The 288358-nt window shown below is 46.3% G+C and overlaps 2 protein-coding genes and 1 long non-coding RNA gene across 3 annotated transcripts; 1 reads left to right on the forward strand and 2 right to left on the reverse strand.

The window, feature by feature from the left end:
• Positions 1 to 58131: 58131 nt before the first annotated feature.
• LOC140395173 (uncharacterized) lies at positions 58132 to 60172 on the reverse strand. The gene is made up of 2 exons (XR_011936119.1): positions 60057 to 60172; positions 58132 to 59505 (listed from the first exon to the last, which is right to left on the reverse strand). It is a non-coding gene; the product is annotated as an uncharacterized lncRNA (long non-coding RNA).
• Positions 60173 to 60269: 97 nt separating this feature from the next.
• On the forward strand, positions 60270 to 218827 carry arid3a (AT-rich interactive domain 3A). Its single transcript, XM_072482675.1, has 7 exons — positions 60270 to 61130; positions 117811 to 117883; positions 124915 to 125098; positions 126519 to 126763; positions 162623 to 162904; positions 198408 to 198494; positions 214942 to 218827. Exons 1-7 carry the CDS (start codon positions 60432 to 60434, stop codon positions 215094 to 215096), a joined length of 1725 nt encoding a protein of 574 aa, XP_072338776.1. The 5' UTR covers positions 60270 to 60431; the 3' UTR covers positions 215097 to 218827.
• Positions 218828 to 284164: 65337 nt separating this feature from the next.
• LOC140394803 (small integral membrane protein 7-A-like) lies at positions 284165 to 284392 on the reverse strand. Its single transcript, XM_072481991.1, has one exon. The coding sequence runs from the start codon at positions 284390 to 284392 to the stop codon at positions 284165 to 284167; it is 228 nt and encodes a 75-aa protein (XP_072338092.1).
• Between the last annotated feature and the right edge of the window lie 3966 nt (positions 284393 to 288358).

Below are 288358 nucleotides of genomic sequence, written 5' to 3' on the forward strand. Positions count from 1 at the left end.
GGACAAGGCGGTGCGGGCGGGCTTCTGGGTCCTGGGGGGGGGGGGGCGCGGGGCGATCTGGCCCCGGGGGTGCCCCCACGGTGGCCTGGCCCGCGATCGGGGCCCACCGATCCGCGGGCGGGCCTGTGCCGTGGGGGCACTGTTTTCCTTCCGCCTTCGCCATGGTCTCCACTATGGCGGAGGCAGAAGACTGCGCGGGGATGCCGTGAGCGGCCGCTGATGCAAAGTCAGTTTCACGCCAGCTGGCGGGGCACCAAAGGCCTTTCCCGCCAGCTGGCGGGGCGGAAATCAGTCCGGCGCAGGCCTAGCCCCTCATGGTTAGGGCTTGGCCCCTCAAGATGCGGAGACGTCCGCACCTTTGGGGCGGCGCGATGCCGGACTGATTCGCGCCGTTTCTGGCGCCGGTCTGCGGACATCGTGCCAATTGCGGAGAATCCCGCCCATGGTTGCAGGATGGTCACGACTGGGAGTTAAATATCCAGGGGTATCAGACTATTCGGAAGGACAGACAGAAAGGTAAAGGAGGTGGTGTAGCACTGATATTTAAGGATGACATCAGGACGGTAATAAGAGATGATATAGGTTCTATAGAAAAAAAGATTGAATCCATTTGGGTGGAAATTAGAAATAGTAAGAAGAAAAGGTCACTGATAGGCATAATCCAAAGGCCGCCAAATAATAACATCACAGTGGGATGGGCAATAAACAAAGAAATAACTGATGCATGTAAATATGGTACAGCAATTATCATGGGGGATTTTAATCTACATGTCGATTGGTCAAACCAGGTCGGTCAGGGCAGCTTTGAGGAGGAGTTCATAGAATGTATCTGCGATAGTTTTCTTGAACAGTATGTAATGGAATCTACGAGGGAGCAAGCTCTCCTAGATCTGGTCCTGTGTAGTGAGACAGAAATAATTAATGATGGGATAGTTAGGTATCCTCTTGGAAGGAGCGATCATAGTATGGTTGAATTTAAAATACAGATGCAGTGAGAAGGAAATATCCAATACCAGTGGCATGTGCTTAAACAAAGGAGATGACAATGGGATGAGGGAGGAATTGGCTAAAGTAGATTGGAGCAAAGATTTTGTGGTGGGATAGTTGAGGAGCAGAGGAGGACTTTCAAAGAGATTTTTCACAGTGCTCAGAAAAAATACATACTAGTGAAAAGGAAAGACTGTAGGAAAAAGGATAATCAGCCATGGATATCTAAAAAAATAAAGGAGGGTATCAAAATTAAAGAAAAGGCATACAAAGTGGCAAAGATTAGTGGGAAACTAGAGGATTGGGAAATCTTTAAAGGTCAAAAGAAAAAAGCTATAAAGAAAAGTAAGATAGATTATGAGAGTAAACTAGCTCAGAATATAAAAACAGACAGCAAAAGTGTCTGCAAATATATAAAACAAAAAAGAGTAGCTAAAGTAAACATTGGTCCTTTTGAGGATGAGAAGGGGGATTTAATAATGGGAAATGAGGAAATGGCTGAGGCACTGAACAGGTATTTTGTGTCGGTCTTCACAGTGGCAGAACATATAATATGCCAATAATTGTTGGCAAGGAGGCTATGGCAGGTGAGTAGCTAGAAACGATCATCATCATTAAGGAGGTAGTTTTGGGCAAGCTAATGGGGCTAAAGGTAGACAAGTCTCCTGGCCCTGATGGAATGCATCCCAGGGTACTAAAAGAGGTGGTGGGGGAATTAGCACATGCGCTCATGGTAATTTACCAAATTTTGCTGGACTCTGGGACGGTTCCGGCAGATTGGAAAACAGCAAATGTGAAGCTACTGTTTAAAAAAGGAGGTAGACAAAAGGCAGGTCACTATAGGCCGGTTAGCTTAACTTCTGTAGTGGGGAAAATGCTTGAATCTGTCGTTAAGGAAGAAATAGCGAGACATCTGGATAGAAATTGTCCCATTGGGAAGATGCAGCATAGATTTATGAAATGCAGGTCATGTTTGACTAATTTAATGGAATTCTTTGAGGACATTACGAGCACGGTGGACAACGGGGAACCGTTGGATGTGGTCTATCTGTATTTCCAGAAGGCATTTGACAAGGTGCTGCACAAAAGGCTGCTGCATAAGATAAAGGTGCATGGTGTTACGGATAATGTAATAGCATGGATAGAGAATTGGTTAACTGACAGAAAGCAAAGAGTGGGAATAAATGGGTGTTTTTCTGGTTGGTGATCAGTGGCTAGTGGTGTGCCTCAGGGATCAGTGTTGGGTCTGGGAACAGAGCGGTTACCAATGCAGAGGTTGGTGCACACCGCAGAGGTGAGAATCCACTGGACCCCACCCGGAGGACCAGTCATACGTGAGTTATTATTGCCATTCAGACTGACCCAACCCTCCCACTGACCATGTGCTCATTCTCCTGCAGGTCCTCCAGCCGACAGCGCTGGCCCATCTGGGGTGACTCTCTCCCCTGCCTCCCATGACACCACCTCGGAAGAAAACTCTGAGGATGCCACATCCAAAGTGTCCAAGCTATCATCCCCACCCTCCACCAGCGCAGAGACATACACCTCGGTGGACAACGTTAGTGGCCAGATTTCTGGGGCACAATCTGGTGATCACCACACAATTGCTTATGTACATCAGGTGGAGTAACGCCAAGGTGAGACAGCAGTCAGAGATCTGCTGGAGTCCAGGACCCAGCTGGGTCCCAGCCAGATGCTGAGCCCATGGACCAGGCTATCCTGGAGACGTCAGGGAGTGGCCGGGACATTCAGAGGGAGATGTCAGTGACACTCCAGGAGGTCCACAGCCAATTGAAGGAGTCCCAGAGGCTACGGGCACAGGAGATGTCACCGGCAATGCGTGGCACCGGGGCCAACACTGCTAGGGTGCTGACCCCAGTGGAGAGCCTGGTGCACGACATCAACAGCATTAGTGAAGGTGTCCAAGGCATGGCGCAGTCAGTGATCGCCATGGCTGATGGCCTTAGCAGACTGTCCTGCGGGACATGTCCCACTTTCAGATGGTAATGGCTGAGGCACTGTGGAGCTTGCCCCAGTCACAGATGGGCATTGCCGAGGTACTGCAGAGCATGTCCCAATCACTGAGGAGCGTCGCCAAGGGTGTTGACACCATGGTGCAAACAATGGGGAGTTGCCAGGGCTGGCAAAGTCAGATGATGCAGGGGCAGCCGGGACTCGGGGTGAACCTCAGGGCCTTATAGTCACCGGGCAGGAGGCGATGGCGCTGTGTGCCAACCCGGACCAGTCCCATGGAGTGGGGATGGTGGCACCAGCTCCCCCCGAGTTCCACCCGTATGATGAGGCCGCAACTCGCAGTCAGCACATGGGACAGGGCGGCATGGCTCTTAATGTGCCACTGACAAGTGCGGCGTAGAGCCCTGAGAGGACGCCCGCCAGGGGCATCGAAGCCACAGGATATGGTCAGCAGCTGGCTGTCTCCACCTCTGATGTGCATCCTGGGGAGACACCTAGACCTAGCAGTAGAACAAGTACGTCGAGGATCACTGAGGGCACAGGGGGATTGGGGGGAGAGGGGGGAGGGGAGGGGGAGAGGGTGGCGAGGAGAGTGGAGTGACACCACCGGGAGAGTGGGGTATTGTTGGACACCTGTGAAACATTAAAAAGCCTTCACCACAATCAGTATGTCGCCTCAGCAATGCGGTCTGATCTCCGAACCCTGTGGACATGTCCCTGGAGCTGTGCCCCATACCCTGGGTCTTCGGATGTTGGCTGCTGTGTCCGTGGTGTTGCCTCCCGGGTTGTGTGAAGTGCTCACTTAACCACGATTGCCAATTCAGCAATAGCTTTCAGCCGCACGGCCAGAGGCCTCAGTAGTCGGTGGGGCAGACGGGCATGGACAAGGATTGCCCCCCGGAACGGGTACACATGATCCAGGGTTGACATGATGGAACTGTGCGCGGTTGCCCCCAGAGGCCCCTTACCATGGCGGCCAATCCCAACTGAGAGTGTTCCCCCCACCCCACCCAAGGGTGGCCCCCAACCCCGCCGAGCACTGGGCCGGCAAGCCCTGCGCCCCTGGGCTCTTTGCCTGTGAGCAAAGATGGCTACTCACCTCCTCAGCTCCCCGCAGGAGCCCTTCCGCCAGATTCACGTTTTTTAAACGGAATATTAATCGGCGCCAGCGTGACCACTTGCTGGAGAGGCTGCTGAATCACGGGAGTCCATTGGACATGGGGTGGCCCCCGTTAATTGTATTGAAATAGAGCTTAAGTGGTGATAATTGGCTTCTTGCCACGCTACAGAGGGATCCCGATTTTGTCTACGAGAGCGGGCTGGTTGCATTGCAAACTGTTTGGCGCCTGGCACGGTTCTCATTTTCGGCCTCTCCCGCTATTCACTGGCTTCGTTGCATTCCAGCGAGAGCGCAACGAGGCCGGAGAATCATGCCCTTTATCTGAAAGTCAAGTTGAACATGAGAAATATTGGAACTCATTTTGCTAATTTTTATCAAATACAGTGGCATCACTTTTAACAGAATCATTTATGCCATATAAAGAGAAATAGAAGGAATGACTAGATAGTAAAAAGGGGAAGTGAGCATTTAAACATGAAGAGGGAACCTTGGACTTGAGAATGAGAGAATGATGGAGATGCTAAATAAGTATTTTTCATCCATTTTATAAAGGGAAGTAAAAGTAGGACCATAGTGGTAGGCTGTGGAAGAGAGACAGCTGAGGTCTGCTCTGTACATCTTTGCAACATAGTCCGAATTGCCGGCTTGAGTTTTTGCACCCAGTTATAAGGTCAATAAAATACTCGTTTGTGATCCGGGTATAGCATGTCATGGCTCAAAAGAGGAGTTGGGACTTATACACTGAGTGTGTGAAAATTCATGGAACGGGATTCTCTGGAGTCATGAGGCATGATCGGGTAAGGAATCGTGCTTCAGCAGAAAATCGAGGCTGGCACCGGGCGCCCAACGGAATGCATGCTCCGGTGCCTCGACAGTGGTGTGAATGCGTTCTACGCCACATGTACTGTAAACGCCATTGGCATATCATTAATCGGCCCGTCTCGATATTCTCCGGGGTTTCTGCAATGGTCCTCCTCCACCATGAAGAATTACCAACGGCTTGTGGTTTTAAAAATACGGAAACAGGCGCAGTGACTATTGAGGGAGAGAGGGAAGGCAGGACATGTTCCCAGAGGTGAACCGTGGACTGTTGGTCCTGCCTCTGGTGGGCATCCGCCAGGGCTGGGAGGAGTAGTGGGGAGTGGTCAGGGCATGGGCCGTGGATTGTGGTGTCCTTCCTGGGGACAGGGTGTACAGGCATGGACCATCATTGCCATGGCTTGCAAGGCAACCATCTCGCTGCGCACCCCACTGACCGCCCACCGAGGCCTGTGGTTGCCCCATCCCAACCCTGCCCCCATAACCAGGCACCTCCTTACCGTTGAGGCATCATGTGGCCCACAGTAGCTCCTAAAGGAGGGCACCGGACGGGGGCCACTGAGCATACCGCTGACATGGGTAGCCCCAGGCACCGGGACCCTTGCCAGGCACTGACCGGGCCCGCCAGGGGTACGTTGCGGAGGGCAGAGTGCCAGGGGGAATGGCCATGGGTGGATGCGGTGATGGGAGGGAGGGGGGAGGACATGCGGGGGCAGGGGCTGCAGGGAAGGCCGAGGCCACCATGTAACCTGTTGGGCCTGGTTGGGCACAATGGTAGGCAGCACGCTAACATGTCTGCTTTTCATCCCCTGCAGATTTTGGAATCCAACCAGGAATGGTTGGCATCTGCCTTGCTGCCGCAGCCCTGGGGGACGCACGGACGTCGTATGAGCAGGAGATGCTTGGGGAGGGCCCTGCAGTAATGGAGCCAGCCCCAGAGGAACAAGAGCTGGCCGGTGAGGATGGAGAGCCAACCACCCAATAGGCCAAGGAGGAGGTGGCTGCATGAAGCCTCGTGTACAATGGCAGCGCCTGTCATTTGCGGACCTGCCAGATCGGCGTATAGCCGAAGACGCCAGCTGAGCAGGTGGACCCTACAGCATATCTGCTGGATCATGACGCACCTGGAGCCACAGGAGTATGCGGGAGAGCAACCACTCCCGGTGAGCATCAGGGTGACGGTCGCCCTGAACCTTTTTCCCATGGGGTCCTTTGAGGCGCCAAGTGTGAGATCTCAGATCTCGCAGATTCGGAGCCTCTAGACTATAATGCCCAACCGAGGTGTGTCTCTGGGATGGTGGAGGGTGTTGGAGACAGCTGTGACGGAACGTTGGTATCATCCCTGGACTTGGTGCTCTGGGGTGTTGCGGGCTGGCGTTTGGGGCCGTGCATCGCTGTCCAGTCCCGTCTTGTCACTCGACATGTCCTGGGCTTGTGGTAGAGGGTGGGGAAAACCAGAAAGGCCCGCTTCATTGACAGGTGATCCTGCAAAACACAAGACATGAGGCATGGCTGGATCCTGTGTGGGGGTGGTGGAGGGGCTGTGTGGAGGGGTGGTGTGGAGGCAGTGGTTTTAAAAATATGGAAACAGGCACAGTGACTATTGAGGGAGAGAGGGGAGGCAGGACATATTCCCAGAGGTGAACTGGTCCTGCCTCTGGGAGGGCTGGCTGCGGGTGGGCATCCGCCAGGGCTGGGGGGAGTAGCGGGGAGTGGCCAGGGCATGGGCCGTGGATTGCCGTGTCCTCCCTGGGGACGGGGTGTACAGGCATGGACCATCATTGCCATGGCTTGCAAGGCAACCATCTTGCTGCGCGCCCCACTGACCGCCCACCGAGGCCAGTGGTTGCCCCATCCCCAACCCTGCCCCCATAACCAGGCACCTCCCTACCGTTGAGGCATGGGGTGCTGGGGTGGCGGTGGTGCCAAGCATGCCATTTGGACACTGCAACTCAGCAAGGACAAACTTGGTTCCCAGATGCCGACCTCTGCCTCAGAGACTGCCTGCTTTCTGGCCAACCGACCAGGTCCAATGCCTGAGAGGCCGCAGGTCCGGCAGGCCACCTCCAGTCCTCGCTCACCCTTCAGATGTGTGCTGCCTTCTCCGGGGGGGGTGGGGGGGTGGTGGTGCCAAAAATGCAGTGTTAAGCAGTCGGAAATGGGAACCACAGGTGTGGGCAGCTGGTGGCCTGTTTGGGCCGGGCACCCAGCCACGGAGGGCAGTATGAGTGTCGGCATATGGTGCATGGTGAGCTGCGAGCAGACTGCTGGCTGGTGGAGTTCGGTCATCCTCTGGGTGGGGGTGGGTATAGGTGTGTGGGACGGGGGCTGGTAGCAGGGGCACGGTCCTGCCTACTCACCCTGGCCGCCCTGAGGAGACCGTACAGCTTTTTCTGGCACTGCAGGCCGGTCCTGACGGTAGGGTCCACAGCACTCACAGCCTCTGCCACCTGTGCCCAGGCCCAGTGTAAGGCGGCGGATGGCAGTCTCCTTACCACCCCAGGGAGCAGGATGCCCACCTCTCCTCCATGGTATCCAGCAGGGATTCGAGCTCCACATTGCAAAATGGGGTGCCACTCTTCAGGGTGCCATCTTGTTGACTGGTGTGAGTGTTGTCATGATATGCAGACATGCAGATAATGATATACAGACAGGCACAGACAGGCAGCTAATGAACACAGAGAACAGGACATGACCAATGAGCAGGCAGGACACTCAGGGGTGGTATCTCACTATAAAAGGCACTAGGCGCTCACACTCCGCCTCTTTCCACTGATGAACATCTGCAGAGTCAGTCAGGGTGTATTTACAGTATCACACCTCCAGCACGTGGCTAAGAGCTAGTCTGGTTCAGTCAGACAGAGTAACCACACTTAGGTTAGCAGAGAGTCAAACTCATAGAGAACTGTGCTAACTGTGCTACTGGTTCAATAAATCAGATTGAACTAACTTCAAGGTCTGGAGTATCTTTTGGTTAAAGCTGCATCTAGTTGCAGTGTATCCCAGTGTTATCCCAGAGTACATAACACAACAAGCGTGTGTGTGGGGAGTGGAATACTTATATGCGACTGCAGCTTGTCAGCCTCTCGAGTGCCAACCCGTCGAATGGGACGTCATTTTGCATTGGAATTGCACTAGTTCCATGGGGTGCTAGCCCATTAATGGGTACTAAATTGCTCCGGGACCGGCACCACTTTCATGGTATTAGAACACCATTGATTCAGTCCCAGCGCCAACACTTAGTCTGTGAAACGGAAAATCCCGCCCATGATTTTTGAGGCTGAAATAATGAGGTTGAATTGTGCATAAGGTTCATATAGACACCGTGATCTGCGGCATTTCTTCTGGGGAAAAGCAAATTGTATCTTGATAAAATGTGACAGATGTTTTATATATATATTATATATATATATACATTTTCAGGAAATGTTTGGCACCGTGCTGATGGCGTGTTTTCCCGCCCATGGGTGGCCCGTAAAGTTCAGCCCTACGTTACTGTGATACAAGGGTAGATTGTGATATCTAAGCTCTATGATAATCACGTCTTTGTCCCAGAATTGTAATTTCAGATTTAATCATGATGGTTGAACAGAAAAGGTTTCAGAGATAACTGTAGGAATGTTTTAGCCTTTAAAGGAAAAAAATACATTAATGGGAAAGTTTCACAAAATTAATAACATTAAGAATTAGTAAGACAAATTGATAACTTTTAAAATCAATAGTAACAACTTATATTGCATGTTTCTACTGGCAGTTAACCACAGGAACCAAAGTATTATCTACATTTACAGGCAGCTTATCTCACCACAAAACTACAATTTGCATATCAGAGAATAAAGCTTACAAAATGCCAGAGATACTACTTAGGCTATTTCATCATATTACATAAAGATATTACAACATCTGGAAGGGTTTGGTAGATGATTTATCTGTAATAAAATCAACCGAATAAACCTGGCAATCATAGGGACCACTTATCTGTGAGATTAATTTTTAGGTAGTTGTTTCAGGGACTATAGAACAAAAGCATTTTACTGCATTTACAACATTTGGATATTGCATTATTTGGCTTTTTAAAAAAATTCACTGGCATAATTCATTGTTAACACTCACTGTGATTCTGCTTCATGATAACTTACTTGTTGTTTCTCTTCCCACACCGAGTGGTGCACAAGGTAGACTTTCATCTGTTTCCACAGCTAGCTTTTCCTGGAACAAGTTGCCAGCCTGTTGTCAGAGGCTGATAGCTTGAGGGACACCACTCCACATCAAGCATGGCTGAGCAGGAGTCTCCCCCACTCTTACTGCCTGCCATTGGCACGTTGGGAGGATTTGCAGATTGATACTCAACCTGTTTGGCCATACTATCATCGCACCTTCCTCGGCCAACAAGTCCTGGATTGGAACTCAAATCTGGAGCATCTGGCTCAGATGCAGGGACGCTACCCACTGTGCTACAAGATCTCCTATGATAATTTCTTTACTCAGACAAATAACATATTCGAGTAACAATCAGCTGACTCCATTATCACATTTAAATTCATTTACTTTTTTAACTGACATAGTTGCAGGTTAAAGTGGCATAAATAAATAGGCCTCCCTGCAGCATGTTACTTGGCGTTGGGAGGCAGCCCGCTGTTGGCCAGCGGCAGGATCATCTGGTCCCACCGCTGTCAATGGGAATTCCCATTGAATCCACGACAGGTTGCCAGCGGTGTGCTGTTAACAGGGCCGGAAGATTCTCCTGGTGTGAACAACTGGAAGATCTCGCCCTTATCCCATTTCAATCAATTTGTTTGAATTCAGTTAGTCTGTTTGAAATACATTCTAAGTATTCGCTGACACACTGCAGCGCCAAGAAACACCTCGCTATACAACGGTGCTGATGCGCAATCAATTACTCTCAAGACAAGGTGAGTCATAACTAATAGGGTTTAATCTGCTAGAACTATTCCCCAGCAGCTTTGATACAGAAAGTGAAGGCTGCTGGGAGGGCATTGGTTCTTATACTCCGCCTCTCAGGGTGGAGCTATGTACATCGGCCAATGGTAGACTCCTGGGTCCAGCCAATGGTCATCCACCTCTCAGGTACCGCAATACCTGGTATTATCACAGGTACTTTGCTGTTTTTTAGGCCTCGGGGAGCTTCTCCTCACCGAGGCCACACTTAGAGGGAATTCCTGCTGGCGAGCAAGACTCCTTGCAGATCGGCACACCATTTTGTCTGGCAGCCCTGAACTTTCCCCTGCTTTCTGCCTTCCCCCGTGCTTTTCCGGAACCCCTCACTCCTCACAACTTTGGGGAGGTCCCCGGGAACACCCCCCATCACCTCACCCACCCCAACCAGGCAGGGCTCCTGGCAGTGCCAACCTGGCACCTATGCACCCTAGCAGTGCCACACAGGCACCCTGAAAGTGCCAGGGTGCCCAGGTGGCACTGCATTGGTGCCAGGCTAGCAATGCCCAGGTCACAGCATAGTGTCAAGTTGCCACCCTGCCCTGTCCCCAACCACCCAGGAGACTCCAATGGCCTAGGAGACCCCTCAAGGTGCCATTACGCCTGGTCCACATTTGTGTGGGCCAATACTAAACAACAGCCTGGTAAAGTCTCCCAGGCACCGGGTTAATCCGGCATCCGGGTATTCAAATGAGCCTTACGGGGGCGAAATCCAAATTGCGCAGGGCAGAGCAAGTTGTGTGACAATAGACAATGGCATAGTGGTATTGTCAGATGTTTTGCGCCTGATGCACAGCCCGATTTGGGGCTTGTGCGCGATTCACCCACTGTGCCCAGATCCGTGCCGGCACAACAGGATTGCTGAATTTCACTCTCTATAATGTTATTGCATATTGCAATATCAGATGAGAGAAGTGACCTGAGATGGGATTCTCCGGTCCCCAAGCTGCGTATTTCTCGGCTGTTTGCTTCTGATGGGGGTCTATCCTGCTTGAAACCACCCTATCCACCGCTGAAGCCATTGGTAGGGGTGCACAGCCAATGGAAACAGTGAATCCCGATGAAAAGAGTGGTGAAAGGGGGTATGAAGAGGGTGCATAAAGAGGAGGGGCCTGAAGGGCGAGACCTAAAGGGGTGTATGAGGGTGGGGGAGGAAAGGGGTAGTATGAAGGTGGGGGGGATGTAGGGTGGGGGGTTATGTAGGGTGGGCGGGTATGAAGGGTGAGCATGAAGGTGGGTTGAAGGAGGGGTATGAAGAGTGAAGGTTGAAGTGGTCGAATGGGGGGTAACCTGAAAGTGGGGTGGCCGCCAGCGACCCTCTAACAGGGTATGCTCACTTGGTACTTGGAGGGTCAGAGGAGGGTGATGCCCCAATACTGACAAGGATAGATGGGGGTGGGGCTGGGTGGTGTGAGACTGGGGGAGGGAGGAAATTGAGTGATGCGGGATGGGGGGTTGCCTATCTGGAGTAGGGGTTTGGGAATATTGCCCATGTCTGTGGGGGGTCACAATGTCCGTGAGTGGGGGTGTGGCGGTCCTTCAAGTTCACTTTGAGATCTAGGCACCCTTTCTCTGAGGAGCCGGTCTTGCCAGCGTCCTTAGTTTCCCATTCCAGAAAAATGTAGGATTTTTCAGTGAGAATCTCCCCAAGCTCCAGAAAATGACTAAGTAGGTGAATTTCAATCTGGATCATGCCCATACACCCGGTGGAAATCACCCCTTGACTCCTGCCTAAAATGACACTTTAGTCACTTTTTGGGAGAATCGCGCCCATAGGCTTGGACGTGTAATAAGATCAACCTGAAAATAATATTAAATTGTCATGATATACTACGAATTTGCATGTATCTTTCAGATAGTGCAACAGATAATTGTCATTTGATAATACAGCGATAAAACATCAGGCGATTGTGTTATCTAAAACCTTTTCCTTTGATTAATTGTGAATTGTGATAAAATCATGAATGAAAATAAGGAAAGGACTTGAGGCTTGCCTTAATTAATCATTTGTCACAAAGTTATAGTTTGAGGGCAATTCTGCAATATCATGATTACCAATGTGACTTGGGAACTTTTGTAATGATTATATCAACATTTGCTGATGTGACACTCTATTAGCAGCTAACCACAGTGCCTGACCTTTATCGGAATTTATAGGCAGTTATTTCTTATCTAACCACCAAAAATTTTGCATATCCAACGATAAAATTCATGAAATATCACTGATATCTTTTGATCCAAACACCAGGAACTATGTCATCATCCCTGGTAGACCTTTCCTATGGTTTAGCAGTTTCATGCAAATTCTTTGTAAATTCATAAAATGAATTCCTAAGATTAATGTATGAAATAATCTTACATTTTAGCTTTGGTATGAAGTTTATTGCTTTTGCAAAAGTTCTTGCCATTTATGTTGTTTTTTATATTTACCACATAACCTACTCTTAATTGTCATGTTGCGATTTCAATAATCAGATCAAATGTTTGCCGTAATATCTTATTAATCTCATCAACCAATCCTATATCAACATTTACAGTCACAAACTTTGGCAAATGAAAAGTACAAGAAATGACTCAGTAATTTGGAAATTATATGTAATTAAGGCCATAGAATCATTTATAGCACAGAAGGAGACCATTCAACCCAACATGTCCATGCCAGTTCATTGCAGAGAAATCCAGTCAGTTCCACTTCCTCACTTGATCCTCATAGTTTTCCAAGTTTATTCCTTCAAGTGCCATTCAATTTATTTTTGAAATCATTGTTTCTACTTCCATCACTGTTGTGAGCAATGGGTTCCACATCATTACCACTCGCTTCATCAATGTTTTTCCTCACATTCCCCGTTTGGGCATCTTTGTCCCAAATTTTTAAATCCGTGTCTCCTTGTCCTTGCACAATCAGCTAATGGGAAGTTTTTCTTCCTTGCCTATCTTATCTAAGCCTGTCATAACCATGGACGCCTCGATCAAATTTCTCTTCAGCCTTCTTTACTCCCACAAGAACAAACCCAGCCTATCCAACCTAACCTTGTAACTAAAATCCCCCACCCCTCGACCATTTTGGCGAATCTCATCTAAATCCTCTCAAGGTCTTCACATCTTTCCTAAAGTGTGTTGACCTGAACTGGGTGAAATAGTTTGGGCCTAACCAGAGTTTCAAAAATATTCAGTGTAACTTGCCTGTTTTTGTACTCAACGTCTCGTTTCATGAAACCCAAATCCCATATGCTTTGTTAGCCACTCTTTCAATATTCCTACCACCTTCAAAGATCAATATATGCACCCTCATTAATTGTATAAAATACGGTTAAGTGTCTACAGAATATGGGGCACTCACTGGATAATTACATGTGCTGATATAAAGGGATTCTGTTGAACCAACATTTTAATTTAATTTTGAGAAATTTCCTTTGTAGTTTTGTTTTAGATACAGAATCCTTTTAAGGGTTGTTTATTTGATTATTTGTTTATTTGTTTCTTGTTTACTTAAAAAGTATAAACACTCTGGAGCCCAAGTGGTTCACGTGATAGCTCTCCTGCCTGTCAGTTAGAAGGTCCTATGTTCAAGTCCTTGTTGACCAGAGACAGCAACATTCACGTGGCTCAATGAAGGCTGTTAATTAGCTGAGAAGACACTTCCAACACTCAATGCCATGTGGCAAGGGTTGACAGTATATGAAGATTGGTATAAAAAGACATTGACTGACACTGGTGGTGAGTTGTAGAGTTAGGTGTGATGCATTTATAATGTGCCATTTTGCGAATAAATCTAAAACGAAGGCCCAGTTTTTAATGTCCGGGCAAGGGTGTGCAGAGACAGGAAAATTCCCATTTCTACAAACCCGACCTCTAAAAATATCTGCTCAAATATCCAATTATAGGTCTGGGAGGGCGGGCTAGAATAGTGGTCAGGTCGCGAGTGGTTAGAGGCACGACTAGCATAGGTTGGGCAACTCGGGCACAGATAAAAATCAGGCCTTCTGAAAGACCCATTGAGAGGTAGATCATCGATAATGAAGTCTCTGTGCCTTGCAGGAGATGTCATTGCCTTATCAGGTGAGTGTCCAAGCTGTAAATTTTGTCCAATTGTGAGCTGATCCTGGAATGGATGCCCAACATATGGTAAAATTGTCATTGTTGCTGCCTAATCATAGTGTACTCTATTGCATCACTGAAAGCACGGAATAGATTCTCAAGGCACAGCCTTGCAGATGGCATTTTCTTGCCAACATGATCTTTCTGTTAAGTAATGGAAACCTACCTTGTTCTGGATGGAGACAAAGGACTCCATTTCCCGGTTGGCTCAAGAGTTCCAGGCATGTGTGGAATGTCACACGGCGACAGGTCATGCATGCTACAGTCTATTTTGTTTTTGTTTTAGTCAAAGGGCTCGGACATCTGGAACATTGGGAGTGCACATGTGTCATGCAAAAATAACAATCACGGGATCCAGTTTTAGCACAATAACTAGGCAAGTCCCAGGACCGAGAGAGAATACAGGAGAACCCAGGGAGAGGTCCCAGAGAGAGAGGACCCAGAGAGGCAGACCAGACGGGAAGGAGTCAACAGGAGACCATCGGGTGGAGACCACTGGGTGAGAAACCACAGGGAAGAGAAGCAAGGAAGGGGCTGCAAGCAGTATAAGAGCTCCAGGGTCATGAGGGCTTGGGAGAAACTCTGGAGAGCTAAATGCAACAGAAGGCCATTGACTCCATGCTGCAGGCTGTTGGGGCAAAGGTAACCCTTTGGCTGCTCTGTGATTGAAGAGTTGGACATTTACCCGTGAGTACCGGTGCTGGAGTGCAGCCTTGGGAAGTCAATAGATGTAGTCTCAGGAGAAGAGATTAAACCATCAGGTGGTGAGCAGTCACTGAAGCCGTCTGAGTTGGAGAGATTTTTGGAGCAAATCAAGAGTGAAGACTTGAACTTGTAAGGGAAACAGTTTTAACAAAATTGTGTAACAATCAGTAGGCACTGAAATCTGAGTTGGATTTTGAGAAATCTGTGGGATTTAAAAAAAAATTGTTCATGGGATGTGGGCGTCGCTGGCTGGCTAGCATTTATTGCCAATCCCTAATTGCCCTTGAGGGAGCAGTTAAGAGTCAACCACATTGCTGCAGGTCTGGAGTCACATGTAGGCCAGATCAGGTCAGGATGGCAGATTTCCTTCCCTAAAGGACATAAGTGAACTAAATGGGTTTTTATGACAATTGACAATAGTTTTATCTCATCGTTTTATCGACATCTGACAATACCACTATGCCAGTGCCTCACCCTGTCTTGGTTGCATCTACCATTTATTATGTAGTTAATATATTCGGTGGCAGTTTGCCTGTTGATTCCCATGTACCTCATGTTAATTCTGAATGTTAGAGCGCAAGGTAGATATTGGGCACGATTCACAACTCTGTTGCGCCTGATGCAGATCCGCATGCAAGAGGTGAATCGCGTGCGAGCCCCAAATCAGGCTCTGCGCTGGGCGTGAGATCCAGATCTGAATATTTAAATTAACCGTACGGTGCCCAGGACTCACCGGCCGCGCCTGGGAGACCTTGTCAGGGTGCCATTTAACTGGTCCACATGAACATGGGCCAGTCTTAACGGTACCTGGTGGGGGGGTCTTCCAGGACATTGGAGACCCCCAGGTGGTTGGAGAAATGGAAGTGTGGGACCCTGGCCTTCCCGCTGGCACCACCAGGCTGACATGCATGCTGGCACTGCCAGGGTGCCCAGGTGCCAGATTGGCATTGCCAAGTGTCGGGCCCTGGGGGGAAGGGGCTTGCCAGGTAGAAGGGGTGAAAGGAGGTTCTTCGGGGCCTCGCTAAAGTTGGGCGGGTGAGGGAGGTCAAAAGAGTGTGAGGGGCCTGAATGTTTGGGAGGGGGGGCATGAGTGTGGAGATCGGGGTTGCTGGGCAAAATGGCACTCCGATCAGTGAGGAGCCTTTCTAAGACCCACAAAATGCAGCCTCGGCGAGGAGAAACTTCCCGAGGCCAAACAAAATGGCAAAGTGCCATTGGATAGCGGAGTGTTTCTCAGCACTGCAGTCACCGAGAAACACCCCTCGAAACACATTGTTCAACAGGCTTTAACTTGAGTCCGCTGAATCGCACCCATTGTAAATTGGTTGACTTTTGTGACTTTGTCGAGTAAAGTTTGTTTAAAAACGGTGGAATCATGAGGCTTTATTCTCTTAGAAGTACCTGGGATCTCAGACTTTATCTACTTTAAAAAAGTTACTGGTCCTTAACAGGATCGTGGCACGACATTCGTGACACTAGACCAGGTCCTTCACAGCTACACACTGTCAAAGCATAACAGTGTGACTAAGAGGAAGGAAACCAGCAGGGTTGTCAATAATCACTGCACACAGCATGTGACCTGCACTGTAAATTCTATGATTTTATTACATTAAAGTCGCAGCTGCAACATAGATGGCACCACGCATTTGCGCAGAGCCAGTTTCTCCACTGCACCTTACCAATACTCATCAATGATATGGTGAAAATGGTTAGTACATGAAAACACACATAAGTGAACAAGAACATTTTATTCTTTTAAAAAAAACATTAGAGTACCCAATTCATATTTTCCAATTAAGGGTCAATTTAGCGTGGCCAATTCACCTACCCTGCACATCTTTGGGTTGTGGGGGCGAAACCCACGCAAACACGGGGAGAATGTCCAAACTCCACATGGACCGTGACCCAGAGCCGGGATCGAACCTGGAATCTCGGCGCAGTGAGGCAGCAGTGCCATCCACTGCGCCACCGTGCTGTCCCAGAACATTTTATTCTGAATGGCTAAGAAACCTTTTTGTCTTACATTTTTATTCACAGAATGTCACACAGAGGAAGTGCAGAGAAAGGGACAGACTCAGCTGGCCCATGCTTTTCTGACCAGGACCTTCCTGCTTTTGTGCAAGAGATCCAGAAGAGGAGACCAGGGCCGAAATTCTCCCCCAACGGCGGGATGTCCACCGACTGGCGCCAAAGCCGGCGCCAATCAGACGGGCATCGCGCCGGCCCAAAGGTGCGGAATGCTCTGCATCTTTGGCGGCCTAGCCCCAACATTGAGGGGCTAGGCCGACGCCGGAGGGATTTCCGCCCCGCCAGCTGGCGGAAATGGCATTTGTTTCCCCGCCAGCTGGCGTGGAAATGCGGCGCATGCGCGGGAGCGTCAGCGGCCGCTGTCAGTTTTCCGGCGCATGCGCGGGAGCGTCAGCGGCTGCTGTCAGTTTCCCGCGCATGCGCAGTGGGGAGAGTCTCTTCCGCCTCCGCCATGGAGGAGGCCGTAGCGGAGGCGGAAGGGAAAGAGTGCCCCCACGGCACAGGCCCGCCCGCGGATCGGTGGGCCCCGATTGCGGGCCAGGCCACCGTGGGGGCACCCCCCGGGGTCAGATCGCCCCGTGCCCCCCCCCCCCCAGGACCCCGGAGCCCGCCCACGCCGCCTGGTCCCGCTGGTAAATACCAGGTTTGATTTACGCCGGCGGGACAGGCAATTTCTGGGCGGGACTTCGGCCCATCCGGGCCGGAGAATCCAGCGGGGGGTCCCGCCAACCGGCGCGGCCGGATTCCCGCCCCCGCCCAATCTCCGGAAGCGGAGACTTCGGCGGGGGCGGGGGCGGGATTCACGGTGGCCAACGGCCATTCTCCGACCCGGCGGGGGGTCGGAGAATGACGCCCCAGTTCTCTACCCAGCTGATTACCTTAATGCCCCTGCAGCAACGAAGAAGGCCTGGATTTAAACAGCTGCTGTGGTGAGCGCAGCAGGATTCAGCGCAGGAAAAGGTTCAATGACCTGTAGCACTCATGATGTGGAGATGCCGGCGTTGGACTGGGGTGAGCACAGTAAGAAGTCTTACAACACCAGGTTAAAGTCCAACAGGTTTGTTTCGATGTCACTAGCTTTCGGAGCACTGCTCCTTCCTCAGGTGAATGAAGAGGTATGTTCCAGAAACGTATATATAGACAGATTCAAAGATGCCAGACAATGCTTGGAATGCGAGCATTAGCAGGTGATTAAATCTTTACAGATCCAGAGATGGGGTAACCCCAGGTTAAAGAGGTGTGAATTGTGTCAAGCCAGGACAGTTGGTAGGATTTCGCAGGCCAGATGGTGGGGGATGAATGTAATGCGACATGAATCCTAGGTCCCGGTTGAGGCCGGCAACTGGCGTGGCGTGATTCCCGCCCCCGCCGAATATCCGGTGCCGGAGAATTCGGCAACCGGCGGGGGCGGGATTCACGCCAGCCCCCGTCGATTCTCCGACCCGGCGGGGGGTCGGAGAATCTCGCCCCTGGTGTTGTAAGACTTCTTACTGTAGCACTCAGGCAAGGTGAGTAGCTTGGCTCATTCACACAGGGCTCTAAGGGAAAGGTCATATCTTAATACTGCAGCTGAAGTGTGAGACATAGCACATACCTCTGCTTCAGTATTGAGACGTGTATGTGTAGGCACATACAGGATACATGTGAATGAGCACTGTGATGCACTGATGCAGTGAAGAACAATGGGCTGGATTCTCTGCTGTCATGATTCTCCGTTGTGCCGGCAGCCCAACGATTTCCCGACAGCGTGGGGATGCCCACAGTGGGAAACCCCATGGCCAGTTGGCGAGACAGAGAATCCTGGAGGCCCGCCGCATTACGGAGAATCCCGCCCATTATCTCTCCATGCACTACATATCAAGCCAACTTAAATTTATGTTGTCATTGCAGTCGGAAAGGGAAAATAAAACCAGGGAGGTGGCTTGGATGGGGAGTAAGTCAGCCTGTCTCCACTTCCTCCAAGGCAATACAGGTGGCACTTTGTAGGAGTGTGCAAGAGCAAAGGACGCCATCCCACCTAAAGCACTGATGGGGTCACCAAGGTTACAGTTTTCATATTGTATGTAGCACATTTGAGCACTTCTTGAATATATTTACTTAGACTTGGTGTGTGTTTTTTTAAACCTGGAGAATGGTACCAAGAAAAGAATGGTAACATTATGAAGGTGGTTCTTACCGGTAAAATTGAGGCAACATGCTGAGATCTATCTTGATGTGCTGTCAACAGAATCAAGTTTGTCGGCTGATTTCTTTCCCGTCATTCTTTCACTGGATGTGGCTGAAGCTGGCAAGGCCAGCATTTGTTGCCCGCTCCTAATTGTCCTTCAACCTATTGGCTTGCGAGGCCATTTCAGAGGGCGTTAAGAGTCAACCACATTGCTGTGGGTCTGGAGTCACAGGTAGGCCAGACCAGTAAGAATGGCAGATTTCCTTCCCTAAAAGACATTGATGAAATAGATGGATTTTTAAAACAATAATTGATGATAGTTTTTATGGCACCATTAATAAGACTAGCTTTATATTCCAGATTTCTTAATTGAAGTTCCACCAGCTGCTGTGGTGGGATTTTAACCCACACCCCAGATAATTAGCCTGGGCTCTGGATTATTAATGTTACCAATTACATTACAACTACTTCCCCATCTCCCCATTTGTAATGCTTTGCAGGACTTCTTCCTTCTCTGCTGTATCACATAAGATTCCAGTGTTCAAAGGTTCAAGCACTGAGCTGCTCCTTGTATCTTTCATTGTCCTCCCAAGCCTGACTTTAAGGGAGGCTCCACGATCAGGCTCCATAAATAGATGCTGGGCAAGCAGGTTCATCTCAAGCATGAGTACTGGGTGCAAGGCATTTACCTTCGCTGCAGTGCTTCACAATAGCTTCGATGTGGGCATCGCAACTCGAGTGACCATGTATTATGCAGGCAATATTAGTTGTCTGCTGTTGTTATGACATCCTGGGCCAGAAGGTAATTGATTCCAGCCCTATTGACCCAGAGCCGCAACACGATTGAAATTAACTTTTATTTTAAAAATCTTGAGGTCTTCGGCTGCCCAATAATTACAGTCACTAGGTTTGTAAATTTAACCACAATTAACTTTTTATTATTAACACTAACTATAAATAAATAGGTATTATTAACACTAACTATAAATAAATAGCCCAATAAGTACATTCACCACATTTATAAATTTAAACACAATTAACTTATTATTGACACTATTATTAGTACTAACTATAAATAAACAGGCAACAAATAAAACTGGCTAACTACTATCTAATCTCTACCACACCCCCTTAACTCGCCTCACCCTCGACACACACATGCACAAACAAACAAACACAGAGGGGAAAGAGGGGTGTAAAATAATGATGAAAGTAAAAGCATAAGAGTCTTTGTTTTAGATGGACGCCTTCCAGTTAGTTTCTTCTTCAGTCTCGGCTTTCAGATGGATGTTATCTTTTCTTTAAGCTTGCAACTGTAGACTTATAGAAATATGTCTTCAGCTGCCCAATAACTACAGTCATCAGGTTTGTAAGTTTAAACACAATTAACTTTTTATTATTAACACTAATTATAAATAAATAGGTAACAAATACAACCGGTTAACTACTATCTAACTCACCTCACTCTTGCAACTGTAGACTGATAGAAATAGCAGGCAGCCAGCATTTGAGAAAGAGCTTCTTCTTTCAGGGTCTAGAAGCTTCTGTCTTCAGACAGTAGACAGCAGAGCAGAGAGAGACAGCTGCTTCCACCTTGAGGATCCAGTGGTTTCTCCTGGGTTCTCTCTGAAAGACCCCACCTGACAGAAACCAATCATTGTCTTATGCTGGGGAGAATACTGTCCCAGGGCAATCCATTGGTCACCAGCCAACCAATCAAAATGAACCCCTCCAATCTCTTGGGTGCAATAAAGTCTGGGTTCTTCTGCCCAAAATACAAAAACTTTATAACACAGTGTACTACTTTGACACTTTTAATTCCTTACTTCCTTCCTCTGCTCGCCATAAAGGTATGTCTCCATTAACGATCCATGACCCAAAAATGATAAAGACAAAACAAAAGAAATAGGAATTAAGGGAATCAACTGGAAGGGACCTTACACTATACCCATTACTTTGGCTGTATTTACATACCAGCTATCACAGTATGTGCTTTGTGCTGGAAGTAGAGGTATATGGCAACCAGGGATATTGTATGGTGGCGCCCATGTCAGAAACTGGACCATTGGTCAGGATGGATGGTGTGCAATATAAGATGTTGATAATTCTTCCAAATTTTAGAATCTGTGACATATTTGGATTTTATTCTGTCACTACAGTTTATTTTAAATGGTTCAGTTTGAATTTCTGTTAGAAAACTAACAGTCATGGTAACTGGGAACAGGAAGGAGTCATTTGTGAAGAAACAAAATTGTTTTATTGTTTTATGATGAAGTTCCTTTGAGTCTTGAGTTGAATCAGCCATATGTGCCTTAATGGTCCACAATACAATTAGGTTTTTTAAAAATCAGTTTGAAGGAATGGCTAAAAATAACCTGAATTAGGATGACATCATGTTTAAACAAATCATGTATTGCTTTAATTGATCTGTATCGGGGGGAAGTTTTATTTTCTGATACTATGACAGGAAGTGGTCTTAACTGTTGACATTAATAGTTTTAGTGTGGATCTTGGGATAAAATGTGTTGACAAGAGAATGTGGCTTTATTTATGGCTTCTTTGTATCTGGAAGACATGTATTATTTATTTTCAAAGAACAAAGAAAAGTACAGCACAGGAACAGGCCCTTTGGCCATCCAAGCCTGCGCCGACCATGCTGCCCGTCTAAACTGAAATCTTCTACACTTCCGGGGTCCGTATCCCTCTATTCCCATCCTATTCATGTATTTGTCAAGATGCCCTTAAACGACACTATCATCCCTGCTTCCACCACCTCCTCCGGCAGCGAGTTTCAGGCACCCACTACCCTCTGTGTAAAAAACCTGCCTCGCACATCTCCTCTAAACCTTGCCCCTCGCACCTTAAACCTATACCCCCTAGTAATTGACCCCTCTACCCTGGGAAAAAGTCTCTGACTATCCACTCTGTCTATGCCCCTCATACTTTTGCAGACCTCGATCAGGTCGCCCCTCAACCTCCTTCATTCCGGTGAGAACAAACCAAGTTTACTCAACCTCTCCTCATAGCTAATGCATTCCATACCAGGCAACATCCTGGTAAATCTATTCTGCACCCTCTCTAAAGCCTCCACATCCTTCTGGTAGTGTGGCAACCAGAATTGAACACTATACTCCAAGTGTGGCCGAACTAAGGTTCAACACAGCTGCAACACGACTTGCCAATTTTTATACTCAATGCCCCGGCCAATGAAGGCAAGCATGCCGTATGCCTTCTTGACTATCTTCTCCACCTGTGTTGCCCCTTTCAGTGACCTGTGGACCCGTACACCAAGATCTCTCTGACTGTCAATACTCTTGAGGGTTCTACCATTTACTGTATATTCCCTACCTGTATTAGACTTCCAAAATGCATTACCTCACATTTGTCCGGATTAAACTCCATCTACCATCTCTCCGCCCAAGTCTTCAAACGTTCTAAATCCTGCTGTATCCTCTGACAGTCCTCATCGCTATCCGCAATTCCACCAACCTTTGTGTCGTCTGCAAACTTACTAATCAGACCAGTTACATTTTCCTCCAAATCATTTATATATACTACAAAGAGCAAAGGTCCCAGCACTGATCCCTGTGTAACACCACTGGTCACAGCCCTCCAATTAGAAAAGCATCCTTCCATTGCTACTCTCTGCCTTCTATGACCTAGCCAGTTCTGTATCCATCTTGCCAGCTCACCTCTGATCCCGTGTGACTTTACCTTTTGTACCAGTCTGCCATGAGGGTCCTTGTCAAAGGACTTACTGAAGTCCATATAGACAACATCCACTGCCCTACGTGCATCAATCATCTTTGTGACCTCCTCGAAAAACTCTATGAAGTTAGTGAGAACGACCTCCCCTTCACAAAACCGTGCTGCCTCTCGCTAACATGTCCACTTGCTTCCAAATGGGAGTAGATCCTGTCTCAAAGAATTCTCTCCAGTAATTTCCCTACCACTGACGTAAGGCTCACCGGCCTATAGTTCCCTGGATTATCCTTGCAGCCCTTCTGAAACAAAGGAACAATTTTGGCTATTCTCCAGTCCTCCAGGACATCACCTGAAGACATTGAGGATCCAAAGATTTCTGTCAAGGCTTCAGCAATTTCCTCTCTTGCCTCCTTCAGTATTCTGGGGTAGATCCCATCAGGCCCTGGGGACTTATCCACCTTAATATTTTTCAAGACGCCCAACACCTCTTCTTTTTGGATCTTAATGTGACCCAGGCTATCTACACACCGTTCCCCAGACTCAACATCCACCAATTCCTTCTCTTTGGTGAATACTGATGCAAAGTATTCATTTAGTACCTCGCCCATTTCATCTGGCTCCACACATAGATTCCCTCCCATGTCCTTCAGTGGGCTAACCCTTTCCCTGGCTACCCTCTTGCTTTTTGTGTACGTGTAAAAAGCCTTGGGATTTTCCTTAACCCTATTTGCCAATGACTTTTCGTGACCCCTTTTAGCCCTCCTGACTCCTTGCTTAAGTTCCTTATTACCTTCCTTATATTCCACACAGGCTTCGTCTGTTCCCAGCCTTCTAGTCCTGACAAATGCCTCCTTTTTCTTTTTGACGAGGCCTACAATATCTTTTGTTATCCAAGGTGCCCGAAATTTGCCATATTTATCCTTCCTCACAGGAACATGCCGGTGCTGAATTATTTCAACTGACAATTGAAAGCCTCCCACATGTCAGATGTTGATTTACCCTCAAACATCCACCCCCAATCTAGGTTCTTCAGTTCCCGCCTAATATTGTTATAATTAGCCTTCCCCCAATTTAGCACATTCACCCTAGGACCACTCTTATCCTTGTCCACCAGCACTTTAAAACTTACTGAATTGTGGTCACTCTTCCCGAAATGCTCCCCTACTGAAACATCTACCACCTGGCCGGGCTCATTCTCCAATACCAGGTCCAGTACAGCCCCTTCCCTAGTTGGACTATCGACACATTGTTTTAAGAAGCCCTCCTGGATGCTCCTTACAAACCTTGCCCCGTCCAAGCCCCTAGCACTAAGTAAGTACCAGTCAATAAAATGCCTGTCCCGTCGGCGTAGATTAAACCACCTACCTTACCGGCGGGACAAGGCGGCGTGGGTGGGCTCTGGGGTCCTGGGGGGGGGCGCGGTGCGATCTGGCCCCGGGGTGGTGCCCCCACGGTGGCCTGGCCCGCGATCGGGGCCCACCGATCCGTGGGCGGGCCTGTGCCGCGGGGGCACTCTTTCCCTTCCGCCTTCGCCACGGTCTCCACCATGGCGGAGGCGGAAGAGACTCCATCCACTGCGCATGCGCGGGAATGCCGTCAGCAGCCGCTGACGCTCCCGCGCATGCGCCGCCCGGAGATGTCATTTCCGCGCCAGCTGGCGGGGCACCAAAGGCCTTTTCCGCCAGCTGGTGGGGCGGAAATTCGTCCGGCGCAGGCCTAGCCCCTTAAGGTTGGGGCTCGGCCCCAAAGATGTGGAGCATTCCGCACCTTTGGGGTGGTGCGATGCCAGACTGATTAGCACCGTTTTAGGCGCCAGTCGGCAGACATCGCGCCGTTTCCGGAGAATTTCGCCCCATATGTGTGATATGCTGGGCTCCCCGAGCACCTCACACACCTGTCCTCCACCCCAAAAAACCTACTCATCCTCGCCCCTGTCATATGCACCCTATGGTCAACTTTGAACTGTATTAGGCTGAGCCTGGCGCAAGAGGAGGAAGAATTAACCCTACTCCATCCAGATCCTCCCCCAGCTCCTCCTCCCACTTACCCTTTAACTCCTCCACCGAGGCCTCCTTGCCTCCTGCAGTTCCTGATAGATCGTCGAGACCTTGCCTTCTCCAACCCATACACCCAAAATCACCCTGTCCTGAATCCTTCGTGCTGGGAGCAGCGGAAATTCCCTCACCTGCCGTCTCACTTGCTCAAACGTCCTCACTTGCATGCACCTAAAAGCATTCCCGGGAGGTATCCCAAATTTCTCCTCTAGCGCCCCTAGGCTCGCAAAAGTCCCATCGATGAATAGGTCCCCCATTCTTTTAAGCCCTGCCCGATGCCAGCTCAGAAACCCCCCATCCATCTGATCCAGAACAAACCTGTGGTTCTCTCGTATTGGGGACCAGACCGAGGCCCCCACCTCACCCCATTTCGCCTCCACTGCCCCCAGATCTTCAGAGTCGCCGCCACCACCGGACCCGTGGTGTACCTTGTTGGCGGAAGCGGCAACGGTGCCGTCACCAGCGCCCCCAGACTCGTACCCACACAAGACGCCACCTCTAGCCTCTTCCACGCCACCCCCTCTCCCTCCATTACCCACTTACGGATCATTCCCACATTAGCTGCCCAATAATAGCCACATATATTCGGCAGCGCCAGACCCCCCTGTCCCTGCTACGCTCCAAAAACACCCTCTTCACCTTTGGGGTCTTATTCGACCATACAAATCCCATAATACTCCTGCTTACCCGTTTAAAAAAAGCCTTGGGGATTAGGATGGGCAGGCACTGGAACACAAACAGGAGCCTCGGGAGGACCGTCATCTTGACCGACTGCACCCTACCCGCCAGGGAGAGTGGCAGCATATCCCATCTCTTGAAATCCTCCTCCATCTTTTCCACCAGCCGTGTCAAATTGAGCTTGTGCAGGGCCCCCCAGCTCCTAGCTACCTGGATCCCCAGGTATCGGAAGCTCCTCTCTGCCCTCTTCAGCGGTAGCTCATCTATCCCTCTTCCCTGGTCCCCCGCATGCACCACAAAGAGCTCACTCTTCCCCACGTTGAGCTTATAGCCTGAGAAGTCTCCAAACTCCCTAAGGATCCGCATAACCTCCGCCATCCCCTCCACTGGGTCTGCAACATATATCAACAGGTCATCAGCATATAACGGCACACAGTGTTCCTCCCCCCACCAGACCAATCCCCTCCAGTTCCTAGACTCCCTCAGTGCCATGGCCAGCGGCTCAATTGCCAGTGGAAACAACAAGGGGGATAAGGGACACCTCTGCCTCGTCCCGCAGTACAACCTAAAGTACTCCGACCTCCGGCGGTTCGTAGCCACACTCGCCACTGGGGCCCTATATAACAGCCTGACCCATCTTATGAACCCAAACCTCCCAAGCACTCCGACTCCCACTCCACCCGATCAAAGGCCTTCTCCGCGTCCATAGCCACCACTACCTCCGCTTCCCCCTCCACCGAGGGCATCATGATCACATTTCATAGCCTCCGCACATTCGTGTTTAACTGCCTGACCCTCACAAACCCCTTCTGGTCCTCATGGATCACCCCCAGGACACAGTCCTCAATCCTCGTAGCCAGAACCTTCGCCAACAACTTAAGCGTCTACATTGAGGAGCGAAATCGGCCTATACAATCCACATTGCAATGGATCCTTGTCCTGCTTCAAAATCAACGAGATCAGCGCCCGGAACATTGTCGGGGCAGGGTCCCCTCCTCCCTTGCCTCATTAAAAGTTCTCACCAACAGCGGGCCCAGCAGGTCCACATACTTTCTGTAAAATTTAACCGGGAACCCGTCCGGTCCCAGGGCCTTCCCCGCCTGCATGCTCCCCAATCCTTTAACCAGCTCCTCCAGCCCAATCGGCACCCCCAAACCAGCCACCTGCTCCTCCTCCACCCTCGGGAACCTCAGTTGGTCCAAGAATCGCCGCATCCCCTCCCCCCCCTCCGGGGGCTCAGACCTATACAGATCCTCATAGAAGTCCCTAAATACCTTGTTTAGTCTCACCGCACTCCGCACCATATACCCCCTCTAGCTCAAATTCCACCAATCTCCCTCGCTGCCTCCCTCTTACGAAGCTAATGTGCTAGCATCCGGCTCGCCTTCTCCCCATACTTATACCGCCCCCTGCATTTTCCTCCACTGCGCCTCTGCTTTTCCCATGGTCAATAGATCAAATTCCATTTGGAAGTTTTGTCGCTCCCTAAACAGCCCCTCCTCGGGGGCCTCTGCATATCTCCCTCTCCCCCCTCTCTCTCTTCTCCCTCTGGGCCCTCATGGAAATGAGCTCTCCCCTAACCACCACCTTCAGAGCCTCCCAGACTACCTCCACCTGCACCTCCCCATTGACGTTGGCCTCCATGTATCTTTGAATACACCCCCGGATCCGCCCGCACACCTCCTCATCTGCCAACAGTCCCATATTGAGGCGTCACAACGGGCGCTGGTCCCTCTCCTCCCCCAACTCCAGCTCCACCCAATGCGGGGCGTGGTCCGAGATGGCTATAGCCGAATATTCCGTTCCCTCCACTTTCGGGATTAGTACCCTACTCATTATAAAGAAATCTATCCGGAAATAGGCTTTATGGACGTGGGAAAAAAAAGAAAATTCTCTGGCCACCGGCCTGGCAAACCTCCACGGATCCACTCCCCCCATCTGGTCCATAAACCCCCTGAGCACCTTGGCCGCAGCCGGCCCCTTAACCGTCCTGGACCTGGAACGGTCCAGTGCTGGGTCCAGCACCGTGTTGGAGTCCCCCACCCCATTATCAACCTCCCTGCCTCCAGATCCGGGATCCGACCCAACATACGTTTCATAAATCCGGCATCATCCCAATTCGGGACATATACGTTCACCAGTACCACCCGCGTTCCATGCAACCTACCACTCACTATCACGTATCGACCTCCATTATCCGCCACAATCTTCATCGCCTCAAACGACACCCGCTACCCCACCAGTATCGCAACCCCTCTATTCTTCGCGTCCAGCCCCGAGTGAAAGACCTGCCCTCCCCATCCCTTTCTCAGCCTGACCTGATCTGCCACCTACAAGTGTGTCTCCTGGAGCATGACCACGTCTGCCTTCAGTCCCTTTAAGCACGCGTTCACCCTGGCCCACTTGACCGGCCCATTCAGGCCCCTCACATTCCATGTTATCAGCCGGATCAGGGGGCTACTCACCACCCCCCCCCACCCCCCAACCCCTCCGCCGACTAGCCATCCCCTTTTCTAGGCCAGCCACGTGCCTGCGCCTCCCGCACCCTCCAGTCCCCAGGCGGCATACCCCTGCCCTGACTCCCTCTTCTACCTCCAGCTCCCCTTTGGCCAATAAAGCAGCAACCCAGTCCCCCCCCCACCCCACCCCCAGCCAGATCACCGTCCAGCCATTTTGCTCCCCCCATTACACTCCCGTAAGTCAGCTGACTCCTGCTGACCCCGGCCACTCCTGCCATTCCAACGACCCCCCCAGTGTGGGAATTCCCCCCGCCTCCCCCTGTCGATCAATGTGCGCTCTCCTCCAGCACCACTCTTCCCCCCAAGCTCCGCCCCTCCCTTCCTTAGCGCGGGAAAAAGCCCACACTTTCCATCCGAGCCGTCCCCGCTCCCTGTGGTGCAGCTCCTTTTTGTGTGACCTCGCCCCAGCTCCCCAACCCCGGGCTTCCAACCCCCCCTTCATCAGCGGGGACCTGCCCCTATAGTACCGGCGCCCACACTCTCACACAGCCCCCACATCATATCCACTCACCCCTTCCCATTTCCCCTCTTTCCAACCCGAAACCAGAAGAAGAACACCCCCAAAATACAGTAAACACCCCCACAACAAACCCTCCGTTCGAGTCCAACTTTTCAGTCTGAATAAAGGTCCACGCCTCATCTGGCGTCTCAAAATAGTGGTGACGGTCCTGAATCGTGACCCACAATCGCGCTGGCTGCAGCATTCCAAACTTCATCCCCTTCCTATGGAGAACCGCCTTGGCCTGATTAAAACCAGCCCTCTTCTTGGCCATCTGCGCACTCCAGTCCTGGTAGACACGGATCTCCATATTCTCCCACCTGCTGCTCCGTTCTTTCTTCACACATCTCAGGACGCACTCTCTGTCCATAAAGCGGTGGAACCTCACCACTACAGCCCTTGGTGGCTTGTTGGCTTTAGGCCTCCTTGCCAGGACTCGATGAGCCCCTTCCAGCTCCAGGGGCCTCGGGAAAGCTCCCGCGCCCATCAACGTGTTGAGCATTGTAACTACATATGCCCCAGCGTCGGACCCCTCCACTCCTTCAGGGAGACCCAGAATCCGAGGATTCTTCCTCCTCGATCTGTTCTCCAGGTCCTCAAACTTCTCCTGCCACTTCTTGTATAGTGCCTCGTGCGCCTCCACCTTCACCGCCAGGCCCAAAATCTCGTCCTCGTTCTCTGAGGCCTTCTGCCGCACCTCTCGAATCGCCGCCCCTTGGGCCTTCTGGGTCTCCACCAGCTTTTCGATCGACGCCTTCATTGGCGTCAGCTCCGCAAACAGTTTTTAAGGAACTCTTGCTGCTCCCGCGACAACTGCGCCCACGCTGCTTGATCTCCACCCGCTGCCATCTTGCTTTTCTTCCTCTGCTCTCTTCGCTGCTCCAAAACCACTTTTTTAATCGCTCCACTCCTGGTCCACTACATACAGTGCTGGGGGAACCTTGCTATCACCTTCCCACACTGGGAACTATCATACAAGTGCCGCTGGGGCTCCTCAAAAGGGCCCAAAAGTCCGTTCTTGGCGGGAGCTGCCGAACGTGCTACCTATCGAGGCATAGCCACAACCGGAAGTCTACAAGAAGTTATCTGTGAGTTGTTGAGTTAAGGTGGCTGGATCTTCACATCTGCCTTAATTGTTTTTGGCAATTTGTTAATGAAATCTCAGTATCAATTTTACTGGCTGTTGCTTGAAATTCAAGGAAGGCCTGGAAATTCAGTCAATTAATGAAATGCGTATGATCCAACTGAAACATTATAGCCAGCAGATTTGATTAAGATATTTTTTGATTGTACAGTTACGTATTTCCTCAGAAATTAATCACTTTCCTGTTTATTTATTCGGCATTTTAAGATTGGAGATGCAGAATTTTAATACAGATTGTCAACATCAAGCAATCCCAAGCTTGTGTACAATGGATTGAAGGATAATTAATGTTTGATGTGGCATGAATGGCATACTAATATATGACTAGCATTTTGCATTCTGTTCATTAGTTGCGATGTAGGGACTGTGTTAGAGACAAACATGAAACCATTTTACGTGTACGAAGATCCCAAAACGTAATGAACGAGTCGCATTTGTGTAATGCCATTTACGACCTCAGGCCATTCCAAAGCGTTTCATTATCAATGAGGTACTTTGGGAGTGTGGTCACTGTCGGAATTAAGGAAACGTAATTAGGTAAATTATCAATTAATTTAGGGGAGTCGAGGACTGGGAACCATAATCTAAAAATAGGTACCAAATCTTACAGGAGTGGAAATGGGCAACACTTCCACACATAAAGGGTGGGAGAAGTTTGGAACTGGCTTCTGCAAACAGCAATTGATGCTAGATCAATTGTTAAATTTAAATCTGAGAACTTCCGGTGGTGGCCATGGAGTGAGTGGTCGCACATTTGGTGGCTCCCACACAAGGTGAATTTTGTTGGTCCTTCCCCACCCATATGGTGATCGTTTTGAGGGCGAAAGGTGTATGAGGGCGCAGGGAAGGTAATACTCCTCTGGTGAGTCTGGTGCATGGATCAGAGGACGAGAAGTGCTACATGAAAGAGGGAGCAGTTGGAGCAGGGCAGTTCTTGTGGTGCGTCACAGGTCAAGACAGCGAAGGGCAAGGGGGCAGCGCTGCCTGCCCAGTGGTCGACGGAGCATCTGGTGGAGTTTTTAAATAGGTTCCAGCAGTAGAGGAAGGAGGCCTCGGAGTACCTGGCTAAGGTGGTGGAGCCACTCAGGGTGGTGATTGAGAAAGTGGGGCAGAGGCCGGAGGCTGAGGGCCTGGCGATACAGAAGGTGGAGGAGGTGGTGGTGGTGGGGGGGGGGGGGGGAGTATGAGCTGCAGATGGCCTCGCTGGCAGCGAAGTTGATAATGGTGGTGGACAGCAAGAAGAGGCAGAGGGAGGCAGCATGGTGGCGCAGTAGTTAGCATTGCTGTCTCACGGCGCCAAGGTCCCAGGTTTGATCCCGGCTCTGGGTCACTGTCCGTGTGGAGTTTGCACGCTCTCCCCGTGTTTGCGTGGGTTTCGCCGCCACAACCCAAAAATGTGCAGGGTCGGTGGATTGGCCATGCTAAATTGCCCCTTAAATGGAAAAAATGAATTAGGTACTCTAAATTTATAATTAAAAAAAAAAGAGGCTGAGAGAGAAGTTGGAGGACTTGGAGAATCGCTCCACATGACAGAAATTAAGGATAGTCAGGATGCCCAAAGGTATCGAGGGAGCAGACGCCGCCAGATGTGTGGCAAGGATGTTGAAGCAATTGATGGGGGAGGGGGGCTTTGATCGGCCCCTCGAGGTGAATCGGGTGTACAGGGTTCTGAGGAAGAGGCTGCAGGTGGGGGAGCCACCAAGGGTGATGGTGGTGTGGTTGCATGGCTTCTTGCACAAGGAGAGGAATTTGCAGTGGGCAACGCAGACCAGGAGGTGCACCTGGGAAGGAAGTGAGCTGCGGATCTATCAGGAACAGGGTGCGGAGCTGGCGAAGAGGAGAGCCAGGTTTAACTGGGTAAAGGCTGCCTTCTTCAAGAAGGGAGTGATGTTTGGGGTTTTGTACCCTGCCTGCTTGTGGGTGATGTATCAGAAGAAAGAGTTTGATTTTGACACTCCGGAGGAGGCGATGGACTTCATGAGAGACCATGGACTGGGAGTCATGTGAGGACACTGAACTTTGGAAAGGAGCTTTGGGTTTGTGATGAAATGTCTGGAGTGGGTATTTTGGGTGGGTTTCGACATTGGTGAGTGTGTTTTTTCTTTCTTCTTTGTTTGTTGGTGGCTAGGGGGAGGGGCTGGAATGGAGGGAGTTGGGAGTTTACAGGCCTTGGGTGGGCTGGTTAACAGAAGTGAAGTGGTGGGTTGCCAGGACGGCATGGTAGGGGGATGGGGATGGTTCTTAGTTTGGGGGTGGAGGGGGGTGGGTGGGTTGCTGACATAGATGTGGCTGGTGTGGCGCAGTTGGGAAGGGAGAGATGGTGGTGGACATCTGAGGTGGTCCTGGAAAGGCCCATGACGCGGGCCGGGGCTGGCCCAGGAATGAGTATGGCTGATCAGCAGGGAGGGGGGGGGGAAGGGAGCCCCTTCGGGCTGGTCTTGTGAAATGTGCGACGGTTGAATGGGCCAGTTAAACGGTCGCATGTTATCATGCATCTGAAGAGTCTGAAGGCGGACACGATGTTTCTGCAGGGAACGCACCTGAAGTTGGGGATCAGACGAGGCTGAGGAACGGATGAGTGGGGCAGGTATTCCACACGGGGCTGCATATGAAGATGACTGGGCTGATGGAGTTGATCAACAAGAGGGTGGGGTTTGAGGTGGGGAGCATTGTGGCCGATCCAGGGGGTAGGTATGTGGTGGTTAGTGGGAAGCTGGAGGAGATGCCGGTTGTCCTGGTTAATGTGTATGCCCCGAATTGGGATCATGTGAGTTTCATGAGGCGCGTGTTGGGGAAGATTCCTGAATTAGATGTGCATCAGTTTATTATTGGGGGGTGGATTTTAATACGGTCCTGGATCCGGGCCTGGATCGGTCGAGCTCGAAGTCGTTGAGCAGGTCGCCAGTAGGAGCTGAGGGGGTTCATGGAGCACATGGTGGGGGAGCTTGAGGAGATTCTTGAGGCTGAGGGCGAAGGAGTTTTCATACTTTTCCCATGTGCACCGGGTGTATTCCCGGATGGATTTTTTTCATAACGGATAAAGTGCTGCTGGGGGGGGTGGCTGACTCGGGATATTCGGCGATCGTGGTCTCTGACTGATTTTGATTTGATTTATTGTCACATGTACCGACGTACAGTGAAAAGTATTTTTCTGCGGCCGAGGGAATGTACACAGTACGTACATAGTAGACAAAAAGAATAATCAACAGAGAACATTGACAAATGGTACATCGACAACTGTGATTGATTACAGTGCGGAACAAGGGGCCAAAAGCAAATACATGAGCAAGAGCAGCATACGGTGTTGTGAATAGTGTTCTTACAGGGAACAGATCAGTCCGAGGAGGAGTCGTTGAGGAGTCTTGTAGCTGTGGGGAAGAATCTGTTCCTATGTCTGGATATGTGGGTCTTCAGACTTCTGTACCTTCTGCCTGATGGAAGGGTCTGGAAGAAGGCACTGCCTGGGTGGAAGGGGTCTCTGATAATGCTGTCTGCCTTCCTGAGGCAGCGGGAGGTGTATACAGAATCAATGTGGGGGTGGAAAGCTTGTGTGATGCGTTGGGCTGAGTTCAACACACTCTGCAGTTTCTTGCGATCTTGGACCAAGCAGTTGCCATACCAGGCTGTGATGCAGCCGGATAGGATGCTCCCTATTGCACATCTGTAGACGTTTGTGAGAGTCAATGCAGACATGCCAAATTTCTTTAACTTCCGTAGGATACAGAGACGTTGTTGGGCTTTCTTGACTGTTGCATTAACGGGAGTGGATCAGGATAGAATGTTGGTGATGGTGACCCCCAGGAACCTGAAGCTATCGACCATCTCCACTTCGGAGCCATTGATGCAGACGGGAGTGAGTGTCGTGCTATGCTTCCTGAAGTCGATGATCAGTTTCTTGGTCTTTCTGACATTTAGAGAGAGGTTTTTGTCGGTACACCATGCAACCAAGTGATTTATCTCCCTCCTGTAGTCTGATTCATCATTGTTTGAGATACGGCCCACCACAGTCGTATTATCCGCAAACTTATAGATTGAGTTGGAGTTAAATCTTGCCACACAGTCATGTGTGTATAGGGAGTACAGTAGAGGACTGAGCACACATCCTTGCGTGGCCCCGGTGTTGAGGACTATTGTGGAGGAGGTATTGTGGTCTGTTGATGAGGAAGTCAAGGATCCAGCTGCACAGGGAGGGTTCAAGTCCAAGATTGCAGAGCTTTGTTATTCGTCTTGTAGGGATAATGGTGTTGAAGGCGGAGCTGTAGTCGATGAACAGCAGTCTGTGACCACGCGCCACATTGAGTGGATTTGCGGGTGGTTCAGGGGAGGCCCAACGACCACAGTGGCGGTTAGATGTGAGGCTATTGGCAGATGAGGGGGTGTGCGAGCGGGTGCGGGCTGCCATTCGAGGTTATGTGGAGGTGAATGGGGAGGTCACAGCCGCCAAGTTGTGGGAAGCACTCAAGGCTGTAGTTAGAGGGCAGTTTATTCCGATATGGGTGCATAGGGAGAGGGTGGAGCAGGAGGAGAGGGCAAGGCCGGTTGATGAAATCTTGAGGGTGGATAAAAGGCACGCGGTGGCACCGGAAGAGGGATTGTTAAAGGAGGCGGGGCTCCAGATGGAATTTGGGTTAGTGAATTTTGAATTTGATTTATTGTCACGTGTACAGTGAGGTAATTTATCAAATTCAGCAACGCCAGCCCCTTCTCGCCCACGCGAGGTACAGTGAAATGAATAGTTCTGCAATCAGTCCAGACACATTGTTCCATACATGAAAAAACATAGAACATGCATAAATACACAATGTAAATACATAGGTACAGTCATTTGGTGAGCATATGGAGTGTAGTACTACTCAGTAGAGAAGATGTGTGAAGAGATTAGTTCAGTCCATAAGAGGGTCATTCAGGAGTCTGATAACAGCGGGGCAGAAGCTGTGTTTGAACCTGTTAGTGTGTGTTCTCTGACTTTTGTAGTTACTGCTGATGGAAGAAGTTGGAAGAGAGAATAACTCAGGTGTGAGGGGTCTTTGATTATGCTGCCCGCTTTCCCAAGGCAACAGGAGGTGTAGACAGAATCAATGGATGTGAGGCGGTTTTGTGTGATGGACTAGGCTGTGCTCATGACTCTTTATAGTTTCTTCAAGTCTTGGACCAGGCAGTTGCCAAACCAGGCTGTTTTCTATGGTGTACCTGTAAAAATTGGTAAGAGTCAATGTGGACATGCCGAATTTCCTTAGTTTCCTGAGGAAGTATAGGCGCTGTTGTGCATTCTTGATCAGAGCGTTGATTTGGGTGGGCCAGAACAGATTGTTGGTGATGTAGTGTTGTTTGTGTCGACAGGGAAGCCGGTGGGGTCGTTGCGGGGGGCCAGAGGGGCAGTGTATGAATACGAGGGGGAAGGCAAGTAGGATGCTGGCCCATCAGATGAGGAAGTAGTGAATGGGGTATTCGAAGCCTTTTTTAGGAGGCTTTACGAGTTGGAGCCCACGAGGGAGGGAAGAGAGGATGAGGAGTTTCCTGGATGGCTTGAGGTTTCCCCAGGTGGAGGGGCTTGTCAGAGCCTGCAGGCCCTGTTTGGGCTGTGGGAGGTGATTGCAATAAGTTCACGGAGGCAGAGGTCCCTTCACCAGAATTCCTTTTATTTACAAAACCAACAGCTGAACAACCAGGTGCATTCAACTTGCTATCAACACTGGGGGTGCAGAGGGTCTAACACTCCCTGTTATATACAGAGAAAGGGGTTCCCTGATTGGGCCACTAATCAGGAACTCATATTCTAATTGGCCAATCTCAAAGGAATGGCCTAAGTCATTACAGTGATGGATGGAATGGGGGCGATGCAGGCGGGGAAGGTCATGTGTCCGGACGGGTTCCCAGTGGAGCTTTATAAGAAGTTTGTGTGGAACTGGAGCCTCTGCTGGTGAGGGTGTATATTGAGGCGAAGCAGATGGGTGGCCTTTCCCTACTTTGTCGTAGGTCATACCACCCAATATTGTTGTTGAATGTTGATGCCAAGTTATTGGCGAAGGTGCTTGCATCGGTATTGTGGACTGTGTGCCAGGCAAATGTCCGGATGTTATTGAACATGATTATGATGCCCTCAGGGGGACAGGAGGTTGAGGTAGTGGTGGCAATGGACGTGGATAAGGCTTTGATTGGGTGGAGTGGTCGTTTTTGTTCGAGGCGTTGGTGCTACTTAGGTTTCGGTTCGTTTTTCAGAACCCCCCCCATCTTTGTCCCCAAGGCATTTTTCAGAAAAGTTAATGGGTTGATCTCGGGTTTTGTGTTGGGGGTGGGAAGGCCCCAGGGTTGCGGTGGGCTTCTCTGGAGTGGGGGCGAGGGGGGACTGGCGTTGCTGAATTTGACAAATTATCATTCGGCTGCAAACATTGTGATGTTGAGGAAATGTGCAATGGCAGATAGGTCAGTTGGGGACAGGTGGAGGCAGCATCGTGTAGGGAGACATGCTTCAGGGCTTTGTTGTTGGCTTCTCTGCCGTTCAGGTATTCCGTTAGTCCAGTGGTGGGACGGCTCTGAGGGTGCGAGGGCAGTGTAGGCAGCATTTGGAGTTGGAGAGCATGTTGTTGTGGGTGCCTATTTGCGATAACCATAGGTTTGTGCTGGCAACCCTGGATGGGAGGTTCCGGGGGTGGCGGCAGGAGGGGATTGAGTTCTTGTTTGTAGGGGACAAACTTGTAGGGTGGAGGAATTGTTTGAGTTGCAGTAAGGGGAATGGGTTTAGGTACCTGCAAGTTCTGGATTTTGTGAGGAGGTGCCGTCCTTCCGGGGTTGCCGCCTCCGGTGCTGCAAGATTACCTGTTGAAGGACAAAATAGGGGAGGGGAAGGTTTTGAATGTTCACAAGGAACTGATGGAGTGGGAGGGTGCAGGGGTGGAGGATGTTAAGCGTAAGTGGGCGGAGGAGTTGGGAGAGGAGATGGGGCTTAAGGCATGGGTATCACGTTCACATATTTTGGCCGTGTCCAAGACTGAGGGGGTCTGGCAGGGTTTCTCGGATGTTTTGTCCGAGGTTCTGGGGGTGAGGGTGGCCTGTGTCCGGAGGTGCTGATATTTGGGGTGTTGGAAGACCTGGGAGTACGGGGGATAGGGAAGGGGGGTATATTGGCCTTTGCCCTGATAGGCCGGAGACGGATTTGGTTATGTTGGCGGGACTCGGAGCCACCGAAGGCAGGGGTGTGGGTGAACTACCTGGCAGAATTTCTGAGGTTACAGAAGATCAAGTTCACTCTGCGGGGGTCGGCAGAAGGGTTCACTTGGAGGTGGAAACCGTTCATCGATTTCAGCGAGGGGGTCTATCGGGGAGTTAAAAAGGGGATAGGTGGGATGTGGTTGGGGGGGTCTGTGTCAGAAGGATTGGAGGGTTATGGATGTTGGGTGAGTTGATGTGATGGTCTTTTGATGCTCTTCGGTTGTTCTGTTGATATTTTGTATATTTATATTTTGTTGAAAGCCTTGAATAAACATGTTAAAAAAAATTAAATCTGAGATACAGTAAAACGGGTAGCAACTGCTTGGTTAAAATCTTCCAGCTTTGTGCATTATAACTTAGAGGAAAGCTGTCATAAATGGATGGATTTATTTACATATTTACAATAGTCTTCCTAATGCAGCATCTCACTCCCAGTGCAATCCTAGCTGGGAGGACTTGTTTCACCAGGCCCGGAGTTGGGCCTGCTTTTATACCTTGCTCATAATGAACCCCAGGTGGTTGGCCTCCACCCTCTACCTAGGGAGCTTGAACTCCACGAGTCCCAGGTGGAAATCAATGCTTGTTTCCCCATCGTCTTCGTGGGGGTTATGACTTATTAAATGAAAACCTATTAGCTGTGACATTTCCAGTCTTCACAAGGCATGGTGGCTTTTTGTGCCGAAATTAGTTTTTTGAAAAAATAAATTGTTGGCGATTTATGCCTGTTGTCTTCTTATGACAATTTAAATACTGTGATGTCCAGAGTAATGCTTTCCTTGTGTGACTAGAGTAGAAATCATAGACTAGAATCCCTACAGTGCAGAAGGAAGCCATTCGGCCCATCGAGTCTGCCCCGACTCTCTGAAAGAGCACCCTACCTAGGGTCAGGCCCTGCCCTATCCCCATTAACCCACCTATTGTTTTGGACACTAAGGGCAATTTAGCATAGCCAATCCACCTAACCTGCACATCTTTGGACTGTGGGAGGAAACCGGAGCACCCGGAGGAAACCCATGCAGACATGGGGAGAAAGTGCAAACTCCACACAGTCACCCGAGGCTGGAATTGAACCCGGGTCCCTGGCGCTGTGAGGTAGTAGTGCTAACCACTGTGCCACCATACCGCTCCCAAAGAACATCCTATCTAGGCCCGTTTCCCCACCCTATCCCTGTAACCCCACCTAACCTGAACATCCTTGGCCCTAAGGGGTAAATTATGCATGGCCGATCCATGTGCTGTGACTTCAAGTTTAATGTAGGCGTGATAATTATTGAGGATATTAATTAATTCTTCTACTTCGATTTCTGTGTGAGTTCAAATATCCATATGTACAAATGCAGACTGTGACTGCATCAAGAGTGGGATTAATTGGAGATTGCACATTCTCCTCGTGTTTGCGAGCATTTGATATTGATATTTATTTATTTATTGACACAAATTACAGTTTTCCTGCGGCCAAGGGAACATACACAGTAGACAAAAGAATAATCGACAGAGTACATTGACAAATGGTACATCAACAAATAGTGATTGGTTACAGTGCAGAACAAGGGCCAAACAAGATCAGCGTAGGGCGTCGTGAATAGTGTTCTTACAGTGAACAGATAAGTCCAGGGCAGAGTTGCTGAGGAGTCTAGTAGCTGTGGGGAAGAAGCTGTTCCTCTGTCTGGATGTGCGGGTCTTCAGACTTCTGTCTCTTCTGCCTGATGGAAGGGTCTGGAAGAGGTCAATGCCTGGATGTGAGGGGTCTCTGACAATGCTGTCTGCCTTCCTGAGGCAGCAGGAGGTGTAGACAGAATCAATGGGAGGATGGCAAACTTATGTGATGTGTTGGGCTGAGTTCACCACATTCTGCAGTTTCTTACAATATTGGGCCGAGCAGTTGCCAAACCAATTTATAATGCAGCCAGATAGGATGTTCTCTAGGGCAGCATGGTGGTGCAGTGGATAGCACTGCGGCATCACGGCACTGAGGTCCCAGGTTCGATCCCGGCTCTGGGTCACTGTCCATGTGGAGTTTGCACATTCTCTCCATGTTTGCGTGGATTTCGCCTTGACAACCCAAAGATGTGCAGGGTAGGTGGATTGGCCACACTAAATTGCCCCTTAATTGGAAAAAATGAACTGGCTACTTGATATGCCATCAATGAACACACAACGAGTGGTGAACGTAACTGAGGCTTTAATATACTAAACAGAAAGCTTCCTGGCCTCTGAACCCGAACTGGATCAGAGGCGGAGACCAGCCACCTTTATACATGAGCCCGAGGGGAGGAGCCACAGGCGGAGCCAGCATGGACAAGCCCAGGCATGTAACAATACAACAGTACAATACAATACAATACAGTTGTTTACCACATTCACCCCCTGTTAAAAAGAGTCCGACGGGGGTGAAGTGGACGGGTTGAGTTATAGATCGAGTCTGTCAGGGGCTCTGAATTTCCGCTGCGACCGCCTCAGGCTCGTGGTTGTGGGCTGTGGTGTGGGCACTGGTGTCGGATGATGTGTCGAGGCCTGCATGCCCGGGAGTGTGTCGTCTTCTGCGTCTCGTAGTAGATGAGTAGCAATGGGGGGAGATGGTGTAGGGTCGGGGGTAATGGGGATGGTCACTGGGGAACTTGTGGGAGAAAAATCCTGAAGGGAGACTGTGTCCTCCCGCCCGTCATGGTGTGCCACGTAGGCCTTTTGGGGGTTAGCATGGAGGAGAAGGACCTTTTCGACCAGTGGATCTGACTTTTAGCTCCTCGCATGCTTCCGGATGAGGACGGGCCCTGGGACCGTCAGCCAGGACGGGAGTGAGACCCCTGAGGTGGACTTCCTGGGGAAAACAAACATCCTCGCATGAGGGGTCACATTGATGGCGGTACACAGGAGCGACCGTGGAGTGGAGCGCATTGGGAAGGGCCTCCTGCCAGCGGGAGACAGGGAGACTTCTCGACCGTAGGGCTAGGAGGACGGCCTTCCAGACTGTCGAGTTCTCCCTCTCCACCTGTCCGTTGCCCCGGGGGTTATAGCTGGTCGTCCTGCTGGAGGCGATGTCCTTGCTGAGCAGGAACTGACGCAACTCGTTGCTCATGAAGGAGGAACCCCGATCGCTATGGATGTAGGTGGGGAACCCGAACAGGGTGAAAAGACTGTGCAGGGCCTTGATGACGGTGGCGGAGGTCATGTCAGAGCATGGGATGGCAAAAGGGAATCTTGAGTATTCGTCAACAATGTTGAGGAAGTACACGTTACGGTCAGTGGAGGGGAGGGGCTCTTTGAAGTCGATGCTGAGGCGCTCAAAGGGGCGAGAGGCCTTTACCAGGTGCGCCCAGTCTGGCCGATAGAAGTGTGGTTTGCACTCCGCGCAGACCTGGCAGTCCCTGGTCATGGTCTTGACCTCCTCGATGGAGTAAGGCAGGTTGCGAGCCTTGATAAAATGAAAAAAACGGGTGACCCCCGGGTGACAGAGGTCGTTGTGGAGGGCCCGAAGCCGGTCTACTTGTGCGCTGGCACATGTACCGCGGGATAGGGCATCTGGGGGCTCATTGAGCTTCCCAGGTCGATACAAGATATCGTAATTATAGGTGGAGAGCTCGATCCTTCACCTCAGAACCTTGTCGTTCTTGATCTTGCCCCGCTGTGTATTGTTAAACATGAAGGCAACCGATCGCTGGTCGGTGAGGAGAGTGAATCGCTTGCCGGCCAGGTAAAGCCTCCAATGTCGCACAGCTTCTACAATGGCTTGGGCTTCCTTTTCGATGGAAGAGTGTTGAATTGAGGAGGCATGGAGGGTACGGGAGAAGAAAGCCACGGGCCTGCCCGCCTGGTTGAGCGTAGCGGCCAGAGCAAAGAACCCCAGGCATCTCTTCAGGGCCTTGGGGCAGTGGGGGAGGAGAAGTTCCAGGAGGGGCCGCATGCGATCGGGGTCGGGCCCGAGGACTCCATCTTCCACAACGTAGCCAAGGATGGCTAGGCGGGTTGTGCGGAAAACACATTTTTCCTTATTGTAGGGGAGGTTCAGGAATTTAACGGTGTGGAGGAAGGTCCTGCTAGTCATGGCCACAGATGGTGACATTATCTAAGTACAGGAACGTGGCCCGCAGCCCGTACTAGTCAACCATTCGGTCCATTTCCCGTTGGAAGACCGAGACTCCATTGGTGACGCCGAAGGGGACCCTGAGGAAGTGGTAGAGGCGGCCATCTGCCTCGAAGGCAGTGTATTGGCGGTCCTCCGGGCAGATAGGGAGCTGGTGGTACACGGACTTCAAGTCAATTGTGGAGAAGACTCGATACTGAGCAATCTGATTGACCATGTCAGATATGCGGGGGAGGGGGTACGCATCGAGCTGCGTGTACCGGTTGATGGTCTGACTGTAGTCGATGACCATCCGGTGCGTCTCCCCAGTCTTGACGACCACCACTTGGGCTCTCCTGGGGCTGTTACTAGCCTCAATGATCCCCTCTCGTAGGAATCGCTGGACCTCCGACATGATAATGGTCCTAGTAGCGACGGGCTTACAGTCCGGGGTGAGGTTAGCGAAGAGCGAGGGTGGGGCGACTTTAAGAGTTGCGAGGCAACAGACGGTGAGGGGGGGCAGGGGTCCGCCGAACTTTAAAGGCTCTGGAGGTGGCACTGGAAGTCGAGCTCCAGTAATAGGGCAGCACAGAGATGGGGAAGGACATCGAGTTTGAAGTTAGTGTACTCTATGCCTTGTACAGTAAGGGTCGCGACACAGTGGCGGAGACCAGCCACCTTTATACATGAGCCCGAGGGGAGGAGCCATAGACGGAGCCAGCAGGGACAAGCCCCTTTATTGGCTAAAATCAAAGGCAGTCATCGAAGCCTGCCGAATTATTGGGTCCAAAACTAAGGACCGTCCAAAAGAGCGCGAAACCCCAGAAGGATAAAGAGACACTGCCATGTGTTCAGTCTCTTTTGGCCCCGGCGCACCGGCACTCTCTTGGCACCGGCTTGTGCCCAAAACCAATTGCAGCACCACGACCAGAAGCAAGTTCAAGACCAACGATCGCTACCAGACGGATGATCCCAGCAGAAACGAAGTCACTTCTTCAGACCCATCCATGCCAGATCCAAACAAAGGCCTTGTTCTTCTGCATAAAGCCGGGTGCCTGAAGTTAAGTACAGGTTGTTGTAGTGTTCGGTGTAATTTAGCTTGTAGGGTTTTATGTTACATGTCGAAGTAATTCTTGTGTGCAAATAAACTATCCTTGAACTTGAACTAACTAACTGGTTGTTGGGTCATTGATCGATATCTGGCTCAACCTTGTGGTGGTATCATTTGAAACCTGGCGACTCTGAAAAGCAATATCATAAGTAACGATATTAGTATCCAGTTAAAAGGAGCAACATTATTGGCGACTCTGGTGGGATAGTATTCCACTCATTAAAAGAGCAACAGTTATTGGCGACTGACGGGACTCGACCTGGAAGTGATTTTGTCAGTCCGAGAGAACCCACAAAACATTGAATTAGAAATCCAATTGGGAAAAGTGAAAGAAACCACAAGTGTAAGGCCCGTATCGATCAAATCTCCAAGATTCGTAAGTGTGTATTAACTTGCATGCGTACTAACAGGGATATAAGGTAACCTCGTTGGATTTTGTTGCGTAAAACTATCGGGAGCATTGTGAACCGGAAAATAGCCAAGGCCATACCCGATGTTCGAATCGCCGCCTTATTCCCCCTGTCCCAAATGTACAGTAGAGAAACAGAGATTACAGTAGAAAAACAGAGATACTAGTAGAAATGGCAGCAAAGGCAATGGAACGCCTGATGAATCCGCAGGAACCCGAGGTCGCAGCGACCAGTAGAGCAGAGCAGTGCCCCATATGGGAAGAGAAATTACGGAAATACTTGAAGGGGAAAGGATGGCCCCTTTGGTCCGAGTTTTGTTCGAATGAAGAGTCAGGTCCAGGTAGTATAGGACAAACCTGGTGGGATAACCTAACCGAGATACATAAAAGGAATGTAGGAAAAGTTCGTAAGCCGATGGCAATCATGTCCTGTCTGGCACAATTGCGAGGCACAGAGGAGGTTGTGAGGACGTTCCGCAGGCAGCTTGTAGAGAAAGAGGAGAAGAGTTAGGGAAATGTTAGTGAATGTAAGAAAGTTAATGAGCAACTCTGAGAGCAGCTAGCAGCTAAAGACAAGGAGATGGCTGATGCCAAATGGGCACACCAATCTTGTATCGTTCACCTAAGCAGCTTTCAGACACAATACGATAAGGCCTACCAAGATACACAACGTGCAGTTTTGGTAAGAGAAGAGACGGAACAACAGGTAGAGCAGTTAAAGAAACAATGCGCAGATTTGAATGCAGCTTTACGAGCACTCCATAGTTCCACAACGGAACAAAGGCAGAGTTCAGTAGATCACTCCAAATGTAGACGACAAATAGAGAAGTTGCAGTCACTGCTCTCAGTGTAAAACGGTTTCAGAGACACCTTTGGACCGAATGTAGACCAGGAAAATGGCCCCGATTGGCAGGAACTCAATGAAACTACCCATAGATATGTAGAAGACACCGAGAATCAGAATAGAGCCCCCCAGGCCCCGAAAAGGAAAGCACCCGCACCACTGACTGCACAGGCAGCACACTCCATGAATCCAGTCACCACGCAGCGCAAGTCACCGATTGAGAGATGCGTGCGACAAAATAGAACCATTCCAACCCACAGCAAACCTGCGTCATTTCTTTGAGTACGTAAGACAACAGACAGTTATGTACGGAATGGACGAACCGGAGGAAGTGAAGCTTATAGTCATGAGCCTTGACCCATCCGTTAGCTCAGCATTACCAGATCCACAGAATGTAGGAGGAAGCCTCCAGGAGATGAAGACAGCTATTTTAGACGCGATTGGTTACAACAGAGGAGATCCTGCAGAAGGTCTAAAACGTTGTAGAAAAAAAGAATCGGACTGCATATGCAGGACGCCTATGGATACACTTTAAAGCGGTCTTTGGGGATTTAGTCCGCACACACTTGGATAACGACAACTCAACCAAATGGGCCCGCACTTTAGTCTCCCACGCCACAGAAGCAGGTCAAAAAGCCTGTGTGAATTATGACCCCGCAGACGCCACACATAATGAAGTGTGGGTTTTAAAGAGACTCTCCAGATCTTCAGAACAATCCCTACATAGAAAGGCAGATCAGGAGAAGGCAGAAGCCAATATGAATCCAGTCAGGACACATCAGCACCCGGCATGGGTAAATGAGGGTAGAAATGAAGGACATCACCCCAGAGCACAGGCACCACGAAGGTGCTATAATTGTGGACACATGGGACATTACACCCGCGAATGCAACCCCCCAACCCCCCGAGCCAGCAATCGAACGCCACACCTAGGAACAATGGTAGGCTCATACATAGCATTAGCGCCCGATCAGATAATGCAGCACCCAATAGTGCAGATTGACGGTGTTCGGACTCCCCAACTTGGGGCTGCGACACACTCTGGGGCAAATCAGGCCGACCAGTAGTCACAGGCACAGTCCGGGGACATCCAGTAGAGTTCCTTTGGGACACAAGAGGGTCCCGCACCACTTTAACTCCTCCACGGTGTTTCAGCGTGACAAATGGCCCACCACACACCATCACTCTTAGTTGATTTACAGGACATGTACAACAAGGATACATTACGGCCCCTGTAGATATTCAACTTGGAAACATAAATACCAAACACCCTGTTGTTTTCGTGGATTTGCCCCAAACAGCAGAGCACATTTTAGGAATCGACTTCATGAGCTCACACAACCTTTCCTTTGACCCCGTGAATAAGTGTGTTTGGAAAATGGCCAGAACAGCAAGAGCCCCCACCACGCTCACAGTAGGAGACTACGAACACAGAATATGCTCAGTGGGAGATTATTGGTTTGACCCACAAGCGATTACCACAGATAAGACGATTAGAGAGGTCCTAAGAAAACAAAGCATCCGTCGCCCAGCACAAGCACGATTGCGGAAAAATTCCAGGAACAGTCACCATTACAGGTCACGATCCCAAGCCCCAGAAGCAATACGGTTTCCCACAGCAAGCCAAGGGCGAGATTGCAAAAGTAATACAAAACTTGCTAGCCTCAACAAACAATGCCCCGATTTGGCCCGTAAGTAAACCAGACGGTTCATGGAGACTAATCAGAGATGACAGAGAACTCAATAAAGTAACCCCATTAACAGCCCCCACCGTTGCCACCAGTCCCGAAACAATGCTAAAGCAGGGAGTACATGCTAAGTACTTTACGGTACTGGACGTTAGCAATGGCTTTTGGTCCATTCCTTTAGATAAGAATTGCAAATACAAATTTGCCTTCACGTTCCAAGGACAGCAATATACATGGACATGCCTTCCGCAAGGTTTCCACAGCTCCCCCTCCATTTTTCACCGACAATTGACAAACGGACTATCCAAATTCTCCCGACCTGAATGCCTCATTCAGTATGTGGAAGACTTGCTCCTACAAACTGACACAAAGGAAGAGCACGTTAAGCTTCTTTCCAAATTACTAGGTCTCCTACACTCCATTGGATGTAAAGTTAACCTGAAAAAAGCCCAAATCCTAAAAGAAAAGGACCTTTACTTAGGCACCATTATCACACACGGAAAAAGAGAGATGGATTGAATCGATAATTAAATTGTCCTTGACCCACAATGTCACTGCACGCCGGTCATTTTTAGGATTAATTGGGTATTGTAGGAACCACATAGATGGTTTTGCCACATAGGCAGCCCCACTTTCCGAGCCCCTTAAAAAGAACGCCCCATGGGAATGGCTTCCACAGCACACGGACGCCAATGATGCATTAAAACGCGACCTTGGTACAGCCCCCGCTTTGCAGGTACCAGACCCACACTCTCCATATGCCATAGAAGTAGCGACCACCGACCGAACCCTATCGGCCTTACTACTCCAAGAAAGACATGACCATTTAGGACCCGTAGCCTATGCCTTAAGAGTTTTGGATCCAGTGGAGCAAGGATTTACAGCCTGCGAGCGGCACTTTCTCGCAGTCTTTTGGGCATTGCAATATTTAGCATATATCACAGGCCTCAACCCCATAACGATTTTAACCGAGCACACCCCAACGCAGCTGCTGTTAGATGGTAGGTTAAAGGACAGTTCAGTTAGCCAGATCAGAGCAGCTCGCTGGACCCTGCTCCTACAAAGGAAGGGACATCACAGTTAAACGGCCAAAGACCCACACATTTTTAGCGGATAATTTACAGTATGAAGGAACCCCACATGAGTGCCAGATCATTGCAGCCAAACACCACACAGGACCCTTTATTCCAAAATCGCTACACCCACGTGTAGGTAGTAAAGCACAGAATCCCCCGATCACGGATAACTCTTAAAAAATTTATTTAGATGGTTCCTCCACCATTGATAATGGAAAAAGAATAACAGGATTCGGTATTTATGTGGAAGACGCGCAGGGACGTGCATTACAGGAGATATCGCTAAAATATCCAGGCCACTTAGGATCACAAGCAGCCGAATTGGCAGCAATTGCATATGTAGTGCAGCACCCAGATTCTTTCCCGACCCCCGCAGATATATATTCAGACAGTTTACATGTCTGTAACAGTTTGATGAAATTCCTGCCCCTCTGGGAATCTAGAGGATTTATATCCACTGACAGTAAAACCCTACCCTCAGCCCCGTTATTGAAGCACATTCTTGAAACAGCTAAAGACCGCAAATATGGCATAATAAAAGTCAGAAGCCAGCATCGTTCGTTCCCACACGGTAACGTAAAGGCAGACGCCCTAGCAAAGGCAGGATCACGACACGGCCACTTTTGGCAATCCCCCAAGAGTGAGCCGATAGACGCAGTCCAGGTCTCAGAGACAAATATCGAAGATCTAGCCCAGGCCCAAAAGGCAGACGACACTCTTAGACAAATTTTAGACGGTACCTTCCCAGCTCCCTACGACAAATTCAAGGACACACTGACGGTACAGGACGGAATAATTTTAAAGAATGGAATTTAAGTGGTCCCCACCCAGGACAGGAACCAGATAATTTGCAAATTTCACGATGGACACGGACATCAGGGGATAGAAACCACCATTGCCCACTTAAGACCTTTGTGCCGGTGGCCCGATTTAAAAGCAGACATCACGCATTATGTTGACAATTGTTTAATTTGCGCACAAAATAATCCAGAAAGGTACTCCAGGAAAGGACAATTAAGACATACCCAACTCGTTAATGGCCTATGGATGAATTTACAGCTCGATTACATTGGTCCCCTCCTCCCCTGCAGAAATGGTTTTAAATATACGTGTTGGTAGTGATCAATACCTTCACAAAATGGGTGGAAGCATTTCCCTCCAGGACAAACACGGCTAAGGCAACAGCCAAGATTTTAACGCGGCAGATATTTACACGCTGGGGAATCCCCCGTAGTATTGAATCGGACCAAGGTTCTCATTTTACAGGGTGAGTTATGCAAAATGTCCTGACAATTTTCGGCATAAAACAGAAGTTCCATATTGCTTATCACCCACAATCCAGCGGCATTGTGGAACGTATGAATCGTACCCTGAATGCGACCATTAGGAAAATGGTGCAACAGCACACTACATGGGACACAGTTCTCCCATTCGCCCTTATGTTTATTAGGAACACAGTATCAAGTTCCACAGGATTCACCGCTCACACCCTCATGACCGGACGACCCATGAAAGGAACTGAATATTTATTAGGACTTGATTTGGCCAGCCCCACAGTCACCGCCCTCACCCATGAAAAAGCAGTCCAACAGGTCACGGAAAATGTTAAAGTAACCCAGCTCGCTGCAGCTGTCAGACTACGCACTAGGAAAAAGCAGAGTCAGGCCTGCTTTGATAAAACAGTCCACCCAGTAGAGTATACAGTCGCTCAGCAAGTGATGGTTTCCCTATACAACCCAAGTTCATTCCTCTCCCCTAAATTTGCAGGACCCTACTCCATTTCGGATAAAGTGAGCCCCTCTGTATACAAAATAATGTACCCTAATGGAAAATCAGGTTGGTTCCATATCAACCAGCTTCAAGTTTATGGAACCCAATGCAGCCACTCACACGTCTCCCTGGCAATGGCAGACGAGTACTCCCCACCCACTGACAACCTCGACCGACCCTCCCCAGCCAGGACAGCACGTCCACAGACCCGACAGTGTCGCCGCCCACAGGAACGACTTTCCACCTTGGAACTCGATTCAGACGCTAGCGACAGCACTCCAGACTTATTGGAAACCAATGACCAATGGCACAACTGCCCAGGCTCCAGTCGCTCCAGCCCCTGGAACCATGACCAAGACATATTTGGCCCCCTATACCCCCTTTCATTGCCACAGCCAGAGCCACCGCCACACGAGATAAAATTGCCCTTTACAGCTACCGCCCCTCATGACCAAAGAATTCCCCATTGGCACCGTGATAACTTGTATGGATTGATAAGGAACGACGATTCGGATCCCACAATGACCCACGCGGCCATGGCACAGAAACACCAGACATGAGTTTGGCAACCGGGAGATGGTGATGACTCAGAGACTGACTCCCGTTACGGTAACCCTTTCGCGGCGCTTTTTGATACTGAACCCTGAGGTGTCCAGATGATGAGAAACAGGAACCGACTGACATTACGGTGTCCTATTTTCTGATGGAGCCTGCCCGCTTTCTGATCTTACATGGTTTTAGTTAATGTCACTTCGACATGGAATTTCTTGACACAGTTTATTCTTCTGGTCTCACATGTTTTAATTAATGTCGCCCATTTACTAAATTTCTTGATGCAGTCATGATTACTCTTCTGCATATTGTCGGAGTCCATATGTTACAAATTCTTTCCGCTCGTGTAAGGTCACCCAGGCAGTGGAGTAACGGCACTAATCCCAGCCCTGCCGGAGGACCCCCCTATGTATTCGGTCAGCCAGCTCGGGTCGTGGAGCAACGGCACTGATCACCGCCCTATCCGAGAAAATCCCACCCATTCTTGCCCTGCCGCAGCTCACACGCACCCTATATTCCCGTCATTGCGAGTAATTTGGAAAAGCTCTTAACACTCCTTACTGTCCTTGGCAGGTCTTTGTTTCCCCTTATCTGTTCTTTTTGTGTGTGGTTTAAAGAATGCTTTTTGCCACCGTCTCTGCACTCAACTTTTTACTTTCAGCAACTCTTTGGTCACTACCCCAACTGCTATTTACATGTTCAACACACTTGCTTGTAACAAAATTTGCTGCTATAGGCATAGAGCGCAAGCTGCGAGATTCCTTGCACTTTAACAGGATTTTTTTTCTCGGATGTCTTGGGCGGGATTCTCCGGGAAACGGCGGGGCGGGCAGAAACGGCGCAGTGGAGTGGCGTGAACCACTCCGGCGTCGGGCCACCCCAAAGGTGTGGAATCCTCCGCATCTTCAGAGGCTAGGCCGGCGGCGGAGTGGTTTGCGCCCGCCGGCCGGCATGGAAGGCCTTTGGCGCCGCGCCAGCCGGGGCCGAAGGGACTTCACCGGCTGGCGTAGTTCCGCGCATGCGCAGGAGCGTTAGCTGACGTCATCCCCGCCAATGCGCAGGGGGAGGGTTCACCTTCGCGTCAGCCATCGCGGAGGCTTACATGGCCGGCGCATAGGAATAGAGTGCCCCCACGGCACAGGCCCGCCCGCGGATCGGTGGACCCCGATCGCGGGCAAGGCCACCGTGGGGGCACCCCCCCGGGGCCAGATCGTCCTGCGCCCCTCCGCCCCCCCCCCCCCCGGAGGACCCCGGAGCCCGCCCGCGCCGCCAGGTCCCGCCGGTAAGTGACCAACTCTAATTTACGCCGGCAGAACCTGCATAGAACGGGCGGGACTTCGGCCCATTGCGGGCCAGAGAATCGCCAGGGGGGGACCGGCATGGCGTAATTCCTGCCCCTGCGAAATCTCCGGCGCCGGAGAATTCGGCAGCCGGCGGTGGCAGGATTCACGCCGCCCCCCGGCGATTCTCCGACCCGACGGGGGGTCGGAGAATCCCGCCCCTTATCTCCAAAATGATTATTTTTTTTAAAAATGAGTGAGTCACACATGGTGACGATTCTAAAGGGTAATTGAAGTTTAGCAGTGAAAGGCAAACAAAACGAGATATTAACCAAGGGTAATAACAGATATTATGCTTGCACCCCCAGGAATATACAAAGAACGAAAAACAAAAAGACCTCCATTATGATCATTGTTGGATCCCTACAGTTGCGTGCATTGACAGCCTTTGTACCCTACACCACACTAGCCCCGAACATGACCACACAACATGATACCCCTAGCCCGGACACCACACCACACAGAGAGACACACTGATACCCCCACATGGTGCGAAAACATTGTAAAATGGTATTTCCTCTCCTATACAGTAGAAGCCCTCTTGGTAATAACAATACTCTGCAGTGTCATTCAGACACTTAGACTCCGCAAATGGTGAAGCAGAGCCTCCCGCTCCCCGATATATACACTCCGAGCCCCTTTCCAGAATCCACCAAACCCCACAAACCTTTTATTTTTTAAAAAATATATTTGATTGAAAATTTTTGGCCAACCATCACAGTACATTGTGTATCCTTTACACAGTAATATAACAGTATAAATAACAATGGCCTGTTTTATAAACAAAAAATAAATAATATCTAACAAAAAACGAAAACTAACTCTAAATGGCAACTGCCTTGTCTCAGATAAACACTCTCCAAAAATATGATTTGACAGTCCAATATACAATTAACTATATCAACAACCTATACATATTATGCATATATATTAACGGGCCTGAGAGTTCTTCTGGATCCCCCCCCCCCCACCCTCCCCCCCTGGGCTGCTGCTGCTGCCTTCTTCTTTTCCATTCCCTCTATCTTTCTGTGAGGTATTCGACGAACGGTTGCCACCGCCTGGTGAACCCTTGAGCCGATCCCCTTAGGACGAACGTAATCCGTTCCAGCTTTATAAACCCTGCCATGTCATTTATCCAGGTCTCCACCCCCGGGGGCTTGGCTTCCTTCCACATCAACAGTATCCTGCGCCGGGCTACTAGGGACGCAAAGGCCAAAACATCAGCCTCTCTCGCCTCCTGCACTCCCGGCTCTTCTGCAACCCCAAATATAGCCAACCCCCAGCTTGGTTCGACCCGGACCCCCACTACTTTCGAAAGCACCTTTGTCACCCCCACCCAAAACCCCTGTAGTGCCGGACATGACCAGAACATGTGGGTATGATTTGCTGGGCTTCTCGAGCATCTCGCACACCTATCTTCCACCCCAAAAAATTTACTGAGCCGTGCTCCAGTCATAGGCGCTCTGTGTAACACCTTGAATTGTATCAGGCTTAGCCTGGCACACGAGGACGATGAGTTTACCCTACTTAGGGCATCCGCCCACAGCCCCTCCTCAATCTCCTCCCCCAGCTCTTCTTCCCATTTCCCTTTCAGCTCATCTACCATAATCTCCCCCTCGTCCCTCATTTCCCTATATATGTCTGATACCTTACCATCCCCCACCCATGTCTTTGAGATCACTCTGTCCTGCACCTCCTGCGTCGGGAGCTGCGGGAATTCCCTCACCTGTTGCCTCGCAAAAGCCCTTAGTTGCATATACCGGAATGCATTCCCTTGGGGCAACCCATATTTCTCGGTCAGCGCTCCCAGACTTGCAAACTTCCCATCCACAAACAGATCTTTCAATTGTGTTACTCCTGCTCTTTGCCATATTCCAAATCCCCCATCCATTCTCCCCGGGGCAAACCTATGATTATTTCTTATCAGGGACCCCACCAAGGCTCCCGTCTTTCCTCTATGCCGTCTCCACTGTCCCCAAATTTTCAAAGTAGCCACCACCACCGGGCTTGTGGTGTATTCCTTCGGTGAGAACGGCAATGGGGCCGTCACCATAGCTTGTAGGCTAGTCCCCCTACAGGACGCCCTCTCCAATCTCTTCCACGCCGCACCCTCCTCTTCTCCCATCCACTTACTCACCATTGAGATATTGGCGGCCCAGTAGTACTCACTTAGGCTCGGTAGTGCCAGCCCCCCCTATCCCTACTACGCTGTAAGAATCCCTTCCTCACTCTCGGGGTCTTCCCGGCCCACACAAAACTCATGATACTCTTTTCAATCCTTTTGAAAAAAGCCTTCGTGATCACCACCGGGAGGCACTGAAACACAAAGAGGAATCTCGGGAGGACTACCATTTTAACCGCCTGCACCCTCCCTGCCAATGACAGGGACACCATGTCCCATCTCTTGAAGTCCTCCTCCATTTGTTCCACCAACCGCGTTAAATTTAACCTATGCAATGTACCCCAATTCTTGGCTATCTGGATCCCCAAGTAACGAAAGTCCCTCGTTACCTTCCTCAACGGTAAATCCTCTATTTCTCTGCTCTGCTCCCCTGGATGCACCACAAACAACTCACTTTTCCCCATGTTCAGTTTATATCCCGAAAATTCTCCAAACTCCCGAAGTGTCCGCATTATCTCTGGCATCCCCTCTGCCGGGTCCGCTACATATAACAACAAATCATCCGCATACAGAGATACCCAGTGTTCTTCTCCTCCTCTGAGTACTCCCCTCCACTTCCTGGAACCCCTCAATGCTATTGCCAGGGGCTCAATCGCCAGTGCAAACAATAACGGGGACAGAGGGCATCCCTGCCTTGTCCCTCTATGGAGCCGAAAGTATGCAGATCCCCATCCATTCGTGACCACACTTGCCATCGGGGCCCTATACAACAGCTGTACCCATCTAACATACTCATCTCCAAAACCAAATCTCCTCAGCACCTCCCACAAATAATCCCACTCCACTCTATCAAATGCTTTCTCGGCATCCATCGCCACCACTATCTCCGCTTCCCCCTCTGGTGGGGGCATCATCATTACCCCTAGCAGCCTCCGTATATTCGTATTCAGCTGTCTCCCCTTCACAAACCCAGTTTGGTCCTCGTGGACCACCCCCGGGACACAGTCCTCTATCCTCATTGCCATTACCTTGGCCAGAATCTTAGCGTCTACATTTAGGAGGGAAATAGGTCTATAGGACCCGCATTGCAGCGGGTCCTTTTCCTTCTTTAGGAGAAGCGATATCGTTGCTTCAGACATAGTCGGGGGCAGCTGTCCCCTTTCCTTTGCCTCATTAAAGGTCCTCATCAGTAGCGGGGCGAGCAAGTCCACATATTTCCTATAAAATTCAACTGGAAATCCATCTGGTCCCGGAGCCTTCCCCGCCTGCATGCTCCTAATTCCTTTCACTTCTTCCTCTATTTCGATCTGTGCTCCCAGTCCCACCCTCTCCTGCTCCCAGTCCCACCCTCTCCTGCTCCTCCACCTTAGGAAATTCCAGCTGGTCCAGAAAGCCCATCATTCTCTCCCTCCCATCCGGGGGTTGAGCTTCGTATAATCTTTTATAAAATGCCTTGAACACTCCATTCACTCTCTCCGCTCCATCTCTCCTTCCTCATCCCTCACTCCCCCTATTTCCCTCGCTGCTCCCCTTTTCCTCAATTGGTGGGCCAGTAACCTGCTCGCCTTCTCCCCATATTCGTACTGTACACCCTGTGCCTTCCTCCACTGTGCCTCTGCAGTACCCGTTGTCAGCAAGTCAAATTCTACGTGTAGCCTTTGCCTCTCCCTGTACAGTCCCTCCTCCGGTGCCTCCGCATATTGCCTGTCCACCCTCAGAAGTTCTTGCAGCAACCGCTCCCGTTCCCTACTCTCCTGCTTTCCTTTATGTGCCCTTATTGATATCAGCTCCCCTCTAACCACTGCCTTCAGCACCTCCCGGACCACTCCCACCTGGACCTCCCCATTATCATTGAGTTCCAAGTACTTTTCAATGCACCCCCTCACCCTTAGACACACCCCCTCACCTGCCATTAGTCCCATGTCCATTCTCCAGGGTGGGCGCCCTTCTGTTTCCTCCCCTATCTCCAAGTCCACCCAGTGTCGAGCGTGATCCGAAATGGCTATAGCCGTATACTCCGTTCCCCTCACCTTCGGGATCAACGCCCTTCCCAAAACGAAAAAGTCTATTCGCGAATAAACTTTGTGGACATAGGAGAAAAACGAAAACTCCTTACTCCTAGGTCTGCTAAATCTCCACGGGTCTACTCCTCCCATCTGCTCCATAAAATCTTTAAGCACCTTGGCTGCTGCCGGCCTCCTTCCAGTCCTGGACCTCGACCTGTCCAGCCCTGGTTCCAACACCGTATTGAAATCTCCCCCCATTACCAACTTTCCCACCTCTAGGTCCGGGATGCGTCCTAGCATACGCCTCATAAAATTGGCATCATCCCAGTTCGGGGCATATACGTTTACCAAAACCACCGTCTCCCCCTGTAATTTGCCACCCACCATCACGTATCTGCCCCCGCTATCCGCCACTATAGTCTTTGCCTCAAACATTACCCGCTTCCCCACTAATATAGCCACCCCCCTGTTTTTCGCATCTAGCCCCGAATGAAACACCTGCCCCACCCATCCTTTGCGTAGTCTAACCTGGTCTATCAGTTTCAAGTGCGTCTCCTGTTACATAACCACGTCTGCCTTAAGTTTCTTAAGGTGTGCGAGTACCCTTGCCCTTTTTATCGACCCGTTCAGCCCTCTCACATTCCACGTGATCAGCCGGGTTGGGGGCTTTTTACCCCCCCCCCTTGTCGATTAGCCATCCCTTTTTTCCAGCTCCTCCCCCGGTTCCCACGCAGCTGTGTCCCCCCAAGCGGTGCCCTCCCGCCCACCCGCCCACCCCACCCCATACCAGCTCCCCCCTCTCCCCAGCAGCAGCAACCCAATAATTCCCCCCTCCCCCCCCCCACTAGATCCCCCACTAGCGTAGTTACACCCCCCATGTTACTCCCAGAAGTCAGCAAACTCTGGCCGACCTCGGCTTCCCCCCGTGACCTCGGCTCGCACCATGCGACGCCCCCTCCTTCCTGCTTCCCTATTCCCGCCATGATTATCATAGCGCGGGAACCAAGCCCGCGCTTCCCTCTTGGCCCCGCCCCCAATGGCCAACGCCCCATCTCCTCCACCTCCTTTCCTCCCCCCACCACCACCTGTGGAAGAGAGAAAAGTTACCACATCGCAGGATTAATAACATAAAACTCCTCTTTCCCCCCTTTTTACCCCCCTCTTCGCCCCCCATACTCACCCCACCACTTTGTTTCAAACGTTCTTTTTAATAACCCGATCATTCCAATTTTTCTTCCACGATAAAAGTCCACGCCTCATCCGCCGTCTCAAAGTAGTGGTGCCTCCCTTGGTATGTGACCCACAGTCTTGCCGGTTGCAGCATCCCGAATTTTATCTTCTTTTTGTGAAGCACCGCCTTGGCCCGATTAAAGCTCGCCCTCCTCCTCCGCACTCCAGTCTTGGTATACGCGGATCACCGCGTTCTCCCACTTACTGCTCCGAGTTTTCTTTGCCCATCTAAGGACCATCTCTCTGTCCTTGAAACGGAGGAATCTCACCACTATGGCTCTAGGAATTTCTCCTGCTCTCGGTCCTCGCGCCATCACTCGGTATGCTCCCTCCACCTCCAGCGGGCCCGCCGGGGCCTCCGCTCCCATTAACGAGTGCAGCATCGTGCTCACATATGCCCCGACGTCCGCTCCCTCCGCACCTTCAGGAAGACCAAGAATCCTTAAGTTATTCCTCCTCGCGTTGTTCTCCAGCACTTCCAGTCTTTCCACACATCATTTATGGTGTGCCTCGTGCATCTCCGTCTTCACCACCAGGCCCTGTATGTCGTCCTCATTCTCGGCAGCCTTTGCCTTCACGACCCGAAGCTCCCGCTCCTGGGTCTTTTGCTCATCCTTTAGCCCTTCGATCGCCTGTAATATCGGGGCCAACAGCTCTTTCTTCATTTCCTTTTTGAGTTCTTCCACACAGCATTTCAAGAACTCTTGGCGTTCAGGGCCCCATATTAAACTGCCACCTTCCGACGCCATCTTGGTTTTTGCTTGCCTTCCTTGCCGCTGCTCTAAGAGATCCACTACAATCCGGCCACTTTCCCCTCCTTTTTCCATCCGTATCCAGAGGGAATTCCCTTCTGGTTTACCGCACAGCGTTTTTAGCCGTTAAAATTGCCATTGGGGCTCCTATTAAGAGCCCAAAAGTCCGTTCCACCGGGAGCTGCCGAAACGTGCGACTTAGCTGGTCATCGCCGCACCCGGAAGTCCCCACAAACCTTTTAATCCGCTCCACTAACAAATAAAAAAATTGTACTTTTTTGATTGTAATAACCCAAGTAGAAATGTGACGCTGCTATTGTTTAAAAAAAAATTTGTATTGTATTATAAGTTCCTTTTTGTTATTTGCTAACATCATGAGTGTAGCTTAGGTAATGACAGTTAGAGGTTCCCCTGTGTGAAAAAGTTAAATGTATGATTGAATGTCTGTAGTGCCCCTTTGGAATCTATGACTGAGATGTATTAAAAAACTTAGGTAAATGTTCCAAAACATAGGACAGAGTAGTGTAGAACCTGTCCTTGACCAAGGGTAGCCTGGCACACCAAAGACGGATGAGGGATCAATAGTGTGATCCACCACGCTTCGCGTTCAGGATCAAGAGGACGGGATGGCCACTTGTAAAGGGAAACATGCCCACTTACATTGGGAAATATGGCCACTTACAAAGAAGCACGGGAAATATGGCCAATGCAGGATCCAGACAAACTCAGAGCTTAAGTGTATAATGGCCACTAGATAACCAGACACTATCGAAACCCCCAGCCGATTTGCATTCTAATGGCCCATTTCCCCAGAACAAAAGACTTGTACTCAGGTATCAGATACAATTCCAGACACATCGGCGCCACTCCCTTCACCCAGGAAGCCCAAACAGCCAAGGTCAATGACTGGCTTTGCTCATCAAATCAAAATCGCTGAATTCAAATGTTATAATAATTCAATACGTCAGGCATTTAATATCCACTCTCTGTGTTATTTACATTGCTTAGTATGAATAGTATTAATTCTTAGTGCCAAAATGATTTTGCATTATCAGGAGTAAATTTAATTTGGCACAGTCCAGGATTGGGGTAAATGGATGCCTGTGATTCCTGAATAGTGAATTCCTATTTTCAGCAAGGAACAGACTTCAGGGAGACCACTTTTGTGCAACTTCTACCCGGTCATTCTATAGCAGTATTTGAAATTCAGGGAACAGTCTGACAGTCTGTTGTGTTGAGACCTAAAGAAGGAATGTGAAAACAATACAAAGCTCTTTTAACAAAAAAATGTTAATGATCATTTAGTCATTTTTCCTCCTTAATTGATTTCCTTCACTGTTGTCATACATTTTTTCTGGGAAGAAAGAACCATCTTTGTCACTCAATAGACCCTTCACAAAAGGGTGCATCTCACCACAATGCAGATTTTTGTGATCACAGTAGTCTGCCGCTGTGCAAGATGCCACCTAGTGATTTAATTAAGAATTGTTGCCATTTTCCTTCAAAGGCTGGGTTATTAATGTAGGACAGAAATTCATGACTCTATTGACAAAGAATCAGTTTAAATTATTATTTATTGATGGTTCAACATTTAGCTAATAGTTCACGGTATTAACTTTCTCTTGATGACTGCATTGCTTCAGGAAAGATAAGGATCTGATTGCTGCTGATTGTTCTTTCAGTTAGTTCTTAATTTTACAGTACCAATTAAATTGTCAGTTTTATTGTGCCACAATATATTTGGCGCAATGTTAACATATTCTTTGCAGAACACGAGGTAGAATTTCATATTTCCCCCACCGATATGTTTCCCTACTCTTCCTGAAGGTGCTGACTGATTCTGCAGTATTGTTCTTTTTGTGCTGATTGCCCTTAACTTTATCCAAGTGTCCTTTTTTCATCTGAAACCTGACGGTGTGTTTTGGCACAATATTTGATTGTGGAAAGATTCCCAGCCAAGTCAGCAATGTAATAGAAAATAAACAATTTATGAATTACATGTCCAGTGTCACTCCAGAGATTTGAGCCTTACATTCTTGCTGCCACTTACAGCAAACTACTGATGGAGTGGTGTGCTGACAGAGATGACATATTTTCAATGAAATGTTAAATCAAGCCCCAACTACCATCTCAGGTGGACATGAAAAATAATTATCTTGGAAAGCTCTGCTCTTTAAAAAAGTTGGAATAGCCAAAACATTATTCGCAATTTGTAAGGCCATAATATCTGTTGAAAAGTTTATTCTACTTTCTGCATTGGAAGACTGGTCTGTGTGGTGCTTTTTCTCAGAAACTTTAAAAAATCTTAATTAACTTTATGTGTGAAGTTGCACTTGGTAATATAATTGCAAAGAGAACTGACAAACTTATAAGTATTGTTATGGGCCAGGGTTTAAGAGAACCCCAAAGTGTATCATGGAGTTCACCTGACCTACAACTTTTAATAGATTATGGTATGGGAAGCACACGGCCCACTCTACTGGTGTGGTACAGCAGAAATGGAAAAGTATTTTTTAAAGCAAAACAATGTTTATTCTATGAACTCAAGTTAACCTTTTTAAAATGTACAGTGAACATCTTAGCAACCATCAATTCAAATACAACATTAAGTAATCCTCAATAACTTCCCAAACATCCAGAAGACAAAAGAAACACCTTTTAACAGAAGCACATTAGGTTTACATTCACGACTGAGAACATTTATAATTCTGAATTCACCAAATGATCAAGAGATAGTCTTTTCATGGCAGAGAGAACGATACACCTGCTCTATCAGGCTTCAGCTCCAACACTGAAAATGAAACTAAAACACACCCTGCAGCAAACAGCCTAAAACGAAAGTAAAAAGCTGACAGACAGCCCAGCTCCACCCACACTGACATCACTGATAAACATCCATTTCTTAAAGGTACATTTCTTAAACACCCATTTCTTAAAGGTACTCTCACATGACAGTATGTTACCTTTATTTTAAATGAGAGAATCACACTATTTTAATACATTATCTCCTCATGGTACACACAATTAATGTTGAGAAAAATGGGTTGAAATGCTGGTGAAAATATTTGTAATGTTGGTGCATATTTAACAAGTTATGTGCTATTTTCTATAAACTATTTTCAATGACTAGCTTATTTTGAACCCATTAAGTTCATTCATATTTCATGTGCATGGGCCAAAAATGATCAACTAACTCCTTGGAGAAACAGATGACTTTTGACACTTTAGATTGATCGTTGCTTTTAGATGAGATAGCACAACCAAACTACTGAGGAAGAAAGCATTTGGCTTTATTTAGTTGCCCAGAACATTAGTTCAGTTTAAAAACACAACTGGCATTTATATAGCACCTTTCACAACCTAAGGACATTACAAAGCATTTAACAATAAATTAATTATTTTTGAATTGTATTTACTATTATAATGTAGGAAATACAGCAGCAGGTTTGTCTACAGCATGTTCCAACAAGCAGCAATATGATAGTTACCAGATATTCTGTTTCATTTAGTGTTGTGAATGAGGGATAGAGGCCAGGACACTGGGAATAATTCCCCTGTCCTTCTTTGGAATAGTGTCATGGAAACTTTTACACCCACCTGAGAGAACAGACCAAGCCTCACTTAACATCTCATCTGAAAAATTGCACCTCTGTCTAAAGCGTGACTGGAGATTTCTGTGTTCAAGACTCCGGAGTGGGACATGAACACACAACCTTCTGACTTAGTCGAGAGTGCTACTCATTGAACCATGGCTGACACAAATTTGGAGGCACAAAATTGGGTATATTAACCCTGGGAAAACCTCCACTGTGTCGGATCCAGAATGCTCTCCAATCACGCCCTCCCTGGAAAAATGTTCCAGAATACTGTGGATGCTGGAAATCTGAAATAAAAACATAAAATGCAAGGAATATTCAGCAGGCCAGACAGCATCTGTGGAGAGAAAGAGTTAACGTTTCAGGTCAAGGTGACTGTTTATTTGTATTTATGATAGAAACCGGTCTTTACTTGTAGCATGAATACAGACATAGCAAATTGTCAGCCCATTTTACACCATGACTATTTTTTCAGTTAAAGGAAAACAAAGTCAAGCATACGGGAAATGACCAAAATAAAGAACTCACAAGGTGTGGAGTAAAATCAGGAAATATTAGAAATATGTAATCTTTGGAAATCCTTAAAGGAAGATGTGTTAAATATCCTTTGCTTTCCCTTTACTGTTCTGATAAAGAATCTCTGCTTGGAACATTAATTTATCTTTTATGTTGACATACATGTGATGTTATTTCCTACACTCGATTTTAATTTTATTTTTCACCAGTTGCAGTTTTCCCCCCTATTTAATTTTCTGTCATCTATAATTTGTGTTGTTTACTGTATTCAAGGTTATGTGGTACAGGCAATCATCTCAAGAAGCAGAATATAATTATGTACCTTTTCCCAAGAGACTTCGAATTCCTCCTTGCCACCCAGCCATTTAAAAAATCGGTTAACATGTATCTCTACCACGGATGTGAAATGTTGTCTTACAACATTATTTCTAACGGCTTTTTCCGCCTCAGGGACAGTCAAACACCTGAATGCCAATCTATATGAAAAGTTGCGGAATCTCTCTGACCCAACACCCCTCCCCCTTCCAGTTGTAGCGACTCTTCAGTAGTGACTGAATCCATCAGTCAGTCATCTCCGCTCGTTGATTATTATTCCTTATCAACATCACCCCCCTCGCAAACCGTTTGACAGAGCGAAAGCAAAGGATACTTGCCAGCGGTCAGAGGGAGGGCGAGAGAGTGAGGGGGCGAGGGAGCCATGAAGTTGCAGGCGGTGATGGAAAACCTGCAGAGGCAGCAGCGTGCGCGGCTCGAGCTCGAGGCCCGACAGCAGCAGCACGAGCAGCATCACTACCACCAGCAGCAGTCTCCGCGCGCGCGGCTCCAGGCCCGGCAACAGCAGCAGCAAATTCAAATGGAGCAGCGCGAGACCCGAAGACCAACGGCCGAGGCTTCCAACGACAACAAAATCCTGGCAAATACGCAGCAGCAAATCGCTGCACAGCAAACCGCAGCACTGGCCGCCATGAGAGCAGCGGCGGCCGCCGCAGGGGCTGACGCTTCGGCCCAGTGCGGCAACGATGAAGACGACGAAGAGGAACTGGGGATGGAACGAGGCGAGAGCCCGAGGCTTTCAGAGAGCAGCGAGGCCTTATCTGGGGGAGAAGAGATGGAGCGCGGAGAGGAAGAGGAGGAGGCTTCGGACCAGCGTTATCCCGATCCTCTGGGATCCGAGGAAGACATGGCTGCTGAGGAAGAAGAGGAGGAATTCGAGGACGAAATGGCCGAGGAAGGAGGTAGCGGAGTAAAAGAGGATCGGGGAGTGCACCGCTCCAGTGAGGTGCATCGTCTGCCCGGGCAGCGACGCCCTGTAACCGGGCTCCCTTATCAGCCACACCCGCAGATGCCGCAAGTCCAGGATCAGGCCGAGTGGACGTATGAGGAACAGTTTAAACAGGTATTTATAATTTAAAAAATTGTTGTATTTAGTTCGGTTGCATCATGCAATTAAAGTCTCTAAGTCCACACGTGTATTTAAAAAACGAAGCAATGGATACCATAACTTTAATCATCAAGATTAGATTTTTGTATTAATAAAATGATCCAAAGTTGGGTTTAATTTTGAATTTAACCATATAAACATGCTGTGGCTCTTTACGTGTTGAAAGCGGGGGAAGGGAGATGAGAAGGAGGAATTGGCAATTGATGTTTCGCCCCAGATGCATACATGACTACATTCAGTATGTAATCATGGCATTTTGTAATATGCAGGGTGGCAACTGCTTTCTTCCCCTTATTTGGATGAAATATTAGGACATTTTCAGCGCAAATTATTTGGTTTGCCGAAAGTTAGGATTATAACATATTTCTGTAGAAACGTGATAAATACTGAATTGCTGAGGTGAAAAGTTGATATATTTATTAAGAACTGTTTTTAATGCTTCTCGTACAGGTAATAGACGCGCATAATTACCACTTTAAAAAAATAATTTATTCACTAATTTTAAAAATGAAGATTTATTCGTAAATTCTATTAGGTTGTGTAATTAGGGTAATTTGATTAATGTATTCCACTTGATTTGTGGAACCTGGTGTTGACTTCCTAAACCAAAACAAACCTTTAACTGTGGTGTATCTGATAAGTGCTATAAGTCAGTTTTATTTTGATTAATAATGTTAAAATCCATTTGTTTTTCGTATGTGTATGTATTGAGAGTTGGGAATTCTGTACCACTTAGGTACTTAAAAGCGCATTGAAGCATAATGCAATTTTAGCTTCTGCATACTGTAGGAAATTTCAAACGCAGTTGGTTTTTGGCAAAAGATCAAAAGTTGAGTTTGCCAGGTTTTTTTGGAAACCGTCCAAACATTTAGTGGTTTATATGTTTGGCCGCATTTAAGCAAATGTTATGGAATAAATTTAAAGTTTAGGAGATTATTTTAATGGCTGGAGTAAGAATGTAAATACAGTTTGGGCCCTTGCCAAAAAATTCCATATAGTTTGCACTGTTCTATAGCTGAAGCCATGCATCTTTTGGCTAAAAGACCTGGGTGTTCTGGTATGATTTCAAGAGTGTCCTGTGGACCAAGTTAAAATATTACATTTGTGCCTAATTCTGGGTAAACACTGCTACCTTAGGCAGTTTATGGAGGGTGTTTTGTGATGTATACTTCTTCATATAGCAATGATTCTAAATGGAGATTTGAATGTTAATCATAAGCTATTGTATGACTGTTGATAAGTTAAGATTTAAAAAGAGAACTGAATTGTGATTTAATTCATAAAATAATTGAATTATTGTCAAACTAACTCAACATCTTACCACCAGAAATTTGAACTTTGACATCTTAACACCACCAGAAATTTGAACATTTGAATTTACTCCTCAAATTTGCTTTGTCATTTGGACTATATAAATGAAAACAGACATATACAGCTAAATTGTGACTGTCAATACGACGGTATTGAGTAATGTTGGTGTGTTTGTGTGGTTTTTTTTTTTTTGCTTAACTAATTTCCGGACTGTTATAGAACTTGTTCCCTTTCACTCCATAATTTAAGACTGGAGGGAAGAAGAAATCAAAAAGCTACTTTCTTGATCCGTTTAATACCAGTTGTGGGGAATTATTTGAATTTATCTTTAGAACCAGACTAGCTAGTATTTGAACAAGTATAAACTGATCAAAGACGGCATGGATTTGGAACAGGTAGTTCATGAATGACTAATCATGTTGAATTTTTTTAAGGAGGTCACGAACAAACTCTGGCCAGTCTGTGGGAGGTGCCTTTAAGGACTTCCAGAAGACATTTGGTGTGGGTTCCATACTAAACATAAATGTGCATGGAATTGGTGATAATCTTGGCACTAAGATTGTGCTGGGAGACTAGAAACTATTGAAGAGCAAAATTAATTCACCTAAAGTTTGGCACAGGTATATGTTTTTAAAAATCAAAAAGGCTAATGAAATGATGGTCTTAATCTCAAGATTTGAAATGCAAAGAGGAGGAAGTGACACATCAGTTGTAAAGAACCTTGGTCAGTCCCCATCTGGAGAATTGCATTCAGTTCTGGACACTGCATCTCAAAATATATTGGCCTTTGAGGGGAATGCAGAATGAAATTGTTTCAGAAATTAAATAAGCTTTACAAGGGTTATATTTCCTTGAGTTTAGAAGATTGAAGGGCGTTGAATTTTATTTTTATTTTAAAGGTTTATAAATATGGTGCAACGGCAGTGTTGGATGTTGTTGATGCTCTGTTGATATTGTTCGCATTATCACAAGGTATTTGAGTGAGATTGGCTATTTAGCCCATTTTAATTCACATAAGTAGAGGCTACAGTTATTTTGTCTAATATTTTTTTAATTGTTTCTTCGGCTTTTGCCACTGTTGAAATTGTTAATTGTGCTTTGTCTGAATGATGCCTTGATGATAGTCTTGCCTTTAGCTAATTTGCACTCATGTCCTAATCTCACTTGAATTTGTAGTATTTAAGTTAATCTTTCATTCCTTTAACTGTTTTAAGCGCCTCTTTAAAAAAAGTAACCACTTGTGTGCCTATTTTGTAGCTTGTTTAACTCAGATGTCTCTAGTTTTTCCTCCTAGCTGAACCCCTAACACTGGAGATTAATCTCTTCCCTAGTGCTTGAATGTTTCCTGTGTTTCTCAGTGACCAGAGCTACACATTACAGTTGAGGTATGGTCTGACCAGAGTGCTGTATAATTTGAACATAATTTCCTCTGACTTGTATTTTATTGTTCAGATTCTGTTTGCTTTGCTAGGCATATACAGTATAGTTATTTCAACACTAGTATTGAGTTGGCTATTTCTCCTTCGTATGTAAGGAGCTTCCCATTTATTTTACATTGTTTTACCCACTCGCACATTTGTTTAACCTAATTTCATTGATTGCTATTTGCAAATTTGACCAGTTGACTTGTGTGAGTTTAAGTCAATGATGTAAAGTATCAATATTGATCGCCACGCTCAGTCATGTGCATCCCATGTGGCCCTTCAACCAATTTCTCAACCACTTCCAAATTTTATTCTTGAACCCCACTATTTGGAACATAAATAGTAATCTTTCATGTGGAACTTAACCAAAGAAATTTTAGACGTCTAATCACACTATGGTGTTACCATAGAATAGAATCCTTATAGTGCAGTAGGATGCCATTTGGTCCATCAAGTCTGCACCAACCTTCCAAAATAGTACCCTGCCCAGTCCCCCTCCCTATCCATGTAACCCCATCTAACCATTGGACACTAAGGGGCAACTTAGCATGGCCAATCCACCGAACCTGCACATTTTTGGACTGCAGGAGGAAACCAGAGCACCTGGAGGAAATGCACGCGGACACTGGGAGAACGTCTAAACTCCACACAGTCACCCATGCCTAGAATTGAACCCAGAGTCCCTGAAGCTGTGAGGCCACAGTGCTAGCAACCGTGCAGCCCATAAAGTTACTTTCTCAAAGAAATCAAGGAGGTTGGATAGGAAAGGTCTTTCTCTTCTAAAGTTTTATGCTGTCTGCTAGATTGTTCCTTATTCCTAAATTTACTCCTGGTAATTGATTTAGTTAAATTTGTAAAATTAAAGTGAGAGGGATTGCATATTAGAATATAGAACATTACAGCGCAGTACAGGCCCTTCGGCCCTCGATGTTGCGCCGACCTGTGAAACCACTCTAAAGCCCAGTTTCTGAATATGGGCACTATAGCCTGCTTGGATTGGCTCCCCATTGTTGATTCCTTCATAATTTAATGGCTCTGATATCTCCCAGCACTCAATCAAACCCTGGTGATTATTTGTTTTAAGCCCTTCCTATATCTCATTTGTGTTGAAGTTATGAATGTTGCCTTGGTGGTATTTTTGGAGCAGGCAAGTTGTTTGTTTTCCCTTCAGAATGCCATTTGAAAAAGCAATGTTTCAGAATATGTTTTAGTTTTTCATGCTCACCATTACGTTTCAGGTCTGCTACATATTTTATTGCCCTCTTCTCTAACAGCCCTTTATGCTATTGTAATCCTGAAGTTATCTTTTGGCCCTGTAGCTATGTATTTTTTGAGGTTTTCTTGCTCCTCTGATAAACTTTATGACATGTTTCTGCATGTTCCTTCATATATCACAGTGAATTATTTTCCCTGTAAGATTTGGAGAGGCCATTTTGCGTTTCTTTCATTTTTAATTTTATTAAAGATGTTTAATTTGTCCTTCTTGAAGAATGAGCGGCATCCCTATCCAATCCATTTGCTTTAGATATTCTCTAATTTTATTTTAAATTCAACCTTTTTAAACCGTTTCTGTGACTCGTGCTTTTTGCTAAATGTGTATCAACGGATCATTTTATATTTGATCTTTGTGGTTGCTGTCACCAGGCTTGCTACAACTTTCACTTCCTGTGGATTATTAATTTTTGGACAGCATGGCTGTACATTTCCTACATTATAATAGTCTCTGCACTTCAACAGTACCTAATTGGCTTTGATATGGCCTGAGTTAGTGAAAGACGTGATATAAATGCAAGTCATCTTGCTTTCTGAATCAAAGAAAAAATGAATCCGGCTGCACCTTTCTCTTTCAGTCAGATTTGGAATTGCATCCTGGTTCAATCATGTCTATCTTTGTGCTGTCCCTCAAAACTACTCTAAGACCTAGCATTTTGATCAGTCTGAGCATAATATTTATCTCTACTTGAAACTTCTGTAACTCCACAATTACATTTGCTAAACATAACTTTATCTGTAAGAAACATAGGCTTCCGTCTTGGTACACTTCCAGCATTTGCTACTTGACCTGTCATTGCCCTCTGTGAATCTTGCTTTCCACCCTCTTCATTCTTGATCAAATACTTTTGAGCTCTCTTTAAGAGAAAGAATAACTTTTGGTTCACTTTCCTTTCATACTTTAAGGTTGATACTGGTTAAAAAAAATACACTGTGCATTGTTCCATTTTGATGAATTATTAAGATTGACATCTTATTCCTAGCTCACCATTCTTTCTCTTTGCAAATTTGTTGTGAACACCCAGTTCTTAGGGAAGATGGTCCCTCTTACACTTCCAACTGTAATCCGATTAGAATTGCATCACTATATCCTAAAGCAGTGAAAATGAAACTCTCAAATTATCCATTGTTTTGGAAGTTAATTCATGATTGTCAGTGATGGTTTGGGAAAAGTCATTCCATGGTGATCTTTTCATCTCTGCTACTCTGATCTTGTATATTTCCACGCATCATCTGAGATCACTGGGTATTCTCGCTCCTCTCCCCACGCTCTTTACTGTAGTCTCGCCCCTTTCTCCACCCTCTTTACTGAAGTCTCGCCCTCTTCCCGCGCTCTTTACTGAAGTCTCGCCTCTCTTCGCGCTCTTTAATGAAGACTCGCCTCTCTTCGCGCTCTTTAATGAAGTCTCGCCTCTCTTCGTGCTCTTTAATGAAGTCTCGCCTCTCTCTGCGCTCTTTAATGAAGTCTCGCCCCTCTCTCTGCGCTCTTTAACCTTGATTTGATTTAGATTTACTGTCACGTGTTCCGAGGTACTGTGAAAAGTATTGTTCTGCATACAGTCCAGGCAGATTGTTCCAACATGAAAAACATGGGACATACGACAAATATACAATATAAAGACATAGACATTGGGTGAAGCATACGCAGTGTAGTGCTACACAATAAAAGACGATGCTTGGAGAAATCAGTTCAGACCGTATGAGTGCCATTCAAGAGTCTGGTAACAGCGGGGAAGAATCTGTTTTTGAATCTGTTAGTGCGTGTTCTCAGACTTTTGTTTCTTCTTGTTGACGAAAGAGAGAATAGCCCTGGTGGGAGGGGTCTTTGATTATGCTGCCTGCCTTCCCAAGGCAGCGAGAGTTATAGACAAAGTCGATGGATGGGAGGTGGGTTCGCGTGATGGACTGGGCTGTGTTCACGACTGTCTGTAGTTTCTTACGGTTTTGGGCCAAGCAGTTGCCATACCAGGCTTTGATGCACCCAGATAGGTGCTTTCCATGGTGCATTTGTAAAAATTGGTAAGAATCAATGCGGACATGCTGAATTTCCTTAGTTTCCTGAGGAAGTATAGGTGCTGTTGTGCTTTCTTGGTCAAAACGTCGACGTGGGTGGACCAGGACAGATTGTTGGTGATGTGTACACCCAGGAATTTGAAGCTGTCAACCATCTCCAGCTCAGCACCATTGATGCAGACAGAGGTGTGTTCGACACTTTGCTTCCTGAAGTTGATGACCAGCTTCTTAGTTTTGCTGACATTGAGGGAGAGATTGTTGTCGTTGCACCATGCCACTAGATTCTCATCTCCCTCCTGCATTCTGACTCATCATTGTTTGAGATCCGACCCACTACTGTTGTGTCATCAGCAAACTTGTAGATGGAGCCAAATTTTGTCTCACAGTTGTGTGTATAAGGAGTTTAGTAGGGGGCTAAGTATGCAGCCTTGCGGGGCCCCGGTAATGAGGACTATCGTGGCGGAGGTGTCTACGTTTGTCTGCTGTTTATTGGAGTCAGCATCCTACATTTTAACTCTCAACACCCAAGTCATCATAGTAGAGCTATATTCAGGGCTTTGTAACTTCTTTTCAAATTGCTCTGTTTGAGTTTCACTAAATCCTTTAACTCTTTTTGTTCACTTAGAATCTCTCACGCTCTACCTTTTTTCAAATCAATGACTTCCTCCACAAATCATCCAGTGCTGCCCACTTTTTCTTTTTCTGCTATTAATTCGTCAACTTCCTTCAGGTTGCTTCTCTGCCAAATTATCCAGTCCTTTAAAAGTGCAGTGATTGAACCGGTACCTTTTGAACCTCTTTGCTGCTTTTAATGAGTTTTTGAAAAGCCTGTTTTATCAGTTGTTTAAAGATAGTTTCTTCATGACTCTTGTAAATATGACAAAGAGCTACCATTTCTTACCTTTTGATTCTATTCTTAATTCTGTTTTTTAAAAAATTCATTCATGGGATGTGAGTGTCACTGACGAGGCCAGTTTTTATTGGTTATTCCTCATTGCTCTTGAGAAGGTGGTGTGATCTGCCTCCTTGAACTGCTGCAGTCCATGTAGTCCCTCTTAAGGTGCTTCAGGGAGGGATTTGCAAGATTTTGTCCCAGTGACAGTGAAGGAGCAGCTTGGATGGTGTGTGAATTGAAGGGGAATATGAGTCTGCTGCCATTGTCCCTTCTGGTGAGAGTCACTGGAGCCTTCATGAGTTACTGTTTTGCATCTTGTAGATGGTACACACTGTTGCGACTTGAGAGTTGGTGGGAGAGGGTTTGTATGTTGAAGGTGGTGTATGTTATGCTAATTAAACTGGTTGCTTTGTCCAGGTTAGATTTGAGCTGCTTGAGTGTTGTTGGAGGTACACTCATCCAGGTAAGTGGAGAACACTCCAACACACCTCTGAGCTGTGCCATATAGATGGTGGGCAGGTTTCCCAGAATTCCCAGCCCCTGAACTTTTCTTATAGCCATAGTATTTCATATAGGTGGTCCATTTTAGTATCTGGTCAATGGGTAAGCCCCCAGGATATTGACAGTGGGAATTCAGCAATAATAATACTACTTAACGTCATGAGAAGGTGGTTAGAGTCCCTCTTTTTTGGAGATGGTCATTACCTGGCACTTTGGTGGCATGAATGTTACTTGCCACTTATCAGCACAAGTCTGAATGTTGTCCAACTCTTGATGCATGTGGGCATTAGACTGCTTCAGTACCTGAGGAGTCGTGAATGGTACTGAACGCTGCAGTCATTAGCGAACATCCCCACTTCTGACCTTCTGAAGGGAAAGTCTTAAAGCAGTTGAAGATGGTTGCTCCTGGGACTTACCTGAGGAACTCCTGCTATGATGTCCTGGGGCTGAGATGATAGGTTTCCAACAACCATCTTGTTTTGTGCAATCGATGACTCAATCAGTGGAGAGCTTTCCCCCTGGTTCCGATTGACTTCAATTTTCCTATGGCATTTTGATGGCACACTTCTACAAATGCGTCGAGGGTAGTCACTCTAATTTCCGCTCTGGAATTCTGCTCTTTTAGCCATGGTTGGATCAAGGCTGTGATGAGGCAGAACCCAAACTGAGCATTAATGAGCAGTTTTGTGCTGAATAAATGCAGCTTGATAGCACTGTTGACTGTCTTCATCTGCCAATATTTATGGTCCCACTATCTCCTCTGACATATTGAACTCCTTGAACCATATAGCTACAGCTGCTGCCAATTATCTTGGTTTGTTATTTTAACTCTTAAATTTCTTTAAATCCGAAGTCTGCCTAGCATTTAAATATTGTAACTGGGTCCGAAGTCTGTCCAGAATATAAATATCGTAACTGGGATCTGTCTTGTGCCCTGATTCAGATAAAATATGAAATTGATAATTGCCTCTTTTATATATCCATTTCATAGTTTTGCTCGTGGTGTTGGGTGATCTGCTTCAGTAAGGATAGGGCATCATTGTAATAGAACACCTCATTGTGCATGGAGGGAGAAACTGTCTCCCTTTGATCATAATCTAATTTTTCCTTCATCGGATTTGGGCGTCACTGGCTAGGCATTTGCCATCCATCCCTGATTGCCCTTCAGAAGGTGATGGTGAGCCACCTTGTTGAACTGCCGCAGTCCATGTGGTGTAAGTACACCCACACTTGCTGTTAGAAAGGGATTTCCAGAATATTAATACAGCAACAGTGAAGGAATGGTAATTTTAGTTCCAAGCCAGGATGATGTGTGGCTTGGAGAGAACTTGCAGGTGGTGCTGTTCCCATATATTTGTTGCCCTTCCAGCTGCTTACAGGTTGTAGGTCTAGAAAGCGCTGTCAAAGGAATGAGTGAGGTTGCCAAGATCAGAACTTGGGTGTGATTTAATTATTTTTAGCTTCACACACTTTATTTTCCCCCTTTTGCGAATAGTGTGGAAGTGGTGGAAGAATTCCTGAGCTGATTATCAGTCTGTTGAACCGAATTATGTCTGCTGCCAAGAAAGTTGTCCAAGAGTTTTGGTTGTCTCCAACAAATATTGTCACCTAAAATATGAATCATAGAAAGTTACAATATCATTGAGTCTACACCAACTCTTTTGAAGAACAATCCAGTTAGTTTCGGCCCCCTGCTATTTTCCGCTATTCTTCAAATATTTATCTAATTCCCTTTCGAAGACTGTTGAATCTATAATCCACCACCTTATCAGACTGTCCATTCCAAATCCTAACCACTTGTTCTTTAAAAAAAAAGTATTTCCTCATTTCATTTACGCCCTACTCCTGCTGGGGATGAATGTGTTTTATATAGGTTTGTCATAACTTAATGGCTTTTATATTCTGTGCCTCTATTTATAAAGCCTTTGATAATCTCTCCTACCACCTTAAGACTTGTGATGCAACTGAGGCCCCAGAAGTAAAATTCCAGGAAAGAAAATTCTAATTGCTGCAAACAAAGCAAATAAATATCCAAAATTCTACCAAATTAATCAGAACTTCAGTTTACCTTTTAACCATTCCAACCCTTCTCAACATTCCTTGCTGTTTTACTTTGAAGTATCTGAGTTTTAATGGACATTGTTGTGTATTGACTAAGAGCAAGAGAGGTGTGTCAACCCGCCTTCAAAAGTGTCCAAATACTTAGGATTGCACAAATAGAGTGGCAGCCAAACCGATTATGAGTCTACGCAAAATCCACTCGCTGCTAGGCAGCTGCAACTGCCGATTTTTAGTTTTGAGCCTTCTCCTTTTATTTTTTCCATCAGAGATTTTCTGTCATTGATGCCTTGACAAGTAAGTAGAAATCCATGTCCTCACCTAATTTCAATGTACCTATTATTGGATAGGAACAATCCCCCAAACAGAACTAAACAGGAATAAATAGTTTTTTAGCATATTCTACAGTAAGTGCAGGCTGAATAGTATGGCCTTTTATGTTAGCTTGAGTACCAAGTAACTTTACTGATTTTAAAATTCAGTCTATTATAAATTTATAATTTCCAAGTGATCAAGCACACCTGTAACGTCCTTGAAAAAGTATGGAAAATTAAGGATTTAACCTCAAAATCTACCCCTGGTTAGAAAAACACTTCTAAGACAAAAAGGCCAGAAAAATAACATTAATAGCTTATGAATTGTCAGTGACTTGTGCTTGGATTTGGAGGCCATAAAAACTATTATAATTCTCACATTTAATTAAAATGTGAAAATGTACTGATTTCTTGAAGGAAGCTTGAACTCCATTTGTGAAGAAATAAATTCCTCCATCCCACTGGGGAAGAATATTTGTAGGAATTTTCTGATTGGTAGTGGGAGTATGGGAACCAAATTAAGTGGGGAAAGTAAGAGAGCCATTGTTCAAAAAGGTACTTAAATTGTACATTTTGATTGGCATTTTGACTTGCATAAAATTTCCCAACACGGCATGGTGGCACAGTGGTTAGCACTGTTGCCTCACAGCTCCAGGATCCCAGGTTCAATTCCAGCCTCGGGTGACTGTGGAGTTTGCACTTTCTCCCCGTTTCTGCTGGGTTCCTCTGGGTGCTCCAGTTTCTTCCCACAATCCAAATATGTGCAGGTTAGGTGGATTGGCTATGCTAAATTGTCCGTTAGTGTCCAAAGGTTAGCTGGGGTTGCTGGGTTACAGGGATAGGGTGGAGGCGTGGCCTTATGTAGGGTGCTCTTTCCAAGGGCCGGTGCAGACTTGATGGGCCAAATGGCCTCCGTCTGCACTGTAAATTCTATGATTCTATGACTTATGCTTGTGTTACGTTGAGTTATCTCTCAATGTCCATTTCTGCAAAAACTACACAAACACAACGTTTTTATTATATGATGATGAATTTTCAGTGGTAGTGGTCATTATAAGGACAGGTACAATATTGTATCTAAAGCACAATATATTCTGCTGCTAAAGTATAAGGCTGTAAAGTCTGTTACGTAAACACTTGATGAGTTTACACAGGTACTAATGAGAATACTGTGCTGATTTGGGTATTTGGGGTTCTGTTGAGTTCCTTAGATCTACAAAATTATGAGGGGCATAGACAGAGTGGATAGCCAGAGACTTTTTCCCAGGGCAGAGGGGTCAATTACTAGGGGGCAGAGGTTTAAGGTGCGAGCGGCAAGATTTGGAGGAAATGTACGAGGTACGTTTGTTTTTACACAGGATAGTGGGTGCCTGGAACTTGCTGCTGGAGGAGGTGGTGGAAGCAGGGACGATAGTGAAGTTTAAGGGGCATCTTGACAAATACATGAATAGGATGGGAATAGAGGGATACGGACCCCGGAAGTGTAGAGGATTTCAGTTTAGACGGGCAGCATGGTCGGTGCAGGCTTGGAGGGCAGAAGGGCCTGTTCCTGTGCTGTACCTTTCTTTGTTCTTTATTACTTTACACTTTTTTGTGTGACATAGACGTGTGATGGATGAGAAATCGATGACCAACCATTTAGAAAAAATTATTCCCCTTTTTCAATTTATACAATACAAAAATTGAAACAATAGCAAAAGCAGTAAAAGAGAACAACAAGCTAATTTACATAATCCCCCTACAGAAAGGGGGGGGAAAATCCCAACAATTAACCTAGTGGCTCCCCCACGGCAATAATGGTTCCCCCTCCCGATAGAAGCTTACAGTGACAAACTCTTTGAAATAGTTGATAAACGGTTGCCATCTCTGGTAGAACCCATCAATTGTCTCCCTCCGTGTATTTGACTGTCTCCGGGCGCAGAAGCTCCATTAAGTCACCTAGCCAAGCTGAAGCACTGGGCTGAGTTGCCAGCCTCCATTCTAGCAGGACTCTCCTCTGAGCAATCGGCAAGGTGAAGGCTAGGACTGCCCCTGCCCCCATCCGCAGTCCGGCAAGTCCAATACCCCAAACATAGCTACTAAGGGACAAAATTCCAGCTCAATGTTCAGGATCGCCAACAGGTGTTGAAAAAGGAGACCCAGAAACCCACAAGCTTGTGACAGGACCAAAGCTTGCGCATATGGTTAACAACTCTGCAAAAAGATTATTTGGGAAGAAAGACCAGAAGACACTGAAATGGAAACATAAACCTTGACATGGTAGTCATCTTAATTGACTGGATCCTACCTGCCAGGGACAAAGGAAGGGTCCAACCTTTGTAGGTCAGATTTGACCTTACTCACCAGGCAGGCTGAGACATAAGGCACCCCTCTCCTGTCCCCCTGTACAATTGTAAAAACCCCAAACTCGTGGTATTTGTACAGACACTGACCAAAGCAACCTTTTTCAGCAAACGTGCCCAACAAAAATCCAGGACCCAACCCAAACATCTCCAACACTTCAATGAGGTACCTCCACTCCACCCTAAGAAACACCTTTTCTGCATCTAACGACACAATTATCTCTAGCTCCGGCCCTGCCGCAGGGCTAAGAACCATATTCAACAGCCAGCATAAATTGGACGACAGTCGTTGGCCCTGTACAAATCCCATCTGGTCCTCTCCCACCACCTCCGGGAAACCGGGTTCTAGCCTCAATGCTAGAACCTTAGCTAATAGCTTAGAGTCTTCGTTAAGCAGTGAAATAGGGCGATGCAACCCACATTTCTCAGGATCCTTGCCTTTTTCAGGAGGAGAGAGATGGATGCCTGCCCAAGTGTCTTAGGAAGAGAATCCTGGGTCAACAAGTCATTAAATATCCCCATCAACTGGTCTGTGAACCTTTTGTACAGTTCCGCCGGGAACCCGTTGGGCCCCAGTGCCACCACTGTTGCATCTGCCATATCGCTGTTCGGACCTCCTCCGGTCCCAACTGCACCTCCAGCCCTTTCCGCATTTTCACCCCATCTCTGGAAACTCCAAGTCCTCCAAAAACTCTGTCATCACTGACTCTGGCTCAGACCCATAAAGTCTCTCATAAAAGGCCCAAAATGCCCCATTCACTTTATCTGGGGCAGAAACCAACCTGCTCACCGAGCCCCTGATCTGAACAATCTCCTGAGAGGCTGCCTGCTGCCCCTTAGCTGGTGAGCCAAGCGATGGCTGACTTTCTCCCTTCATGGGTGATTTCCCTCAAGCGCCACAACTGGCACACCGTCCTATCAGTAGACAGCAGGTCAAACTGTGCTTGCGGCTTTTTCCTGGTTGCCAGGAGTCCTGGGGTTGGGTCACTCAAATGTTTGCAGCCCACTTTTAAAATCTCAAACTAACTTCTGGTGCTCCTCCTTAGACTCCCTATCCACCTGTGCCTTGTGTGAAATAATTCCCCCATGTTCTCTAATCACCTCCTTCAACACTTCCCATAGTAGAGTGCGAAACCATCTCTTTCCCATTGAACTGCACATATTCATCTATGGCTCTCTAAACCTTCCCCAAAGCCCCACATCTATCCTCCATCCAGTGAATTGCGCCGGGCCCATCTCCAGCACTCGATCTACAAAATACGGAGCATGGTCTGAAGACGACTATGGCCGAGTATTCCACCTTCCTCACCCCCTTGAAAAAGAGACCTGCCCATCACAAAATAATCTATCCATGTGTACTTTTGGGGAAAAAAACAAAAACTCCTTACTCCCAGGGTGCACATATCGCCACAAGTCTGTTCCCCTTGCCTCCTCCATAAATGCCAACAGCGCCTTCCCAAGCCCCGAAGGGGGTAACATTTTGGCTTGGATTGATCAAGCCGTGCATCAAAGACACAATTTAGATCTCAAGAATCAGCTGATGACTATCCAGATATGCTATTGTGGCCAATGGCTACCTAAAAATTGTCACATCATCCCAATTCGTTTACTGAGACCACCTGCACCTGCAAGTGGGTCTCCTGTAAAAACACCACATTGTCTCTCAGATTCTTTAAATGAGAGAAAACCCTTGCCCTTTTCACGGGTCCCCCCAGGCCCCGCGCATTCCAGGTAACTAATCGTCCGAGGTCTCTCATTTACTTTCCAGAATCCGTGTGATTCTTTACCATGCTTGTTATTTCCTTATTCCACTCCGATTGTTAATAACTGTTGAACATCAGTGAGGATTTCATTGATAACTGCCCTTGCTCAAAGACTCCACAGAACAGATTGCCTGCTTTGACTCAACCATCACCGTAACTAAAAATGCTTTAAAATATTTTCGAGATTACTCCTTTTTGTGGACATTTTCTCAGTCATTTTCCACACTTCAGATGTATGTCGATGATTCATAATTTAAAAGACTTGCATTTATATCGCACTTTTCATAATCTCTGGGAATCCCTTCGCGCTTTACAGCCAATTATGATCTTTTGAAGTATGGTAGCTGTTGTGATGTAAGAAATGCAGCAACCAATTTTGTGCAGAGAAAGTTCCAAATAGAAATGTGATTTATGATCAGACTCCATGTTTTTATTTGAAAATTGAGGAATAAATATTGGCCAGCAGAGATTTTTGTGCTCCAGTCTTGTGGGACTTCTGGCTCAGATAGTGCTACTAACTGAAGAACGCTCCTTTTCCTCATCATTGAACAAAAGAGGGGGGAAAAACTCTGATCTGAAGATTAGGTTGTGTTGAACCCTGATAAAATGGTCTGTTTATTGGAATTGATTGTATAGGTCAAACTATACTTCATACAAGTTACATAGTTATTATTCTGTGATTCTGATTAGGGAGAACCACATGATTTCAGGGAATATAAAATCACCAAAAGAAATATGCTTTTTTAGCTGCTTTCCTCTTGTTAAGTGGGACTGTATCTTTTGTCTGTTGAAGTTAAAGAATTGAGAAATAATATCAATTAGAATTGCGCACAAAAGTGGGAAAAACATTTTTTTAAAATGATAAAACCCAATTAACTTGATCACCGCATGTTATCGTTTACATGCTAGTAATTTGTAAAAAGTGTGAAGTCTTCTATGAGCAGATAATACTCTAGTTCTTATTTTTAAAGTTTTCTGCTGGCTGTTGCAATAAAGTGTCCAATATCTGGCTTTCTGTTACTTTGTACTATGCGCAGAGCATTTATTAAAGCTAACATTGTGTAATAACATGACATTTTCATTACCCTATTGCATATCGTGAAACATACTTGTGACAATATTATTATTATTATTATATTGAAACAATTAAAGGCATTGCCTCAATCGCTGATCATTCGTTCTTCTCAGTCAAATAGAGAAAATGAAAAGAACTAAAGTCCCTCCAGACAAATGTACCAACACAACACATGCATGTATTTATAGACTTGAGACGTATTTGCTGGTGACTTCAAGCAAATTTTGATGATGCAAAGTGAGTGTAAATCAATCTCCATTTGAAGTTGATAAATCCTGATCTGGTGGATGCATGTAATTGAACTTTCTTTGGCTTTCTGGGGCGCTATATATATTAAGATTAAATCAATGACCCCATAGGATCCCCAGAGTACAGAAAGAGGCCATGCAAACCATTGAGTCTGCACCAACCTTCTGAAAGAACACCCTACCTCGGCCCACTCACCCGCCCTATCCCTGTAACCCAACCTGACCTGCACATCTTTGGAATGCGGGAGGAAATTGGTGCACCCGGAGGACACCCACGCATACACGGAGAACGTGTAAACTCCACACAGGCAGTCCCTGTAATCAAACCCAGGTCGCTCTGAGGCAACAGCTCCTCCCCATTGATATTACTTAATTTTAAAATTTCATTAGTGCCTACTAATGGGTATATAACTGTATTCTAATGTAGGATTAATTCAGCAATGAGGCAACAGAACTGATAACGTTTGGTTTTAAACCTCCAGGCTTGTTACAGTAAAATATAACCAACCAGTGGGTAATTTGAACTGAACTGCTTGGCCTCGTCATAAAGACATTAGGGTACTGAAGCAGGCAATTTGGACTATTGAGTCTATACCGACTCTGGGAAGAAGGCTTGTCCAACATGCTGCCTGTGGGCCGCAATCTGGCCCACAGACTCATTGTTCAAAGTATGGGTAAATTAATTGAAAGATCTGCTCCTTGAATCACAGGTCATTTTTCTCCCGTGTTTGATGTGAGTCTAACAAGGAACAGCAGAGTTACAGCAACAGCACCCACCCAGGGAAGCTGGAGTCCCCAACGGGGCCAAGTAAGAAAGTGCAGCTCCTCATGGAATGAAATCCCTACAGTGCAGAAGGGGCTATTTGGCCCATCGAGTCTACACCTACCCATGGAACCAGCGCCCTACCTAGGCCCATGCTCCATCCCCGTAATCCCACCTAATCATTGGAGACTAAGGGGCAAATTAGAATGGCCAAACTACCAACCTGCTCATCTTTGGTCTGTGGGAGGAAACTGGAGAATCTGGAGGAAACCCTGGCGTCATGTGCAAACACCCACGGTCGGGTTTTGAACCCGTGTCCAAGGAGCTGTGAGGCAGTAGTGCTAACCACTGCTTCTTCACAGCTGCCCAAATATGTCCTCAGTGGCAAGAAGTCCAAACCCCCCCCCCAACCCACCCCAGGCCTTTGTGTGGAGTGGGTGTGAGTGAGAACCTTGAGACTGGGAGGAGGCTGAACGCGTGCGTCGTCCTCCTCTCTCTCAAAAAACTATTTACAAAGGCCAGGAGAGGAGGAAAGCCTAGGCTGAAATGCAACCCACTTCTGACCCCCCACTTTTATATTAATTCCACCAAGGCCAGCACATCAGAGACAAACGCAAGATCAGTGTTAGTTAAATCCAACTCTTTAGTTTGGCCCCAGTCCCCACCCCTTCCCTGGTGACCAGGACTTGGGGCCTAGTTTGTCACTCCAGCTCTGGTTCTTAAGCATTAAGATAAGAAGGTTTTTTGATTATCTCTGCTGATTGGCACCTTTTTACTGGTTAATTTTATTAATTACTCTTTTTTTTAAAAAAACAAAATCAGTTTATTTCTTTGACATTGGTTTGTTTTGAAATTCATGTATAACGTGCCAAACCTTGCTGAAATTTGCTCAGCGGCCCCTTGAATGAGGAAAAAAGCTGAAATGTGGCCTCCCGTGCGAAAAGGTCAGAACTATGTGCGAGAGCAATCCTGTTATTTCCATTCACCTGTTCTAACCCGTAGCCCTGCAAGTAATAGTAACATTACGGTTGGGCGGGCAATAAACAAAGAGATAACTGATGCATGTAGAAATGGTACAGCAGTTATCATGGGGGATTTTCATCTACATGTCGATTGGCTTAACCAGGCCGGTCAAGGCAGTCTTGAGGAGGAGATTATAGAATGTATCCTCAATAGTTTCCTAGAACAGTATGTAATGGAACCTTCGAGGGAACAAGCAATCCTAGATCTGGCCCAGTGTAATGAGACAAGATTGATTAATGATCTCATACTTGGGGATCCTCTTGGAAGGAATGATCACAATATGGTGGAATTTAAAATACAGATGGAGGGTGAGAAGGTGAAATCAAACACTAGTGCTGAATCAAAGGAGATTATAATGGGATAAGAGAAGAGCTGGTTAAGGTAGACTGGGATCAAAGACTTTATGGTGAAACAATTGAGGAACAGTGGAGAACCTTCCAAGCGATTTTTCACATTGCTCAGCAAAAGTTTATACCAACAAAAAGGAAGGATGGTAGAAAGAGGGAAAATCGACCGTGGATATCTAAGGAAATAAGGGTGAGTATCAAATTGAAGGAAAAAGCATACAAAGTGGCAAAGATTAGTGGGAGACGAGAGGATTGGGAAATCTTTAGGGGGGCAACAGAAAGCTACTAAAAAGCTATAAAGAATAAGATAAATTATGAGAGTAAACTTGCTCAATATAAAAACAGATAGTAAATGTTTCTACAAATATATAAGACAAAAAAGAGTGGCTAAGGTAAATATTGGTCCTTTAGAGGATGAGAAGGGAGATTTAATAATGGGAGATGAGGAAATGACTGAGGAACTGAACAGGTTTTTTGGGTTGGTCTTCACGGTGGGAGACCCAAATAACATGCCAGTGACTGATGGAAATGAGGCTATGACAGGCGAGGACCTTGAGACGATTGTTATCACTAGGAGGTAGTGATGGGCAAGCTAATGGGGCTCAAGGTAGACGAGTCTCCTCGCCCTGGTGGAATGCAACCCAGGGTACTAAAAGAGATGACTAGGGAAATTGCAAATGCGCTAGTGATAATTTACCAAAATTCCTTGGACTCTGGGGTGGTCCCGGCGGATTGCATATCAGCAAACGTGATACCACTGTTTAAAAAAGGAGGTAGGCAGAAAGCCGGTAATTATAGGCCAGTTAGCTTAACCTCGGTAGTAGGGAAGATGCTGTAATCTATCATCAAGGAACAAATGGTGAGGCATCCGGATGAAAATTGTCCCATTGGACAGACGCAGCATGGGTTCATAAAGGGCAGGTCGTGCCTAACTAATTTTGTGGAATTTTTTGAGAACATTACCTGTGCTGTAGATAATGGGGAACCTATGGATGTGGTATATCTGGATTTCCAGAAAGCTTTTTTAAAAAAAAACATTATTAAGGCATTTATGGTTTTATAATAACAAAAGACACAAGTGCACATATAAACATGGTTCAAAGTGTAACACACCCCTCCAGCTCCCACAGTTCTCACCTAAGCTAGACCGACATAGTCTAACTCCCTCCCCCCTACCCCCCTCACATATTGAATCTGCTGATAGTTCAATTTTCTCCGAAGAAGTCGATAAATGGCCGCCATCTCTGAATGAACCCTAATGATGAACCTCTCAGGACGAACTTGATTTTCTCAAGCCTGAGAAACCCGGCCATGTCACTAACCCATAACCCTGCTTTTGGGGATTTTGAGTCCCTCCACACTAGTAAGATCCGTCTCCGGGCTACCAAGGAGACAAAGGCCAAAACATCAGCCTCTCTCGCCCTCTGGACTCCCGGGTCTTCCGACACTCCAAAAATTGCCACCTCTGGATTCTGTGCCACCCTCACCTTTAACACCCTGGACATGACATCTGCAAATCCCTGCCAGAATCCCCTGAGCTTCGGGCATGCCCAAAACATGTGGACATGATTTGTGGGCCCTCCACATTGCCTGCACCTGTCCGCTACCTAAAAAAACCTGCTCATCCGGGCCACCGTCATGTGTGCCCGGTGAACCACCTTGAATTGTATCAGGCTGAGCCTGGCACATGATGAGGACGTATTGAATCTGCTCAAGCCATCTCCCACAGACCCGCCATTTAACTCCTTTCCCAACTCATCTTCCCATTTACGTTTTGTCTCCCCATCTGGGTTTCCTCCCACTCCCTAAGTTCTTTGTAAATTTCTGATACCTTCCCCTCCCCCCACCCCCGTTCTAGGAACTACCTTGTACTGCATCCCCTGTGGCAGAAGGAGTGGAAAAGTAAAAAACCTGCCTTCGCACAAAATCCCTTGCCTGAAGATATCGGAACCCATTCCCTCCCGGCAATTCAAACTTCACTTCCAGATTCTCCAGACCAGGAAAGCTCCCATCAATAGACAGATGCCCCCAGTCTCTCAATACCCGCTCTCTGCCACCGGCGAAACCCCCCATCCATCATCCCCGGCACAAATCGGTGATTACCACATTGGAGCCCACACCGACGCTCCCTCTACTCCCATATGCTTCCACCATTGCCCCTAGACTCTCAGGGCCGCCACTACCACTGGGCTTGTGGAGTACCCGGCTGGCGAGAACGACAGAGGAGCCGTTACCAATGCCCCCACACTTCTGCCCTTACATGAGGCCGCCTCCACCCGCTCCCACACCGACCTCTCCCCCACTACCCACTTCCTAATCATGGCTATATTCGCCACCCAGTAGTTCCTAAAGTTCGGCAGTGCCAGCCCTCCCTCCCCTTGACTCCGCTCCAGCAACCACTTTCTTTACTCGCGAGGTTTTACCTGCCCACACAAACCCAGATATCACCCTGTTCACCTGCTTTAAAAGGGCCTTTGGAATACAAATAGGGAGACACTGAAAAACAAACAGAAATCTTGGGAGAACCGTCATCTTTACAGTCTATACCCTCCCTGCCAGTGACCAGAGGAGCATGTCCCACCTCCGGAAGTCCTCTTTCATTTGTTCCACTAATCGGCTCAGATTTAATTTGTGTAACTGCTCCCATCTCCTTGCCACCTGAATACCCAGGTAACGAAAACTACCTCCCACCACCTTAAACGGCAACTCCTCCCTCTCCTCTCCTGCCCCTTCGCTTGGATCTCACACATCTCACTTTTACTCATATATTCAATTTGTACCCCGAGAACCGGCCAAATTCCCCAAAGATCCACATAATCTCCCCCATTCCCCCTAACGAGTTGGAAATATGTGGGCGTAGGTTGTCTGCATATAGCGAGACCTGTGTTCCACCCCCCCCCCCCCCCCACCCCCGGACTTGCCCCTTCCAGTCCTTTGACGCTCTCAGTGCCATTGCCAATGGCTCTATATCCAAGGCAAACAACAGTGGGGAGAGGGGTCATCCTTGCCTCGACCCCGGTGGAATCTAAAATGGTCCGTGCTCACCCGGTTCGCCCGCACGCTTGCCACCGGTGCCTGGTACAGCAACCGAACCCAGTCAATGAAGCCCTGCCCAAACCCGAACCGTCCCAGGGCCTCCCACAGACTGTTCCAATCCACCCGGTCGAAGGCCTTCTCCGCGTCCATAGCGACCTCCGCCTCCCTTAGGAGGGCATCATGATCACATTAAGGAGCCTTCTAACATTGGCCGTTAACTGCCTACCCTTAACAAACCCCGTCTGGAGTTTCCCTATCACCCCCGGACACAATCCTTTATCCTCAAGGCCAGGATTTTGGCCCACAATTTGGCATCAACATTTAATAGGGAGATTGGTCTGTGTGACCCACATTGCTCTGAGTCCTTCTCCGCTTCAGGATCAATGAAATCGAGGCCTGTGACATTGTTGGGGGAAGAACACCCCGCTCCCTTGCCTCATTAAATGCCCTCACCAGCAGGGGGCCCAGCATCCCAGAGAACCTCTTGTAAAAGTCCACTGGGTAGCCATCCGGTCCCGGGGCCTTGCCCGACTACATGGCCTCCAATCCCTCTAGTATTTCTTCAATCCCGATCGGGGCTACCAACCCATCCTCCACCGTCGGAAACTTCAACCTTTCCAAGAATTGCCTCATCCCCTCCACCCCAGCTGGGGGCTCCGAGTCATACAACCGACTGTAAAACTCCTTGGACACCCCATTCACCCCCACTGGTCCAGTACTGTGTTTCCTCCTCTGTTCCTCACTCTTCCTATCTCCCTGGTCACCTCCCTTTTCCTTAGCTGGTGTGCTAGCATCCTACTGGCCTTCTCACCATACTTGTATATCGCCCCTCTCGCCTTCCTCAACTGCCCCACCGCCTTCCCTGTAGATAACACATACTCCATCTGCAGCTTCCGCCGCTCCTTCAACAACCCTGCGTCCGTGGCTTCAGAATACTTCCTATCCACTTCTATCTCCCTTACCAACCTATCCGTCTCTGCCCATTCCATCTTCTCCCTATGAGCCTGTATCGGGAAACCAATGATCCTCAGGTTCTGCCTGCCCCCCCCCCCCCCGTTCTGTTCCATAAACCTTTTTAGCTCCTTCGCCGCAGCTGGCACCCTCCCCGTCCTTGAACTCGACCGATCTAACCTCGGTTCAATAACTGTATTAAAGTCCCCTCCTATGATCAACCTAAGTGAGTCCAGGTCCGGGATCTTCCCCAACACCCACCTCATTAACTCCGTGTCATCCCAATTTGGTGCGTAAATATTTTCTAAGACCACCGGCATCCCCTCCAACTCCCCACTTACCATAACATACCTGCCCCCCCCCCCCCGTATCCGCCACTGTGCTCCCTACCTCAAATGAAACCCGCTTATTAATCAAGATCGCAACCCCCCCCCCCCCCCCCCTAGTTTTTGAATCTAGCCCTGAATGAAATACCTACTCAACCCAACCCTTCCTCAACCTAGTCTGATCCACCACCCTCCGGTGTGTCGCTTGTAACATTGCCACGTCCGCCTTCAGCCTCTTCAGATGCACGAACACACGAGCCCTCTTGACCGCCCATTCAACCCTCTCACATTCCGTGTGATCAGCTTGGTCGGGGGGCACCTCGTCCCCGCCGATCAACCATCGCCCTTCTTAGGTCAGCCTCTGGCCCGCGTCCTGCGCCTCCTCAGGCCCGCCCTCAGGTGTCCACTGTCATCAACCTCCCATTTGTTTCCAAGCGCCAGTCCTTCCCCTGTCAGCAGAACAGTTCCCCCTCTTCACCCCCCCCCCCCAATAAACAAAACAACACTCCCAACCCCCCATAACAAACAAGTCACCTGCTCACCTCCCACTGCGCTTCCAAGAGCTAGCTAGCCTGGTAGCCCCCGCCCATGGCGCCAAGCATTCTACCTCCCACTAATTTCCCTCCCCCCTGCTCGAACATACATATGCAAATTACAATTAAAGAAGAAAATTCCACCCACCATCCCCCAATTAGAACAAAATTAACCCACATACAACACTGAGCAATGGTACAAAACCAATACATACAAAACAAGAAAAGAAACAAGTACAGAATTACCCGTTCCCAAGTTCAATGTCCTCCATCACCTGCCAGTCCCCTGTCTTTCACAAAGTTCATCACCTCCTCCGACGATGCAAAAGAGTTCTTGACCTTCATAGATGACCCACAAACGAGCTGGGTACAGCATGCCAAACTTCACCCCCTTCCTAAAGAGGGCCGATTTTACTTTGTTGAAGCTCGCCCTTCTCTTAGCCAATTCCGCACCCAAGTCCTGGTAAATGCGCAGCTTGTTGTTTTCCCATTCGCAGCACCTCGTCTGCCTGGCCCACCTCAAGATCTGCTCCTTGTCCAGGAACTGGTGAACTGTACCACCATCGCCCTCAGTGGCTCATTCATCTGCGGCTTCCTCGCAAGTGCTCTGTGCGCCCTGTCCACCCCCAAGGGCCGAGTAAATGCACCTTCTCCCATCAGCTTCTCGAGCATATGCGTCACTAATGCCCCTGCGTCCGATCCCTCAATACCCTCCGGGAAACCAATGATCCTCAGGTTCTGCCTGCGCGACCTGTTCGGTAAATCCTCCACCTTCTCTTGCAGCCTTTTCTGGTGGTCCTCATCCGCCCCAACTCCGCCTCCATCGCGGTTAGCTGCTCCTCATGCTCAGCCACCGCCTCTTCCACCTTCTTGATCACCTGTCCCTGGGCTTCCAATCTTTGCTCTACCCAGTCAATCCCCGTCTTAATTGGGTCCAGGTACTCTTGCCTTTACTTGGCAAAGCTCTCCTGGAGGAAGTTCACCAGCTGCTCCGTTGACCACTGCTTCCCAGATGTACCAAATCTGGCTCTCCTGGGGGAAGTTCACCAGCTGCTCCGTTGACCACTGCTTCCCAGATGTACCAAATCTAAGGGAATCTTCACATTCTGATCTGTTGGAACAACATTTATTACGACTGAAAGGCCTGGTGCAAGAACACAGACCTGCTTAATCCCTTTGGAGATGTTAAATGATTTGAAAGAAGTAACATCTACACATCTGTCCAAATAATCATGGACCGAATAGTCCACTGATTGGATACTTGTCAGCGTAAAGGCCCACAGATATCTTTCTTCCGATTTCTGAACTAAAACTGTTCTTAAATATTGAAGTGGTTTTACTGTGTCACAAGTGTGTTGACAAAACATTAAAGTACTTGGTTTAAATTTTATTTCTATTAATTTGGTAGCCATATGCTTAATAAGCCTAGTGACAATCCTGATCAATAAAAGATTGACGGGAACATAGGCTTTGTGTCTGAGAGATTCTGGTTTTGTGATTAAAATTTGTGATTGGGCAGCTGTTTTTCCCCTTAATGTTCATACAAACAGTATGGATAACAATCAACCTAGATTTAAACTTGTATTTGTAACCTAATAAATGTTATTATTGGGGCACTTGAGAAAATGCTGCAACCTGTGAAGTCTATTTTTATGATTGGATTGGTTGAGCAAGAAAACAGCTGGTACCATCTACTGTGGAAGCCAGCAGAAAAAGTTGACATGTATAATTTAGTGCACGGATAGACAGAAGCATGTTAAAGAAGGGGGATTATATTTCCAGAGTTCATAGTACTTGTGTGTGCGACACTTAGAGAAAATCTGCCTTTGTTCTCTATCAACTTGCAAACATGATTAAATTCCTCTGTTCAAAGTGTTATATTGATTAGTTAGCTGTGAAGAATGATGGACTTCTTCCTTATCAAACTGAGTAAAATTAGACGGGGAAATTGACTGGTATACAATAAAATTCCTTTCATTCTAAAAATTTTACAGGGCTCATAGGGAGTAATTTGAACAATATGACCGTATTATTGTTAGCTATTTATGTAGCACGTAATTTTTAGTTTATAATATTGAAGTGAAGATCATGTGACATAGGGTTATGGTTTGCTTCCCTGCCTCCGTTAGTATTTTAGGTAATAGTAATCTAATAATCTTTATTATTGTCACAAGTAGGTTTACATTAACACTGCAATGAAGTTACTGTGAAAAGCCCCTAGTCACCACATTCCTGCACCTGTTCGGGTTCACTGAGGGAAACTTCAGATGTCCAATTTACCTAACATCTTGCCTTTAGGGGCTTGTTGGAGGAAACCGGAGAACCTGGAGGAAAACCACGCAGACACTGGGAGAACGTGCAGACTTTGCACAGGATTTGAAGAAAGGAACAAGCATTTAGATTTATATTTATTGTCACGTGTAGCAAGGTGCAGTAAAAAGTATTGTTCTGCATACAGTCCAGGCAGATGGTTCCACACATGAAAAACATAGGTCATATGATAGATAGACCATGTAAATACATAAACATCAACATATAAACATTGGGTGAAGCATTTTGTAGTGCTACACAATAGAGAAGATGCATGGAGAGATCAGTTCAGTCCATAAGAGGGTCATTCAGGAGTCTGGTAACAGCTGGGAAGAAGCTGTTTTTGAATCTGTTAGTGTGTTCTCATTCTCATACTTTTGTATCTTCTGCCCGATGGAAGAGAGGATAACCCGGGTGGGAGGGGTCTTTGATTATGCTGCCCACTTTCCCAAGGCAGCGGGAGGTGTAGACAGACTCAGTTGGTGGGTTTGCGTGATGGATTGGGCTGTGTTCATAACTCTCTGTAGTTTCTTAGGGCCTGGGGCCGAGCAGTTGCCGTATCAAGCTGTGATGCAGCCAGATAAGATGCTTTCTATGGTGCATCTATAAAAATTGGTAAGATCAATGTTGATGTGGGTGGACCAAGACCGATTGTTGGTGATGTGTACACCTAGGAATTTGAAGCTGTCAACCATCTCTACCCTCGCGCCATTGATGTAGACAGGGGTCTGTATGACACGTCGCATCCTGAAGTCAATGACCAGCTCCTTAGTTTCGTTGACATTGAAGGAGAGATTGTTGTCGATGCCACTAGGTTCTCTATCTCCCTCCTGGACTCATCATTGTTTGAGATCTGACCCACTATGGCAGACAATGTTGCATGGAATTTGCAAAATTTGAAGATATATTGGAGATTGGACTGGATAATTTATTCAAAACTTTAGTATCCTGAATAGAAATATTTCACACTCCTGCGCCTGGTCGGGTACACAGAGGGAGAATTCAGAATGTCCAATTCATCTAACAAGCTCGTCTTTCGGGACTTCAGGGAGGAAACCGGAGCACCCGGAGGAAACTCACGCAGACACGGGGAGACCGTGCACAGTGACCCAAGTTGGTGCTGAAATAAGTTATGCACTGAAGGATGTAGTGAGGGTTTGAAGGTCCGGCAAGCTGTTTTGAAAACTGCTGCTACAGGCTGCGTTTACAGATAATTCTAATCACCTACTTAATTCACTATGATCCATTTTTGTCACTAATTGTATATTCCTTTTATGATGATGTTATTGTTGCTCTTCCCTAGCAAAACAATTTTTGTTTCTTATAGTTGCTTAATGTAACAATAGTTTGCTAGGCTGTTTTTATGAGGGATTTAGAGTAAACCATGTTTTGGTTCTCAACCGTAATTCTACAGGCTAGACCTTTTATTTCACTATAAATTCAGTATCTCTCTCTCTCTCTTTCTCCAAACACATGAAATTTTTTACTGTTTGTCTTTTAATAATAATAACTGCATGCGCAATAAAATTAAAAATGTTAAATTTTGTTTTATTCGTTTATGGAATGTGGGCATCGCTGACTGGTCCAGCATTCATTGTCCATCCCTGAGGGCATTTAAGAGTCAACCACATTGCTATGGTCTGGAATCACATGTAGGCCAGACCAAGTAAGAATTACAGATTTCCTCCTCTAAAGGACATTAGTGAGCCAGATGGGTTTTTTAATGACAATCGACATTGGTTTCATGGTCATCATTAGACTTTTAATTCCAGCTTTTTTTATTGAATTCGAATTCCACCATCTGTCCTGGCAGGACTCGAACCCAGGTCCCCAGAACATTACCCTGGGTCATTGGATTACTAGTCAAGCAACAATACCACTACGCCACTGCCTGGTTTAACCCTGGTTTTCTCCCAAGAAAAAATAGCCTAAATGTGACTCCAGACCCACAACAGCGTGGTTGACTCTTAACTGTCCCTCAAGGGCAATTATGGATGGGCAATAAATGCTGGCACAGTCTGCAATGCCCACATCCCTTGAATGCAAACATTTGTTTTTACCTGATTTGAGCATGGAACTATCCCTTGTAGATCAGGATCTACCACAGGCAATCAAAAGCTAAACTACAAGCTTAGGTGGCACAGTGGCGCAGTAGTTGGCACTGCAGCGCCAGGTCCCAGGCTCGATTCCGCCCTCAGGTGGCTGGCTTTGTGGAGTTTGCACTTTCTCCCTGTGTCTGTGTGGGTTTCCTCTGGGTGTTCGGTTTCGTCCCACAGTCCAAAGATGTGCAAGTTAGGAGGACTGGCCATAATAAATGCGCGGGGTTACGAAAATAGGGCGAGGGAGTGGGCCTAGGTAGCGTACTCTCTTTAGCTGCCCGGATAGCTTAGTCGGCGTAGCATGCGGTTCTTAATATCAGGGTTGTGGGTTTGCGCCCTACGTTGGGTGCCATTCTTTGGGGCAGCACAGTGGCAGAGTGGTTAGCACTGCTGCTCAGTGCCAGGGACCCGGGTTCAATTCCTGCCTTGGGCCACTGTCTGTGTGGACTTTGTACATTCTGGGTAGGTGGATTGGCCATGCTAAATTGCCCCTTAGTGTCCAGGGATATATAGTTAGGTTATGGGATTGCAGGGATGGGGCAGGTGGACATGGGTGGAGTGCTCATTTGAAGGGTCGATGCAGACCCGATGGAGCGAATGGCCTCCTTCTGCACTGTAGGAATTCTATGAAGGTAAATTATCCTAAACTGCATGAGATTTGAAATCAGACAATGTGCCCTCTGCTATAAGAACAAATGTGCTTAAAGCAATGAAGAAAAGCAATACACCTTGTGATGAGGACGGTTTGTAGATTAGCCTATTGGGTTCCTGCTATGGGCTCTCTCTCTTACCTGTTTTTGTATTTTTTTTCCTTGGCAATCTTGTTGATAGTAACAGGAGGGAGGGCAGCTGATGGGAGAGGACAATTGTGGGTCAGGCTAGATTAAATGCAAATTAATTCTTCCATTTATTTTATCTCTTGTGAAATGCATTAGCATCATCTTTGCAACGTAGATGTTTACGTTCTGTTTCTAATATTACAGAAAAACAAATTCTTTCCTTGGATTAAGTTCAACTGTCATTTTTCTTTCACTAAAGATTTTCCCCTCAATTCAGTAAGTAAAATATATTAAAATGCTGACCATTGCTGTAGCTTTGGCAGACCACACACCAACTGGGAGTTTTCTGTCAGCGATTTTTAGTTAGTTTCTAGAATATAAGTGAGGGACATTGAAGACAAATGATCTTCTGATTACCCGAACTGTAATTGCTGCTTCAATACAATGCCAAATACAGTTTCAAATAATATATCCATGCCTGTGAAATTGCTGATTCTTTAAGGGAACCTGCCCTCAATACCCTTAAATTCTAATCAAATACAAATTTAGTCACTTAAAAAAAAATTAAGTTGAAATTCATCTACCAAATATAACCTTTGCTTGTGTAACCATCACTTTCACTATAAACATTCACACTGCTTAAATAAGATTAATATCAATCACTACTGAAGGCAATCAAGTAGAAATAAGTAGGGCAAATGTTGCCTTGCGTAAGCACATAATTGTTTGCAGTTAGTTAGACTTTCATGTTGAGAATACAGTTTAAGTCTCAGAAAACTTAAATCATACTGTACATGGTTTTCGAGATGAACCATGTTTTAATCCTATATATACAACTTTTTAAACTATTGCATAAGATTTTCTCCAACTGTATGGTACACTTATTGTTTTGTAAAACTGAAGAGAATAGCCACTGTTCTACTCGATGTTTCTAAGATTAGGTTACTAATGTGCTAAATACATCGTGTGCACATTTAAAACTCTAAATGTATCAAATTAACAGGATTTATTTTAGTTTCTCGGGGATGGTGGATCGTGGCACGGAATATAGGTTCTGTAATGCAACTGTGTCCTTAAATAACTGACGACCTGGTTAACCATATAAATAGTTTCCAGTCTTTCAAACTGAAACTCGAAGCAGTGTGACTAGATCAGGGCAAAAAGGCCGTTTTAATTGGGTACTAGTATAATGTAAAAGCAAAGACTCTATTTAAGGATTTATGACTAATTTTATCAAAACTGTAATGTAATATTGCACAGCTGTTGAATTGATTTTTGTTTTAAAAGAAAAATTAATCCCGAAGACTGATATTATAGTTGGTTGGTGCCTGATTTCTTCATTGTGATTTAGGCACAAATCTTTTTTTTAAGAGCGAGCATGGTAGGAAGTAATGGCAAATCTTGATTTTTTTGTTTTTGTTTTTGTTTTGGTATGGTATACTTTCTAATTGTGTTCTCATCTCATGAACCCTCCTCCTTGGGAGAAGAGTTGAATATTGTCTGAGTAAAAATGATCTGTAGCTGCTTTTACTTCCGAAGGAGTGTAATTTAGGTGAGTTTTGTTTTAGGATCAGCAATCATCTTTCTTTTTTCTTCTCCGTTCAGTGAGATCATTTCTGATTTATATCTTGATTCTATCCACTTATCCTGGGCCCAATCTCACCAAATTGGAAGAGAGTCCCATAGCGAGCGCATTTAGCCGTCTATTTCTTGGCGCTCCCAGTGGCGACTCCAGTTAGAAATGGGGTCTCAGCGGGGAACGCACGGCAAGGCCGCATTTAGGAGCCCCGCTCGCTGGAATTCCTCAGCACAGAGAGAGATTGTAGCGTCCGATCTCTAGACCCACCAACGTGATCTTAAAAATCTCCATTCACCGATAAGGGGGTCCTTTGGTGGGTGGGGGGGGCCTGTGCCTGATCCCCATCAGTTTTTTTAAAAAAAAGCCAGCTTGACAGCCCCTGCCAGCTGGCAGTGCCACTTGGACACTAGCAGTGCCAGGCTGGCACCCAGGTGACACTGCCAGGGTGCCCAGGTGGCACCAGCAGTGCCAGGATATCCTGCTCAGAGGGCAAGCATGTGGGGGCCCCCAAACCCCTGGAAGCTCGCCACGAGTGCGGTTCTGTTTGGTCCTCATTTGTGGGGACCAGTACTGAATGGTGCTCGCCCAAGGTCTCTGAGGTGAAGGAGTTAGATACCAAAGACCATAAGAACTAGGAGCAGAAGTAGGCCATCTGACCCTTCGAGCCTGCTCCGCCATTCCAATGAGATCATGGCTGATCTTTTGTGGACTCAGCTCCACTTTCCCACCCGAACACCATAATCCTTTATTCTTCAAATAAACTATCTACCTTTATCTTGAAAACATTTAATGAAGGAGCCTCAACTGCTTCACTGGGCATGGAATTCCATAGATTCACAACCCTTTGGTTGAAGAAGTTCCTCCTAAGGCCAGTCCTAAATCTACATCCCCTTATTTTGAGGCTATGCCCCCCCAGTTCTGCTTTCACCCGCCAGTGGAAACAACCTGCCCGCATCTATTCTATCTATTCCCTTCATAATTTTACATGCTTCTATAAGATCCCCGCATCCTTCTAAATTCCAAAGAGTACAGTCCCAGTCTATTCAATCTCTCCTCGTAATCCAACCCCCTCAACTCTGGGATTAACCTAGTGAATCTCCTCTGCACACCCTCCAGAGCCAGTACGTCCTTTCTCAGGTAAGGAGACCAAAACTGAACACACTACTCCAGGTGTGGCCTCACTAACACCTTATACAGTTGCAGCATAACCTCCCTAGTCTTAAACTCCATCCGTTAGCAATGAAGGACAAAATGCCATTCGCCGCCTTAATCACCTGTTGCACCTGTTACCCCAGTTACCTTGGGGAACTGCATATTAGAGTGAGGCTAACTGTCTCACTTAATATGCAGATTTGCCAAAAGGTGATCCGCCCACAATGGGCAGAATTCACTTTGCGACATCTCACGAGATCGCGTTCGAGAGCGGGGTCTCCCAGCATCTACCAGCCACGTTGCAGCATGCTGATGTTCAGATGCAACGTGACGGGTAGATTGCAGCGCTTAACTCCATTCACTCAACTTGGCTCCATGTAGTTTTTAACGACCTTGTCAAGCAAAATCGATCTATCTGTTTTAAAATTAATTCAACTAGCATCTACCGTTTTTCGTGAGAGAGTGAGTTTCATATTTCTCTTACCCTATGCTGAAGAAGTGTTTCCCAACTTCTCTCCTGAATGGACTGTCTCTGATTTTAAAGTTTATGTCCTTTTGTGCCAGATTTGCCCACCTGCAGAGAAAGCTTTCTGTATCTACCCTATCAATTTTTTTTTCAGAATCCTAAAACTTAAATCACATCATCCTTTAACCTTCAATGTTTAGGGAATACAAGCCTAGTCTATGTAATCACTCTGCTCAAACACGTCCTGTAACTGGAGCCATAAGACCATAAAACATAGGAGCAGAAATAGGTCATTCAACCCATCGAATCTGCGCCGCCATTTAATCATGGCTGATATGTTTCTCATCCCCATTCACCTGCCTTCTCCTCTGGCTGAAGAAATTCCTCCTCATCTCAGTTTTAAAGGATCGTCCCTTCAGTCTGCGGCTGTGCTCTCGGGTTCTAGTTTTTTCTACTAGTGGAAACATCATCTCCACGTCCGCCCTATCTCGGCCTTTCAGAATCCTGTAAGTTTCAATAAGATCCTCCCTCATCCGACTAAACTCCAAAGAGCCCTGGCAAAATTCTAGTGAATCTCCTTTTCTAGGTGCGTGCCCGAACTCTACATAACTCCAAATGTAGTCTACCAGGGCTTTGTATGTCTAATTATGAAAGCCAACATTCTATTAGAATTTTTGATTTTATTTTTTATACATGGCTACTACATTGTGGTAATTTGTGTACATGAACCCCATAATCTCTTTGGATTAGCTTTTCACCATTTGTACAATACTCTATGATTTATCTTTTTTGGTCCAAATTATATAAGTTCATGCTACCTGAGTTGAAATCCACCTATTACAGTTTTGCCCACTCCTTTAATCTATTAATGTCCCTTTGTAATTTTATGTTCCCATCTACACTTCTTCATCAGCATTAGCTTCACTGCACTACATTACCAATCTTTGTGTCATTGGTAAACTTCAATAAATGACTCTGTTGTGTTAACTAAGCAATTCATAAATATAATGAATAGTTGAGGTCCCAGTACAGGTACATGTGTGCCATCATTAGCCCTTCTAATTTAAGTACATACCTATTGTCACTACTCTGTATTCTACCACCTAACCAATTACCTAACCAGGTCATTTAGTTTGAGAAAAGTATTTTATTTACCACCATATGAAAGACCTTGTGCAAGTCAATATGAATTATATCCATAGGTGTTCTCTGTCTCTTACTTTAGTTACTTTCTCAAATTCAATTAAGTTTGTTAAACATGATCTACCTGATACAAATCTATCTTTGCTCTATAATCAGCTCAAATTTCTAAGTGCTCAGTCACGTTTCCCTTAATTATAGATTCTAGTTACTTTGCCAGAACAGATGTTCGATTAATAGGTCTAGAAGTTCTTTCTGGGTTCTTACGACATGGAAAGGAAACCCAACATAATATATTTTAAAACTTTATATTTACAGTTTCTTTTAATCTGGATTTTTTTCTGCTGAGCAAAGAAAATTTAAGATGGCTGCTACAAGTCACCAGATCACAGGGTTGACCCTCTTTCTGGGACTCATCCACAGGAGTTTCAAGGACAAAATATTTAATTTTCAGTTTCTAAACCTCATTATGCCTAGCAAGGTACTGAAAGATTCATACCCCACCTGGGACGGTTGAGAACAGTTTCAAAGAAAACTACAGGGATATAATTTGTATTTGATGACCCAACCTTGCTAGCGGAGTCGGTGGGTGTTGAGACAATGGCTTCCAAAACTCCAGACCCCCAAAATAGATGGCACCCCTTTCACAACTAATGACTGAGACATTATCAGTCATGAAATCCAGGCCAATTCCAGATGCTGGATAAGTATTCCTTTTGAAGTCATTTTGGAGAAAGAAAGTCACATGACCCGAGCCATTAGCCTTTTGCGCAGTTTAATATTACTTCTGGTCTTCACAACCAGAGTGCTGTTTTAACATCAACTGGGTATAAATCCAACCAACCTGGGTAAACACTCTCAACTCCACAAAGCCTGCTTGATTCTAGAAGTTTCTGATCAACTCCTGCCAAGTGCTCTGAACACCTAAAAACCTGTTGTGAAACAGCATTGTTCTTAGGAATTTTATATTAACCAGAAACCTGTAGGAAAAGAACCCCTCAATAAGGGAAATACTGTCTGGACTCTGACTTTGAACTCTGGAACTTCCTTAAACTAATATTCATTTTTTTGTCATCTATATACTGTAGTGTAAAACTCATTCTATTCCCCTCCCCCTACCCTTAAACTGTATCAATGTGTGGAGTGTAAAATGGTGAACACTCCTTTTTCCGTTTTTTATCGAATGTATAAAATAAACTAACCTTGTTGATCCTAACTCAACTTTGCTGTGGATTATTAGTAAAGTTGGATCACCAAAACGAGGGATTGGGAAAACAGGTCATTGCTTATTCTTTTAAAAACAAACTCAAAACGCCTTTTGCTTAGGAAAGGTGGTGAGGGAATCAGTGCAGTTTGAACGGTCTTTCTCCTCCTCCTCCTGTCTGTAATATTTCTCAACTTTTTAAATACTGCAATTGCATTTGCTCAGATTAATGCAGTTGCTTCTGATTTTAAGCCCATGATTTGAAGTTCTTCTATGTACTATCCTGATTAGCCTGTTTTTCATTTTTCATAGGTCTGTTTTTACTTGAGACGATTTAAGTTGATGTAAAATGATATTGACCAGAAGCTTTCTGATTTGATTCTCAATCTACACTAAGTCAACTGACCTTAGTGCAGCATTTGGATTCCTGAATTAGGTCTCAGTGCCCCAAGGTTAAGAAGGGAAGAACCAAACCACCATTTTGATACTTAAATGTGTGACCAAGTCTAAAGAGGCGAGGTAAAAATATTTGGAACTGTCGAGGATTGCTTCCTGATTAAATATGCTGGGTAAAGGATCAGCGATATGGCAGGGTTCATTAAATTGGAGAGGGTGAAATTCACCTTGAGAGGGTCGGTACAAGGGTTCTTTAGGCGGTGGCAACCGTTCTTAGACTTCCTGGCAGAACGATAGACATTGGTCAATGGCAGCAGCAGCTCAGGGGGGGGGTTGTTACTTTATTGTTGTTTATGTTATTGACACTGGAGGGTCTGAGGAGGTGTTAATGTTAATTGCTTTTTTAGATTGTGTTTTGTACTTAACCCTGTTGGGTTCTTTTTTCTTATTTTGTTATTGATATTTTATGAAAACCTTTAATAATGCGTCCCAGAGTGTTAAAAGAGATGGCTAGGGAAATCGTAAACGCACTAGTGATAATTTATCAAAATTCACTAGACTCTGGGGTGGTCCCAGAGGATTGGAAAGTAGCAAACTGTTTAAAAAAGGAGGTCGGCAGAAAGCGGGTTATTTTAGGCCGGTAAGCTTAACTTCGGTTGTAGGGAAAATGCTGGAATCTATCATTAAGGAGGAAATAGCGGGGCACCTGGAGGGAAATTGTCCCATTGGGCAGACGCAGCATGGGTTCACAAAGGGTAGGTCGTGTCTGACTAATTTGGTAGAATTTTTTGAGGACGTTACCAGTGCAGTAGATAACGGGGAGCCAATGGATGTGGTATATCTGGATTTCCAGAAAGCTTTTGACAAGGTGCCACACAAAAGATTGCTGCATAAACTAAAGATGCATGGCATTGAGGGTAAAGTGGTAGCATGGGTAGAGGATTGGTTAACTAACAGAAAGCAGAGAGTGGGGATAAATGGGTATTTCTCTGCTTGGCAACCTGTAACTAGTGGTGTCCCTCAAGGATCAGTGTTGGGCCTGCAGTTGTTCACAATTTACATAGACGATTTGGAGTTGGGGACCAAGTGCAATGTGTCAAGGTTTGCAGACGACACTAAGATGAGTGGTAAAGCAAAAAGTGTAGAGGATACTGGAAGTCTGCAGAAGGATTTGGATAGGTTAGGTGAATGGGCTAGGGTCTGGCAGATGGAATTCAATGTTGCCAAGTGTGAGGCTATCCATTTTGGGAGGAATAACAGTAGAATGGATTATTATTTAAACGGTAAGATGTTAAAACATGCTGCTGTGCAGAGGGACCTGGGTGTGCTGGTGCACGAGTCGCAAAAATTTGGTGTGCAGGTGCAACAGGTGATTAAGAAGGCTAATCGAGTTTTGTCTTTCGTTGCTAGAGGGATGGAGTTCAAGACTAGGGAGGTTATGCTGCAATTGTATAAGGTGTTGGTGAGGCCGCATCTGGAGTATTGTGTTCAGTTTTGGTCTCCTTACCTGAGAAAGGACATATTGGCACTGGAGGGAGTGCAGAGGAGATTCACTAGGTTGATCCCAGAGTTGAGGGGATTAGATTATGACGAGAGGTTGAGTAGACTGGGACTGTACTCATTGGAGTTTAGAAGGATGCGGAGGGATCTTATTGAAACATATAAAATTATGAAGGGAATAGATAGGATGGATGCGGGCAGGTTGTTTCCACTGGCGGGTGAAGGCAGAACTAGGGGGCATAGCCTCAAAATAAGGGGAAGTAGATTTAGGACGGAGTGTAGGAGGAACTTCTTCACCCAAAGGGTTGTGAATCTCTGGAATTCCTTGCCCAGTGAAGCAGTTGAGGCTCCTTCTTTAAACGTTTTTAAGAAAAAGATAGATACCTTTCTAAAGAATAAAGGGATTCGGGGATATGGTGTATGGAGAGTGGAGCTGAGTCCACAAAGATCAGCCATGATCTCATTAAATGGCGGAGCAGGCTCGAGGGGCCAGATGGCCTACTCCTGTTCCTAGTTCTTATGTTCTTATAAAAATTATTGAAAAAACAAAAAAAATATGCTGGGGAAAATACCAGAAAAAATATTATTTTATTTCATTTCTATTTGGTTCACCCTGAGAATAATAATTGGTCTGTCACCTGGGCAGCAGTGATCATTGTGTCATCAGAATTCAGTTGGTTAGTTAAATTGCTAAGAATGCTCGTACTAGATTTCAGGAAGGCTCAATTTTTCAAATGTAAAGGAAGATTTAGGAAAGGTATTTTGGGGTGTGTTGTTAGGTTAAAGTACTGGAGCACAAGGGGGATAAAATAGGGAATATTTAAATCTATATTTATGGCATAGAAATGATTTATATTCCACCAAAGAAAAGGGAGTTGCATGATTAAATGACTGAACACGGATGTTTGTAGTGAAGTTGAGACATATTTCGCAAAATATTACGGAACAGCCAGAGAGACTTGTAACAATATACGGTGTACTTAGGATTCACTATTATAAATTAAATGAAGGCTTGAAAAATTATTGCAGACATGGGTGGTAATATACTGAATCTTCTAACCAATTCTATCAAAAGCCAGAAATTGATTAAGGACTGGACTTGGCCTTTTGGGAGATTTAACAGAGAAGATTAGTTTTGAGGACTGTAGTATGGCTGAATTTCTAACTTTTTTCAAATTTAAAGATGATATTAAAGTGCTTCTAAGATTGATTCTATAGAAATAAATTATCTTGGCTCGGATTATGGGGCTCTAATCTGATTGAGCCTGTTAGACATTATGCTATTTACCCTAAATTGTTGAAGGAAGTGGGAGCTGCATTGTGTAAGTCATATGGCTCAAATATTTTATGGCTCTTTGAGGTCTGGATTAGTTCCAGTAGATCGAAGGGAAGTTCAAGTGAGTGAACAATTTAAGAAAAGGGAAATGGAGAATTATAGGCCTGTTAGTTTGATGTTGGTTTAAGGAAGGTACTGGATGACATTTTAAGGTATTGGATTTACAGCCATCTGGAGAGGTCTGATGTTTTTACAAACTAATTCTAGCATGGCTTAAAAACTGAAGATCTTGCTTTGCCAACCAATTAGTTGGAGGCAACTGCCTGTAAATGTCTAGCACCTAGATTTCCAGAAAGGTTTTGATATAGTGCCATATCTTTATTAAATCCTGGGTAAGGTACCATTGTGAGAGATTGGTGGTCAGATGTTAGTGATTTTCCGAACATATTACAGATTTTTAGGGAAAAAATATCAAAAAGATGGTAAAATTCAAAACTTTGTACAGTTGGTACTTATAAAGTTAAAGAAGCTACTGGTAACTTTTGAGATATTTTGCATTTATTTTACATACATAAAAGTTTAGAAATGTTATGTCTGAATCGCTGTCTCCAAATAATTATGCACCTCCTCTGGCCTTGTTGACTTGTCTCTGATCATTACTATAAATGTTTTCACCGATACCATCTGCATCTTCACTATCCACCTCAGTAGCGGCATCATTCCAGAGGATGTCACCTTCTGAACCAACCACGGCATTTGTGAGCAACACTTGATGCCATCTGGATCAGGGTTGGACCACTGGCTTCTTTAACCCTTTGGGTAATGAGAAAAAGATTTGGTTTCTTCTGGTTGACTAATGCTGTGAACGCATGTGCATGAGGGGAGCCGTTCATTCCACTTTTTCCACACCTGCTTGGTTGCAGCTGATGCCGATCATTTGCAACTGGATTGTTGTGCTCCTTTGGAATAATGACAAAATCTGTGCAAATATCACCTAATATTTCCTTGATGCATGGCATTTCATTTGACCAAAAAGTGTCAAGGATCAGCATATGCTGGTTTCAAGAGAGAACTTTGCACAGATGCTATGCCATCAGCTTTTGGTTGCCAACCTTTTTCATTCTCGTGGGCAATCACAACTTTTAGTCATATGATATTCATTGGGGGGAGGGGGGTTTAACTTTGAAGATAATATATGCAGCAATGACAGGATCTTTGCCCCAAATCCATGGCGCCTGAGCATGACGATGAAACTATTTGTTGCCAGTTGACCTCGAGGTGACCAGTCTTTCTTCTTGGATGGCCATGGTTTGATTGAATGGAATGCCAAATGTGAGGGATGTCTGATCTGCGATGGGTGATATTGCTTTTGCAGTTTTATGATAGAAAGCTGGTACTCTTATAGCTTGTCTTCAAAATCATCACGCATTCATTGTGTGATTGAAGTGCATCGATGTAGATGTCAAGAGGTAGCATCATTTTGGAGTTGCGTTAAAATGTTCTTGGTATCCAAAGCTTTTGTGATGTGAATATCTTTAAAACTAATTCCTGTAGTGCTGACTGCATCTCCACTTGCTTGACATTCATGAATATATTCCAGAAATTGTTTCTTGAGCTTTGGGTGTTGAACCTTTTACTGCATTCAGAGACCATGGTTTGCCTGCCTTTGGTTTTAACCTTGTCCCTTTGAGTTTCTTTAAAACCTTAACATTGGATTCCCATGCAGCTGCTCTGTTACCATGATTCTTAACAACGTTTATCACTTCGGTTTGAAGGCTGTAGTGTTTGATGGCTGTAGTGTAACTTGCTCTTTTCTCTGCATATTAACAGTTCGTATGAATGTTGCGCACGCGCTGTCGACGCGCCGCCAGTCGGGGGTCACTGAAAGAGGCCCCCGCGGTGATTCTCCACAGTCGACCGGCCGAATTTCCGGCGAGTCCCGGCAACGTGGTTCCAACCTGGTACCACCCGGCGGGAGCTTGGACCCGCGGCTGCGGTGGCCGTCCTGGTGGGGGGACGGGGGGATCTGACTCCGGGGGGGGGGGGGGGGGGGCCTCCACAGCGTCCAGGCTCACGATCGGGGGCTACCGACCGGCGGGATCCCGCAATCTGGAGGGGGCCTACCTCCTTCCGTGCGGGACCTCTATAGGCCTCCGCCATGTTGCTCGGCGCCGGCGTGGAGACGGCCACCACGCGCATGCACCGGCGTGGAGACGCCTGGCGCGGACCCGCGCCGGCCGTGCAGGGCTGCCTTTCGGCACCGGAGCAGCGCGCAGCACTCCGGCCCCCTGAGGACCTCTGAATCGCTGGGCTAGGAGACCTGTTGACGCCAGCGTACACCACTCCGGTGTTTACGCCGCCGTCAACACTTGGCCGGGATTTCGGAGAATCCCAGCCATTGTCTTCTGACAGTTTAAAGAAGCATTCTTGGCAATCCTTAAAGTTCCTAAGGTAAAGTATAATTTTAAAAGGGTCTTTTATGGGCTTATAACACCTCCTGAAGCTTGCTTAATTTGCCTTTTGTGATCATATAGGAATTTCCCCAGAGTTTTCTTCTTGGCTAATGTGTGCTTTCTCTTTTTTTGCAGTGTGTATTGACACCAGTGTCAGCTAGCCAGTGAGTTGCACTATTAATTAATAATCGCTTATTGTGACAAGTAGGCTTCAATGAAGTTATTGTGAAAAGCCCCTAGTCGCCACATTCCGGCGCCTGTTCGGGGAGGCGAAGGTTGGGACTCATGACGGGACTCATAACAGTCTATTTTACAACAAACAAAGTCTATTTACTCAGCAAACAAAGACTATTTAAACAGCACACTAGAGCAAACTGTCTACATAACCTATTTAAAAAGGGTCTTCACAAAATACAGCAAGCAAAACACATGACAAACTACAGAAAAGTCTCCCTGTTTATAAAAAAAAACACAAGATTATTTTTCCTACAAAATGGAGCGAGTGGCGGATGGTTATATACTGTGTGTGTGTGAGATCAATGGGGTAATTAACCAACCATGTCCATTCTGCCTGGCAATTGTAATGTCATTTTATGCAGATTTTCTTACCATTCCCAGTTGTATTACATTACAATAGTATTCATGGATTCTGAGGCTGCACTGTGCCTGGATGAAATGTTCTTGATAGATCTGATGGCCTTTTGCACATTTGAGAATGCTGGGCGAGGAGAGGTTTAGACACAGCTGTGTTGTCTAATTGGGAAAATAGTATGTTAACAGTAATAAGGGAGCTGTAAATAAAGGCAATATATGGTGAAACTAACCCAACATTAGGTCATCGATAAATTTCTTTCATTTTGTCATCTGCCTAACGAGTATTTTATTCATTCATTGAATTCTTACAGTGCAGAAGGAGGCCATTCGGTCTCTCGGGTCTGCACTGACCCTCTGAAAGAGCACCCTATGTAGGCCCACTCCCCTAACCCCATCTACAATAATACTCTTCATTAGTGTCACAAGTAGGCTTACATTAACGCTGCAATGAAGTTACTGTGAAAATCCCCCAGTTGCTGCACTATGGGCGAATGCAGAATGTCCAATTTACTTAACAAGCTGGTTAGCTTGTTAGCTGGTATGGGGCTGGTTTAGCATAGTGGGCTAAACAGTTGACTTGTAATGCAGAACAAAGCCAGCAGCGTGGGTTCAATTCTCGTATCAGCCTCCCCGAACAGGCGCCGGAATGTGGCGACTAGGCGATTTTCACAGTAACTTCATTGAAGCCTACTTGTGACAATAAGCAATTTTAATTATTATTATTAAGCATGTCTTTTGGACTTGTGGGAGGAAACCGGAGTACCTGGAGAAAACCCATGCAAACACTGAGAGAAGGTGCAGACTCCATACAGACAGTGACCCAAGCCGGGAATCTAACCCGGGTCCCTGGCACTGTGAAGCAACAGTGCTAATCACTGTGCTGCCGTACCGCCCCTGTATACCCTGGGATACAAAGGGGCAATTTTAGTATGGCCAATCCACCAAACCTGCACATTGGTTTGTGGGAGGAAACCGGAGTACCCGGAGAAAATCCATTCAGACCCCTGGAGAAAGGGCAAACTCCACACAGCCAGTGACCGAAAGCTGGAATTGCATCTGGGTCCCTAGCTCTGTGAGACAGCAGTGCTGGTATTCACAAGAAGAGGGCATTGCGGGTCCTTGTGAAGGTGGTGGTGAGCCATCTACTTGAATTGCTGCAGTTTCTTTAATGAAGGTGCTTCCATAGTTCTGTTAGGTAGGGCGTTTCAGGATTTTGAACCAATGAGAACGAAGGAATGATAATATAGAACAGTGCAGGCCCTTCGACGCACGATGTTGTGTCGACCACTTATCCTAATCTAAGATCAACTTAACCTACACCCCTTCAATTTACTGCTGTCCATGTGCCTGTCCAAGAGTCGCTTAAATGTCCCTAATGACTCTGACTCCACCACCTCTGCTGGCAGTGCATTCCACACACCCACCACTCTCTGTGTAAAGAACCGACCTCTGACATCTCCCCTATACCTTCCTCCAATCACCTTAAAATTATGTCCCCTCGTGACAGCCATTTCCACCCTGTGGAAAAGTCTCTGGCTATCCACTCTATCTATGCCTCTCATCACCTTATGCACCTCTATCAAGTCACCTCTCTTCCTTCTTCGCTACAGTGAGAAAAGTCCTAGCTCCCTCAACTTTTCTTCATAAGACATGCCCTCCAGTTCAGGCAGCACCCTGGTAAATCTCCTCTGCACACTCTCCAAAGCATCCACATCCTTCCTATAATGAGGCGACCAGAACTGGACACCATATTCATTAAATAAAAGCAAATTACTGTGGATGCTGGAATCTGAAACCGAAGAGAAAATGCTGGAAACTCTCAGCAGGTCTGGCAGCATCTGTAGGGAGAGAAAAGAGCTAATGTTTCAAGTCCAGATAACCCTTTGTCAGAGATTTCCCAGCATTTTAGGACACAATATTCCAAGTGTGGTCTAATCAGGGTTTTATAAGGCTGCAGCAAAACCTTGTGGCTCTTAAATTCAACCCCCTTGTTAATGAAAGCCAACACACCATACGCCTTCTTAATAACCCTATCAACCTGGGGGGCAGCTTCGAGGGATCTATGTATGTGGACCCCACGATCCCTCTGTATCTCCACGTTTCCAAGAACCCTGTATTCAGCATTCAAGTTCAACTTTCCAAAATGAATCACTTGACATTTATCTAGGTTAAACTCCATCTGCCACTTCTCAGCCCAGCTCTGCATCCTGTCAATGTCCTGTTGTAACCTGCAACAGCCCTCAACACTATCTACAACTCCACCAACCTTCATATCATCGACAAACTTACTAACCCATCCTTCCACTTCCTCATCTTAGTCATTTATAAAAACCACAAAGAGCAGAGGTCCCAGAACAGATCCCTGCGGGACACCACTGGTCACCGACCTCCAGGCGGAATACTTTCCACCACTACCACTCGCTGTCTTTCGGCCAGCCAATTCTTCATGTATCCCATGCCCCCTGACTTTCTGAATGAGCCTACCATGGGGAACCTGATCAAATGCCTTACTGAAATCCATGTACACCACATCCAGTGCCCGACCTTCATCAATGTGTCTCACATCCTCAAAGAATTCAACAAGGCTTGTGAGGCATGACCTGCCCCTCACAAAGCCATGCTGACTATCTTTAATCAAACTATGTTTCTCTAAATAATCATAAATCCTATCTCTCCAAATCCTTTCCAGTATTTTGCTCACCACAGACTTGAGACTGACTGGCCTGTAATTCCCAGGGATTTCCCTATTCCCTTGCTTGAACAGGGGAACAACATTCGCCTCCCTCCAATCATCCGGTGGTATTACAGTGGAGAGTGAGGACACAAAGATCATCGCCAACGGCGCAGCAATCGCCTCCCTTGCTTCCGTAGTAACCTTGGGTATATCCCGTCTGGCCCAGGGGACTTATCTATCCTGATGCTTTTCAAAATTTCCAGCACATCCTCCTCCTTAATATTAACCTGTTCGAGCCTATTAACCTGGTTCAGCTCTTCTCACGAGCAACAAGGCCCCTCTCTCTCTAGTGAATACTGAAGCAAAATATTCATTTAGGACCTCCCCTACGTCATCAGACTCTAGGCACAAGTTCCCTCCACTAACCCTGATCAGCCCTACTCACACTCTGATCATCCTCTTATTTCTCCCACAAGTATAGAAAGCCTTGGGGTTTTCCCTAATCCTTCCTGCCAAACTTTCTCATGCCCCCTTTTAGCTCTCCTCAGTCCATTTCTGAGTTCCTTCCTAGCGACCTTATAACCCTCTAGAGCTGTGCCAGATCCTTGCTCCTCAACCTTGCGTAAGCTTCCTGCTTCCTCCTTCCTCTTGACTAGAAGCTCCACTTCTCGTCACCCAACACTCCTTCACCTTGCCATTCCTTCCTTGTCTCAGTGGGACAAAACTATCCAGCACTCGCAGCAAGTGCTCCTTAAACAACCCCCACGTTACTGTTGTACATTTCCCTGAGAGTTCCCAATTTATGTTCCCCAGCTCCTGTCTAACAGCAGTATATTTCCAAGTTGGGTAGAGTTTTTTTAGTCTTTCACAGGATTGGGAATCGTTGGCTAGGCTAGCATTTATTGCTCTTGATAGTGGTGGTGAGCTGCTTTTGTGAACCACTGCAGTCTATGTGGTGTAGCACCCACCGTGCTATTCGGGATGGAGTTCCAGGATTTTGACATAGGAATGGCGATAAAGTCCCAAGTGATGTGTGACTTGGAAGGAAACATGGAGGTGGTGCCGATCCCATGCGCCTATTCTGTTTGCCCTTCTAGGTGAGGGAGGTTATGGGTTTGGGCAATGGTGTCACAGAAGCCGTAGCAAGTTGTCACAGTGTACCCTATAGATGGCCCACACAGCAAGTCTGTTGCACGATTGATGGAGAAAGTGAATGTCTAAGGTGGTGCTTGCGGTGCAGATCAAGCTAGTTTGTTCTGACTAATGTCGAGTTTGTTGAATATTGTTGGAACTACAAGTCCAGGCTAGTGAGAGTATTCCATCATATTCCTTACTTGTGCTTGGCAGCTTCAACAACACTCAAGAAGCTCGATACCATCCAGGACAAAGCAGCCTGATTGATTGGTACCCCTTCCACATACATTCAATTCTTCCACCACCGACTAACAATGGCAGCCATGTGTACCAGAAGATGCACTGCAGGAACTCACCAAGTTTCCTTCGGTAGCACCTTCCAAACACACAACCACTAACTATAAGGTAAAAAGCAGCAGATAGCTGGGAACACCATCACCTGGGGGTTCCCTTGCAGGTCACTCACCATCCTGACTTGTAAATGTATCGCCTTCATTGGCGTTGGGTCAAAATCCTGCAATTCCTTCCCTAACAGCACTGTGGATGTACCTAGACCTCTGGGACTGCAGTAGTTCAAGAAGGCAGCTCACTGCCACTTTCTGAAGGGCAACTAGGGATGGGCAATAAATGCTGGCTTAGCCAGCGACGCTCACATCCCATAAATTTATATTTTTTTAAAAGCCGTGGCCTGCGAGACGGTGCAGTTTGAATCAGCCATCCAGTCAATTCAGAAAAGTCTTGGGCTACAAAAAGCCTGAAGGTTCATTGGATTTCCACAGAGTTTCAGAGGTTGTATAGTATACCTTATTAAAGCGACAGCAGCTTTGCCTTGGTTAATACAGATTTTTGATAGTTAGACATCTATAAGATAGTGTTGCCAGGAGGTGTTTATTTGTGGGTCTGATCAAGTAGGAAGACTTTTAGGAGAATATTTTGTAAAACTCTTAAGCGCACAATAATAAAACAGTTTTATTTTCATGTTCATAAACCTTTTACTTTTAATTTGTTTAAATCCCAAAAGTGTCACTGGGCTTCTTTCTGCTGAAACCAGTACTTTTTTTCTCATTTTCAGAATATGAACGAAAGGGTATTTCACAAACCAAGTTTCCCTCCTGGGATTTGGTTTTCTCAGCAATGAACATCTGTTGTGGGCACAGCACGTAACACTTGCAATCATCGGTGAACGTCCCCACTTCTGATTTTATGGAGGGACGGTTATTGATGAAGCAGCTGAAGATGGCTTTTCTGTGTTAGATATGGAGATAAAAGGTTGCTTTTTATCAAGTGTAAGATTGTCATTGCAATATGAACAGTATTGTTAGCACATAGAAATGCACGTTACTGCTTTGAAATTCTTACACACTTGTCTGCAGAATTAAGTGTTTCTGCAGCATTTCAGTATGCATTACCAATCCTGCTGAGATCAATGAGCTCTATGATGTTGCACAACTGATGTGAATGAGAGGAAAGTAGAGTTGCTGTATTTCTAAAAGAATGCAATGGTTCCAGTGGAGTTGCACCAAGTCTGGCAATATGCAACATTTTTTCCCTCATGCTCAGCAGCTGAAACAGTGGAAAGATACTAAATTAATAGGGAGGTTACTCCAGCTATTCATACACATCTTTAGTGATGCTAATGGAGAATTACTAGTGGCGGCCACAGAATAGGTTGCTCACTGCACTCTCATGTAGAATGTAGTATGTATGGATATTATGGGGATGGGGGGGGGTGGGAAATCATTCCTTTTGGGAGAAAACAAGATATCAACTTGAGTTCTTTCGTTTTGTGCGTATTAGAATTTATATGCTAATTTCATTTTGGTTTTCTGATGTAAATACTATTGGCAGGCGACATCTGTTGGGTATTTTTAGAACTAAAATTTTCATCTTTTAAGTTATGATCCTATTATCTGGTCAGGGGGTTTTAGGCAATACAAAAATAGCAGAAAATGCTGATTTTAAGATTATTTGTTTTTTACAAAATGAGTATCATACAGTGAATAATCACTGGAGTGTGCTTGGTGTTTTGCAACTGAGTAATTTATGATTTTTCCGTTTTTGGTATCCTCTAGACATGGTTGACTTCTAAAAGTTGAACATAATTAATCTTTTTCCACAATGAGCTCCGTTTAAACAAAAATTCAGATTTTATAGGAAGATATTTTTTAAATTATTTTGTAAAGCATAAACTTTAATCATTTTTTAAACATAAAATGCCTGAAATATATAGTCACATACTGCTAGAACAAAGAACAAAGAAAACTACAGCACAGGAACAGGCCCTTCGGCCCTCCCAAGCCTGTGCCGACCATGCTGCCCGACTAAACTAAAATCTTCTACACTTCCTGGGTCCGTATCCCTCTATTCCCATCCTATTCATGTATTTGTCAAGATGCCCCTTAAATGTCACTATCGTCCCTGCTTCCACCACCACCTCTGGCAGCGAGTTCCAGGCACCCACTACCCTCTCTGCAAAAAAACTTGCCTCGTACATCTCCTCTAAACCTTGCCCATCGCACCTTAAACCTATGCCCCCTAGTAATTGACCCCTCTACCCTGGCAAAAACTCTGTCTATGCCCCTCATAATTTTGTAGACCTCTATCAGGTCGCCCCTCAACCTCCGTCGTTCCAGTGAGAACGAACCGAGTTTATTCAACCACTCCTCATAGCTAATGCCCTCCATACCAGGCAACATCCTGGTAAATCTCTTCTGCACCCTCTCTGAAGCCTCCACATCCTTCTGGTAGTGTGGCGACCAGAATTGAACACTATACTCCAAGTGTGGCCTAACTAAGGTTCTATACAGCGGCAACATGACTTGCCAATTCTTATACTCAATGCCTCGGCCAATGAAGGCAAGCATGCCGTATGCCTTCTTGACTACCTTCTCCACCTGTGTTGCCCCTTTCAGTGACCTGTGGACCTGTACACCTAGATCTCCCTGACTTTCAATACTCTTGAGGGTTCTACCATTCACTGTATATTCCCTATCTGCATTAGGCCTTCCAAAATGCAATACCTCACATTTGTCCGGATTAAACTCCATCTGCCATCTCTCCGCCCAAGTCTCCAAACGATCAAAATCCTGCTGTATCCTCTGACAGTCCTCATCGCTATCCGCAATTCCACCAACCTTTGTGTCATCTGCAAACTTACTAATCAGACCAGTTACATTTCCCTCCAAATCATTTATATATACTACGAACAGCAAAAGTCCCAGCACTGATCCCTGCGGAACACCACTAGTCACAGCCCTCCAATTAGAAAAGCACCCTTCCATTGCTACTCTCTGCCTTCTATGACCTAGCCAGTTCTGTATCCACCTTGCCAGCTCACCCCTGATCCCGTGTGACTTTACCTTTTGTACCAATCTATCATGAGGGACCTTGTCAAAGGCCTTACTGAAGTCCATATAGACAACATCCACTGCCATACCTGCATCAATCATCTTTGTGACTTCTTTAAAAACTCTATCAAGTTAGTGAGACACGACCTCCCCTTCACACAACCATGCTGCCTCTCACTAATATGTCCATTTGCTTCCAAATGGGAGTAGATTCTGTCTCGAAGAATTCTCTCCAGTAATTTCCCTACCACTGAAGTAAGGCTCACCGGCCTATAGTTCCCTGGATTATCCTTGCTACCCTTATTAAACAAAGGAACAACATTGGCTATTCTCCAGTCCTCCAGGACATCACCTGAAGACAGTGAGGATCCAAAGATTTCTGTCAAAGATTTTTGTATTTTTCTTTTCATATTCCTGGCGAGTTTACTCTCATTCTATTTTTTCCCCTTTTATCAATTTGTGGTTGCCACTGCTGGTTTCTAAAGCACTCAGCTTTTGCAATGTTGTAAGCTTCTTCTTTTGATCTAATACTATCCCTAACTTGCTGAGTGAGCCACAGATAGATGGTCCTTTCTTGCTGAGTTTTTGTTTTGCATGGAATATGCTTTCGTTGGACATTTTGAATTGTTTCTTTAAATGTTTCTCAGTGTTCATTTACAATTTACCGTAGCCAGTTTCCCCTCCTACCTAAGTAATTGGCTTTGTTTAAGTTAAGATTCTGGTTTGTGATTGGAGTATGTCACTTTCAAATTTAACCTGGAAGTCAATGGTATTGTGATCACTATTTCCCAGTGGATCTTTTAATATGATATTACTAATTATCCTTGCTTCATTGCACAGTACTCAATCTAATGGCTTCATCCCGAGTTGGTTCCAAAATGTATTGGTCTAAGAAACTGTCACAAAAGCATTTCACAAACTCGTACCCCGGACCACTTTTGCTGATTTGATTATCCCAATCTATATGATGTTTAAAGCCCCAACAATTATTACATTGCCTTTCTGTCATTTTTGAAAGCTCCAATTATTTCTTTTTTAATGTTCTATCCAGTGATATAACTACTGTTAGGGGGGGGCCTTTGAACTACTCCCACTAGTGCTTCCTGACTCTTGCCATTTCTAATTTCTACCCATACTAATTTTACTTAATGATCTCCTGAGGCCAGATCCCATCTCTCTGAAGTCCTGATGTCATCCTTTACTATCAGGGCTATCCTGCCTCCTTTGCCATTTCATTTGCCTTTCTGAAATATTATGCGCCCTGGCATATTTATTTCTTAACCTTGATCACCTTGTAACTCTGATTTTGTAATGGCGATTAAATTTAAATAATTTACCTCTTTGTGCTACTAGTTCATCTATCATATTAGCAATGCTTTGTGAATTTAGATAAAGAACTTTAAATTTCCTTTCAGCAAAGAAGTGTAGTTGAGGAAACGGAGTGCATACTTGGGAGTTTGGTGAGTGGGGAGTTCGGTGAAGGGGGGAATGGGGGTGTTGGTTTCCTTTTGCTTTTTCTACCTTTCTTACCCTGTAGGAATTGTTTCTTACTCTCCTATAGGGAAAGAAATTAGCAGTTTGGTGAGTATCTGGTAAGTGTTTAAGGCCTATTCTATTCCTAACGTTTAAAATAATATATAAATTGGTGGTAAAGTTAGTAAAATATATATTTTTTAAAAGCAACATAAACAAGTGAATAATATAGTTAAGTAATTAAAACACGTAAAGGATGGCAGGTGAGATAATGTGACACGGTTGCAACATGTGAGGCTCCTGGTTGACATTGTGATCCAGGATGTCTGCCGTAACTGTTTGTGACTTGAGGAACTTCAGCTCAGCACCATTGAGCTGGAGGCTTAGTTGCAGATACTGTAACACATCAGGGAGGAAAGTTACCTGGATGCTTTGTACCAGGAGGTAGTCACACCACTTGGGTTAGGGTCTTCTGATTTAGCCAGTAGTCAAGGACAGAAGGGTATGACTGTGATTGAGGCAGGTAAGGGGACCCAGAGGGCAGGAGGGTCATTCTCTGCAATTGTCGAATAGTTTAGAGGTTTTTTCAGCATGTTTGGTTTGAGTGGGGTCTGCAAGGTGGATGATCAAACTGACTGTGGCACAGTAGTACAAGAAGCCAGTAAAGTGACTTCCGTTGGTGACCATGGAGTGTGTGGTTGAACATCTGGTGGCTTCCGCTTGTGACGTTTTTTTTTGACCTTTTCCCCTGTTAACAGGTGGATGTGAGGTGGATTATAAGTGCAGGAGAGTGAGGGGAAGAGATTGACCCTCGGGTGTATGGAGCTGAGGGCCAGAACTGGTGGGAAAAGAGGGAATCGGTCAGTTGGAGCTGGTGCGGCACCTGAAATGCACGTGGAGATGGCGGAGGGGCAGGGAGCGGCCTTGCCGGCTCAGTAGTCGACGGGCCAACTGGTGAGCTTCTTAAATTAGAAGTTCACCCAGCAACGTAAGGAAAGTCTGGAAGACCTGGATTCGATCAGGGCGGTGGCCGACCGCATGGAAATGAAGCTGGCGACTCAGAGTCAGGCGATCTAGAAGATGGAGGAGATGGCAGGGGAACATGAGGAGCAGTTTGCCTCAGTGGCAGCGGAGATGGGGCTGATGCACGATCAGCAGAAGTAGCTTCAGGAGAAGGACCTGGAGAACCGGTCACGCAGGCAGAATATAAGGATCCCGAGCCTGCCGGAAGGAAGTGAAGGAGCTGATGCTGGCGTGTATGTGGGGAGGATGCTGGAGAAGCTGCTCCGAGAGGGTGTGTTTGCATGGCGGTTGAAGGTGGATCAAATGCACAGGGCGCTAATGAGGAATCCCCAGGGGAACGAGCCGCCGAGGGTGATGTTGGTGCGGTTGCACCAGTTCCTGGACAAGGAGTGAATTATGAGGTGGGCCACGCAGACGAGGCACTGCACCTGGGAGGGCAATTAAATCAGAGTGTTCCAGGACCTGAGTGCAGAGTTGGCCAAGAAGAGAGCGAGCTTCAAAAGGGTCAAGGCTGCCCTCTACAAAAAGGGGATGACGTTTGGGCTACTGTACCTGGCACGTCTGTGGGTGATCGACGAAGGCCGGGAATTGTACTTTGGATTAGCGGAGGAGGCGGTAGAATTTGTCATAGACCATGGACTGGCAGAAGAAAGTGGACTTTGTCCTTTGGTGGAAATGCTGTTATGATGTGGTTAATTTATGTTTCGGGCCATTTTTTGCTTTTTCGGCTTCAGGTTTGTTTTTTGTCCTTTGTTAAGAGATGGGGGGGGGGTTGATCTCTTGGTTTGGGGAGGGGTTGATTTTGGTTTGTTTGCACTAATGTTTGAGCGTGGGGAGAGGAATCAGCGGGCGGTAGGATGCTAGGCGCCATGGGCTAGCTGTGTGGGCTAGTTCACCGAAGCACAATGGGCGGGGGGGGTGAGTGGGGGGATGCAGGCAGGGGCTGTTGCTGGGTGGCGGGGGAAGTACTGCTGACAGGGGAAAGGCATTTAACGTGTAAGAGGAGGAAGATTGATGACGGTGGGCGCCTAGGGAGGTGCGAAACATGGGCCGGAGGCTGGCCCAAGAGGGACTATGGTTGACCGGCAGGGGTGGGGTGGGGGTGTGGTGGCCTGCGACCAGGCTAGCCACGTGACACATCAAGGATTGAATAGGCTAGTCAAGAGGGCCCATATATTCACACTCTTTCAGCGATTAAAGGCAGATGTGGCCATGCTACAAGATACGCACCTGAAGGAGGGGGACCAGATTAGGCTGAGGAAAGGATGGGTAGGGCATGTGTTTCATTCGGGGTTTGATTTTAAAACTAAAGGGATGGCAATTTTGGTCAATTAACGTGTGGCGTTCGAGGTGGGAAATATAGTGTTGAACTCTGGGGGGAGGTACGTTATGGTAAGCGGGAAATTGCCGGTGGTGTTGGTTCACATCTATGCCCCGAACTGGGACAATGTGGAATTTATGAGGCGGGTTGGAAGATTATGGATCTGGGCTCTCATCGGCTGATTATGGGGGGGGGAAACTTTAATACGGTCCTGGATCTGAGATTGAACCGCTCAAGGTCGGGGAGGGTGTCAGCTACAGCCAAGGAGCTTCGGGGGTTCATGGGGGTGGTGTGAATCTGTGGAGATTTGGGAGGCCGAGGGCGAAATAATTTTGTTTCACCCCCATGCACAAGGTGTACTCCCGAATAGATTTTTTTGTGGTGGATAAGACGTTGTTGGCAGGGGTGGTGGATGTTGAATATTAGGCAATAATGGTATGGGACCATGCCCTGCACTGGGTGGATTTACGAGTGAGCCGGGGGGGGGGGGGACACCCGCAACGGAGGCTGGATGTGGGACTTTTAGTGGAGGAAGAGGTGGTGAGGAAGGCCATCTGGGCGTTTGTGGAGATTAATGATACGGAGGAGGTCTCAGCAAGTGGGGTATGGGAGGCACTGGAAGCAGTGATCAGGGGGGAGTTTACTTCGATTCGGGCACACAGGGAGAAGGCGGAGCAAAAGGCTAGTGGAGGAAATCCTGCAGGTAGACAGGAGATATGCAGAGGCCCCGGAGGAAAGGCAAATGCCAGAGGCTGGAAATGGAGTTTGGGCTGTTCAGGCGGTTGGGCAGTTGCGAAGGGTGAAGGGGGCGGTATGGTATACAAGTATGGGGAGAAAGCGAGCAGGATGTTAGCCAGTTGTAGATGCAGGAGGCAGCGAGAGAAATTGGGAAAGTGAATGACACAGGAGGAAACACGGTCTTGGACCCGGCCGGGGTGAATGGGGTGTTTAGGACGTTTTATAGCAAATTGTATAAGTCGGAACCCCCAGCTTGGGGAAGAAGGGATGAGGAGATTTCTGGGAGGGCTGGAGTTCCCGAAGGTTGATGAGGAGATGGTGGAGTGTTTGGGGCGGGGGGGTCAATTGGGCTTGTAGAAGTGGTAGAGGGGTTGGAGACGATGCAAGCAGGTAAGGCCCTGGGACCGGACAGATACCAGGTGGAATTCTATAATAAGTTCTCGGGGGTTTTGGGACCACTGCTGGTAAGGGCCTTCAATGAAACAAAAGAGTTGGGGAATGCTCTCCTCGATGTTGTCACAGGCGCTGATCTCCATCATCTTAAACGGGATAAGGATCTGGAAAATTGAGGGTCGTGTAGGCCGATCTCCCTGTTAAATGTGAATGCCAAACTATTGGCGAAGATCCTGGCCACGAGGATCGAGGACTGTGTCCCAGGGGTAATCGGGGAGGACCAGACGGGGTTTGTTAAGTGGTGGCACTTGGTGACCAACATTAGGAGGTTGCTTAATGTAATCACGATGCCTCCAGAGGGGGTTGAGGTAGTGGTGGCCATGGACGCAGAAAAGACCTTTAATCTGGTGGAGTGGAAATATTTATGGGAGGTCCTGTGGCGGTTTGGGCAGGGATTTGTGGATTGGGTTTGGTTGCTATACCAGGCACCGGTGGCGAGCGTGCGGACGAATCGGGTGAGATTGGACGACTTCAGGTTTTACCGGGGGACGCGGCAGGGATGTCCACTATCCCCAGTGTTGTTTGCCTTGGCTGTAGAGCCGTTGGCGTTGGCAATGGCATTGAGGGCGTCAAAGGTCTGGCAGGGGAGGTGCAGGGTGGGGGGAGGGGGGGGGGGGGGGGGAGTAGAACACGGTCTCACTCTGCACGGACGATCTGTTGCTGTACATATCGACCCGCAGGGGAGGGAATTGGAGGGATTATGGGGATATTGGAGGAATTCTGCCGGTTTTCAGGATACAAATTGAATATGGGCAAGAGTGAGGTCTTTGCGATCCAGGCAAGGGGGCAGGAGAAGAGATTGGGTGAGATGCCATTCAATTTGGTAGGAGGGAGCTTTCGATATTTGGGTATCCAGATGGTGCGGGAGTGGGAGCAGCTGCATAAATTAAATTTGGGTCGGTTGGTAGATCAGATGAGGGGGGACGTTCGGGGGTGGGACACGCTACCGTTGTCATTGGCGGGGCGGCTTCAGACAGTTAAAATGACCGTCCTCCCGAGGTTTCTGTTTGTTTTCCAGCGCATCCCAATTTTTATCCCCAAGGCGTTCTTCAAAAAGATGAATGCAGAGATTTTGGTATTTGTTTCGGGGACTGGGGGGGGGGGGGCTCTCCCGAATTTTATTAACTATTACTGAATGGTGAATATTGTGATAGGTACTGGAGTGCGGAATAGGGGTCGGTATGGGAGCGGGTAGAGGCGGCATCAAGTAAGGACACGAGTTTGGGGGTACTGTTTTTATCCCCATAAATTTAGAATACCCAATTATTTATTTACCCAATTAAGGGGCAATTTAGAGTGGCCAATCCATCTAACCTGCACATCTTTGGGTTGTGGGGGTGAAACCCACGCAGACACGGGGAGAATGTGCAAACTCCACACGGACAATGACCCAGGGCCGCAATTTGAACCCGGGTCTTCATCGTAGGCAGCAGTATTAACCACTGTGCCACGTGCTGCCGTTTGGGGGTGCTGTTAACTGCACTTCCGCCATTCTCGGCGGCCGTCGGCTCAGTACACCACAAGCCCGGTAGTAGTGGCAGCCATGAGGGTTTGGGGACACTGGAGGCAGCATTTGAGGGGGGGGGGGGGGGGGGTCGGTGTGGGCACCGATATGTGATGACCACCCGTTCTCTCCGGGGGGGGGGGGGGTGCTGGATGGGGGGTTTCGGAGATGGCAACGAGCGGGGTAGAGAGATTTGGGGATCTATTTATTGTCAAGGTTTCCCGAGCTTAGAGGAACAGGAGGAGGAGTTTGGCACAACATCGTGGGCCAAAGGGCCTGTTCTGTGCTGTATTTTTCTATGTTCTAAGTTGCCTGGGGGAATGGGTTCCATTATCGCAGGTGAGGGGATTTTGTGCAGAGGCAGGTTTAGAGCTTCCTGCACCTGCCTCCCCAGGTGCTACAGGTGGATAAGGTGGTGTCGAGAACGGGAGTGGGTGAAGGGAAGGTCTCGGAGATCTATAAAGTAGTCATTGAGTAATGTTGACTGGTTCTTCTTTGGCACCAGTATGATGGTGGTCTTCTTGAAGGAGGTGGGAATCTCTACGCACCCACCAGTTGGTCTGCACAGAATCTGAGTGCACGACCAGGGACTCCGTCAGGATTGGTTTCTTTCCGAGGGCTCACTTTCAAGAAGGCTGATCTGACTTTGGAAACTGTGACGGTAGCTATGGGTGTGTCCGAGGCTGCTGGGGCAGTTGACATTGGTTTGATGGTTTTGTGCTCAAAATGAGCATATAATGCATTGAGTTCATCGGGGATGGGTGCGCTGCTGCCGGAGATTCTACTCGGCTTTGCTTTGTAGCCCGTTGAGTTGTTTAAACCTTGCCACAACCAACGAGAGTCTGTTAGTCTGTGACTCTAGCTTAGTCTGTAATGTCTCTTGGCATCCCTGATAGCTTTGCAGAGGTCGTACCTGGATTTTTTGTATAGGTCAAGGTTGCCGGTCTTGAATGCCTCTGACCTGGTCTTCAGCAGGGAGTGAATCTCCTGATTAAACTATGCTTTCCCATTGGGGAACGTACATACTACCTTCTTTGGCAATTTTCTACACTTGCTGATGAAGTCTGTTACGGTGGTAGCATACTTGTTTAGATTGGCCACTGAGTTTTTGAATATGGACCAGTCCACTGACTCCAAGCAGACGTGTAAGAACTCTTCTGTTGCCTCCGCACCATTCTGTTGCCAATGACCTTATTCTTTGATGTACCATTTTTGTTAAGCTTTCGACTAATAACACCTTGCAATTATCAATAATTTGTGCGAGTTCTTAAAAGAAACAAGCAAAGTACCCACAAACCAGTCATTTACCTGGTTCCCTGTGATGTCACAGTTTATTTTTTCCGAATGCAGACAATCCACCGACTGAGGCCCCACCATAATCAGCACCGGGTCGCTCTCTGTCTCGCCCCTCATGCTCATTAAAGCGCCCAGGACCTATTACACCCAATAAGCTTTACTACTGCTGTCATTCACTGCTGAGCTATGGACTGTCCGAAATAAGAGAAATTAATTGGTCTGGCAAGAACTTGTCCTTTTTTGTACTTGTAGAAACCCCATTTTAAAAAGTTACGCCTTGCTCAGTGAGTTGTAAAATGGGTTTTTAATGGCAGTCTAAGAATTTTTGTAAAATATATTTTTTTATTCACATTTTTCATGTTATATACAATACAAAATTACAAAAAAAGAGTAGATACAGTTACATACGTAAAAACCAAAAACATAAAATAACCCCATAGCCCTTAGCAACTAACAATGACCAATTCCTTGAAATAAACAATTAAAGGGTGTCATCTCCGATAGAACCTCTTGATTGTTCCCCTCACTGTGTACCTGACTTTCTCAAGGTATAGGAACTCCATCAGCTCCACTAGCCATACCGAGGCATTAGGTGGAGATGGAGACCTCCCAGCAGTACTTGCCTCCGGCAATCAGCGAGGCGAAGGCCAGGACATTGGCCCCTGCCCCCGTCTGCATCTCCGGTGAGTCTGACACCCTAAATATTGGCCACTAAAGGACTGGGCTCCAGCTCAATCTTCAGAATCACAGGACATGGTGCCAAAAAAGGAGAACCAAAAGCCATTGAGCTTGGGACAAGACCAGAACATGTGCGCATGGGTAACCGGACCTCTTGAACAGTGCTCACTGTCCTCCACCCCCCGCAAAGAAACAATTTGTTTTGGACTTGGTCAAATTTGCCCTAAAAACTACCTTAAGTTAGATCCAACCAAGCCTCGCGCACGAGGATGTGGAGTTCACCCCGCCAGGGCCTCACTCCACACTTCGTCATCTAATATAGGCCCCAACTCCTCCTCCCACCTAGCCTTAACCCCCTCCACTGACATCAAATCTTCTGACAAAATCCATCCATAAATACCGGAAGTGCTCCCCTCCGACCCTGCAAGTGAAAGAACCCACTACATTAGAAATGTTGGCAGCTTCAGGGGGAATGTTGGGGAAAATCCGTTTCGTAAAGTTGCTAACTTAAAGCTATGTGAACAAGTCTTAAAGCCAAGCGATCAAACTTTTCCTTCAATTATTCTAGACTGGCAGGCGACACGGTGATGCAGTGGTTAGCACTGCTGCCTTGCGGTGCTGAGGACCCGGATTCGATCCCGGGCCCTTGTCATTGTCTGTGTGGAGTTTGCACATTCTCCCCTTGTCCATCGGGCAGGAGATACAAAAGTCTGAGAACACGCACGAACAGACTCAAACAGCTTCTTCCCCGCTGTTACCAGGCTCTTAAACAACCCTCTTATGGACTGACCTCATTAACACTACACCCCTGTAATAATAATAATAATCTTTTATTGTCACAAGTATGAAGTTACTGTGAAACGCCCCTAGTTGCCATATTCTGGTGCCTGTTCGGGTAAGCTGGTACGGGAATTGAACCCGCGCTGCTGGCCTTGTTCTGCATTACAAACCAGCTGTCTAGTCCACTGAGCTAAACCAGCCCTTATATCGGTATGTTTCACCCGATGCCGGTGTTATGTAGTTACATTGTGTACCTGTGTTGCCCTATTATGTATTTTCTTTTATCTTATTTTCTTTTCATGTACGTGATGATCTGTTGAGCTGCTCGCAGAAAAATACTTTTCACTGTACATCGGTATACGTAACAAACAAAATCCAAATCCAATCCAATAATTTTTGTAGGTTCCCATCTCTACAGGAGACTTCCTGTTGGCTTGATTCACTCCACTTAATAATGTGGCAATTGAAAACTGAAGTGTTGGTGATGATCTTACTTTTTAATTTACTTTAGCCCCTAACCAAACCATTGCCGGTCCAGGTGGTGTGGGATGGGGGAGGGTAGTGTGGTGGGCCATCGATTCAGGATTATCACTAGAAGAAATGGGTTAGAAGAAATTGTTTTCGGAGAGTTACATGAGTACTCGATGCTTTACCCTGTGGCTACGGGTAAAGGCAATATAACATTATTTAAAATAGAACTGGATAAGCATTTCAAAAGTAAGAATATAAAACGTGAGAAAAGGATTAGATTAAATAATTGTAGTTGCGTGATGAAACAGCCCCCCCTGACTTGTAAATTTTATGATTCAAATTTACTGATGGATATTTTTGCTTTTAAAGATTAGTTTCCATAGTATATGTGGAAGAATTGTTTATTCAATGTATGTGCATGGTACTTTCTATTTGTTTAATGACATGTTCTTTTAAGAGATGGCTAGAGAACAACAAGTATATTTGTGTTAAATATCCAAATACTTGCTAGAGGCGATCTTTACTCAACCCACTAGGACTTTGACATGAGTAACTTGTCTGTTTTGCCATTTTGAAGAACAATGTTGTGTTCTTTTTCAGCTCTATGAGCTAGACAATGATCCAAGAAGGAAAGAATTTTTGGATGACCTTTTCAGCTTCATGCAGAAGAGAGGTAAAAGTATTAATTTCCCCCTGTTTTCTCTTTTCCTCTGGCTCTTACTGATTGAAAACCTGCTAATGACATGTCTTATATCTTCATGTGATGGCCCACCCAGTTAAGTACTGGCTGGCAGGTTATTGAACTATAGTTTTGTTTATTAATTCATGTGGGCGTTGCTGGTTGAACCAGTATTTATTGCTCACCCCTAATAGCCCTTGCTAGGCCATTTCGGAGGGCATTTAAGTGTCAGCCACATTGCTGTGGATCTGGAGTCACATGGAGGCCAGGCCAGGTAAGGATGGCAGATTCCCTTCCTTGAAGGACATTAGTGAACCAGGTGGGTTTTTATGACAATCTACAACGGTTGTATAGTCATCATTAGACTTCCCTTAATTCCAGGATTTTACTGAATTCAAATTTCGGCATCTGCCATGGTGGCATTTGAATCCGGGTCCCCAGAGCATTACCCTGGGTCTCTGGATTACGTGTCCAGTGATGACGCCACTATGCCACCACCTCCCCCCAAGCTGGGCGTGGGTAGTTACACAGATTGTGTACACGGGTGGAATTTCAACATGAAACTCTGCATCCAGGACAAATGGTTAATTCTCGTTGTCTTTGGTATCCTTATCGAAGCTCTGGCCAATTGTAGTATCACACCCAAATTGATTGAACCAAGGTGTCAGTTTTGAGCAGTTTTCTGATCATAGTTAGCTGACATCTTGAAAGCTATTGAAATCTGAAATATTCAACTTAAAACCTACCTTGTATACTGCATAAAATGCTTCATTGCATACGCTTGAATGATAAATCCAAATTGTAATTTTTTTTGTCAACTTTTTTCTTTGAAAACAAGGTATTTGAGGTAATCCTGGTGGTTAGAATATCTGTCTTTAATGTTGATAATTTACATTATGCAATATGATTGCATTAGAACATTTGTTTTAAAAACAAGCCCATACTTTATTTTCATCAGGTTGGTTATAAAAATGTCAAAAGTCATCCCTTTATAAAGTAATCTTGTTCTGACAGTTTGTTCCTTTCAAGACTCAGCAACTTGGGAAGAGCTTTTCATGTGTTAATTTGGATTTAGAGAGCCCCAGCATCTGTTGCCAATTCCTGGCAGTCATGCTATTAAATCTGTTTTCGTAGCCTGGTAATAGATTCATTATACTCCGTTTTACTTGGGTGTCTATATGTATACATGTACAAAGCCTGAACACCAACAAAATTCCCAGACATGAAAATCTTGGAATTCAAATTAAAAGAATAACATAGAAGTTATTAGAATCTGTTGTATTTAAAGAAAAAGGTCATACTAAGCCTGGCAAAATATTAAAAAGATAAAACACCACAATTGCAAATTTCTGGTGTAACCGCCTAGCAAATTAAATCTTTCTACTGTTTTAATGTTACCCAATGCACCATGCTTCCAATTTCAGACTTGACCTAGCACATTTACCGCCCTGTACACTTTTGAGATGAGAAACCTGTGGTGATATACATCACTGTAAATACACAAGGGGTTAATGTAGATACACTAGGACACTGTAAATACACAAGGGGTTAATGTAAACACACTTAGACTAAATAAACACTAGGGAGAGTACCAGAGACATCATGGTACACTAGAGAGAGCACCAGAGACATCATGACACACAGTCAACCAATAGGTCAGTAAGATAGGACATGACCAATGGGCATTCAAGACATACACAGAGGTGACACAACACAGGAGGGCATTACACCAACCCATATAAAAGGACACAGCATGCATGCTCTTATCTTTCCATAGGCGACACTCAGAGAGACAGGAGCAGATCAGGAAAGCATCACTCCCACCGCATAGATTAGAGCAGACTGGTTAGTTAGTTATAGTTACTATAGTTAGATTGGCAAGAGAGTCGAACTCAAATAGGAGAATTGTTAACCGTTCAATAAATGTGTTAAAGCTATTTCCAAGTCTGAACCTTCCTTTGTCAGAGTGTACATCAAGGAAGCAGCTTATGCTACGTCAAGAAGCATAACACGACATGGTTCCAGGAGTGCTTGTTAATCCCTATAGCTCAACTAAACAAATCCGTGACCACCAGCAACACCGCCCAGGCATGATGTTCGAGATTCCGGTCCCACAGCAGCTCAGGTGCCAAGGCAATCTGAGTGAAAACTGGCGTGCGTTCAGGCAGAGATTCAAAATCTACCTGGTAGTGTCCGACTTAAATGGCCTGGCGGATGCAGAGTAAATAAAGCTTCTACTTACCATCGCGGGTGAAAAAGCAGCAGAAATCTTCGAGACCTTCAAATACTCAAAGGGGCAAAACAAGAGTGACTTCCAGGTAGTCCTGGACAAATTGCAAGAATTCTGCGAGGAAGATACAAGAAAAAACAGTAAAAGAGGCGCCAGTACTGACCATGAGGCGAAGGTAGGCTTTCCATTGCAGACAACGGCACTTTTGATTTGCAGCCATCTTGGCAAAGGAGCTGCACATGCGCAGTTGCGCAAAGAGCGCACAGAATGGTAAGGTCCATTTGCGCATGCGCGAGAAGCCGCGCATGCACAGTTGCGAAAAAGGCCCCAAGTAAAGGAACAGCGCTCTGCGCAATCGCTTCCTACGCTCTACGTCACAAGCTTCGTGACGTCAGAGACCCTGGACTACACCCACTTAAAGGGGAAATGTCCCAAAACAAGAAAAAAAATGTTTACAGCCTCAAAACAAGATTCTTTCACCTGGAACGACAGCACAATGCCTGAACTTCGACCAGTAGCTGAAAGTAACCTCCGCAGAACTCTGCAACAAGCAGTTAGCACCGCCCAAAGAGATGATACAGTCCTTGAAGACTATGACTCAGACCTTGAATTCTTCTTTGGACATCGCAAGCCCAATGCCAGCTCCGACACAAAACGTGATGATATGATCCTAGAAGACTACGACTCAGACAATGATTTCATCATTGGAGATGGCGACCCCAGTACCAAATCCGAACCGCAACGAGATGTGTTCTACAGTGAAGAATCCAACACAGACGCGGATGTGTTCTTCGGATTTGAGGACCTTCAGCCCAGCATATATGACATCCCGACTCGTGAGTGCAGGATTATGCTGCGGCCTGACGCCAAGAGTCAGAGAGCGGTACAAGCCCACAGAGAGCGGCCTGCTGCCACACAGAGAGTGGTTCACGCACCACAAGGGGTCCCAGCCTCCACACACAAAGCGAGAAGACTCCACAGCGAGACAACTGCATGTCTCCACACAGAAAGTGACTCCAGTGACACAAGCCTCCGCAGCGAGCTCGTGGACAGACTCCACGATAGAAGAAACGCAAGACTCCAGAGCGCAGTCCTTGCATGAACAAGTGGCAGCGAGACAACTGCACGTCTCCACACACAAAGTGACTCCAGTGACAAATCTCCACAGCGAGCTCATGGACAGCCTCCACGATAGAAGCAATGCAAGATTCCAGAGCGCAGTCCTTGCATGAACAAGAAGTGATGACAGTCTCCACAGCGAGACCAATGCACGATTCTACACAGAAAACGCTGCAAGACTCCACAGAGCGAGTGACACAAGCCTCCACACCGAGCTCGTGGACAGACTCCATGATGGAAGGAACGCAAGACCCCAGAGCACAATCCTTGCATGAACAAGACCATGAGGGTCTAGCAACCTCCTCTGAGCAACCAGCAGCAGGCGATGCCGGTCTGCCACAGGTCAAGTGCACAGCAAGAAGACTATGACAGTCTACCACGCTCAAGTGAACAACAAGAAGACACTGAGGCTCTACCCACTGTATGTGCGACAAGTGACAATGGCATCCCACTTCCCATACAAGATGTGCAACGTGATAGACCTTAGCTAGTGTGTACAGAGGCTCTTGACAATGACAGTAAGACTACTGTTGACTCCGGTGACACCACGTTAATTCAAACATCATCCGCTCAAGCCTCTCCACAAACAAATGAATTCCTGAACGTTTTGACTCCGGATGGGGAACATCACAAAACCTCAGAAGATTCAAGTGAACCTGAAATGACTCCGGATGGGGAGCGTCAAGAAACCAAAACTGATTCAGGTGAACCAGAAAGGTCTCCAGAAGGGGAGCATCGACGAGCCAAAACTGACTCAGGTGAAACAGACCAGACTCCAGACGGGGAGAATCGACAAGCCAAAGCTGATTCAAGTAAGCCGGACATGACTCCAGACAGGGAGTGCCGCGAACTCCGTGACGGCACGCTCAAGGAAACAGCAGATGCCACAAAGTATGCTGACACGAGTAACTGTGTGAAGGACTCGTATTAGCCACAGAGTGTGGTCCTTGAGCACAGCAAACACGAAAACAAAACCAACCAACACAAAAACTACATGAAAGACAATACCAAGAAGAGTACCAAAGGCAACGACGCCGACAACAAGCACGACAAAAACAACACCAATGGAACTACGACTGGCATGACATGGTACAACTCTGCAAATGCGGGACACTGTTACTGCTCAGCACAGTACAATGACATACCATGGCAGGACGATGCATCTTACCAATTCACGTTTGCTGCACTACCAACAGGCAACCTGGCTTTCAGGACAGATGCCATCAAAAATTACCACCACAAGCATCGAAAAAAAGAAAGAGTCCATCCACCTCAGACAACAAAGTGATTTGACCACTTCTTGTTTCTGTAAGCACAGGGATACTGACGGCGTTAACAAAGCAATGCCGCCATCAACAACACCAACTCACCAACCAAACAAGAAAGCCACTCGACCATAATAATTAATGAACTTTGGACTCGTACATATGATTTGGACTTATTGTTTAATAATCACTGTCATCATGATTTGTACATATCATCATTGATCTACCTATGTTGTTCAATTTTCTTTAATCATGTACAGAAAATATGTAACATGTAAAAAGTGGAGATGTGGTGATATACATCACTGTAAATACACAAGGGGTTAATGTAGATACACTAGGACACTGTAAATACACAAGGGGTTAATGTAAACACACTTAGACTAAATAAACACTAGGGAGAGTACCAGAGACATCATGACACACAGACAGTCAACCAATAGGTCAGTACGATAGGACACGACCAATGGGCACACACAGGTGACACTACCACAGGAGGGCATTACACCAAACCATATAAAAGGACACAGCACACATGCTCTTCCTCTTTCCATAGGCGACACTCGGAGAGACAGGAGCAGATCAGGACAGCATCACTCCAACCGCGTGGATTAGAGCAGACTGGTTAGTTAGTTATAGTTACTATAGTTAGATTAGCAAGAGAGTCGAACTCAAGTAGGAGAATTGTTAACGGTTCAATAAATGTGTCAAAGCTATCTCCAAGTCTGAACCTTCCTTGAGTGTATATCAAGGAAGCAGCTTATGCTACGTGAAGAAGCATAACGCGACAAAACCTTCCTGTTTTTGTTACAAAAATGTCTAATCGAAAAATTCCCAATCAAAATTTAATTGATATTCAGATTTTGTAGCAGTCGTGAATTCGTAGTATTTGATGCAGCCTTTATAACATTTTCATATGTGACGCAATTCGTTTTGACAGTAATTAATGTTGTTAGAACTTCCTTGTTAGCGTCTTATGATTTTATTTTGTAAAATATTTAATCTCTCCTCCGTTTCAAATTGCCATTTGTACAGTCTACAACAATTAGAAAATCCGATTAAGTTTTTAATTGTTAATCCCAAAATGAACATTGGGACTTTGCTCAATTAATCAAACTAGCATATCTAAAGTTGAAGACCTTTAATTCGGCCTGCAAATTAATTGAATCTCTTAGCAATAGGGGTCCTTCATTGCCATATAATTTGAATTTCCCTGATGTGTGGATAGAATCAAACCATAGTGATTGTTGGTGTCCATGATAATGACCTTTTGGGTTTTATTGTTCCCCACATTTTTAGTTCTTAATGCATTGATTAGAAACTGGACCCCCCCCCCCCCCCTCCCCGGGGTTGGGGGAGGGGGGGGGGGGGGGGAGAGAGCGGGGGAGATTGTTTTTTCTTAGATCTGAAATTTACAGGTAAATCAGTGGAAACTTGTAGCAATAAAGATAATTTCTGATGGGGAAGTCCCTCCTGGAAGTTTCCCTTCAAGTCGCACAATATCCTTTTTGGAGTGCCCAATTCTATATTTTTCCAATTAAGGGGTAATTTAGCATGGCCAATTGACCTACCCTGCACATCTTTGGGTTGTTGGGGTGAGACTCACACAGACACAGAATGTGCAAACTCCACACAGACATGACCCGGACCCTCGGTGCCATGAGGCATCGATGTTAACCAATATGCCATCATGCTGCTCCTAAGTCGCATAATATGTTGACTTGGAATTAATTTTCCATTCCTTCAATGTTATTGGGTTAAAACCCTGGACCTCATATCATTAACAACACTGTGGGTAGACCTACGCCAAATGAGGTGCTATGGTTCAAGAAAGGGCAATTAGAAATTGGAAACATGCTTGCCTTGCCAGCGACACAGTTTTTTAAAAAGCCATTGAAAGTTGGGCAGCAAATTCATTTTTATTTTAAATTTAGAGTACCAAATTTTTTCCCCTCCAAATATGGGGGAATTTAGCATGGCAAATTCACCTACCCTGCACATCTTTGGGTTGTGAGGATGAGACCTACCCAAACACTGGGAGAATGTGCAAACTCCACACGGACATTGACCCAGGGCTGGGATCTAACCCGGATCCTCAATGCTGTGAGGCAGCAGTGCTAACCACTGTGCCGTCCAGCAAATTAGTTTTAATGGGAGTGAAAAATAAATTGAAAATGTAATTCACTTTATTATTAACATTCGAGATAATAGGGCAAAATGCGTATTATAGTAATCCAATCTGTCGTGAATTGGTAATACACATTCAGATTTGAATACCTGATGTATATGATTTAGGATGGCACAGTTTAATAATTTAAAATAAATACACTTGATAAATTAGGAAGATAACATTGTGGATCATATAATTTTTATTGCATTGAACTTTTATTTGATTTGCCTCTTGTTTTTAGGTACTCCAGTCAATCGGATTCCCATAATGGCTAAGCAGGTTCTGGACCTCTATATGCTGTATGCGTTGGTCACTGAGAAAGGGGGCCTTGTGGAGGTCATTAATAAGAAGCTTTGGAGGGAAATTACCAAAGGACTGAACCTACCCACCTCTATCACAAGTGCCGCCTTTACACTCAGAACTCAGTGAGTTAAAAATGGAGGTTTAAATAGTGATATTTGCTGGGGCAACTTAGTGCAGTTTTAAAACTTGGTAAATAATTGGATTATAAATAGAAATGTTGTTATTGTTTCATCATGGTTCTCAAATAATCAATAACCTTTGCTGACATAGCCAGCTCTTCAGTGGCAATGACCGTCTTCCACCCCTTTCTGGATAGGATGTTTTACCCCTTGGGTGGATATAAAAGTTCCATTACATTATTTGAAGAAGAGCAGGGAGTTCTTCTTGTGTGCTGGCCAATATCTCTCAGCAATTATTGTTAACACAGATTACCCTGGGTATTAATCTCATTGCCGTTTGTGGGACCTTTCTGTGCACCGATTGACTACAGCATTTCTCTGTATTAGAAAAGTGACTATACATTTTAAAAAAGCAACTTAATTTGCTGTGAATTACTTGGGATTGTTCTTGCATTGTTAAAGGCATTATATAAATGCAACTTTATCCATTTTGTTATAAATTAGTATTTTTAAAATAATGAAACAACAAAATATTGGGTTAATAGTATTAATATTGTTCTACTCATTTGATGCTCTGTTTCACATTCTTCTTGAAGAATACTATTATGATGAACTAGAATGGAAGAAATATTTTTGTTCCTCCTAGTTATGTTTATGATTCCCAAATAGGTGCTGTTTGTAACTAAATTTCATACAGTCGAAAGACAATTCATCTTGAATACACAGGTACAAGAGCTGATATGGAACTGTTGGACTCTGGGATACCACACTTACTTGGTTGTTTTTCCATGACCCCAGAGATCACATTTCTACTGCATTTGAGGACATCTCTGTGGATTTCCTCAGTCAAAATGACATGCACACGTGATGTAATTATCGTTGCCTGTTTGCATTGATAAAAATGAACTTTATAATCCAGTATAATTGGGATATTGGCATTTTGTGCTTTCTTATGTGCCACCCTCACTACAATATTAAGTCATTTATTGAGAGCCCTTTCCTTCACTCAACCAGGCATGCCAAATATCCCTCATTCGGAGTAACATGACATTTTAAAATGTAAATAAACTGTAAAGCTGGTTACTTTCACTTGGCTTTATTCTCATAATGATCAGTTTAATAATATCTTTCCAGCACACCGATACAATGGATGAAAATTTTAAAATATGTAAAACTTTTCCCTAAGTTGCACATGTGAGAATCTTGGTGCAATTTACTGTAAATTGTTTTAACGTCAGCCACTTTATGAAAATAGGCCTAGCTCCATGCTTAAATATGTTTGTAATTGGTATAACTGTTGCTGATTATAATTGTTACTCCAAAGATTTATCTGATGTTGACAACTGTACTCATATTGATAACTATCCTAGAATTATGAATGTAATGTTCAGATACAACATAACCTGTGCCTATATTTTTGCAGATATATGAAATACCTCTACCCATATGAATGTGAGAAGAGAGGTCTGAGCTCTCCTAATGAACTGCAGGTTGCTATTGATAGCAATCGACGAGAGGGTCGCAGACATGGCTTCGGATCAACTCTTTATAGCTACTCTCCCAGTGGAACGTCTTCAGTGCTATCTTCTCCCAAATTGCAAGTGCCTACACTAAGTCTAGCAACAACTAATGGCAGCCCTATAAGCCAACTGGTAAAAATAAAGAAAGGTACTTGATTACATTTTATGTACGTTTTACAAGAATTATCACTTGTAAGAGTGGAACTATTGCAAATCAGTCTTTAAATTAGTTTTTGAAAGATTCTGTTGCACTGCTGCGTAATTATTATATACACAGAATTATATTGAATGTGTAAGCCTTTCATTCCCAACAGGTCTGTGCTGCCATTTAAGTTTATGATCAAATGGGCAGCAGGGTGAAGTGGTTAGCATTGTTACCTCACGGCTCCGAGGACCCGGCATCGATTCAAGCCCTGGGTCACTGTCCGTGTGGGGTTTGCACACACTTCCCATGTGTGCGTGGGCCTCACCCCCCACAACCCAAAGATGTGCAGGATAAGATGGATTGGCTACGCAAAATTGCCCTTTAATTGAAAAAAAAGGAATTGGGGCACTTTGAATTTAAAAAAAGTTTATGATCAGAAAACGTGAGTTTTGACAAATGGAAAAAGTTCCACCTTTCAGTCGTAAATTGAATTCATGGTTTCCTTTCAAAATATGCAGTTTAATTGCATTTTTCTTTCATTTACTGTTACTTTTAATCCTTATTCTTCAGCTGCTCCGTGACTGTGGGCTCTTTAGTTGAGTGTGTTCCCTTTGGCGCATGCCAACATTTTGTAACCTCCCTCGAAAGGTTGTTTGTGTGTGAGCCCATTGTGCCAAGTTCTGTAGGCTTTCTACACCCATCCTCCAATATCTCTTCGCCATCGTCCAACTGCATAGAATTGATCTAGCTGTTTTCCATTCTTAACTGTTACATTGTAGGCAGGGAATCATCTGCAATGGCATTAATGCCATTCCTGTAGTTGCCTCTGGAGTACTCCAAGGATCAACCTTAGCCACTTTCTGTTTCTCATCTGCATGTTACCCCCGGAGTGATATCTGCTGAAATCGTTATAGCTGCCAACAACCGAGCTCTATCTCACCACTTCTTTGGACAACTTCAGTGCTTTTCTGATATCCGGAAACAATGGACGGACCAATTTGCATCAGTGCATTGCGGTCACTGCATCCAGAAAGTGTACCTGAGCAAGACACCCTAGGTGTTCAAGTGAAGGCAAGCATCCAGCAGAGGGCAGTAGAGCTGAGCTGCTGATTGGCTGTTGCAGGGAAAATTTGCATCAGTGCATTGCGGTCACCATATCTTGAAGGTGGTTTGTGGAGGAGCTGTTGTCAAGTGACAGTTAAACCCGAAACACTTCTTCAGTGTTTCCCTCCCTACCTCCTCCTCTAACCAAAAAAAAAAGACAATCACTGTAAGGATCCCAGCCAAGTAAAGATTAAGAGGGAGACTCGAGGGCAGGTAGAAGTAGAAAGAAGTTGAACCGTGACGTCACAGCCTGCAGGTAAGTGATTGACTGGTGACTGGTAAGTAGTTTTTATTTTCCCTGAGGTGTTCTCGTGCGGGACGCAGTGGTTGCTGAGTGAGTGCTCGCTGAGAAGGGGAGTAAATTTTTTTTAAACTTACTGTTGGGAGTTTCCAGCTGAATCCGGTCGGAGTGAGGACAGAGTGACTGCTGGGTAAGTAGTAGATTTAAATTGTTTGCGCAGGCCCATAGTAGCGGATTGCTGTTCTTGTGTGGGGCGCAGTGGTTGCTGGTTAAGTGTTTTATTTTTACCTGTATTTAAGTTGGGCAGTTTCTAACCCTAGACACTACACTTGTAGTGTCCCCCACCCTTCCACCTCCTTTAACCTAAGGGGTAGAGTGAATAACAGGTAAACTCTTTCTTTCTTTTTCTTTTTTAATCTAGAGGGGAAGGCAGTGCAGTGTTCCTGCTGCAGAATGTTTGGGGTGAGTGACGCCGTCATGTCCCTGCTGATTTCACCTGTGGGAAGTGCACCCATCTCCAGCTCCTCAGAAACCGCGTTAGGGAACTGGAGTTGGATGAACTTCGGATCATTCGGGAGGCAGAGGTGGTCATAGATAGTAGCTTCAGGGATGTAGTTACTCCGAAGAATCAAGATAGATGGGTGACGGTGAGAGGGGCTGGGAGGAAGCAGTCAGTGCATGGATCCTCTGTGGTCGTTCCCCTCAGTAACAAATATACCATTTTGGATACTGTTGAGGGGGATGACCTACCAGGGGTAAGCCACGGTGAACGGGTCTCCAGCACTGAGTCCGTCCCTGTGGCTCAGAAGGGAAGGAGGGAGAGCAGGAGAGGCAATAGTCATTGGGGACTCGATAGAGGGACAGATGGACGGTTCTGTGGCAGCGAAAGAGACTCACGGATGGTATGTTGCCTTCCGGATGCCAGGGTCCGTGATGTCTCGGACCGTGTTTTCAGAATCCTTAAAGGGGAGGAAGAGCAGTCACAAGTCGTGGTACACATCGGTACCAACGACATAGGTAAGAGAAGGGACTGGGATTTACAACAGGAATTTAGGGAGCTAGGGTGGAAGCTGAGAGCCAGGACAAACCATGTTGTCATCTCTGGATTGTTGCCGGTGCCACGTGCTAGTGAGGTGAGGAACAGGGAGAGGGTGCAGAGAAACACGAGGCTGCAGGGATGGTGTAGGAGGGAGGGTTTCAGGTACGTGGATAATTGGAGCACATTCTGGGGAAGGTGGGACCTGTTCAGACAGGACGGTTTGCACCTGAATCAGAGGGGCACCAATATCCTGGGAGGGAAATTTGCTACGGCTCTTCGTCGGGGGGGGCGGGGGTTTAAACTAATTTGTCAGGGAGCTAGGAAAACGAGCTGTAGTCCTCAAGCCAGTGTCGAGAGTAGTGAGGTACTGAGGAGGGTATCAAGGTCGCAGGAGTGTACCGGCAGACAGAAAGGTGGGTTGAAGTGTGTCTACTTCAATGCATGGAGCATCCGGAATAAGGTAGGTGAACTTGGAGCGTGGATTGGTACCTGGGACTACGATGTTGTGGCTATTACGGAGACATGGTTAGAGCAGGGCCAGGAATGGTTGTTGGAAGAACTGGGGTATAGATGTTTCAGTAAGAGGAGGGAAGGTGGTAAACGAGGTGGAGGAGTAACATTGTTAATCAAGGATAGTTTAACGGCTGTAGAAAGGCAGTTTGAAGGGGATCTGCCTACTGAGGTAATATGGGCCGAAGTTAGAAATCGGAAAGGAGCGGTCACATTGTTAGGAGTTTTCTATCGGCCCCCAAATAGTAATAGAGATGTGGAGGAAGAAATTGCACAACAGATTATGGATAGGTGTAGAGGTCCCAGGGTAGTTGTCATGGGTGACTTTAACTTTCCAAATATTGATTGGAACCTCTATAGGTCGAACAGTTCGGATGGGGCAGTTTTTGTACAGTGTGTGCAGGAGGGTTTCCTGACACAATATGTGGATAGGCCGACAAGAGGGGGGGGCCACATTGGATTTGGTACTGGGTAATGAATTTGTTAGATTTGTTTGTGGGAGAGCACTTTGGAGATAGTGACCACAATTCAGTGCCTTTCACTATTGCAATGGAGAGGGATAGGGCCATACGGCAGGGCAAGGTTTATAATTGGGGAGGGGTAATTATGATGCGATTAGGCAAGAATTAGGGAGCATAAGATGGGAACAGAAACTGTCAGGGAAAGGCACAAATGAAAAGTAGAACTTGTTCAAGGAACAAATACTGTGTGTCCTTGATAGGCATGTCCCTGTCAGGCAGGGAGGAAATGCCGTGTGAGGGAACCATGGTTCGCAAAAGAGTTGAATGTCTTGTCAAGAGGAAAAAGGAAGAGTATGTAAGGATGAGAAAACAAGATTCAGTAGGGTCGCTTGAGGGTTACAAGGTAGCAAGGAATGAGCTGAAAAAAGGGCTTAGGAGAGCTATGAGGGGGCATGAGAAGTCCTTGGCGGGTCAGATCAAGGAAAACCCCAAGGCTTTTTACTCTTATGTGAGAAATAAAAGAATGACCAGGGTGAGGGTAGGGCACAGTGAAGGACAGTAGTGGGAACTTGTGCATGGAGTCAGAAGAAATAGGAGAGGAGTTGAATGAATACTTTTCTTCAGTGTTCACAAAGGAGAGGGGCCATGTTTTTGAGGATAAGAGTGTGATTCAGGCGGTTAGGCTGGAGGAAGTAGATGTTCTGAGGAAGGATGTATTAGCAATTTTGAAAAACCTGAGGGTCGACAAGTTCCCTGGGCCAGATGGGATATACCCAAGGATTCTTTGGGAGGCAAGGGATGAGATTGCAGAGCCTTTGGCTTTGATCTTTGGGTCTTCGCTGTCCACGGGGATAGTGCCAGAGGACTGGAGAGTGGCAAATGTTGTTCCTCTGTTCAAGAAAGGGAATAGGAATGACCCTGGTAATTATAGGCCAGTTAGTCTTACTTCGGTGGTCGGGAAGATAATGGAAAAGTTCCTGAAGGATAGGATTTATGACCATTTGGAAAGATGCAGCTTAATCCGGGATAGTCAACACGGATTCGTGAAGGGTAGGTCTTGCCTCACAAATTTGATTGAATTCTTTGAGGAGGTAACTAAGTGTGTAGATGAAGGTAGAGCAGTTGATGTCATATCAAACGCCTTCCTAAAATCTATGTATAAGGTTCCCCATGGTTGGCTCATGAAGAAAGTAAGGAGGTGTGGGATAGAAGGATATTTGGCCAGTTGGATAAGTAACTGGCTATCACATAGAAGGTGGTGGTGGATGGAAAATTTTCAGACTAGAGACCAGTTACCAGCGGTGTACCACAGGGATCAGTGCTGGGTCCTCTGCTATTTGAGATTTTTATCAATGACTTGGAGGAGGGGGCTGAAGGGTGGGTCTGTAAATTTGCTGATGCCACCAAGTTTGGTGGATTAGTGGATGAGGTGGAGAGCTGTTGTCGGCTGCAAAGAGACATTGAAAGGATGCAGAGCTGGGCCGAAAAATGGCAGATGGAGTTTAACCCTGATAAGTGCGAGATGATTCATTTTGGTTGAAAATATTTGAATGCGGATTACAGGGTCAACGGCAGGGTTCAGCGGAATGTGGAGGAAAAGAGAGATCTTGGGGTTCATGTCCACAGATCTCTGAAGGTTGCCACTCAAGTGGATAGAGCCGTGAAGAAGGCTTATAGTGTGTTAGCATTTATTAACAGGGGGCTTGGGTTTAAGAGCCGCGGGGCTATGCTGCAACTATACATGACCCTGGTGAGACCACATTTGGAGTATTGTGTGCAGTTCTGGTCACCTCATTATAGGAAGGATGTGGAAGCATTGGAAAGGGTGCAAAGGAGATTTACCAGGATGCTGCCTGGTTTGCAGGATAGGTCTTAAGAAGAAAGGTTGAGGGAGCTAGGGCTTTTCTCTTTGGAGCGGAGGAGGATGAGAGGCGACTTGATAGAGGTCTATAAGATAATGAGGGGGATAGAGTGGATGTTCAGAGACTATTTCCTCGGGTGGATGTAGCTGTTACAAGGGGGCATAACTATAAGATTCAGGGTGGGAGATCTAGGAGGGATGTCCGAGGTAGGTTCTTTACTCAGAGAGTGGTTAGGGTGTGGAATGGACTGCCTGCTGTGATAGTGGAGTCGGACACTTTCGGAACTTTCAAGCGGTTATTGGATAGTTGGTTATTGGAGCACACCAGAATGACAGGGAGTGGGATAGCTTGATCTTGGTTTCGGACAATGCTCGGCACAACATCGAGGGCCGAAGGGCCTCTTCTGTGCTGTAATGTTCTATGTTCTAACAACCAAAGAATCAAATCTAAGCTTTGCAGTCCTGCCATACATAGTCATGATTGGTGGTGAACAAATAAACAACTAATCTGAAGAGAATGCTTTACAACTCCCCATCCTCCTTGATAGGGGTCCAGCATATTAGTGCAAAAGACATGTGCAACCATCTTCAGTGAGAGGTGCCAAGTGGATGGTTCACCTCTGCCTCCTCCTGGTGGTCCCAGCATCAGAGATGCTAGTCTTTAAACAATTTGATTCACTCCACATGATATCAAGAAACAGTTGAAGGTGCTGGCTACTACAAAGGCTATGGGCTTTGACAGCATTCTGGTAGAATTTCTGAAGATGTGTGCTGCAGAACTAACCACGGCCCTCGTCAACTTGTTCCAATACAGCTTCAACACTGGTATCTCCGTGGCAATGAGAAAATTGCCCGGGTATGACCTGTCCACAGAAGGCAGAACAAATTCAACCCAGCCATTTACCACCCCATCAGTCTACTCGATCATAAGCAAAGTGATGGAAAATGTCATGGACAGTGCTATCAACCGGCACTTAATAACCTGCTCACTGAAGTTCAGTTTGAGTTTTACCAGGGTCGCTCAGCTTTTGGTCTCATTACAGCAGTGGCCTCAACATGGACAAAAGAGAGAGATAGAAGGCTTGCCTCTAAGGAAAGTGGAAAGAAACTTCCGATACCTGGGGATTCAGATCGCTAGGAGCTGGGGAACCTTGCACAGACTTAATCTGACACGGTTGGTAGAACAAATTTTACATAGATTTTACATAGAAATTACAGTGCAGAAGGAGGCCATTCGGCCCATCGAGTCTGCACCGGCTCTTGGAAAGAGCACCCTACCCAAGGTCAACACCGCCACCCTATCCCCATAACCCAGTAACCCCACTCAACACTAAGGGCAATTTTGGAGACTAAGGGCAATTTATCATGGCCAATCCACCTAACCTGCACATCTTTGGACTGTGGGAGGAAACCGGAGCACCCGGAGGAAACCCACGCACACACGGGGAGGATGTGCAGACTCCGCACAGACAGTGACCCAAGCCGGAATCGAACCTGGGACCCTGGAGCTGTGAAGCAATTGTGCTATCCACAAGGCTACCGTGCTGCCCTGGAGGAGGACTTCAAGAGGTGGGACATGCAGCCTCTATCGCTGGCGGGCAGGGTGCAAGCAATTAAGATGATGGTCCTCCCGAGGTTCTTATTTGTATTTCAATGTCTCCCTATACTAATCACCAAGACCTTTTCTAATAAAATAGACAGGAGCATCACGAGCTTCGTGTGGGCAGGGAAAGTTCCGAGAGTAAGGAGGGGGTTCCTTCAGCGTAGTAGGGACAGAGGAGGATTGGCACTACCGAACTTGGGCGATTACTATTGGGCCGCCAATGTGGCAATGATACGTAAATGGATGATGGAGGGTGAGGGAGCGGCGTGGAAAAGACTGGAGAGAAAGTCCTGTAAAGGGACGAGTTTAGAGGCGCTGGTGACGGCGCCGTTACCGATCTCACCTAAAATGTTTACCACGAACCCGGTGGTGGCGGCAACATTGAATATCTGGGGACAGTGGAGGTGACAGAGAGGGGTGCGGGGAGCCCTGGTGGGGTCCCCAATCAGGAACAACCATAGGTTTGCCCCAGGAAGAATGGATGGAGGATTTCAGAACTGGTACCAGTTGGGAATTAGGAGGGTGGGAGATTTATTTATAGATGGGACTTTTGCGAGCTTGGGAGCATTGGAGGAAAAGTATAAGTTGCCCCGGGGAAATTTCTTGAGATATATGCAGGTGAGGGCGTTTACTGGACAACAGGTGAGGGAATTTCCGTTGCTCCCGACACAGGGGATACAGGACAGGGTGCTTTCAGGGGTGTGGGTCGGAGAGGGCAAGGTGTCAGAGATTTACCGAGTGATGAGGGAAGAGGGGGAGGAGTCGGTGGGCGAACTAAAAGGAAAGTGGGAAGAAGAACTAGGGGAGGAGATAGAGGAGGGTATGTGGGCTGATGCCCTAAGCAGGGTAAATTCCTCTTCCTCATGCGCCAGGCTTAGCCTGATTCAATTTAAGGTGCTACATAGAGCACACACAACGGGAGCAAGATTGAGCAGGTTCTTTGGAGTGGAGGACCAATGTGGGAGGTGTGGCGGGAGCCCGGCAAACCACGCACATATGTTTTGGGCGTGCCCAGCACTGGAAGGGTATTGGAAGGGAGTGATTTCGCGGGTGGTGAAGGCCCGGGTCAAACCAGGCTGGGGGTTAGCTCTATTTGGAGTTGCGGAAGAGCCGGGAGTGCAGGAGGCGAAAGAGGCCGACGACGTGGCCTTTGCGTCCCTAGTAGCCCGGCGCAGGATCCTACTCATGTGGAAGGAGGCGAAACCCCCCGGACTGGAGGCCTGGGTAAATGATATGGCGGGGTTCATTAAACTGGAGCAGATAAAGTTTGCCCTGAGAGGATCGGCTCAAGGGTTCACCAGGCGGTGGCAGCCATTTCTCGACTACCTAGGGGAACGTTAGAGGGAAGACAGGTGACCAGCAGCAGCAACCCAGGGGGAGGGGGGGGGTGGGGGGTTTAGTTTAGGTCAAAGATAAAGGGGTTTTGTTACTTGTGTATTGTTAAAAATTTCTGTGTTGTTATTGTTGCGTTTGCTTTGTAAGAGGGGAAAAATTGTTTGGGAAAAAAATTTCAATAAAACATTTTTTTTAAAAACATGGACAAAAGAGCTGAATTAATGAGGTGAAGTGACTGCTTTTGACATCAAAGCAGCATTTGACTGAGTGTGTCATCAAGGCATCCAAGCAAAACTTAAGTCAATGGGAATAAGGGGGAAAGATATCTGCTGATCGGGCTCATGTCTAGAACTAAGTAAGATGTTTGTGATCATTGGAAATCAATCATCTCAGTCTCAGGACATCCACTGCAGGAGTTTCTCAGGGTAGTGTCCAAGGACCAACCATCTTCAGCTTTTTCATCTGTGAATTGCCCTCCATCATAAAGGTAGAATTGGGGATGTTTACATATGATTGTACAATGTTTGGTACCATTCACAACCTCTCAGATGCTGAAGCAGTTGGTTTACATATGCAGCAAGACTTGGACAACATTCGGGCTTGGGCAAATGGCAAGTAACATTCTAACCACCTCTCCATGACATTCAATGGCATTAAGATCACTGAATCACCCACTGTCAACATCTTGGGAATTACCATTGACCCCATTGAATGGATCTGTCATATACATACTGTGGTGACAAGAGCATGTCAGAGGCTGGGAATTCTGCAGCGAGTAACCCACCTCCGCACTCCACAAAGCCTGTCCACCATCTATCTAATCTATCTACACGGCACAAGTCAGGAGCCTGGATGAGTGCAGCTTCAACAACACTCTGAGCTTGACACCAACCAGGGCAAAACAGCCTGCTTGTCTGGCATCCCATACATCACTTTAAACATTCACTCCTTCCATCTCTGTGCACATTTACAACTTGCACTGCAGTAACTCAGCAAGGCTCCTTCAACAGCACTTGGGTTACAGGAAGATATAGATGGGATGGCCAAATGGGCTGATAAGTGGCAGATGGAATTTAACCCTGAAAAGGGTGAGGTGATACACTTTGCAACAAGTAATTTAACCAGGAAATATACTATGAAAGATCTGACACTGGGAAGTTCCAGTGGCTATTTGTCCATAGATCCCTGAAGGCAGAGGGGCGGTTAATAGGGCGGTGAAAAAAGCATATGGGACACTCACTTTTATCAAAGAACAATACAGCACAGGAACAGGCCCTTCAGCCCTCCAAACCTGTACTGGTCAAGATACCAACCTTGGCCAAAACCCTCAGCACTTCCTTGTGCCATATCCCTCTGTACCAATCCTATCCATGTATTTGTCAAGGTGCCTTTTGAACGCCATTAATGTATCTGCTTCCACAACCTCCCCTGGCAATGCGTTCCAGGCACTCACTACCCTCTATTTTTAAAGAAAAAAACCTGTCTCGTCATATCCTCTAAACTTTGCCCCACGGAGTTTAAACCTATGTCCCCTGGTGACTGACCCCTCCACCTGGGAAAGAGTGCCTGCCCAGCCACTCTCTCCATGCCCCTCATAATCTTGTAGACCTCTATCAGGTCACCCCTCAACCTCCGCCGTTCTAATAAAAACAGTCCGAGTCTATTCAGCCTCTCCGAATAACTCGCACACTCCAGACCAGGCAACATCCTGGTAAACCTCCCCTGCACCCTCTCTAAAGCCTCCACATCCTACTGGTAGTGTGGCGACCAGAATAATGCGCAATATTCCAAGTGCGGCCTTGCCAAGGTTCTATACAACTGCAGCATCACTTGCCAGTTTTTATACTCGATGCCCCGTCCATTGAAGGCAAGCATTCCGTATGCTTTCTTGACTACCTTGTCCACTTGTGTTGCCACTTTCAAAGATCTGTGGACCTGCACGCCCAGATCACTGACTTTCTATATTTCTAAGAGTTTTGCCATTTATGACTTGTTTCCCCTCCAATTTAGACCTACCAAAATGCATTACCTCATATTTGTCTGGATGAAACTCCATTTGCCATTTCTCTGCCCAAGTCTCCAACCCATCTAGGTCCTGCTGTATCCTCTGACAATCCTCAACACTATCTGCCACTCCACCAACCTTGGTGTCATCCACAAACTTAGTAATCAGACCAGCTACATTTTTCCTCCAAATCGTTTATGTATACTACAAACAACAGAGGCCCCAACACAGATCCCTGTGGAACACCACTAGTCACAACCTTTCATTCAGAAAAACACCCTTCTACTGCTACCGTTTGCCTTCTGTGACCGAGCCAGTTTCGTATCCATCTTACCACCTCATCTCTGATCCCATGTGATTTTGTACCAATATGCCATAAGTCACCTTACCAAAGGCTTTACTGAAATCCATGTAAACAACATCCACCGTCCTCCTCTTATCAATCATCTTTGTCACCTCTTCAAAAAACTCGATCAAGTTAGTGAGGCACGACTTCCCCTTCACAAAACCACACTGTCTATCGCTAATGAGTCCATTTGTTTCCAAAGGGGTATAAATCCTGTCCCTGAGAATTCTCTCCAATAATTTACTTGCTATCTCTCCAATAATTTACTTGCTATCTCTCACCAGCCTATAGTTTCCAGGATTATCCCTACCACCTTTCTTAAACAGCAGTACCACATTAGCTATTCTCCAGTCCTCTGGGATCTCACCTGCAGCCAATGAGGATACGAAGAAGTCAGTCAAAGCCCCAGCACTTTCCTCGCTTGCTACCCTCAGTATTCTGGGGCAAATCCCATCCGGCCCAGGAGACTTATCTATCTTAATATCTTTTATGATGTGGAGATGCCGGCGTTGGACTGGGGTGAGCACAGTAAGAAGTCTTACAACAGCAGGTTAAAGTCCAACAAGTTAGTTTTAAATCACTAGCTTTCGGAGAACAGCCCCTTCCTCGGGTGAATGAAGAGGTGGGCTCCAGAAACGTATAAAAAGACAAAGTCAATGATGCAAGACGATATTTTGAATGCGAGTCTCTGCAGGTAATTAAGTCTTTACAGGTCCAGGTGGAGCAATGGGAGAGCGGGATAATCACAGATTAAAGAGGTGTGAATTGTCTCAAGCCAGGACAGTTGGTAGGATTTCGTAAGCCCAGGCCAGATTGTGGGGGGGTGAATGTAATGCGTCATGAATCCAAGGTCCCGGTTGAGGCCGTACTTGTGTGTGGAACTTGGCTGTAAGTTTCTGCTCGGCGATTCTGCGTTGTCACCCGTCCTTGGAGAACGCTTACCCGAAGATCAGAGGCTGAATGCCCTTGACTGCTGAAGTGTTTCCCGACTGGAAGGGAACATTCCTGCCTGCTGATTGTCGCGCGATGTCTGTTCATCGGAACATTCCTGTCTGGCGATTGTTGCACGATGTCCTGTTCTTACCTGCAATGACTCTCATTCAAAGTATCGTCTTGCATCATTGACTTTGTCTTTCTATATGTTTCTGGAGCCCACCTCTTCATTCACCTGAGGAAGGAGCCGTGCTCCGAAAGCTAGTGATTTGAAACAAACCTGTTGCTTCCAAGCCCTGTTTTTTGCCCTCCCCCATGACTGGAATGTTCAGTCCATCAAGGAGCCGTTTCATCCCAGACTCTCCCATTGGGGGCTGTGAGGTATACAGCCCTTGGTAGAAGGCCTTGAAGGTTTTGTTGATCTTGTCTGGTTCTGTTTCTAGCATGCCTCTGGTATCCCTGATTTGTGCAATTTCTCTGGTGGCTGCCTGCTTTCTCAGCTGGTGTGCCAACAGGCGGCTGGCTTTGTCTCCGTGTTCGTATAAGGTCCCACGTGCCTGGTGGAGAGCAGGTCAAAGTTCCTTTGTAGCTCTTTCATCTCCGCCAGGAGCTCTACGGTCGGGGCCTTGGAGTATTTACGGTCTACCTCCAGTATGGAGTCGACCAGCTGCTGCCTCGCCACCCTTTTCTCTCTATCTCTTTGCGCTTTGTAAGCGATGATTTCCCCTCTTAGTACGGCCTTTAGTGCTTCCCAGAACGTGGAGGGCGAGACCTCCCCGTTCTGGTTGTTATCTGTGTACTCTGCAATGGCCCGTGATAACCTTTCGTTGAAGGCCTTGTCCGCTAGTAGGGCGACGTCCAACTTCCATGTGGGGCGTTGGGCCCTGTCCGTCTCCAGCCTCACGTCCATGTAGTGTGGAGCGTGGTCTGATATCACAATTGCGGAGTATTCCACCTTGTCTATCCCCGGAAGCACCGTTTTCCCTACCACAAAGAAATCAATACTGGTGTATACGCTGTGTACTGGGGAGAAGAAGGAGAATTCCTTCTCCCCCGGGTGGGCGAACCTCCAAGGGGTCCACTGCTCCCATCTGCTCCATAAAGTGACTGAGTTACCTTGCCATGCTTGAGGTTTTCCCCGTTTTGGGGTTTGATCTGTCTTTGTGTCCTGTACACAGTTGAAGTCCCCCCCCCACCCCATGATTAGTCGATGCGTCGCTATGTCAGGGATTTCTACCATGGTCTTGATGAAACTCGTGTCATCCCAGTTGGGTGCGTACACGTTAACTAGTACTACTGGTGCCCCATCCAGGGCCCCACTGACCATGATATACTGTCCCCCTGGGTCCGTGACCATCTTTGTCGCCCTAAACATCGTCCTCTTGCCGATCAATATCGCTACCCCCCTGGCCCTTGTTTCATAGCAGGAATGGTAGGTTTGTGCCACCCAGCACTTTCTTACCCGCAGTCGGTCCTGCTCTCTCAGGTGTGTCTCTTGGAGGAAGACTATGTCGGCCCTCATATTTCTTAGGTGGGTGAGGACTCTGGATCTCTTCACTGGGCCGTTGAGTCCCCTTACGTTCCAAGTGACTATCCTGGTGGGGGGCTTCTGTCCCCTCGCTCCTGTGGGATTAACCATACTTAACTGGTGGACGCGCCCCTGCCCTCCGGGGTTTCCCTTTGTTAGGGGGCCGTCCACGATGGCCGCTGTCACTGCTCTCTCCATGCGGTCGGGTCCCTGCGCTTCAGGGTTTCCCTTTGTCCCGGGGGCACCCGACATGGCTGCCCACTGTGCATCCGCCATGCGGGTAGTCCCCTGCACTCTGGGGTCTCCCTTCGCCCAGGGACCGTACTGAGTGGGTGCTTGCAGCGATTCCTTGTTTCGGGCCCTTGGTTGTGGCACTTTGTAGCCCAAGTCCTTTTCTAGCCCTGTTTGTCCCTCCTTCCCAGTGTCGCCCCTCCCCGGTCTCTCCTTCCCTGCCCCCCCCCCTCCCGGTCCCTCCCCTTTTCCTCCTCTCCCTTGTATCCCTCCTTTGTCCCTCTTTCCCCTGTTCCTGTCCCAGTTTGCTCTCCCGTCTCTGTTAAGTGGTCCCCCCCACCTCCAGCCTGGCGTCTTCCCCCCTGTTGGGGGCGCGCTGCGGCCCTGCTTTGTTGCATGCCCCTGGCGCTAGCTTTCCCACTAGTACGGTGGCCCCCCTCTCGGGAGTTACTGTCTCGCTTCTCCCCTGCCCAGCCTCTACGGTTTTCTGCCCGCTCTTCCCCTATCCTACTCTCCACTCCTCTTGCTTGCTCGCCCTTCTCCGCTACTCTCGTTCTCTCATGCTGGGGCCTGGCCTCTCACCTGAAGCGGTCCCTCGGGCAGTGGTCTGTTCTTAGTTCAGGGTGCGCTCGCCTTGGAGGGGGCGGGGGGGCCTGGCGTTGCCCCCCCCCCCCGTCGGCGTGTTGTTGCCCCCTGCCAGGGGCCCCTCATTTCTACCTTCGCTGGTGGTTTTCCATCCCATGTTCCTTGACAAACTTGTTTGCTTCGGCAGGGGCTGTAAAGAAGTATTCTCTTTCTTGGTATGTGACCCAGAGTTTCGCTGGGTACAGCATACCAAAACGCACGTTGCTCTTGTGAAGAGCTGCTTTCGGTCTATTAAGCTCGGCCCGTCTCCTGGCTAGGTCTGCCCCAGTGTCCTCGTAAATTTTAATGGCATGTCCTTCCCATTTGCAGGTTCTGTTTTTCCTGGCCCAGCGTAGGATTGTTTCCCTATCTTGGTACTGGTGCAGTTTAGCTATAACTGCTCGCGGGTGTTCCCCTGCTTTGGGCTTCGGGCACAGCGACCGGCGTGCTATGTCCATTTCTGGTGGGCTGGGAAAGATTTTCTTCCCCACTAAGTTGCCCAGCATCTTGGCCACGTATGCCGTGGGGTTTCTACCCTCGATCCCCTCTGGTAAGCCCACTATCCTGGCATTTTGCCTCCTCGAGCGGTTTTCCTGGTCGTCCACTCTGCTCTTCAGGCTGCCCTGTGTTGTGCCCAGTCTCGCCACCTCCCTCTCGAGGGCCGTGATCCGGTCGCCCACGCCAGTCGCTGCTTTCTCCAGCTCCTTGATGGTTGCCTCTTGGGCTTCCAGTTTCTTCCCTTGGGCGTCCAATTTCCCCTCTGCTCTGCCCAGGGCCTGCTGCACCTCCGCCAGGGCCTTGGCCATTGCTTCCTGCACTGCGGCCTCTGTGTCTGCCCTAGCCTCTGCCTTGTTTACCTGCTGATGTTCCCTCAGCGCATCGGCAAAGGCTGCCTTCCAGTTCCAGCTACCCCCTGGCCCTGGGGGAGACTGCACCTGTCTGCCCAGCTCTTTTTGATGCGGCGATACTTCCATTCTGCCGCTTTGCTGCACCCATTTCTTAAAGGTACTCTCACATGACACCTCCCCCCAAGAAAAAAAAAACCATCAACTTGAAGATGGTTTCATTTTTCACCTTTTCACTATCCTTTAAGAAATGCACACAGTAAATATACATTTTCGTTTCAAAAAACAACACACGCAAACAGGTATAATAACATAGTCAATTTTTTCCCCGTTTTTCTTCCAACTGAAATCTTTCTCGATTGACAGACTCTTTGAACATGAAGGTCTCTGCACGATCCGTCCATTTCTCTACGCCTCGGCATGTCTCTTTAAAGTCAGATACTTTAGTTCTATCTGATCACAGAGTCCCTTGTAATTCTCCAACACAGGAGCATTGGTTATCACAGCTTTCAGGCAGTCAAATGCCTGTTGAAAGTCCGCTGTCCATTGAATTTTTTGACGTTTCTTCAGCAAGTCCATCAGTGGAGCAATCACGCGACAAAGCATTTTGCACAAATGTCCGATCAAATCCACTCCTGCCAAGAAATTGCATTATTTCCCTTTGTCTCGAGGGTATCGGAAACTCCTCAATAACTGTTGGTTTCACATCCCGTGTGACCATTCGACCCTGTCCGATTGCATGTCCTAGGAAAGTGACCAGGGCTTTGCCAAATTCACTTTTGGCTAGGTTTACCACCAAACCCGCCTCCTGAAGGCGATCAAATAACTCCATCAGATGTTTTAAATGTTCTTTCCATGTTTGGCTGAAAATTATCAGATCGTCGATGTATACCGCACAATTGGGTAATCCTGAAACAACTTTGTTAGTTAACCGTTGAAATGTGGTTGGGTGTTTTTCATGCCAAATGGCATAACTTTAAATTGGTACATACCATCTGGAGTCACAAAAGCTGAAATCTCCTTTGCCCTTTCGGATAAAGGTACCTGCCGGTAACCTTTAAGTAAATCCAATTTGGAAATAAAAACTGATTGTCCCACTTCCTCAATGCAATCGTCCAAACGTGGGATAGGTTTAGAGTCTGTTCTTGTAACTGCATTAACCTTTCTAGAGTCTAAACACAACCGTTGGGTACCGTCTGGTGTTGGTACCATCACTGTGGGTGAGCTCCATTAGCTGCAACCCACTTCAATTATGCCATTTTTAAGCATACACTCAATCTTTTTGTTAACCTGTGCCAATTTTAAAGGGTTAAGTCTGTATGGATGCTGTTTGATTGGAACAGCATTTCCCACATCTACATCATGTATAGCCATTTTAGTACTTCCCAATTTATCTCCACAAACTTGCCCATGTGATATCAATAACTCTTTCAGGTCAGTCCGTTTTTCCTCTGGAACGTGGCTCAACAATTTATCCCAATTTTTAAGAACATCCTTGTTTTCCAATTTAATTTGAGGTATGTCAAATTCACAGTCATCTGGATTTGGTTCGTCACTTTGCGTTAGAATCATTAAAACCTCCATTTTCTCTCCTTCCCTTTCAAAGTACCTTTTAAGCATATTCACATGACACGCTCAGTGAGTCTTCCTTCTATCTGGTGTTTTTACCACATAATTCACCTCACTTAATTTCCTTTCAATCTGATAAGGTCCACAAAACCTACCTTTTTAAAGGCTCACCTACCACTGGTAACAATACTAAAACTTTATCTCCACTGGCAAAACTACGAACTTTGGATTTCTTGTCCGCTACCCATTTCATCACATTTTGTGCAAGTTTTAAATATTGTCTAGCCAATTCACCTGCTCTATTTAATCGTTCCCTAAAATTTGACACGTAATACAATTATGCAAGTTCTGATTTCTCACTCACCAATTTTTCCTGAATCAATTTAAGTGGTCCTCTTAGCTCATGACCAAAAATTAGTTCAAAAGGACTAAATTTGGTTGACTCATTAGGTGCATCCCTAATTGCAAACAGTACGAATGGAATTCCTTTATCCCAATCCTCTGGATAATCTTGACAATAAGCCCTCAACGTTGTCTTTAATGCCACCTTTCTAACGCTCCCTGCGATTCTGGATCGTATGCAGTTGATTTAAATTGTTTTATTCCTAAGGTATCCATAACTTCTTTGAATACCCTTGAGGTAAAATTTGATCCTTGATCCGATTGTATTTCTGTGGGTAGTCCATATCTAGTAAAGAATTTAGGTAACTCCTCCACAATCTTTTTAGCTGTAATATTATGTACTGGAATGGCCTCTGGAAACCTAGTAGACACGTCCGTTATAGTCAAAAGATATTGATTTTGTTTTAGGAAGCGGTCCTACGCAATCAATTAGGACCCTTGTAAAAGGTTCCTCAAATGCTGGAATGGGTATTAAGGGCGCTGGTTTTATCACTGCTTGAGGTTTCCCTATCACTTGACATGTGTGACATGATTGACAAAATTTAACTACATCTTTATGTCGTCCAGGCCAATAAAAATGTTTCTGGATTTTAGCTTGAGTTTTCCTTATTCCCAAATGACCTCCCACTAGTGCCTCATGTGCAACTCGCAACACCTCCTTTCTATACCCTACTGGCAATACTACTTGATGAATTTCTGCCCACTTCTCATCCGCCTGCATATGTAAAGGTCTCCATTTTCTCATCAAGACATTACTTTTACGGTAATAACACTCTGGTATACACTCAGATTCCTCTTCTGTGTATGCTTTCTGAAACATCTGTTTTATTTCTATATCTTTTTGTTGTAACTCCACCAGTTTTGCTTAACTAAAAATATCCACCTCATCCTCCACCTGTTCTTGTTCTTTTTCAACCATCTGATCAAAAATCATTTCTGATAATTGCACTTCAACTTCCATCTTCACTCTCTGATTTCTCCTCTTGTCTTAACCTGTGACTTTGTGACCACACAATCCGGAAAATTCCCAGGATATTCGTCCTTCAACACTTCAGTTGTCTGATTTTCCACTGGCTTATCACCCACAGTAGGCAACACTCCCACCTGCGATCCAGCTATATCATTACCCAAGATAAACCGTATTCTTGGACAAGATAGTTTCTCTATTACTCCTACTACCACTTCACCACTCTTCATTGGACTTTCCAATCTTATCGTATATAATTGAACACTACTCCTCTCACCTTGAATTCCACATATTACCACCTTTTCTGGCAACATTCTTCCCGAGCTACATAACTCCTCATCTCTTACCATTAAAGATTGACTAGCTCCCGTATCTCTTAAAATTGTGACTTCTTTACCTGCTCCTCCTGATACACATGAGTAAACTTTACCCACACAAGTAAATTCTTTAAAGACATCTTGCACCTTCTTATCAATCACCACTTGATCAGGCTTTACAATCTTTAATACATCCTTTGCTTCACTTGTGCTTTCCTTTACCACTTTAACAAACCCCACTGTCTTATCCTGTTTTACCAGATCAGCCTTCCCAGTGCTTTTCTTCAACCACCAACACTGTGACTTTACATCGCCAAGTTTATTACAGTGAAAACATTTGAAACTTTTCATTTCTTTTCCACCCTCCTGGATTTGTTCTTTAATCTGAGGTATACTCTCATTATCTCCCATCAGATCACCTTTATCTTTACCACTTGAGTATTTCTCATGCCCCCAGTTTCTATCCCTCACAGGCTGAAACTGATGTCGGAAACCAAGCTTTGATTTATGAACTAATTCCACATGAATCCTCACTACATCAGGAATTGAATTTTTAAACTCCTCCAAAAGTATAATTTCTCTGAGAGCTTCATATGTTTGGTCTATTTTCAAAACCCTTATCCGCCTATCAAAATTACTCTGTTTGATCCTTTCAAACTCCATGTATGTTTGACCAAATCCTTTCGTTAAATTTCTAAATCTTTGTTTGTAAGCTCCAGGCACTAGTTCTTCTGCACCTCAAATGGATTTTTTCACCGTCTCATATGTCTCAGATACCTCCAGCAGTGATGCAAACACTTCACTCCCCTACCTATCAGCTTTGTTTGAATCAGTAATACCCACATGTCCTGTGGCCATTTCATTTGTTTAGCCACCTTCTCAAATGAAATGAAAAAGGCTTCTACCTCCTTCTCATCAAGCCTTGGCAATGCTTGGACATATTTAAATAGATTCCCACCAAGCCTTCGACTATGACGCTCTTTCTCACTGTCCTCATCACTATCCACCAACTGTACGTTTCCCTTTACGTCTGCCAATTTTAACTGACTCATGTTTCATGGCCATTTTCTCAAGTTCAAACTCTCTCCCTTTATCTTTTTACCAGATCTGTATCCCCCTTTTTCTTTTTGTTCAGCTAGGGCTATTCTTTCTGTTTTCCTTTCTTCTCTCTTTTTCCTCTCTATCTCCCTCTCTTTCTCTTTCCTCTTTTCTCTCTCTCTTTCTTTTTCCTCTCTCTTTCGTATTCAAGCTGCTTTAATTCTTTCTCATGTTCCATTTGTTTAATTTGTAACTGAATTTTTTGCTATTTCCAATGAGTCAAACTGTATCTCAGGCAAGTTTAAATGCTTAGCCACCGCCATAATTACCTCATCTTTTCGCATTTTGTCAGGTAATGTTAACTGCAATGTTTTTGCCAAATCTAACAGTCTGCTTTTAGTCTCTCTCCGTAAGGTAGTGCGTGTGACCATCTCCACCCCTAAAAACTTCTGAGCCTCTGAAAGAGCCATTGTCCACAACACACTCCCTACTTAAACTAGAATACCACGCCTGAAAAGCACCCACAATATACTCACCCCTCACTGTCTTTAAGTTCACTAAGCCAAACTACCAGATATACTTTTATCCCCCTCGAGCCCCCAATTTGTTATGGGCCAGCGTATAGAGAACCCCAAAGTGTATCATGAAGTTCACCTGACCCACAACTTTTAATAGATTGTGGTATGGGGAGCACACAGCCCACTCTACAGGTGTGGTAGAGCAGAAATGGAAAAGTATTTTATTAAAGCAAAACAATGTTTATTCTATAAACTCAAGTTAACCTTTTTAAAACATAGAGTGAACATCTTAGCAACCATTAATTCAAATACAACCCCCAAAGAATACAACACTAAGTAATCCTTTAAGCTTTCCTTTTAACATCCATAAGACTTAAAACCCCTTTTACCAGAAGCACATCAGGTTAAAGTCACTACTATTATAAGTTTTAAATCACCAGGATTTTACAACCTTTAGATTACAGCCCCTAGCACTAAGTGAGTTCAAGTCAATATAGGGGAAATTAAAATCCCCTGCCACAACAACCCTGTTACTTTTGCACCTATCCAAATCTCTCTACCTATCTGCTCCTCTATCTCTCTCTGGAAGTTTGAGGGCCTGTAATAAATGCCAAACATTGTGATTGCTCCCTTCCTGTTCCTGAGCTCTACCCAGATTGCCTCATTGTATGAGCCCTCAGAGGTGTCCTCCCGCAGTACGGCGATAATATTCTCCTTAAGCAGTAATGCTACTCCCCCACCCGTTTTACACCCCCTTCTATCTCTCCTGAAGCATCTATATCCTCCAACGTTCAGCTGCCAATCCTGCCCTTCCTTTAACCATGTTTCTGTGATAGCCACAACATCATAATTCCAAGTACTAATAAGTGCTCTTACGTTTATCTGCCTTAATTGCTATAATGTGGAGATGCCGGCGTTGGACTGGGGTGAGCACAGTACGAAGTCTTACAACACCAGGTTAAAGTCCAGCAGGTTTGTTTCGATGTCACTAGCTTTCGGAGCGCTGCTCCTTCCTCAGGTGAATTGCTATACTTCTGGCATTAAAACAAATACACTTCAAACCACTGCGTTTGAGCAGACAGGGTGATGTTGTTCTCTTATTTGTGTCCTCTTTTTCCCCTTCAGTTATTCCAACATCTAAGCGAAAATAAGTTTCGAGGCAGAGATAGCAAAAGCTGGGAGGTCATGATGAAGCTGTATAGAACTTTGGTGAAACCACAGCTGAAGTGCTGTGAGCAATTCTGGCAGCATGGTAGCACAGTGGTTAGCACAGTTGCTTCACAGATCCAGGGTCCCAGGTTTGATTCCTGGCTTGGGTCACTGTCTGTGTGGAGTCTGCACGTTCTCCCCGTGTCTGCGTGGGTTTCCTCTGGGTGCTCCGTTTCCCTCCCACATCCAAAGATGTGCAGGTTAGGTAGATTGCCTATGCTAAGTTGCCCTTAGTGTCAAAAAAAAGGTTAGATGGGGTTTCGGGGATAAGGTGGAGATGTGGGGTTAAGGTGGAGGTAGGGGCTCTTTCCAAGGGCCGGTGCAGACTCGATGGGCCGAATGGCGTCCTTCAGCACTGTAAATTCTATGATTCTAAGGCCGCCACATTATAGGAAGGATGTAATTGCACTGGAGGGGCAGCAGAGAAAATTTACTAGAATGCTGCCTGGGATGGAACATTTGAGTTATAAAGAGAGGTTGGATAGGCTTGGGTTGTTTTCTCTGGAGCAGAGAAGACTAAGGGTGACCTGATTGAGGTATACAAGATTATGAAGGGCATGGACAGGGTGGTAGGGAACAGCTGTTCCCCTTAGTTGAAAGGTCAGTTACGAGGGGACACAAGTTGAAAATGAGGGGTGGGAGGCTTAGGGGGGGTTTGAGGAAAAACCTTTTTACGCAGAGAGTGGTGACGGTTTGGAATGCACTGCCTGGGAGTGTGGTAGAGGCAGGATGCCGTGCATCCTTTTAAAAAGTACCTGGATGAATATTTGACACGCCATAACATTCAAGGCTATGGGCCAAGTGCTGGCACGTGAGATTGGGTGGGCAGGTAAGGGTCTTTCAAGCATCGGTGCAGACTCGATGGGCCGAAGGACCTCTTCTGCACTGTAGTATTCAATGATTCAGTGAAGACTTCAACCACCTAGAAAGATAAGGGCCACGGATGCCTGGGAGCACTAGCCTCTTCAAGCCACCTATCATCCTCACTTAGAACCATTTTGCTGTTCCTTCACTGTCAAAATCCTGGAACTCCCTCCCCAATGGCACTGAGAGTGTATCTGCACCACATGGACTGCAGCGCTTCAAAAAGCTGGCTTACCACCACCTGAAGAGCAGTTAGGTATGGGCAACAAATGTTGGCCGAGCCAGTGATGCCCACATCCTGTGAAAGAATTTTTTAAAAATTGGATGATCAGAATTTCCTCCAACTAAAAACTTGGAAGACTGAAGCCATTGTCTTTGATAAATGTGAAATCCTCTGTTTCTACCTTGGACTGATTAAAAGTATTTGCAACCTTGCGGTTGATTTTGACATGATATATCCGTACCATTACCACAATTCCACTTTTGCAACATCACTTGACTCTGACTGCACCTGAACTCACCTGCTAAAAGCCTCATCTATGCTTTTGTTACTTCTAGACTTGACTATTCCAATGCTTTCCCACATCATAGCAATGATTCTGGTTCAAAAATACTTCACTGACTAAACTAAAACGCATTGGGACAAATTGTGGTTGTTAAAGGTATCATATTAATGCAAGTCTTGACGTCCGGTTGTGGCTATGCAGAGCCAAGTCGCACGTTCAGCAGCTCCCGCTAGAAGCGGACTTTTGGGCTCTTTTTAGAGCCCGTAACGGCGCTTGCTCGACGTTCCCGGTGTGGGAAGGAGATAGCAACATTCCCCCAATAGTGTATGGCTTGGACCAAGAGTGGGCTCACCAAAAAAGTGGCAGTGAAACAAAAGAAGGTGCGAGGGAGGAAGACCAAGATGGCGGCGGGTGGAGACCAGGCAGCGTGGATGCAGTGGGTGCAGGAGCAGCAGGAATTTCTTCAGCGCTGCTTTAGGGAGCTGAAAGCGGATCTGCTGGCGCCGATGAAGGTGTCAATCGATAAACTGCTGGAGACCCAGACGACCCAAGGGACGGCGATCCGGGAGGTCCGGCAAACGGTCTCTGAGAACGAAGGTGAGATCCTAGGCCTAGCAGTGAATGTGGAGGCGCACGAGGCGCTCCATAAAAAAAATCGCAGGTGAGGTTCGAGGAGATGGAGAACCGGTCGAGGCGGAAGAATCTGCGGATCTTGGGCCTCCCGGAGGGATTGGAGGGGTCGGACGTGGGGGCCTACGTGGTCACCAGGCTGAATTCGCTGATGGGAGCGGGGTCCTTCCAGGGGCCCCTGGAGCTGGAGGGGGCCCACCGAGTGCTGGCGAGGAGGCCCAAGCCCAATGAGCCGCCGCGGGCGGTGCTGGTGCGGTTCCACCGGTTTGCTGATCGGGAGTGCGTGCGAAGGTGGACCAAGAAGGAGCGGAGCAGCAGGTGGGAGAACGGAGATCCGGATCTACCAAGATTGGAGCGCGGAGCTGGCGAAGAAGAGGGCCGGGTACATTTGGGCAAAGGCGGTGCTGCACAGGAGGGGGGTGAAGTTCGGCATGCTGCAGCCGGCGCGTCTGTGGGTCACCTATACGGACCGACATCAATATTTTGAGTCCCCGGAGGACGCGTGGGCCTTTGTACAGGCCAAAAAATTGGACTTGGACTGAGGGTCAAGGGCGGGGGGCCGCGATGAAGGGATGGTTGGGGATTGTTGTGTTGTATTTTGTGGGGGGGTTCTTTGTTGGTTCTTGGTTTTTCGGGGGTTGGTTGGGCACTGTTTTGGTTGGGTCCGCCGGGTGGGCTCGTGGAGGGGGGTAGGTAAACGACTTAGGGGGGTTGATGGCCGGCAGGGGTGTCCCGCAGGGGGGGGTGGGGGGGGGAGGGGGGAGGCCTGGGTTGGGGGCAAGGGGACCGGGCTAAACCAGAGGAGGTGGAGCCGGGCGAGTAGAAAGCGCGGGCTTTTTCTCCCGCTAAGGGCTGAAGGGGGCTGGGAAGCGCGGGTTTTTTCCCGCGCTGGGAGTGGGAGGGGGGAGTTTCACACTGGGAGGGGTCGAGGGAGTGGCCGGGGTCAGCAGGAGTTGGCTGACTTACGGGAGTGTAATGGGGAGAGCAATGCAGCTATGGGGAGGGGGAAGGGAGGGACTGGTTTGCTGCTGGAATGGCCAAGGAGGAGCTGGAGTCTGTAGAGGAGGTCAGAGCGGGGGGTCTGCCGCTGTGGGGAACCGGCCGTGCGGGGGGCGCGGGCACGTGGCTGGCCTAGGAGGGGATATGGCTAGTCGGCGGGGGAGGAGGGTGTGTTGCCCCCTGATCCGGCTGATAACCTGGAACGTAAGGGGACTGAACGGGCCGGTCAAACGGGCCCAGGTGTTCGCGCACCTGAAGGGGCTGAGGGCAGATGTGGCCATGCTTCAGGAGACGCACCTGAGGGTAGCGGATCAGGTAAGGTTGAGAAAGGGGTGGGTAGGCCAGGTGTTTCATTCGGGGTTGGATGCAAAAAATAGGGGGGTGGCGATCTTGGTGGGGAAGAGAGTGTCTTTTGACGCGTCGAGCATCGTGGCAGACAATGGCGGTAGGTATGTGATGGTAAGTGGCAAGCTGCAGGGGGAGCGGGTGGTGTTGGTCAATGTATACGCCCCGAATTGCGCCGGATTCCGGACCTGGATACAGGGGGCCTGATAATTGGGGGGGGGGGGGATTTCAATGCGGTGCTGGACCCGGCACTAGATTGCTCCAGGTCTAGGACGGGTAGGAGGCCGACGGCGGCTGACGGGGTTCATGGACCAGATGGGAGAGATGGACCCATGGAGGTTTGCGAGGCCAGGGGCGAGGGAATTCTCATTCTTCTCCCATGTCCACAAGGCCTATTCCTAGATTGACTCCTTTGTTATGAGTAGGGCGCTGATTCCGAGAGTGGAAGATACTGAGAACTCGGCGATAGCCATTTCCGATCACGCTCCGCATTGGGTAGACCTCGAGCTGGGGGAGGAGAGGGACCAGCGCCTGTTGTGGCGCTTAGAGGTGGGGTTGCTGGCGGATGAGGAGGTGAGCGGGCGGGTCCAAGGGTGCATAGAGAGGTACCTGGAGGCTAATGACAATGGGGAGGTCCAAGTCGGGGTGGTCTGAGAGGTGCTGAAGGCGGTGGTCAGGGGAGAGCTGAACTCCATTAGGGCCCATAAGGAGAGGAGGGAGAGGGCGGTGGGGGAGATGGTGAGGGTGGACAGGAGGTACGCGGAGGTCCCCGGAGGATGGATTGCTTAGGGAGCGGCGTAGCCTCCAGGCTGATTTCGATCTGTTGACCACTAGGAAGGCGGAGGCGCAATGGAGGAAGGCGCTGGGGGCGGTATATGAATATGGAGAAAAGGCGAGCCAGATGCTCGCGCACCAGCTTCGGAAGCAAGAGGCAGCTAGGGAGATCGGGAGAAGTTAAGGATGTGGGAGGGAGCATGGTGCGAAGTGGGGTGGGTGTCAATGGGGTCTTCAGGGACTTCTACGAGGAACTGTATCGGTCCGAGCCCCCACTGGAGGAGGGAGGGATAGGTCGCTTTCGGGACCAGTTGAGATTCCCGAGGGTGGAGGAGGGGCAGGTGATGGGGCTGGGGGCGTGGTTAGGTTGGAGGAGTTGGTCAAAGGGATACGAAGCATGCAGGCGGGGAAGGCACCAGGGCCAGATGTGTTCCCGGTCGAATTTTATAAGAAGTATGTGGACCTGCTGGGCCCTCTGTTGGTAAGGACCTTTAACGAGGCAAGAGAAGGAGGGGCTTTGCCCCTGACGATGTCTCCGGCGTTGATCTCCTTGATCCTGAAGCGGGACAAGGATCCCCTACAATGTGGGTCATACAGGCCGATCTCACGCCTAAATGTAGATGTAAAGTTGTTGGCGAAGATTTTAGCCACGAGGATAGAGGACTGTGTGCCTCAGGTCATTCACGAGGATGAGACGGGGTTTGTGAAAGGGAGACGGCTGAATACGAATGTACGGAGCCTCTTGAATGTTATAATGATGCCGGCGGTGGAAGGGGAGGCGGAGATAGTGGCGGCGATGGATGCGGAAAAGGCCTTTGATATGGTAGAGTGGGGGTACCTGTGGGGGTGCTGAAAAGGTTCGGGTTTGGGGAGGGGTTTGTCAGGTGGGTTAAGTTGCTGTATGAGGCCCCGGTGGCGAGTGTGGCCACGAACAAGAGGTCAGAGTATTTTTGGTTACACCGGGGGACGAGGAAGGGGTGTCCCCTGCCCCCCCTGCTCTTTGCGCTGGTGATTGAGCCCCTGGCCATGGCATTGAGGGGAGTCGAGGAATTGGAGGGGGATGGTGTGGGGTGGGGAGGAACATCGGGTGTCGCTCTATGCGGACGATCTGCTGTTATATGTGGCGGACCCGGTGGGGGAAATGCCGGAGGTGATGAGGATTCTCAGGGAGTTTGGGGATTTCTCTGGGTATAAGCTCAATATGGGGAAGAGCGAGTTGTTCGTTCACCCAGGGGCCAGGAGAGGGGGATTGGTGAGCTCCCACTAAAAAGGACGGAGAGGAGTTTCAGGTACCTGGGGGTCTAGGTGGCTAGGAGTTGGGGGGTCCTGCATAAGTTTAACTTCACAAGACTGGTGGAGCAAATGGAGGAGGAGTTTAAGAGGTGGGACGTGCTGCCACTCTCCCTGGCGGGGAGGGTGCAGTCAGTTAAAATGACAGTGCTCCATGGATTTTTGTTCCTGTTCCAGTGCCTCCTCATCCTGATCCCTAAGGCCTTCTTCAGGCAGGTTAATAGGAGCATTATGGGGTTTGTGTGGGCGCAGAAGACCCCGAGGGTGAGAAGGGTGTTCCTGGAGCGGTGCAGGGATGGGGGGGGGGGGGGTTGGCGCTGCCTCACCTCTGTGGGTATTATTGGTCCGCCAACGTGGCGATGGTGCTTGAGTAGGTGATGGAGGGGGATGTAGCAGCATGGAAGAGGCTGGAGATGGCGTCCTGTGTGGGCACGAGCCTGGAGGCGCTGGTGACGGCGCCACTGCCGCTTCCTCCAACGAGGTATACCACGAGCCCGGTGGTGGCGGCTACCCTCAAAATGTGGGGGCAATGGAGACGTCACAGGGGGGAGGTGGGGGCCTCGGTGTGGTCCCCGATTCGGGGGAACCACCGGTTTGTCCCGGGGAAGATGGACGGAGGGTTCCTGAGCTGGCACAGGGTAGGTATTAGAAGGATGGGGGACCTGTTTGTGGACGGGAAGTTTGTGAGCCTTGGTGAGCTGAAGGAGAAGTTTGGGCTCCCCCGGGGAACACCTTCAGATATATGCAGGTAAGGGCGTTTGTTCGGCAGCAGATGGTGGAGTTCCCACTGTTGCTGCCACGCAGGGTCCAGGACAGGGTGCTGTCGGGGGTGTGGGTTGGAGAGGGGAGGATCTCTGCAACATATCGGGTGATGCAGGAGGAGAGGAGGCCTCGGTGGAGAAGCTAAAGGGTAAGTGGGAGGAGGAGTTGGGTGAGGAGATTGACGAGGGGTTGTGGGCGGATGCCCTGGGAAGAGTGAACTCTTCCTCTTGCGCGAGGCTCAGCCTCATACAATTTTAGGTGCTGCATAGGGCTCACATGACCAGGGCAAGGATAAGCCTGTTCTTTGGGTGCGAGAACAGGTGTGTTAGGTGCTCAGGGAGCCCAGCAAACCACACCCACATTGTTTTGGGCATGCCCAGCACTGGAGGACTTTTGGGAGGGTGTAGCGAGGACAGTGTCGAGGGTGGCAGGTTCCAGGGTCAAGCCGGGCTTTGGGCTCACAATATTTGGGGTGGCAGAGGGGCCAGGAGTGCAGGAGGCAAAAGATTCTGGCCTTGGCGTCCCTGGTAACCCGGCGAAGGATTCTTCTTCAGTGGAAGGATGCGAGGCCCCCAAGTGTGGAATCCTGGATCAACGATATGGCGGGGTTTATTAAATTGGAAAGGGTGAAATTTGCCTAAGGGGATCGGTGCAAGGGTTCGTCAGGCGGTGGCAACCGTTCCTAGACTTCCTGGCAGAGCGTTAGAAGATGGTCAGCAGCAACCAGTGGGGGGGCGGGGGGAGGTTGTTTTTCTTGAGTGGGCATGTATATTTGCTTTTGTGTTGATGATGGCTATTAATTTATTATTTATGTATACGGGGGGGGGGGGGGGGGTCTTTCTATATTTTGTGAACATTTGAATAAAAAATAATTTTTTTAAAAAAAAGTCTTTTTGTCCCTTGGCTCATTGCCGATCTTCCACCCCCTCTAAACCTTCTCGCATTCAAAACACTACTGTCCGTGCCTCGGCCTGTTCCAAATTTCAGTGACCCATCATCCATGCCTGCTCGGTTTTACTGTAATGCCTCAATTTTAAAATCCTCATCCTTGTTTAAAATCCCTACATGGCCTTAACCCTCCCTATCTCTGTAGTCTCCTCCAGCATAACAAGACTTCAAGATCTCTGTGCTCTTCCCATTCCAGTCTCTTGCACATCCATGGTTTTAATCACCCTGCCATTGGCCGCAATGGTTCCAGCTGTTTTGACCCTAACTTCCCAGCCCCTCATCCTCTTTCCTTGAGATGCACTTAAAACTTACCTCTTCATTCAAACTTTGACTCACCTGTCCGGATATCACCACCTGCGATTCACTTTTTAAAAAATATTGTTCTTGGTGCACACGCCCTATGTTAAATTTGCTATATTAATGTAGGTTGCTTTCTAGTCATTAAGAAGATTACACTTGAACCAATTATGTCAATTACACACATGCACATTTCTAGCAGAGAATCACTGGACAATGGTTAGGAGTGGCAACTTGGGCCAAATGGTTCCCTCCACATCCTAAGTATTGAATCATATTATACTACCCTCTAGTTGAAGGCACAGAAAGAGTTAAATGGATTTGATCTAACTGCCATTATGGAAACATGGCTACAGGATGACCAATACTGGGAACTGAATATTCATGGCTATTCAACATTTAAGAAGGACCGGTGAAAAGGAGGTGGTGTTGCGCTGATAATAAAGGATGAGATCAGTATGTTAGTAAAAGTGGATTTCACACCGAAGAACAACATTTGGAATCTGTTTAGGTGGAGCTGAGCCACAGCAAGGGATAGCAAAAATTGGTAGAAATGTTTATCAGCCACCAAACAAACTGTCACCATGTGATGCATAGTAATAATCAGGACATTAGAGAAGCATGTAGCATAGGTAATACAATAATCGTGGGTGACTTCAATCTGCATTTAGACAGGGTTAACTTAATGAGCACAAATGCTGTGGAGGATGAGTTTCTGGAATGTGTTGAGGATGTTTTTCTAGAATGGGGTATGTTGGCGAACTGACCAGAGAAAAGACTATTTTAGATCAAAGCAAAATACTGCGGATGCTAGAAATCTGAAATAAAAACAGAAAATGCTTGGAAAAACACAGCAAGCCTGGCAGCATATGTGGTGATAAAGAGAGTTAATGTTTTGAGTCTGTAAGACTCTTCAGAGTTTCTTTTTCTCCCCCTCTTTAGCTCTGACGAAGAGTCAAACTCTGTTTCTTTCTCCAACAATGCTGCTAGACCTGCTGAGTTTTTCTAGTATTTTCTATTTCTATTTCAAATTATTTGAGATCTTGTATTATGTAATGAGAAAGGGCTAATTAATAATCTTGTTTTAAAAGCACAATTAGGGATGAGTGACTTAATATGATTTTACAAAATGTTTGAAAGTGACATAGTTCAATCTGAAGCTAGTGTTAAATTTGAACAAACAAAAATATGAAAGTATGAGGGGCAAATTGGCTGAAGTGGATTGGAAAAATGCATTAAAGGATATGTTGGTACATTGGCAATGGTTAGTCTTTAATAAATTATTGCATAGTTTATAGCAACTATACATTTCTTCAAGGTGCAAAGCTCAAAAAAGTCCGTCAACTGTGATTAACGAAGGAAGTTAAGGATTGTATAAGATTACAAATTAGAAGCAGGAGTTGGCCATATGGACAGCATGGTGGCACAGTGGCTGGCACTGCTGTTTCACAGTGCCAGGAACTCGGGTTCTATTCCGACCTCGGATGACTGTGTGGAGTTTGCACCTTCTCCCACTGTCTGTGGATTTTCTCCGGGTGCTCTGGTTTCCTCCCAAAGTCCATAGATGTGTGGGTTAGGTGGATGGCCATGCTAAATTGCCCCTTCGTGTCCAAATGTTAGATGGGGTTACGGGCCTCGGTAGAATGCTCTTTTGGAGTGTCAGTGCAGCCTTGATGGGCTGAATGCTTCCTGCACTGTAGGGGTTCTACAATTTTTAAGGCAGAGCTAGATAGATTCTTCTTTAACAAGAGGGTGAAAAGAAGAAGATTTTTTGACAAGAGTGTGAAAAGTTATCAGGGGTAGGCAGGAATATGGGGTTGAGGTTACAATCAGATCAGCCATGATCTTGGTGAATGGCTGAGCAGGCTCGGAGAGCCAAATCCATACAATCCCTACAGTTCAGAAGGAAGCCATTCCCTACATGCAGAAGGAGGCATTCAGCCCATCAAGGCTGCACCGACCTAGTTAGACACTTCTCCAAATTGAACTTCATCTACCACCTATATGTCCACTCCACCAACTTGTCCATGTCTTTTCAAAATTCTACACTGTCCTCTTCGCAGTTTACAACACTTCCAAGCTTTGTATCATCCCCAAACTTTAAAACTGTCCCCTGCACACCATTACTGTATCAGGAAAAGCAAGGGTCTCAATACCATCCCCCAGGGAACATCACTTCAAACCTTCCTCTAGTTCGAAAAATTTCCATTGACTGTTAGTCTCTGCTTCTTATTATTCAGCAAATTTTGTATCCACGTTGCTACTGTACCTTTTTATTCCAGGAGGTGTAACATTTCTCAAGTCTGTTGTGTGGCACTGAATTGAATGCCTTCTGAATGGCCAAGCACATCACATCAACAGCATTACACTCATTGATCCTTTTTTGTTACCTTTTCAACCTACTCCAAGTTAGTTAAACACAATTTCCCCTTTAGACATTCATGCTGGCTCTTCCAAATCGGCCCAAATTTTTCCATGTGACTACCAATTCTATTCCGAATACTTTTTTCCAGAAGCTTTCCCACTACTGATGTTAAACTGATTGACTTGTAATTGCTGGGGCAATCCATACAACCATTTTTGAACAAGGATGGGCCGAATGGCCTCCTACAGCACTGTAAATTCTATGATCTGCAATTCTCTAGTCCTCTAGCATCTCCCCTGAGTCTAGCGAAGACTAGAAGATTATGGCCAGGGCCCCTGCAATTTCCATTCTCACGTCCTTCCAATACCCTTGGATTCATCTCATCCAATCCCAGTGCCTTGTCAACTTTCAGTATTGCAGTTGAACTTTCATTTTAAACCAATGAAGGGACAGTAATTCTAGCCAATAGAAAATGGGGCAAATGGACCAATAGAAAAACGAGCATTTTCAATCCTTTGCATACTTTTCTCCCCAGCTGCGCTTGGATGTTACTGTAGTTTACAGAAAGCACATTCTTGTTTCGGCTACCTCCATCATTCTGTCTCTGCAGACCCACGTCATTCACTAAGAAATAGTTTATTATGGATTCCACACTACCTCCTTGGTATAGATGGAAGAAAAGTATTCATTTTCTATCTCAGCCATGACTCCCGCCTCCATGTGTATACCCCTTTTTAGGTCTCTAATCGGCCCTACTCCTCTTCATAGAATCATATAATCTCTGCAGTGTAGAAGGAGGCTATTCGGCCCATCGAGTCTGCATTGACCCTTTGAAAGAGCACCCTACCTAGGCCCATGCCCAACCATATCCCTGTAACCCAGTAACCCCACCTAACCTTTTAGATACTAAGGGGCAATGTAGCCTGGCCAATCCACCTAATCTGCACATTTTTGGACTGTGGGAAGAAACTGGAGCACCCGGAGGAAATCCAACCATTTTACTATTTATATCCCTCAGAAGACTTTGGGATTCCCCTTTGTTAGCTGACAGTCTTTTCTCATATTCCCTCTTCGCTTCTCTAATGTGCTTTTTCACCTCCCCTCTGAAACATCTGTATTCATCTTGGTTCTCAACTGTATTTTTCACTTGACACCTGTCCTTAGCACATTTCTCCTTAATTTACATCTCCTTTTTCATCCAGGGAGCTCTGGATTTGTTTGCCTTACCTTTCCCTTTTTAAGGAAAGATACTTTGACTGTGTCCGGACCATTTATGTTTTGAAGGTAGTCCGTTATTCAGCTACAGATTTTTCCGCCAACCTTTCATTCCAGTCTAACTAACCGATCTCTGTTCTTGCCCCGTTGAAGTCAGCTCTCCCCCTAGTTAATTATTTTTACCCTGGAATGCCTATTTTCCTTTTCTATCATCGTTATGAACCATATAATATAATGGTCATTGCTTCCTAAATGTTCCCCCACTGTCGCTTGATCTACTTGGCCCACCTCATTTCGAAGAAACAGGTCCAACAATGCATCCTTTCTTGTTAGATTGGACACATACTGCTGTAGAAAATTTTCATGAAAACAATCTAGGAACTTTTGCCCTACTTCATCTTTTACACTACCACTGTCCCAGTCTATATTCGGGTAATTAATTATCCCCATTAAAACTACACTAAAATGTTTGCATCTCTCTGTAATTTCCCTGCAGATTTGTTCTTCCTTGTCGCTAGTTTGTAACCTATAGACTAGACCGCGCAATGTAATTGCACCCTTTTTGTTCCTTAGCTCTAGCCCAATTGATTCTGCCCTTGAATCCCCTGGCACATATCTGGAGTGCTGTGTGCAGTATTGGTCTCCTTACTGAACTGTGTTAGACGCCGTTCAGAGAAGGTTTACCAGATTAATACCTAGATTGGATAGGCTGTCTTGTGAGGAAAGGCTGGAGAGGCTAGGTGTGTATCCACTGGAGTTTTGAAGAGTTAAGAGGCGACATGTTTGAAATATGAGATCCTGAAGTGTATTGACAAGGTGGATGTGGAAAGGATATTTCCTCTTGTGGGAGAATCTAGAACTAGGGGTTTAAAAATAAAGGGTCGCCCATTTAAGGCAGAAATGAGGAGAAAAATATTTCTCCTGAGGGTTGAGATACTATGAAATTCTCTTCCTCGAAAGGTGGTTGAGGCAGAATCGAATATCTGAAATGCAGAAGTAGATAGATTCTTGATGAGCAAGAGGTGAAAGGCTATTGGGTTAGACAGGAATTTGAAGTTGAAGTTAAAATTAGATCAGCCATGAGCTTATTGAATGGTGAAACAAGCTTGAGGGGCCGAGTGGCCTATTGCTGCTCCTAGTTTGTATGCAACCGTTGTTAGACTGCACTTGAAGGAGTATGTGCAGTTTTGGTCCTTTTACTGTAGCAAGAATATTATTGCCATAGAGGAAGTGCAACAAAGGTTCACCAGACTTATTCAAGGCATGGTGGGACTGTCCTACGAAGAGAGATTGGGGAAACTGTTGGGTAAGTGAGTGGTGGCACATAAACTTGAGCACTGACAACAGCAGTGCTTTGAGAGCCGCAGTTGCTCACCCAAAGACTGTCCAAATGGGAGAGGTGCCTGCTTGACCCATAGGTCAGTGGACTGCTGGGCAGAGGCAGCCTGCCTGGACCAGGCCACCACCTTGATATAACCGTCTCTCAAAGGTATGAAGGAATGAGTGGAGGGGAGGAGGTTTGGGAAGTCGGGCTACCGAGTAATTGATTTGGGGGAGTGAGGATTAGGAACGGCTGTGAATGATTGTGAAGGAAAGGAGTTGGGAAAGAGGCTGCTCGGTGAGTAGTGGGTTTGTGCTTGGGCTGCTGAGAGTGAGATGGGATGATGAAGGGTTGGGGAGAAGAGCAGTTGGCGGGGGGGGGGGGGGGGGGGGGGGGGGTGGGGAGGAGAAGGGTTGGGAGAAAGGCTGCTGAGGGATATTGCAAAGATGTGATAGGGTGCGGCGGTTGGGAACAGGGGCTGCTGATTGATTCTGTTGGGGGAGTTACAAAATGTGCAGTTATTAGAGAAGCAAATAACAAATTACTGTAGTCATATGTTTACCTGTAACTATGATTTACAAAACTTGTCATAGGAGCAGGCGTAGGCCATTCAACCCTTTGAGCCTGCTCCACCATTCATTATGATTTGATTTGATTTATTGTCACGTGTACCGAGGTACAACTGCGTACAGTCCAGACAGATCATTCCATCCATAGGACATACATAAATACACAATATAAATATGTAGACACGAGCGTCGGGTGAAGCATACGGAGTGTAGTACTCCTCAGTAGAGAAGATGTGTGAAGAGATCAATTCAACCCATAGGAGGGACTTTCAGGAGTCCGGTAACAGCAGGGAATAAGCTATTTTTGAACCTGTTAGGGCGTTGTCTCAGACTTTTGTCTCCTATCCGATGGAAGAGAGAATAACCCGGATGAGAAGGGTCTTTGATTATGCTGCCCGCTTTCCCAAGGCAGTCCATAAGAGGGTCATTCAAGAGTCTGGTAACAGCGGGGCAGAAGCTGTTTTTGAACCTGTTAGTGTGTGTTCTCAGACTTTTGTAGTTCCTGCCGATGGAAGAAGTTGGAAGAGAGAATAACCCGGGTATGAGGGGTCTTTGATTATGCTGCCCGCTTTCCCAAGGCAACAGGAGGTGTAGACAGAGTCAATGATTGGGAAGTGGTATCTTGTGATGGACTGGGCTGTGTTCACGGCTCTCTGCAGTTTCTTACTGTCTTGGACTGAGCAGTCGCTATACCAGGCTACGATGTAGACAGAGGATGCTTTCTATGGTGTATCTGTAAAAATTGGTAATAGTCAATTCAGACATGCCAAGTTTCCTTAGTTTCCTGAGGAAGTCCAGGCGCTGTGTGCTTTCTTGGTTGTAGCGTCGACATGGGTGGACCAGGACAGATTGTTGGTGATATGCACACCTGGGAATTTGAAGCTGCCAACCATCTCCACCTCGGCACCATTGATGCAGACAGGGACGTGTACGATACTTCGCTTCCTGAAGTCAATGACCAGCTCCTTAGTTTTGCTGGCATTGAGGGAAAGATTGTTGTCGTTACACCACGCCACTAGGTTTTCTGTTTCCCTCCTGTACTCTGACTCATAGTTGTTCGAGATCAGACCCACTACAGTCGTGTCATCAGCAAACCTGTAGATGGAGTTGGCTGATCATCCAACAACTGCTTTCTGTGGTAGTGAATTCCACAGGCTCACCACTTTGAGTGAGGAAATTTATCCTTGTCTCGGTCCTATATGATTTACCCCATATCCTTGTCTTTCCTCCGATAAGGAGACCAAAACTGCACACACTATTCCAAGTGTGGTCTCACCAAGCCCTGTATGACTGAATCAAGATATTCCTGCTCCTGCAATCAAAACTTCTCGCCTTGAAGGCCAACATACTATTTGCTGCTTTTACCGCCTGCTGCACCTACATCTTACCTTCAGCAACTGTTTAAGAGGACATCCAGGTCTTGTTGCACATTCCCTCTCTTCATTTATAGCCATTCCGATAATCTGCCCTCCTGGTCTGCTACATAAGTGGATAACATCACATGTATCCACATTATACTGTATCTACCATGCATTTGCCCACTCACTCAACTTGTCCAAATCACACTGAAACATCTCTGCATCCTCCTCACAGCTCACCCTGCCACCCAACGTAGTGTCAATGGGCAAATTTGGAGATATTACATTTAGTTCCCTCATCTAAATCATTAATATACATTGTGAATAGCTGGGGTCCTATCACTGATCCCTGCGGTACCCCACTAGTTACTGCCTGCCACTTGAAAGAAAACGCGTTTATTCCTATTCTTTGTTTCCTGTCAGCCAACCAGTTTTCTATCCATCTCAATGCTATACCCCCAATCCCCTGCATTTTAATTTTTAATGTAATTAAAAGGACAGTTAAAATAAAAACGGCTTTACCTACAAGGTAAGCAAAAGGTTGTTGAATATGAACTGGGATACATGACTAATAAGCTTGAGAACCACTGCTTTATGACCAGAGTCTAAGGCTGGGACTTTCTTGTTTGTGCAACCCTGTTACTCGATAAACCCATTAGTTCATCAAGGATTGGATTTTGACTAAAAAAGTGCTTTTTGATTTTCAAACATTGGATTTTTGTTCTTGGATTCCCCCCCCCCCCCCCCCCCCCCCCCAAAATGGTACAAAATGTGCACTGATGAAAATGATGAAAAAAGTAATGAGCACAACAAAAAAGCATTATTTGAAATTGCTTTTTCTTTTGTTAAAAGCCTCAAACACTTTGAATACATTTTAATTTTTAGTCTTTTTATCAATGTTTATGAATGTTGTGGTCTAATTTTGTTTTGCAGAGGAGGATTCAATTATTCCACTATCTTTGGGCGGTAGACTCCCTATCTCATTGACCGGTCACCAGGTAGTTGCAGCTCACGCTGCTGCAGCTCAGGCTGCAGTAGCTGCGCAAGCTACGGCATTAGATCAGCTGAGAGAAAAACTGGAGTCTGGAGAGCCTCCTGAGAAGAAGATGGTAATTGGGATGGATGAACAGCAGCGGCTGATGCAGCGTGCTATTCAGCAGAATCTACTTGCCATGACAGCCCAGATACCAATGAACATCAGGATCAACAGTCAAGGTATATGGAGCAGCATGAGGTATTCTTAATTACGGAGTCAGAGAATGCACATTACAAAAGGTGCTGCCTGTTGCAATCATTGGAACACTCTAGTGTAGAACTAAGCTTTACTTCGAGGCAAAGAAACTGTTGGGAAAGTACATTGTTAAGAGCACACATTTCATTGAGAGGGAAAAAATCTGCTTGCAAGAATTTTCACTTATTTTAAATTATAATATTCTGAACTGGTGGGAAGTACATCAGATGGTTATCTTTTCATGTTGGTCCATGTCTTGACGATATTGATGCCGTACACCTCGGAGCAACAGCATTGGCAATAACAGTGGATATTACTTTAAATCGGCCTCTGGACCTGGTGGACGCTGAATTAAGTGTATTTCGAGCCGTTAACATTGTTGTCTGCATTTATGTGGTTCTGAATCAGCTTGGGGTGATCATAACCGAAGCCGTGTCAGTTCCAGTGGAAATACTCTAGAATGAATCATAGAATTTACAGTGCTGAAGGAGGCCATTCGGCCCATCGAGTCTGCACCGGCCCTTGGAAAGCGCACCCTAGCTAAGCCCCTACCTCCACCCTAACCCCACATCTCCACCTTATCCCCGAAACCCCATCCAACCTTTTTTTGACATTAAGGGCAACTTAGCATAGCCAATCTACCTAACCTGCATATCTTTGGACTGTGGGAGGAAACTGAGCACCCAGAGGAAACCCACGCAGACATGGGGAGAACGTGCAGACTCCACACAGACAATGACCCAAGCCAGGAATCGAACCTGGGACCCTGGATCTGTGAAGCAACTGTGCTAACCACTGTGCTACCATGCTGCCAGAATTGCTCACAGTACTTCAGCTGTGGTTTCACCAAAGTTCTATACAGCTTCATCATGACCTCCCTGCTTTTGTTATCTCTGCCTCGAAGCTTATTTTCGCTTAGAAGGTGTAATAACTGAAGGGCAAATAGAGGACACAAATAAAAGAACAACATCACCCTGTCTGCTCAAACGCAGTGGTTTGAAGTATATTTGTTTCAATGCCAGAAGTATAGCAAGTAAGGCAGATGAACTTAAGAGCACTTATTAGTATTTGGAATTATGATGTTGTGGCTGTCACAGAAACATGGTTAAAGGAAGGGCAGGATTGGCAGCTGAACATTGGAGGATATAGATGCTTCAGGAGAGATAGAAGAGGGTGTAAAACGGGTGGGGGAGTAGCATTACTGGTTCAGGAGAATATTATCGCCGTACTGCGGGAGGACACCTCTGAGGGCTCATACAATGAGGCAATCTGGGTAGAGCTCAGGAACAGGAAGGGAGCAATCACAATGTTTGGCGTTTATTACAGGTCCTCCAACTTCCAGCGAGAGATAGAGGAGCAGATAGGTAGAGCAATTTGGATAGGTGCAAAAGTAACAAGGTTGTTGTGGTATGGGATTTTAATTTCCCCTATATTGACTGGGACTCCCTTAGTGCTAGGGGCTTGGATGGGGCAGAGTTTGTAAGGTATATTCAGGAAGGCTTCTTGCTGCAATATGTAGATTGTCCAACTAGGGAAGGGGGCAGTGCTGAACCTGGTATTGGGGAATGAGCCTGGACAGGTGGTTGAGGTTTCAGTAGGAGAACATTTTGGGATTAGTGACCACAATTCCGTAAGTTTACTTTTGTATAGGGATGAGCGTAACCCTCGCATTAAGGTGCTAAACTGGGGAAAGGCAAATTATGATAACATTAGATAGGAATTGAAGAATTTGGATTGGGTGCGGCTGTTGGAGGGTAAATCAACATCGGACATGTGAAAGTCTTTCAAGCGACAGTTGATTAGTATTCAGGAAAGTCATGTTCCTGAGAGAACGAAGGATAAGTATGGGAAGTTCAGGGAGCCATGGATAACTAGAGATATTGTGACCCTAGTCTAAAGGAAAAAGGAGACTTTTGTACGGTCCAGAAGGGTGGGGATGCATTAATGCATTTTGTGTTGGGAAGCCTAGTGGGGGATTTGATTGGCATGTTTCTCATAGATTAGAACAGTGTTCTTCAAACGTTTTTTCCGGGGACCCATTTTTACCAACCGGCCAACCTTCAGGACCCAACCCGGCCGACCTTCGCGACCCACCATTTTCTCTTACCTTGTTTGCTGCTGACAAAAATGGAGGAAATGGTTTTGGGTCCCTTTGGCCCTCGTACACACTCCTCCAGTGGAACCTGTTGGATGAAGGTGAAGCCTTCTGGCGTCGGAAAGTATGGAGTCTCCATCTGTCCAAAGTTCTGAATTTTTTTCCTGTAAAATTTTATCAAATAACCCCCCCCCCGAACTTGTTAAAAAAAAATGAGTAAAATAAATGAAAATAATGAATAAAACCCCCCGAACCTGTAAAAAAAAGAAATTAAAAAATGAATACCCCCCCCCCCCCGAATTTGTAAAAAAAAAAATGAATAAAATAAATGAAAAAAGTGAATAAAATAAATGAATAAAAACCACTACAGAACTTGTAAAACAAAAAGCTGCAACCGTTTAAAAAAAATAGCGGCTGCACTGCGCATGCGTGCCCGATTACCACCCACCCCCAGGTCGCGCCCCCGACTTTGAAGAACACTGGATTAGAATTTGGATGTTTAGAATTAGAATTTCTAAATTCTTGCAAGTAATCGTTTTTTCTCCAATGGTGGATTGCTTTGAACTATGACTAATTTCATTTCGACTTACTTTTCTCTAAAGAATGAGGAATTGTGATTTTTTTTTTTGATGACAGCAGCAGTTATTACTTTTGTCATTACTTGCCTCTTTGGTGTTTGAAACAGTAAAGTTTTGATTGTATTTACTTTGTAACTGTTTTGACCTCCACGGAGGCCACATGTGTGTTCCATTCATTTTCCCGTGACCTCCAACGAATATGAACTTCCCCGGTAATGGGGCAGGGCTTCCCCTTTAACGAGGGGGGCTCTCACTGTATAAAAACCCCAACCTGGGTGTAGGTCGGAGAGGGTGACCCTTCGGGGAGAGGAGATTTGTGTATTCTAATAAAAGAGTATTGTTTTGCATCCTACTTGCCGTTCATGCATACTTGGTTGGCATGGATACTACAGTAAAACTCTGATAACATTCTCATCTGAGTCAAAAGGGTGGGGGATTCAAACCCAATTCCATAACATGGGCATATTGCTGCTAATACTGTGGTGCAAAAATAATAGTTAATTGTCAGAGGTGTTGTATTTTGTTAAACTTAAATCCTACAGTTGGATATGTTATGAATGCAAGGTTATAAAATGATTATGTTTAATTTGCTCGAGGGAAAATGGAATGCCCTGGAAGGAGGGGGGGGGGGGGGGGGGGGGGGGGTAGTGTGAACTTGTACTGAACTTTGCCGGACTAAAAATGGTTACCATAGGACAAGGGGGCCCAGGTTAAGACTTAGTGAACCGACATGCATTATTTCACACCTGAACGCTGAAAGGTAGTTGTCTTGCCTTGTATTGATTTCTCTCACGCAGTCTGATTGAAAACGCTCTGCACATAGAGCAAATGAGACGGGGACAGTCGGATAGGAAAAGGCTACATTTTCTATTAGGTACCAGACCGAATATTGCGGGACGTTTGTCCACTGGTCAAAAAAGAAGGAATCCACTGCAATTTGAGGACACTGAAAGATTTGCCCTGGCAAGGGTGGGAGAAGAAATTACTGGACTTTACTGTTGAAAGTTGGTTGTGAATTCTTAGAGAATTGAGAGAAAGGACCTTCAGTTGCTGGATATTGACTCAAAATGGGGCATGAGCTCATTGGAAGCTGGGAGTAACTTTAGACTGTTTCCTAAATCGATTGCAATTTTGTGGACAACATGCTATAAAGTGTATATGAGGCATGGGATTTTGGATTGCATTAAGACATTGAGCGTTATCTTCTCTGTAGTTTAGTTACCTACTAAATAATGTGTACTCCATGTTGATTTTAGGTTGTTACAGTGAAGTCTTTAAACTTGAAATCTTGTCATGCGATTCCTTTATATTGGCCACTGGGAATTAAAATATCTTTCTCACGCTAATCAGTCTTCAAGGTGATTGTAACAAATTTGGGAATCTCGGATTCAAATCCAGAGCCTGGGATCGAGTAGATTGAACTTGTCAACGTTTAAATTAACTAGATGTCACAGCTTTCTTTTTACTGTATTCATTGAACAGTCAACATGGCTACACCTATTGCTCAAACGTTTCTAGAGAGGAAGAACCTATCTGTGAATTGAAAGAGAAATATAAAAACTTTAATTAGAATTATCAAGGGCATGGGAAGGGAAAACTTTTACTTCCAGGGAGAAGAATTAAGGAAATTTGATCTCTCAAGAAAAGCTTAGATTATCTGAACAGGGATTAACCAGCATACTTGACAATTTCAGAGGGCATTTAGGGGTCGACATTGCTGTGGATCTGGAGTCACATGTAAGCCAGACCAGGTAAGGATGGCTGATTTCCTTCCCCAAAAAACATTAATTAACCAGATGGTTTTTACGATAATCAACATTTAATTCCAGATTTTTATTGAATTCAAATTTCACCATCTGCCGGGTCTCCAGATCTTGCCTTGGATCTCTGGATTACTAGTGACAATACCACTATGCTACTGCCTCCCCTTACATACAAAAATATAGGAATTGAAGGAAGGAGCCAAATCAGACTTGCAGAATTTGCTAGCAATGATATTTTGATAGGTGATATAGGGCTATGAATATTGAGCCAGAATGTGAACAACTTAGAGAGGTGATGTCAATGGAAATATTAAAATTAGTGTCCCTTTCGGAATAAGGTTTCACTTAGAAGACTATAAAATTCCTCCGATGAGGGTAGCTGTGATAATGGCTGACTACAAATTGTCTCATGAACATGAGTAGCAGAGACCATTGTTTGCAAACCCACACAGAAACTGAAGTGATAAGAGATCTGAGAATGAAGAGAACCCTGTTTACAGTGAGGAAGATAAAAAATGACATGACAGATATTGGAGTAGTAAAAAAATCAGTATGGACGATAGGTATGATCCAAGGGGACCAACATGTTGTTTTTGTCATAAGCGAGGACATCTGATGGCAGATTGCTGAATATGAAGAGCCAAAATTGTAATATTTGTGGACATGCATAGTGTGACTGCAGAAAATGTTGTACCAGTAAGTGGCATTTATGACTGACCAGTAGATTTGACTATATTTATTATTGGAAAAGACAAGAGCATAGAGGATTAGAAGAATTTGGTGTTCAAGGGTGAGGTCTGCACCCTTGAGCACAAAATTCGTATAATTCCTTATGCTCTCGTCTTTTCCAATAATAATTTGTTTTCCTGTAAAGCAAACAAACAAATTAACATTCTTGGATATGGGGTTATCTAACTCACTCATGGTCATAGGTGAAGGTAAACTCTCGCTCGAAGGAACACTATTTAAAAATGTAATTATTCAGAGTCGTAATGGAGGTTACTTAACCACTCTGTTATATGAAGTTAATTTAAAGTATGGTTTAATTTCTAGTATATTAGTTGTGGGAATTGGATACAAATTGCCTATTAATGGTGTCAATTTTATATCAGGAAATGACCTCACTGGAGATAAAGTCCTTTCCTCTCCAGTGATGTCAGAAAAGTCCAGTGAAACCACTGAAATTGAAACTGTACAAAAGAATCTAATAACATAACAGAAATCCATGATTCTCTTAACCTGCTGTGAAAATCGCTGTTTCAACGAAAGGTATGTCCAAAGAACCAAAAGCTTAGACTACTGAGGTTAAAGGAACATTGGAGCATCAAACTGACAGAGTTAAAAACAGCTGGAAATTAAAGCTGTCTGAATGAGACCTACAAGCAGACCCTAAACAAGGCAGCAGGAGCACTGAAAGCTGATGATGGAATAAAGGAGAGCAGTACTTTAAAACCAGATAACTTTTCTGTAACTAATACTGGTACCAGGAAGAATTTGTATTCTTGAACGTAAATGAAAACTTCAAAATGGCAAAAGGGTCACTCTTAAGAGAGAAGGATTAGAAAAAGTTGATGCTGAGTGGGAAAATGAAAAAGAAAGAATTTAAAAGAATTTGTGAACTGACTGAAAAGGAATGCCAAAAAGTATCCGATCATTGACAAAACCTCAACAAGGTTCTTAAATCAGCTGAGGCAGCAATGTTAAACTGTGTATCCTGGAGTAGAATGCTGAAAGTTTAAATCATAGGGACGACCTTAGAAGTTAAAAGTAATCCTGCATTTGTTCAGGAAGAGGACAATTCAATTGTATAGCTTGGTGAGTCATTCTTTATACACTTGAATATTAAAAACTCTGCAGCTATGAAAGAGAATGGCGATCCAGAGTTAAAACCTGAACACTGGTAAATTCAAAAACTGTGAAAGGGTAAATACCCTGATGACTGTGTAGCAGCACGGTTCAATTCCCGTACTAGCCTCCCCGAACAGGTGCCGGAATGTGGCGACTAGGGGCTTTTCACAGTAACTTCATTGAAGCCTACTTGTGACAATAAGTGATTTTCATTTTCATTTCAAGAGGAGAGCAAGTTTCAACAAAGTTAAGGGGGCCCTGGTTGCGAAAGACATTAAATTTGGACTGCTATACCTGGCTCGTCTTTGGGTGACCTACGAGAACCGGGAGCTGTACTTCAACTCTCTGGAAGAGGTGGCTACTTTTATGAAAGACAATAATCTGTCTTAAGGACTTTTAAATTCAACCTGTGGTGGACTGAGTTTGGGGGAAGGGATAAAGTGGGGGCAGAGAAAAATAGTTCAGTGTTTTTTATCTTGTTTAAAATTTCAGTCTTTCAAATTCTGAGTCAAGTCGCGATGTCCGGGAAGCCAAGGATTATTATTTTTTTCTTTCCTTGTGTAATTTGATTTTGATTTATTGCTTGAAGTACTGGATTACAGAGGAAAAAACTTTTAAGTTGCGACGGGGATTTCTTTTCAGTAAAAAAGATGGTTGATTCTTGCATGCATAATTTTGCTTAAGCTGCTTAAGCTTCTTCTATTGTGTTTGATTCTGTTTGAAGGTGATGGGACTGATAAGAATCGGTTAAAGGAGAGGGGTTGGCCTTGTTGCTTGCGCTTTGGGGGATGCTGTGTTTGCTTTTGGGAATTGTTGTTACTGTGTTAAGTGCTTGTGTTATGTTTAGGGGAGATAGAATCTGGGAGATGGCAGGTTTTTTGACCGCCAGAGGGTGGGAACTGTTGGACTAGCTGAACAGCTAGTTCACGGGAGCAAAGTGGGGGGAGAGCTGAGGAAAGACGGAGGGGGGGGATTACTGCTGACGGGTAAGGAACAGCTAGGAGACTGGAGATGGAGATCAGATGGTGTTCGCCGCCGAGGGGCGGATCAAGTGAGGTGCGAAACACGGGCTAGGAGCTGGCCTGGGAAAGGTCATGGCAGATCGACAGGGGAGGGAGGCAAGGCCCCCCCCCCCCGACCAGGCTGGTTACGTGGAATATTTGTGGACTGAATGGGCCGGTTAAGAGAGCCCGTGTGTTCGCACACCTGAGGCAGTTAAAAGCGGATGTGGCCATGTTCCAGGAGACACACCTGAAGCTGGGAGACCAAATTAGAACAAAGAAGGGATGGGTCGGACAAGTGTTTCATTCAGGACTGGACCCGAGGGGTGGCTGGCTATCCTGATTAACAAAGGATGACATTCGAGTTGGGGAGGATAGAGTCAGACCCGGGAGGCAGATTTGTTATGGTAAGCGGGAAGCTAGATGGAATGGCAGTGGTCCTGGTGAATATATATGCCCCAAACTGGGATGATGTCGCGTTTATCAGGAAGGTGCTGGGAAAGATCTCAGACCTTGACTCGCACCAGCTGATTATGGGTGGTGACCTTTAATACGGTCCTGGACCCGAGATTGGACCGGTCGAGTGCTAGGTCGGGAAACTATCAGCAATGGCAAAGGAACTGCGGGGGTTCATGGAGCGCATGGGAGGGGTAGATCCGTGGAGATTTGAGAGACCAAGGAGCAGGGACTATTCATTCTACTTCCATGTACATAAGGCGTACTCCAGGATAGATTTCTTTGTGCTAGATAAAACACTGTTAGCAGGGGTTGAGGACACTTGAGTACTCAGCAATTGGTGGTTTCAGAGCACGCACCACATTGGATAGACCTACGGGCAGGCATGGAATGTCCCAGCGCCCACAGTGGAGACTAGATACAGGGCTGCTAGCGGATGAGGAGATCTGTGAGCGAGAGAGAGAAGCCATTCGGGGGTGCATTAAGATCAATGACACTGGAGAGGACTGCAGCTGGGGTGGCCATGGAGGCACGGAAAGCAGTTATTAGAGGGGAATGTATTTCGATTCAAGCCCACAGGATAAAACTGAGCGGTCGGAGCTGGACAGGTTGGTGGGAGAATTCTTACAGGTGGACAGGAGATATTCGGAGTCTCCAAATGAGCTCCTGAAGGAGCGTCAGAGACTTCAAATGGAGTTTGGGCTCATTTCTACAGGTAAGGCGGAGGGTCAGCTGAGGAGGGTAAAAGGGGCAATATATGAGCATGGGGAGAAAGCTAGCAGGATGCTGGCGCATCAGCTGAGGAAACTGGAGGCGGCGAGAGAAATAGGGAAAATAAAGGATATGAGGGGGAAGATGGTGACGGACTCGGGGGCGGTGAATGAAGTGTTCCGGGAATTTTATAGTCAGCTATACGAGTCAGAACCCCGGGTTGGGGAGGAGGGCATGAATCAATTCCTGGGGAGGCTAGGGTTCCCAAAGGTAAATGAGGAGCTGGTGGAGGCCCTGGGGGGCCCGATTGGGCGTGGGGAGTTGATAGATGGACTGGAGGTGATGCAATCGGGTAAAGCCCGGGACCTGACGGATTCCCAGTGGAATTTTATAAGAGGTTCTCTGGGCTCCTGGTTAAAGGCTTTTTAACGAGTCCAAGGAGCTGGGAGTACTCTTCCCCCCCCCCCCCCCCCCCCCCCCCCCCCCCCCCCCAACCCAGGCATCAATTTCTCTCATCCTGAAGTGAGACAAGGATCCGGAGAGCTGTGGATCGTACAGGCCAATTTCCCTCTTGAATGTAGATGCCAAATTATTGGCAAAAATCCTGGCCACTCGAATAGAGGATTGTATCCCGGAGATAATTGGGGAGGATCAGATGGGATTTGTAAAGGGCAGGCACCTGACATCCAACATTAGACGGCTTCTTAATGTAATTATGATGCCAGCGGAGGGACGTGAGGCTGAGGTGGTAATTGCCATGGTTGCGGAGAAGGTTTTCGACCGGGTGGAGTGGAAGTATCTATGGGATATTTTCGGCAGGTTTGGGCTGGGATTTGTGGAGTGGGTCCTGTTATTGTACCAGGCCATGGTGGCAAATGTAAGAACTAATCGAGTTCGGTCGGAATACTTTAGTCTATGTCGGGGGATAAGGCAGGGATGCCTGCTCTCCCCATTACTGTTTGCCGTGGCCATAGAACCCTTAGCAATGGCCCTGAGAGCAGAAAATTCCTGGTGGGGTATAGTGAGGAGAGAGAGAGGGGGGGTGGGGGGGGGGGGGGGGGGGGGGCGACACAGGGTCTCTCTCTATGCGGACGATTTGCTGCTTTATGTCACGGACCCGGTGAGGGGGATCACTGAAATCGTGGAGGTATTAGGAGAATTTGGGTGATTTTCAGGCTGCAAGTTAAATATGGGAAAGAGCGAGATGTTCGTTATCCAGGCACGGGGACAGGAAAGGAGACTGAAGGAGCTACCTTTTAAAGTGGTTGGGTGGAGTTTTAGGTATCTGGGGATTCAAGTGGCCAAGGACTGGGGGCAGCTTCACAAGTTAAATTCGGCAAAGCAGTGGATCAAATGAGAAGGGATTTCCGTAGATGGGACATGCTCCAACTGATGCTGGCAGGAGAGAGGGTTCAGACAGTGAAGATGACGGTCCTTCCAAGACTGCTTTTCTTTTTTCAATGTCTTCCAATTTTGTCCAAAGGCTTTTTTCAAAAGTATGAATGCGGCGATATTGAGGTTTATATGGACGGGTAAAACCCTGAGAGTAAGGAGGGCATTCCTGCAACGGACCCGCGGAGAAGGGGGTATGGCTCTCCCGAGCTTTATTAACTATTACTGGGCTACCAACGTATTGATGGTCAGGTAGTGTGGGAGGGGTCGATTTGGGAGTGGATGGAGGCAGCATCCTGCAACGGTACGAGTTTGGAGGCTTTACTGACGGCGCCGCTGCCGTTCTCGCCGGCTCGGTACTCTACACGTCCGGTGGTGTGGCAGCCCTAAGGGTGTGGGGCAATGGAGGCAGCATATGGGACTGGAGGTGGCGTCAGTGTGGTCACCGATCTGTGACAATCACCAGTTTGTCCCGGGCGGGCTGGATGGGGGCTTTAAGCTATGGCAGCGGGCAGGGATTGAGAGGTATGGGGACCTATTCATCCAGGAGTACTTTCCGACCTTGGAGGCATTAGAAGAGGAGTTTGATTTGCCGGGTGGGAACGGGTTTCGGTACCTTCAAGTGTGGGACTTTGTACGGAGGCAGGTCCCAAGCTTTCCTCGCCTTCCCCTGAGGGGACGACAGGATAAAGTGCTGTCCAAAACGGGGGTTGGAGGTGGGAAGGTTTCGGAGATACACAGGGAATTGTTAGAGTGGGAAGGGGCCCCTATCAGAGAGGTGAAGAGGAGCTATGAGGGGAGCTGGAAACTGAACCGTGGCAAAATGCCCTGAAAAGGGTAAATGCATCCTCGTCCTGTGCTAGACTTAGTTTGATTCAGTTCAAGGTAGTCCATAGGGCCCACATAATGGTAGCCCGGATGGGTAGGTTCTTTGAGGGGGTGGAGGACAGATGTGGGCGGTGTGGGGGTAGTCTGGTCAACCATGTTCATATGTTTTGGGCATGTCCGAAACCGAGGAAATTCTGGCAGGGATTTGCGGATGCTATGTCAGAAGTCCTGGAAGATAGGGTAACTCCAAGTCCAGAATTGACAATATTTGGGGTGTCGGAGGATCCGGGGGCAAAGGTGGAGAGGAGGCCGATATCCTGGCCTTCTCCTCCCTGGTGGCCCGGAGACGGATCTTGCTGAGATGGAGGGATTCGGAGCCCCCGAAGTCAGGAGTGTGGGTCAGCGATATGGTAGGGTTTCTCAGGGTGGTCCCGGTGGATTGGAAATTAGCAAACGTGACACCACTGTTTAAAAAAAGGAGGTAGGCAGAAAGCAGGTAATTATAGGCCAGTGAGCTTAACTTCGGTAGTAGGGAAAATGCTGGGATCTACCATCAAGGAAGAAATAGCGAGGCAATCTGGATGGAAATTGTCCCATTGGGCAGGCGCAGCATGGGTTCATAAAGGGCAGGTCGTGCCAACTAATTTAGTGGAATGTTTTGAGGACATTACCAGTGCGGTAGATAACAGGGAGCCAATGGATGTGGTATATCTGGATTTCCAGAAAACCTTTGACAAGGTGCCACACAAAAGGTTGCTGCATAAGATAAAGATGCATGGCATTAAGGGGAAAGTAGTAGCATGGATAGAGGATTGGTTAATTAATAGTAAGCAAAGAGTGGGGATTAATGGGTGTTTTCTCTGGTTGGCAATCAGTAGGTAGTGGTGTCCCTCAGGGATCAGTGTTGGGACCACAATTGTTCACAATTTACATAGATTTGGAGTTGGGGACCAAGGGCAATGTGTCCAAGTTTGAAGACGACACTAAGATGAGTGGTAAAGCAAAAAGTGCAGAGGATACTGGAACTCTGCAGAGGGATTTGGATAGGTTAAGTGAATGGGCTAGGGTCTGGCAGATGGAATACAATGTTGACAAATGTGAGGTTATCCATTTTGGAAGGAATAACAGCAAAAGGGATTATTATTTAAATGATAAAATATTAAGACATGCTGCTGTGCAGAGAGACCTGGGTGTGCTAGTGCATGAGTCACAAAAAGTTGGTTTACAGGTGCAACAGGTGATTAAGAAGGCAAATGGAATTTTGTCCTTCATTGCTAGAGGGATGGAGTTTAAGACTAGGGAGGTTATGCTGCAATTGTATACGGTGTTAGTGAGGCCACACCTGGAGTATTGTGTTCAATTTTGGTCTCCTTACCTGAGAAAGGACGTACTGGCGCTAGAGGGTGTGCAGAGAAGATTCACTAGGTTAATCCCAGAGCTGAAGGGGTTGGATTACGAGGAGAGGTTGAGTAGACTGGGACTGTACTCATTGGAATTTAGAAGGATGAGGGGGATCTTATAGAAACCTATAAAGTTATGAAGGGAATAGATAGGATAGATGCAGGCAGGTTGTTTCCACTGGCAGGTGAAAGCAGAACTAGGGGGCATAGCCTCAAAATAAGGGGAAGTAGATTTAGGACTGAGTTTAGGAGGAACTTCTTCACCCAAAGGGTTGTGAATCTCTGGAATTCCTTGCCCAGAGAAGCAGTTGAGGCTCCTTCATTAAATGTTTTTAAAGATAAGATGGATAGTTTGTTGAAGGATAAAGGGATTAAGGGTTATGGTGTTCGGGCCGGAAAGTGGAGCTGAGTCCACAAAAGATCAGCCATGATCTCATTGAACGGCGGAGCAGGCTCGAGGGGCCAGATGGCCTACTCCTGCTCCTAGTTCTTATGTTCTTATCATGTTCTCAGTCTGGAGAAAATCAAGTTCGCTCTGAGAGGATCAATACAGGGATTAGCCCGGAGTTGGCAGCCGTTCATCGATCTCTTTAACAAAAATTGAAAGTCAGCTGTAAGGGGGGAAAGGGAAAAGGGGGGTGGAGGAAAACAGGAGGCATGGTAATGTTAAATAAGGACAGGGAACTCGGTATACGGGAAATTGGGCAGAGGGTAGGAGAAGTGGGGGACGTGGTTTATTGTTTGTTCTTTTAGGGGGTATCTGGTGCGTCGACCCGCACGGTTATTTTAGAAATGTCACCATGTTAAATTGTGAAAATACAAATGCTTCAATAAAATGTGGGCATCGCTGGTTAGGCCAGCATTTATTGCCTGTCCCTCGTTGCCCTTCAGAAGGTGCTGATGAGTTGCCTTCTTGAACCACTGCAGTCCTTGAGGTGTAGGTACACACATTGTGCTGTTAGGAAGGGGGTTCCAGAATGTTTCCCAGTGACAGTGAAGGAATGACGATATATTTCCAAGTCAAGGTGGGTAGTTCCCTCATCTAAATCATTAATATATTGTGAATAACTAGGGCTCCAGCACCGATCACGGCGTACCCCCACCGGTTACTGCCTGCCATTTGGAAATTAGGGGCAATTTAGCGTGCCCAATTCACCTACTCTTTGTTTCCTGTCTGCCAACAAATTTTCTATCCATCTCAATACACTACCCCCAGTCCCATGCGCCTTAATTTTACATGCTAATCTCTTGTGTCGGACTTTGTCAAAAGCCATCTGAAAGTTCAAATAAAGCACATCCATTGCTGCCCCATCATCAACTCCACTAGGTGTATCCTCAAAAAATTCCAGTAGATTAGTCAAGCAAGATTTCCCTTTGGTAAATCCATGCTGACGCTGTCTAATTTTGCCACTGTTTTCCAAGTGCTGTGCCACTGTTTTCCAAGTGCTCAGTCAGGCTGACTGGTCTATAATTCACTGTTTTTTCCCTACCTCCCTTAGTGGGGTTACATTAGCTATCCTCCAATCTGCAGGAACTGTTCCAGAGGCTATAGAATCTCAGAGATGACCGCCATGTATCCACTATTTCTGGGGCCACTTAAGAATTCTGGATGTAGGTTATCAGACCCTGGGGATTTATCGGCTCAATGCCATAAATTTCCCCCAACACTATTTCCCTACTAATATTGATTTCTTTCAGTTCCTCCCTCTCGTTATGCCCTGTGTTCCTCAACATTTCTGGTATGTTTGTTTTCCTCCTTTGTGAAGACAGATCAAAACATGTATTTAGTTGGTCAGTCATTCCTTTGTCCCTAATTATATATTCCCCTGTAGATTGATACAGCCCTAAGACTTTAGGGCCCTAGTCCCAGAATATACTACGTCACCATCTTTTATTGGTAGATGGATTGGGTTTCGGAGCCATGAGGTCATGTTGCAGCTGTACAAAACTCTGGTGCGGCCGCATTTGGGAGTATTGCGTGCAATTCTGGTCACTGCATTATAGGAAGGATGTGGAAACATTGAAAAGGGTGCAGAGGAGATTTACCAGAATGTTGCCTGGTATGGATGGGAAGATCTTATGAGGAATGGCTGAGAGACTTGAGGCTGTTTTCATTAGAGAGAAGAAGGTTAAGAGGTGACTTAATTGAGGCATACAAGATGATCAGAGAATTGGATAGGGTGGACAGTGAGAGCCTTTTTCCTCGGATGGTGATGTCTAACACGAGGGACATAGCTTGAAATTGAGGGGAGATAGATCTAGGACAGATGTCAGAGATAGGTTCTTTACTCAGAGAGATGTACGGGCGTGAATGCCCTGCTTGCAACAATAGTGGACTCGCCAACACTAAGGGCATTCAAATGGTCATTGGATCGACATATGGACGATAAGGGAATAGTGTAGATGGGCTTTAGAGTGGTTTCACAGGTCGGCGCAACATTGAGGGCCGAAAGGCCTTTACTGCGCTGTAATGTTCTATGTTCTATCTTGATAAAGAATTCTGATTCAGAACCCTAGTCCCAGAATCAAATACGTCACTCTCCAACTTAATGAAGAATTCTGATTCAGGACCCTAGTCCCAGAATCAACTACGTCACTCTCCATCTTGATGAAGAATTCTGATTCAGGACCCTAGTCCCAGAATCAACTACTTCACTCGCCATCTTGATGAAGAATTCTATCATATTATGGTCGCTCATCCCTAAGGAGCCTCACACAACTAGATTGTAATTATTCCTTTCTTATTACTCAATACCCAGTCGACGGTGACCTGTTCTCTTGTTGGTTCCTCAACGTATCGATCCAGAAAACCATCCCGTATCCAGGACATCAGTCCCGGTCCTGTCCAGGTGTAACCTGACCAGTTTGTACTGCTCCCACCTCACCAGAACCGGTCCCAATATCCCAGGAACCTGAAACCCTCCCCCTCACACCATCTCTTCAGCTACACATTCATCCGATATATCCTGCTATTTCTAGGCTGACTAGCATGTGGCCATGGTGGTAATCCTAAGATCACTACCTCTGAGGTCCTACTTTTCAACTTACTTCCTAAGTCCCTATATTCTGACTTTAGGACCTCATCCTATTGTCTACTATGTTGTTTGTTCTAATGTGTACAGCAACCACCACTGACTGTTCGCTCTCCTGCTTCAGAATGTCTTGTAGCCACTTTTTGACCCTAGCACTAGGGAGGCAACATAACATCCTGGAGATGAGTCCAAGGTACTGGACAAGAAGTTAGAGCTAGGATGTTACGAAAGATGATTCTGCATTTGACTAATGTTGCTGAGGGTCAATGGAGTGGCACAAAAGGACTCCCATGATTGGTGCCCTGGTTATATGTGAGATAACTATGAGCGGCAGAAGGAAAAGCCATTGAAGGATAAGACAGGCAGGAATATAATAAATCACAGTTGAACACTCCAACAATGGCAGTGCCAGGCAAGTGGATCACTGAGAAGAAAAAATAAAGACTTGCTTTATATAGTGCCTTGCACGACCATGGGACATACAAAACCGCTTTACAACCTATAAAGTACTTTTTGAAGTGTCGCTGTTTTGATGTAGGAAATATGGCAGTCAATCTGCTCACAGCAAGCTCCTGCAAACTGCAATATAATGCCCAGATAATCTGTTTTTCTGATGCTGATTGAGGTATAAATATTGACCAGGGCACTGGGGTAACTGTTAATTGCATATTAATTTTGTTTAATTGTATGCAGGTTGGGAGCATTATCTGGTAATTCACGTTTAATAGGAACAGACTGAAACTGATGTTGTTGGGTTAGGAGGTCCATGTTTTGTAATGTGTATCTCCAAATGAAAGCTTATAAAAGTGCATAAAGATTGACTCAAATTCTATCCTTGACTGCTGGGCTGTTTGGAACGGAATGATAACTCCGCTGTGCTGTTTGGAGCGGAATGATAACTCCCCTTCAAAATAGTGGGATGGGATCTTTTACATCAGCGTTCGAGGGTAAATGTTGCCTCGGTCCAACATTTTCATCCAGGTGACAGCACTTCTGGCAGTGTAGCACTGGAGTTTCAGGATAGCGTCATGTGAGAGTACCTTTAAGAAATGGGTGTTTAAGAAATGTATCTTTTTAAGAAATGGGTGCTTATCAGTGATGTCAGAGTGTGGGTGGAGCTGGGCTGTCTCAGCTTTTTACTTTCGTTTTAGGCTGTTTGCTGCAGGGTGTGTTTTAGTTTCGTTTTCAGAGCTGGATAGCTGCAGTCACAGCCAGAAGGTGCATGAATCGCTCTCTCCAATCTAAAGACTGTGAATCGATCCTGGTGATTTAAACTAATAACAGTCGTGACTTTAACCCGACGTGCTTCTGGTAAAAGGTGTTTTAAGTCTTATGGATGTTAAAAGGAAAGCTTAAAGGATTACTTAGTGTTGTATTCTTTGGGGTTGTATTTGAATTAATGATTGCTAAGATGTTCACTGTATGTTTTAAAAAGAGTTCATAGAATAAACATTAAAAAAATACTTTTCCATTTCTGCTCTACCAAACCTGTAGAGTGGGCCGTGTGCTCCCATACCATAATCTATTAAAAGGTGTGGGTCAGGTGAACTCCATGATACACTTTGCGGTTCTCTAAACCCTGGCTCATAACAATAGATTTTTGTGACCAAATCTAGGAGAACCACACTTCCTCCTGATTCTGAGGCAATAGTGCTACTAACTGAGCCATGGCTGACACAAAGACAGAATACCATAAAGGAGTCTGGAGTTGTTGACTGTAGTAACTCGTGAAGAGCTATCCAGGAGGATGGAGGGCTAAGCACATCACAGTCATCAAAAGGAAGTAGAAGCATGCATTTACTTAGCATCTGTAATGTTGTTAAGACTTTCCAAAGTACTTCAGCCAATGCATTACTTTTTAAATGTAGTCCCCCAAACAGCAAATAATGAATTAATTTGTTCATGGCTGTGTTGATTGAGGGATAAGTATTGGCCAGGGCACGCACCATACGACGGCATCTTTCCTCTTTGTTCGTCCTTCGAGAGAAAGATGACATTGTTCATTATTTGAGGTGTTTGATAGAATTCCAGTGAGTGTCTGCTAAGGCCAATCTGCGCCTGTAAGGTTCAGGATTTATGTTTGTTTTATTGAAAATGTCATGGAGGAGGTCTTGAAATGTAATGATTTAAATAAAACAAATCATAATTCATAACAATCATGCAACTAAAATATAAAAGGATTGTGCAATTATGAAAATTTCCATATACAAATAATTACAATACATTGCAAAATGCAGGTCTCCTTAATTTACAGAATAAAAATCCCTGAAACCTCCTTTAAGAAATCCATAAACGGCTTCCATCTCCTGGGGAACCCATCTACCGATCCCCTCAGGATGAACTTGACCTTCTCCAGCCTCAGGAATTCCGCCAGGTCGTTCACCCACACCCATGCTTTCGGCGACTGAGTCCTGCCACCCGTGCAAAATCTATCTCCGGGCTATCAGGGAGACAAAGGCCAAGACATCAGCCTCTCTCACCCCCTGAACTCCTGGGTCTTCGACACCCCCGAATATTGCCACCTCTGGACTCGGGAAACTGGCCTCATACACTGAAACCTCCACCCCCAGCACCTGGGACATTACGTCCGCGAATGCCTGCCAGAACTCCTTCAGCTTTGGACATGCCCAGAACATGTGGACGTGATTCGCGGGCCTCCCCACTCTCTGGCCACACCTATCCTCTAACCCCTCGAAGAGCCTACTCATCCTCACTATCGTCATATGCGCCCTATGTATTACTTTAAACTGGATGAGGATGAACCTCTCGCACGATGAGGACGCATCCACCCGCCGCAAGGCCTTTGCTCACGTCTCGGCTCCCAGCTCCCCTTCCCACTTGCGCTTTATGTCCCCCACCAAGGCCCCCTCCAGATCCATTAACTCCTTTTGGATTGAGACACCTTCCCCTCCCCTATCTCGTCCCTAGCCAGCACCTGTCTTGCAATCCCAAGGGCGGCAGCCCAGGAAAGGATGGCACCTCTCTTCGTACGAAGTACCGGACCTGCAGGTACCTAAAAACCATTCCCCCTGGGCAACTCGTCCTCTTCCTCCAACCTCGCAAAACGCTCCCTGTGAACAAATTGCTCAATCCCTGCCTGCCGCCACCCCAGAACTTCATATCCAACCTATGGTTGTTGCAGATGCACACTGAGGCACCCTCCAGTCCCAAATGCAGCCTTCACTGCCCCCACACCCTTAGGGCCAACAACACCACTGGGCTCACGAAATACCTGGCCAGCGAGAACGGCAGAGGCGCCAACAACCAAGCCCTCAAACCTGTTCACCTACACCGTTCTGCCTCCATCTTACCCCAGGCCGACCCCTCCCCTATGGTCCACTTCCTAACCATAGCGGCATTTCCGCCCAGTAGTAATTCATCATGTCCGGCAGCGCCAGCATGCCCCCCCCCCCCCCCCCAACCGCTCAATCAGTTTCCAGTCACAAGAGCAGTTGCCTGCGGCTCTATTGGCAAGGCGGAGAGCAACAGGGAGAGTGTGCACCTCTGCCTCGTTCCCGTGATGCAGCCCAAAATGCCTCAAACTCACTAGGTTCATCGCACACTCGGGTCTGGCGCCTTGTACAGCAACCGGACCCTGCCCGAACCCGAACCGCCCCAACAACTCCAGCAGGTACTCCCACTCCACCCGATCAAACGCCTTCTCCACGTCCATCGCTACCACTACCTCCACCTCCTGCCCCTCCTAAGACGTCACGATTACAATAAGCAGCCTCCTCACATTCGCCGTCAACTGCCTCCCCTTCACAAAACCCATTTGATCCGAGCCTATCACCTCCGGGACGCGGTCCTCAATTCGCCAGGCCAGCACCTTCGCCAGCAGCTTGGTGTCTACATTCAGTAATGATACCGGGCAGTACGACCCAGACTGCTCTGGATCCTTATCCTTCTTTAATGTCAGGGAGATGGAAGCCTACGACAGTGTAGGGGGGAGTTCTTCCATTTCCCTTGCTTCGTTAAATGCCCTCACCAGCAGTGGCCCCAGGTCGTCCAAAGCTTGTTATAAAACTCCACTATAAACCTGTCTGGCCCCGGGGCCTTCTCTGCCTGCATCGCCCCCATATTGTCTATCACCTCCCTCAACGCAGTCCCTGAACCAGCGCCTCCTCTACTGTGGGGAAACTCCAGACCATCCAAAAACTGCTGCATCCCTTCTCTCCTGGCCGGGGGCACTGACTCATATAACCTTCCATAAAACACCTCAAAGACACCATTCACCCTCTCCAGGTCCATTAACCTTATCATTCCTCACTCTGCCAATCTCCCTCACAGCCTCTTGCTTCCTCAACTGAAGGGCCAACATCCTGCTTGCCTTCTCCCCGTATTCATACACTGGCCCTCCGTAACTGCTCCACCGCCTTCCCCGTGTACACTAGCCTAGTCCATATGGAGCCTCTGCTCTCCTTCAACAGTCCTGCCTCCGAATAACGTCTGTCCATCTTCAAAATCTCGTCCACCAGTCTTGCCACCTCCGCCCGCTCTGCTTTCTCCCTGTGCGCCCGAATTGAAATGAACTCGCCTCCCACCCCACGTAACCACCGTCTTGTGCCTCCCCAGTGTCATTTAGCTCCATATAGCCCCGAATGACTGCCCTCACCTGCTCACGCACCACCTCATCCGCAAACAAAAGCACATCCAGTCTCCACTACGGCGCTGGATGCGGTGCGTGGTCAGAAACCACAATCACCGAATACTCCCGAGTCGACCACCCCCGCCATAATGTCTCATCTAACACAAAAAATCCAGGTGTACACATGGGAGAAGTATGAAAACTCCTTCGCCCTTGACCTCCACGGGTCCCCCCAATGTGCTCCATAAACCCCTTCAGCTCCTTCGCCACTGCCGACACCCTCGACAACTTGGGACTCGACCTGTCCAACCTCGGATCCAGAACCATATGAAAATCCCCCCCCCGCCCCCCCCCCCCCCCCCCCCCCCCCCCCCCCCCCCCCCGCCCCAAACCTGAATTTTCCATAAATGTACAAAGAACAAAGAAAAGTACAGCACCGGAACAGGCCCTCCAAGCCCGTGCCGACCATGCTGCCCGACTAAACTACAATCTTCTACACTTCCTGGATCCGTACACCTCTATTCCCATCCTATTCATGTATTTGTCAAGATACCCCTTAAACATAGATCATATGTCCAAAGACGTGCAGGTTAGGCGGATTGGCCATGATAAATTGCCCTTAGTGACCAAAAAAGGTTAGGAGGGGTTATTGGGTTACGGGGATAGGGTGGAAGTGAGGGCTTAAATGGGTCGGTGTAGACTTGATGGGACGAATGATAGAACACTGTATGTTCTATGGTCTATATGTTGTCAGGTTTAGTTGATTTAATCATTTACATACTATTCATGACTTTAAAACGTAAGCCAGCGATTAGACTGTCTTCTAGACCATTCATTCTGTAACTTAATTCCATCACACATTTACGTTTGTGTGGTCGTGACAGCCGGAGGTGGAATTTGAGTTGTCTCGTGACGTCCAGTCATAGCTTTTTCTGCCTTTCCGCAAGGAAATACTTATTCTGTTTTTTGTTTGTGTCAAAGTAGCTTTGGTATGGGTTACCTAGGATCAGTTTCATTGCTAATGTCTGAATACTTTGGCGCTTCTTCACATGCTCTGCAGCATAAAGAACAGGATACCACCGATTGGTTGAGTTGCTGACTCAGGATTTCTTGTTTTTCCTCTCTGCCTCTGATGTGTGCTTGCTTTCGAACGAGGCTGCCTTGTTCTTTATTTGGTTGTGTCATTTGCAGTGATCCTGGGTGATCTTCTCCCGGTTCTCAATACCAATATCAAAACTGCTAAGTGAAGCCTTCAGAGTGTCCTTGCATCATTTAATTTAACCACCTATGAGTGCACCCCAGACTCCAGCTCTCCATAAAGGAATGAGTTTGGTAAGTGAGTATCAGCCATTCTTGCTACATGACCAACCCAACTCAATTGTTACTGTCTCACTATGGTGTAGCTTGGCATGCTAGCTTGGGTGAGCACCTCCGTGTCTGGCACATTGTCCTGCCATTTGATCAGAAGCTTCCGAAAGCAGCCCAAGGGAAAGTCGTTGAGCATCTTGGCATGACTGTGGTACATGACTTCCGGTGACAGTGATGTGCTGAGCGGACACACATCAGGTGGCTCTCCTCCAGAACACAATCAAATAGGCACTTTTCGTCGAAATTAGCCCCAAAATTTGGTTTTAACACACTCACATTTAAGAAACGGAAAAGATAGAAACATCATGCCAGCAAACGGGAGCTTGAGAGGCCGCAGAGACGGCAGGAGCAGAGGGAAAAGCCACGAGCATCGGGTGGGCGAGTCAGCTGACCCACGAGGTGAGAGGGTCGCCTACCACCCTGGAGAGAAGCAGACCGACAACCTGAACAACCACTGCCCCCCAAACCTGGAGATGAATGGAAGACATTCCTGACGAAGGAACTGATGGCGATGAGGGACGCAGTAAAAGTGCAAGTCAAGGTGGCAGTGACGGAGGCATTGGTCGCCATGCAGACGGCGATCGATGGAAAGGGGAAGACGATACTCAAACTGGAAATCATCGGACCAGAGTGATAGGATTGTCGCTCTGAAAGCCAAAAATAGAAAGTTGGTGACAACCCAGGGGAGCTGGAAGGGGAAAGTCGAGGGCCAGGAGAATAGGTTCCGATGCCAGAATATCCGGATCGTGGGCCTGCCAGAGGGGGTCGAGGGCAGGAACCAGACTGGCTATGTGGCCCAGATGCTGGGCAACCTAGTCGGGAGGGACAGCTTCCCCAATCTGCTGCACGCAGATCGCTCTGACCGAAGCCCAAAGCGGGGAAACAACCAAGGGTGATAATTGTGAAACAGCATCACTACCAGGATCATGAAAGGATCCTGCGGTGGGCAAGGCAGACAAAGGCGAGCGGCTGGGAAGGACGTAGAATCCGGGTCTGCCAGGACATTGGGGCAGACCTGGCAAAGCGCAGGGCCGAGTTTAACCAGGCAAAACCGGCTCTGGACAAAAGTGGAGTGAGATTTGGAATGCTGTTCCCAGCCAGGCTCTGGGTCACGTTCCAAAACCAGGAACACTATTTCAACACCTCAGAAGAGTTTATTCGGATAAACGGCCTGGACAAGGGGCAGGCAAGGCAGCGCTGAGGGTGAAGGGGGTGGGGGGGGAAGAACTATGATCGACGCATGCTATGTTTGCGTGGGACTGTACTGTCTCACTCTGAGCAGAAATGTCAGACCACAGGGAAGGGCTAGGGCAGCGGACGCGGGTGAGGAAAAGACGGAGGGAACAGATATCTAATGGGCATGGGAATAGGGTAAGATCAACCCCGGGAAGGGGTGCGCTACACTGGTGGGGAAAGCTAGCGCTAGGAAGAACGAAAGCAAGGAGCGTCACTGCACACCTCCTGGCATGGAGGGAGCTTTTCCTGGGGGTGGGGGTGGGAATGCAAGGGGGGAGACGGGGAATGGGGGAGGGGGGGGAAGGAGAACACCAGGGGAAAAGAAAAGGATGGCTCTGAGTTTGGCTTCAGCAGGTAAGGTGCAGGTCGAAAGACCAAGGTGGTGCCACAAGCAGCCACTTTGGAGAGTCGCTAAGCAAAGGGAGACCCCGGAGTGCAGGGGCGCACCCACGTGGCGTGCACCCAATTGGCTGCCATGTTGCATGTCTCCTGTGTTATAATATACACCAGTATATCATGGTGCAGACACACACACTGATGGACACACAGCAAGACCAATCAACACACACAACACCGCAGCCAATCACCAGTTAGAACACACTCACTATATAAACAGAGGGCATCAGATGTCCCGCTCATTCGGGATGCAGCCTCTCAGTAGGACAGAGCTTACAGAGTACAGCACAGTTTGTCACCATGTGCTGAGTGCATATACTGGTTAGGACAGGCATAGGTCCAGGTGGTGAAAGTCCGGGTCAAGCCAAGCTGGGGGCTAGCAATATTTAGAGTAGTGGACGAACCGGGAGTGCAGGAGGCGAAAGAGGCCGGCATTCTGGCCTTTGTGTCCCTAGTAGCCCGGCGAAGGATCTTGCTAATGTGGAAGGAGGCGAAGCCCCCCAGCCTGGAGGCCTGGATAAATGATATGGCTGGGTTCATATAGTTGGAGAGGATTAAGTTCGCCTTGAGAGGGTCTGCGCAGGGGTTTTCAGGCGGTGGCAACCATTTCTAGACTATCTCGCAGAGCGTTCGAGGAAGGTCGGTCAGCAGCAGCAGCAACCTTGGTGGGCGGGGGGGCGTGGGGGGGGGGGGGGGGGGGGGGGGGATGAGCAAGAGATGACATGAAGGGTTGGGGAAACTGGCACGTACGGGTGAGGGCCAGTGTACAAAGCTGTGTAAATATATCATTTTGCCATGTATATATCTTGCTCTGCGCGATGTCTTGTTTGTTTTTTTTTTGTTACGGGGGGGGGGGGCGGGGTTATTATTTGTAAGGGAGAAAAATTGTGTTAAAAAACTTTAATAAATATTTTTTTTTAAAAGGACAGGCATAGTTCTAACATCGTGTTAACCCACAGTGAAAGTATGTTCAACAGTTTCTAACTTAATAAAATAGTGTTGTACTATTTTAAGTGTTGGTAGCCTGTATGTGTACCATGGATCCAGAGCACCCAACACATCATGGTACCAGTAGTTGAGGGATGTTAGAACTTCTTAGACCTACCTGCAAGTGATCTGCCTTCCACCAGCATACAGCCATCCTGCAAAATGGACAGCGTCCGCCCGCCGCCGCTGCGCATCGCCGGTAGTCGAGGGGCCAACTGGAAGATATTCAAACAACGCTTCCAGCTCTACCTTGAAGCCACAGACCGGGAAGCTGCCTCAAACACCAGGAAGATCACTCTCTTCTTATCCACGGCCGGGGAACATGCCATCCACATTTTCAATTCTCTCACCTTTGCTGATGGTGAAGATAAATCAAAATTCAAGACGGTCCTCCTGAAGTTTGACAGTCACTGCGACATCGAGGTGAATGAAAGTTATTCCAACAGTGTTTGCAGGGTAAAGATGAACCTTTCCTGTCCTTTCTCACCCACCTCCGCATCCTTGCGCAGTCCTATAATTACAGGCCCACCTCCGACTCCATGATACGTGACCAGATCGTTTTCGGTGTTCAGTCGGACCCCCTACGCCAGCAGCTCCTCAAGATAAAGCAGCTCACCCTAGCGATTGCCATCGAGACCTGCGTGCTACATGAACACGCCACTAGTCTGTATTCCCACATCCAAGTGGCTGAAACAGGCAAGATCCCCACGAGGCAGAACGGGTCCAAGCAATCGAGCAACTCCAGGGCCTCAGCCTGAGCCTGGATGAGGGCGGCCATTTTGCGTGCTTTTCACGGACCCGCGCTTGTGCGCACCGAACGAGGGGACGTCGACGAACGTACTGCGCAGCCGCGCACCACGTACGACCGCACCACGCATGCGCGGTGTCGCAGCGCATGTACTGACGCTACAACGTGCGGCAACAGTGGCTCCGCCCACTTAAAGCGGCAATGTCCTGCCAAATCCTGACGATGCCTGCGATGTGGCAAACTTGGCCACTGTGCTGCTTTATGCCGATCAGTTCAGCCTGCCTACTCTCGTCGCTCCAGCCAGCCTCGCAGGAATGTCCGGGCCAGTCAACCCACGGTCACCGAGCCCGATTCGGACCTGCACCCGATATTGACACCGAGGACCCAAAGGCGCCTTTCGAGTCGGTATCATTACAAAAAACAGGGTGTCCCCGAAGTGAAGAATCCAGCCTCTATCGGTATACAGCATCGATCCGTTCGATGAGTGGTGTGCCACTCTTGCGGTCAACCGGTCCCAAATACGATTCCGCCTGGACACTGGTGCCTCCGCCAATCTCATTGCGCGGTCTTACCTCCAAAGCCTTCGGGTCAAACCAGCCATCCTGCCTTCAGCCTGCCAGCTATTAGATTACAATGGCAATGCCATTGCTGCCAGCGGCTCATGCCAACTTGAAGTGACGCACAGATCACGCAAAGCCATCCTTCCCTTTGAAATTGTGGGCTCCTCGAAAGCCTCCCTGCTTGACGCGCAGGCATGCAAGCTGTTGAACCTAGTTCAGAGAATTCACACACTCTCCTGCTGACGCGTCTGCCTTTCAGGACACTGACATCAGGGCGCAGCTCGACGCCATTATCAACCAGTACCACGACGTCTTCGAGGGCATGGGCACGCTCCCGTACACCTACAAGATTTGATTAAAACCGAATGCCACGCCTGTGGTGCACGGACCTCGCAGGGTCCCAGCACCCCTTAAGGACCGCCTCAAGCAGCAGCTGCAGGACCTCCAGAACCAAGGAGTGATTTCCAAAGTCATGGAACCGACCGACTGGGTCAGTTCCATGGTATGTGTAAAAAAAAAAAAAAGCCTTCCGGCGAATTGAGAATTTGCATTGATCCCAAGGATCTAAATCGCAATATTATGAGGGAGCACTATCCAATTCCCAAGCGCGAAGAGCTCACATGTGAGATGGCTCGCGCCAAGCTCTTTACCAAACTCGACGCCTCAAAAGGATTCTGCCAAATCCAGCTCGATAAATCCAGCAGGAAACTGCACATTTAACTCCCCCTTTGGAAGATATTGTTACAACTGGATGCCGTTTGGGATTATCTCTGCATCAGAAGTGTTCCATAGGATTATGGAACAAATGATGGAAGGTATTGAAGGTGTTCGCGTCTATGTCGATGACATAATCATTTGGTCCACCACCCCGCAGGAGCATGTTAGTCGCCTCCAGCGCGTATTCAGACATATACATGCATGGCCTCCACCTCAACAGGGCCAAATGCTCTCTTGGTCAGACAGAACTCAAATTCCTCGGGGGCCACATCTCCCAATTGGGTGTGCAGCTGGATGCGGACAAGGTAGCTGCCATCACAGCTATGAAAACACCAGAGGACAAGAAGGCGGTCCTCCTATTTCTGGGCATGGTCAATGTTTTGGAGAAGTTCATCCCTAACCTCGCCTCTCATACCATGGCTCTCAGGAACCTGGTCAGGAAGATGACAGACTTCCAATGGCTCCCTGCCCACAAGCGCGAATGGAGAGAACTCAAGGCAAAATTGACCACAGCCCCGGTCTTAGCTTTCTTTGATCCAGCAAAGGAGACCAAAACTTTGACCGGTGCCAGTCAATCCGGCATTGGGGCAGTGCTCCTTCAACGTGATGAGGCGTCAACGTGATGAGGCCTCATCATGGGCCCCCGTTGCATATGCGTCACGTGCGATGACCCCCACAGAGCAGCGCTACGCGCAGATAGAAAAGGAGTGCCTGGGCCTTTTGACCTGTGTTAAGTTTCACGATTATGTCTATTGACTTCCTCAATTCATCGTCGAGACCGACCATCGCCCGCTGGTCAATATAATACAGAAAGGCTTGAACGACATGACGCCTCGCCTCCAGCGTATTCTTCTCCAGCTCCGGCGATACGACTTCCAGCTGGTATACACCCCAGGCAAGGGCCTCATCATTGCTGCGCTCTCTCCAGGGCAGTCAACACTCCATGTGACCCAGCAGGATTTGTCTGCCAGGTTGACGCCCATGTGGCATTCGCGGCCTCCAATCTACCTGCCTCGGATGAACGTCTTGTCCAAATTCGCCGCGAGACGACGGCTGACTCCTTGCTACAGTGTGTCATGCGCCACCTAACGGATGGGTGGCTCAAGGGCCAATGCCCTCCATTCTATAATACCAGATGATCTGGCAGTAGTAGACGGTGTTCTTCTAAAACTGAACCGCATTGTCATCCCACATAGCATGCGCCAGCTTGTCCTGGAACAACTACACGAGGGCCACCCTGGCGTGTGGAAAAGTGCCGCCGACGGGCCCGAGAGGCAGTGTACTGGTCCGGCATTAATGAGGACATAGCCAACACAGTGCTCAACTGCCCCACTTGTCAGCGCTTCCAGCCGGCCCAACCACGTGAGACCCTGCAGCCCCATGAGTTGGTCACGTCACCATGGACCAAGGTGGGCATCGACCTGTTCCATGTGCTGGGTAGAGACTATGTCCTGATCGTGGACTACTTTTCGAATTACCCGGAGGTGATACGGTTGCACGACCTCACCTCGTCTGCAGTCACTCGTGCATGTAAAGAAACCTTTGCTCAACACGGCATCCCGCTCACGGTTATGTCAGACAATGGCCCCTGCTTCGCCAGCCAAGATTGGTCCAACTTTGCCAGGAGGTACAATTTTGCCCATGTGACGTCCAGTCCCCTGTACCCCCAATACAACGGCAAAGCAGAGAAGGGAGTACATATCGTCAAATGGTTCCTATGCAAGGTTGCCAATGCTGGGTCTGATTTCTACCTTGCCTTGCTGGCCTATTGCTCCGCCCCACTGTCCACTGGCCTGTTGCCAGCCCAGTTACTCATGAGTCGCACCCTGAGGACGACGGTGCCGTCCATCCATGTCCCAGACCTCGACCACGTTCCTGTCCTTCGCCAGATGCAGCTGTCTCGTGCACAGCACAAGGCGGCTCATGACTCCCGTGCAGCTGATCTCCCTGCTCTGGCTCCAGATGACAACGTCAGCGTCCATCTTACGGATGGTGGCTGGTCTGCAACCGCTGTTGTCCTTCGGCAGGTGGCCCCCCCCCCCCCCGCTCGTTCCTGGTTTGTCTACCGGATGGCTCTATTCTGCGCCGCAATCGACGCGCCCTTTGTTTTGTTCCATGCTCGCCACGTGATCCTCCAGTGTCGCCTCACCCTCCTGCTGACCCTGCCACGGACTATGCCGAGCTCCCTGTCACTCTGCCTCCCCATTACTTTGACGCAGTCCAGCCCGCTCCTGAACCGGCGGCTCTCGAACCACCCTTGAGGCGGTCAACCAGAATTCGTCGCCCACCCCGAGACTAAATTTTTGAACTATTCGAATTTATGGACTCTCTGAATTGTTTCGTTGCTTTATTTGATCGTTTCCCTGGTTTGTATATAGTGTTGATCTCGTTACTCTTGTTGCATACTGCTTCTCTGCACCAGGCACCTTCCCATGTAAATAGCTTAGTTCACATGTACGTAGTCCTGTAAATATGTCTTCGCACCCCGCACGTAGTTAGGAACATTCTCACCACGCATTATTTATTGCCACACACATGCATTTCTTTATAAAAGGGGGGATGTCATAATATACACCAGTATATCATGGTGCAGACACATACACTGATGGATACACAGCAAGACCAATCAACACACACAACACCGCAGCCAATCACCAGTTAGAGCACACTCACTATATAGACTGAGGGTATCAGAGTTCCCGCTCATTCGGGATGCAACTTCTCAGTAGGACAGAGCTTACAGAGTACAGCACAGTTCTTCACCATGTGCTGAGTGCATAGACTGGTTAGGACAGGCATAGGTCTTTAGTTTAATCTAACATCGTGTTAACGCACAGTGAAAGTATGTTCAACAGTTTCTAACTTAATAAAATAGTGTTGTACTATTTTTAAAAAAAAATATTTTATTCAAGTTTTTTGGCCAAACATAACAATATGTAGTATTTCTTTTACACAACAATAAAGCAATATAAATAACCGTGGCCAGTTTTAAACAAATAAATAAATAATATATAAACAAAAACAAAACTACATGGCAACTGCCTTGTCCAAAATAAATACTCTCCAAAAATACAATCCAATATACAATTACATATACCAAATACATATACAATAACATCCCTGAGAGTCCGTCCGATTCCTCCCCCCCCCGCCCCCCGGGTTGCTGCTGTTGTCTATTTCTTTTCCATTCCCTCTATCTTTCTGTGAGGTAGTCGACGAACGGTTGCCACCGCCTGGTGAACCCCTGAGCCGAACCCCTTAACACGAACTTAATCCGTTCCAACCTTATGAACCCTGCCATATCGTTTATCCAGGTCTCCACCCCCGGGGGTTTGGCTTCCTTCCACATTAACAATATCCTGCGCCGGGCCATGAGGGACGCAAAGGCCAACACGTCAGCCTCTCTCGCCTCCTGCACTCCCGGCTCTTCTGCAACCCCAAATATAGCCAACCCCCAGCTTGGTTCGACCCGGACCCCCACCACCTTCGAAAGCACCTTTGTCACCCCCACCCAGAACCCCTGTAGTGCTGGGCATGACCAGAACATGTGGGTGTGATTCGCTGGGCCTCTCGAGCATCTCGCACACCTATCCTCTACCCAAAAAAAATTTATTAAGCCGTGCTCCAGTCATAGTGTTGTACTATTTTAAGTGTTGGTGGCCTGTATGTGTTCCACGGATCCAGAGCACCCAACACATCACCCTGGACAAAGGGAAACCCCGGAGCGCAGGGACCCAGCCTCATGGTGAGAACGGGGACCGTGGCCATTTTGGACAGCCCCCTAAGAAAGGGAAACCCCAGAGTGCAGGGGCGCGTCCACTAGATGAGTATGGTTGATCCCGCAGGAAGGGGGGACAAACCCCCCCCCCCCACCCCCCCCCCCCCCCCCCCACCCCAAACCAGGATTATCCAGGATTAGCTGGATTGAAACTTTAGGGGACATAATTGCCCAGTGAAAAGATCCAGAGTCATCGGCCATTTGAGAAGTTTGAACGCCGATATAGTCTTCCTTCAAGAGACGCACTGAGGGAGAAGGACCGACTGAGGGTAAGGAAGGGCTGGGTGGGACAGGCGTATCATTAATGTTACGAGACGAGGGCTGGGAGGTAGCTATCCTGGTTAGCAAGAGAACAGTCACAGACCCAGGGGCATGGTATGTCATGGTCAGCGTGTCCTAGACAGAGTACTGGTAGTCCTGGTAAACGTGTACGTGCCCAACTGGGACGACACGGATTTTATAAAGAAGACCATGGCGAAATCCCTGACATCGACACACACTGACTGATGGTGGGGGTGACATTTTTAACTGTACAGGATCCATTGACAGACCGATCAAACCCCGGAACAGGGTAAAAGACTGGCATGGCTAGGGAATTAGTAGCATTCATGGAGCAGATTGGGGGCAGTGGACCCATGGCAGTTCCTACACTCAGGTGAGAAGGAATTCTCCTTTTCACCGGTGCACAAGGTAGACACCCGTATTGACTTCTTTACAGTGGGGAAATTGGTGCTTCCAGACTTAGTATTAGCAGAATACTCTGCGATAGTCATCTCCGACAACGCTCCAGATTACATGGATGGGAGGTTGGAGACGGGCATGCCCAATGCCCGCAAGGAAGTTGGACATGGAACTCTTGGCTCCCAAGGTCTTCTGACAGAAAACATCACAGGCCATATGTGAGTACATCACTAACAATGGGGATGTCTCACCTTCCACCTTCTGGGAGGCACTGAAGGCGATGATTAGGGAAGAGATTATAGTCTACAAGGCACATAAGGATAGGGAAGTGAAGGCGGCCAGGCAGCAACTGATCGACTCCATCCTGGAAGTCAGCAGACGGTACTCTGAGGCCCCAACCTTAGAATATCTGGCGGAGAGGAAAAAGCTACAAATGGACTTTAACCTGCTATCCCCCAGGGAGGCAGTGCACCAACTCCTCCAGACACGGGGGACCTTTTATGAACACTGAGAGAAAGCGAGCCGCCTGTTGGCTCATCAACTGAGAAAGTAGGCAGCCATGAGGGAGGTAGCCCAGGTATAGGATAGCAGAGGCGGACTGGTAACCTAACCAAAAAAAGTCAACCAAGCATTTCAGGTCTTCTACCGGGGACTCTGGGATGAAACAGTTCCTCGATGGACTGGACATGCCAGTCGTGGGGAACGATAGACGGAAGGAGCTGAAAGCACCAATAGGACTGGGAGAGGTCATGGAGAGCATCAACTCCATGCAGACGGGGAAGACGCCGGGACCCAGCGGACTGGTATTAAAAAGTTTGCACCAGCTCTGGCCCTGCACCTATGGGAGATGTTTGCAGACTCGCTAGCAAGGGGCTCCCTGCCTCCTACACTAATGCAGGCCATCATATCGCTGATACCCAAGAAAGACAAAGATCTGACGGAATGCGGATCATTAGGGTAGCACTGTAGCACAAGTGGATAGCACTGTGGCTTCACAGCCCAGGTTCGATTCCCCGCTGAGTCACTGAGTGTGCGGAGTCTGCACGTTCTCTCCGTGTCTGCGTGGGTTTCCTCTGGGTGCTCCGGTTTCCTCCCGCAGTCCAAAGGCATGCAGGTTAGGTGGATTGGCCATGATAAATTGCCCTTAGTGACCAAAAAGGTTAGATGGCTTTTGTTTCGGTGCAACATCGTGGGCCGAAGGGCCTGTACTGCGCTGTATTGTTCTATGTTCTATGTTCTATGGGGTTATTGGGGTTACGGAGATAGGGTGGAAGTGAGGCTTAAGTGGGTCGGTGCAGACTCGATGGGCCAAATGGCCACCTTCTGCACTGTATGTTCTATGGTCTATGTTCTATATAAACCCATTTTGCTGCTTAACGTAGAGGCGGAAGACTGTATACCAGAAGTGTTTGCAGAGGACCAGACGGGTTTTGTCAAGGGTAGACAGCTAACTGCGATTATCGGACGGCTGCTGCCCAGGCAAAGTACACTTCCAGCCTAGTGGTGATAGCTGCGTAAAAACTTGGAACCAGATGAGATGGCACTTCGGCCTAACCGAGGTGTTCTCCATGGCCCCCATCTGCAGCACCACAAATTCCCACCAGCCATGCTAGATGCCAGTTTATTATTAAGTGGAGTCAGGATGGAGGGACGTTAGCGATTAGGGACTTCTACATGGCGACAGACTAGCAACCCTGGACGAGCTGACGGAAAGACTGATGCTACTGAATGAACAGGAGCTCTGACATTTAGAAATCAAAACCTTTCTCCGCAAGGAGACGACAAGGTATGCTAGGGCCCCAAGAGACACAATGCTGGAGGTGGACGGTATGGAGAAGGAGAACTGTGGAGTCATTTACGAACGACTGTTTAAAAAGGGCGAGGACACCACTGGACAAGACCGAACTAGGGAAGTAGGGCGCTGACTCCGAAGCGAAGCACTAAGCAGGGCCAACTCCACCTCCTCCTGCGCAAGGCTAAGCCTCATGCAGTTCAAAGTGGTGCACGGAGTACACCTAGCCAGAAACTAAATGAACAGGTTCTTCCTGGAGGCAGTGAACAAGTATGAATGGTGCCCGGGAGGCCCGGCCCACCACGTCCACATGATCAATGCCTGTCCCTGACTTGTCGGGTTCTGGACAGCCTTCTTCGAGGCGATGTCCAAGGTTGTGAAGGTAAAGGTGGAGCCGTGCCAGAGAGTGGCAGTCCTCGGGGTATTGGAACAGCCAGAATGACATATGTGGAAGAAGGCCCTTGCTTCCTTAATCGCACGCCGGAGAATCTTGCTCGGCTGGCGATCAGCAGCACCACCCACAGCTGTGGACTGGCTGATAGACCTGTTGGAAGTTCTCCATCTGGAGAAGATCAAACCCATCATCAGAGGGCCGGCGAGGGCTTCCACAAAATGTGGGGGCTATTCATCAGCCAGTTCCAAGACCTGTTCAAGGGCAAGAGCGGATGAAGGGGGTGGGCGCAATGATGGCAGACAGGACCACACACAGAAGATAGGAACAAAGTGGGGGGGGAAAGGGGGCAACAAGGAAGGAATCCAGGGAAACATCAGGAGGGGACACGGGAAAAGACCGAGGAGGGGGCGAGTGAGCCCCCCACCCCCCAACAAAGACAATAGTAACAAATACAAAACGAAAGCAAGCCTACAGTATCTAAGACGCAAGATGGAGCCCGAATAATAAAAAGGGGGGAAGGCCGCTGAAAGGGGAACATGTAAATAGTACATACGAACCTTCTTGCTCACCTATTGTACAGATGTAAAAATTCAATAAAAATATTTTAAAATAAAATAACAAAAAGGAAAGGGGTTTGGGGTGTTAGGATTTGGGGGGTTATTTCCAATGTTTGGCTTTTGTAAATTGCCTGGTCTATACAGACCTGATTTGTAATGTATAAAATGAAAAACTTGTAATAAAAACATTTTTTTAAAATGACTGTGGTGCACAGTCTTAAGTTTTGCATGCTAGAGCGGTGTGAGCAGGACTATTGCTCTATAGACTTTCAGTTTGGTGGGCAGACTTCATTCATCTTCATTCCAAATCATATGTTCGAAGTCTGCTGAAGGCTACACTTGCATGTGTCTTGTCTATGTGGACGGTTCAAGAGAGAGTGTGCTACTGAGGTAAATGAATTAATCCACTCCCAGTAAATTCTGGTTATGGAATGAAACCCTGAACACGAGATAGAGCTTTCCTGGAGAAGGCTGGTACATTCCTTCAGTTTTCTTCATGCTGATTGCAAGACTAAAGTTGTTCTCCAATGCATGCTGCAAGTCCATGCTACATTGCATGCCCAGTTCTGAACCAGTAGCTAGTGCAAACACGGTAGCATAGTGCTTAGCGCAGTTGCTTCACAGCTCCAGGATCCCAGTTTCGATTCCCGGCTGGGTCACTGTCTGTGCGGAGTCTGCGCGTTCTCCCCGTGGCTGCGTGGATTTCCTCTGGGTGCTCTGGTTTCCTCCCACAGTCCAAAGATGTGCGGGTTAGGTGGATTGGCCATGCTAAATTGCCCTTGGTGTCCAAAAAATGTTAAGTGGGGGTTACTGGGTTAGGGTAGATGCGTGGGCTTCAGTAGGGTGCTCTTTGTAAGGGCCAGTGCAGACTCGATGGGCTGAATGCCTCCTTCTCACTGTAAATTCTATGAAATTGTGGAATTATCTCCTTGGAGACCTTGATCTTGGAGTTGTCCCATCCATGCGATATCTGATTTTGATGCTTGGATCAGAGGCAACAAGGAGCCATGTCAGAGAAAAACATGCTGAAGAGGGTTGACATTAGTACATAGCCTTGTTTAACTCCATTAGTGACTGGGATTGGGTCAAAAGACTGACCATTATCTAGGACACGTGCAAGCATGCTATCATGGAGCTGTTGAACCATTGTGCTGAATTTCTCAGGGAAGCCAAGTTTCTCCATTGCCTTCCAAAGGCCATCATGGTTGACTGTGTCAAAGGCTTTGGTTCGGTCAGTGAACCGTGGTGTAGAGGTCCATATTCTGTTCTTGGCATTTCTCCTCAAATTGTCTAACTGCAAACAGCATATCAGTGACTCTTCAATCTTTTCTGAAACTGCATGTTTATCTCTATTTTTGTAAAATAAATTTAGAGTATTCAATTCTTTTTCCCAATGAAGGGGCAATTTAGCATGGCCAATCCACCTATCCTGGCTTGTGGGGTTGAGTCCCACCCAGACACTTGGAGAATGTGCAAACTCCACACGGACTGTGACCCGGAGCTGGGATCAAACCCAGGTCCTTGGAGCCGTGAAGCAGCAGTGCTGCCCACCGCGCCACTGTGCTGCCCTAACTGCAGTGATTTTCTGACAGCAGATCCTGGTCTCAGTTGCACTAGGCAGTTCAGAAGAATTCTGTCAAAGATGGAGGGGAGTGAAATTACTCTGTTGCCAGTTTAGGGAGTTTGTTTCCGTTTGTGGAGATGTACAATGGTGACATCTTCATATTCTGGTAGGATGGTTCCTAGCTCTTTCAAACTGGAAGGATTTAGTGACTGAACATTGACCTTTAACCTTGTAGACCTCCACTGTGATAGCACCAACTCCTGTGGATTTCTAGACAGAAATTTGATTGTATTTGTTGTTTCTATCAGTTTTCGAAGGTCATCAAGAGAGCAGTGATTGCAGCCTGTTGATTGCTTCTTCACTGATGGAAGAAGGCCAATTGAGGGTGTGGCTAAAGACTCTACCCATCTTTCTAGAATTTTCTCTGATCAGTGTTGATGAACTAGTAAACAAGGACCTGTAGACAGATTTGAGGGCTTGTATTGGACAGACCTGCAATGTTTCGGTAGGCGTTGTGCTTGGATAGTGGTGACTTGTCATTGAGGTAAATCTCGCAGAGGTATTTTTTCTGAAATCTTTCACGTTCACTTGAAGAAGCAGATAGGGGCTATGTTTAATCTGAAAGACAGCACTTCTAGCAGTGCAGCACTCCTTGTGTCACAACTCGGATAGCCAGGCAGCAAAGGGCAAAACTGGAGACAGAACTGATCTTTATGCACTTAAAGGTTTTCTTTTCAGGGATACAGACTGCATGCACCCCAACCAACATCCCTCTCTAACCTTTTTCCCATATTTAAAGGCAAAGTGATTGCCCAATTAAAACTCAGCACCTGAATATAATTAACCACAATTGATTTATAAAATAACCCTTTGTACAGCACTGAGATTTCATACTGAAGTGCCAGAGTGGGGCATGAATGTATTTTGACCCAGGACCGTCTTCGGAAATTTCAGGTCACTTTTTGTATCCATTTTCCATGGTGAATTGTTAACATTACTCTGTTTGTTTCCCAACAGACCGCCAGGAATCAGCATTGAACCTTACCACAAATGGCATGAGCAGTATTAGCATGTCGGTGGAGATCAATGGAGTTGTTTACACAGGTGAATCTCAAGTTTCATGTCAAATAATTAGGTACTACAGATGTAATTTGTGAACATAGAGTAGAAAAAACATATTTTTGATTTGTCACTGTTACAAGTAATACTGGATTTCTTTTCTATTTCAACTAGTCCATGTCAGTGTTTATGTTTCACTTAAGCCTCTTCCCATCTTTTCCCATATCGTAATAATTTCTTCCCTTCTTTCTCAAACACTTATCTAGCATTGGCACAGTGGCTAGCATTGCTGCCTCACAGCGCCAGGGACCCGGATTCAATTCCGGCCTTGGGTGGCTGTCTGTGTGGAGTTTGCACTTTCTCCCTGTGTCTGCGTGGGTTTCCTCCTGGTGCTCCGGTTTCCTCCCACAGTCCAGGGATGTGCAGGTTAGGTGGATTAACTATGCTAAATTCTGTCCAGTGATGTGTAGGTTAGGTTAAAGGGTTATAGGAATAGGGCGGGAAAGTGGGCTTGGGTGGATACTCTTCAGAGGGTCGGTTCAGACTTGATGGGCCGAATGGCCTCCTGCACTGTAAGGATTCTATGGTTCTATCAGTGCTATTCGCATCACCACTTCCTGTAGTAGTAAGTTTCACATTCTTGCTATGGCTGAAGTTGTTTCTTTTGAACTCCCTTTTGATTTGTTGCTATCTTATATTTCTGTCCTCCAGTTATGCTCTCCCCCACACGATGAAACCGTCTTTCTGTGTCCTCTATCAAAACCTTTTATAATTTTAAAGACCTCCATTATCTTCCCATGCAACTTTATTTTATCAAGAGACCCAGCATGTCAATCCTTTCCTGAAATGCATCATTGTAAATCTTCTCTGCACCCTTTCCAGTGCTTCTAAATTCTATTTATATTATGGCAACAAGAACAACACCCTTAACTGTTGTCTAATTAAGATCTGTTACAGGTGCAGTGTCACTTTACTACTTAATTCTGTCCCTCTAGATACAAAACCTATTGCTTGGTTTACCTTTTTATGTGGCCTTGCTAAATTGTGGCACAATATTTAGTGATTGGTGTGTTGTACTCCAAGACCCCATTGTTCCATTACCTCTGCCGAGACTTGCACCTTCCAAGTGTCAGGGTCAGAATGTTTGTGCTCCCTTAATGCCTGTGATCCATGTGTTTTGTGATGAAAGAAGTGCGTTTTCTTACCCTCTTGAATGTGGGTCCCAATTCAGTAATTCCAGCAGCAAGCTTTTGAGAAAGGAATAATGTTATTCATTTTCTCACACTTACTCTGAATTAAATACACCTTCTCAAACACTCTCACATGTACACAAATTGGATACAGGTTTAAGGTAAAGAACTGTTACAGTTTACAATCTCAGCCGCTGGTTTACAATCTCTTTTCCCATGTGGCAGGTCTGTAGTTACTTGGATCATTTTGATGCTAGTTGAAGTGTGGGTTTTGTAAAGCGCAGTATTCTGACCAGGCTGTGAAATTTCTTGTTATCGCATTTCCAGGTGGTTAATTCTCAGTTGAAGTTTGAACAGGTTCAGGGACTGTTGTCTCTGTTAGGATCTCCTGCTTACAAGGTATTGCAGTTTAGCACCATGGCTGCTTGAATTACTTGTAGTTTGGTTTGTGGTGGAACTGTCGACAAACAGCTTGTGCTGATTTTTTTTTTTTAATACAGACCGAAAACATGGCTATCTTATCATGTGACCGTTGCAATTCCAAGTCATTTTCCAAATATATTTGGTGTTCATGTTGAGTCCAACCTTCTGTGTTGCAGTTTAACACTCTGTGTTTGAGACGGTCAATGTCTTTGTTTCTGGTCCATTCAATTTGACAACACACTTTTGGATTGATTTCCGGAATGGGCATTGGCACACTTCAGCCTTGAATGTTCCTTTTGTTCACTCTTGAGACGGGAGTGGTTTCAATCCCAAAAAATAAGTCAGGGGATCCTCAGGCTGCCACCTACTGCATTCTCATTGTCTACTCTCTCTGTTACCACCTCAGAAAAGTTCAATAAGGTTGGTCAAGCAAGATTGTCCCTTTTGAAATCTATGCTGACTGTTCATTATTGTATTTCTCATTTCTAGATGTTTTTCTATTCTCTCTGTTTGTAGTGATTCCATTATTTGTTTGACCACATGTGTTAAACTGACTGGCCTACAATTTCCTAGACATGTTCTGTCAACCCTTCTTAAATATAATGTGGAGATGCCGGCGTTGGACTGGGGTGAGCACAGTAAGAAGTCTTACAACACCAGGTTAAAGTCCAACAGGTTTGTTTCGATGTCACTAGCTTTCGGAGCGCTGCTCCTTCCTCAGGTGAATGAAGAGCTATGTTCCAGAAACATATATATATATATATATAGACAGATTCAAAGATGCCAGACAATGCTTGGAATGCGAGCATTAGCAGGTGATTAAATCTTTACAGATCCAGAGATGGGGTAACCCCAGGTTAGAGAGGTGTGAATTGTGTCAAGCCAGGACAGTTAGTAGGATTTCGCAGGCCAGATTGCGGGGGATGAATGTAATGCGACATGAATCCCAGGTCCCGGTTGAGGCCGCACTCGTGTGCGGAACTTGGCTATAAGCTTCTGTTCGGCGATTCTGCGTTGTCGCGCGTCCTGAAGGCCGCCTTGGAGAACGCTTACCCGGAGATCAGAGGCTGAATGCCCTTGACTGCTGAAGTGTTCCCCGACTGGAAGGGAACATTCCTGCCTGGTGATTGTCGCGCGATGTCCATTCATTCGTTGTCGCAGCGTCTGCATGGTCTCGCCAACGTACCACACTTTGGGACATCCTTTCCTGCAGCGTATGAGGTAGACAATGTTGGCCGAGTCGCACGAGTATGTACCGCGTACCTGATGGGTGGTGTTCTCGTGTATAATGGTGGTATCCATGTCGATGATCTGGCACGTCTTGCAGAGATTGCCATGGCAGGGTTGTGTGGTGTCGTGGTCACTGTTCTGAAGGCTGGGTAGTTTGCTGCAAACAATGGTTTGTTTGAGGTTGCGCGGTTGTTTGAAGGCAAGTAGTGGGGGGGTCTACAGACGTTGAAAGATTCCCTCGTACGAACGAGATATGGCGCTCGTCTCATCGATCGACAGTTCCAACGCGCCGCAGCAAAAAACCGCACCAACCTCCTCAGAAGACAAACATGGGACACAACCGACAGAATACCCTTCGTCGTCCAGTACTTTCCCAGAGCGGAGAAACTACGACATCTTCTTCACAGCCTTCAACACGTCATTGATGAAGATGAACATCTTGCCAAGGTCATCCCCACCCCCCCCACTACTTGCTTCATACCATTCCTCATCTGACGTCAGAAAGTAATGTTCCAGGCCCTTAAAAGTTACCCAAAGTTTGGCCGGGTACAGCACCCCAAACCAAGCTTTGTTCTGAAAGATCGCTACCTTGGCCCGATTGAACCCTGCTCATCATTTGACCAGGTCAGCCCCACTGTCCCAGTAGATCTGGATCCGATTCCCCTCCCAGCTGCAGTTCCGAGTCTCCTTGGCCCACCTCAGATGATTTTCTTTATCCTGGAATTTGTGCATACGCGCAATCACTGTCTGAGGCGGCTCCCCAGCCCTCAGCCTCTGACTCGGGGACCGGTGGGCACGGTCCACCTCTGAGGCCTATCGAAAATCATCTTCTCCACCAAATTCCTGAACAACCTTGAGAGGTAGCCCATGGCACTCGTTCCCTCAACTCCCTCTGGCAAACATATGATTCACAGGTTCTGCCGCCTGGACCGATTCTCCTGGTCGTCCACCCTCACACGCAGCACCTTGCAGATCTCCCCAGCATTGCCATCTCCGCCTCCAATGAAACGATCCGGTCACTATGGTCCAGAACATGGATCATACAGTGCAGAAGGAGGCCATTCGGCCCGTCGAATCTGCACCGACACACTTAAGCCGTCACTTCCACCCTATCCCCGTAACCCAATAACCCCTCCTAACCTTTTTTGGTCACTAAGAGCAATTTATCATGACCAATCCACCAAAACTGCACATCTTTGGACTGTGGGAGGAAACCGGAGCACCCGGAGGAAACCCACGCAGACACGGGGAGAACATGCAGACTCCGCACAGACAGTGACCCAGCAGGGAATCTAACCTGGAGCCCTGGCGCTGTGAAGCCACAGTGCTCATCACTTGTGCTAACGTGCTGCCCTAATCACTTGTGCTACCGTGCTGCCCTTTAACACCGCCCTGTCTAACACCTCCCTTTTCTCCTCTTGGATTGTCACCTTACGCCTCCAACAGCTTCTCCACACGATCCAAAGTCCAGCAAAGAGGGTTACTGCCCCCTCAATCGCACTAGACCAGTCACCCTGCATCTCCTTTTATTGTTAACTAATTCCCCCTTAATGAAATCCATCAACTGCTCCACAGGCAGTGTGGCAGACGACAACGATCCTTCCCCATCTGCCATTTTTCCCAATGGTGCTGCGCCACGAGCATCCTCCAACTCTTGAGCTAGGGCTTTCACCAACTTTACCGGTGGATAATACCCCGCCGACATTCCTTTCTAGGGGAGAAACCACCACCCTCTTCTCCCTTCATACTTTATCCACCAAGTTCACCCATTAAATGGGCAGAAAAGGGTCAAAATCAACACTTCCAAGCAGGAGCCACTGTGTGCAACCAACCAGACCAGGGCCTCCACTGGAAGTCTTGCATTACTACTTTTAATGATTTGTGTATCCGTACCCCTAGATCCTTTTGTGTTCACTGCCTCACTTTTGTCTATATTGAAATTAATTTACAATTTACACACCTCTTCATGTTGTGTTGTATTTTGTTATAGTCTCATTAACTGCCGCCCCAATTTGGTGTTATCCAGAAATGTTGATATTGTGCTCCTGATTCCATAGTCCATATCATTTATGTTAATGATGCAACAATAATGGTCTCAGCACCAATCCCTGTGGAATATACGTTACACCTTCCACCAGTCTGAGCATCTTCCTTTAACCCTTACCCTTTTCGGCTTTTTAGCCAGTCATCCATCCATTTTTCTATTTGTCCACTCATTCCACATAGTCCCCTGACCGTAGTCATGAGTATGCCATCAAAGACATTTTGGGTGTTTTTTTATGTCACACCTCTACTCTTGAAATTCCTTCTAGAAATGTATTCCATAATTTCCAAATAAATTAAATATTTACCATTTATTTTATACTCCTGTTATGGACCAGGGTTTAGAGAACCCCAAAGTGTAGCATGGAGTTCACCTGACCCACAGCTTTTAATAGATTGTGGTATGGGGAGCACACGGCCCATTCTACAGGTGTGGTACAGCAGAAATGGAAAAGTATTTTTTAAAGCAAAACCATGTTTATTCTATGAACTCAAGTTAACTTTTTTAAAACATACAATGAACATCTTAGCAACCATCAATTCAAATACAACGTCTAAAGAATACAACACTAAGTAATCCTTAACTTCCCAAACAACATCCAGAAGACAAAAGAAACACCTTTTAACAGAAGCACATTAGGTTTACATTCACTACTGAGAACATTTATAATTCTGAATTCACCAAATGATCAAGAGATAGTCTTTTATGGCTGGGGATCAACAGTACACCTGCTCTGTCTGGCTTCAGCTCCAACACTGAAAACAAAACTAAAACACACCCTGCAGCAAACAGCCTAAAACAAAAGTAAAAAGCTGACAGCCCAGCTCCACCCACACTCTGACATCACTGATAAACACCCATTTCTTAAAGGTACATTTCGTGAACACCCATTTCTTAAAGGTACTCTCACATGACACTTCCCCCCCCCCAAGAAAAAAAAATAAACCATCAACTTCAAGATGGTTTCATTTTTCACCCTTTCACTATCCTTTAAGAAATGCACACAGTAAATATACTTTTTCGTTTCAAAAAACAACACACGCAAACAGGTATAATAATATAGTCCCTTTTTTTTTCGTTCTTCCACCTCCAACTGAAATCCGTCTCGATTGACAGTCTCTTTGAACAAGAAGGTCTCTGTACGATTCACCCATTTCTCTCCGCCTCGGCATGTCTCTTTAAAGTCAGATACTTTAGTTCAATCTGATCACAGAGTCCCATGTAATTCTCCAACACATGAGCATTGGTTATCACAGCTTTCAGACAGTCAAATGCCTGTTGAAACTCCGCTGTCCATTGAAATTTTCAACGTTTCTTCAGCAAGTCCATCAGTGGAGCAATCACGCTACAAAACCTTTGCACAAATGTTCGATCAAGTCCACTCGTGCCAAGAAATCGCATTATTTCCCTTTGTCTTGAGGGTATTGAAAACTCCTCAATAACTGTTGGTTTCACATCCCGTGTGACCATTCGACCCTGTCCGATTGCATGTCCTAGGAAAGTGACCAGGGCTTTGCCAAATTCACTTTTGGCTAGGTTTACCACCAAACCCGCCTCCTGAAGTCGATCGAATAACTCCATCAGATGTTTTAAATGTTCTTTCCATGTCTGGCTGAAAATTACCAGATCGTCGATGTATACCGTACAATTGGGTAATCCTGAAACAACTTTGTTAGTTAACCGTTGAAATGTGGCTGGGGCGTTTTTCATGCCAAATGGCATAACTTTGAATTGATATATATCTGGAGTCACAAAAGCGGAAATCTCCTTCGCCCTTTCGGATAAAGGTAACCTTTAAGTAAATGCAGTTTAGAAATAAAAGCTGATTGTCCCATTTTCTCAATGCAATCCTCCAAACGTGGGATCGGATAAGAGTCCGTTCTTGTAACTGCATTCACCTTTCTATAGTCCACACACAACTGTTGGGTACCGTCTGGCTTTGGTACCATCACTATGGGTGAGCTTCATTGGCTGCAACCCACTTCAATTATGCCATTTTTAAGCATACTCTCAATCTCTTTGTTAACCTGTGCCAATTTTAACGGGTTAAGTCTATATGGATGTTGTTTGATCGGAACAACCTTTCCCACATCTACATCATGTTTAGCCATTTTAGTACTTCCCAATTTATCTCCACAAACTTGCCCATGTGATATCAATAACTCTTTCAGGTCAGTCCGTTTTTCCTCTGGAAGGTAACTCAACAATTTATCCCAATTTTTAAGTACATCCTCGTTTTCCAATTTAATTTGAGGTATGTCAAATTCACAGTCATCTGGATTTGGTTCGTCACTTTGCGTTAGAATCATTAAAACCTCCTCCTTTTTCTCTCCTTCCCTTTCAAAGTACCTTTTAAGCATATTCACATGACACACTCGGTGAGTCTTCCTTCTATCTGGTGTTTTTACCACATAATTCACCTCACTTAATTTCCTTTCAATCTGATAAGGTCCACAAAACCTAGCTTTTAAAGGTTCACCTACCACTGGTAACAATACTAAAACTTTATTTCCAGTGGCAAAACTACGAACTTTGGATTTCTTGTCCGCTACCCGTTTCAGCACATTTTGTGCAACTTTTAAATGTTGTCTTGCCAATTCACCTGCTCTATTTAATCGTTCCCTAAAATTTGACACGTAATCCAGAATGTAATTTCTGATTTCTCACTCACCAATTTTTCCTTAATTTTTTTTTTTGATACACATTTTATTAAGCCTTTTTTGGTATAGTAACAACAACAAAATAAACAATATACATGAAACCATAAACATAGTGCAAAAGCCATTTACCTTTCGTACAGGTCCCACCCTTATTGACCCCCTACTCTAATCTAAACTACTTGCCCCCCCGCCCCCCCGGTCTGCTGCCGTTTAATTTTCCGCAAAGAAGTCGACGAACGGTTGCCACCTCCAGGTGAACCCTAACAGTGACCCTCTCAAGGCGAACTTTATTTTCTCCAAACAGAGAAAGCTAGCCATGTCCGATAGCCAGGTCTCCGGCTTCGGGGGCTTTGAGTCCCTCCATGCTAATAGTATCCGTCTCCGGGCTCCCGGGGAAGCAAAGGCCTGAACGTCTACCTCTTTCTCCTCCTGGATTCCCGGGTCTTCTGACACCCCGAAAATCGCCACCTCTGGGCTCAGCGCCACCCTTGTGTTTAACACCGTGGACATGACGTCTGCAAACCCCTTCCAAAATCCCCTAAGCTTTGGACATGTCCAGAACATGTGGACATGGTTTGCTGATCCTCCCGTACATTTTGCGCACCTGTCCTCCACCCCAAAGAATCTGCTCATCCGAGCCACTGTCATGTGAGCCCGGTGAACGACCTTAAATTGTATCAGGCTGAGCCTGGCACATGTTGCGGACGTGTTGACTCTACTCAATGCGTCTGCCCATAGACCATCCTCTATCTCACCTCCCAGCTCTCCTCCCACTTGCGCTTCAGCTCCTCGGTCTGCCTCTCCTCTGACCCCATAAGCTCCTTATAAATGGCCGAGACGCTCCTTTTTCCTACCCACCCTCTGGAAACTATCCTGTCCTGAATCCCCCTTAGTGGTAGGAGCGGGAAGGTTGATACCTGTTTACGAAGGAAGTCCTGCACCTGCAGATACCCGAATTTGTTTCCTCTCGCCAACCCAAACTTTTCCTCCCACGCCCTCATACTCGGAAAGCTCCCCTCTATGAACATATCCCCCATCCTCTCAATTCCCGCTCTCCGCCATAACCGGAACCCCCCGTCCATACTCCCCAGGGCAAACCGGTGATTATCACAGATTGAGGCCCAGACCAATGCTCCCCACTGCTCCCACATGCCTTCTCCATTGGCCCAAACTCTCAGGGCTGCCACCACCACTGGACTGGTGGAGTACCATGCTGACGGGTACAGCAGAGGCACAGTTACCAACGGCCCCAGACTGGTGCCCTTGCGTGAAGCCGCCTCCATACGCACCCATGCCGACCCCTCCCCCACCACCCACTTCCTGATCATGGCTATATTAGCCGCCCAGTAATAGTTGCTAAAATTTGGCAGCAACAGCCCACCCTCTCCCCGACTCCGCTCAAGCATTACCTTCCTTACTTGCCCGCCCAGACGAAGTCCGTGATCACTCTGTTGATCCACTTAAAAAAAGACCGCGGAATAAAGATGGGGAGACACTGAAATACAAATAAGAATCTCGGGAGGACCGTCACCTTCACCGTTTGCACACTCCCAGCTAGAGACAGCGGAAGCGCGTCCCATCTCCGAAAATCGTCCTTTATTTGGTCCACTAGCTGGGCCTGATTCAATTTATGCATCCAGTCCCTCGAGGCTCTCCGAGCAATTGCCAACGGCTCTATAGCCAGCGCAAACAACAGTGGGGAGAGGGGGCATCCCGGTCTCGTCCCCCGGTGCAGTCTAAAATAGTCCGATGTTGTCCTGTTCATCCGTACACTTGCCACAGGAGCCTGATACAGTAACCTGACCCAGTCAATAAAGCTCCGCCCGAATCCGAACCGTCCCAGGATCTCCCACAGATAATCCCATTCTACCCGATCCAAAGCCTTTTCTGCATCCATTGCGATCACTACCTCCACCTCCCTACCTTCCGGGGGCATCATGATCACATTTAACAGCCTTCTTACATTGGCCACCAACTGCTTGCCCTTAACAAACCCGTCTGGTCCTCCCCAATAACGTCCGGAACACAATCCTCGATCCTGGAGGACATGATTTTGGCCAGCAACGTGGCATCTACATTCAACAGGGAGATTGGGCTGTAGGACCCACACAGCTCCGGCTTCTTGTCCCTCTTAAGAATCAGCGAAATCGTTGCCTGTGACATCGTCGGGGGCAGCACCCCTCTTTCACTTGCCTCATTGAACATCCTCAACATCACCGGCCCCAATATCCCCGAGAACTTTTTATAAAACTCCACTGGGTACCCGTCCGGACCCGGGGTCTTACCCGCCTGCATGGCCTTCAAGCCCTCCGCTTCCTCGTCCAGCCCGATTGGGGTCCCCAATCCTTCTACCCGCTCCCCGTCCACCTTTGGGAAATTCAGCCCCTCCAAGAAATGCCTCATCCCCTCAGGCCCCGTAGGGGGTTCCGACCTGTACAACCTGCTGTAGAAATCCCTAAATGCCTTATTCACCCCTAGTGAATCACCAACCAGGTTCCCATCTCCGTCCTTTACTTTCCCTATCTGCCTCCCTCTTGCTAAGCTGCTGTGCAAGCATTCTGCTGGCCTTCTCTCCATTTTCATAGATTGTCCCCCTCTCCTTTCTCAGATGCTCCACCGCCTTCCCTGTGGTCAGCAAGCTAAACTCCGCCTGTAACCTCCTCCGTTCCCTGAAAAGCCCTGCCTCTGGGGTTTCCGCATACCTCCTATCAATCTGTAGTATCTCCTTTACCAGTCGGTCAGTCTCTGCCCTGTCCACCTTCTCCCTATGGACCCAGATCGAGATCAGCTCCCCCCTGACCACCGCCTTCAGTGCTTCCCACACCACTGCTGCTGAAATTTCCCCTGTGTCATTGACCTGCAGGTAGCTCTGAATACATTTCCTCAGCCACTCGCACACTCCTTCATCCGCCAGAAGTTCCACATCCAACCTCCAGTGCAGGCACTGGTTACTGTCTTTACTAACCTGCAGGGCAACCCAGTGCGGAGCATGGTCTGAGATCGTAATCGTCGAGTACCCCATGTCCACCACCCCAGCCAGCAAGGCCCTGCTCAAAATTAAGAAATCCATCCGGGAGTACACTTTATGCATGTGTGAGTAGAAGGAGAACTCCTTCACCCTCGGCTGCCCAAATTTCCATGGATCGACTCCCCCCCCCCCCCCCCCCCCCCCCCCACCCTCCATCAGCTCCGTGAACCCTCTTAGTTCCTTTGCCATTGTTGCCCGTTTTCGAGCTTGACTGGTCCAAGCCAGGGTCCATAACTGTGTTGGAAGTCCCCTCCCATGACCAACCTGTGTGAGTCCAGGTCCGGTAACTTCCCCAGCATCCTCTTTATAAACTCCACATCATCCCAATTTGGCGCATACACATTTACTAACACCACCTGCACCTCCTCTAGCTTTGCACTGACCATAATGTACCGACCTCCCACATCTGTGACTACTCTACCCGCCTCAAACACCACCCACTTGTTGATCAGGATCGCGACCCCTCTAGTCTTTGAATCTTGTCCCGAGTGAAAGGCCTGACTGACCCAGCCTTTCCTCAGTCTAACCTGGTCAGCTACTCTAAGGTGCGTCTCCTGTAACATTACCACGTCTGCCTTCAATCCCCTAAGATGTGCGAACTCCCAAGCCCTTTTGACCGGCCCATTTAACCCTCGAACATTCCAGGTGATCAGCCTAGTTGGGGGGCTCATTGCCCTCCCCCTCCGCCGATCAGCCATCCCCTTTTTTAGGCCCGCCTCCAGCCCGTGCTGCGTGCCTTCACCGGTCCATCCCCAGGCAGCCCCCGACCTCCTCTCTGTCCCTTAGCCCAAGTCCCTCCCTCGTCAGCAGAACATCCCCCCCCCCCCTTGTAACAACACCCTGTAACCCAACCATTTACTAAACCAAACATAACCGCACCCCCCCCCCACTGCGCTTCCGAGAGCTAGCTCGCCCAGTTAGCTTGGTGGCCCCCATCCCCACCGCCAGATAGTCTCCCACCGATTGTCTCCCCCCCCCCCCCCCCCCCCCCCCCCCCGCTCAAACAAACTAACTCCAACACCAAACAATCCCCACACAATTGCCCAACAGAAAAACACAAAGATCAAAACAAGCACACCTCCATCCCCCAACAGTGCAAATGAAAACCTGAAATCACTCGGCTCTACCTCTGGTTCCAAATCAATGCAAACGGCATCGCAAACATCTTCCATGAAACGCAAAACGAGAAACCTTTTACAAAAACAGAGAAAGAAAAAGCAAAAACGTGAACCTTGCAGCCAATTTCAAAAGTTCTCAATCCATCACCAGCCCTTTCTTTTTCGCAAAGTCCAATGCGTCCTCGGGTGACCCGAAGTAGAAGTGCTGATCCTCATGCGTGACCCAGAGACGGGCTGGGTATAACAGTCCAAACTTCACCATTTTCTTAAAAAGATCGACCTGATCTGGTTGAAGCCTGCTCTCCTCCTGGCCACCTCTTCACTCAGGTCTTGGTAAACCCGCAGGATGCTATTGTAACATTTACAGCTCGGTGTCTGCTTGGCCCACTATGGAATGCGCTCTTTATCCGAGAACCTGGGGAATCCCACCACCATTGCCCTCGGGGGGGGGGGGGGGGTCTCCCATTCGCGGCTTCCTCGCGAGTGCTCTGTGAGCCCTATTCACCTCCAAGGGCCGGGAGAATGCCCCATCCCCCAGCAGCTTCACAAACATGTCTGTGATGTATGCCGCAGCAACCATTCCTTTGGACCCTTCCGGGAGCCCGACGATTCTTAGGTTCTGCCGGCGGGACCTATTCTCTAGGTCCTCCAACTTCTCCAGGAGCTTCTTCTGCTGGTCCCTCAGCATCCCCGCCTCCAGCTCCACCGCAGTCTGATGTTCCTCCTGCTCAGCCAGCGCCTTCTCCACCTTCTGGATCGCCCGATCTTGGGCGTCCAATCTATGCTCCAACCGCTCAATCGACTCTTTGATCTGGTCCAAGCAGTCCCATTTCTGCGTAGCAAAGCCTTCCTGAATGACATGCATCAGCTGCTCCATAGACTGCTGGGTCGACAAGCCAGAGGTCCGAACCTCCGCCAATGCTGTCTTCTGTTGCAGCTGCAGCCCAAGTCTTCTCTATCTTTTCGTTTCTGCCCTTACGAACACTTCTAGTCCTTCTCATCATGCACCGAAGTGGGAATTCGATAAACAATTGCCACTAACATCCGTTTTACAATTCAAGTCCAGTAAAAAAAATGGGGGAAAGGTCCAAAAGTCGGACCAGTGGCGGGAGCCACCAACTGTGTGACTTACTCCTTCATAGCCGCCACCGGAAGTCCTTCCTTAATCAATTTAAGTGGTCCTCTTACCCCATGACCAAAAAACTAGTTCAAAAGGACTAAATTTGGTTGACTCATTAGGTCCCTCCCTAATTGGAAACCGTACAAATTGAATTCCTTTATCCCAATCTTCTGGATAATCGTGACAAGCCCTCAACATTGTCTATAATGTCTGATACCACCTTTCTAATGCTCCCTGCGATTCTGGATGGTACACAGTTAATTTAAATTGTTTTATTCCTAAGCTATCCATAACTTTGAATAACCTTGAGGTAATATTTGATCCTTGATCCGATTGTATTTCTGTCAGTAGTCCATATCTAGTAAAGAATTTAAGTAACTCCTTCACAATCTTTTCAGCTGTAATATTACGTACTGAAATGGCCTCTGGACACCTAGTAGAGCCATCCATTGTCGTCAAAGATATTGATTCCCACTTTTCGTTTTCGGAAGCGGTCCGACGGAATCAATTAGAACCCTTGTAAAAGGTTCCTCAAATGCTGGAATGGGTATTAAGGGTGCAGGTTTTATCACTGTTTGAGGTTTCCCTATCACTTGACATGTGAGACATGATTGACAAAATTTAACTACATCTTTATGTCGTCCAGGCCAATAAAAATGTTTTGGGATTTTAGCTTGGGTTTAGCTACACAATCCGAAAAAATCCCAGGATATTCGTCCTTCAACACTTCAGTTGTCTGATTTTCCACTGGCTTATCAACTACCATAGGCATCACTCCCACCTGCGATCCAGCTTTCTCATTACCCAAGATAAACTGTATTCCTGGACAAGATAGTGTCTCTACTACTCCTACTACCACTTCACCACTCTTCACTGGACTTTTCAACCGTACCTTATATAATGGAACACTACACTTCTCACCCTGAATTCCACATATTACCACCTTTTCTGGCAACATTCTTCCCAAACGACATAACTCCTCATCTCTTCCCATTAAAGATTGACTAGCTCCCGTATCTCTTAAAATTGTGACTTCTTTACCTGCTCCTTCTGATACACATGAGTAAACTTTACCCACACAAGTAAATTCTTTAAAGAGATCTGGCACTTCTAATCGCCTCTTGATCAGGCTATACAATCTCTTGCACCTCCTTCGCTTCACTTGGGCTTTCCTTTACCACTTTAACAAACCCCACTGTCTTATCCTGTTTTACCACATCAGCCTTCACAGTGCTTTTCTTCAATCACCAACACTGTGACTTTACATGGCCTAGTTTATTACAGTGAAAACAATTGAAACTTTTCATGTCTCTGCCACCCTCCTGGCCTTTTTTTTTTAAGTCTCAGGTACACTCTCCTTATTATCTCCCATCAGATCACCTTTACCTTCACCACTTGAGTATTTCTCATGTCCCCAGTTTCTGTCCCTCACAGGCGGAAACCGATGTCGGAAACCAAGCTTTGATGTATGATTATAATCATCTGCCATTTCTGCTGCTAACCTCACAGTTTTAACCCTCTGCTCTTCCACATGAGTTCTCACTCCATCAGGAATTGAATTTTTAAACTCCTCCAAAAGCATAATTTCTCTGAGAGCTTCATACGTTTGGTCTATTTTCAAAGCCCTTATCCACCTATCCAAATTACTCTGAGCCTTTCAAACTCCATGTATGTTTGACCAAATTCTTTCCTTCAATTTCTAAACCTTTGTCTGTAGGCTTCCGGCACCAGTTCATATGAAATGAAATGAAAATCGCTTATTGTCACAAGTAGGCTTCAAATGAAGTTACTGTGAAAAGCCCCTAGTCACCACATTCCGGCGCCTGTTCAGGGAGGCTGTTACGGGAATTGAACCGTGCTGCTGGCCTGCCTTGGTCTGCTTTCAAAGCTAGCGATTTAGCCCTGTGCTAAACAGCACCCAAGTTGGATTTTTTTACCACCTCCTAGGTCCCTGATACCTCCTCCCGTTGTGATGCAAACACTTCACTAGCCCTACAAATCAGCTTTGTTTGAATCAGTAATACCCACATGTCCTGTGGCCATTTCATTTGTTTAGCCACCTTCTATAATGAAATGAAAGAGGCTTCTACCTCCTTCTCATCAAACCTTGGCAATGCTTGGACATATTTAAATAGATCCCCACCAAGCCTTCGACTATGACGCTCTTTCTCACTATCCTCATCACTATCAACCAACTGTACGTTTCCCTTTACGTCTGCCAATTTTAACTGACTGTCATGTTTCATGGCCATTTTCTAAAGTTCAAACTCTCTCTTTATCTTTTTCCCTGATCTGTATCTCCCTTTCTCTTTTTTTGTTCTGCGAGGGTTATTCTTTTCTCCTTTCTTCTCTCTCCTTTTCTTTTCTCTCTCTTTCTTTCGTATTCAAGCTGCTTTAATTCTTTCTCATGTTCCATTTGTTTAATTTGTAACTGAATTTTTGCCATTTCCAATGAGTCAAACTGTATCTCAGGCAACTTTAAATGCTTAGCCACCGCCATAATTACCTCATCTTTTCACATTTTGTCAGGTAATGTTAACTGCAATGTTTTTTGCCAAATCTAACAGTCTGCTTTTCGTCTCCGTCGATAAGGTACTGCGTGTGACCGTCTCCACACCCAAAAGCTTCAGAGCCTGTGAAAGAGCCATTGTCCACAACACACTCTCCATTTAAACTAAAATACCACACCTGAAAAGCAACCACAATATGCTCACCCCTCACTGTCTTTAAGTTCACCAAGCCAATAGATAGACTTTTATCCCCTCGAGCCCCCAATTTGTTATGGGCCAGGGTTTAGAGAACCCCAAAGTGTAGCATGGAGTTCACCTGACCCACAACTTTTAATAGATTGTGGTATGGGAAGCACACGGCCCACTCTACAGGAATGGTAAAGCAGAAATGGAAAAGTATTTTTTAAAGCAAAACAATGTTTATTCTATGAACTCAAGTTAACCTTTTTAAAACGTACAGTGAACATCTTAGCAACCATCAATTCAAATACAACCCTCAAAGAATACAAGTAATCCTTAATAACTTCCCAAACAACATCCAGAAGACAAAAGAAACACCTTTTAACAGAAGCACATTAGGTTTACATTCGAACATTTAAAATTCGGAATTCACCAAATGATCAAGAGATAATCTTTTATGGCAGAGGTATCAACAGTACACCTGCTCTGTCTGGCTTCAGCTCCAACACTGAAAACGAAACTAAAACACACCCTGCAGCAAACAGCCTAAAACGAAAGTAAAAAGCTGACAGACAGCCCAGCTCCACCCACACTCTGACATCACTGATAAACACCCATTTCTTAAAGGTACATTTCTTAAACACCCATTTCTTAAAGGTACTCTCACATGACACTCCAAACATGCCTTTTTAAACAAAGTATTTCATAAAGTTACCTGCATGTTGCAGCTTTGTTTCTAAAGATGCTGGAACTTCTCCCCTTTCCTGAACTTGTTGCAGTAGAATTAATTGTAACCAGACAAGTTAATCTCCAGTTTATTTTCTATGGTGTTGAGACCCCCACTAGAATGCATACAGCTGGTCTGGTGCTGATTGTTTCTCTGGCATAATTATTTTACCCGACTGAAATGTTTATTGCAATCAAGTTACAAACTTGATGGCTATTTCCAGTATTTTAAATTAAACATGTATTTCACCTTTTTTAAATAGGTGTTCTGTTTGGTCAAGGACCTGGCGTATCTGGTGTATCCAGCACCAAAGGAAATTGTAGCAAAAATAACAGTTCCCAAGGCACACCTGGTCTGTCTGTACCTCGGACACCTACCTCCTCATCATCACATACTTCGAACAACTCTTCACCGTGAGACTGCAGCTGTAACTGCCAACTTCTTGAGCACAGTGCATCACCGCCAAACACTTTAAAAGGAGTTCTCAGGCTTTTAACTCTCAAGGAAAATAACTTTTGATAACACGAGGTTTCAATAGAATGGCCAAAACTGTGGTCCAACAGTTAAGAATAATTTAACTCTGCTTATAAACTTTCTTGGGTTACTGAATGAGATCCAGGAGCAGCTATGTACTACTAATACCTCAAATATCTACTCAGTCTTTAATCAAGATTTATCATTGGTTACATTTTTCTTTTTGGCCAATTTCAGCGTTTAAAGAATATATATGTATTTCCATGATGTGCTATTTTAATTGAGATTTATAAGTGAATATTGATATTTTTTGAAGGAAAAGAAAATTTCAACTACATCTACGATATTCTTATTACTTTTGGTATGTTCAGTTACTGCCGAACAAGAAAGGGATAAGCTATTTCAATGTTTATCCATTTATATAGATCATTCTTGTACATGTAGCAATACACAGACTTTTACAGCTGTTCAACATATTTATTATATACAATACCTTTAATATATTTTACTTACCTTCACATCACAGGACTCTAATACAGTGGAGCAATCTTGAGGTCATTTTTTTCTGGCAAATGTAATTAAGATCTTAAAGGAGCATTCCATTCTCATCAAATTCTGGACATTGTAAATAGCAATTTGGGAGGAAAAATGGTAAATTTTAACAGTGCTGCTCTTGTGGTGTCTCCTTTCGTTCTGATGGTATATGTTTGCACAAATCTCCAATGTGCTTTCATATCTCTCAAATCATTTTGAGTATTTAGCAGTGCTGAAACTGCAAATTGCTTCATGTTATGTGCTAAGAGCTGGAGCATCAACTATTACATTTTCTTGAAATGACATAGAACTGAGCTAACATTTTTGACTTGTCATCCTCCAGAAATATTAGTGTCAGTTTTAAAAATTGCATTTTGATGAAGGCAGGATGGAATTCTGCCAGCTAATCTCCCTAAAGTTTTGCTATGACAATGAAGGGGAAAATTCATTCAGATTTACTGTGCCACGAAATATATATATGGTTTTATTTTGTAAATGCAATGTTATAGAGTAGACTATTTTCAAAAAATGCTAAGGACATCTAACATATAAGGTATTGTTAGTTATTAAATCACTCTTGATTGCAAAACATACCTCAGCTAAAGCATTAGCAGAGCAATAAACAATAATAGAAGCTTATACAAACTTATAGTCACAAAAGCTTTGTGCAGACATTGATTTTATCAGTTGGATCTTGAGTGTTCATGATTGGTATTGGATTTGCTGGTCATTAATCTTTAGTGAGCTCCACTGCATTTACTGTAGTATTTAATGTGGCATTTGAAGTAAAACATTTTATACAGAAATCAACTTTGCGTTCATACTGTGAAAATACACCATTTTTAGAGTGCATCACCATTGAAGCAGATATTGTATGGAAACACGATCCTGCCTGAAGTTGTATAAAAATGTATATCTAGAACAATAGATATATATCTACATCTATCCTAGGATTCTGAGGCTATTGTTGCAATGAGAGTGAAAACCTGCCTTAATCTAGTGTTATATGTTCTTTGTGAGGATGCAGTTAACAAATTCAGTATTTTATTTGTAGATTTTCAACCAAATGCTTTAATCCACTCCATCAAAGCAATTGTTTGTTGAACAGCAAATTTTCCTTTTTCATTTATTTACACTTACACTACGGGTTATTCCTATCAGTTGCCAAATGTGATGTACTGCCTTCATCTTTAGTGTGCTAAAGATAGCATGGCAAAATGCTGAAATTAATTTTGGGTTATCATATTGAAATTAATGAAAAGCAAATATTGCTGGAGGCAATATTTTACTTCTGATGAGTGTTATTGGGTTTTACTGGCTGTACTCGATGGCTTGGGAGCGATGGGGTCTGGAATTATTGAAATCCAGTATCAGCTTCTTGAAGGAACTATTCCCATTAAAATAATTAGTTGCAACATGCTGCAATGCTGATAGCATGCTCTATTAAAATGTGCTTTCTTTATTCGTATGGTTTACTACAGGTAGTATTAGAGGTAGTATTCCACTATATTGTCCTATCTCTGATTATTAGGAGTCAAATATAATTTACTTTTCTAAAGTATGATACAAGTGAGCTTTTTTGCAGTCATTGGTGATGGTTATATTGTGAAATTGGGTTTAAATCAATTTTTAAGATTGGTGAAAAAGAACCCACACTGGCTTTACAATAAGACATGAGGTTGCTGCATAATATAGAAATACTTGGACAAATCATATCACCTGAGGCATTTTTAAGCTAAAAGTATAACTAATCCTAGGCATGGAATGTGCTTTTTATTTTTGTCCCCTACTGCCAAATTACTCCCCTCTCTGCCAAGTTTTCTCCTCCTCTTCTGAAGGTCTTATCTCTTGTTGGATATGATTCGATAGGTAACCAATATGTAGTCCGTATTGGCAGGCTATTTGACTGTAATGAGCATCATAGCGATACCTGACCCAATCCAGCCGGCGCATATGGGCTTCCAGCTTCCATAAGTTGCTGGCTAGTGATCAGTGGTCGACCCTAACCAAGAGCACTGAAGCCATTTGTAATTGAGCAGATTTTGACAGTACTTCCTTGGATTTTTACTTTAGAATTTTTTGTCTGCTAGACTGGGATCTGCTAAGAAAGAACGAGCATTTATATAGCACATTTCACATCCTAAGGTTGTCCAGAGCACTTCGTTGTCAATTTGTTTTTATGTAGTTGCGGTTCTATAGTCAATGCAACAGCTAATTTATACATAATAAGATCTTGCGAACAGAAAAAAAAATGTATTAATTCATGGGATGTGGACATCAATGACGAGGCCAACATTTATTGCCCAATCCTAATTACACTGGATGATGAATGGTAGAAAGCTACCACCTTGACGACAACTGAGTGGCTTGCTAGGCTGTTTAGGAGACCTGTTAAGAGTCAACCACATAGTGGGTCTGGAGTCACATACAGGCCAGACTGATTTAGGGGAGCAGATTTCCTTCCCTAAAGGACATTATTGAACCAGATAGGATTTTACAACAATCCAGTAGTTTTATAGTCATTATTAATTATATTAGCATTTTTCCCTTGATTTATTTAATTAACAAAATTTAAATTCCACATTCCGGATCATTAGTCCTGGCTTCTTGATTATTACACCACTAATATAACCACTAGACTACTGTACCCTTATGATGAATGATCAGTTTTTCTTTTCAGCGGTGTTGGGTAAAGGAAGAATGTTGACTGGGATACTGGGGGATCGCTGCTGTTGCAATAATGCTAGCTTTTTTAAAAATCCTCTTTTGAACAAGTGGCAGGGCCTTTGTTGTTTATTGGCATGTTATTAAACAACCTCCAACAATGCAGCACCTTTTCAGGACTACATAGAAATGTCAGTTAAATCACTTGCTCAAGTCCTAAAATGGGGTTCGAACCAGATCCTGCTAATTATTCAAATATTCCGTATTTCAGTCAAGACTTGCTTGTTTCTAGGTACTAGATTTGCAGCTGGATAATGTCAGGTGTTTATGAAAGAAGGCAATATTAATCACTGGGCACAGTGGTGATGCTTCAATTAGTGTTGAGGTAGTTTTCTCATTTTCATTTGTCATATGTTTCCAACATTTTGCATACCCACTTAAAGCAGGTTATAATATGCAATAAAAGTGTTAGATTATTTTATTTCCTGTAATATTTTCTCCAAGTTTACATAATTAAACTAATAATGCAGTTAAATATATTGATAATACTGTTGATTCTGAGACGTAAAGATATGTATCTTCATAAATTCTGTCTTTTTACTCTGGCACTAAATTTAGTTGCAGATAACTACCTCATCCTTCTATAATTATCAGATTCTATTTGGGAGTAAAAAGAATTCACTGAATGCATTATCAGCTTGCCAGGAAGGTGAGTCTGGGCAATTGTTTTGCCCCAGTGGAGCTGCTTTTGGGTTTATTGGGGGTGGGGGGGGGAAAAGAGTGAATGATGGGGGAAGGGGGAGGGGCGAATAAAGTATTGCAATGAGGCCAGGACCTGCCTGCCCTTGGGATCTTGACCTTTTTACATTGCAACAAGATAGCAGTAGGAAATAATCTATTAAATATGCAATTTCCTGTCCCTCATAATAAAGCTTTGCTACTCTCCGCTTTTACTGCTGTGATAAAATGATAATTTATGTTCAGAGATAATAGTGCAGAGAGGTTATATTGGCTTTTTAAAAAAAGATCGATATGTTGTTGTAGTTGACCTGGTGACCTAAGCCTTTTGGGGATGTGATGGATACTCAGTTGTTGCTGGCAAATGTAGTTCTTGCTTTGTATGGCGACGAGCTGTGCCAGATTGATTTCTTTTTTGTAATTATTGCTTCTATAGCACTCAGAAATAGTGATAAATTAGTCAACTGAATTGTATCTCAATCTTTGCCTAGTTGATATTTGTAGTGAGCTGCACTTTTGACATTTTAGACCTGATTCTGCTGTTGGGTTTAATAAATTACATAGAATTACAAAGAATATACAGCACAAATTGCATCTCTGTCTTTGCCTGGTTGGTTTGAGTAGTGAGACACAATTTCAGATATGATTCTGCTTTTGGGTTTAATAGGTGATTTAGTTCTACCATTTCAGGGAACAGAACTTGATTCAATGTCTATCTGCTTACTGGTTGGTGGCCAATTTTCAATGTTTGCCCCAATCTTTTTCAATAAGACAACCTTTCTGATGTCTTTGGGTTAACTTTAGTTCTTTCAATGCTTGAATTTTTTAAAAATCTTCAAGTACATATCTTGAAGGTTTGGTGTGGTTCCTGTGTGCTAGTGACAATGTAAATGTAATGGAAAAAATTCTGATTGCTATGAAGTTTCTGATGTTTGATTTTGATAAAAATAGTTGTTAGAGGGAACTGTGCTTATGTTTATAATGTTAACAGTGAGTAGAAAAAATCTTTCCTTTGCTATCAGAAACTCGCTGCTTGTATACTGTGTTACTGATGATTAAGAGTGAAAGAGAAATAAGGGACTCCGTGCCTTACACAAAATATACCTCCACCTTTTCTGCAGGAATATTACCATTTAAGTATTGAGATACCAATAAACATCAGTGGGCTTAAGATTTTGGATTTGATGTTATGAATTATAGGTTCAAAATTCGCCTTTCAATATAGTTACAGTTAACAGCTGTCAATCTCAAGCCCAAAACCAATAGCTGCTACTTTGTCAAGAGCTTTAAACATCGCAGTGGATGAAATAGTGAGCTGTATTGTGAAAACTGTGTTCAAATAATGCAAAGGAAGTAACAAACGTGCAAGTGAGTAAATTGAGCTCAGTGATAATGGAAATACATATACTGCCCATAAAATGAAGCATTCATTTTTGAATAATAAACCTAAAATGAGATGGTAGATTTCAAATTGGCCCTTTTTAGTGGAAAATATGGTTACTACAAAAGGTTACAACCATTTTAATAACAACATACTATAAGCACTTTCACCTGTAGCCTTTTTTTAAAAAAATGTTTTCCTTTGTTCAAATGTGTACTGCATTGCATGTTCACGGGTCAGGATTTATATTGTTTTCTAACATTCAAGAATATAACATGGTGTTACTGAGATTCCATGATGCGATGTGAATCATGTATTGTGGTATCAGGCCATACACATCAGAAGTGCAAAGGTGGTATGTGGGGCATTACAATTTGACCTTGCTGTCGCTGGACTGGGGATGGGAGAAAATCAGAAAATGTTACTGCTGAAATGGGCAAGAGGGAGTGAAATGATTTTTAAAAAACTATTGGCATATATACTCGAGTAAACCAAAGGAAATTGTCATTACTGTACCACTTGCATTACTCTACAATATAGACCTAGCAACCAACATAAACCTTGGAAATTACAAATCCTTTTAGACTTTAGAAATGGAACCATTTCCCGTAATAAAATCCTATCAGCTTCTAGAGCTATCTAGTTAAAAATATATGATATTCAAATCTGAACTTCAGATAACTTGTCAGTTTAGTGGAGTAATGTAAATGGTATTACCAGGGAAGTTCAGACCAGAAAGATTTCAGTAACTAGTATCTTAGAATGTTTGAACTATTGTTAGAAATGCCCTTTGAGGAATTAATCTAGTAGTTAAGGGAACCACCTAATTATTGCACTAGGCCATAAAGACCAGTAGGTCCATGTTTATGTTTAAGTTGCCTGATCTCAGTTGGCACAGAATGGGAGTCTTATATGAGCGTAAGAAGGGAGAACAAAAATTGACAGATTTCTGCTTCTGATTGATTTCCTTTGGAAAGTGCATGTTGTTTTACATTAGTTAAAGAAAGGATTGTGGTATCAAAGAGTTGGCATGCCTGTGAAACGATTGAGAGAGGGTGGGAGGAAGGAAGCTCTTTTTTTTAGCTACTGCATTTTTTTCATATATTATGCATTTTTATGTGTAACTTATCGCTTTTGACTTGAGGATGATTAACCTCTGCCAAACAGAGGGGCTGTTTAGCACAGGGCTAAATCGCTGGCTTTGAAAGCAGACCAAGGCAGGCCAGCAGCAGTTCGATTCCCGTAACAGCCTCCCCGAACAGGCGCCGGAATGTGGCGACGAGGGGCTTTTCACAGTAACTTCATTTGAAGCCTACTTGTGACAATAAGCGATTTTCATTTCATTTCATTTAAACCATGGGTCACAAGCCACTCCTATTCGGAATACACCCAAGAATAAAATTGCTTATGTAAAGAGTTATCAGGTGGAACAAGCTTTGAACATTTCAGTAAAGTAGTGCATGTTGCAGATGATCTGCATTCCACATCAGACAGAAATTTTCAGAATAAATTGCTCAAAAGATTAAAATTATACTTTCAACTGATTGATTTCAGGCTTCTCCAAACACACTTTTGGTTTACTCTCTAGGAGTCCACAGGCATTTTGGCATTGGAGGAATCATCATTTAATTGCTTGCACAACACACATTTTGACTGGATGAACTTTCTTTTGTTGCAAGTCCTTTTCTGCTTTCAAAATATGTACCATGCCTCCCCGAACAGACGCCAGAATGTGGCGACCAGGGGCTTTTCACAGTAACTTCATTTGAAGCCTACTTGTGACAATAAGCGATTTTCATTTCATTTCATGTATGTGTTAATTATTTATAAACCAGAAAATTAAATTCCTTTTGCAATTAATAAACTTAACTTAATAAACTTAGGGGCTGGTTTAGCACAGTGGGCTAAACAGTTGGCTTGTAATGCAGAACAAAACCAGCAGCGCGGGTTCAATTCCCGTACCGGCCTCCCCGAACAGGCGCCGGAATGTGGCAACTAGGGGCTTTTTGCAGTAACTTCATTGAAGCCTACGTGTAACAATAAGCGATTATTATTGTTATTAACTTGGACAAAGCCACCAGTCTCATAAATTCTCATGCCATATTGCAAGTAATTTACATTAAAAAAATGTGCTCAGGGTTTAAGTGTGTAATTGTCTTGTATATGGTTTTCCAAGACAATTGTCTGTGCACATTTGTGCACCAGTAGTTAATAAACTCTACTCCCAAACGTTGGTAACAGGAACAGCTTATTTATTAAATATTTTTATTTAAGTGACCTTAAAGCCCAGTGCATTGGAACCCTGAATCTTGCGCGTTGTTGACTTAAGTGGGAAAGAAACATTAATTGTTAACACAGAAAGTGATGGAAATTAATGTATCAGAGTTCTGTTTACCATTAGCACATTATATTCTACAGACATAAGCTGTTTTAAAATGGACACTTTTTTAATGACACAGCAGTTTTGTAATCCACAATTATGTGAATGGAAATATGAATATCAGCCATACAAATTTAAATTTGCCATTGATTTTTTTCCATTTTAAACTTTGCACAGTAATGGGGGAATTTAAAGGTTTTTTTAACTTGCAGATCATTGCAATCATAAAGGGGATGATCCTGGCCTGGGTATCTATTTTGGCTTTTAAAGGAGCGTTTGACTGGGACAACTTAAACATGAATTTGCACTTCCAGTCTTTTACGAGCATTTGATAGTGAAATAATGTTCTGACCGTATCATTTGTTTTTCTAAAATTGGTCATCTGTAATCGGCCAATCTCCTATGAATCAAAAGATTCAAATTAGTAGTCAATTTGTTTATATAAGTAAATTCGGTACCTACAATCTGTAGGCAGATTGACTTATAACCTTGTAATTCATGACTACTGTACTGGCGTGAAGCAGATACCAAGAAAATATGTTGTCATTTAGGCTATTTGTAGCTTGAATTACACTGGCAGTACATGGAGAATTAATTGCAAAATGTGTTAGGACCTCTTAAAAGTCCAAATCACTGGGCCAGGCAGCGTAAAAAAAAAATCTTGCTTTATTTATGATGCTTTATTGAATGTTGTTACAAACCTCTGAATATATATGAATCCTAATCTGTTTTTGTATGAAATGTATTTTTAATATTGAGTTACAGGTACTGTTTAACATACCTCACTGATAAAGTGATCAATATGGTCTTGCCAAGCAGTTGCAGTTACTTTCCTTTGTATACTTATCTTTTATGTGAATGGTTATAACATCTTTGCTTACAAATTCTTCAGATTCAACTACTGGGATGCAAAGGTGATTCCCAGGACTTGAGATATTGTCAACGAATTGTAGAAAACTGTTGGGGGCTTTAGTGAAGGTCTTAAATGGACAGCAGGGGTTTCAGTTGGCATTAGAAAGCACCTAAAGACAAGAATTAATTGCAGAAGATATAGTTACAAGTACATTCACTGCATTAGACTTTTGACTTCAAATCAATCTAGAGCAAAATTATTGTAGTAAACTAATTTACAGTGATTAAGTGTCCATTCTTATAAGTGGCCTTAAACACTTGTTTAAATACCAAGTTTTAACTTTTTTTTAGAAATGCTTTTAATTTTAAACCCTTTGGCATTAACTGCTACCCATTAATAAGAATTAGAAAGATGAGAAAAACTGCAAGTGCTATGAATCTGAAATCAAACCATGAAATACAAAAGTCTACCAACAACAGGCTAATATGTTCAGTATATACTGTCCATCAGAATGAAGTCTGAGAAAGGGTCTAAAGTTGAAACGTGTGTGTTGTGTATAATAAGTTGACTTGAGTCCATATATAGTTACTGTATTCAACCCCAAACAACAAATTAGTAAACAAAAAAGCCTATCTGTCCATAAATCCATAAAGGTTACCTTTGGCCAATCTCCAGAGTTGGTCACCATAGGCTTTTTGTGGATTTGGTAAACCTGCTCTGGTAGAACTGCCATCAAACTATGCTTGAAATATTTACCTGTACTGTACTAAGCAGTTTTACATCTTTCAACTATCGTGTAATTGAATCATGAGTGAATTATTTTAATTGCTTTCAAAATATAAACCCAGTTGCTTTAATGGCTTCTTGCACTCTGAAGGAATGTCATTACTCCGATTTTAATGGTTTCTTAGAAGTTTTCATTATTTTAATCATTAGATTCAAGTATTAAAATTATAGCTTTTGATTTCCATAATTTCTCCATTTGTAGAATGTTACCATCTGTTATGAGTTTCTTTAAGGATAACGATTGCTGTATACCAAAGACGTAAATAAACACACACTTTAAAGAAAGCAAAAGCACTATGGACCGTACTGCTTTGATATTGTCATCTTGTACTTGCTGTGTACAGGCTAATAATTATGCTGTGCTGGTAGAATTAGAATGAATAATGACTAATAAATATGTACTTTTGTCTCAATGTGCTGTTTACAATCTAGTACTGTCTATTCGAGACTAGATTGTGATTCTCAGGGGTTTTGAAAACATTAAACTGCTGTATATCTTCCAGTGATTGTAGAAATCAAATATTTACTCTATGAATACCTATCTTACCTCGTGCCCTTTTTTCCTGTTTTTGTTTCATGTTTTTGCCCTATTTGTGGGAGTTTTATTTGAGTAGAAAATGAGAAATGCCTGTAGTTAAAATAGGCGGCCTTGAAACTGATATGGAAGAAGAATTGGAATAAATATTAACAGTTAATGTGCGACAAGTGTGCAAGCTCATATTAAAGATCATCAACTGGGAACACTTGCTCTTTCCACAGATGCTGTCATACTTGATGGATAATTCCAGAATTTTCTATTTATTAATACGAAAAGGATCTGTTCCATCTTACAAATTAAGGAATGATAAAAAATAAGAGAACAGTAATAAAGGGGTCATTAATGTAGATCTTTTATTCCCTGTGATGAAGACATGAAGAAAGAAATCAAAAATAAGCTCCCACAAATAAAGCTTTCAGGTTTTCTCTGTTCTGAGATAGTTTCTTTGGCTTTTACTTTAAATGTTGACAAATACTGAATATTATGTATCTGTTTTAAAATGTCACTTATTCTAACGGGTTAGAACAGGAAAATATGTCTCAACTCAGGAAAACCACTTCAACTTATGCAAATCTTCAATTACAAAAATGTGATTTATCCCTTGCCTTCACCGCCTTTTTTGCGTTCACTTTTCTCAGTTGTACCCGTGTTATGTGACTGATCACTAGTGGTTTACATTTTATAACAACAACTTGTATTTAACCCCCTCTGTACGTTTAAAAGGATAAAAATGAGAACATAAGATTTGACAATATTGATAATAAACTAAAAGTTCTGACTTTTCCTGATTTCATCTTCAGTCTATTTGTGTAAATGTGTCCTGGTGTAGTATAATGAAGTGTAGTTCGAAATATTGACTATCTGAAGTAGCTGGCTTTCACATTAAATTGTTAATGGTAACTAAATCAGTCCTAGACCAATATACCCACTTGAATTTTACCACAACTATTTTTTAAATCTTTTTATGAAAGTGAATTAATTGAAGACATTGGAATGCACAGTGAATAGTGGTAGAGGCAGGATCAATTGAAACATTATTTTGATACCTGTATTAGGCTATTTTTGACCATCATGGAGATATCTCACTACTGCTTTTCTCTCGTGAAAACTCCTGATTAAACATGGACAAAAATACTAACAGATATTCACCAACACCTAAAAATGAGATGTTTTTTCCCCTTTTTCTGTTTTACAGGACTGGTTATCGAATCATAGAATGGTTACAGCACATGAGGCCATTCAGTTCATTATGTCTGTGCTGACCCTCTGAAGGAGCAATTTATCCAGTGCCACCTTTCTCCATAGCCCTGTAATTTTTCCTTTTCAGATTATGATCCCATTCACTTTAGAAAGCTTCAATTGATCTTGCCTCTACCACTATTCACTGTGCATTCCAACCACTCACCACATGAACATTCTTTTCCACCAATCACAATGCATTTTTTGCCATTTATCTTAAATTTATGCCATTGGTTTCTCAAGTCTTCCATAAATGGGAACAGTTTCTATCTCTCTGACAATACTTCTCATGATTTTATATACCTCTATAAAATCACCTCTCAACCTTCTCTTCAAGTAAAGAGTCTTGACTTTTCCATTCTTTCTATTCAGCTGGTGGAATATTTTCTGCACCCTTTAATACCTTCACATCCTTCCTGACATGTGGTGCCCAGAAGTGGATGCATTACTCCAATTGAGGCAAAATTAATGTTTTAACGTTAACTTCCTTGCTTTAGTACTGTACACCCTTATTGATAAAGCAGAGGTTTTATGGCCCATGCTCTCAACTTGTCCTAGCACCAATGATTTATGCAAATGTACACCCAGGTCCCTTTGCTCCTACATCCCATTTAGAATTGTAACCTTTATATTGTCTTTCTACATTCTTTCTACAAAATTGAATCACTTCTCGCTGCTTTGCATCAGATTTTATTTGCCACTTGTCTGTCTATTCCACAAACTGCCCTTTTGAAGATCTATGCCACCCTTCTCATGGTTCACAATACTTGCAAGTTTAATATCATCCTCAAATTTTGTAATTGTGCGATGTATGCTAAGGCCTAGGTCATCAGGAAGAGCAGCCATCCTAACACCGGCCCCGGGGGAACGCCACTATAAACCCACACTCAGTCCAAAAAATAGCCACGACTCTTGGTCACTCAACCAATTTTGCATCCATGTTGCCACGGCCCCTTTTATTCATTTTAATTTTGAAAATGTTTTTATTGAAGTTTTTCATTTTATACACTGTACAATAAACAAAGGTATGTGGATCAGATACAATTTAAAAGTGCTCTCCATTAGAACCGCCCCCCCCCCCCCCCCCCACCCAACTTTTTGTTATTTTAAGATACTTTATTGGATCACATATTTTACACAAGGTGATTGTCATCTATTTTTTTTATAGAAAATATTTTATTGAAGCATTTGTAGTTTTCACAGTTTAACACATTAACTTTTTTAATAAACATTTTATTGAGGTATATTTGGTATTACAACAACAACAAAATAAACAATGTACATGAATCTATAAACACAGTGCAAAAGCTTTCTTCCTCCCTTACAGGTCCCACCTTTATTAACCCCCTAATCTAAGCTAAACTAACCGCCCGCCCCTTCTGCTGACGATTAATTTTCCACCAAGAAGTCGACAAATGGTTCCCACCTCTGGGCGAACCCTAACATTGACCCTCTCATGGCAAACTTTATTTTCTCCAAACAGAGAAAGCTAGCCATGTCCGATAGCCAGGTCTCCGACTTCGGGAGCTCTTAAGTCCCTCCAAGCTAATCCGTCTCCGGGCTACCAGGGAAGCAAAGGCCAGAACATCTGCCTCTCCTCCTGGATTCTCGGATCTTCCGTCACCCTGAAAATCGCCACCTCTGGACTCGGTGCCACCCGTGTTTCCAACACCATGGACATGACATCTGCAAATCCCTACCAAAATCCCCCAAGCTTCGGACATGTCCAGAACATGTACACGTGTTTCGCTGCTCCTCCCGCACACTTTGCACACCTGTCTGCCACCCCAAAGAATCTGCACATCTGGGCCGCTGTCATGTGAGCCCGATGAACGACCTTGAATTGTATCAGGCTGAGCCTGGCACATGTGGACACGTTCACTCTACTCAACGTGTCCGCCCATAGACTATCCTCTATCTCTCCTCCCAGCTCTTCCTCCCACTTGCGCTTCAGCTCCTCGGTCTGCATCTCCGCTGACCCCATAACTTCCTTGTAAAAGTCAGAAATGCTGCCCTCTCCTACCCACCCTCTGGAAACTACCCTGTCCTGAATCCACCTTAGTGGTAGGAGGGGGAAGATTGACACCTGTTTACGTAGGAAGTCCCGCACCTGCAGGTACCTGCATTTGTTTCCCCTTCGCCAATCCAAACTTCTCCTCCAGCGCCCACATACTCGAAAAGCTCCCCTCCATAAACATATCCCCCATCCTCTCACTCCCTGCTCTCCGCCATATCCGGAACCCCCCATCCATACTTCCCGGGGCAAACCGGTGATTATTACAGATTGGGGACTAGACCGATGCTCCATCTGCTCCCACATGTCTCCGCCATTGCCCCCAGACTCTCATGGCTGCCACCACCACGGGGCTGGTGGAGTACCATGCCATTGGAAATGGCAGAGGCGCAGTTACCAACGCTCCCAGATTGGTGCCCTTGCATGAAGTCGCCTCCATACTCTCCCATGCCGACCCTCCGCCCACCACCCACTTCCTGACCATGGCTATATTCGCCGCCCGGTAATAGTTACTCAAATTTGGCAGTGCCAGCCCGCCCTCTCCCCGACTCCATTCAAGCATTACCTTCCTTACTCGCGGGGTCTTGCCTGCCCAAACAAAGCCAGTGATCACTTTGTTGACCCGTTTGAAAAAGGATCGCGGAATAAAAATGAGACACTGAAATACAAACAGGAATCTCGGGTGGACCGTCACCTTCATCATCTGCACCCTCCCAGCTAGTGACAACGGAAGCGCGTCCCATCTCCGAACATCGTCCTTCAATTGGTCTACTAGTCGGGCCAGGTTTAATTTATGCAGCCGGTCCCATTCCCGCGCCACTTGGATGCCTAGATACCTAAAGCTTCCCCCTACTAATCTAAACGGCAGCTCTCCCAATCGCCTCTCCTGTCCCCTCGTCTGGACCGCAAACATCTCACTTTTTCCCCATATTTAGCTTCTACCACATAAACCGGCCAAATTCCCCTAGAATCCTCATGATTGCTTCCATCCCCTCTATTGGGTCCGATACATACAGAAGCAGGTTGTCTGCATAAAGCAAGACTCTGTGCTCCCCCCCCCCCCCCCCCCCCGACCAGCCTCTTCCAGCCCCTTGAGGCTCTCAGAGCAATTGCCAGCGACTCTTTAGCTAGCGTGAACAATAGTGGGGAGAGGGGGCATCCCTGTCTCGTCCCCCGGTGCAGTCTAAAGTAGTCCGATGTTGTCCTATTTGTCCATAAGTTTGGCACAGGAGCCTGATACAGCAACCTGACCCAGTCAATACAGCCCCACCCAAATCCAAACCGTCCCACAGATATTCCCATTCTACCCGATCAAAAGCCGCCTCTGCGTCCATCGCAACCACTACCTCCACCTCCCCACCTTCCGGGGGCACCATGATCACATTTAATAGCTTTCTTATATTGGCTACCAACTGCCTACCCTTAACAAACCCTGTCTGGTCCTCCCCAATAACGTCTGGAACACAATCCTCAATATAGGAGGACAAACCTTTGGCCAGCAGTTTGGCGTCCACATTCAGCAAGGATATCTGCCTGCAGGACCCACACAGCTCCGGGTTCTTGTCCCGCTTCAGGATCAGCAAAATCGTGGCCTGTGACATCGTCGGGGGCAGCACCCCTCTCTCCCTTGCCTCATTGAACATCCTCATCAACAAAGGTCCCAATATCCCAGAGAACTTTTTATAGAACTCCACTGGGTACCCGTCTGGCCCCGGGGCTTTACCCGACTGCATGGCCTTCAGACCCTTCACTATCTCTTCCAACCCGATCGGGGCCCCCAGCCCTTCTCGCACACCGCTTCGTCAGCTAAAAGTCCCACATCTAGCCTCCAGTGCAGGCGCTGGTTACTGTCTTTACTAACCTGCAAGTCAACCCAGTGCGGAGCATGGTCTGAGATTGTGATCGCCGAGTACCCGGTGTCCACCACTCCCGTCAGTAAAGCCCTGCTCAGAATAAAGAAATTGATCTGGGAGTACACTTTATGCACGTGTGAGTAGAAGGAGAACTCCTTCATCCTCGGCTGCCCAAATCTCCATGGCTCCACCCCCCTCCCCCATCTGTTCCATGAACCCTTTTAGTTCCCTTGCCATTGCTGGCACCCTGCCCGTTTTTGAGCTTGACCGGTCTAAGCCAGGGTCAATAACTGTGTTAAAGTCCCCTACCATGACCAACCTGTGCGAGTCCAGGTCCAGTACCTTCCCCAGCATTCTCTTAATGAACTCCACATCATCCCAATTTAGCGCATACACATTTACTAATACCACCTGCTCCCCTTCCAGTTTCCCACTGACCATAATGTACCAACCTCCCATATCCGAGACTATTCTACCCGCCTCAAACACCACCCGCTTATTGATCAGGATCGCAACATTTGTAGTCTTTGAATCTAGTCCCGAGTGAAAGACCTGACTGACCCAGCCTTTCCTCAATCTAATCTGGTCAGCTACTCTAAGGTGCGTCTCCTGCAACATTACCACGTCAGCCTTCAGTCCCCTCAGATGCGCGAACACGCGTGCCCTCTTGACTGGCCCATTTAGCTCTCATACATTATATGTGATCAGCATAGTTGGGGGGCTCATTTGCCCCCCCCTCCCCCCTTTTGCCAATCAGCCATCCCCTTTTTTTGGGCCAGCCTCCGCCCCCAACCTCCTCTCTGTCCCTTAGCACAAGTCCCTCCCTCGTCAGCAGGACATTTTGCCCCCCCCCCTCCCCACCCTAGTAACAACACAATATAACTCAACCCCTTTGATAAATCTAACATATGTACACCCCCATTACGCTTCCGTGAGCTAGCCCGCCCAGCTAGCTTGGTGGCCCCACCCCTGGCACCGAAAAGTCTCCCACCTATTGTTCCCTCCCCACCCTCCCTCCGCTCATACATACATATTCCAATGACAAACAATCCCAACACAATTGCCCGACAGAAAAAACAGGAAGAAAAAAAACGCTAACAAAAGATTAAGTAAGAGATCCAAAATCTAAACAAGCACACCTCCACCCCCGAACAGTGCAAATGTAAACCGTATCTCACTCAGCTCTGCCCCTGGTCCCAAATCAATACAGAAGGCCTTACAGACAACTTCCACAAAACTAAAAACGAGAAACTTTTTTTTTTTTAAAACATGAACATTGCAGCAAAGTTCAAAAGTTCTCAGTCCACCATCAGTCCTTTCCTTTTCACGAAGTCCAGCGCGTCCTCGGGCGACTTGAAATAAAAGTGCTGTTCCTCCTACGTGACCCAGAGACGGACTGGATACAACAGTCCGAATCTCACCTTTTTCTTAAAAAGGGTCGACCTGATTTGGTTAAAGCCTGCTCTTCTCCAGGCCACCTCCGCACTCAGGTCTTGGTAGATCCGCAGGATACTGTTGTCCCATTTACAGCTCCGTGTCTGCTTGGCCCACTGTGGAATGCGTTCCTTATCCAAGTACCTGTGGAATCTCACCACCATTGCCCGCGGGGGTCTCCCATTCGCGGCTTCCTCGCGAGTGCTCTGTGAGCTCTGTCCATCTCCAAAGGTCGGGAGAATGCCCCATCCCCCAGCAGCTTCTCAAACATGTCCGCTATGTATGCCCCAGCGTCTGCTCCTTCGGACCCCTCCGGGAGGCCAACGATTCTCAAGTTCTGCCGGCAGGACCTATTCTCTAGGTCCTCCACCTTCTCCAGGAGCCTCTTCGGCTGGTTCCTCAGCATCCCCACCTCCAACTCCACCGCAGTTTGTTCCCCCTGCTCAGCCAGCGCCTTCTCTACCTTCTGGATCGCCCGATCTTGGGCATCCAATCTAAGCTCCAGCCGCTCAATTGACTTTTATCGGGTCCAAGCGGTCTCGTTTCTGCTTATCGAAGCCTTCCTGAATAACTAGCATCAGCTGCTCCGTTGACCGCTGGGTTGACAAGCCAGAGGTCCGGTCCTCCGCCATGCTATCTTCCGCTGCAGCTTCAGTCCAAGCCTTCTCTGTCTTTCTATTTCTGCCTTTACGAGCACTTCTAGTCCTCCTCTCCATGTGGGAATTCAGTACACAATTGCCTCTGTCATCAATTTTTCAATTCAAGTCTGGTAGAAAATCGGGGGAAAAGGTTCAAAAGTCCGACCCGAGTGGGAGCCACCAAATGTGCGACTTACTCCTTCATAGTCGCCACCGGAAGTCCCACATTAACATTTCTTAAACAACTGCGCGAGCCAACACACGCAAAACACCTAAACGAACAGAAAACAATGTCCCCTACTACCCCCGCCCTATTCCTTAATTACCCTTATACTAAGTTCCCTGTCCTTATCTAACATTGCCATGCCTCCTGTTCCCCCCCCCCCCCCTCCCCCACCTCCCCTTGCTGCTGACTGACGTTCAATTTTCCTTGAAGAAATCGATGAACGGTTGCCAACTCCTGGCGAACCATTGAATTGATCCTCTCAAGGCGAACTTTATTCTTTCCAGACTGAGAACCCCTGCCATATCGCTGACCCACACTCCTGCCTTCGGGGCCTCCGAGTCCCTCCATCCCAACAAAATCTGTTTCCGGGCCACCAAGGAGGAGAAGGCCAGGACATGCCCCCCCCCCCCCCCCCACCGGTGGGTGTCACAAATCGGTGACCACACTGACGCCTACTCCAATCTCATGTGCTGCCTCGACTGCCCCCATACCCTCAGGGCTGCCACCACCACAGGGCTTGTAGTGTACTGAGCCGGCGAGAATGGCAGAGGCGCCATTAGTAGAGCTTCCAAACTCATACCCTTGCAGGATGCCGCTTCCACTCGCTTCCAAACCGACCCCTTCCCCCACTACCCACTTCCTGACCATCGATATGTTGGCCGCCCAGTAATAGTTAATAAAGCTCGGGAGGGCCAAGCCCGCCTCTCCGCAACCCCGTTCCAGGAGTGCCTTCTTCACCCTCGGGGTTTTACCCGCCCACACACAACCTGAGATCGCCGCGTTCATTTTCCTGAAAAAAGCCTTAGGTACAAAAATCGGAAGACATTTAAAAAATGCGCAGTCTTGGGAGGACTGTCATCTTCACCGTCTGGACCCTCCCCGCCAGTGGGAGCATGTCCCATCTGCGGAAGTCCCTTTTTATTTGATCAACCGCTTTACCCAGATTTAACTTATGAAGCTGTCCCCATCCTTAGCCACTTGAATCCCCAGATATATAAAACTCCTCTCAGCCACTTTAAAAGGTAACTCCTTCAGTCTCCTTTCCTGCCCCTATGTCTGGATCACGAACATCTCGCGCTTTACCATATTTAACTTGTAACCTGAAAATCACTCAAATTCTCCTAGTATCTCCATAATTTCGGCCAACCACCCTACCAGGTCTGTGACATAGAGTACATAGAACATAGAAAAATACAGCACAGAACAGGCCCTTCGGTCCACAATGTTGTGCCGCACCTTTGTCCTAGATGAATCATAGATTATCATTGAATTTACAGTGCAGAAGGAGGCCATTCGGCCCATTGAGTCTGCACCGGCTCTTGGAAAGAGCACCCTACCCAAAGTCAACACCTCCACCCAACACTAAGGGCAATTTTGGACACTCAGGGCAATTTATCATGGCCAATCCACCTCACCTGCACATCTTTGGACTGTGGGAGGAAACCGGAGCACCCGGAGGAAACCCATGCAGACACGGGGAGGATGTGCAGACTCCGCACAGGCAGTGACCCAAGCCGGAATCGAACCTGGGACCCTGGAGCTGTGAAGCAATTGTGCTATCCACAATGCTACCGTGCTGCCCTTAAGAACAAATAAATCTACACTATATCATTTTACCGTAATCCATGTACCTATCCAATAGCTGCTTGAAGGTCCCTAATGTTTCCGACTCAACTACTTCCACAGGCAGTGCATTCCATGCCCCCACTACTCTCTGGGTAAAGAACCTACCTCTGAGTAGCACGTCATCCGCATAGAGAACGACCCTGTGCTCCACCCCCCCCCCCCCCCCTATCCCCTGCCAGGCATTCGATAATCTAAGGGCTCTATGGCCAGGGCAAACAGTAATGGGAAGAGCAGTGTCATGTGAGAGTACCTTTAAGAAATGGGTGTTTATCAGTGATGTCAGAGTGTGGATGGAGCTGGGCTGTCTGTCTGCTTTTACTTTCGCGTTAGGCTGTCTGCTACAGGGTGTGTTTAGTTTTGTTTTAGACTTGGAGCTGCAGTCACAGCAAGAAGGTGTGTTCGTCTCTCTCTCTGCAATCTAAAGACTGTCTACAGATCCTTTGGTGATTTAAAAATAATACCTGTTTCTGTAGAGAAGTTAAACCTGATGTCTTTCTGTAAAAAGGTTTTTTTTGTCTTATGGATGTTGCAAGGACAGATTAAGAGTTACTTATAGAGTACTATATTCTTTGGGGGATTTATTGGGGTTGATAGTTGTTAAGATGTTCACGGTGGGTTTATAAAGTGTTAACTGGTTTCATAAATAAACATTGTTTTAATTTAAAAGTACTGTACATCTCTGTTGCATTACACCTATAAAGATAGGCCCGTGTGCTCCCCATAACCACAATCTATAAAAAGTAGTGCGTCAGGTGAACTTCATGATACACTTTGGGGTTCTCCAAACCCTGGCCCATAACCGCGGGCATCCCTAAAGTATTCTGACCGGACTTGGTTGGTTCTAACATTTGCCACCGGAGGCTGATATAACAGCCGGACTCAATCCACAAATCCCTGCTTGAACCCAAACCTGCCTAAAATATCCCATAGGTACTAAAACCTGTCTAAAATATCACATATCCCACTCCACCCGGTCGAAAGCCTTCTCTGCGTCCATGGCTACTGCCACCTCAACCTCGCGCCCCTCCGCTGGCATCATTATAACATTAAGAAGCTGCCTAATATTGGACCTCGGGTGCCTGCCGTTCACAAATCCCATCTGATCCTCCCCAATTACCTCCGGGACACAATCCTCTATTCGGGTGGCCAAGATCTTTGCCAGCAATTTAGCATCCACATTCAAAAGGGAAAGCGGCCCCAGTAGCCCAGAAAACTTTTCATCAGGTTCCGGGGCCTTACCCGATTGCATCTGTCCCAATACGTCTATCACCTCCCTGAGCCCAATTGGGCCCACCAGCTCCTCATCTACCTTCGGGAACTCTAGCCTCTCCAGGAATTGGTTCATTCCCTCCTCCCCAACCGGGGTTTCCGACTCATATAGTCGACTATAGAATTCACAGAACAGTTCGTTAACCGCCCCCGGGTCCATCACTACCTTCCCCTTATATCCTTTATTTTCCCTATTTCTCTTGTTGCTCGTTTTAGCCTTAGTTTAATTGCTCTTGTTCTATCACCTTTGCTCGAGTCGCCAGGTATCTTTCTGATACCGCCACGTGGTTCAAGTCCGAGTAATGATCAATAATCCAGCACACCGCTTAGTAAGAGTTAAATCAACACACATTTATTATATACAGTAATCAATACTTATACATTAATTCTACTTCTAAGCTACTTCCTACAACTAACAGGCCAATACTTAACTTTGGAAATGGCCCACCAGGTCAGGGAAACAAATGGCCTTTCATATGGGTTCTGAGCCTGCGGGATTCAAAGCTGGTACAGGTCGATAGCCAGGAGCGCCTATCTCGTAGCGAGCATTGGAGTAAGACTTATGATTCTAGCGGCTGTTGTAGAAGGTCAGCAGAAGGGTCTCGAAGGGTGCGGAGAGGAGAAGAAGGTTCGATTTGAACTTGGACTCTATTCTTATAGTCCCCAGGGGCTTCCCGCCTTTCGGGGCGCACCCTGTACCTGGTTCCAAGTGATTGGACTTCGTCCCAATCACTTGGTTCGATATTCTCCAATGCTGGAGCGATTCCTTGATCGATGGGCGGTTTTGGGGTGGTCGTTCCCCTCTCTTTTGTGTAGACTCCTGCTGGCGCCGAAAAGTCTGGGTTAGCTTTGTGTGTCTAATTTGCTGCACATTGTTCCCGGGGATTGCTAATTTATATTCAGATGGCTGGTGTGTTGTTATATTGATGGCTGCAGGTATCGATTCTGTCTGGCCTCCCCAGAGGCGAATACACAGTTTTACCTGCAGCTGCCTGTTTGAGTCCTGTTGGCTGATTTTCCCATCAGCCTCTTCCGTTTGCCATTTTAAATCGGGGTTTGGCCATTTTAATCGGGAGTTAACCATTTTAACTGGCTACACTCTTCGCGCCTCCTGCTTCCTCAGCTAATGCGCCAACATCCTCCCCATATTTATATATTGCCCCTTTTACCCTCCTCAGCTGTCCCTCCGCATTACCTGTGTAAAGGAGCCCAAATTCCATTTGGAGTCTCTGACGCTGCTTTAGGAGCTCCTCATTCGGAAACTCCGCATATCACCTGTCCACCTGTAAGATTTCTCCTACCAACCTGTCCAACTCCGCCCATTCAGTCTTCTCCCTCTGGGCCCAAATCAAAATGCATTGCCCTCTAATAACCGCCTTCAATGCCTCCCACACCACCCCAGCCGCGATCTCTCCCATGTCGTTGTTCTTTATATACCCCCAAATGGCCCCTCTCACTCGCTCACAGATCTCGTCGTCCGCTGACAGCCCTGCATCTAATCTCAACCTCGGGCGCTGGGACTTTCCTGTGCTTACCCGCAGGTCTATCCAATGTGGCGCATGGTACGACACCACAATTGCTGAGTACTTGGTGTCCTCCACCCCCGCTAACAGTGTTTTATCCAGTACAAAGAAATCTATCCTGGAGTATGCCTCGTGCACATGAGAGTAGAATGAATATTCCTTGCTCCGTGGTCTCTCGAATCTCCACGGATCAACCCCCCCCATGCGCTCCATGAACCCCCACAGTTCTTCGACCATTGCTGATACCTTCCCTGACCTAGAATTCGACCGGTCCATTCTCGGATCTAGGACCGTGTGGAAGTCACCCCCCCATAACCAGTCGGTGCGAGTCAAGGTCCGGGATCTTTCTCAGCACCTTCCTGACAAACGTGACATCATTCCAGTTTGGGGCATATATATTTACCAACACCACTGCCAATCCCTCCAATTTCCCGCTAACCATAATAAATCTGCCTCCCGGGTCTGCCTCTATCTTCCCTACCTCAAATGCCACCTTTTTGTTAATCAGGATGGCCACCCCTCTTGTTTTAAAGTCCAGTCCCGAATGAATACCTGTCCGACCCATCCCTTCTTCAGTCTAACTTGGTGTCCCAGCTTCAAGTGTGTCTTCTGTAGCATGGCCACGTCCGCTTTTAGCTGTCTCAAGTGTGCGAACACACGGGCCCTTTTGACCGTCCCATTCTGTCCACGAACATTCCACATAACCAGTCTGGTCGGGGGGGGGGCTCCTGCCCCCCTCCCGTGTCGATCAGCCATGACGTTTCTTAGGCCAGCCTTTAGCCCCCCCCCCCCCCCCCCCCCACTCTTCACATATGTAACAAACACAGAAAACAAACAAACAATCCCCCAAGGTCCGGGAGCATGGTCCACCCCTCCTCCCTTTGCGACATCTTATCAGTCCCATCACCTACAAACAGAGCCAAAAACAGACGAAAAATCAAGCAGGATAAGAAAAAACAAATTTTTGCATGCTAAAACTCAAACATCTTTTCTTTTTTAATTTCCCCCAGAACATCGCAACTTTAAAAATCTTTTACTGCATCCCAGTACATACAGCAACAGGTCAAAATCAAACCAATCCGAGATAGCCTTCTTTTCCCGATCCCCGCAACTTAAGTTACAGTGAAAGGTTGAGATTTTTTAAATATAAAGCAACACAAGACTTTTAACTCAGCCCACTACCATCTAGATTTTAAAGTCATTATGCCTCTACCAGATTATTTTACTTCATGAAGACGGCCACTTCTTCCGACGAGCCAAAATATAGTTCCCGGTTCTCGTAGGTCACTCAAAGGTGGGCCGGTTAGAGCAGTCCAAATTTTATTCCCTTCACATACAGGGCCGCCTTATCATTATCATAGAATTTACAGCGCAGAAGGAGGCCATTCGGCCCATCAAGTTTGCACCGGCTCTTGGAAAGAACACCCTACCCAAGATCAATATCTCCACCCTATCCCCATAACCCAGTAACCCCACACGGAGGAAACCCACGCACACACGGGGAGGATGTGCAGACTCCGCACAGACAGTGACCCAAGCCGGAATCGAACCTGGGACCCTGGAGCTGTGAAGCAATTGTGCTATCTACAATGCTACCATGCTGCCCTTAACCTTATTAAAACTCGCCCTCCTCTTTGCGAGCTCTGCTCCCAAGTCTTGATCTCGGAGTCTTCCCACATGAACCTTTTCGTCTGCCTGGCCCACCTCATAATGCGTTCCTTGTTCAGGAACCGATGCAGCTTCACCACCATCACCCTCGGGGGCTCACGCCCCTGGGGCTTACGCATGAGCACCCTGTGAATCTGGTCCACCTCTAATGGCCTTTCGAACGCATCTGCCCCGAGCATCTTCTCCAGCATCTTCCCCACATACGCACCGGCATCCGATCCCTCCTTTCCCTCTGGCAAACTGACGATCCAGATATTCTGCCTGCGAGAACGATTCTCCAGGTTCTCCATCTTCTCCAACAGCTGTTTCTGCCGATCCTGTAGGATATTAATTTCCATTGCCATCACAGTGGACTGCTCCTCTGGTTCTGCCGCCAGTTCCTGCAACTTTTGGATCGCCTGTCTCTGGGTCGTCACTTTCTCCTCCACCCGGTCGCCTACCTCCTTTATGGAGGCCACCGCCCAGGTCAGGTCCTCCGCACACTCCTTACGATGCCGGGCGAACTTGTCATCCAAGTATTTAACCCACTGATCCATTGTCCATTGAGCTGGCGTCGTCGAATTTTGCTTCTCTGCCATTGCATCCACCAAACTCTGAACTTCACTCCCAACCAACTTTTGATTTCTTCTTTTACGATTGTTTCTTGGGTGCAGCTCCATAGGCTAGGGGTCGTCCTCTTCTCCTCTCGCTTTTATCCACTTATGTTGAAAAATTCATATGGAAATCCACCATAAAAGCCATTAAAAGACCACTAAGAGCGGGAGCTGCTAAATGTGCGACCGTTCACTCCATGGTCGCCAACGGAAGCCCTCGATTGTCATCTATTTACATATGTGCAGCTCTCTCTTTCCCCCCCCCCCCGCTTTGTCGGTTGGCTCCGCCCCTTTTCCTCCTCCCCCGCCCCCCCCCCCCTATCGGTTGGCTCCACCGCTTCTCCTCCCCTGCCCCCCCCCCCCCCCCCCCCTGCTTTAGGTGTTCCTTTGGGGTCTCGTTCTTTGTCCCCTTGCTCTCCGCCTCCACTTGTCTGCCCGGCTGTTGTCAAACCCCCCACCCCTCTCCCTGGCCTCCAGCCCCCCTTCCCCACTCTACCTGTTCCCTGTTATGTTGGCTCCTGTATGCCCCCTTCCCTCACTCTATTGGCTGTAGGCTTCAAACAGGTCCTGGAACAAGTTGGTGAATGGCCTCTCTTATGGGCCAGGGTTTAGAAAACTCCAAAGTATATCATGGAGTTCACCTGACCTACAACTGTTTATTAATTTTGGTTACGGGGAGCACAAGGGCCTACCTTTCCGGTGTTATTCAACAGAGACCTTACGCACTTTTAATCAGAAACAAATTTTATTCTACGAATTTAGTTCACATTTTTATAAACACACACAATAGACATTTTATCAATTACAAACATGAATATCCCACACCACTTCAGTACTCTATATATAACCCTTAATAAATTCCCCCTTAAGGTGTTCAAACCCTCAACGTTGTCTTTAATGTCTGATGCCACCGTTCTAACGCCCCCTGTGATTCTGGATGATACGCAGTTGATTTAAATTGTTTTACTCCAAAGCTATCCATAACTTCCTTGAATAACCTCAAAGTAAAATTTAATCCTTGCTCCGATTATATTTCTGTGGGTAGTAAAGAATTTCAGTAACTCCTCCACAATCTTTTTAGTTGTAATATTACTTACTGGCTCGGCCTCTGGCAACCTAGTAGACACATCCATTATAGTCAAAAGATATGGATACCCACTTTTTGTTTTAGGAAGCTGTCCTACGCAATCAATTAGGACCTTGTAAAAGGTTCCTCAAATGCTGGAATGGGTATTAAGGGTGCTGGTTTTATCACCGCTTGAGGCTTCCCAACATGTGTGACATGATCAACAAAATTTAACTACATCTTTATATAATCCAGGCCAATAAAAATGTTTTTGTATTTTAGATTGTGTTTTCCTTACTCCCAAATGACCTCCTACTGGTACCTCATGTGCTACTCGCAACACCTCCTTCTTATACCCTACCGGTAATACCACTTGATGAACTTCTGCCCAATTTTCATCTATCTGCATATGTAAATGTCTCCATTTTCTCATTAAGACATCATTTTTAAGGTAATAACATTCTGGTATACACTCAGATTCCTCTTCCATGTATGTTTTCTGATACATCTGTTTTATTTCTATATCTTTGTGTTGTAACTGCGCCAATTTCCCTCTACTAAAAATATCCGCCTCATCCTCCACCTGTTCTTGTTCTTTTCCAACCATCTGATCAAAAATCATTTCTGATAATTGAACTTCAACTTTATCTTCACTCTTTGATTTCTCCTCTTGTCTTAACCTGTGACTTTGCGACCTTGTTCCTACACAATCAGGAAAAATCCCAGGATATTCATCCTTCAAAAATTCAGTTGTTTGATTTTCCACTGGCTTAGCAACCACAGTAGGCATCATTCCCACCTACGATCCAGCTATATCATTACCCAAGATAAACTGTATTCCTGGACAAGATAGTTTCTGTATTACTCCTGCTACCACTTCACCGCTCTTCACTGGACTGTCCAACCTTACCTTATATAAGGGAACACTCTCTTTATTATCTCCCATCAGATCCCCTTTACCTTTACCACTTGAGTATTTCTCTTTTCCCCAGTTTCTATCCCTCACAGGCTGAAACTGATGTCGGAAACCAAACTTTCATTTATGAACTAATTCATAATCAGCTTCATACGTTTGGTCTGTTTTCAAAGCCCTTATCCACCTATCCAAATTACTCTGTTTCATCCTTTCAAACTCCATGTATGTTTGACCAGGTTCTTTCCTTAAATTTCTAAACCTTTGTCTGTAGGCTTCAGGCACTAATTCATATTGCACCTAAGATGGATTTTTTCACCTTCTCATATGTCCAAGATTCCTCCTCTGATAATGCAAACATTTCACTTGCTCTACCTACCAACTTTGTTTGAATCAGTAACACCCACATGTCCTGTGGCCATTTCATTTGTTTCGCTACCTTCTCAAATGAAATGAAAAGGGCTTCTACATCCTTCTCATGAAACCTTGGCAATGCTTGGACATATTTAAATAAATCCCCACCAAGCCTTCGACTATGACGCTCTTTCTCACTATCCTCATTACTATCCTCAAACTGTACGTTTCTCTTTACATCTGCCAATTTTAACTGACTTTCATATTTCATGGCCATTTTCTGAAGTTCAAAGTCTCTATAGAACATAGAACAATACAGCGCAGTACAGGCCCTTCGGCCCACGATGTTGCACCGAAACAAAAGCCATCCAACTTTGATCCTTCCTGCCAAATACTTCTCATGTCCCCTCCTTGCTCGTCTTAGCTCTCTCTTTAGATCCTTCCTCGCTACCTTGTAACTATCCATTGCCCCAACCGAAACTTCACACTTCATCTTCACATAGGCCTCCTTCTTCCTCTTAACAAGAGATTCCACTTCCTTGGTAAACCACGGTTCCCTCGCTCGACGCCTTCCTCCCTGTCTGACCGGTACATACTTATCAAGAACACGCAGTAGCTGATCCTTGAACAAGCCCCACTTATCCAGTGTGTCCAACACTTGCAGCCTACTTCTCCACCTTATCCCCCCCAAGTCACGTCTAATGGCATCATAATTGCCCTTCCCCCAGCTATAACTCTTGCCCTGCGGTGTATACTTATCCCTTTCCATCATTAACGTAAACGTCACCGAATTGTGGTCACTGTCCCCAAAGTGCTCTCCTACCTCCAAATCCAACACCTGGCCTGGTTCATTACCCAAAACCAAATCCAACGTGGCCTCGCCTCTTGTTGGCCTGTCAACATATTGTTTCAGGAAACCCTCCTGCACACACTGTACAAAAAACGACCCATCTATTGTACTCGAACTATATCTTTTCCAGTCAATATTTGGAAAGTTAAAATCTCCCATAATAACTACCCTGTTACTTTCGCTCATATCCAGAATCATCTTCGCCATCCTTTCCTCTACATCCCTAGAACTATTAGGAGGCCTATAAAAAACTCCCAACAGGGTGACCTCTCCTTTCCTGTTTCTACCTTCAGCCCATACTACCTCGGCAGAAGAGTCCCCATCTAGCATCCTCTCCGCCACCGTAATACTGCTCTTGACTAGCAGCGCCACACCTCCCCCTCTTTTGCCTCCTTCTCTGAGCTTACTAAAACACCTAAACCCCGGAACCTGCAACATCCATTCCTGTCCCTGCTCTATCCATGTCTCCGAAATGGCCACAACATCGAAGTCCCAGGTACCAACCCACGCTGCCAGTTCCCCTACCTTGTTTCGTATACTCCTGGCATTGAAGTAGACACACTTCAAACCACCTACCTGAACACTGGCCCCCTCCTGCGATGTCAAATCTGTGCTCCTGACCTCTATACTCTCATTCTCCCTTACCCTAAAACTACAATCCAGGTTCCCATGCCCCTGCTGCATTAGTTTAAACCCCCCCAAAGAGCACTAACAAATCTCCCCCCCAGGATATTTGTGCCCCTCAGGTTCAGATGTAGACCATCCTGTCTGTAGAGGTCCCACCTTCCCCAGAAAGAGCCCCAGTTATCCAAAAATCTGAATCCCTCCCGCCTGCACCATCCCTGTAGCCACGTGTTTAAATGCTCTCTCTCCTTATTCCTCATCTCACTATCACGTGGCACGGGCAACAACCCAGAGATAACAACTCTGTTTGTTCTAGTTCTGAGCTTCCATCCTAGCTCCCTGAAAGCCTGCCTGACATCCTTGTCCCCTTTCCTACCTATGTCGTTGGTGCCAATGTGGACCACGACTTGGGGCTGCTCCCCCTCCCCCCTAAGGACCTGGAAAACACGATCCGAGACATCACGTACCCTTGCACCTGGGAGGCAACATACCAAACGTGAGTCTCTCACGCTCCCACAAAATCTCCTATCTGTGCCCCTGACTATAGAGTCCCCAATTACTAATGCTCTGCTCCTCTCCCCCCTTCCCTTCTGAGCAACAGGGACAGACTCCGTGCCAGAGGCCCGTACCCCATGGCTTACCCCTGGTAAGTCGTCCCCCCCACAAGTATCCAAAGCGGTATACTTGTTTCTCAGGGGAACGACCGCAGGGGATCCCTGCACTGACTGTTTTTTCCCAGTCCCTCTTACAGTTACCCACCTATCTCCAATCTTTGGTGTAACTAATTCCCTGAAGCTGCTATCTATGACCCCTTCTGCCTCCCGAATGATCCGAAGTTCTTCCAACTCCAGCTCCAGTTCCCTAACTCGGTCTTGGAGGAGCTGGAGATGGCAGCACTTCCTGCAGGTAAAATCAGCAGGGACACTAACTGCATCCCTCACCTCAAACATCCTGCAGGAGGAACATTGCACTCCCTTCCCTGCCATTCCTCCAACTTTCTACCAAGATCTGGCTAAAAAATAATAATAATATAATAAAATATGGTACTTACCTCAGACCAATGGGTTTTATTATTAGGTTAGAGGAGGAGGGCGGGTGGGAGACACTACACGTGTAGTGTCTCGGGTTTCCTCTCCACCAGAATTTATTGGGGAGGGTCTTCCCAGACGTCCGCGGGTCGACTTCCTGTTCCCACCTAAAAAACTAATTTAAAATTAAAAAAAAAGAAAAAATTCTCAGCTCCTGCTGAAATTGACTAACCAGCCAGCTGTTCTCACGCCGCCGAAATCGACTGGCCTGCCCCTGCAAAGACAAGTGCTTTTAAAGGTTGACTTACCTCCCAGCAACCTCCTTCCGCAATGCTCCCGCTGAAACTGACTCACCACTCACCAGCTGTTCTCCCGCCGAAATCGACTGGCCTGCCCCTGCAAAGACAAGTGCTTTTAAAGGTTGACTTACCTCCCAGCAACCTCCTTCCGCAATGCTCCCGCTGAAACTGACTCACCACTCACCAGCTGTTCTCCCGCCGAAATCGACTGGCCTGCCCCTGCAAAGACAAGTGCTTTTAAAGGTTGACTTACCTCCCAGCAACCTCCTTCCGCAATGCTCCCGCTGAAACTGACTCACCACTCACCAGCTGTTCTCACGCCGCCGAAATCGACTGGCCTGCCCCTGCAAAGACAAGTGCTTTTAAAGGTTGACTTACCTCCCAGCAACCTCCTTCCGCAATGCACCCGCTGAAACTGACTCACCACTCACCAGCTGTTCTCCCGCCGAAATCGACTGGCCTGCCCCTGCAAAGACAAGTGCTTTTAAAGGTTGACTTACCTCCCAGCAACCTCCTTCCGCAATGCCCCCGCTGAAACTGACTCACCACTCACCAGCTGTTCTCCCGCCAAAATCAACTGGCCTGCCTATCTTTTTCTTTTTTCCTGATCTGTACCTCCCTTTCACTTTCTTGTCCCATCATTTTGTATTCAAGCTGCTTTAATTTTTTATGCTCAAGCTGCTTGATCTGTAACTGAATTCTTGCCATTTCCAATGATTCTGACAGTGTCTCACGCAATTTTAAATGCTTACCTACCGCCGCAATTACCTCTTCTTTTCGTATTTTGTCAGGTAATATTAACTGCAATGTTTTTGCCAAATCTAAAAGCCTTTTTTTAGTCTCTGTTTGTAAGGTACTGCGTGTGACCTTCTCCACCCCCAAAACCTTCTGAGCCTCTGAAAGAGCTGTTGTCCTCAACACACTCCCTAGTTAAACTGGAATACCACACCTGAAAAGCAAACACAAATGTGCTCGCCCCTCACTGTCTTTAAGTTCACTAAGCCAACTCAATCACGAAAGATAGACTTTTATCCCGGACGAGTCCGCAATTTGTTATGGGCCAGGGTTCAGAAAACTCCAAAGTATATCATGGAGTTCACCTGACCTACAACTGTTTATTAATTTTGGTTACAGGGAGCACAAGAGCCTACCTTTCAGGTGTTATTCAACAGAGGCCTTAAGCACTTCTAATCATAAAAAAGTTAATTCTATGAATTTAGTTAACATTTTTACAAATACACACGGTAAACATTTTATCAACTACAAACATGAATATCCCACACAGCTACAGTACTATACAAATAAATTCCCCCTTAAATTGTTCCAATTTAGTAACAAGATCCCATAAACCAGAAAACCCTTTTACCAAAACAGTAGGTTTGAATTCCTTCCAGGAAACCGTTATCACTTTTAAATTATCAAATCATCTGGAGACAGTTTTTAAGCTGAAGGCAGAGAGAGACACTCCAAGGTACTTGTCTGTCTGAATACAGCAGCCAAATGTGAAAACAAAAGCAAAAAAACGCAGAGCCACTAAACCGCTCCCAGCTCAAAAATGAAAGCAAAACCCAGATCCACAGCCCAGCTCCACCCATACAATGACATCACTGAAGCCATTTGATAAGACAAAACATTTCTTAAAGGGACACTCCCATGACACCTCCATGTTGAAGCTCTCCTATGACCCTTGGATGGAAAATTTTATTTTCTCCAGGTGGAGAAATTCCGAAATCTGCCAGCCAGTCTCAGCTTTGGATGGTGGCTTTGCTTCCCTAATCACAAGCTGAGCAGGATTCTTTGGTGGGCGATTAAGGAAGCAAAGGCAAGGGGGTCAGCCCACTTCCCCATAAATAGTTCTGGCTGGTCCGATACCCCAAAGACTGCCACTTTTGAGCTTGGCTTCACCCTCACCTTCACAACCTTGGACATTGCTTCAAAGAAGGCTGTCCAGTACCCGACAAGTTTGGGGCATGCCCAGAACACGTGGGTGCGGTTGGCCAGGCCTCCCTAGCACAGTTCACATTTGTCCTCCACCTCCAGGAAGAACCTGCTAATTCAGGTTCTTGTTAGGTGTGCTCTGTGCACCACTTTCAATTGCATGAGGCTTAGCCTTGCTCAAGTGGAGGGGGAGTTGGCCCTGTTCAGTGCTTCGCTCCAGAGTTCCCACCCTATTTCTATCCCTAGTTCTTCCTCCCACTTTTGCCATGTTTTGCCCAGTGGTGAGCGGCCCTTTTTAATAGTCATCCGTACAGGTCCCTGCAGTTTCCCGCCTCCCAGGTTACCCGCATCCAGTAGTTCCTCTGACATTGTGCATCTTGGGGTCTGTGGGTATGTTGTTGTCTCCTTGCAGAGGAGGTTCTTTACCTGTAGATGTTGCAACTCATTCAAGTTGGGTAGTTGTAGTCTGTCAGTTCCTCTGAAGTCGCTAGCCTGTCCTCTATGTAATAATTCTAATAATCTTTATTGTCACAAGTAGGCTTACATTAACACTACAATGAAGTTACTGTGAAAATACCCTTGTTGCTACATTCCAGCGCCTGTTGGGTTCACAGAGGGAGATTCAGAATATCCAATTCACCTAACAGCACGTGTTTTGGGACTTGTGGGGGAAACCGGAGCACCCAGAGGAAACCCATGCAGACACGGGGAGAGCGTGCATACTCCGCACAGACAGTGGTCCAAGCTGGGAATCGAACCAGGGACCCTGGAGCTGTGCAGCCACTGTGCTAACCACTATGCTACCATGCTGCCTCAGAAGCCCCTAACTGTAAGCATTACCCCCCCCCCCCCCCCCTGTCCTGACTCCAACTCCTGAAGGTGGCGTCTAGCATGGCTGGCGCAAACGTGTGGTTGCCGCAGATGGGGGGCCATAGTGGACATTTTTGGTTAAACCTTTCACCCCTGCTACCCTTTATCAACCCAACAGTAAATAACAAACACAAAAAAGAACCCCCTCCAGATCGGAGGAAAAGAAAAAATATATAATCCCAACCCCCACTCCACCCATATGCCCAACTATTACACAGTGCCACCACCTCAGTGCACCAGAATTGCTCAATTCAGTTCTCCCCCAGTTTATGCTCCTTGATAAAGTCCTCGGCCACTTCTGGGGTCTCAAAGTAATATTTCCGGCCTTCAAACGTCACCCATAATTTTGCCGGGTAGAGCACCCCAAACCTGATCTGCCGATACAGCCTTGGCCTTGTTGAACTCTGCACACCGCTTCGCCAACTCTGCTCCAATGTCCTGATAGATTTGGATCTTGTTCCCCTCCCATTCACAGTTTCACTTCTTCCTGGCATAAAGCAAGATCTTCTCTTTGTCCACGAACTTGTGGAATCTCACGATCACTGCCCGCGGCAGCTCCCCAGCTTTAGGCTTCTGCCTCAGAGACCTGTGTGCTCTGTCCACTTCAGGGGCCTTATCCAGCACCCCCTCCGTCACCAGCCCTGACAGCATCTTTGACACATACCTCGTGGCACTCACACCTTCCACTCCTTCAGGCAGGCCCACTATCCACAAGTTCTACCTCCTTGAACTGTTCTCCTGCTCCTCCACCTTTGCCCTCAGCATCTTGCAAAGGTCTCCTAAGAGCCCACCTCCGCCTCCAATGCCACCACTCGATCACTGTGATCACACATCACCCTTTCGATCTCTCGGATCTGCAACCCTTGCGCCTGCAAACATTTCTCCACCCTTTCCACCGAGCCCTTCAGGGATGCCACAGCCCCTTTGATGGCTTTGAGCAATCCTCCTGCATCTCCTTCCTCTGCTGGCGTAACTCTTCGTTGGTGAAGGCCATCAACTGCTCCATCTGGGGCTTTCCAGCGTGCACAAGCCCTTCACCTCCACCATCTTTCCACTGGCTGCTGTGCCACAGGTCTCCCCCAACTCCTTGGCCAGATCTCTCACTGTCTTCTGCTAGGTTTAGTAACCAGCGGATATACCATTCCCGGGGGTGGAACTACTCCTCTGACCTTCAACTACACCTTTTTGTCGAAATTACACCCAATATCTGGTAAAAAGAGCTCTTTCCTATGCCTTCGAGCAGGAGCTGCCCTGTATTCGACCACTCGCACCATGGCCACCACCAGAAGTCCTTAATACAGTCTTGATGTCATCTTTAACCAACAAAGCAACTCCACCTCCTGTAACGACCTGTCTATCCTTTCGGTATACTAAGTATCCTTGGAAATTTAACTCCCAGTCCTGGTCCTCCTGCAAGTGATCCCCACCAAATCATACCCATTTGTCTCTGTGTGCTGTCAACTCTTTGACTTTATTCTGAATATGTGCGCATTTAGGTACAAGGTTTTTAAATATGTCTTGCTGATTTGTCTTTCCCTTGCAGGATTTCTTGCGCACTGCACTTTTCACACAATCTGACCTCCTTTATTAATCTCTGATGACACTCAGCCTCATCCCCAAATTTTACTACCCCAGTCACCTTGTATTTTAATTTTTTACATTTTCTTACCACTCCGTAGTCGTGAGACTGGCCCCGCCTGTTCATTCTATTGCCCTCTACCTTCTCCTCACATGCTGAATGCTGACCTGCTGCTCTGATTCCCATTAACCATTATACTTCTTGTAGGTTTACCCTTTTCCCCCCACCCCCATTTGCTAGTTTAAAGTCCTTGTGACCACCCAATAGAACCCCTCTTTCCTGCTCCACTCCTTTTGCCACGTGTTTACTTCCCTAATTTTCTCATTCCTATGTCTTATCGCACGGGGTTCGGGTTGTAATCCAGAGATTAGAGCCCTTGAGGAACTGCTCTTTAATTTTGTTCCTTGTTCCTGATAATCTCCAAACAAGTCCTCTTTCCTAGTCTTGCCGATGTTGTTCGCCCCAACAACTGGATCCTCCCCCTCCCACTCCAATATCCTTTCAAGTCGATCAGAGATGTCCCTCACCCTGGTACCGGGCAGGAAACATACCATGCGGGACTCTCGATCCTGCTGACAAAGGATGCTATCTGTCCCCCTAGTTATAGAATTCCCTACAACTTCCACTTGTCTTTTTGCGCGCGCCCCCCCACCCCCCCCCCCCCCCCACTTGATTGGCCTCCTAAATCATGGTGCAGTGGTCAGCTAGCCCCTCCTCCCTACACCCTCATCTACAGAGGGAGCAAGTACCTCATACCTGTTGGACAAGGTCGAGAGCTGAACTTAGGATCCCTCTACCTGCCTCACTCGGAGCCACACCCTCCTGTCCCTGACCCCTGGCCAAATTCAAGGTAGTTGCTGCTGAGCTGATTGGAGAAAGGAGGGAGAAGGGAGGGAAGGAAGGAGAGAAGGACAAGAAGGCAACTTCAAGACCGAGGTGGGAGTGGGCCTTCTGGACTGCTTGTTTGCTGGGCCCCTCCCGGGCTACCTGCCTGGCCCGGTCCTCCCACCCATCAACATCTGCCTTCAGTGAGGACGAGGCCTTTTTCTTTTTCCATCAGGTGAGCTTGTTCCAGTAGACGGTGTGTTTGGTCAGCCCCTCCTGGGCTGAAGAAATCGCACACCAGCTGCTCCTTTACAATGGTGTGATCATCCTAGGGTGGCGATCGTCCTAGGGTGGGAGTATGGACTGTCTGTTTGCTGGGCCCTTCCAGGCTGAAGCCCTCGCACTCCAGCACCTACTTGACATCAGTGTGGTCGTCCTAGGGTGTGAGTATGGACTTTGATTGTTGGGCCACCTCCCAGGGGTCTACTTTTTGCTCCCCTATCTTTCCACCCTCCAGTTTCACAAGAGTCTCCCATCTCCGGCACTATCCCATCCACAGTGCTCCACCCTCCTGTGGCGCTATCCTCCACCTCTCGCTGCGTCACTTGCTTTCTCATCCCTTCCTTTCCATTTCCTCCGCATACCTTCTTCGGGAGATAGTGCATTATCCCAAATCACTCTTCCCCGAATCCCCAACCCCCCCCCCTCTATCTACCTGAAAGACTAACCGGCCCGACAAAGCCTACATTGGGGTGGGCTTGGCACTTGCCGTAATGGCCACTCCACCTATGCCGGTGGCAGGGCTGTGCAGAGTCACCTATGCAGGGGTGGTGGCCTCTTCGACCTCCACTACTTCCACAGCACTGCCACCTTTCCCATTGTTAACCGGAAGCGGGGCTCAAGTGGTACGCTATCCCCACCATGACCATAGAGGCGTGCGTTCGCGCAATGGCCGGGGTCGTCGGCCCCTCGGCCATTGTAGCCGCCTCTCGTGAATATGGGAAGGTCGTGTTTTTCCTAAGGGTCGAGCAGGCGGTCCACCTCGCCCTTGAAAAGGGGCTCACGGTGGTCAGAACCTATGTGGTGGTGAACCCACTTGAGGCCGAGAGGATCATACTTTCCAACGCCCTGCCCTACCTCCTTATGGAGCTTCTCCTCCCCCACCTCCAAGTACTGGGGGAGGTGCGTTCCGAGGTGGCTCCGCTTCCACTTGGTTTGAAGGATGCCCCCCTCAGTCACATCTACTCCTTCCGGCATCAGGCTTTCAACCGCCTGGCCCAGGAGGAGGTATTACAGAGGGGATTCGAAGTCTCCCATCAAGGGGAGACTTGCCATATTTTTGGGTCGGCAGATGATGTGAGGTGCCATGCCTGCAAAAAGGTGGGGCATGTGCGGAAGAACTGCATCGCCTCCAAAGCCACCTCCACACCAAGGTGGCCACTGCTGGCACTTCCGCCCTCTCCCTCCATCTTCCACTGACGTTACCACCCCACCCCCTACTGACAAATTGACTGCCGGCGTGGAGGAGAGCATCTGCCAGGCCACAAGGCCCGTAAGAAGGCAAGGCGGGGATCTCTCTTCCCCCCCCCCCCCCCGGAAGGAGCAGAAAATCATCATGACCCTGCCCCTCCCCCGATGCAGAGTGGGGGCCGCCCCGACCGCTGCCACTCGACCCTACCCCTGCAAGAAAATGGAAAAGGAACAGCATGTCTTAACCCCTGAGCTGTCGCAGTCCCCCGAGCAGGACGCCTGAGGGCCGGGTGCGATGATCCGGGGACTGTTCAGAGGAGGACGTCTACTTGGAGGAGGATACGGGTGCTGATTTGGAGTCCATCTGTAGCGAGGCGGTGACTCCCTCATGCCTGACACCCGAGTCATCTCCCGAGGGGAAGACTGGGATTTTCTACATCAAACCGCGGTCGCAGAAACCATGTGCAACCAGTGTTGGACCTGGCGCTGCTCGTTAAGTCTGCCCGTGCCTACGTTAAACAGGTGGGAGACACGGATGCAACTGAGCAGCACTGGCTTAAATCTGTCCTCGCTGGATCCAGAGGGAGCAGTGGGGCACGCACTCTGCTCCTTCTGAGCACTAAAAAGGTAACAGAGGTGGCACGTTACTGCTGATGTGAAGGTGACCATAGCCAGCCTCAACGACAGCGGAGTCACGCTCCGCAGGGTCCAGAGCTTCTCGGTCCTCTGGGAAGGGAAGTATGCGGCATGTTTCTTGCAAGAAACTCACACCGCTCCGGGAGATGAAGCCACTTGGTTCTGGAGTGGCGAGGGGGGGGGGGGGGGGGGGTCTACATGAGTCACCTGGCCTCACGTTTAGGCGGGAAGGCTATCCTGTTGACCCCACATTTTCAGCCGGAGATCTTGGGCATCTAGGAGCCAGTGCCAGGCCGGCTGCTGCACCTGATGGTCTGCGAGTGGGGCGAAGTACTCCCCTTTGTGAATGTCTATGCTCCACAGGCTGGCCAGCAGCAGATGACTTTCTTTGAACAAGTGTCCACTCATCTAGGCAGCATCGCCGTGGGCAAGTGTGTCATCCTGCAGGGAGATTTTAATTGCTCTACTGGGAAGCACCGCCTTAACAAACTGAGCCAAAGCTGGAGCCCATTTTAAAAATCTTATTTTATAATTTAATTGTGGAGCACGTGACATTGTTCATGGATTTTTTTTCCTCTTCCAACTCTTATTTCCTCCACCCTCCCAGGAAATGGTGGTTCGTACTGAGTTAGTTTTGTGGGCTATTTATCCATCTGGGTAGGCTTATTGTAATGGATGTGGACAATGAGTGCCCTTGGTTACAGTTGAACATAAGCCTAATCCAATCCTCACTTGGCATTCCAAAACTATCACATCCAGCATTGATTGCTCAATTTTTCCCGAGCCAAGGAGGTTGAAACCATTTGCCAGTGGTTTGTGGATGGGTTGGAGAGATTGGAGAAGGGCTCAAAAAGCACAGATTGAAAATGTGGGCACATGCCGTTAATTATATTACCTTTTAATGAAATGTTGTGGTTGTTCGCATATGCCTGAATACCTCCACTGCTGTTGGGTTAACTTGTAATATTATACCTCCAATCTGAGCTCCAATGCTGAAATCTACCAAATCAGTACAGATGAGGTAGTAAACTGGGAATTACTGTAGATAACACAGTAAGCCATCTGCAGATGATATATTCTGATGGGCCAGGCCGCGCTTGAAAGTGAATTGCTCATCCTCATCCAGCCCCCCTCATCCAGGAGAGAGTATCCGGCTGTAAAACCACCTGTCAAATCCATAATAACTGACAGTGATGGGAAGAGATCAGCCAGCATTGTAGCAACTGCATGTAACATGGGAAAAGCCAAAATGAAAGGAAGTGTGCACACTGGGAGAGTCATAGCTTCTTGCTAATGCAATGACATTGAATTCTGATAGCTTCAGCATCTTTAGCAGAGTAAAATGCAGGCAATTAGCTTGCAGTTGGAGTAGGGAAATATTGATGATATATATTGTTGTATGTACATGTTGTTATAAGCGATGTAAATTGGTCAGAATACTTGTATTACTTTAAATTTATTCTTAAAATGTCCAAGGATAAAATCATGTATGACTCAGTAAAATAAGGCATTCGGCTTTGTTGGATCTTTTAACTCATTTATACCTTATTTCATCGCAAATATTGTATTTGCAGCTGCCCACTTAAGTATACTGTTTGGAGAAATGTATTGTATAAAATGACGGGCAATTCAGTAACCAATGGGAGGTTTCAAACCTAAATTTTTCTTTCACAGTCATACATGAAATATGTAAAATGATGAGATATTAATAGAATGTGAGGATTTTGATCTATAGTTTGTTTAATGTAGCACTAAGTGGATTGGGTATATGCTCCCCCCAGAAGGTTTGGAGTTTAATCATTAATTATGGTGGTAATTTTTAAATGTATGATTTTATGTGGGTACGTGCTCCCCAGGCTTTAATTCTAAGTAACATAAGTAAGCCAAGTATCCCTGAGTTTTTTCCTTCATGGAATTGGCTGTCTTGCAAAGCAGACATATGAGGAGTGGTTTTAAACGAAGCTTTGAACAAATTATAATTCACATTTTCCACAGCTGCAACCATGGGTACACCATCCAGAAATGTGCATTATTTGTGCAATCTTGCACCATAATAATAAATTCCCATATATAGAGCTCAAGTTCTTTCTCATGTATAAAGTTTTTTATATTAATTTACAGGATGTAGGTATTGCTGGCTAGACCACCATTTATTGCCATTCCTAGTTGCCCTTGAAAAGGTGACGATGAGCTGTCTTCTTGAACCGCTGCAGTTCCTGAGGTGTAGGTACACCCACAGTGCTATTGGGTAGGGAGTTCTGGGAACTGACCGTGAAGGAAGGAGATATATTTCCAAGTCAGGATGGTGAGTGACTTAGAGGGGAACTTCCAGGTGGTGATGTTCCCAGGTATGTTATGCTCTTGTCTTTCGAGATGGTAACAGTCGTGGGTTTGAAAGGTACTGCCGAAGGAACTGAGTTCCTGCAGTGCGTTTAGTAAATGGTGCACACAGTTGTCCCAAAAATCGGTGGTGGAGATATTGAATGTTTGTGGAAAGGGTAGCAATCAAGAGGGCTGTTTTGTCCAGGATATTGTTGAGCTTCTTGAGTGTTACTGGAACTGTACTCATCCAGGTAAGTGGAGATTACTCCATTACACTCCTGACTTGTGCTTTGTGGATGGTGGACAGGCTTGGGGAGTCAGGAAGTAAGTTACTCGCCGCAAGATTCCTAGCCTTTGACCTGTTCTTGTAGCCACAGTATTTGCATGGCTAGTCCAATTCAGTTTCTGATCAATGGTAAACCCCAGGATGTTGATAGTGGGGGATTCAGTGATGGTAATGTCATTGAATGGCAAGGGATGATGGTTAGATCTTCTCATGTTGGAGATAGTCATTACCTAGCACTGTGGTTACTTGCCACTTGTAAGCCCAAACCTGGATACAGGTCTTGCTGTATTTGGGCAAAGACTGCTTGTGTCTGAGGAGTTCAAAGTATACTGAACATTGTGCAATCATCAGCAAACATCCCCACTTCTGACCTTATGAAGGAAAGAATATCATTAATGAAGCAACTGCAGATTGTTGGGCCTAGGACCCACTACCCTGAGGAAGCCCTGCAGTGATGTCCTGGAGCTGAGATAATTGACCTCCACTCACCACAACCATCTTCCTTTGTGCCAGGTATGACGTGCCAACCAACAGAAGGTTTTCCCCTTGATTCCCACTGACACCAGTTTTGCTAGGGCTCCTTGATGCCATACTCGATCAAATGCTGCCTTGATGTTGAGGGCAGTCACTCTCCCCTTACCTCTGGAGTTCAACTTTTTTGTCCATGTTTGAACCAAAGCTGTAATGAGGTCAGGAGCTGACTGGCAGAACCCAAACTGAGCGTCCGTAAGGAGATTATTGCTGAGTAAGTGCCGCTTGATAACACGGTTGGTGACCCCTCCCATCACTTTCGTGATAATCGATTGTAGACTGATGTGGCAGTAATTGACCGGGTTGGATTTGTCCTGTTTCTTGTGTACAGGACATATCTGGGCAATTTTCCACATTGCTGGGTAGATGCCAGTGTTGTAGCTGTTCTGAAACAGCTTGGCTCAGGGCATGGCAAGTTCTGGAGCACAAGTTTTCAGTACTATTGCTGGAATATTGTCAGAACCCATAGCATTAGCAGTATCCAATGCCTTCAGCCATTTCTTGGGATCATGGGAAGTGAATTGAATTGGCTGAAGGGTGGCAGCTGTGATATTGGGATCTCTGGAGGAGGCTGTGATGGATCACCCACTCGGCACTTATGCTTCAGTCTTATATTTTGTACTAAGATGCTGGGTTCCTCCATCATTGAGGATGGAGATATTTGTGGAGTCTCCTCCAGTGAGTTGTTTAATTGTCCACCACCATTCACGGCTGGATGTGGCAGGACTGTGGAGCTTAGATCTGATCAGTTAGTTGAGAGATCGCTGAGCTCTATCTATCACTTGCTGCTTATGCTGTTTGGCACGCAAGTAGTCCTGTGTTGAGACTTCACCAGGTTGACGTCCCACTTTTAGCAGTGCCTGTTGTTGCTCCTGTGATGTCCTCCTGCATTCTTCATTGACTTGAGTTTGATCCCCAGGCTTGTTGGTGAAGATAGAGTGAGGGATATACCGGGCCATGAGGTTACAGATTATGGTTGAGTACAATTCTGCTGCTTCTGATTGCTTACAGCGCCTCATAGATGATTGGATCTGTTCAAAGTCTATCCTATTGCGCACAGTGATAGTGACACACAACACGATGGACTGTGCGGTGGTCACTCCTATCAATACTGCCATGGACAGATGCAACGGTGGCAGGCAGGTTGGTGAGGATGAGGTGAAGTATGTTTTTCCCTCTTGTTGGATCCCTCACCTGCCACCGTCCCAATCTAACAGTTATATCCTTTAGGATCCGGCCAGCTTGGGCTGTGGCGGTACTCCCGAGCCACTCTTGGAATGGACATTGAAGTCCCTTACCCAGAGAATATTCTGTGCCCTTGCCACCTTCCGTGCTTCCGAGTGATGTTCTTCATGGAGGCGTACTGATTCATCAGCTGAGGGGGGACTGAATGTGGTAATCAGCTGGAGGTTTCCTTGCCTACGTTTGACCTGGTGCCATAAGACTTTAGAGAGTTCAGAGTCAATGTTCCGGGCTCCCAGGGCAACTCCCTCCTGACTGCTTACCACTCTGCTGGGTCTGTCCCGCCAATGGAACAGGACATACCCAGGAATGGTGATGGGGTGACTGGGGAATTATCTGTAAGCTATGATTCTGTGAGTGTGACTATGCCAGACTGTTGCTTGACTAGTCTGAGACAGCTCTCCCAATTTTGGCACAAGTCCCAGTTGTTGGTAAGAAGGACTTTACAGGGTCGACAGGGCTGGGCTTGCCATTGTCGCTTCTGGTTCCTAGGTCGATGCCGGGTAGTCTTGTCAGGTTCCATTCCTTTTTGTTTCATTTGTAGGAGTCAAATACGAGTGGGTGGCTTACGAGGCCATTTCAGAGTCAACCACATGGCTCTGGAGTCACATGTAGGCCAGATCAGGTAAAGACAGCAGGTTTCCTCCTCAAAAGATATTCGTGAACCAGATAGCTTGTTAGGCCAATTGACAATGGTTTCATGGTCTTCATTAGATTTTTACTTCCAGATAGTCTATTGGGTCTTTGGTTAAGTTTCAAACAGGGGTCCCCGGGTCTCTGGATTACTAATCAAGCGACAATACCACTGTGCCGCCACCTCCCCCTAATATATGTATATTAAAATGTAATGTAAATTATGCATGACCACCATTAGCACTGGGTAAAATAGTTGAGTCCCTCTTTCTGTTTAATCCTCAGTTTTCTTCAAGCAATGTTACAGTTATCTATTTAAAACTCAAATAAAAAACCGTAGTATCTCTTTCTCCTCCACCCCCAAACCACCTCCCCAGCCCTGTGGTGATATGCCTGTGCACAGTTTTGTACATAGTTGTCTATCAATGTATATGGTTATCAATGCGACCTCCAACCAGCTGGTGGCAATAGAGACCTACCATGTGACTCGAGATATCTGGCAATTGGTAGTAAGTCATACAAGAGGACAGTCGCACTAGATGTAGCTCCAGGAGAATTCACTGAATTCATTTATTTGTTACTGTTTGTATCATAGTTAGTCATTTTTCCACGTGTTCATCTTGTTAATAAATCATCTTACGAGTCAAAGAACTAGGTGTTCTGTGTGCATCTGTACTACAGCCACAACACAGAACATAACATGGTACTAGGAGTGTTGAACAATTAAAGATAACAACGGAGAAGATGGAACGAAACAGGCTGAAGAAAGAAAAAATAAAATTCTTCTGCCTACCTGGTAAACTGCGGGCAACTGAAACGTAACGCAAGAAAGGACTGCGAAGTTAGAGATGGAGGGTTTGAAGGCACCTCACCAGCTTCAAGTCACCGGTATGTAGATGATAATTGGCATGTTTGTAAACAGTAATTCAGACTCTATGTTGCAGGTACAGTCTGACGAGAGGCGTATTGCGTTGCTGCTCATGGTAGCAGGCCCTCAAGCAATAGAAATTTACAATACCTTCGCCCTCAACAACGAAGAGGGGCAGCGTTGCCAATGGCAACGAGTAGATATTCAAGGAGCCCGGTGATGCAGTCCACGGTGAAGATATGGAATCAGTTGAGGCATTTTAGGGTGGAAGGGATATCGGTGTTAACGCCACTGTGCGAGAATATGGGTTTGAGCCAGAGGGGGATGGATAATGTATACAGGAGGTGGAGGGAAGTGGGGCTGGTCAAGGTGAGGGATCTGTATTTGGAGGAAGGGTTCGCCAGTTTCGAGCTGCTAAGGGAGAGGGTAGAGCTGCCGAGGGGGAGTGAGTTCAGGTTATGCAGGTTAGGGACATTGCGCGAAAGTCTGGAGGGGGTTCCCTAGGTTGCCGGGATACACCCTGCTGGAGCGGCTGCTGTTTCCGGATGTGGAGGGAAGGGAAGAATTGGGGGTATATACAAATGGCTGGGTAAGCAGTGAGGCAAGCGGGTGGTGAAGATCAGGAGAAATGGGAAGTGGAGTTGGGAGGGGAGATCAATTGGGGAATATGGAGTGAGGCACCGTGTAGGGTAAACGGGGACCTCTTCTTGTGCAAGGATGAGCCTGATACAGTTTAAGGTGGTGCACAGGGTGCATATGACTCGGGCGAGAATGAGTGGGTTCAATCAGGGGGTAGCAGATGAGTGTGAGAGGTGTGGGCGGGGGCCAGCGAATGACACGCACGTGTTTTAGGGTTGTGAAAAATTGGACAGATTCTGGGTGGGAGTGTTTACAGTCGTAGCCAGGATAGTGGAGGAGGAGGTGGACCCGGACCCTTTGTTGGCGATATTTGGGGTTTCAGAGAAGCCGGAGCTGATGGAGAGGAGGAAGGCTGATGTTGTGGCCTTTGCCTCTCTGATTGCACGGCAGCGAATTTTATTGGAATGGAGGTCGGCATCGCCACCGGGGGTAGCGGCATGATTGGATGACTTTCTGCGGTTGGAGAAGATAAAGTATGAGTCAGGGTGCTCTGTAGGGGGAGGATTGAGAAAAGGTGGGAGATGTCCGTGACTGTGTTTGAGGAGCTGTTCGTCGTGGTGGGGGGGGGGGTACAGACTGCGTAGTTGGTTGTAGGGAAGCATGTTTCCTGGGGTATTTATTTGCTGTAACCTGTTTTGATACATATTTGTAATAAAATACATGAAAAAAGAGGAAAGCAAGAGCTTAGATGAAGTAATAAAGTACTTTGGATCTGCTCTCCAAAGAAAAATGAACGTTATATATTTTGTTATGCGTACGTCAAAAGTAGGCGAATCTCCACGGCTCCCCTACCGCTGTCGCCGGCCAGGTACTCCACCAGCCCGGTAGTGGGGGCGGCCCTGCGGATATGGGGCCAGTGGAGGAGGCATGTGGGGGGGGTGGGTGCGTCTGTTTGGGCTCCAATATGTGATAACCATCGATTCGCCCCCGGGAACATGGATGGAGGGTTTTGAACATGGCGGCGGGCGGGGGTGGGGAGGGTGGGCGATATGTTCCTGGAGGGGAGCTTTGCGAGTTTGAGGGGCTTAGAGGAGAAATTTGGGCTGGTAAAGGGAAATGACTATAGGTACTTACAGATGCGGGACTTTGTCCACAGACAGGTCCCATCCATCCCACGCCTCCTGCCAATAGGGATCCAGGACAGAATAGTCTCTAGAGGAGAAGGAGGAGAGGGTAGAGTCTCGGTATCTACAAGGTGCTCATGAAGGGGGAAGAGTCCCAGACGGAGGAACTGAAACTCAAATGGGAGGAGGAGCCCGGCTTGGAGATGGAGGACGGGCTGTGGGCGGAAGCTCTGAGTAGGGTAAACTCAACCGCAACATGTGCCAGGCTCGGCCTGATTCAATTTAAGGTCGTTCACTGGGCCCACATGACGGCAGCTCGGATGAGCAAATTCTTTGGGGTAGAGGACAAGTGTGTTAGATGCGCGGGAAGACCAGCGAACCATGTTCACATGTTTTGGGCATGTCCTAAGCTTGGGGGCTACTGGGAGGAATTTGCGGGGGTCATGTCCCGGGTGCTGAAAACAAGGGTGGTGATGAGTCCAGAGGTGGCAATTGTGGGGGTTTCGGAAGACCCGGGAGTCCAGGGGGAGAAAGAGGCAGATGTTCTGGCCTTTGCTTCCCTAATAGCCCGGCGGCGGATACTGCTGGCATGGAGGGACTCAAAACCCCCGAAGACCGAACTATGGCTTTCGGACATGTCAAGTTTTCTGGGTATGGAAAAAATAAGTTCGCCTTGAGGGGATCTGTACTGGGGTTCGCCCGAAGGTGGCAACCATTCATCGACTTCTTCGCAGGAGAGTGAACGTCAGCGGGGGGGGGGGGTTAAATAGGCGGGTAGTGTCTAGGGGAGAGGAGTGGGCATGTGCAGTATGGTTTGATTGAAGTAGTGGTTTTATATTGATGGTTTTATATTGATGTTTGCACATTTCTATTAGCTGTAACTGTTTACAATGCCAAAACAGTACCTCAATAAAATTGTTTGTTTTTAAAAAAAAGTAGGCGAACCTTTTGATAGTTTTTTAACCGACTTGCGGTTGAAGGCGCAGTTGTGCAACTTTAGTACTTTAAAGTCGTCGATGATCTACGATCGGATAGTGTTTGGGATATCAAATGACAACGTTAAAGAGGTTATTAAGAGAAGAACTTCCACTCACGATTGAGCCTTTGGCCATCGTGTTAAGAAGTTCCGGGGTATGGAAAGTGAAAGTACGGGGGGGATAGACCATAGGGTATCCTTGTATGCCAATGACTTGTTGTTATGCTGGGGGCTCGCAATATTTGGGGTGGCAGAGGAGCCGGGAGTGCAGGAGGCGAAAGAGGCCGGTATCCTGGCCTTTGCGTCCCTGGTAGCCCGGCGAAGGATTCTTCTTCAGTGGAAGGATGCGAGGCCCCCAAGCGTGGAATCCTGGATCAACAATATGTCGGGGTTTATTAAGTTGGAGAGGGTGAAATTCGCCTTGAGAGGGTCGGTACAAGGGTTCTTTAGGCGGTAGCAACCGTTCTTAGACTTCCTGGCAGAACGGTAGACATTGGTCAATGGCAGCAGCAACTCGGGGTGGGGGGGTGGGGGGTTACTTTATTTTTGTTTTTGTTATTTACACTGGAGGGACTGACGGGGTGTATATACCTGTTGTGTTAAGTCGGGGTGTTAAGGTTAAATTATTATTTATGTACAGGGGGGAGGGGGGTATGGAGGGTTGCTTTTCTCGACTGTGTTTTGTACTTAACCCTGTTGGGTTCCTTTTTCATTTTGTTATTGATATTTTATGAAAACCTTAATAAAAAATGACTTGTTATACGTGTCGGAACCGAGTGTATCAATAAGGGGAATATAGGGGTTTGGGTCTTACCCTGGGTACAAATTAAATCTAGACGAGTGAATATTTTGTGATGTCTCAGCCAGGGGTGGGGGGGGGGGCTGCCATTCTGTAGGGCAGGGACTCACTTTAGATACATGGGGGTGCAGGTTGCTCGGGATTGGGCGGGGCTCCGTAGGTACAACATTTCTAATTTGGTGGGGAGGGTGAAAGCTGATCTGGCAAGGTGGGATGGTCTCCCTCTGTCACTGGCAAGTCGGGTACAGGCGATTAAAATTAACGCGTTGTCGCGATTTCTGTTTATTTTCCAATGCCTGCCGATTTTCCTGCCAAAAGCATTTTGTTCGAGAGATTGAAGGTATGATTACCTCGTTCATATGGGGAGGGAAGGTGGCCAGAATTAGAAAGGTGCTACTACAGAGAGGAAGGCAGGCAGGGGGTTTGGGTCTTCCGAACCTGATATATTATTACTGGGCGGTGAATGTGGAGAAGGTACGGAGCTGGGTCAGAGGGGTTGACTCTCATAGTTAGGGATCCTCTCGGAAGGAGCGATCATAATATGGTGGAATTTAAAATACAGATGGAGGGTGAGAAGGTAAAATCAAGCACTAGTGTTTTGTGCTTAAACAAAGGAGATTACAATGGGATGAGAGAAAAACTAGCTAAGGTAGACTGGGAGTAAAGACTTTATAGTGAAACAGTGGAGAACCTTCCAAGTGATTTTTCACAGTGCTCAGCAAAGGTTTATACCAACAAAAAGGAAGGACGGTTAAAAGAGGGAAAATCGGCCGTGGATATCTAAGGAAATAAGGGAGAGTATCAAATTGAAGGAAAAAACATACAAAGTAGCAAAGATCAGTGGGAGACTAGAGGACTGGGAAAACTTTAGGGGGCAACAGAAAGCTACTAAAAAAGCTATAAAGAAGAGTAAGATAGATTATGAGAGTAAACTTGCTCAGAATATAAAAACAGATAGTAAAAGTTTCTACAAATACATAAAACAAAAAAGAGTGGCTAAAGTAAATATTGGTCCTTTAGAGGATGAGAAGGGAGATTTAATAATGGGAGATGAGGAGGAAATGGCTGAGGAACTGAACAGCTTTTTTGGGTCGGTCTTCACAGTGGAAGACACAAATAACATGCCAGTGACTGATGGAAATGAGGCTATGACAGGTGAGGACCTTGAGAGGATTGTTATCACCAAGGAGGTAGTGATGGGCAAGCTAATGGGGCTAAAGGTAGACAAGTCTCCTGGACCTGATGGAATGCATCCCAGAGTGGTATATCTGGATTTCCAGAAAGCCTTTGACAAGGTGCCACACTAAAGGTTGCTGCATAAGATAAAGATGCATGGCATTAAGGGGAAAGTAGTAGCATGGATAGAGGATTGGTTAATTAATAGAAAGCAAAGAGTGGGGATTAATGGGTGTTTCTCTGGTTGGCAATCAGTAGCTAGTGGTGTCCCTCAGGGATCAGTGTTGGGCCCACAACTGTTCACAATTTACATAGATGATTTGGAGTTGGGGACCAAGGGCAATGTGTCAAAGTTTGCAGACGACACTAAGATAAGTGGTAAAGCAAAAAGTGCAGAGGATTGGATTGGATGGATTGGATTTGTTTATTGTCACATGTACCGAGGTACAGTGAAAAGTATTTGTCTGCGAGCAGCTCAACAGATCATTAAGTACATGAGAAGAAAAGGGAATAAAAGAAAATACATAATAGGGCAACACAACATATACAATGTAACTACAAAAGCACTGGCATCGGATGAAGCATACAGGGTGTAATGTTAATGAAATCAGTCCATAAGAGGGTCATTTAGGAGTCTGTTGACAGTGGGGAAGAAGCTGTTTTTGAGTCTGTTCGTGCGTGTTCTCAGACTTCGGTATCTCCTGCCCGATGGAAGAAGTTGGAAGAGTGAGTAAGCCGGGTGGGAGGGATCTTTGATTATACTGCCCGCTTTCCCCAGGCAGCGGGAGGTGTAGATGGAGTCAATGGATGGGAGGCAGGTTCGTGTGATGGACTGGGCGGTGTTCACGACTCTCTGAAGTTTCTTGCGGTCCTGGGCCGAGCAGTTGCCATACCAGGCTGTGATGCAGCCTGATAGGATGCTTTCTATGGTGCATCTGTAAAAGTTGGTAAGAGTCAATGTGGACATGCCGAATTTCCTTAGTTTCCTGAGGAAGTATAGGCGCTGTTGTGTTTTTTTGGTGGTAGCGTCGACGTGGGTGGACCAGGACAGATTTTTGGAGGTGTGCACCCCTAGGATACTGGAAGTCTGCAGAGGGATTTGGATAGGCTAAGTGAATGGGCTAGGGTCTGGCAGATGGAATACAATGTTGACAAATATGAGGTTATCCATTTTGGTAGGAATAACAGCAAAAGGGATTATTATTTAAATGATAAAATATTAAAACATGCTGCTGTGCAGAGAGACCTGGGTGTGCTCGTGCATGAGTCGCAAAAAGTTGGTTTACAGGTGCAACAGGTGATTAAGAAGGCAAATGGAATTTTGTCCTTCATTGCTAGAGGGATGGAGTTTAAGACTAGGGAGGTTCTGCTGCAATTGTATAAGGTGTTAGTGAGGCCACACCTGGAGTATTGTGTTCAGTTTTGGTCTCCTTACTTGAGAAAGGACATACTGGCACTGGAGGGTGTGCAGAGGAGATTCACTAGGTTAATCCCAGAGCTGAAGGGGTTGGATTACGAGGAGAGGTTGAGTAGACTGGGACTGTACTCGTTGGAATTTAGAAGGATGAGGGGGGATCTTATAGAAACATATAAGATTATGAAGGGGATAGATGCGGGCAGGTTGTTTCCACTGGCGGGTGAAAGCAGAACTAGGGGGCATAGCCTCAAAATAAGGGGAAGTAGATTTAGGACTGAGTTTAGGAGGAACTTCTTCACCCAAAGGGTTGTGAATCTATGGAATTCCTTGCCCAGTGAAGCAGTAGAGGCTCCTTCATTAAATGTTTTTAAGATAAAGATAGATAGTTTTTTGAAGAATAAAGGGATTAAGGGTTATGGTGTTTGGGCCGGAAAGTGGAGCTGAGTCCACAAAACATCAGCCATGATCTCATTGAATGGTGGAACAGGCTCGAGGGGCCAGACGGCCTACTCTTGCACCTAGTTCTTTTGTTCTTATCTTCTAAATGTTATTATGATGCCCTCAGAAGGAGGAGATGGAAGTGGTGGTCGCGATGGATGCGGAGAAGGCTTTTGATCGGGTGGAGTGGGATTATCTGTTGGAGGTGCTGGGAAGGTTTGGGTTTGGTGAGGGCTTCATTGACTGGGTGCGGTTGCTCTATCAGGCACCAATAGCGAGTGTGCGAAAGAACCGGTTGAGGTCGGGGTATTTTAAACTACACCGAGGGACGAGACAAGGGTGTCCCCTCTCCCCGCTACTGTTTGCTCTGGCCATAGAGCCTCTAGGAACTGGAAAGGGCTGGTTCGGGGGGGGAGTTGGAGCACCGTGTCTCGCTTTATGCAGATGCCCTGCTCTTGTATATTTCAGACCCGTTGGAGGGGATGGGGGAAGTTATGCGGATTCTAGAGGAATTCGGATCCTTGGGGAATTTGGTAATTTTTCAGGGTATAAATTGAACATGGGGAAAAGCGAGATGTTCGTGATACAGGCAAGAGGGCTGGAGAAGACACTGGGAGAGCTGCCGTTTAGAATGGTAGGAAGGAGTTTTTGATATCTGGGAATTCAGGTGGCCCGGGAATGGGAGGCACTACACAGGTTAAACCTATCCCGGCACGTAAGACAAATGAAAGAGGACTTTAAGAGATGGGACATGCTCCCGCTATCACTGGTGGGGAGGGTACAGAACGTGAAAATGACGGTTCTCCCCAGATTTCTGTTTGTCTTTCAGTGACCCCCCATCTTCATCCCGAGGGCCTTTTTTAAACGGGTAAATAAGGTTATTTCGGACTTTGTGTGGGCGGGTAAAACCCCGCGAGTGAAGAAAGTGTTGCTGGAGCGCAGTCAAGGGGAGGGTGGGTTGGTGCTGCCGAACTTTTGTAATTACTACTGGGTGGCTAATATAGACATGATTAGGAAGGGGGCAGTGGGGGAGGGGTCGGTGTGGGAGCGAATGGAGGTGGCGTCATGTAAAGACACAAGTTTGGGAGCACTGATAACGGCACCTCTTCTGTTCTTGCCGGCCCGGTACTCCACAAATCTGGGGGCAGTGGAGGAGACATAAGAGAGTGGAGGGAGCATCGGTTTGGACCCCAATTTATAATAACCATCGGTTTGTACCGGGTAGGCTGGATGGTGGGTTCCGGAGATGGCAAAGGGCAGGAATTAGGAGGATGGGGGATCTATTTATAGACGGGAGCTTCCCCAGCTTGAAAGCCTTGGAGGATAAATTTGAACTGCCAGCAGGGAATGGGTTTAGGGATCTGCAGGTACGGGGCTTCTTGAGAAGGCAGGTTCCGGCCTTCCCGCTGCTGCCGCCACGGGGGATACAGGACAGAGTAGTCTCCAGTACAAGGGTGGGAGAGGGGAAGGTATCAGATATCTACCAGGAACTTTTGGAATCCGGTGGAGGAGCTCAATGGCAAGTGGGAAGATGAGCTAGGGGAGAGATGGAGGCGGATCTGTGGGCGGATGCCCTAAGCAGGGTTAACACATCCTCATCATGTGCCAGGCTTAGCCTGATACAGTTCAAGTTAGTCCACCGGGCATGCATGACTGTGGCCCGGATGAGCAAGTTTTTTTGGGTAGAGGACAGGTGTGCGAGGTGCGCGGGAAGCCCAGCAAATCATGTCCACATGTTTTGGGCATGCCCGAAGCTTAGAGGGTTTTGGCAGGGTTTCGCTCAGGTGATGTCCACGGTACTCAAAACCCGGGTGGTGCCATGCCCAGAGGTGGCGATCTTTGGAGTGTCGGAAGAGCCGGGAGTCCAGGGGGCAAAAGAGGCCGACGTTTTGACCTTTGCCTCCCTGGTAGCCCGGAGACGGATTTTATTAATGTGGAGGGTCTCAAAGCCCCTGAGTGCGGAGACCTGGATTAGTGACATGGCTGGGTTTCTCAGTGTCGAGAAAATAAAGTTTGTCTTAAGAGGGTCAATGTTAGGGTTCACCCGGAGGTGGCAGCTGTTCGTCGACTTTCTCGCAGAAAATTAAAATGTCAGCAGAAGCAGAATGCCAAAGGGGGGAGGGTCAGACTGTTGTTTTATGGTTGGGGTGTGTGAAGATTGTGGTGGGGGTGGAAATGTATATTGTACCATGTTTATGTCGCTGTTATTATTCATTGTGCACTTTCAAGAATTGGATTACATCAAACATTAGCGGGGGGCTGGGAGGGTTGGGGGGAGGGACTGTATGTGTTAATGGTGACTATGGGTGGTTCCTGATTCCTTTTTGTTATTTGTTTATGTTAACATGCGGGCTAATGTTTGGGGGTTTGGTGGGAGGATGGGATTGTTGTTGTCGATATGGGGATTGACATTGCATTTGTTACTGATTATTGTTTACTGTTGGTGGGTGTAAATTTGGGAGAAAAAGTGAAAGAGGAGAATTTTAAAAAAATTTTAAAAAGAAAAGAAGAGTTTCAATTAGAAAACGCTATCAAGATTTGTCATGCAAGTCAGCTAGCTGCATAGCAGATCAGTATGCCCAACGTAAAAGATCTGGAAGACGACGCCAGCACCATCAGCACTGTGATGCAGTCGAATAAGAAATGTGGTCTCAGTGCAGGCGGCCATTTTAAGCGGCCGACCGGTTCCGCCATTTTATGCCAGCGATGTGGCAATTGACATGGGCCACAGCAATGTCCAGCATTTGGGGAGGTGTGTTCCAAGTGTGGCCAAACAAATCATTTTGCGAAGCAATGTTTTTCGCGTCCATCAGCGGGCCAAACAGGATCAAGAAACACGATTGATGAGATGTCCATTGAAGACCTGTTCTTCATTGATCTGATTTAGACTTTGGACACGATGAGTCCGAATATGATGAATGAAAAAGTTTTACTGACCAATGGCTCCAATAGTGATGATGATGCTGATACCATCAAAGACAGATGGACAATTCCAATGATGCTGAATGCCACATTGATCAGATGCAAGGTCGACATGGGAGTGAGGGCCAACCTTCTCAGTTTGTCCAATTTGAACGGGCTGCGAGTTAAACCTTAAGTCATCAATCAAACGATACTCCTGAGAGACTACAATGGGCTTGAGATTGCGACGCTGGGAGCATGTGAACTCTAAGCATGGGTACACAACAGAAGTCACATCGTGCCATTTTCCATTGTGGACTATATACAAAGTCCCAAACTTGTAGGGATCTGGACAGCCTTCTCTGAGGCAATGTCCAAGGTTGTGGGGGGTGAGGGTGGAACCATGCCCGAGAGTGGCAATCTTCGTGGTATCAGATCAGCCAGAGCTACACATGGGGAAGAGGGCCGACGCCCTAGCTTTTGCTTCCCTAATCACAAGCTGGGGAATCCTTCTCGGTTGGCGATCAGCAGCACCACCCATAGCTGCAGACTGGCTGGCAGACCTGGAGGAATTTCTCCATTTGGAGAAGATCAAGTACACCATTCGAAGGTCAGAAGAAGGCTTCCTCAATGCATGAGGGCAGTTTGTCGGCCTGTTCCAAGACCTGTTCGAAGCCAACAGCGAATAGGAAAAAAGTGAGAGGTGGGAGAAAACAGACACAGATAAACAACTCTTCGGGGAAGGAGAGGAGGAAACAGAGGAAATTCAGGGAGAAGCATTGGGGGGGAGGGGGGGGGAGGGGGGGAAGACTCCTTCCCCAAACCCGCAAGGCCTGCAACAGAAAACATAAAGGGAAGGGGGGGGGGGAATAGCAACTGGGACTAGCACAGCCTGACCAAAAGAAGGGGATGCAAAGGAGGGGTCAGGGAGGGGGGAGCAAGGAGAGGGAAAAGGTGGGGGGGGGGGAAGGAAAGACCAAGAATGATTGTGTGTACATAAGAACTGCACGAGCTGTAAATATTGGACACAAAGATTTACTGTGTATAATTGAAAATGCCAATAAAAATATTTTTTTTTAAAAGAAATGACCCAATATGTCAGATCTATTTATTTTACCAATTTTTTGTCCTCATGGAAACTCTGCCTCTGTTTGGACTATAGTTCATGGATACTAGATGCTGTCTGGAACCTTGATAAATTAGCATGAGCCGACCATTTGACCGCAGAGCATACAACTGAGTATTCTATGTCTACAGTGATGCACTTAACAGCATGTGTTACTGGATAATAAAGGAGCAGGAACCTTGTTTGATTTCTTCTGTGGTGATTGTCCCTTTGAGAGCAACACAGCAGTGTAAGGGTCACCTGGCCTGGATAACCAGTTGGGACTCGACGTGGGGAATCACCCCAGGGGGGGAGTTCTCTTTGGCAGTGGTAGTTGAGAATTATCTGCAAAATGCAGCTTTTGAAGATCACTAAATAAATCCCTTTTTATTCACTGATAAAGTCTCTGAAAGAGCATCTGCTGCTCCTCCCCCTCAAACCAAGGAACTCTGGGAACAACTATAGTGCCCCTTCTAATGTTGCACAGAGAAGCCTTCCTTCAGTATCAGATGTATCAGGTAGGGGTAAGGAAAATAGTTTTCACTTAATCAGTGCAGGTATATGCTTACATTGGGAATGACAAGACTGCAAGTAGAAGAAAAGATGAAGAACAGGACTGAAATTCAGAGGATGAATGGGTTTTAGAAAGGGAACTAAAATCGCAACATAGCATTGTGCTTTGATTACACAAAATTAAAAAACATTTCAGTGAGATAGGAAATAGCCGCAAATATTCAGCTGCTTTCGACCTCTGAACAAATACTTGCTCACAGAAGGGTGGGTCCCTTTAAAAGACTAGTCTGCCTTCATTCCTCAGATGCAAGGGCCCGAATCAATTATATTATTAATACCCAAAGGTTAAGGTGGCTGACCCATGACCTTAGAAACAGGAAAGGTGAGAATCCAAAAAAAACAGACCTGCTGACAGAAACAGATTGATTAAAATGCTAATTTTTGTTTGTGATGTTCAGGCATGTGTAATCAAGGGGATCAAAAACAGTGGCCAGGCTTTTATTCACTGCAAATGCATGCCTGTTAAATATTGTACTGCTGTAGTATTCCTTTAGTTCTTTGATAGCCAGCAATGCAATTTCATTGGAAGCATTTTTTTTAAGATCATGAAACGGTTAAACAACTTTCAGTCCTTGTGGTTAGCGACGGGCCCCTATCTAATTGTTAAACCTTTGCAAAAAATACTGACCGAATTCAATCATAGCTTCATTTTGTTCGACTCTGAAATGAATTCCTAGGTCAGTGTATAAGGGCTTCATCTTCTTGAAGAAAGATAGTTAATTTGGAACAGCCATTAATATTAATCATATGTGCCATATAAATGTGCTCTGATTGGCAACAATTGTTTAATTGCCACTAAAAGTAAATTATGGTGACGGATTATTGACTATACATTAAACCTGCTGTCAGCTGCAGGTTATGTTTACAACTAAAGTACATCACTCAAAGAAGAAGACGGGAGATTATGGAGTCAAAAGGTCAGAAGGGGTTAATTTAACTACTGAATATAAAAGAAAACAAAGAAATTTCAACTGTAGCATTTTGTGACAGGATCTGGGTTAGGAGCTTTCGAGAGGATGATGGCATAGTGAAGCTTCTGTGTATCCTTGGTATTTTAATTTGACACCTTGGTATTTTAATTTGACACCTATAATGTTATATTCACCAGTATGATTTATAATGAAATCAATTTGGGAGCATCCGGAGAGTGTAAAGGCAATCCAGTCCAACATCAGATCAGAAAAGGAAGGTTATTTTTAAAGTTATTAGTTAATAATAACCTTTTTAAGGATATAATTTAGTTACCAGGTCATTATTACAATCAAGATCATTAGACAGACTTGTAGTTGGGGACCCCTGATTGTTCAGTAGGTTAGCGAACAATTCCGAAGTCTATATTGAGGCTCAAATGCCAAAAAGGCCTCACACATTACATCTTCAGCATTCTGCTCCATGCGACAGATAGATTGGTGAGGATGAAGTCTAGTTGGTTTTTCTATTTTGTTGGTTCCCTCTCAACCTGCTGCAGACCCATTCTAGCAGTTAGGGCTCAGTTAGGAGCAGTGCCCAACTGTATACCACTGTGCCACCACCCCTGGTGAGTCTGTCCTGCCGACAGTCCAGTACATTCCCAGGGACAGTGATAATGGTTTCTAGGACATAGTAAAAAAAAAGGTAGGATTTTCCAATGTTGCTCTGTGATGCTGAACTTTATATCAATAAAATTGAAGCGGATATATGGACACAGGTTACGTCTTTACCAAAAGAAAAGCAAAATATGGCTTTGACAAGAAGCAAGTTCAGGTGCAAAGTATTTTCAGAGCTCGAGGCTCATCATTTGGAGACTGATGAAGGTTTAGATAACCTCTTAAAATTTATGGATAACATTTATGAGAGACTATTCATTGATGTTGGTGTGGTGTTGTGCATCAATGTAAATGCATGTAGTCTCGCTAGACACTAGAGGGAGCACCAGAAACATCACACACACACACTCAACCAATAGATCAGTTAGATAGGACACGACCAATGGACATTCACAATACACAAGGAGGTGACACCACCACAGGACGGCATTATACCAACCCATATATAAAGGACACCACACACATGATCTGCCTCTTTCCAGTGGAGACAGTCAGTGAGTAGAGACACAGGGTTGATTCAATATTACACCCACCACGTGGATTGCAGCAACTGGTTAGTCAGTCTGGGTAGCTATAGTAGGATTAGCAGTAGTGTCGAACCCGAGTAATAGAAGTGTAAATAGTTTAATAAACATGTTGAAGTTATCTCCACGTCTGAACCTTCCTTTGTCAAGTGCACCACAAGGAAGCCGCTTATGTTACACCTAGAACATAACAAATCAGGTGGTGGGAGAAAATGTTGGTGGAATGGGTGCCAGTCAAGCAGGCTGCTTTGCCCTGGCTGGTGATAAGCTTCTTGAGTGTTGTTGGAGCGGTAAGTGCAGAACAATGATGAAACATTCTACAGTTGAACTTCAGAGATTAAATAAAACATTATTTGTGGCACGGAGGCCCAGTGGTTAGCATGTTGCCTCACAGCACCAGGTACCCAGGTTCAATTCCGGACTCGGGTGACTGTGTGGAGTTTGCAATTTCTCCCCGTGTCTGCATGGGCGATTCCTATGTGCTAATCAACATTTGGAAAGAAAAGGCAGGTTAGTGATTCACTGACACATCAATTCCCTATTGACTCATCATTTTAAAAGTCAAACAAAAGCCTTTAAGAGGCCTCACGTGGACCTCAGATAAATATTGTCAAGTTTGAACATCTAACCTGAATGTTACAAAAATACTTGATATGTAACTGAATGTGGAGGCTCGAGCTTCATTCTGTCGCTGCGGAAAATAATTTTTTGTTTTGAGACTTTAAACCCCTTTTTGTTCACTTTTGGGCATTTTGTATGAGGCGTGGTGATGTAAGGTTCCTCCACGACTGTGACTGTGGCCACAAGGTAGGAGTCATCATCGGCAAGGTCATCGTTTTCGGATAGGTAATCACTGAATATTGGCTGGCGGTCCATAGATGCCACGTTCCGAACATCGCAGGGTCTTAGTTGTTGTCCCGTGGAAGTCATCTGGAGCACAGCTCGACATTTGAAGGCATAGTGGTTGTACTTTCCACACCCGGCACTGTTTGCCATAAGCTGGACATTGCCCTTTTAAGTGGGCGTGTCTGCAGTTATGACACGTCATGGCGCCATCCTGGCACGTTTGCGCATGCGCAGTGGCGTTCTCAGCCGGTTCCAGTCTCCGTGTGAACTGCGCATGTGTGTGGGCCACTTGCAGATTCGCGCGCGCGGGATTGCCGGTGGAGGAGCGTCTTCGAGAAGCCTGAGCCACCATTTTGACTGCTCCAACCTCGTGGTGAAGACCTTGGTCCCGGTAAGTAAACTGTTGATATTGTGCTTCAGTGATTTCATGAGCAGAACATAGTTGTGTAGCCATTTCAAAATCAAGATTTTTGTGTTTAAGGAGAGATTTTCTGAGTCCCTCATCAGAAATGCCACTGACAATCTGGTCTCTGATGAGGGAGTCACGGAGGGTCTCATAATTACAGGATTGGGCCAGCAGCTTTAAGTCAGTAAGAAAGCTGCTGAATGATTCTCCTGGTCTTTGTATACGCCTGGTGAGCTTGAAGCGTTCAAATGTTTCATTCACCTCTGATTTGCAGTGGGTATCGAAATTTTTTATAATTGTGTCCCACTTATTCTTGTCCTGCCCTTCGGCATAGGTAAATGAGTTATATGGCCGGTTTCCCTGCCGCAGCTAAGAGGTATGCAATTTTTTTTTATCTGGCGCTGCGGTCATATCCTTAATTTCCAGAAACAAATTAAATTGTTGCAGGAAAATCTTCCCAATTATACTGGAGATTACCAGAGGTTCTGAGGTGGTCTGGAAGTGATTCCATCTTACCGGTTTGTGCTCGATAGATCCGAGTGTAGCGATGCCTTCCTTGGCTGAATATCTTATCCGAGTTTTTTTTCTTTTTATTATTTTCTCTTGTCTGTCGAACCTAAGCTAGCTAGTTTCTATTTTCGTTGTTAAGGCCAACACACTCCGTGGTACCATGTAGCGTTACCTGCGTGATCGATAACACGTGTTACTCAATCCTTGGCTGATGGTGAGGTCCTCTGAATCTTGTTGAAGAAGACTCGAACTTGTCCAGTAACAACAAAGATTTATTGAGTAACTATAACTATTAATGCGTGAGTTCTTTATCTTAACATGGGAACTAGGAATTGGATAACAAGATTTAACAATTGTAACTAAATGTAACTCCACTAACTACCTATGTGATTCTGATGTTTCCCTGTTCATAGCACACCCGAGAGACAGAGACCCCATGTGGCTGCCCTTTATACCCCTGTTGGTCCAGCCCTCTGGTGATCATGTGGTGCTGCTATCTTCCCATTAACCACTTGTGTGCATGCACCTACCGAGATCACCACACAAAGATGTGCACGTTAGGTGGATTGGCCGTGCTAAATTGCCCCTTAGTGATCAAAGATGTGTAGGTTAGCTGGGGTAACGGGGATAAAATGGGGGGATGGGCCTAGGTAGGGTGCTCTTTCAGAGGGTCGATGCACACTCGATGGGTCGAATGGCTTCCTTCTGCGCTGTAGGGTCTACGATTAAAGAAAATAAATTCCGAGAAATGCACACTCAGGTTTCAAGCCTTGGGGGATATGGAAAACATGAAATTAGTCATTTTTAGTGATTCTTCAAATGCTAATCCTCCTGATGGATATTCAGCGTTTAGTATTGTGAGAAAGGATAGCAAATGTCCATTGCCCTGAAAAGTGAAGAGAATAGAAAGGACAATAAGAAGTAATTTAGTTGCAGAAATACTGGCTCGAGTAGAAGCAATTGGTATGGGATTCAGGGCATTCTGAGAAACGTTTGCACATTGAATGACCATAAGACAGAATCACAGAATAATACAGCACAGACGCATGGAAAAAACCTGACCTGCCTACCTAATCCCATTTGCCAGCACTTGGCCCATAGCCTTGAATGTTATGATGTGCCAACTGTTCATCCAGGTACTTTTTAAAGGATGCGAAGCAACTCGCTTGTACCACCCTCCCAGACCGTCACTACCCTTTGGGTAAAAAGGTTTTTCCTCAAACCCTCCCCTAAACCTCCTGCCCCTGAACTTGTGTCCCTTCGTAACTGACATTTCAACTAAGGGGAACAGCTGCTCCCTATCCATCCTGTCTGTGCCCCACATAATCTTGCATACCTCAATCCAGTCACCCGTATATCTTCTCTGCTCCAATGGAAATAACCCATGTCTATCCAACCTCTCTTCATAACTTAAATGTTCCATCCCAGGCAAAACCCTGGTGAATCACCTGTGCAACCTCTCAGTACAATCACAATGTTCCTATAATGTGGCGACCAGACTTGCACACAGTACTCCAGCTATGGCCTCACCAATGCTCTGTACAACTCCAACATTACCTCCCACTTTTGTAATCTATGTCTCGATTTATAACCTGCCCTTCTGCCTTCAATGATCGATGGACATACATGCCAAGGTCCCTTTGTTCCTCAGAATTTCCCAGTGTCATGCCATTCATTGAATACTTCCTTGTCACCTTACTCCTTCCAAAGTGTATCACCTCACACTTTTCAGGGTTGAATTCCATCTGCCACATTTCTGTTAATTTGACCATCCAGCCTATATCGTCCTGTAACCCAAGACACTCAACCTCACTGTTAACCACCCAGCCAATCTTTTTGTCATCTGCAAACTTATGATCCCCCCCCCCCCCCCCCCACATAGTCATCTATGTAATTTACATAAATGACAAACAATAGGAGACCCGACACAGATCCCTGCGGTACACCACTGGACACTGGCTTCCAGTCACTAAAGCAGCTGCCTGTCTTCACCCTCTGTCTCCTACAATTAAGCCAGTTTTGAATCCACTTTATTAAGTTGTCTTGTATCCCATGTGCATTTTCCTTCTTTCTAAGTCTCCCATGTGGGACCTTGTCAAAGGCTTTGCTGAAATCTGTGTAAACTATATTAAGTGCACTACCCCCTTCTACACACCTGGTCACATGCTCAAAAAATTCAATCAAATTTGTTAGGTATGACCTCCCTCTGACAAAGCCATGGTGACTATATCTGATCAAACCTTGCCTCTCCAAGTGGAGATAGATTCTCTCTTTCAAAATTTCCCCCCGGTAGTTTCCCTACCACTGACGTGAGACTCAATGGTCTGTAGTTCCCTGGCTTATCTCTACAACCTTTCTTAAATAGTGGGACCATATTAACTGTTCTCCAGTCTTCTGGCACCTCCCCAGAGGTCAGAGAGGGATTAAAGATTTGGGTCAGAGCCCCTGCAATCTCCTCCCATGCTTCCCACAGCATCCTGGGACACAATCTATCTGGAACTGGAGATTAAGCCTGCAAACACCTCCAATACCTTGATACTCCTTATGACAATTTGCTCAAGAACCTCAGTCTCTCTCCCCGAGTTCTATATCTAAGTCCTCATTCTCTTGGGTGAAGACAGATATGAAGTATGCGTTCAACAAGACCACGTGGATAATCATTCTCTATGGGATGATGCACATTCAACAAAGAATACGACGCAGAAAAAGTTAAGGATTGACCTTGAATAAAATAAATATTTGAGAAAAGGAATCTCTAAGATAAATTGTTGGAGGTCCTAGTGGAGGGAGGTCTTGTATTATGATGGGTTACACAAAATGTGGGAAATAATTTTTTTCCTATGTTCCGAAGAAGAGTCCAAAGAAGTTGTGTTTCCAGTTCTGAAAAAGAGTGAGATTGGACTCTAAACATTAATTCTGTTTTTCTCTCTCGCTCCGCAGATGCTGCCAGACCTGCTGAGTTTTCCCAACATTTTCAGCTTTTTTTTCTTTGATTTGTTTGAAATTATTTGTGTTGTAAACTTGTCATTTAAAGAAAAAATGGCAAATCGATTAATGGTATATTAATTACATTAAATTGTTGAGATACACAGGTGAAGGGCATTGTGTTTTTTTTTCCTGATTCGTTTATGGGATGTAGGCATCGCTGGCCAGTATTTATTACCCATCCCTAAGGGCATTTAAGAGTCAACCACCTTGCTGTGGGTCTGGAGTCACATGTAGGCTGGACCAGGTAAGGACGACAGATTTCCTTCCCTAAAGGACAGTAGTGAACCGTGAACCAGATGGGTTTTTACTACAATCAATAATGGTTTCATGGTCATCATGGGCAGCACGGTAGCATAGTGGTTAGCACAGTTGCTTCACAGCTCCAGGGTGCCAGGTTTGATTCCCGGCTTGGGACACTGTTTGTGCGGAGTCTGCATGTTCTCCCCGTGTCTGCGTGGATTTCCTCTGTGTGCTCCGGTTTCCGCCCACTGTTCAAGATGTGCAGGTTAGATGGACTGGCTATGTTAAATTACCCTTAGTGTCCAAAAAAGGTTAGGTGGGTTAGGGTGGAGGTGTGTGCTCTTTCCAAGGGCCGGTGCAGACGCGATGGGCCAAATGGCCTCCTCCTGTAATTCTGTAAGTTTATGATCATTAGACTTTTAATTCCAGATTTTTTATTGAATTAATTCACCATCTGCCCTGGCGGGATTTGAACACGGGTCCCCAGAGTATTATCCTGGGTTTCTGTATTACTAGTCCAGCAACAAAACCACTACACCACTGCCTCCCCGAGGCCGATGTAGAAGTAGGTAGATCACATAAATAGGGGACAGCTGGGGCACTGGGCATAGGAAGGAGGATTAGGAGACTGAACAAAGTCAATTAATTCTCTCAGTAAAGAAAAGCCCTGTGCCTTGATTTTGACTTCACCCACTGGTTTGGGTTCTATTAACAGGGTTACAGGTGAAAGGTACTTGGTGCGAGTTAGGACCTGGGCAGAGAGTTGGCAGGGAGAAGAATGCGGCTAGCCAGCTTGGAAACAAGATTTGTGGCAGGGTCTGAAGATAACTGCTTCGCTTTTCAAATATTTAGTCACAGGAAATCTGTATTAGGTGTTAGATAAGTTCAGTAAGAAGTCTTATAACACCAGGTTAAAGTCCAACAGGTTTGTTTCAAACACTAGCTTTCGGAGCACTGCTCATTCCTCAGGTGAATGGTCACCACACTTCACTGCTTCCAGAACCTTCTGAACCTTCAGAACAATTCACCTGAGGAAGGAGCAGTGCTCCGAAAGCTAGTGTTTGAAACAAACCTGTTGGATTTTAACCTGGTGTTGTAAGACTTCTTACTGTGCTCACCCCAGTCCAACGCCGGCATCTCCACATCTTAGATAAGTTCATCTAGTATTAGGTGTTAGATAAGCAATCTGGTACTTTAAAGACATTGGAGGGGTTGGGAGAGCAGGTGATGAGGTAGAGCTGGATGATGTCAGCGTACCTGAAGGACTAAAAGAGTGCTTTACATAATCATCCTATGTTTGTAACATTGAACTGCACGAATGCTGAGATGCTTATTTAAACATATAAGCAATTCGGGTGTTGAGAAAACCTCAGCTATCATTTAAGTTTGAAAATTTGTATTTAGCACCACCTACAGGTGTAACGGATATAGAATAGAATTTCATTACTTAAACCAATGCTTTTCAGGACGGCATAGTGGCGCAGTGGTTTACATGCTGCCTTACGTCGTCATGGACCCAGGTTCGATCCCGGCCTCGGGTCACTGTCCGTGTTGAGTTTGCACATTCTCCCTGTGTCTGCCTGGATCTCACCCCACAACCTAAAGATGTGCAGGGTAGGTGGATTGGCCATACTAAACTGCCCCTTAATTGGAAAAAAAGAATTGGGTATTCTAAATTTGTAAGAAAAAAATATATTTTTAAAAAATCAGTGTCTTGCAAACTTTTTTTCCCGGGACCCACTTTTAACAACTGGCTGACCTTCACGACCCACGCCGGCCGACCTTCGCGACACACCATTATTTCTTACCTTTAATGCAGCAGGTGAGTCTGCTTGGTCCTCACGATCTCACTTGCTTTGTGAGCGAAAACAGCGCCGGAGGAGAGAGCCGGGAGATTTAAAAAGCGCTGGAGGAGAGAGCCGGGACAGCGAAAACAGCGCCGTAGGAGAGAGCTGGGAGATTTAAAAAGCGCAGGGGGAGAGAGCCGGGACAGTGCTGGGAGAGGTGAGTGCACAAAAGGTATGGCAGGAGTGCCTTTAGTCACGGAGTGCTGATTGGAACAGAGTGCATCTGAGTTTAGGTGAGTGACTGAGTGCCGATTGGAACAGAGTGCATCTGAGTTTAGGTGAGTGACTGAGTGCCGATTGGAACAGAGTGCATCTGAGTTTAGGTGAGTGACTGAGGTCGGGTGAGTGGCGAGAGAGGGCTGTGTTCGGGTTTATCCTTGAGGTTCTATAAAGAAAATGTTTTTAAAATATATTTAAATTAATTAACTAGTTGAATATGGCTGGACAGGTGATGTGCTGTTGCTGTATGATGATGGAACTGGTGGATCCCATTGAGACCGTCAGTGACCACATCTGCAGCAAGTGTTGGCTGCTCGAGGAACTTCGGCTCAGAATTGATGAGCTGGAGACCGAGCTGCACACGCTGCGGCACATCGGGGAGGGGGAACATTACCTGGACGCTCTGTTTCAGGAGGCAGTCACACCCGGTAGAATAAGTACTGTTAATTCGGACAGTAGTCAGGGACAGAGTGGTGTGACTGCAAGGGAGGCAGGTAGGGGGATCCTGAGTTTAGGATTTGAGGAGCCTCAGCCCTTGACCTTGTCCAACAGGTATGAGGTACTTGCTCCCTGTGTGGATGAGGAAGAGGGCTGTAGGGAGGATGCGTTGACTGACCACTGTACCGTGGTACAGGAAGCCATTCAAGAGGGGGGAGCAAAAAGACAAGTGGTAGTTGTAGGGGATTCTATAATTAGGGGGATTGATGGCATCCTTTGTAAGCCCGATCGAGAGTCGCGCACGGTATGTTGCCTGCCCGGTGCCAGGGTGAGGGACATCTCTGATCGGCTTGAAAGGATTTTGGAGAGGGAGGGGGAGGATCCAGTTGTTGTGGTCCACGTTGGGACTAACAACATAGGTAAGGCGAGGAAAGAGGACCTGTTTGGGGATTATCAAACACTAGGGACTAAATTAAAGAACAGGTCCTCCAGGGTTATAATTTCTGGATTACTACCCGAGCCACGTGCCAATTGGCATAGGGTTGAGAAAATTAGAGAAGTTAAGACGTGGCTAAAGGAGTGGTGCGGGAAAGAGGGATTCCATTTCATGGGGCATTGGCATCAGTACTGGGGCAGGAGGGACCTGTACCGTTGGGACGGTCTTCACCTGAACCATTCTGGGACCAGTGTTCTAGCGAATAGGATAAATAGGTTGGTCACAAGGACTTTAAACTAGCAAGTTGGGGGGAAGGGAAGTGTAAAGCTATGGACAGTATAATGGTCAATGGAGATCAAGGCAGCAGGTTACGTGACAGGTTATTATGTAGAGATATGGGTTCAAAGACTAGGAAAATTAGGAGAAAGGGTAAGAGGAAAAATAAATTGCGAAAAGTTACTGATCAAGGTGTTAGGATTCATAATAAAGACATAAAAAACAGCATAAGTGTACTTTATCTGAATGCTCGTAGTATACGAAATAAGGTAAATGAGTTGATGGCGCAAATCATCGTGAATGACTATGATTTAGTGGCCATTACTGAAACATGGTTAAAAGATGGTCACGACTGGGAGTTAAATATCCAAGGGTATCAGACTATACGAAAGGATAGAATGGACGGTAAGGGCGGTGGTGTAGCTTTGTTGTTTAAGGATGGCATCCGGGCAATAGTAAGGGATGATATTGGTGCTATGGAGGACAAGGTTGAATCAAATTGGGTGGAAATCAGGAATAGTAAGGCGAAAAGGTCACTGATAGGAGTAGTCTATAGGCCACCAAATAGTAACAGGATGGTAGGGCAGGCAATAAGCAAAGAAATAACAGATGCATGTAGAAAGAGAACAAGCGGTCCTAGATCTGGTCCTGTGTAATGAGGCAGGATTGATTAATGATCTCATAGTTCGGGATCCTCTTGGAAGGAGCGACCACAATATGGTGGAATTTAAAATACAGTTGGAGGATGACAAGGTAAAATCAAACACTAGTGTTTTGTGCTTAAACAAAGGTGATTACAATGGGATGAGAGAAAAACTAGCTAAGGTAGACTGGGAGCAAAGACTTCATGGTGAAGCAGTTGAGGAACAATGGAGAACCTTCCGAGCGATCTTTCATAGTGTTCAGAAAAGGTTCATACCGACAAAAAAGAAAGACGGTAGAAAGGGGGAAAACACCCCTGAGTGTCCTGACTGCTCATTGGTGGTGTCCTATTCTGTGTGTTCATTAGCTGCATGTTTGCATATCATGACAAGTATGATGTAATATCACGTGTATAAGTAACAGAGATCTGGAGAGCAGAAAAGTCCAAGCTTGTGCAGAGTTCCTGAGATGTACATAGAACTGTAAATAAATAATAATGGTTTTAACCAACTATAGTCTTGAGTAGGTTACTTAAGAAAAATTTACAAACCCCAAAGAACCCCATTTAGACCCTAAACACACAACAAAACATATTGGTTGTGGACAGCAAATTTAAAAAACCCACAAAACTCCAAGAATATAATATAATTGATAAGCCTACAGAACTCCCAGAAAAGATTGATAAGCCTACAGATCCTTGAAAGGGCAAAAGGAACAGTTTGAAGACTACCAAAAACGCCAGAGCATTGTAGGTGCAGCAGATGCAAGTTGAGGTACAGACCCGAAATCCGGACAGCTGTGAGCACAGGTCAGCATCAACAAGCAACGCCAGTGAAATAAGCAACAAGTCCAGAGCTTGGTGCAAGCTTGGAATCTACAATGCCACTCACAGAAGCTTTCTGAAGGGTTGAAGGCTCGCAACAAGCTCAGCATTGGGACACTGGAGAAAGAAACTTTCCAGGTATTGAATCACTCCTGGTTTGCTGAAAAAAGAACAAAAGGATCAGAGATTAGTCCTTTATGCAGTGGAGCCATTGGGCGCTATTCAGTGGCCGCGTTGCGCTTGGGCGGGAGCACGATAAGGCCATTAAATAGCAGGGGAGGCCAAAAACGAGAACCATGCCGGGCGCCAATCCGTTCGCGATCGAACTGCCCACTCTCGTGGGCAAAATTGGGATCCCGCCGTAGGAGCTATTGGGCATGATTCCGTGGCTGCACTGCACTTGAGTGAGAGCATGATGAGGTGGTTAAATAGCGGGATGTTGTGTTCTGTGACCTTGCTGTTGCAATGATGCACACACAACTGCTGGTGATTTAACTAGAATGATGATTTATTGATCAATATGTGAAAGGTTAACTTACAGAATACTGTACAGACTAGGTTACTATGTGAGTTCTGTGAACTCTCCTGGAACTACCCAATGTGCGACTGTCCTGTTGTACACCTTACTACCAACCTGCGAGTGTTCCACGTCACATGTCCGACACCACTAGCTGGTTGGAGGTCGCCTTGCTAACTATGCACAATACTATTCACAGGCATATCACCACACGGGCAAGGTCAAAAACAAGAACCATGCCGGGCGCCAATCTGTGCGCGATCCAACTGGCCCGCTCCCATAGGCGAAATTGGGATCCGGCCGTAGCATAACGAGAAACCAGTAATCACCACTTGAGCCCAACCCCAATACAATTTACGGGAGCTATCCAACATCCAACAGCCTCCTGTGATCTAATCACCTCCTCAGCAAGTGGTCACACTGGCGCCGATTAGTACTCCTTTTAAAAAACATGAAACTGGCGGAGGGGCTGCTCTGGGGACTCGAGGTAAGTAACCATCTTCGGTACACATGACAATAAACAAATCCATCCATCCTTCCCCCCTCTGTCCTTCCCTTAGGAAATCAGAAGCACAAAGGGTCTTAGGAGACCTAGTTTAAGATTCTCTTAAGGCTAGGTTTTAGTAGGCAGTTTTAGTAGGCAGTTAGGAAGCAATGCAATGTTAGCAATCCTATCAAGAGGACTAGAATATAAGAGCAGGGATGTACTTCTGAGATCCCTTGAATGAAGATCTTGCCATATGAGGAGCGGTTGAGGACACCGGGTCTGTACTCGTTGGAGTTTAGAGGAATGAGGGGGATCTTATTGAAACTTACAGGATACTGCAAGGCCTTGATAGAGGATGTGGAGAGGATGTTTCCACCAGTAGGAAAAACTGGAACCCGAGGCCACAGCCTCTGACTGAAGGGACGATCCTTTGAAACTATTCAGGCAGAGGGTGGTAACTCTGTGGAACTCTTTGCCGCAGAAGACAGCGATAGATAGGTTCTTGATTAATAAGAAAATCAGGGGTTGTGGGGAGGAGGCAGGAGAATGGGGATATGAGAAACATATTAGCCATAATTAAATGGTGGAGCAGACTCGATGGGCCGAATGGCCTAATTCTGCTCCTAGGTCCTATGTTCTTATGAGTCGGAGGGCAGCTGGTTCGAGCTCTGGCTGAGCCATCTGGCTCTGTCACCCTGGCAGCTCCCCAATGTCTACAGCATAGTGTTGATGCACTCAGCGATGCTCCTCAGTGACTGGGACACGATCTGCAGCGCTCCGGCAATGCCCAACTGCAACTGGGACAAGCTCCGCAGTGTCTCGGCTATTCCCATCTGGGATATGCCCCGCAGTGCGTTGCCAAGCCCACCTGAGGCTGGGACATGTCCTGCAGCACCTTATCAAGGTCCACCTAGTACTGGTTCACATGCCCCAGTGAATCGGGCATTCTGCCGAGGCCCTCAGCCATGGCCATCACCAACTGAGCCATGCCTTGGACATCTCCACTCGTGCTGCCAACATTGTGCACCAGGCTCTCCACTGTGACCACCACCATAACAGTGTTGGCCTCAGTGCCACGCATTGTCGGCACTATCCCCTGCGCCCTTAAACTCTGGGACTCCTCTAATCAGCTGTGGACTTGCTGGAGGGTTGCTGACACCCCCTCAGAGTATCACGGTCGCACCCTATCGTCTGCATCAGCTCCAGGTAAATCTTCCAGAGGCTCAGAATCTGACTGGGACCCAGTTGGGTCCTGGGCTCCAGCACACCTCCAACTGCTGTCTTACCTGGCGTTCCTGCCTCCACCTGATATACATCAGCAACTGTGTGGTGTTCGCCAGAATGTGCCCCAGAAACCTAACCACTACCGTTGCCAACCAAGGTGCGTGTCTCTGCGCTGATGGAGGCTGGGGATGATAACAGTGCAGCATCAATGGTGGCATTCTCGCAGCTCTCCTTTGAGGTACTCTCTTGGGAGGCGGGGGCACCTCGGATTGGCTGGAGTCCTGTGGGAGAATGGACCTGTGTCAGTGGAAGGGATGGGTCATTCTGTACGGCATTAACAACTCATGTTTGATAGTCCATCTGGGTGGGGCCCAGTGGATCCTCACCTCTGGGCTGTGCGCCGATCGCAACATTGGTGACCGCTCTGTCCTCGGCCACCCCCATCACCTCCAGGGTCTGTACCTCGAAGGTGGTGAGGATTCTGATGTCTGCCAGCCCGCCACCAGACTGGGCCCTCTCCCGATAGTTGTGGGACAACTTTTCCTGCGGGGTCACGGGGAGGGCATCGTTAAACTCATGCATGGTTCACCTTGGGGTTGTGCAGGGGGGTGGGAAAGGAGCTTGGGGTGGAGAAGGTGGTTTGTGTGGACGGGGGAGGTGCAGAAGGTTTGGTGGGGATAGTGTGGGCCAAGGCACAACTTGGCACTGGATGGGATGTTGCCAGGCGCATTCCCATGGGGGGGGGGGGGGGCGGGGTGCGGTCCAATGCCAACACACCCATGCGGCCTCGTGTAGGTCATTGATCTTCTTGCATTAGAATGTCATTGGGAAATTGAATCTACAAGTTCTGAGCAGTAAGGTCAAACGTTGAGAAGATCAACCAGAGTCAGAAAAAATCCTGATCGATTCGTAGATTTGGACTAATTGTACATACAATACTTGCTGTTCTTATGTTAAAAAAATATATATGTTAAACCAGTTTTAAAAATTTAAAGAAAAATAATTAATACTGTTACACTCGCAGGCTAATGATATCACATGTAAATATACTGATGCTGATGTAATAATTTATTCCTTCAAATGAAACGGGATTTGGTGAATCATGGTTGTGTTGTAATTCACCAACTGACCACTAGGAGTCTCATTAGTATATAAGTGAATGTTAGAGTCAGGTGACCTCAGAGTGACTGGAGAGCAAGGAAGAGAGGTTGTTTGTGCATGTTAACACTGTTATTCATCTGTTATTTTGTATATAGTTGACCCACAGTTAATTTTTAAAAATAAATTTAGAATACCCAATTCATTTTTTCCAATTAAGGGGCAATTTAGCATGGCCAATCCACCTACCCTGCACATCTTTGGGTTGTGGGGGTGAAACCCACGCAAACACGGGGAGAATGTTGTGCAAACTCCACACGGACAGTGACGCAGAGCTTGGATTGAACCTGGGACCTCGGCGCCGTGAGGCAGCAGTGCTAACCACTGCACCACCCACAGTTAATGTTAATAAATTGTTTATAGCTTTAGCTACAAGTGTTCTTGTAATATAAATCAGGTCACCCGACAAGAACATTACTAGGGGGACTGGTCCAAGTTGTATTATTTTTACAGCACTGATAGGTTTCAAGATCCAAACAGCACAATCATACAGAACATGATGAAGACATTCCACAGGGAAATGAAGATCCGGAAGTAGCGTAGACTCAGCAGGAGCCCTTTGATGGTATCACCTGTCGTCAGTTCATGGTCATCTGCTCCAAAACCTTGCAGTTCTCTTCTCTTTAGTTTGAAGTTCATTACAGATCCTGCATTCATCAACAAGGTGCCAAACAGCAGGAAATCTCCAATCATCTTCCTGCAGCTCACTGTCTAGTGCAACCTCAGCCGAAAGGGATAGACAGCCACTCCCTGACTATTTTTCTAATGCCATTCGGCCGTTGTTACTTCAATGCATTTGAAATTTGTGTCTGGTCCAGAAATATTCTCAAGAACAATGTCTCAGACCCTAGAATATATGGAAGAAGTAATATGCCATATGGCCAACATGCTTGTTCACATCTCCATGGGAGAAGAGCGTGACTGTGGAGTAAGAGCAGTTCTGAATGTTCTACAGGATACATATTTGACATTAAATGAGAAATGTAAATTTGCAAAACCTAGCATTTTTTTTTAGAGCACATTGTGTAAGCCTCAGGAATAACAGCTGACCCACAGAAAATAAAAATGATCAGAGATTTTCCACAACCCAGGAACGTTACAGAGCTAGAGATTCCTAGGAATGGTCAACCAAATAAGCAAGTTCCCATCAAATTTGGCAGAAGCCAATGTGCCGTTGAGACCAGGTCAACAGTGGTGCCAGAATGTGGACCGGAAAAATGCTTTTGAGAAGATCAAAATCCTACTAATTTATCCTGAAATGTTAATGCACTTATGATCCAGAACTGCTGACTAAAGTAGCAGCAGATACATCTTCTACAGATCTAGGTGAAGTTTTATACCAAGTGCAAAGGGGTGGTAAATGTAGATCAGTTTAGAGGGCAGCATGGTGGCGCAGTGGGTTAGCCCTGTTGCCTCATGGCGCTGAGGTCCCAGGTTCTGGGTCATGGTCCGTGTGGAGTTTGCACATTCTCCCCGTGTTTGCATTGGTTTTGCCCCCACAACACAAAGATGTGCAGGCTAGGTGGATTGGCCACACTAAATTGCCCTTTAATTGGAAAAAAATGAATTGGGTATTCTAAATTTTACAAACAAAAATGTAGATCAGTTTATTACAGCTCAAGATCACTCAAACACAAAAAAATTGAGTAGGAAGAATTGGCAGCAACATGGGCAAACCTTTGACCGCCAGAAATTAGAGTAACACGGCGAGGTGGATGGATGGTGAGGTAACATCCAACGAATCTGGTATCAAGGCCAAGTGAGTAAAAACTCAGTTTAAACGTTCTTTTTTTTTTGGTTTCGTTTTGTTGGTTCGCTATACCATTTTTCTTTAGTTCTAATTGGCTGCTCGAGGACCCATGCTGAGCCTGAATTAAGGGGGCAATTGAGCTCTCACGTGACGGCCAGAGTTAGTTGGGAATCCGAGACGCACAGACTGTTGAGTGTTAACGGTCGCGGAATTTGCCGTGACATTGTCAAGCCAGGACCACCACCCTACAGGAGCGGACAAAAGGTAAAACCCTCTGAGCACAGTCGCCTAGTCACACCGGATACACGGGTGATAGAGACGACATGGTTAACACATCATGGGAAAGAAAAGAGAGGCACAAGGCCGCTTTTCTGGGGTCCCCGAGGTTCCATGAGTCTGGCGTTTGGATAAGAGCAAAATACTCTTTATTTTGTACAAAAAAAAAACAATGATCAAAGATGAGTGGGATCCCGCGCAGCCCCTGGGAACCAGAGAAAATGGTGAGATACACAGAAGTGAGATAAGACAAATAAAGCAGGAGTCATCTTAGTTCACCAGTCCTGGAAATGGACATTTTAAATCAACTAAAAGTTTAGACATGTCCAAAGGACAGGAAAGGAAAAAATCAAATAAAGTAAAGCCCAAAAGATCAGAAAGGGGCTGAAACGCTCAATCAGCTTTTCGTTCAGAAATAACTGAGGATGAGAAATCCCCTTCCAAAACGAGAAAAGAAAATGGGGAGTAAAGTCAATACAAGATTACGGTTAGAAACTTAACAATGGATTCTTGTCTAAAATAACTTCAGATCATTTCAAGCAGTCCAGATAAACTCAGCAGTAATTCAATTCATTTGAAGCAAAAAAATAAACATCCAGTAATATCTCTTTCAAACACTGGTTAAATAGAGAACATTGATAATTGAATTCAGTTTAAAGAACAAGAAAGAAATTTGAGTAACATTAAAGGAAAGAATAAATAATGTTTGAGGTCACGTAACAGACAAAAATGGCATCATGCCACGTTCTCCACCTCTTTCGATTCTGTACAAAAATTTAACCATTTCAGCAAGCAGGTCATCTGCACAAAGAAATATACTTCTCTAAGAATAGCTAATGCCTATAAAATTAATCAGTGGAAATTGACTTAAATGGAATAACACAGATAAAGTTTTATGACGAAGGAGAATGGAAGATTTTGTTCAGTATTTTAATTAAGCGATTGTGAAATTGCTGTCTCTTTACTCTGATATTTGCGACCTGTGAGAATGTGTGTGTATTTGGTCTGTGAATGTTAATATCTCTCTGCTAAGATTTATCTTCTGAGAAAGTAACCTTGGGCTTATAATCTGGAATTTTAGAATAGGCTCCAGAAGGATTTTTATCTACTTTATTTTAGTGTGTCGTCTTGTTAACAAATTTTTCTTTTCAAAGGCTATCATTGACATTTCCAGGGTAATTTTGATACACGGGGAATTTTAATCAGGCTACAAAATCACGTATGTAAGAATAAGAAAATATTAGTTTTATGGTGTTCATTAGAAGTTAGGATAGTTTAAATACATATGACAGTTGAAATACATATGACATATGACTAAGCCAGTGTTTCATTAGTTCAGGGTTAAAACTTCCCTGACACAAATACTTTGTAATCATCAGTAGGGTAAAACTAACCTGTCTCACGACGCAGATGTTTTAATTCTGAGATTGCAGAATTAAGTGTAAAGGACAGATGGGTAAATAAAATATGTCCATGATCATGTTTCTTGTTTAAACAAAAGAAGGGTGGTGACAAAATGACGTCTGGTAGAGAACCACGATACAGTGCAAAATTGGTTCAGTTATATATTCAATAACGTATTGTGTTTGATATTTTAAAATAAATGTTTCAAATTAGCTTGGAAATTAAAACTTCAGACAATGTGGAAGCTGGTTTTTAAAAGGAAAAACACACAACTCTGATTGAAAGCAAATCTATATTCCAAATAACACATAGTTCTAAGACACTTGATAACAGGAACTTGGCAGCAATCCAACTTTTACTCCACCCCGTTTTCAAACCAGCAGAGAATTGACCAGTGCTGGGTTTGCCTGTCCACACTCTGAGCTCTGGCTTTGTAATTCTGATAGAGTAATAAAAAGACAAATAAAAGACAAAACAGCTGAAGATGTATTTTTAATTGCAACTTACAAATCTTAAGTTTTGAATTGTCAGATACATTCAGATTAGTTAACCCACTCTGTCCCATGCAGAATGGATCTTTGGTGTTAGAACATAGAACATACAGTGCCGAACTTTACAAGTAACTACAAGTGCCACGATATTTGCAGTAGCTTCAGGAATTTGAGACAGTTGAGTTATTGTAAACTGGCTAATTAACCATGCAAATGCACGTCAAGGTCGGGTTCAAACGCAACAGAGAGGTTCTCAAAATATGTGATGGGATTGTAGTTTAAAATGAAACAGACAATAAGCTATTAGTGACTCTTCTGAACATGGATGAGATTGTGAGGATGCTATCTAGGATTCAAAGCTTCATTCTTTGCGAGGATGCTACCTAGAATTCAATGCTTCAGACTGAGACTGATGAGTTATGATTCAGTAACTAAGCACGTTGGAAGGGAAGTACCAGATGACAGCAGATGCACTATCAAGAACACCAAGTGAAGAAAGTAAAATACAGCATTTGAATTTGAGGAGGTAAAGCATACATATCATTCATCACCAAACACCTACCAACAAACAGCAAAGAAGCTGTCGGAGATCAGACAAGTGCAACAGCAAGGTGACAAATATTTCCTCATAAATGAATACTGTCTGGAAGGATAGCCACACTATACTCCTACGACCCAGTAGTATGACAGTACTTCAAACAGAGAGAGTACCTCATTAATGATCTCCCAGTTTCTAAT

Source organism: Scyliorhinus torazame, chromosome 18 (assembly GCF_047496885.1).
Source record: "Scyliorhinus torazame isolate Kashiwa2021f chromosome 18, sScyTor2.1, whole genome shotgun sequence".
In the NCBI taxonomy this organism is placed as follows: Eukaryota; Metazoa; Chordata; class Chondrichthyes; order Carcharhiniformes; family Scyliorhinidae; genus Scyliorhinus; species Scyliorhinus torazame.

Coding starts and splice junctions, on each gene's coding strand:
- arid3a (XM_072482675.1), top strand. CDS start 60,432: ATGAAGTTGCAGGCGGTGATGGAAAACCTGCAGAGGCAGCAGCGTGCG. Junction 162,905..198,407: donor CATCAGGATCAACAGTCAAG/GTATATGGAGCA, acceptor GTTTCCCAACAG/ACCGCCAGGAATCAGCATTG. Junction 198,495..214,941: donor CAATGGAGTTGTTTACACAG/GTGAATCTCAAG, acceptor TTTTTTAAATAG/GTGTTCTGTTTGGTCAAGGA.
- LOC140394803 (XM_072481991.1), bottom strand. CDS start 284,392: ATGATTGGAGATTTCCTGCTGTTTGGCACCTTGTTGATGAATGCAGGA.